The sequence below is a fragment of the Peromyscus eremicus genome, chromosome 2, assembly GCF_949786415.1.
Source record: "Peromyscus eremicus chromosome 2, PerEre_H2_v1, whole genome shotgun sequence".
Taxonomy (NCBI): domain Eukaryota; kingdom Metazoa; phylum Chordata; class Mammalia; order Rodentia; family Cricetidae; genus Peromyscus; species Peromyscus eremicus.
Window position 1 is genome coordinate 86851714 of NC_081417.1, and position 245863 is coordinate 87097576.

Below are 245863 nucleotides of genomic sequence, written 5' to 3' on the forward strand. Positions count from 1 at the left end.
AGAGCTAGTTAGTAATAAGTCTGAGCCATCAGTCAAACACTTATAATTAATATAAGCCTTTGAGTAATTACTTGGAAGTGGCTATGGAATAGGGTAGGACAGAGAAACTCCATTTATAGAACCATATATACAGTATAACAAAAATAACCTTAAATTTGTATCACTATACAAAAATCCATACCAATGTAAAATATTTAAGACTAGCTTTTTTAGTTTAAAAATAGACTCAATAAACTATCCATTTATTCTATCAATTCTGTATGTCCTCTTTTTCTTTTCAGAATGAGATCCCTAAATCTAATCTCCTTCAGCTTTTTTTCTGACCATTATCAATAACAACTCAGCCACCTTAAAGGATGACAAATATCCATATCTGATTGAATAACCAAAATCCACCCACCCACTGCACCTCTTGGGAATGTGGGTGTCATGTTCTCTAGCTTGCTTCCTGATGTCTATAGGGCAACCGTATCTCTAGGGGACCCTGAGAAAATCGAGATAATGGTCAAATCCTGGGAGGGCTAGTTGCATCACTTGTTGCCTATCTCTGCATACTGGGAAAGAGTAGGTCTTATCTGAAGTCCTGGCTGGAGTAGTGCATGAGGCTGAACCATCTCAGCTAGCTGCCTTGAAATTATCCTGAGCAGTTTGTAGTCCAAAGCTGATCTTTGGGTGGTGTTTATCAGCTTAGTGGCTAGCTCTGCCCTCTGATTCAAAGCAAATTTTTATTGACAATCCTGGGAGTGTCAGGAAGTGATCAAAATATCACACAACACATAAGAGAGAGGGAGGAGGTACAGCTGTGGCAGTCATTTCAGCCCACATGTTCCCTACTTGTATGCCCCTACATCCTGGTCTGGCCTCCTCATCAAGACATGCTCTTGTTCAGCCACTTGTTAGCTATGCACCTGGTCCTTGGTGGCAAACACCGTGAGCCTAGAACAGGCTGGAGTGACTGCCATCCTTACTCCAGGGAGATCTGAAAGGAGGCATCATACTGGATCACAGGAGGGCCTGGAATACACAGAGAAAGACTTCCAGCTGGAAAATGGCTCAAAAGATACGGTTTCTCGTTATTCTTGAAAGATGAGGAGGCATGGATTAGGTGAAGGGAAGAAAGCCAGAAGAGGACAGAGCATAGTAGGAGAGCAAGAAAGGAGGTCACAGAAGCATCTCTGAAGGGAAGGCAGCTACACAGAGAAAGTGAGGGTATGAGGGAGAACCCCAGAAACCCTGGGGCCCCAGAGCTCTGCAAATGAGAATGTGCTTTTAGAAAAGGGACAAGGTATCCTCCAGAGTGCATTTTAAAAACACGCAATGAATGCAGACAGAGGCTGGAAGGGAGGAGTCAAAGCGAGTGTGAAGTTTCCTGTGTGGCAGATCCTATCCTTGGCATGTGACCTGGCTATTAGTCATTTCCTCCTCTCCAGGAGCCAACAAAGGAAATGTTTCCATGGAGGCCATTTTGCACACAAGGAGTCTGAGGCCAGGAGAGTATAAGTAACACATTCAAGGCTACTGGAGTAAGGATGCATGGAGGAAAGAAAAGCCACCTTCAAGCACAGAGGCCAGTCTATCAAGCCCTGGAGAACCCAGCTACTTAGGAGCCTGAGGGCCCTACCTTATCAGGCTCAACTGGGTGTAAGGTCCCCAAAAGCCTGGATTTGGGAAAGCAAAGCCTGGTAACTTTCCTCTCTGTGATTCTGCAGCTAGATGTGTTTTGACAACTGATGTCTCCTCTCTTTGTGTCTCACCTGCAAAGCTAAGCATGCCATTCATCATAACTGGGAGGGGCTGTGCCCCAAATCAAAAGAGAATTTGTCTCGGCCTCTCTCAGAAATCAATATGCCTCCTCAGCAAAGTGTAGCCTCTCCTTTTATATCTTACTTAAGCCGTTCGGGCTCAGAGGCTAGAATAAACTGGATTATCTAGTCCTGTGAGTTTCCTATTGCCCAGTTACAGAGGACAGGAAAACTTTATATATAATGCAGATGACTTTCTGGTGGCCTTCTATGGGAACAACATTCTCATGTACGTCTTAAGCTGCTATACTTGGCTACTTCTCACCCCAATTTCTTTACCTTCCCTCCCCCAAATTAAAATGCTTACATACTACTTGAAATTCCACCCTTCCATGGGAACATTTTGGTGAACATAGCTCCAGATGGGCATGAGACAAAAAGAATCCTTTTCTAAAAGTGAGAGCCTATAATTGAGTCAACTACATATCATGAATAGCTCTTCCTGCCAATGACTCCAAGTCCTGTGACTCACTGCTCTATAATGTGGGTGACCAACACTTATTTAGATATAGCCCTACTTCATGCATTCAGGGTCCTTTTCAGTTTGGGTAATTATAAAGCCAGCAGCTGGAGAATTCCTAGTGTGATCATTTCCCCAATTTGTGTGATACTCTGCTCACAAAGATTCTTCGACATGGTTTCTTACTTTTTCCTCAATCTGGCAATATCCTTTTAATATTCTGTAAGTGATTAGCAAATCTTTGGAGAGACAAAAACATGTTTATAAAACAAAACAGATGCTTTAAGTGTATGTTTATCAAAATAATGAGATCCCCCTCACCACAGAAAGGAATAAAGTTCCTACACATGATGCAATGTGGGTCAACGTTCAAAACATGCTGTGACCACAGTGTCGTCAGTGTGACAGGCTCTAGAATCACCTTGGAGACAAATCTCTGTGTATATCTGTGAGGAAGTTTGTAGACAGGGTTAATTGAAGTGGGAAGACCCACACTAAATGTGGGTGGCACCATCCCATGAGTTGGGGTCCCAGACAGTATAAAAAGCTGAGTACCAGAGTTTGTTCCTCTCCGCTTCCTGACTACAGCTGCAATGTAAGCAGCTGTCTCACATCCCTGCCTCCATGCCTTCTCCAGCATGTCAGACAATGGGCCCAAACAAAGCCTTCTTTCTTTAGGTCGCCTTTGTCAGGTATTTTGTTATAGTCCCAAGAAAAGCAACTAGTGCACATAAAATATGTGCCTCTGTTTACCTGAAATTTCCATAACAGGCGATTCTGCAGGAGATGATCTGAAGCTGAGATGGATGGAGTAGGGACTTGAAGAGTGGTGAGTAAAAGTTATCAGGCTTTCTTCTGAGACATAAACATTAGGTAATTTGGTGTGATGGCTGCACAACTGCAAATATCATTCAACTGTACTACTGACATGTACATTCTAGCAGGGTGGATCATATGGTATGTAAAATATATCCTAATAAAACTGTTGTGAAGAAATAAAATAACTACAAACCAATGCCCAGGAACCTGAAAGGAGTCAAAAGGTCAGTTTGGAGATAGTGGGGGAATGGGGGACACTATAGGGCTCTAACAGAGGTTTGAGGGCACAAGAAATAGCCCCAGGCCTGTCCAGCTCCACTTTTCACTGCATGTAGTACCCAACAGCTCTAAAGTGAGACCACAAGGCAGATGACACCTTTTCCAGTGCTCGCCTCCTCAGCCTTACATGGCCCCAAACTCTGGTCACAGCCACCGTGTATCATTGTGAACCAGAGGGATGGAGGACACCAGGAGAACAAGGCCCTCTAGATTAACATGAGCAAAGCTCATATGAACTCATAGAGAGTGAAGCAGCATGCAAAGGGCCTGCACAGCTCTGTACCAGGGCCTCTGCTTACATGGTGACTCCAGCTTATTGTGCTCCTGAGTGTGAGAATGAGTGAGTAAGCGTGACTCTAGTGCCTTCTCTTGGGCTCCTTTCCTTTCTTTTACTGGTTTGTCTTGTCCATCTTCAATGTGTTAGTTTTTGTTTTATCTTATTATATTTTATTTTGTTATATTTTAGAAGTAAATGAATGAATGAATGAAAATCTAGCCACTAGGGTAAAGGTTAACAACTGAACTGTCATTTATACCTGCTGGGAGAGGGAAAATCAGTTCTCTCCAATGGAGTGACACTGGTATCTCAACCACTCCAGGGCAGGCCTCCTGTTAAGGAGTAGTTGACCAACAAACATGTATTGGACTCCACAGTTGTTTTTTGTGTGTTTTTATTTGATTGCATTTTGGAGTTTTGTTTTGCTTGGGGAGGTATTTTATTTTGTTTTCTTGGTTTGGGGGGTTTGTTGTATTGGGTTTTTGTTTGTTTTTTGGAGAAAGAATTTAAAGTTGAGTGGTGAGGGAAGGGGAGAGGATCTAGGAGAACTTAGGGGAAGGGAAGAGTAAGATAAAAAATGTAAGTTTAAAAACTGTTTTAAAAAAACAGTTTTTTGAAAAAAAAAGCAAAAGAAAGAAAGAAAGACAAAAAGAAAAGAAACCAGAGAAGAGGAGGATGAGGACTCTTAGAGGTCAGTGCTGGGCAGTGGAAGGAGGAGGTGGACCATCTCTTGTTCCTGTTTTACTATCTGGATCTTTGCTATCTTGTTAGTGTTCTCTACTGGGAAGTGGATATGGCCCAATGCCACCCACTCACACCAGCATGGGCTGCCATGTACCTGACATAGAAATGACCATTGGATCCTACCATCAGATCCCAACAACAGGAGGACAGGAAAGGGGCAGGTGACAGCCACAAGCTGTCAGGTCACCCCCAGAACTCAAGGAAGCTGTCACCCTCCCCAAACCCTTCTTCTCTACAAGCCGTCCATGACCTGAGAGTTTAGAATCTGATCCCATTTCCTACTTCCAGGACCCTGAGAAAGTGAACTCTGTCTTTGAGCCTCTCATCAATAGAGGGAGATAATGGACATCATAAGTGTTGCAAAAGTCACACAAACTACAAAATGAGATAAAGGTATTTAGAAAAGCAGTTACTAACTGCCCCAGAATTCCCATGAATGCATATTTAAAACAGATTCCTGGGTCACCACCCCAGAAAGGACTGGGCTTCCTGGATGTGGGCTGGGCCCAGAAATCTGTACTTAGAACAGAAGCCCTCTAGTGATTCTGGAGGAAGCTAAGATTAGGTAACTCTCCTTTATCACTCAGTAAGAATGAGATGATGATACTGCTTCTTAGTGTGAAGGTCAGGGTTCATCAGGTACAGGTAGTGCTGCTGCTCCACCCTGAGAGCTATTCTCATCAGGTCCAAGTGCCTTTCTCACTCTGAGTCTCAGTTCCTCACAGGAAAGTGAAGTGCCCACCTGTTATCCATGTTCGACATCCTATGTGAAGTACCCCACATGCACTGTCTTCCACAAATGACAGCTGACATCGTTTCTCTATTCAGCAACATTTTTATTTTTAGAGACTCTTAGCAATTGTTTGGTTAATTTAAAAGCTAAAAGCCATTGTTTTGTTCTTCTTTGTCTAAAATTTTGCTTCTATTTGTTTCTTTTCTTTCCCAATCCCTAAACTACTACATGTTCATTGTAAAAATTTCAAACTATCTAGAATTATTGGATCCTACTACTCATGGTTTGGGGCATGTTGATACAGCTATTATCTATAAATGGAAATAAACATCCCTACATACAATGTCAGCCACATACATAATAGCAGTGTGCTTTGCAAATTGAACTCAAACTTGCTTGTTTTTCTACTGAATAATTTGTCACAGACTTCCTTCCATGCCAGTATATTAATCTAAAAATGATTCCGTTAGAGAGATAACAATGAATTATCTAACCAGGCTCCTTCTGATCATTAGTTGGTTTCTGATTCTTCACGCTTTTGTGTGAGGGATACATGTTTGGTAGGCTACATATATGCACATGTAGAGGCCAGAGGTCAAACCCAAGTATCATTCCTTAGATGCTGTCTACCTTGTTTTTTGAGGCAGGCTCTCTTACTGGGACTTGGTGCTTACCCTGGCCAGAAGGCCCCAGGGACTCACCTGTCTCCACCTCCCCAGCTCTGGGATTATAAGCACAGATGGTTATACCCAGCTTTTTACATAAGTCGGGGCGGGGGGGTGAATGCAGGTTTTTGTGCTTGCTCAGTAAGTATTTTACCAACTGAGTCATCTCTCTAGCTCCTGATATTTTACTGTTATAAGTGAACCTGCAGTGTACTTCCTTGGACATTCATCCCACATACTTAACATTCCTGAGAAACCATAATGTACTGGAGTCAGAAACTGAAAAACGGTTACATCAGTGAAGCTTCAGAGTTTGCGCACCAGATTGGATGGATGATGAGACTGAACACAGAGTTTAAAGCCTCTGTCCAGGTAGTTCAGAAGAGGAAGGCTTCAAGGACACCTGTGTAAAACTCATTACATACGAGGACTCCATCATCCCTGCTTTCAGTAGGTCCTGCCTACACTGATTCTAGATTATTACTTTAGCCAATGTGATAGTTACAAACCAGATTCAAGCAGAAGTTTGAAAAAGCATGTTTCTGTTCCTCCGAACAAGCCCTTATTTAGTCATAAAAGCCCCACGCCTCTGTGTTAGAGAATAAGAAAACACCTGAAACACATCCTATTGGGGCCATTCTAGGCCAGCCACTCCCCACACCCCCATGCATCTGCCAACTGATGTAAGGCACACGAACAAATTTAGTCAAGATTAGTTATCAGACAACCCATAGACTCTTGAAAAAGAAAAGTACTTTTGATATTAATTAAGCCACTGGGTATGATTTGTTATGCAGCAAAAGTCAACAGATACAAAAAAAAAAAACCCTCTTGACTTACAGTTTCTATGCTTTCAAAGACATTGCCTTTGTTAGGGGTCAAAACTCCACACATAGTTCATCTCAAACACATTCATGAGTAGATCAAATATGGCCCTGTCACTGAGGAATGATACCTAAGGAAATAGTTACATTTACAAGTAGGAAACCAGTGTAGACAGGCTGTCATCACAGAAGAAGCTGATAGACTATGATCACAAACCTCAACAATAAAGAGAACCCCCCAGATCCTAACCCATAGCTCCTGAAGCTTCTTAAACCTTCAAGCATTTTTGAACACCCCTAAAGTCAAGGCCCCACAGAGAGAGCTTTCCCCATTGTTAGTGAGTCAGAGAGGAGAGCCCAAGCTCCCGTCTAAGGACATTAACTGCAAATTTATATGTGAAGCCCTGTGTGCAGTTTTTTATGCATCCTTAAATACCAAAACATAATTGCCAATGTCAATACATAATGTTTATTTCTTTTAGAACCGACATTTTAATTTTCCTGAGCAGGCGGGGGAAAATGATATGCATAAAAATAATGACAAATATTAAAAGTCTCCCAAATAAGGAACCAGGATCACCCTCGTAATCCTAAATTTAAATGCACTCACCATCGCTGCCACATTAAAGGTCTGATAAGCCAAATTAGGTTCCATGTAAGCATAATTAATCTTCTTTTTCAATGAAGATATTACAAGGGCGTTAATTTGAATCCCAAAGGCCTTTGGGAAATTGAATTAGATAGATAAAGCAAATATTTGACCTTTTGCAGATAATTACTATTTTAAAATATTCACAATGCAAATGAACACCAAGTAAACCTTGGGTGTTTCTGGGCCCTGCCAAAATAAAATGCTTTGTAAATATTCAGCTTAAAATGAAGCAGGTATTCTACTCTATTCAGACCTGAGCTTTTCACTTCCAATTTGCAAGCATAAAACTCCAACTGAGGGTCCTGGTGTTTATTAACAAATAATTGAATGGAAATTGGCCAGCACAGATTATGTCAAATTTGCAAATTATCTGTTATCATTCATAGGTCATTAAGTTTCCAGAGACAGTCAGCTATGGAGACTCGGTTGCTACAGCAATGATCTGTAGGCCAGCCTTAAATGGAGGCCATGTTCCACCAGGGAAATGATTCACCAGCAGGTATGGTATGTTCATCACCTCTGAAGCTGTCTCCTAGGTCACTAGATAGGATGGCAAAGAAAGGTCTTACATCAACACTGCATCCTCCCGCTTTGGCCACTTGGCCCAGGAGAGAGAGCTAGGACCAAGGTGTGAGACCTGTATCTGCAGTTCACAGGCTAGGGGACCCCAGACATCTCTGGGTTCAGTTTCCTCAACAGTCAGGGGACAGCCATAATCCTTGAAATGTAGGTGGCAGAGATGGGTGGATTTGTATTTGCATTCTGATCAGACAGTCAGGCATACAGGTTGTCCAGTCTATGAAACAGGTCTGTACCATTCCAACAACCTCCAAAGACTCATCAGAAGCTTTGAAGAGTGTGTTGCCTGAGGGCTACCCTATGTCAGAGCTACCCTGACTCAGAACACAAGGCTATTTCCCACTTTCTACTCCAACGTAGAAAGTAAAAAGCTGTCTCCACCTCTTTCTAGTTCCACAGCATCCAGTGATGCTGAGTCTAGAATCTCACTGAGTCCTGCTGAAGACTGCTCCAGCAGATTCTGTCTCTCTCAGAAACATGTCCAGGCCATCATGGCTATGGGCTATGATGCTCTGTTGTCCTACTTCCTGTCCTCGGGGCTTCAGAGTGGGATTTCATTCATTCCTTAAGTAGATAAGGACTGCTTTTATCCCCATTTCACAGAGAAGAAAACTGATACTCAGTGAGTTTAAGGAAATCCCTAAAACAGAGCCCATCATTCCTACCTTTGACCCCTGTGCAATGTTGCATTTGTACCACACAAGAGACCATGCTAGAGCCAGGGCACATGCCTTTACCACCACAGTTCAGGACTAGCATCCTCTCTTCGTGGACACCTTCTTCTCCAAAGGCAGACTTTTATCTCCTATTAGTACAGCATAACACATTGTCAGGATCCCTGTGGGCCACACCTGGAGCCAAAGGAGACTTTGTATATTTGACACAAAGGGACTGGCCAGAAGCCCTGCATGATCCCCAGGATAATCTATATTACAGGATGATGTGCATGTCTCAGGAACAGGATGGTGGTTGGAGTTCAGCTTTTATTTAAACTTTTACGAGAAGAGGAGAAGGAAGAAGAGGAGGAGGAGAAGGAGAAGGAAGAGGAGGAGGAGAAAGAGGAGGAGGAGAAGGAAGAGAAGGAAAAGGAGGAGGAGGAAGAGGAGGAGGAAGAGGAGGAGGAGGAGGAGGAGGAGGAGGAGGAGGAGGAGGAGGAGGAGGAAAGGTGTGTTGCTGCATGGAAAGAGGGACAAGTGACAACAACTGCCTCATTTCTTTGAGCTTCATGGCCTTTCAAGGGCTTGAAGATCTGGCTTCAAAAGGTGCCTAAGGTTTCCTGGTGGAGCATGGAAGGAGATTCTCTGCCCCAGTAGAAACAGAAGCAACAGAGAGAAAGGAGGACATGGCTGATGTGTGTACTATGACCATCCAGGAGTTGCCACCAAACCAGCCTGGAGGCATCACTCTTAGGCAACAGTTGAAGACCCCAAGGTCCTCATCTTATACCTTAGAGCCCTTTGGTGGGTACTGGATTTTTTTTCCTGTGGACACAGGGAGTCTTGGCAATATCCAAAGCTCGTACAGGTCAAGGTCAGACTGAGGGCTACATCTTTCAGGCATGTCACTCACCTACACTCCAAGTTGATTTTCAACACCATGCAAAGGCCCAGCAAGGGTTCTGGGGAGAAAGAGCTTGACACATTGAGGCCACATTATAGAGCTCATTCAAACTCACCCTTCCCTGGCAAGGCAAATCCAGAGACTTTAGTTCCCAGCAAGTGTCTGCAATACAGACATTTAAAAGGCCAGCCTCAAAGTCCTTTGCCCCAGCACAATTAGGCTGGAGTTTTCTATCTCCTTGATTAGAGAATAGAGATAGGTCAGATGAAATGGAACTATACACTTCCTTAACCATACAACTTCCCAGCCCTCAATGTTCTGGTCCCAATTAGTCTGCTCTGACTAGCAAAAAAGATGATGGCCTTATTCACAGGAGGGAGTAAAAATTCAAGCATGGAGTTACTGGAGTTTGATGAGTTGGGACCTGATAAATATCCAGGATCTTTCTGGATACCAGGAGTCCAGTATCCTGAGTAGAGGCCACACCAAATTCTCTTGCTGTGGACAGTTTGTTGTCCCCATGATTTGGGGCAGGGTCTTGGAGCTGGATCATGAATGGCACTGAAGGCATTGTCACAAGAAGAGATTTATCACGGGTCAAACAGTTACTTGATTGTAGATTGCCGGGTTGTAACCATAGCCATAGAAGAACCTCAATTCAATGGTGCTTGAAGTCCTACATTGCCCCTATGCCCAATAGTGGGTCCCAACTCTTCTATTCGCAAATACTCATTTGACTGCCTCTTCAATCCATTCAACCTGGATGACTATCTTCATTTAGCCAAGAACTGTTTGAATACATGTGTGTCCAAGATGTATCTACCTCAGAACGGCCCAGGTAGATATGCATCTTCATTGTGAGAGAGAGAGAGAGAGGGAGAGAGAGAGAGAGAGAGAGAGAGAGAGAGAGAGAGAGAGAGAGAGAGAAACATCCACATTGAGGCAGAGGACAACCTTGGCAGTCATTCCTCAGGTGACATCAACCTTGTTTTATGAGATAGAGTCTTTCATCTGCATGGAACTCACCGAGTTCAGTAAGCCCATGAATCCAGTTACCTCTGCCTCTCCAGCACTAGAATTATAAGTATGTACCACCATACCTGACTTTAGTTTTAGGTGAGGTGAGTTAAGGGAGGAATGAACTCAGGTCCTAATGCTTGAAAGGAAAACACTTTACAGATCAAGCCTATCTCTCCAGCCCTAACATTTTCATTCTTCTGAGAGCTGGTATAGCTTACCATGTTGTAAGGCATTTCACCGAATTATCTGGCAATCCTACAGGGAAGGTTGGTTACTCTCCCATCTGGCAGATGAAGAAACTATTTGTTTCTCAATATTTGATGATTTGGAAAGACAGAACATCACCAGTCCATGCAGATATCAGTATAGTCCAAAGCCAGGCCAACCTGTTTCTGCCTGGATCCTATTTCAGATGCTTTTTTTTTTTTTTTTTTTTTTTTTCTGGCTTGAATCTTTGCAAGTCGTTTTTACTCTTTCTCTTGAGTTTCAACGTGCTGTCCAGGATTTAGCCAACTATGGGTATATTAATCTGGAAGGAGAGGGCTTTTAGACCCACAGCCCATCTTCCATGCTTGCTTTGGTTCTAACTGTATGGCTCTTTTCCACATGAACCACCCATCACTGACTCTTCTTTATCTCTGTTCCCTGCCTTCTTGGAGCCTTTAAGGTGTTCCTCCCCAAATCAGACCTGACTTCCCACAAAGCCTATCTTACCATAGCTTACAGGGTGCCGTGATGATTCCATTCCCTGTCACAACCCTCAGCCATTTTGCTTACCTCACCGAGCTCTTTATAATTCATCAAACTATCTGCCAGTCTCCACCTTTCTCTCCCAACAGTTTCATTCTCTAATTCACAAAAAGTCACTGCATCCTAGCATTCAGGTGAAGCCACACACAGAGTTTTAGTATTTTCTTTTGGATTCGGAGAAAACACTTCTTAGAGGCCCAACCACCCTCTGGGCTTTAAATAATATTTTCATTTACATTTTCACAAGGCCCAAGTCATTTCTTGAAGACTATAAAACCATACTGATATAGTCATAACTATTTGCTAAGGACTATATCCTAAGTCCTGTGTAGAATGCTAGGGCCAGACTGCATGTGCCACTTGAAGATGTGAATCTTCTCTGCCTGTTCTCAGGAGAGCTCCTGAAGGGCAGACTCCCAGTAGCCCACAGGCTTCATCTGATACAGTTAACTATCTTCGTGGCTCATGATACTCTTAAAATATTGCAGTTGTGCACATCACAATCCTCTCTCTCACCTGCTGCTAATGCAGAGACCAAATCAAGAGTGTGTATCCCAAGTCTTGCAGTAAGGAACATCCCATGAGTCAAAGCAATACAGGCTGAAAGCAGCGTCTTACAGCCAGAGCCTAGCTTAGCTGCTTCCTCAGACAGTACTCCCTGCACTACACCTGCTCCCTGCTTTGTTACTGTAGTTGAGACCATATGGGAACAGAACAAACAATAGCTTGGGTCAGGCAGTGTTAGGAGGGCAGACCTCGTAACAATGAAGACTAGGGAAGATGCACCACACAAGACAATTAAGGTATAAAGGTGCCAAAGGAATCCAAGAATTTAGTAGGAAAAAAATGGGTAGAATGACAAAGGAGCCAAGAAACTGATGCACAAATATTCGATTATTATCAAGGTTTACCAATTCTAGAAGCATATACTGAGGTACTTTGGAAAAATATTTTGCAATGCCTGGGATTTACCAAGCAAGTGTGACTTGGGATCCAGCAGACAAATCTCTCCCTAACTCCCTCTTAAGAACACTTACCATATATTTAGGGCTCTCCTGGGCCATGCAGAATATTCTCCTCATCTCAAAGTCCCCTTTTTGCCATAGAAGAAACACTCAAAGGCTCCAGGTGTTATAACCTGGATGTTTCAGGGGGACTATGATTCATCTTACCACATCTCCTAAGTTCTGCAGGAAAGTGGTTTTAACTCAGCCTGACACAAAGTCAGACTATCAAATGAAAGGAAGAACAGAAGGAGAAGGTTTTTATTCTCAAGAATGCATAATAGGGTCTGGAGAGATGGCTCTATGGATAAGAACTTGCTGCACAGTCATGAGGACCTGAATCTGAATCCACATACTCCACATGAAAGGTCTGACAAGGTCATGCACTCACCTGTAACCCCAGTGCGATGAGGACAGGCAGATCACTGGGGCTTGTTTCCTGCCAGCTTAACTCCAGGTTCAGGGAGAGACCCTGCCTTAAGGGAATAAGGTGGACAGTCATAGAGTAGGCTATCCAAAGTCCTGCTCTGGTCTTTGTGTAGTCATGTACATGCACATACATGCCTTGTGCACACACACGCACATGCATGTGTATGTGTGTGTGTGTGTGTGTGTGTTGTGCACACACAACACATGCATATACTCACACATTTGCACACAAATTAAGGTGGCTATGATCACAGAATGGAAGAGGTATTGGAAATACTAGAGGAAGTAGAGGAATTGACACCTTCAAACAATATAACTATAAACTGGTGCAGCTACTATGGAGAAGAGATAAATTAAGCATAGACTTATTGGGAGATCCAATAATGTCATTCAGAGGGGCTTCAGATATGCATGTAAAATGCTCACAGTAGCCAAAAGATGGTGTGCTGGTTAGTTTTATGTCAACTTGACACCAGGTAGAGCCTCAATTGAGAACATGCCTTCATAAGATCAGGCCATAAGCAAGCCTGTAGGGCATTTTCTTTTTCTTTTTTTTTTTTTGTTTTTGTTTTTTGTTTTTTGTTTTTTTTTTTTGAGACAGGGTTTCTCTGTGTAGCTTTGCACCTTTCCTGGAACTCACTTGGTAGCCCAGGCTGGCCTCGAACTCACAGAGATCTGCCTGGCTCTGCCTCCCAAGTGCTGGGATTAAAAGCGTGCGCCACCACCGCCCGGCTGGCATTTTCTTAAATAGTGACTGATTAGGGAGAGTTCAGACCATTGTGAGTGGTGCCATCACTGGGCTGGTGGTCCTGGGTTCTATAAGAAAGCAGGCTGAGCAAGCCATGGAGAGAAAATCAGTAAGCAGCACTCCTCTGTTCACTCTGCATCAGCTCCTCCCTCCTGGTTCCTGCCCTGCTTAAGTTCCTGTCATGACTTCCTTTGATGATGAACTGTGATGTGGAAGCATAAACTAAATAAACCCTTTCCTCCCCAATTTGTTTTGGTCATATTTTTATCACAGCAAGAGAAACTAAGATACATGGAAACAAAAAAATCAGCCAATAAGTGAAGTGATGAAGTGGTGGTTAATCCAAATCACTCCAACTTGACTGGTTTAGAATCTCCTAAGAAATTGAGGTACACCACTTGGGAATGTCTACGATAATGTTTCCAGAGAGAATTAGTCAAAGGGAGAAGACCTACCCTGAATGTGGGTGACTCTGTCCTAAGGCTGGGGGCTTGGATAGAATAAGATGACAAAGAGAAAGACAGTTCAATGCCATCATTTCTCTCTCTCTCTCTCTCTCTCTCTCTCTCTCTCTCTCTCTCTCTGCCTCTCCCCTTTGCTTCCTGGCCCTTTGGTCAATTTCCCCTGTCAAAGTGGGGAGAGCCCTCTGAAACCATGAGCAGAATAAATAATTCCTCCCTTTAAGTTCTCCCTGTAACATATTTTTCAAGAGTGACAAAATAATTCAAATGAATGGGTAAATAAAATGTGATACACCCATACAATGGAATAAGATGCTGCAATAAACAAGAAAAAAGAACATGCACTGACAGTGGACCTTGAAAACACTATCTTATGTGGGAAAAAAATAGGCACATATATTGAATGATTTTGTTTATATGAAATGTCCAGAAGAGTCAAATTCACAGAGACAAAGCAGATGAGTAGTTACCAGGGGCTATGTGGAGGAATGACTGAGGCATGATAGTACTTTCTTTTATGAAAATGAAAGGGTTCTAGAGCTAAAGTGTGGTAATGGATGCTCAGTATCATGAATGTACTAACCACCCTGAACTGGCTACTCCATTCTAAACATTCCAAGAAACAAAACATTCAAAGAATAGACTTAGGAATCAATGACTTCTGGGAATGAGTCAGCCTCATGGAAAGACAAGTGCCCATGTCTAGAATACTCCTTTTGAGCAGGGGAGATTTCAAAACACAATACACTCAGTTCCATGCACACTTCACCATCCTGCTCACTTCTACAGTGAATACTCACATAATATAAAATATATAAATGATATTTTTACTGGGTTTAAAATTTTAGAGCCAAACCATAGAGAAATCACAAAAGACCATTATGGTAACAGAGTGAATATAAATGTTATGGACCTTGACAATGCAAGAATAATTATTTAACAAGAGTTGGGCATGGACAAGAGACACAGAAGAAAATGTAAGTGCACTTATTTCTTTATTTTTCAAAGGAGAGATCAATATTTCCAAGCCAAAAGGAATAAGTTGTGTTACAGGAATTCTGTCACTGGTCCACTTGCCAATTGAAAGGAACATTTTGGTCCAAGAGGCGGGATTTTCATTGAGAATGTACATAACAGATAGATAAGGTGGGGCCAGGGATGTGCAGGCCCTTGGGAACGAGGAACGAGGAGCAAGCAGTGGCAATGGAGAGGCTGGTTAGTCAGTTTAGATTCTCCACTATCTTGTGATAATTGTGCATGGATTTTACTGAAAATAAATGGTAATCATTTGACTTCCATTATTAAAGTTGAAAAACAGAGATGTAGCATGTCATCAGAACATAAAAGAGCAATTGATAGGATCCCTTGATTGTAAAGCTCAGTGAGGGACAGTAGGGCAAAACTATAAAGTGCTCCATTCTTCAGCCTCATTAGTGGGGAAGCAACAGATTCCACACTGTAAAGGTAGTAACTCAAGCAATGGAGTTAGAATATTTAGAAGTTTGATTGTGGGACATCTATTCTGACGAGGTGACAGAGTCCCTCTGTATTAGCTACTTTTCTCACTGTTGTGAACATATAACCAACAAAAGTAACTTAAAGTAAGAGTGGTTTATGATGGCTCTTGGCTCAGGAGATACAGTTCTTCACGACAGGGAAGGCATGGAGGCATGGGAATGGGTCTCATGGCCATGGAAGCAGAAGCATAACACATTGGCTTCTCATATGCCATTGACCAGGAAGCAGAGAACTGGACCAGAGAGGGGCCAATCTATAGCCCCCAAGGCTCATACTTATCTATAGCTTTAGAATGGCCAGCTGGTCCTCTGTACAATCAGTTCCACAACCTTCTAAAATGGCATCGTGACCTGCCCAGTGTAAGAAATACTGCATTTTTATTTCCTATGATGATTAGTTCACTCTTTGGTCAGTTAATGTGGCGCTGTGTTCTCACCACACACTGCTCTCTTAATTCTTCCCAACACCCACCGGTGCATGCTTCCCAGGCAGGTGATGTTATGAAATGAATAGATTCCTATGGGTCCTCCCAAAATTCTACAGAGAACAGCCATGCCTGGTTTGGGGGTAACTTATATTGCCATGAGGGAATTGTGAGTGTTATCTCCTCTCATCACTCCCTCATCTTCCTACTAGGCTCCTCACCTCCAAGCCAGCATATCCTAAACTCTCCTGCACATGTAGAAATGCCACCAGGGTAGAGTGGGTTTGGAAGGAAGCAGGCTCTGAATCGAGCAGTCTGGCCTTTGGCTACTGTAAGAAAAGCCACTGTTGAAAAAAGGGACCATGTCACCTAAAATTACACGGTGCCTTATTCCTTTTGTAAACCTTTATGGGCTTCTTTTTCTTATTATAAAAGTAATACTGTTTCTTATAATATTTTATTGTACACAATATAAGTAATATTGTTTACTGAAGAGAACACAGAAGGATAAGGAAGGGGATAAAAGTCTCTGACAATCCTACGATCCAGATTTAAACCCTACTAACACGTCGGTGGACTCGGCCACTGATTCAGGAACACCCCTTGACCTGGATCTTATATTGCATCCTGCTTGTTCTGGTAAATGTTATATTGTGAGAATATCTCTAGCACACTAAAAACTCTTTAAGATTTTTTTTTTTTGTGTGTGTGTGTGTGTGTGGACATCACACCCCAGGGTACCAGACTCTACTTTAGCCAGCAACCTTCTTTTTCACAGCTGACCATTCAACCTATTATCTTTTGCCCATTCAGTAGCAATCTTTGACCACTGTACAAAGTTAGCCTTGTGGGTCTCTTGGTTGACAGCAACACACAGAGTGCCACGTGGCCAAGCCTAATTGATGTCCACACCTACATGGGACATCTTCCACAAAGGCAATGCTATTTCTAGAGCTGCAGTTCTTTCTTGTCTCTGGCCCTTACTGAAGGTCACATCTTCCTCCCTGGCCCATCTCCCCATGGCTGTATCTGGCAGCAGAACCTGTGGTCTTAGCCATGTCACTCCTGAAAGCTCTGGACTCCCTCCAAATCCCCAGCCCTAGAAAGTAAATGTGCAGTTATTATACTTTCTATTTTATTGTTTATATGTTTCTTCTTTTCTCTTCTTTTTTAGACACAGTCTAAGTCTCATTCTGTAGCCCAAGCTGTCAACTTCCTGCCTCACCCTCTTGAAAGGTGGGGTTATAAGAATGCGTCATCATGCCCATCTTAACGTACATCCTCTAAACCCTGAAAGTCTGTCCTTCTACCCATGCCCCAGGACACCAGGTAACACCTACCTAATAAGACCCTTCCCTACCTCCTCCTTGCAAAGAGAGCAGGTACCAGGGGAAGCAGAGGGCCCGAGAGACCAGGAGGATGCTCCTGAGATGAAGGTATCACACAAGAAGAGTCTGGATCTCTTGTGGGAAGAACAGAGTTTCTCTGCATTCACCCCTCCTCCCATGACTTCTAATCCAGCCACCCCAACATGCCTACCATATTCCCAGTATTCCAGCGTCTGGCCTAGGGAAGAAGTTAAGGCCTCAGCTCTGTTACTAAAATGCTGTGTGCTGTTGGGCAAGTGCCTTTCCCTCTCTGTGCTGTCAGCAGCAGATAGCCTCAGAGGTCCTCTTGGGTCTGCTGGCCGGACCTGAGCCTCACCGGGTACGCTGTTCGTAACAATATGCCTGCGCCTTATAGGGAAGCTCCACTCTTTCTTTCTTCCCAGGCCGTAGAGACTGAAGGCTGAGCTAAGAGACACACTGCAGCTCTTCTTCTTCTATCCTCCCAACCAGGGCACGAGGTGCCAGGTGCAGGGAACATCTGGCAAAGGGACAACTTGAGGCCACAGAAGAGAGTGAAGGATTTCTCCACTTCTTGAAACATATGGTGGGAGCCACAGTCATGGGGTACTTGAGCTCTGTGAAAATGTGGAAGCAAAGGTGTTTACAAAGGTAGAAAGCCCTGGGCAAGAAGCCCAGGAGCCAGCTTTCAGAGGCTGCTGCTGGCTTTCCCTGAGCAGGGCAAGCATCAGTAGGAATGATGATGCCATCACATCACAATCCCTGTGTGAATCAGGAAATTCAAGGCTATAGTGCTGTCAATAAACAACTGAAGTACCCGAGGATCTGAAGAGGAATGAGATACTTACATTTCAAAGCACCACCACTACCACCAAATAATTACTTATTAATAATAATGACTAGGGCTAAAATGTGGCTCCACAGAGATAGGGCCACACAGATGCCACATGATGCTGCAGAGATAAACTCACACAGCCTGAAAGGTTGCTTCGATGCACAGGTAGCACAGCCCAGATCTAATCACAAAGCATCAGACACCCGAGGCAGAGGGACAGCTGGAAAGCACCTGTAAATGGGGCAAAGTCATGAATGCTGAGGCAAGACTGATAAACAAGTCCAGCCCGGCAGACACTCAAGAGACAGGCAAGTGATGGCTGGAAGACGGCTCTGTACGTAAAGCACTTGCCACACAAGTATGAGGACCTGAGTTTGTATCCTCAGAACTGGTAAAGCCAAAAGCAATTACATGCAACTGTGATTTCAGCATTCTTATCATGGTAAGATGGAAGGTGAAGACAGGAGAATCTCCGGAAACTCCAGGCCGGCTAGTTAGACACACACGTCAGTGAAGGAGATCCTGCCTCAAACAAGATGGAAGGTGAAGGCTGACAACAGAGTTGTCTGACAGAAGGGTCATGGCTACACACACATGTGAACACATATATACACATAAAAATGTAGTCAAAGATCACACTGGTGATCCTGATCTTGCATCTTTTTTTTTTTTTTTAGGAAGGACATTATTGAGAAATTTGGGGAAACTTGGGTGATGTCTGAGGGTCAGATGATGGGGTCAGTGTGAATCTCCTGATTGTGATGGCCCCCTCTAGTGTTTGCCTTCTTGTGAAAATACGGTGGCAGACACAGAGCATCTCTTCTGAAATTAGGTCAGGAACCCTCTCTCCCTCCCACTCACTGCATCACTCCAGTTCCCCCACTTGACCTCAAGCACAAGCAGCCAGCTACAATGAGCCCCAGAGACAGTCAACGTTGCATCAAGCCATTGGCATTGGGAGGAAAGCCCTGTGGTGGAGGGTAACTGCTGCTGGTGTGAAATAACATGGAGGGGGAAGTTGTGTTTGGACCAGTGCTATGAGGGGATTCCAATGGATGCTGTTGTCAGGTGGATCAAATCAAAGCCTTTCATACCCTATCTGAAACTTTCTATATATTTAGGATTGGTTCCAAATGAAGACATTTATTCAAAAAGAAGAAATGTATCCAGGCTGGAGACTTGGAGGGACCAGGAATGGTTGATTGTTGGGACTCAGTTACAGATTGATAGGAGTAAGCTACTCTGTAGCTGCTACAGAGTAGGGAGCTGTAGAAGACAGTTATATACTGCATATTTCATAAAGTAAGAAGATAGGGCTCAGAAGAATTCACTATGATGACAAGATGGATGTCTGAGGAGATGGACGTATTTAATCTTATTTAAACAAGATACAGTATACATATCAAAACATTATATGGTATTAGATCACTATGGATAATTGTTATGTTAAGCCATGTTTAGTAAAACGAGCAAACAAACAAACAATGTCTCCTGTGGACAGGATGGAGGGGATTCAGTATAAAATGAACATGATGGCAGGGTTCCAAAACATTGTGGTCCGTTTCTTAAGATACTAGCCACACTTCTGCCTTAGATACTTCGTTGAGTCCTGTGGCCTCAGGATAAAGACCAGGCTCCAGCATCTGGCCTCTACTTGCACTTGGCTGTTCAGCTTTGTCCTCAAAGAGTGCCTCATGGTTCTGAGACTCCCCTGAGGACTCAGGTCCTCCGTGCACCCTCAGCACTGCCCTTTCCCAGCCACAGTACAGTGTGCAGCGCACCGAAAGCAGGGCTGCCGTGGCCATCTGACTGAGCCGGTGAAGACAACTATGTCTTAGTAACCAGCCAGGGGCCAGCAGCATAATGGGTGCCCAGAGCCCAGGGCCCAAGGCCTGACCAAGGAAATGAGTAGCCATACTGCACAGGGACCAAAACTCAAAGTAGCATAGCCAACAACAGTAAGTCCTGTTCCCTGCTCCCCAGAAACATCTTCCTGGACATGGGCCCTCAGACCCAATCAATGCCTTGGAAGGGTCCCCATGGGGATTGCAGGACCAGCAAAGGAGCAATTTGTACTCCAGGAGTGTTAATGAATCCCTGAGCAGAAGAATTAATTACTGTCCGTTGAAATTAGACTTCTCCCTTCCTTTGAGATGCATCTTCTTTTTATTCTTAATTAATTTCTAAAATTATGATGTCAGTGCGAAGTCTAATTTATTTTACTTTTAGTATTATTTCTCTGATAAGCATTTACATTTTATGATGGGTGCCCACCTTACCACCAATTTGTCACATTAGTTCTCATTTCAATGGGCTGCCTCCGAGCAGCTGAGAAGGTACCAGAGGCCTCATGAGAATGGAAGATGTCATTCTACCTGCCCATTCCCACGGCTTTCCTAGCTCACGCTTGCTATTTTTCCATGATTGCGGCTGCTACAGGGCTCCACTTAAACCCAGCCCAGTGGAGATTGCCCCCACCACACAAATACAGTGGGGATTTCTCACTGATGCTACAGAGTCCTTCTTGTTCCCTGTTATATGACTGAGGATATGAGGCTTGAAGTAGATACAGTACATAGCATCTCTGTCCCCTCTACCTCTGACCATGCCCCACCCCACCTCTCCATCACTGGCAGCACTCTTGGGAGGGAGGGGAATTAGCTGATGGCAACAAGAAGAAAAGAAGAGCGGTGAGACCCTGGTCACATCTTCCTCCCAGGCTTCTCTACCCTTACCCATTCAGTCAGTTACAAGACACTGAATCTCCCTTAGGGACTAAACTGGCTTGAGCTGGTTCTGACATTTTCCTACCAAGGGTTCCAAGTGGTGCAGGTGGGCTGATAGGGTTTGAAGGAAATAGCACTCTGCCTGTTACGCCCAAGAATGACCTTCCACCAAGTGACACTGTGTGGTTTCAGGGTCTCAAAATGGACACATCCAATAGGAAGCAACTTAAGATTTCAAGAGTGGTTTGTTTGGACTGAGTTTGGGGAATACAGTCCATCATAGCAGGAAAGACAGGGTATTAGGAGCATATTGCATTTGCAAAGAGGTGAATGCCAATGTTCTATGCATCATCTTTTAAATTAGTTCCAGAAGGCCTGCCCCTGTGTGCTCAGCACCTGGCCCTAGGAATTTCCAGGAAGAAGACTGCTATGCAAGGTGTACGGCTCAAGAGCTCAGGTCTGGATGCTATTTCCACTTCTCTCCCACCCCAGTCTTTGCACGTAGCCTTCTCACTTCACTTACAACAGCAGCATGAGGAAATCGCCTGTGCTTTTGGACATTTGCTTCTGTGCTTCTGCACACTGGGCCCTTTGGCCAGGCCTCCAACCATAACTTGGCCACTTGTTCAGGTCACGCTTCCTCTGAAGGGTCTCTGACCACTCATTCCAGAAAAAGCAACTCCGTCCCTCCTCTCTCTGCTGTGCTGTCAACCATTGCTGCTCCCAGCACCCGAGCTAAGGTGCCTGCTTGTGGTGGTTCCTAAGCTACATAAAGGCATGTATCAGTCCCCTCCATACCTGGACCTGGACACAGCACAGGGAAAGCATCATTTATTAAGAAATATTTACTAGGTACCAGACAGTACTTTAGGTGAGTAAGACAGATGGCATCTTTGGCCTTGTGGTGTTTACGGGCTGGCCGGAGGTGGGGGTGGGGTGAGGTGGGGTGGGGTGGGGGTGGGGGCAGACGATAAACAATGAGGATAGCACATACAAAAATGATAGGGCACCACACCAGCAAAATGCAATCAAGCATGTGGGGCACAGGTGATGATTATAAATATGGGATCGACACAGGTCAGCAAGTCAGAAAGCAACATCAAGGAGGAAGCGTCCCAAACAGAATGTGCAGCAGAGCTCTGAGGAGGAGCATGCAGGGAAAAACAAGAGAACCAAGGTGCTGGCAAAGAAAAGAGGGGGAGGCATGGGAGGAAGACGCTGAATGAAGGCATATGTGGTTAGGAAGCTCAAGCAGCGCTTGCTTGAACTGAATTTTGAGATGATCCTTACAGTCCAGTGTATTAGCTACTTCTCTTGTTGCTGTAACCACACATTTGAGGAGAGGCCATGTGAGAGAAGGGCTTATTTTACTTTACAGTTGGAAAGGTTACAGTGAATGGTGATGCAAAGGCGTGATGGCAGAATGAGGTGGCTGGTCAGGCTGCATCCACAGTCAGAAAGCAGAGACAGATGAATACTGGTTGTGGTAGTTTGACTGAGAATGGTCCCCACAGACTCATTTGTTTGAATGTTTGGTCCCCAGTTGGGGGAACTGTTTGGAAAGGATTAAGGAGTGTGGCCTTCATGGGGAGCTATGTGATTGGATGCAGGCTTTGAGGTCTCAAAAGATTCATGCCCAGTGTGCTCTCTGCCTCCTGCTTGCTCTTGGAGATGTGAGCTCTCAGCTGTTCCTGCCACCATGTTTTTGTTCCAGCATGGTGGACTCTACCCTCTGGAACTGTAAACTCAACTAAAAACTTTCTTTTACAAGTTGTCTTAGTAGTGGTGTTTTGTCATAGCAATAGAAAAGTAACTAAGACACTAGTGTTCCAGTACTTTCTCCCTATTCAGTCTAGGGCCTTAGTGCATGGAATGGTGCCGCCCACTTCTAGGGTGGGCCTTCTTTCCTCCGGTAAACCTATCTGAGAACATCTGCACAGACAGGTCCAGTAGTGTGTGTCCCAGGTGATTCTAAATCCAATCAAACTGACAGTGAAGATTAAACACCAGATCTAGGGAGCAAGAACTACATACATAACAAAACATTGGCAAACACAAATAACATTCACAGCTATGTGTTGATCAGAGAGTAATTAGCTGGAATAAGTCAGGGATATTCTCAAGAAGCAGCATCTTGGGCCAGGATGTGGGACTCACATCAACAGTGGGCTGGACAACTATGGAACATGAATACTGAGGTTGGATCTGGTTCACAGAGCTGCTGCAATAGAGAACCACCAACTGGGTGGTTCAGAACAGCCACCTATTATAGGCTAGAAGTCTGAGTCCAAAGAGATCTTGCACCTCTTCTTAGCTCTGTTGACCAGTGAGTGATTCCCAGCATTCCTTGACCTGCAGCCACATCACTCCCAACCCATCACCATCATTTTCTCTAAATGGAGCTTATCATTAGGCATGGCCACATGCTTTGAAAAGTTTCTCCATTTTGGTTGAATGGTAGCAGTTTCCTGAAACCAACCACAGTAAACAGTATTCTGGGCTGGTGTTCCTAGTTCCCTGTAACCCCTGCTCCCTCGGACCCCTCATAATGGTTGACCATCTGAGATGTTTATCAATCACTTGACATTGTTTAACTGACCACTCCTAGCAGCAGCCAGTCTGAGGCCACAGAAGGCATTTTTTCATCCTCCTTCTCTGACCTCTCTTCTGTAATTACCCCAACTTGTAACTAGACAGGCTCTGATTCTTAGAGACCCCCTCTACAGATTTTCCCTCATATAAAAGCCTATTAGGCCACTAATCATATTGGACTGGGGGCCCACCCTACTCCAGTATGACCTTAACTAATTCTGTCCGCAATGTCCTAATTCAAAATGAAGCCACAAAGACACTAGGGGTTGAAACTGTAACATATTTTTAGAGGCTACACAATTCAACCCATATCAGAGGCTTAGCCTCCTGGGAACCTGACCCACTGTTCCTCTGGAGTCCAGTAGGTCTCTGTGAGAAACATTAGCTGGTCTTCCCTCAGGCACTTCCTGCAGCTCTCCAGTCCTTTTTGGAGAACCCCTGCCCACTCCTCACTATACCACCTCTGATGCTTATCACAGGGACATGAGAACAGAAGCTCAGAAGATTGCAAACTGTATCTTCACCACAAATCAAGTATTTTGAAAAGCCTTTTGGTGTCATTTTCATGGAATGTGGAAACACTGTTCAACCCCCCAGTATTAATTTCATTCTTGTGCTGTTTTCCTCATTTAAAGCTTGTGTTTGCCACTAGGTGGAGCCAGGGGAACCCCACAGAAGTGTGTGTGTGGGGGGAAGGATTATAGGAGCCAGATGGATTGAGGACAGCATGAGAACACAGCCCACAGAATCAAGTAAGCAGGGCTCACAGGGGCTCATAGATACTGATGTGACAAACATGGACCCTGTATGTCTCTGGGCCCGGTCTTCTGCACACATGCTGCAGTTGTTTAGGTTGTTCTTGCAGGATTCCCAACAATGGGAGTGGGAGATGTCTCTGACTTACTTGGGACCCTTTTCTTCCTACTGGGTTGCCATGTTCAGCCTTGATATGAGGGTTAGTGCCCAGTCTTATTGTATCTTGTTAAAGAATGGTCAGTGGATATTCTTGGGAAGGCTTTTTTTAAAGGGGAATGGAGGAGTTGAGTTGCTTTTGGGAAGAGAGGTGGGGGAAGGACTTGGAGGAACGGACGGAGGGGAAACTTCAGTCAAGATGTAATGTATGATAAAAGACTAAAAGTTTAAAAAAAAGGCTTGTATTTGCTTTCATGTTACACATTGTTTATTTAGTTGTGTGTCAATTAGTGTCTATTCTCTGAGCAATAAGCACATTAGCAGCTGCAGAGACTGGAATTAAAATATGCAGCCCTGCTGCCTTAGTGAGGAACCAGCACTACTGTGCCATTTCAAAAGATGACTACTTAGCTCTTGTTGCTGGATGCTGGATTAACATCTCCTGACTCTTCACATAGGTGTGATGGCTTTGAGATAGGATATTCTCGTTGCAAAGGAAGATGTAGATCATATTTCTGGGCAGCACTTGAGACACTTAGTACAAATCAGGGGCTGGCTGGACTTGGAACACATACTGTGTATGGGTAAGCCCATAACTAAGCTTAGCAGTTCACCCAGTTAGGTTGGGGATAAGCTGCCTTCTAGAGAATCAGGTAAAGTCAGCCACACATAATGGCCAGCTCATGATCACTGGACATTTGACTGAGCAAGAGCACTATTCACCCTGGGCTCTACACTGCAAAAGAGAGAAACCCAACCATGACACAGCACATTACTGGAGCCTAACCATAACGAACCAGGGTCAGGGCCTGTGTGGGTTCATCATGTGACTGGGAAGGCTTGAGGGGAAAGGGATCAGTGAAAGAGAGCCTTTGGGTGGAGCCAGAGCCTGCCCACTACCCAGCCAGGCCTAGGTCCGTAGGTCTAATAACTATGAAGCTCACAGCTATGGATAGGTGGAGCAACCATGAAACCCCAGTTTAAGAAGAACTTGTTCAGAGCCCAGTGACAAGAGAGAGAGAGCAGAGAGGGCAGTGTTTTCTGTTTCTCTGTTCCTAACATGCTATTCCACTGATTTCAACATAAGACCACTTTTGTTCCTTCAGTGTAAGCTTAGTACATGCTTGCTACCAGCATGCATCCCTTCATTCTCTGTCTACAGTATCCTGGGAGCTGGAGAGACCTCCCTGGTCCCTTCATGGGAGGAGAGCTCTCAGTTGTGGTGATACTGTGTTCCCCAAAATATTATGCACCCTAATAAACTTATCTGGGGTCAGAGAACAGAACAGCCACTAGATACAGAGGCCAGAAAAAAGTGGCACGCACACCTTTAATCCTAGCATTCCAGAGGCAGAGATCTGTTTGGATCTCTGTGAGTTCAAAGCCACATTGGAAACAGCCAGGCATGGTGACTCCTGCCTTTAATCCCAGAAAGTGATGGCAGGAAGCATTAAGATATATAAGGCGTGAAAACCAGGAACTAGAAGCTGTTAAGCTTTTAGGCTTTTGAGCAGCAGTTCAGCTGAGATTCATTTGGATGAGGACTCAGAGGCTTCCAGGCTGAAGAAACAGGATCAGCTGAGGATTGGCTAGGTGAGGTTAGCTGTGGCTTGTTCTGCTTCTCTGATCTTCCAGTGTTCACCCCAATACCTGGCTCCTGGGTTTGTTTTTTATTAATAGGACATTTTAAGACTTGTGCTACACTCAGTAGTCACCAGATCAGGTTGGCCTGTGGGCATGTCTGTAGGAGATTGTCTTACTGTGTTAATTGATGTGTGAAGACCCAGCCTGAAAGTGGGCAGTACAGTTCCCTGCTTTGGGTTACTGGACTATAAGGGTGGAGAAAGCTAGCTGAGTACTAAGCATGTAAATATTCATGTCTCTCTGTTTTTGTCTGTGGCTGTGACTAGCTGCTTCAAGTTTCTGCCCTGACTTCTCAATAATAACGGACTGTAATCTGGAATTCTTTCTCCCCAAAGTTGCTTTATGTGAGGATATTTTGTCACAGTAACAGAAATGAAACTAGAACACCTGGTAAGTTCTCATTCCATTCAAAATGCCCACCTTCCCATCTGGACAAAATGGGCATGGTTGAGCCACTGGTTTTCAACGGGTGACCCTTGGAGTTCTAGTGTTGAGATCCCAAGGGGTCTCACAGCAAGAAATGAGGCCCAGAGATTGGAATTAAAATATGCAGCCCTGCTGCCTTAGTGAGGAACCAGCACTTCTGTGCCATTTCAAAAGATGACCACCTTCTACTTAGCTCTTGTTGCTGGATGCTGGATTAACACCTCCTGATGTAATGTTACTGAAATGGATTCTTCAGTAAGCAGGACATTGGATGCCCATCTCATTCTGCCTTTGCACTCTTTTAAAATAGGGTTCCAAATCTCAGAAATGCCCAGAAAACACTGGACTGAACACTGGCTAGGACCTAGAAGATGGGAGCCTTACCAGCTCTGGGCCTTGGTCAGACAGTCTAATTCCTCTGGGCTTCACTTACCCATCTATTTAATGGGGGACTAGATAAAGTGCCTCACAAATACTTTCTCCATCTTGTGGAAGCAGAAATGTCCTGAGGAAGTATGAAAACCAACTGGGTAAGGTGGGAAGCCGAGGTCTGTGGAGGGACAATTACCATCACACACAATATAACACTCTAACGGCAGGATAACTTATATTAGAATAGACATTATGGCACATGGTTCCATCAAATGAATATAATAGACTTGTTTTATATTACAATGCACACTGTAATTACACATTTCAATAATTCCTTCAACACATTACATAGACACATTCTGAAGTAATGGAGTCTCATAACCATATATAACAACTTGCCTGGAGGGAAGGATGCTGAGGGTGGTGGCAGAGGCCTGAGTGGGTAGGGAGAACCATAGTCTCCCAGACCTGTGCACATGGCTTCTGGCTATCATCTCCAGAGGCTCTTCACAGAAGGCCCACTGCCAGTACTTGCCTGCCCAGCCAATATTCCCCTCTCTGATATCTACAGCCTTTGTAGCACTCCTTCAGGGAGGGCAGCTCATGACTTCCCAAACCAGGTATTCAACATTCCCTGTCACTGCTACAGGAACATGACACAGTACCTGTGAAATCATTTGATCATTCATGTTCACTATTTAAGGCATGTTAGATTTCCACTGCTGTACGGTCATCTGAGATTATGACATAGATATGTCAGATAGCATGACCTTACTGTCCTAACGTCTTAGGGCAGCAACTGGCATGGGTTTCACCAAGCACCAGGTAAGGGCTGTTTTCTTGGAGTGCAGTGATGTCATGGTTTTAATGTGCAACGTGACTCATAGGCTCCAGCGTTTGAATGTCTGGTCCTCAGCTAGTGCAGATATTTCAAGAAGCTATGGAGCCATTGGGGTATGGCTGTAGTTTGAGGTGGATCACTAGAGGCCAGCTTTGAAGGTTCTACTTGCTTCTGCTTCTGGCCTGCACCATGTGAACAAGTTGCTACCACAAGCTCCTGTCATTATAGAAGACGTCTTCAGCTACCATACCTTCCTCTCCTGATGAACTGCACCACTTGAAACCACAAACCCAATACACTTCTCCCATAAGCTTCTCTGGTGTTTTGTGACCGGACAAGAAAGCACCTAATCCAGGGGAGGATTGGCTTGCCATCCTTCCCAGCTTCTCAAGGTCACCTGCATTCCTTGACTACTGGCATAGCCCTCCACCATGACCATGCCCCTTGTCCCTCTTTGAAATGTCACAGCTCTCTCTGACCCAGGAAAGGTTTTCCTCTCTACAGACTCTGTTTAGACTGGGCCCACCTGGGTAAAACAAAAACTCTCCAAGTCAAAGTCTGGAGTCTGGATCACCTCTACACATGCTGGTTTGCAAACAAAGAATATTTCCAGTTCCAAAGAAACATGGCAGGTGTGGGCATCCTAAGGGGCCACTGTTCTGCTTGCCAAAAGGACTGTTTTACTATTATACAATACCAAAGAGGCTGCTCTTCATCTATTGAAAGGTCATAACACCAGGGCTGGAGAGATGGCCTAGGTGTTATGAGCACCTACCTGTAACTCCAGTGCTAGGGATTCTGATGCCTTCTTCTGGTCTCTACAGTACTGCATACACATGCATACACATGAGATATATATATATATATATATATATATATATATATATATATATCCATATATATATATATGGATATATATATATGGATATAGATATAGATATAGATTTCATGAAGGCAAAATGCTCATATACATAAAAATTAAAATCCAAACCACTACTCAATAGGATTAAATGTGATGACATAAGATGTAGTTCCTGGCATATATGTTTAATGGATGAAAAAAAAAAATCCAGTAAACTGATACCTAATCAACCTTGCCCAGAACCCTCTTGAAGCAAAGCTTGGGAAATGATCACCAGAATCCCAGAATACTGATAGGTCATGGGCAGAACAAGACAATTTGCTTATCTCAATGCTATGCCTTTGCTAATACAGTCAAATTATCAATGGAGCTTGAGATCCCTTCTTTGGTCTCAGTTAACTTAGCTGCTGGTAGGTGAAATCTAATAATGAGGGGGGTGGAGGGATAGGACTGTTTTTTTTTATAAAAGGGAAAACTGTGATTTAAACAATAGATGCCTAGAGGTGATGCCTGAATGAGCCTTTTGGTGTCTGTAGTAGTTGGGCTAAAGATTCAGGAGATGAGCATTTTATAACAGAAGTGTGTATACACAGTCTAGAGTTTCAGGCTATTTCAGGGCCTGTGAAGAGGGTGGTGAGACTGGTACCATATGGATGGGGCTAGGGACACCACCAAAGATGGTTCTGATGGATGGCAGATGTAGGAAGCCATGTCACACTGGAGGGCCAACTATCAAAGAACGATGTCTGGATTGGGAGACTCATTGGCTTGCAGTTTAGTTCACCCCAAATCTGCAGAAACCAGGTAAGGGGCTGAAGGTAGGAAGACCCAGAGGAAGAATGTTGCCTTCTCCTATGCTCCACCCATCTGCATGGCAGGGGCTAAAAGGATGGGCAGAAGTAGAAGGAAGAGGAAAGAGGAGAGAGAGGTCAAGGGTGAAAGAGACTCAAGGCTTGTAAGAAGAATATGCCAAGGATGGCTTTCCCAGAGTGCATCATGAAGACAGGAAACACCCAAGGAGTGAAGCCACATGGGCAGGAAAGAAGAACATGCTTTTAAAGGTTGAGGCCAGGGGCACTAGGATCATTCCCTGAGGGCAGTTGATTAAGGACCTGAGGGCAAAAACAATGCTTCCTGGGCAGCTGCTTGGCTACCGTTCTGTTTCTAGAAAGGAAGTACCTGAAGTCATCACTAGACCACCCTACAACACAGCCCAGAGGTGTTGACATTTGCAGAAGGTGCCAAACAAGTCTTAGGACTCACCTTTAGGTTTGAGTTCCCTACTGCATAGGCTCCCTCTCCTGCTAGCACATGCCCTGTAGTTAAAAACAGGATTAGAGATTCTGGGTCCTCATGGCTACAGGGCTGGCCTTCTTGGAGATGTTCCAAGGCCTTTACCTGCCCTCTGACAGGCCTCATCTCCATGTTTATGTTTGTGTGGGTACACAGGTGTATATGTACATGGAGGCCATAGACAATGCTGTAGTATCATTCCTTAGTTATTATCCACATTGTTTGTTGAGAGGGTCTTATTGGTCTGAGGTCATTGACTAGGTTAGGCAAGACACAGGGATCTGCCTGTCTTTTCCTCCCCAGCGATGCTGGAATTAGAGGTGCAAGCCACATGCCCAGCTTTCTGTGTGGATTCTGAGCACCCATAGCCTTTTAAAGCTCTTGTCTTCTCCCTAGACCAGCCGTTCTCAACCAGTAGGTCACATAACAGATATCCTGCATATCAGATATTTACATTATGATTCATAATAGTAGCAAAATTACAGTTATGAAGTATCAACAAAAAATAATTTTATGGTTGGGGTCACTACAACATGAATAACTTTATTAAAGGGCCGCAGCGTTAGCAAGCTTGAGAACCACTACCCTAGACTTTCTCCTTCATTCTATGAATACAGTCACCACAAGGTGTCCAGTGATTTCCCCAAGAATGCAAAAATCTCAAACTTGTTTGCATCCAGCCTGTGTGAAGCACTCAGCCACAATCCCTCCCCTGGGAGCCTACAGGCCTCTCTACACAGGGTGTTTCCTCTGCCTGGAGAACTCTTTCCCATCCTTATTCCAACAGGCTGGCAGCTGGCATTAGTCACCTCCCTATAAAGTTCTCTCCCCATGGTCTGAGCCAGACACAGCAGCCTGATGCCCTCCCATTACCCCCTCACCCCCAAGGCATAGAGTGCCCTGCCTCACCTCTACCTTGGCTCCCATGTGAGTACACTCTAGCATGGACCCCTCAGCAGCTTCCAGCCATCCCATGCCCACACCCACCTTATCCAGACTTCTTCCCTGCTATTTGCCAATGAAGTCACCTGCCTCCTGTTTGACAACCCTACCAGTGTTGCTATCAAGACTCTAAACAGCAGGCAGATACAAAAGAGGGGTAATCACCAGGGAAGCCCATAGACACAGAAGGTAGACAGAATGAAGACTGAGCCCCAATCCCAAGTCAGAGTCAACTAGCAAGGGAAGCAGGGTGAGAGCATGCTAGATAGGCATGGGCAGCATGTGCCAAGGTCTGGTGGCTGGAAAGAAAAAAAAAAAAACTGTATGAAGATAGAACACAGGAGCCCCGGGGCTTCCAGCCATGCCATAGGTGTGATGGAAGGTCCTACTGGGGTTAAGCAGAGGCTGACACAACCAGCTTTGTGTGGAGACTTGCAGTGTGGTGACAGTTGCGCAGCATCAGTGTGGATATGGGGAGCTCAAGGGTGAAGCCACTGCACAAAGTGGTCCAGTTGAGAGCAGATGGGTCACTTAAAGGAAGTGATGGCTTTGGGGATCAAGTGGACCCAATGACATATGGGGTCTAGAGTAAGGAAGCCAAGGATATGAGGGCCACTAGCTTATGCTACATGGAAGGGGCTGCGGTGGAGGAGCTACTCCAGGGTCTGGCCAGTCTGGTCTCACAGTGCCCACTACACCTGCTGAGGAACCTGAAGTTTGCTAAAGAGCCCTGAAGCCTAGAGCAAGACACTGGCTCTGTGGGTCTGTCCACAGCCACCCACCTGACATCTGACATCACAGGTTGGGGGGACCTGTCTGTGGTGAGGTAAGCTGCCTTGCTCCTGGGGCAGAGCCTGGGCTTCTCAAGGGACAGGATGACTCATTGCACTCATTGAATTTTTGAGTTAGACTTAGAATACGGCCAAGATTGAAGAGGTAATCTGGCAGGGCCAGGTTCCCGAAGGCAGGCTTCTTGGCCTCTACAATACCGAGACCTTATTAACAAGATCACTCTTTCTCCGTTCATGGCTCATTTACAAGCAGTTCTCAGAGCTGCTGTGTCAAGGAATTCAATTGTGGGTCTCTGAGCCCCTGCCCTGACCACTCAGGACATTGTGCCAGAAAGTGTTGGGGAGAAATGCTCATAATGCCGAGGAATGGTTACAGTTTCTTCCGACAGATGATGTTCTTGGGAGAAAGATCCAGAAGGCAGGATCATTCAGAGAGCAGATTCTAAAAGGCTCGGTTTCCTCTGTGGTGCAATGTGCAGGGGTGCAGATAAGGGAGGTGACTGATAGAAAGCTATTGCACCTAGGCTTCATGGTGGGGCAGAGACAGAACATGTAGGTGGGAGAAAGACATTGAAGGCCACTCCCAAGGCAGAGCGGGTAGGAGGCCCAGTCTGTCCCTCTTTTCTCTCTATATATTTAGCCTTTGCAGCTGAGTCTCTCAGGTGCAGCTGCTCAGGCACACGTGGTGATTAATTTCACCAACGGGAAATTGACGCATTTTCTTTGATTACTGCTTCAGAGCCTCCTGAATTCAGCTGCTGGTAAAATTAACTCACCAGGGACAATGAAGCATTTTCCAAGGTCCAAACTGTCCTTATTTGCAGTTTGTTCTTGGCCCTCATCCAGCCAAAACAAACCAGCATGCTCCCCCGCCTCCCAGACGAGGGAGGGCCTCCCCTAGCCCAAGTCTGGGAGTATTTTAGGCTACAGAATAACATCACAGTTACTTTGGACGAGTGTGTTGCTGAAAGACTGTGGGAGACCTGAAGTGAGGTACCCCTGGGTTCCCAGATATTCTGCCCTGCAGGGTCTGCACCACAGGTTTAGTGACCAGAGGTTCCAAACCCCAAGCTCATGCCCTAGCCAATGACCAAGCTCATCTCTCATGGGCAATGTGCTAAATGTATGCCAGGCAGGGTAATACTGTTCACCATAGATATACACCTGAACCCAGGTCTGGCATCCGGCCTGGTCTGGTACTTCCCATGCTCTTGTACCCAAACCACTGTTCACACACGCACTTGTGCACATCTGACAGAGGCATTCTAGACAGCACTTCAAAAACTAGCCTGAGTCCAGCCGCTGTGACACTGAAGAAGAGACGTTGATTTAGGACAAGAGTCTTATTGTTCAGCTAACTTCAGTTTATACAGCTGAAGACACCAGGACTGGGTGGAAAGCTGACTCCTACTGAACAGGTGTGCAAACTAAAGGCAGAAGCATAGAGCTGGGGACTAGAAGCCAGGTCTGCTGTTCTCCTCAGCAGACAAGCTTCTCAGGAAAAGGGGCAACTTGTTTAGAAAAGAACCCCACACAAGGCAGTACCTACATCTGCTTTTCACACACTGCCACATCAGAAGATGATGCAGCTGTACAGAAGAGAGCAGATGACAGGAGCCATGCAGTTAGAGGCGGGCCCAGCTGAACAGATGGAGGCAGAGAGCAGGCACCTGGGCTTCAGCTCTCTAGCTGAGCAGTTGAGGCCCCTGACAGTTGCCTTGTTGGTAGCTAAGGGGCAGCAGGGGAAGGCAGTCTGGAGTCTGGAAGGAAGTGAAGAATGGCAATTCTAACTGCCAGCACAGCCAGCGACACTGTGTGTGTGTGTGTGTGTGTGTGTGTGACACAGAGAGACGGGGGAGGAGGGAGGGAGAGAGGGAGAGAGGGAGAGAGGAAGACAATGCCTAGAATCAGGAGTCTGAGGATTCCAGCAAGGGAAAAGATTTCCAAAGGACCACTCAAAGCTGGCTTGGAAAAGAAGAGACAGAGAGAGGCTTTCAGAGAGGCTGTGCCTAGGCTGAAGCTTGGAAGAACAGTAGGGGCATCTTAGGCTGAGACAGTCAGCTGCCTGGAACCTGCCAGAGAGCAAGGAGGCAAGAGGAGAGAAGAGGGAAGAGTGGCAGCAGCCAGACCTGGGGGCTGTGTGATCTCTGCCAGGGGCCTGGCCTGGCACCAGAGAGCAGTAGGAAGCTGCCAACATGGCAGGGGGGTAGTGTCTGGTCAGATGCATGATTTGTCTCTGTACCTTGGCTGCTTTAGAGAAAGGAGGGAGAAGATTCAAGAAAAAGGAACCGAAGACTAGAGGGAGTCTAGAGATGGGAAAGGCAGAGGGACCAGAGCAGAAAAAGGACCTCCCAGCGGTCAGAGCAAAGAGATGAGGGAGCAGGCAAGGTGGAAGGATGGAAGACGGTAAGAAGCAGCATGTCAGCATGATGGATTCTTCTTGAAAGAAAAGCCAGCTGCATCCAGAGCTAAGCCAGGCTTTGTTAAATGCTCAGGGGCCCATGTAGCTCAGAACAAGGCTAAGAACAGTTAGTTCAACATGAAAGTCAGTGACAGGGCTGCGGCGAGTGTACCAGGCAGCAACATGAATAGCTGAGCAGACAGGAGACGAGTTAGCAACAGAGGGCAGTGCCAAAGCTACGTCCCAGCTCCAGGCCTCATTCTGGTTCCTAAATCTGAAATAATGCAGCCTAGAAGATGGCTCTAGGGCAGGCTGGTAGGAGCTGAGGAACCGCCTGCAGAGACGCAGTGCCAAAGCAATCCTACACAGACTCACTTTCCTCTTAGAAGTATGTGAGATTTGGGGGCTCCCAAGACATTGGTGTAAGAGTTCAGGACCTGTACTCTGAGGCTCCATCCAGAATATATGAATCATGCATTTGAAACCGGGTGATTCATTAAGGAGCATCCTCTGACTGCGAGGTTGGCTGAGAACTGAGTTCTGAGATCTGAGAGCTGAGTGGATGTGAAGCCCATCAGTGTGCACAGTGCTCTATATCACAGCATCCAGAGCTCAAGGCCTTTCTGGTGTCTGGCTGCAGAGCAATGGAAGCTTTGAGACAGGAGCCTCAAGCCAACTTTCAGATAGAAATCACCGCACAACACCACACTTCCTATGGCCAGAAGCCTTTGCTTCCTTCACCATCTGGAGTCACAGTGAGGACAGAGGCAGGTGATCTCAGAACCACAAGCTTTATTAGTTGAAAGCTCTCCTCACGAGCCCGGTCTGCTGGGACTGGATGTTCCTGGATGGGCAGCCCTAGGCCTTCGCTAGGAAAAGGGAAAGGGGGGGAAAAAGGAGAAAGAGAATATTAGGTCACGGAGTGTCTGAAGTAACCCCCGACAGAGCTCAAGGCGAGGCACTATTTTAACACTTCTCTCAAAGACAGTTTGGTCAGTAAACATCAGAACAAAATGACCACGAGCACACACTGCAATCACTTATTCATTCATTCCAGAAAGGCTGCACACATGCCTCTGTGCGGGCCGCTGTTTGCTGAACTTCTCATAGTGAAACAGCATAGAAAACGGAATCAGAGTGTCCACTGAGGACCGGTGTGAGGGAAAGGAACTTTTCATGCTCTTTGAGCAGAAACTACAGCTGCTTGTGGAAGCTGTAACCCTTGGTCACACCTTTGACTTTATTCTTCAAAGACGACAGTCTGGACGTCCCCAACCCCCAGTTACCCAAAGCTTTCAGTGCAAACAACTCAGGGGACATTACCTCCAGGTTTCGCCTGGCCTTCCGAAGGACTTGGTGGGTGATGACCACTGAGGAGAAAGCAAAGAAGAGAACAATTAGAGCCAGAGACCTCAGAAGAGTAGAACGGAAACAAAGCCAGTGAGGGGGAAGTCCGGACCCGGACAACTGGACAACTTTTGAAGGCTCTTCTACAGGCTCATGTTTGAACATATGACTCTCTGGTGGTTTTGGAGAGTGTCCTAGTGTCATTTATGTGGCTGTGATAAGATATTCTGGCAAAATGCAACATTGAGAAGGGTATATGTTAGCTCACAATTCTAGGTTACAGTCCATCACTGTAGACGTCAAGGTAGCAGGAGCTTGAGACAGCTGGTCACATCCATAGTCAAAAGCAGAGAGGCATGCATGCTTCTGGCTTGCTTGCTTGGTTGTGTTCAGTTCAATTTCTCTACTGCTACCAGTTCAGAATCCCCTGCCCAGGGAGTGGCCGAGTCTTCCTACGTCAATTAACTTTAGTAAGAAAGCCCCCCACGACCCCCCACCCCCACCCGGGCAGTGGTGGCGCATGCCTTTAATCCCAGCACTCGGGAGGCAGAGCCAGGTGGATCTCTGTGAGTTTGAGGCCAGCCTGGACTACCAAGTGAGTTCCAGGAAAGGCGCAAAACTACACAGAGAAACCCTGTCTCAAAAAACCAAAAAAAAAAAAAAAAAAAAAAAGAAAAAAAAAGAAAGCCCCCCCTACAGACATGCTCACAGGCCAACCCAATGTAGACAATCCCCCACTGAGACTCTCTTCCCAGGCAATTTGAGGTTATGCCACACTCACAATTAAAGGTTATCATCATAGAGGCTTAAGAAACCTTTGGGACTGTGGCCTAGCTAGCAGAAGTGGGCTGCTGGTGCCAATGCTTGAAAAGGGATATGTACTTCTGGCTCTGACCAACACTAGCCCACACTGCGCTGCTCCTGTGAGCCTTCCTCACCATGATGGGCCATATTCCTCCAAACCATGAGCTAACAGAAATCCTTCCTCCTACATTGCTTCTCTCAGGTATTTTGTTATAAAATTGAGTAACTAACACAATAGCCCTGAACCATTGAGACCAGAGAGAAGTATGAGGCCCTCACTTGTCCCTTTTCAACTCCCTGTGCCAAATAACACCTCAGGAAGGATGGGCCGTGAACACTTCTTCAAGTCCTCATAGGGACCCAAAGGGAAGAGCATGCATGCTATTTTTGAGAGGCAATGCCAGGCTCTGCATGGCTACCTGGATCACCTTCTATAGATAGAGAAGGATGACGGTGCTGGGCAGTATAGAGGGCAGGATCTGACAGGGCCTGGCTTCCTCTGGTGTCCTAGGCCCTCTGGAAAGCAGTGTGGGAAAACGGGCCCACACTTGGGAGCCCATGCCAAGTGTCCAGGGAAGTCCTGTGAAATCACGAGTTTTACACAGCCTTTTTTTAAGCATGCTTCTGGTACCCTGGGAGAAAGAATTCAGGGCATGTTTGTTTCCTCCTGCCCTTCAGCTGGTGGAACAGTTTAGCATGGTTCCCCAGGGCAAGCTGTGTTCTGTCTAAACAGGAGTGAGCTAATGGGTGAGTTCAGAGGCCCCTGCTCACTGACACGTGAGCAGTGTCAGAATTTGAGAATAGGAGTGCCCACCACTTGGAGCAACTATGAACAAAGGTGCTTTCTTTCATAGTCCCTTCTTGTCTAACAAAGACTAAAACAGTGAGAAATGGCAGGTTTCTGAGCCTGATTAGGAATCTAGAGGCAGAACTTGTGATGCAGAGAGACAAGAGGATGGCCATGAGTTTGAGGCCAGCTGGAGCTAAAAGAAAAGAGTACCTGGTGAGGGTCAGGGAGTACCCTGCTCCTCAGAATCCTGGCCCCTTGGCTTGTGCTCGCAGACTCCCTGTGACTTACCCCAGCACATGGAGCAGAATAACTGTTCTGTGGTCGCCTAGAGGAAATATTTTTCTTGTTTCACAAAAAAATTTCTATCTGGAGGCAGAGGGGTCAACTGACAGAGCTTCATTTTTATCTGAGTAAAAAGAATTTCACAGGAGTACCCCGCCCCTCTGTCTCCACCCTACCCTTGGATGCAGGGGCCACAATGTACCCTAGGAAGCCCAATATACTGGACCCAGCATACAGCTCTGCTGTGGGTAGGAGTTTGTGAATCTTTCTAGGAACAGACCACCACTTTTCCAAGATCCATCAAGGGGCCTGTGACCCAGAGAAGGTTGACATGTCATGGAGGTTAAAAATAATCTTGAAAGACCACTGGATATACTTAGAGAATCAAGCTTGTCATAAGCACTGAGGATCCCCTGGCCCAAGTTTTGAAGTCTCTCTCACATCTAAACATGTAACCACCCATGTTCCAACACTCAGAAATTCCTGCTGTGATGAGAAGACAAGGCTCGAAGTGGTAAAGAATACATCCCAAATCAGACTGACTTTCAGTACAGAGACAAGGCACACACATGGGCCACTGGACCCAGTCCGGGGCTCCCACCCCACCAGAGACTGGAAAGGAAAATGCCCACTGGCGGGCCCACCTGGCCACAAGACATGTACTGACTCACTGAAGACCCCATCCTGTGAGACAGGATTACTACCCGTACTTGGCAAAGGAGGACCTGAGGCACAGATGTGAAGTGGGTAGGGTCCCAGGTTCCCATGTGTCACCCTTTCCCAGGTCTCTTCTGCAGATTCTGAGCAGAGGCAGTATCAGTCCAACCACTGAGAGCAATCCCTGGATCATTCTTATCCCCATCACCACATGGAGAAGGAGGGGTAGGGGATACAATGTCAATGCCACTCTGTCACTTCAAAACCAGGAACAGAGTTGGCAGGTTGGAGGGCTTAGGGATATCCAGGGACTTAGCTCACTGAGACAAGAGGCAAGACCTGGTACAGAAGAGTCACAGGCCAGACCCATGCCATCTGCCCTAGGGCAAGATCCTCACCCTGTCCTTGATCAGGCCAGCTCCAAACCAGGCCTAACAGATACTGATGGTGACACTAAACCATTTCCATGAGCAGCACTACGTTCAAATGACTGAAAAAGGGAGAACAACTAGCATCTGTGGGCCACCTGTTCTGTCCTTGATATTGGTGGTACCACTCTCCAAATTCTACAGATGACACTGTGGCCAGCTGTGCTTAAAATTGCTGTCTCTGTCTAGAGAGGAAGAATCTAAAACTCAGAGTCAGAGACACTTAATGCATGTCACACAGGAGGGTAAAGGTGAGACCTGGGCACATTCCCAGTCCTCACATACTGACCCAAGATTTGGCATGGCATGGTTCTGATTCACTACAGTAGGGTTACCACCTGAGCTGAATTCTGCTGGCTCCTGAAATTCCTCATCCTAAACCAAAATCAGCAGCAGGAACCTTAAGGCTCTTCAGGAAGGAACCTTGTGCCAGAGACCTACTGCCTGGACTCAGGCTGTGTGAAGCTCCACTTCTTACCCCTGCTTCCCCAGGAGTCTGGCCCAAATGCTCCGTAGCACCCAAGCATGCCCACAACTGTCACTGTCACTCCATCTCTGAGGGCTCTTAAGTGACATAAGTCTCTCAGGCAATCCAACAATATCCTGTCTGTTGGGCAATCACCTGTCTTTCAAAGTCATCCTTCTTCCAATTCATCCTTCCTCCACAGCCCTGTGTGCTGGAGGGACTGTCATAGATCTCCCAAGCCTCATGACCCCTCCATGCTGTCATGTGATATCTGATACAAAAGGAACTACAACAAATCCTGCTGCTCCCCCTTGAACCCAGCCCACAGGCTCTTTGTCCCATTTCCCTCTGTTATGGCTTGGACATGAGATGTCCCCTATGGACTCCTGTGTTTGAACACTCAATTCCCAACTGGAGGGACTATTTGGAGAGTTGTACAGTGAGGCCTGGCTTGGTCCCTCTAATTTTGTCTGCCTTTTGTCTGCCACATGATATGACCAGCTACCTATTGCTACTATTCCCACATACAGGAACTGATCCCACCATGTCCCCACCACGGTCAGCTTCATACCCTCTAAACTGTGAGCCAAAACTAACTTATCTTCCTTAAGTTGCTTCTGTCAGGGACTGTATCACATGACAAGAAAACTACTATGTACTCTTGCTCAAGTGAAAGCCTTCACATGTTTTCAGCATGCCTGTACACTCACTGCTCTCTTGCTTACAGTATGCCTGAGAATCCTGTTCCTGCTCCTCTGCTGTCTGACTGACATCCCTCAGGGCCAATCAGATTTAATCTTGGAGCAAAGCTTCACACCACCTTCAGGCTGCCTCAGGCAGGCACTCAGTTGATAACCCTGAAGTTTTATGCCCCCTCATCCCTCAGTAAGTCTAAGGTCCTTGATGACTAAGCCTGTGAAAAGGACACAGGACATAAGCCCAGGGCCTGGCCACGACTGAATTTCATTCATTTGCAGTTCAAACCCTTACTATTCCCATAGTCTTTTTCAGAGGGCAGCTAATGAAACCACCTACTTAGCAAAATCTATGCCCTGTGCCTCTAAGAAACGCTCTGAGAGAGCAGTCCTAGGCTGTGGTAGTGGACAGAAGAAGGTACCATTGGTGACACTCCGAAGACAGGCAATCTGACAAGCTGAGGGCATGGGGAAGGCCAGAGCGGAGCTGATGGGAGAGCCTGGTGGAGGGTGATTGTCTCCACACACTGGTGAGGAGTGCCGCAGGTTTGAACACAGGCACACAGCTGTTGAGAGTCTTTGATGCGGCTGGGTTAGAGCCAGCACTGACCTTAAACTTTCTTCCTTCTCCTCTGAAGCCCATGGTAGGAACATATACAGAGCTTTCACATGAAGCATGCCAGGTTGATCCTCTGCAGGAGGGAGTCACCTTAATCTCCCCTGGAGGTCTTTCCCAAGAGGCCCTGGTCTCTGGCCCCTCTTGCCTCAGCCTTGCACAGTCAGCTTTTATTTCACTAGCAAGATCATTCTGAGTTCTCACACAAAGCCTAATCCTCACTCTGTCCTTGCAGGTCCTGTCCTAGACTGCCATTCCATGTTCCAGACGACAATGTCTACTCCTTTCAAAATCAGCTCAGGGGGCCCTTCCTATAGGTCCTTCCCATGCTTCTACAATGCACAATCTATCACCCCATGAGAGGACAGCCCTGGCAGAACTGACTGTGTAGTTCTAAAAGGGTGAAGCAGGAAAAGAAACACTTGAGAAGGAGGCATGATCTCAGAAGCCTGGGCTCCAAAGAGTGTAAGCCAGGGCTATACTGTCAGCTCTGACCACAGAGGCAGGAGAGTGGTCAGCTGTGGCGCCCACCCCCTGCCTCTCACTCACACTGATCACAGATGACTTTCTCCTGGTGCTTTTTCTGCTGCAGAAGTTTTGCTGTGTTCTGCAGCTTCTTTTCTTGTTCAAATAACTTTTTGTGTAGTTTGGTAATCTCTGCCTTCATTTCTCCAATCTAAAGAAAAAAGAATTAGAAAAATATAATAACATAAAACACCATATTACACAGGAAGAAGCAAAAATAATATAAGAGGCTCAACTTCACTAGCAAAATATCTGAATAAGCTAGAAGCCCTTTTTTTGCACATTAGCAAAACTGAACGGAATCCAGTGTGAGGAAGAAAACTACAGGACCTTGGTAGCACTTGGGATGGTTGTGGCCCAGTGAGGACACAAGAGCTACTTAACTGTAACTGCATGTATCTCTCTGACCTGGCCGTTCTGTGCCATAGCATCTACCCCCAGGAATAATCACATCAGCACAGGAGGATGTCTTTCTCCATGGGCACACACCTTGGCACTGTCAGTGGCAAAAACAAAAAACAAACTGAGTTGCTCATATTAATCTGAATAAATACATTGTGGTACTTACAGTGAAAAAAAATTGTACAGCTATTAAAAAGGATGCTGTAGAGTCTATTTATTGATTTCAAAAGATGATTATAATTAGTGAAAGAAAAAGCCCAAATCAACTGACTGAATGCTGTATCTGAGGCACTTATGTTTCATAAAAGGAAACACAGATCCCTACAACTATAAACATATATTGATATGGTAACCAAACATCAATGGTGAGTTTAAATTTTTGTAGTTTCTTTTTTGTTAGAAGTTATAATGCTGATTTAATTTTTTAAAATGTTTTAATCTTAACACAACAATACTCAGCTAGTACAGACCAATTTTGATTTTGCCAAATCCACCATCCTGTGAAGTGGCACAACAGAGACTCCCTTACGTGGCTCCAGGACCAAGGACACCCCCTTTCTCTTGGCTGCACTGAACCACCTTTGCTACCAGAAGGACACAGTAAGTTGGCAGTTCATGTAGAATCTTTTCTAGTTTGTTTCCAAACTTGTTTATGGTATCTGTGCTTTCAATAAAATAACAGAATCTAATTACATATTAAGTTGAACTGTGAGCCACATGTATGGACAGAAAGCTGGCCGTATGGAAACTAACATATGCTTTATGGGAGACAGATAAAGGCAAGTCACTGAAAAACACTTTGCTGGCAAATTAGGTGTGGGCGAGACAACTGTAAAAGATGTAGGAGGAACAGTCTATAAAAATTCTATATTCAGATTGCTCTGCAAGTGCCTTAAGTTTCCTCTTCATCTTAAAGAAACAGAAATTGGTAGTGACAGAAATACATTATGGATGTGGTTTGTGAAAGAAAGAAGATGTGGAACTCCAATCAGCAGGCCCATATTCAAAGAAAGGGTCTGGCCCTACATCAAAAGAATGGCAAATGAATGCACATTTATCTGTTTTAAGCTAAACCGTTTCAGGTATGTATCTTTTTTTTTTTTTTTTTTTTTTTTGATTTCCCGCCTCAACTTCCTTTTAAGATTAACCAATCATGTCAGGTACAAAGGCTTCCGTGCTTCTCCAAAACGGACTCTAATTTCATCATTAGGTTTGCTTTGATTCTCTAGTACAGGCCAGGAGCCCATGAATCTCGTCATGATTTCACAGGCCCTACATCCTGGGACAAAGTCACCCTGCAGTTCTGTATCTGTTACACTGAAATAGCAATGCCTGGCTCATCTTCCACACCACAGTGAAGTGAGATTAAAAAGGTATGGTGGAAGGCCAGAAGGCGGTCTTGGGGGAGGAAGGTCCTTTCCCAGCTTGCCTGGTTCATCCCTTTGCTCTTTCTAGCGTCAACTCAGCATAGGGCTTAAATAGGAAGGAATAATTTTGCAGCTAAAATGATGTTCCAGGACTTTATTGATAGATGATTATAATTAGTGATAAAGGAACCAAAAACAACAACTGTTCATAAAACTGAACAGCTTATCTACATAGATGTATATACTGATATGGCATAAAACATTAACATTAGTATTTCCAAGGGATATGACCTCAGGCTGTCTGAAAAGGTATATTCTCTCTCTCTCTCTCTCTCTCTCTCTCTCTCTCTCTCTCTCTCTCTCTCTCTCTCTTTCTCTCTCCCTCCCCCTGTGTACACATATGTGTGTATTATACATATTCTTATGTGTATGTGGGCATGTGCTTGTAGCTGTGTAGAGAACAGCACTGAGTGTTTTTCTTCATTGCTCTCCATCTTATTTTTTGAGGCAGGGTATCTCACTGATCCTCAAGCTTACTGCACTGCTTCAGCTAGGGAGTCACTCAATTCTGCCACTACCTTCCCTTAATGCTGGGGTCATAGACGTACACTTTCAGGCCCAGATTTGACATGGGTGCTCAGGCCCTCACGCTTCTATAGTACTTTTCCATCTGAGCCATCTCCCTCGCCCTATTCATATATTCTTTAAAGCTACAATGCTGATTTAACACTTCAACTAGCACCCCTTCCCTACTGGGAGCTCAGGAAGCCATGTCATGACAGACGGCAGCAGTGATCCCAACCAGCAAAGAGCTCTTCTCTTTTCTCCGAGTACCAGTGCCTATCGAAGAGCAGGTGCCAGTCTCCAGTTTGCAGGCCACTGCTTTCTAGCACTCACCTAACACTGTACATCTTCAAGCTAGCACTTAAAACAAGGACATTTAAATATTTATGTCTGCTGTTCCACTGGATTTAAATCTTCCCATTCATCTCATGACAAAAGTATACAGCAAGATTCTGGAGCCTAGTTCTGCCACTTCCTGGCTGCACAATTCTGAGGCAAGTCATGTGACATCCTAAGTGTTGGCTCCTGCTTCTAGAAAATGGGACTAAGAATGTGCAACTCCAGGTAACAGGGAGGATTCTGAATGATGGCAACCCAAGGAAATGATAAACCGTGGGTATGGCGATCATCCTGATCTTACTGTTACACATTGTACAATGCATTGGAACCTCACAGCATGTTCCATAAAAATGTATAATTGCGTCAATTAAATATAAAATATGCTAATTTTTGAAAAAATGAATGATGACACCTTGACCTATTTGTCCAAATATACTCTATTTGTGAATTAAAAAAGAAAAAGAAAACTACCTTAGTACCTGAGGCCACAATAAGGGATAAGATTTTAGTGTAACTAGTATATTTGGCACCACGCAGGCATTTAGACCAACAAATAGGACTGGAAGACACCCCTCCCAGAGGCCACACACGCAATCAGTGCTTCGTCTGGCTTCTGGGGTAGGTTTTTCTTTTCCTGCTTATTCTTGGTTACCCTTTTCCTTTTTATGATGAACATTTCAAATACCTATAAAAGTCAACAGAATTGGACAGGAATCTCCAGGAACCCACCCAGGACCAGCAACTATCAATTCAAGGCCACACTGGTTAGCCTCCCTCCAAAATTATTTTGAAACTGACCATGTTATTTAATTTATGAAATATTTTAGAATACATCTGTTAAAGTTTTTTTGAACCTGTGACAGCATTAGCACACCTAGAAAGTGAAGATAACTCCTGAGTCCTATTGGAGTAGGACTCATCTGAGGACACAAAACCCCAAATACCAGACTTTTAAAGCAATTGTATTAGGAATGTTCAATCTATTTAAAGTCTATTATCAAATCCTGAAAAATAACCAAAGACAGACTTCTTTAAAAACAAAACAAACAAACAAAAACAACAACAACAACAACAACAAAAAAACAAAAACCAATCCATTCAACTCAGCAGCCAAACAAGAACTCTGTTGTTACAAGCTACTTTCTTTTAATCTGTGGTTTTCAAAGCTCCTGGGAGTGAGTGTTAACAGACACTCCAGGTTGACAGAAATGAGGCTCTGGCAGCCGCCTTCTCAAAAACTTCCAGGGGATGCTATGGTGCAAGTCCAGGATCCACCTCCCTCTTCCTCACTAGGATGTTATATGTTCTAAGCTCATCTTGTGTATCTGCCCAGACCTGAAAGAAGCCATTTCCTGCAGGACCCCTGGCCCAAGCCCTGGAAAGAGGCCCTTAGAACCAGCATTAGGATATCTAGTGGGCTTGCTGCTCTGAATCCAATTATTTCTACAGTCTTTTATGTGGAGGGATTCAGTCATTTTTAAAACAGAAAATGCATCAAGAGTTCACTTTTATGTTTATAATTCAAATTTAGGATTATATGGTTTTCATTTCTATGATTTCATATTTATTGTTCTTTTAGAAAAACTCTCAGGTCCTAATAAAATCTCACATTGTTTATCTTACATCACAGATGAAGGAACCTGCTACCAAAGCTGCTAACCTAAGGCTAAGCCCCAGACCCCACATGGTGGAAAGAATAAACTGACTTCTGCAGGTTGTCCTTTGACTTCCTTCTGCATGCTAGTGCACAAGCATGCGCCCACAAATAAAAAAATAAAGAAATGTAAAGAATTTACAGTTATCTTACAACAGGAATGTACCAGATTATTAATATCAGTGTCTGCGAACAACATAACCATTGAAAACTGTGTGCTTTGGGGAAGTCTCAAACCAGTGTGGTGTATCACTGGCATGTCTGCTCCCATGGCCATGTCCCCAGCGATACACAGTATGGCTGGCTGATTTTCTACTGCTATGAACTTTCAGACATTGCTCCCTCACTCCCATTTTGATTAACTCTATTTATAGTTATATAAAGTTTTATATGGCTCCAAAGTCAATTCTACAAAACAGTGTTGATTAGAAAAACCATCTTCTGCCCCGACCCTCCAAGCTAAGCCATCACAGTCCTATGAGTCTCTTGTTTTAAGGATATGTCTACATTTGGCAACCCTTCATATACATTTCTCAGATAAATTGATGCACTTTCCAGAGCATTGCTAGGGGCTGAAGGGGAAAATGAATTAAATATAAAGGCAAATAAACAACACAGAGAAAAGAGGAGGCTGTCAAGTACTTAGGCTTGCTGCTATAAACTCAGAAGTCTGCTTCACACACACTAAGCAAAAGGTGCCACATGAAGAACAGGCAGAAAAAAGAAATGTGCCCAGAAGCAACTTCCCACCACACAGGGGTTGGTCCATGTACACCAGCAACCACATTGGTGCATCTCTGAGGTCCTCCTCAGCTCTGAAATCCTATGACACTGACACGAACATAATCAATTACCTGAGAAACCTTCAGGAAGAAGGGTGAATCGTCACAAAGACTGTCACCAGACTGATTTGCAAGGAAGACAATCAACAGGGCTACAAATTTAGCATGTCTCTGTGTGTGTGTGTGTGTGTGTGTGTGTGTGTGTGTGTGTGTGTGCGTCTGTGCATGTATTAGACACAAACTGGATTCTGTCCACTTAACAAACAGCTGCTTCTGTCTGCTAAGGGCAAAAACATTGCACTGACGGTAAACTGTTTAGCTCAGACATGTTACCTTAAAAATAATTTAAAGCAGGCACTGATTTTGGAGAGTGGAAAGAAATTATTCATTCATCCATCTAGTCACTCATTCATTAAAAAACATGAACAAAACAGACACAGACCCTGAAGGAAAACAGGGAGACAGGCATTAAAGCAAACAAATATATAATTACAATGTGTGATAAGGGCTTCGATGAAATAGAAGATGATGCTATGGCTGAGTGATCAAGAAGCCCTCTCTACTTATGTAACATGTAAAACTCGAGGGTGAGAGGCAGCCAGCAGAGAGGCATAGGACATACACAGCAGGCAGACTCCGTGTCATGTACGCCTCCAATGGGAAAGAGTCTGTGACTTCAGAGAAAGCAAAGCCAGTAAGGCTAGAGCTCAAGTGGTCTCCTGTGATATCACTCATCTTTCAGCCAATGCTCCACCAACTAAAAGTGGGCTTGGAATGACTGCCCCATGCCACACGAATGATTATGAACATCCTTGAGCTTAGTGTATCCAAATTCCTCCCCCGAACACTCGCGTCATGGGAACTTTCCATGCAAACAACCTCATTGTCTGGTTCTGGAGGTCTGAGAGCTGCCAAAACTAAATGAGGGGTGACCTGAAATGCAAACTTCCCTTCTGCCTTCCTGCTCACCTTTGGAAAATGTCTGTCCATCCAGACAAATAAAGTAGGAAATATCCACTGGGCTGCTAAGCAGAGCTCTACTATCCTTTTCCTGCTTGCTTCTCTCTCACGAAGGCTTGTGATTAGCCAGAGTATTGAACACTGTGCCAGAACAAACATGAGCCCCACTAATAAAAGGCAAGAGAAGGCTCCACCTGCCTAGCTCCTGACCTTTCACTTTCAAATAGTTAAAATAGTTGTTCACTAAAATCCAGTGGAAGCCATCAATAGATCAGAAGGTCCAGACAGAGATAGCTAAAGTGCAAGGTACTGCTAGGAATATGAGCAAGCTGGTCCATAAGGACAAGCTGACATGAAAAACCTATCAAAGCCAAGGACAAACCCAGAGTTCACATATATATGCTTTCATATCAGCCCTTCAACACAGGCCCTGAACTTGTTTTTTTCATGTACAAAGTATGAATGGGATCCCACTCAATAATGGCATGCTTGGAATTAGGTAAGAATTTAGTGTGGCCCTTGGTACCTTGCCCTCTGACATGTCCTCAAGGTGGGGCACATTAGCTATGGGTCAGTCCTGAACTGGTAATAAAATAAACAGAGATGCAGGCCTCTCTGGTGTACTCGAGCCTCCGAGCATGTGGGATCACCTACCTGCTCACAGTGAAGAGAACACTGGCCATCTGTGGGGACTGAGACCCTCCAGAAAAGCTTCAGCAATCTTGAGGCTTCTTCCAGGATCAGCTTGGCAATGTTCATAACGGAGAGAAACTTGCTCAGAGGCACAGGGTGTGGACCCTACAAAGGATAACAAGGCCATTACATGCCACCTTGACAGGGATCACTCCCAGACAAGCACGATTTAACAGGCAGAAGGCTTCAGACTAGGGCTCCTATTTTACATGATGATCAGGAGCTGGGATTACGTGACAATGGTGAGCTGTATGTTAGAAGAGAATTTTGGCCTTAAGTTTAGCCCAGTCAGTAACCATGATTAGTAACCCATGGTAGCACCATCCAGATCACCATAGAGCAAATGGCAGCAACACAGCCCAGGGCACAACACTGCTATATTTGCCGCAGACAGCTTACTGAGAATGTACGGTGTCAGGGGCCTTTGAAAGCTCGATCCCTCTCTGTGCTGCAGGTATACTCACATGGGGAGAGGTGTCAAAGGCAAGAAGGAAGAAGGAATGTGGTGCAGAGAGGAGAGATAAAAAAGAAGAGGAAGCAGAAAGTGAAAAGCATTTCTTATTGCAACTGATAAATATAAATCTACACACCTGTTTAGATAGCAAAATGACAAAAATATGAATATTATTCAATAAAGACAAAGGTGTACTGAGACAGGTACTAGCTCAAAACCATAGACACAAGCTCTCTCTAGAGAGTAACGCAACATGCTAACAGTTACCAAGATTCCTAAAACCTTCACAGCCTTTAAACTGGGAAACCCACTTTACATCTAATCAAAATATAGTCAGAGATTTGTACAAAAAGATGACTCGGTGCAGCTGACATGCCCACAGACAGTGAAAGAGAACAGTCCATGCTATGTCTACAGTAGCTTATTGGCAGCCATTGAAAAGGCAAGGGCTCAAAAGGAAAAGTATTAATACCATGTAGCTGAAATCTATGAACCGAGTATTTCTGATTATTTGATAAACTTTATGAGCGTCCCAAAAGCATGTGTTTATTTTTGTATGTTTATTACACATACACACACACACACACACACACACACACACACACACACACACACAATTTAAGTGCTGAGCTTTAAGCAGTACTTGAAGAGACATTTTGTTTTTATGCTTTTCTATAATTTTTAGCTTTCAAAACAAGTATTTTTATCAGAAAAGAACAGGAATCTTATTAGTGTTAATTTATTCAATATTATTTATCAATATTATACAAGGCTTAAGGGGACAAGGTACTGGTTATTTAATGTTCCATAAAAACACTATTCTTTCTCTCATGGAGCTTACCATCTAGTAGAAGATAAAATGCAAATCTGATTCTTAAATATAGTAAAACAAAAAAAGCAAAGCCCAACACAAAGCCAAAGCAAATACCACAGGAAACTCAGGTGTCTTCAGTAAAAATCCAGAGCAGCTGAGGAAATGATTCAGTGGATAAAGTGCTTGCTGAGCAAGCGTGCCGGTCAGAATTTGATCAAGAACCATGCAAAAGCTTGGCATGTGTGGTGGCCATCTATAATCCAAGGACTACAGAGGGAGAGTTAGGGGACCCTGACTCTCAAACAAGCTGGTTAGCTACACTAGTGACCAGTAAGCTCTGGGTTCAATAGAGAAACTCCTCCTCAAAAAATAATGCAGACAGCAATGAGAGTGGATGTCGACATCAGACCTCCACACAGAATATGCATCTGCACATATATATGTGACCACACACAGGTGATCACATATGTAATACATATATACATGCACACCATACCTACATATGCATGCAAAGGAAAAGAAACCTCAAAAGTGGGCTCCAGAAGTGCTAACCAGTGGAAGCTCAAAAGTCTACTACCATTTCTCACCTGGTGCCTTGGAGGAAGTGCATGACTCGTGTCTGTTAGGCACATGATGACTCATGTTTGTCAGACACAAAAGTCTGTGACAAGAGGCAGCTTGAGATGAGGAGGATTCCAGAATGAGGTAGGGAGAAGAGGGAGGTAGAGATAGGGAATCCCAAGCCAGGGGAGTCAGGAGAAGCAGGCTGGGGACAGATATGGTGGGGAACAGGAACTGCAAGCTGTGGCCCTGCCTGTTCAGAGTGGGACATGTCGGAGAAAGAGTGGTGACCAATGGTGGGTATACTGAAGTCAGCCCAGCAACCAGAAGTCCACAGAGTTGCTGCCCAGGGAGAAGTGGAGTCAGTCGGCCAGCACTGTCCAGAAAGGCAGAACTGTCACAACAGAGAGCATGTTGGTTGCAGGACTGAGAACAGTCAGTTTCCAGCATCTCTACAATGAACAGATATTGCCTCCTTCACAGGGTTGTTCCGAGGAAACACACACATACACACTCACACACACACACACACACACACACACACACACACACACTCACTTTCTCACACACTCTCTCTCACATATACACATACTCACTCACTCACTCACTCACTCACTCACTCACTCACTCACTCACACTCTTCTGCAGGAAGATGACCTTAAAGTGGACATAGAACATCTCTCAGGAACACATGCATCACAGAGTGGCTGTAGGAAATTACAGTATGGCACAGTCAGATGTGAGCTCAGTGTGGAAGGGTACACCCTGGTCAGGTCTGGTGCAGTGTACATGAAGGTTGGGACCTGTAACTGCTCACAGCAGCCCTAGAGCCCAGCAGACGAGTCTGCCCTGATGGTGTGTAGGTGGAGGGGTCGAGTGACTGGATACAAGAGGACAGATGGACAAAGTGTGGCTGAGAGACTGGAGAGAAATGAGAAGTCACATAGCAGCGCAGCACTTCACTGAGCAGTGGCCATAGTAACCCAGGGTATGATCTCACCATTCTGTCCACTGATCACCAACAAACTGCCCCCATCACCTCTGGGCTTTCATGTGCAACAGTTTCTGACTCCTCCTTTTTAGGGCTTTACTGAAGTCAAAGGTATTAGCAATCTTCCAGAGAAGATTACTCTACTTATTGAGAGCAGGAAGTGTCTCCCTCCACCAGCCCTGCACTCAGGTTACCTTTGGCTCCAGCTTTTGACTTGTGGGGCTCAGAGCCTCTTGAGTTTGAATGTCCATCTTGGCAAGCAGTCTCTGGCCCCGGCTGATCTGCTTCTGGAGGGCATCATAGTCCTCAATCAGACCCAGCATATGGTGGCCACTCTTGTTGGCCCACACATGGTGGTCAGCAACCAGGCAGGGCATGCAAGGGGGGCTGGTGGCAGAAGTGCTGCTGTCACAGGAGAGGGAGTCAGCATCAGTTCCGGAGAGCAGAGGAGCCTCAGAAGCTACAAAAGGAGAGGCAAATGTTAGATCTACTTGGGGTGGCATCTGTGTTCGTGGAGCTATGTTACTCTACGTTGGTCAAAGAGTGAAATCAACTTAACCAGTGTTTATTGAACACCCACTCTGTAGCAGATCCTAGACTGCCAAGATGAGCCATGCTCTCACTTGCACGACAATAGCTCAGGGTCTAATGGGAATACTGAGGCTGCAAGAAGTATGAACGCACAGTGAGCGTGAGCCAGAGCTCAAGGGAAAACAACTGTCTGAGCAAGGAGAGAAGTCAAGGAAGGCTCCCTGGAAGAGGTAACATGAACCAGGCTGGGCAGGAAGCCAGCATTATGCAGGTAGAAAATCAGCTGCTTTTTCACCTGGTTGTCTCCGACTGGGGCAGCTGAGAGGCATTTTAAAGAGACATCTGCATTCTTGAGTCTTGAGGGGGCCTAAACTGGTGAAAATTAGACAATGGGAGCATTTTAAAGCCCAATTCAGAGGCGATGACTCATCTGTGTGGTCACCCAATTGCAGAGGGATGAGGCCATCCACTACTGCGGAAGGCCATCCACTACTGCGGAACCCCAGAGGCCCTGAAATCCAGCAGCCAGGGATTCCAGGGACCTCCTCCTCTTCTATTTCAAAAGCCCTAAGGTCATACCCAACACTACTGCAGATCCTCAGTTTGTACCTGATTTAGGTGCCATTGCCTGAGTGGATTCAAACAGATCAAATGAATTATCACTGGCCTCGGGACATTTGTTGCCATCTACAACAAAACAGAACAAGAAAGGAAAATTTCAGCTTTACCATCATTAGCACTAGAGAAAGGATGAAATTAGAACATGGTAGAGTATCTCACACGCATCCATTCATTTCAGAAGCAAAACATTCACTCACACCTTCTCTGCACACAGCCCTGTAGCCAGGACCATGTATGTTCCATTGACTCCCTGGTACCTGCTGTACACACCAGGTAACACAGTGGCCAGGCCCAGAGCCCTTTCTCAAAGAGCCCTCCTGTCAAAACAGTGAAGAGTCAACTTCATCTCAGGGTGGTCAGGGATAAGGGAGGGAAGCACAGAGATGGGGAACTCAGGTGAGGGGGCTATCTTGATTGTGGCATCCCAGAAGCTGGCATCTGAATTATCTTTTAGGACTTTTTCAGTGCCCCGTGGGAAGGAGGGGAAGAAAAGCCAAGCAGAGTATTGAGCAGGTACAAGGATGTAGGCATGAGTCATCATTCAGGGAGAAGACACACAGTTCCTGTAGCTAAGGTCTGGGTACAGAGGAAGTTATAATAGGACACAGGGCTTGCACCCTGAGGGCTAAGTGATGACTCAAGGTGGGGCAATGTTAGGTTGAGGTCTATGTTTTAGACTGGAGGAGTTAGTGCGGAAGCTGCTATAGTGACCCGAACGTGAGAGGAAAGTGACCTGCAACAGGACTTGGAGGTAATGCATCTCAATCACTTTACTGGAGGTCCATGTGATGTTAGATAATACAAGAAGCACTCTCACACCTGAGAAGCTACTTAACTCTTAAGAGCCTGGTGGGCAGAGCAAGTGCTGTCATTTGTTTTTTTTTTTAAAGAAAAACAACACCAAGATACTGAGATAACTCAGCATGCCAGTGGCAGAGCAATGCATATGTTCAGGTGTTGTGATCTCCCATGCGAATTTCTTCCACTCATGCCCCACTAGGGATGTGAAGTAATGGTACTCCAGGCAAAGATGCTTTGATAAGACCTCCCAATCCTCTGAGGTAAAACCCTAGTGGGTTTTATCCTAACAATACTGCTTAACAGAAAAAGCCATGCTACCTTTTTTTTTTTAAACTAGAACTCCAAACCGACAGAGGAATGGTAAGGTGACAGACAATAATCCAGTCACTAGGAAGCCCATGTGTGAGCTGCTTGCTGGTTGGTTCCAGCCCCCAGGGTGTGTGTGGCAAGGTTGCCTTTCCTCTGCCCCTTCCCAGGCATCTCTAACCCTATACAAGTACACAAGCAAAGCAAAATAGACCCACCTGTTACCAGGCAGCTTCCCAGGCCTTACAAGATGATGAAAGTTAGAGTAAGGGGTCTGGGATCTCATTTAAAGACAAGAGAGTGGGGTGTGGAGGTGCATACCTTGAATCCCAGCACTGGGAGGCAGAGGTAGGCGGGTCTCTGAGTTCGAGGCCAGCCTGGTTTACAGAATGAGTTCCAGGACAGCCAAGGGCTACACAGAGAAACCCTGTCTTGAAAAACAAAAAACAAAACAAGAGTTGGACAGCCATGGCTCACGCCTTTAATCCCAGCACTGAGAGGCAGAGGCAGGAGGGTCTCTGAGTTCAAGGCCAGCCTGGTCTACAGAGAGAGAGTTCCCGGATAGCCAGTGGAACCCTCTCTCAAAAAACAAAACAAAAAAAATGAGGCAAGATAATGAAAAGGCCTTGGTGAGTTGTGAGTGGGACGAAGCAGCAAGACTGGAGACAGCATGGGCCACTGAAAGCCCTAACTCCACTCGGGAGAACCCAGTGTCTAGTCAGTCAGAGAACATGCAACAACGTGGAGATGAGAGCTGAGAGCAGCCAGAAGGGCAGCACTCAGAAGCCCACATACCATACAGACCCATAGAGCAGAACATCCACAGAGGGAGAAGTCCCTACCGTGTTTGTCCAGCTGAAGGGACCACTCGGTGACAGACAGGGCCTTGACAGCCACAGTGAGGGCCCCTTCCTGGGCCTTCTTCGATCCCTGTGACAGCTGCTCTTCCAGCTTGCTCCTCAGGGTGCTGTTATTCTGGATGCTCCTTTCTAGCTGGTCACGGAGAGCCTGTATCTCTGTCAGGAGGCCATGCAGGTTGCTGAAAGAATCAGGCCCCTTCCAGCCTTCTCCAGATGCCTCACCTTGGGCCTCTGCAGACATATGCAAAGGGAAGCCTTGACATTTCCCTAGATCAAAGGTCAGCCATCAAAGAGACTCAAGGGCATTTCAACCCACTACCATCATCCATTCCCCCCCCCCCCCCAGGAACTAGGTACAATTTAAAATAACAACTCAACTTTAAAAACAAAAATATTGGCTGACTTAATTGCTGCTATTCCACAGGCTAAGTAAGAGCTGGAAATTAATTTCACTTCTGGCCATAAAAGCCTAGCAAATTGCACACCAAACCCCAAAATTATGTCTAGTAGTAATAAAATCTATTTGGACCAGAATTATAGAATGAAAGGGGATGATTTTAAGGGCTACAGTATATTAAAAAGGCAGGCACAATAGCAAGAACAAGAGAAGCAACTTGAGAAGAAGCAAAAGCTGAGAGATGACCCTTTCTACATAAACTTTCAATAGGGAGAAACCATCTGGAAAATTAGTTTTAGAAAACCCCCCACTGTGCCTCCAAATTGACTCTCAAACATTAGACCTTATAGTCAGGCATTCTGATCTGTGTTCTCTAGAAGCAGAGTCAAGCACCTAAGAGCAATGTCCAACTTTGGAATATCTGCTGGATGGAGGACAGGGAATCTATGCAAAGTTACTTCTCGGATGCTTACTATGTGCCAGGAATGTGGCTTGAATGTTTTAATAAATGCCCTCATTTGACTTTCACGGCCCCATGCTGTGGATACTGAGAGCCCTGCTTACAGAGGCTGTAACTGACCCAGTTCTGGTGAAGTCAGAACAAGCTGAGATGAAGGAAATGAGACTCCAGACGTCAGCTTGGCCAAAAGCCAGTAATAGTGATGTAAGGCTAAGGTAGGAGGATTTTTAACTGAAGGCGAGTCTGTGCTATACAGAAAGACGTTACCTCAAAAACAAAGAGTGGGCCAAAGAGTTTGTTTCTAAATATACCTGGTCTACCTATGGGGCAGTGTGGGTTTAATGGTAGGATAGGAAAACACAAGAGCTATCTTCCCACACCCATCGAACAGCTTTTGGGCTGAGCTCATAGCCCTGAGATGTCTCAGTCCTGGCCCCTGAGCACACAGTACCTCGCTGTAGCTTCCTATGCTCCTCATCCAGCTTCTCATACACCTTCAGCTCCACTCGGAGGGACTGCAGCAGCTTATCATTCTGGGAGAGCAGCTGCTGCTTCAACTTCACTTCTTCCTGTACCCTGAAACAGTCCCAGAACGGGAGGAAGGGTTAATTCTTCCTCCAGGAGGCTTATCCAGTTCCCACAGGGCAGGACCAGGCCATCTCAGTAAGAGTGTGGACAAAATGTGCTGAGACATGCATTTTTAAGAGTTCCATCACAGCTCCCAGTTCCCACATGTCCTATGTCTCATGCTTAATAGACCTTCTCTTAAGTAACCTTTCCAGCCATTCTAAAGGAAGGTGTCTGATGGCACCTGGGCAGGGATGAGGGTGGTCACTCAGAAAGGACAGACAGGCCTGTGTGTTGACACATGGAATAAGGCAGAGTCTAAGAGGGATAATGAGTAGATTTGCATCTCCCTGGCTCACTCAGAGTCTCCCAGTGGCCTATGCCATCTGGAGCAAAACTGGAGTCTTTATAGGGCTAGCAGTAAAGCACAATCAAGGCTCCACCCTCCTCTCTTCTCTCAGCTCCTACTACAGCCAAGCGCAGCACCTTCTCTGGTTTGCCACAGCAACTCTGTCTTAGGGTCTATGTTCCTTCTGCCAAACACGGTCATCTCCAACAGTCTCAGCTCTCACATGCTCACTGTGTGGCTCTACATTCAAAAGGGGTCTTTTTAGAAAGCCCTTCCTTGACCACCCTAGGTGAAAACGCCAGCCACCCCTAACATTCTCCTCCTCCTTTAGAGGACCATTCTTCATACATTTTATGCCCAGCTGACAGTACTTGTTTCTGCACACTAGGGCTGGAGACACTGTGCCTAGTGCCATGATCACATCCCCAGGCATAGCAGGACACCAGGGACACCTGAGTAAAGCCCACCTGCTCAGTTCCTGGCGGCTGCTGCAGACCTCCTGGGTCAGCTGCTGGTTGTGTCTCTCCTTCTCACAGATGTCTCTCTGCAACCTTTCATTTTCTTCCTTTACACTGGTGTACTCTAGCTGAAGGTGCTCAAGACTTGCCGCCTTCCTGGACAGGGACTCAAGTAATTTTTCATTCTCTTTCTGTTTATCTGCAAATACCAAAATGAGAAGGGATTCCATTTGTTTTCTCCAACCTTATTACACTGGTACAGCACTTCAGCTCACACACTCCAAGAATACAGAAAAGAATGAGATTTAATCTGGCATTTATGGCTCCGGCATTCCAATTATCTTATGCATTTTAGGCAGATAAATCTGTCAATATCAAGGCTGCAGATTAAACATCACTAGAATGAAAGGGGGCCGTTTAACTTTCTATTACATAATGTGCCTTGAAAACCTGTTACTTTGCCTTAGAGAGTATACATGGTGGGTAGAGCAACAGGCAGGAGCCCAGAGTCAGTGACTGTGGAGAGCAGCAAGCCTCCTGCAGAGCCCCATGGAGGAATAAAATACTCTTGGAGGCTCAGGAGACAAGAAGGCCTAGTTGGAGGCAGAGTGACTGAGTTCTCAGGCAGCTTCTCCACTTGCTAGCTGTGACCCTCCTCAGTGCCTCAGCTTCCTCCCCAGGGCCAGGGTGAGGATGCCGAGTTGCTCTCTGTACAGGCTTATTGTTAGCCCAGGCCTAGGAAGAACCATACAAGAGCTGAAGGAATGGTAATGGTGACACATCCCAGCACTAACTGTACAGGCACTATACAAGCCCTCACATGTTTCAATGTCCTGTGTCTTTACAGCATACTGTGAATTTCCCCATCTTCCAGATGAGAAACAGATGAGAGATAGGGTTAAGGCTTCCCTGTAGCCATATAGACAGGAAGGGGCACAGCCAGGGTGTGGATCTGCTCTTAACCATGATTCAAATATTGCCATGTATGCTGGGGCTCCTGCTGGTCCATATGACATCAGCACAGCCGCATCATTCCTGACTGGTTCACACTCTCCTCCTCCCTCACCTAGGCCTTGTCTATTCTCCTCTCATCCTTAGGCACCTTGGGTAATCATTCCTTTCCTTTTTAGACTTGACCCTTGAGGACTAGGGTCTCTGAGCTGAGTGAGGGTCCTGCGACTCTCTGGCCTGCCTTCATCACAGCAGGCTTCACTCCTCCTTGCTATAGGTTTGCCCATTTTACCCATCAGACTATAGTCTTCTGGTGCAAAACACAGGACTTGTTTATTCTGTATCAGTCTATCAAGCTCCCCTGTAGGACAGGGTAGAGAAAGGCAGCTGAATGAGTAAATGAACTGCATGAGCCAAATTTTGACTCTTAAGGCAAAATCAGTATCTATATCCCCCAGGATTGTGGGATAAGCTGGCCTACATTACAGCTGGAGCACCTCTGGCTCAGTGACCATATCAGGGCAATTGCTTGGGCTGTGAATTCTTACCTGAGAAACAGCGCTAATACTCCCTTACTCTAGAATCATTCTAAGTATGAATGATACCATAAGTAAAAGCTCTTCGGAAGTTAAGCTCCAAGAAAGGAATTAAGGATCTTTATAAGAAATGCTGGATAAACTTCACTGGTAGGAGAAAATCTCCAGTTGAGATTTGGCAATAATAAATTTCCAGCGCTTCTCTCTTCCTCAGTCACGATGGGACGAGAGAATATAGTACCATGTACTGAGGCCCTGGTAGAGACACTGCTCTGGGGGCTTTATACTCTAGTTGTTACAACAGCTAGGTGAGGCATTTCTTGACCAATCTGTGCCCTAGTTTTCTTAGCTATAAAACAGGAGTGCCCCATAGGTGATGTGCAGTTAAAGATAGACAACTGTCAGAACCACGCCATTGGACTCTAGGGTGTCAGCTCTGGATATCCTTTGACACAAGGGCTTCGGGACTCAGGCTGCAGGTGGCCCCTGATTTCTTACCTCTGGACCCTTTCTCGAGCATCATACTGAGGGCCTGGTTCTGCTTCCTCAGGAAATGTATCTCTGACGTCAGAGAGCTGTGCAGCTCTGAGCCGTAAGCAGCAACATTTATGGAACCTATAAGAACACACATGAATGGTGATTTATAGACAGTCTCCAGGCAGGATGGATGAATCTTCCTAGGAAACATGTTTAAACAATGAAGAAATACAGCATGCAATGAAAACCAGCCCCATGAACCATGTAACAACATACAGCCAGAGCCTGAAGGGCAAGGAAAGTGAGCTTAAAGGGGAGGCAGAGGAGGCCTCCAGATCCCAGCTGCCCTCAAGATGAACAAGGATGAACCACAGCTGAGTGAGAGATGACGGTAGCAACCATCATGACTAACTGCCTCTTAGGCCTTGGCCTTGACTCTGAAGCAGCTCAGTGTGACTCTGTCCCCTCTGGTCTTTCTCACCCTCTCTCTGTCTTAGGAGATGTGACCCAGGCTTGCCCCTGGGAGCTATCCTAAACTCCCCTTGTCCTCCTGTCCAAGTAAGCAACCACAGCTGCTGACTCTTGTCCAGAATGCTCAGACTAAGGCAGACTCTCTCCTGTACTCTAGGCCTCAGCACCGTGACTAGCTTCGTTCCCCGATGTGTGTGTACCAATGCACATGTACCATCAAAGCACAGTCCTTTCACTGCTATTTCACGCTGAAATGTATCTGGTGGCCTACCACTACGAAAAAATGTCCAAATGAAACACAAGATCAAACTTCTCAGTCTCAAATTCAAGACCCTCCATTCTTCTGCTCCAGTACCACACTATACTCCATTCTCTCTCCACTCAGACCCCAGTGTCCAGAAAATGCAGGTAACCAGGTGACTTGTGTGCTCGCCACACCCACTTCCCCTGTCAAAACTATCCTCTATCAATTCCTGACTTAATTTCCCTCCTATGAGTGGACAAGGTGGAGTTGGGGTCTAAAATTAGACAGATGAGAGGACATATCCTCTTTTGTATATACCTTACCAAGCTGCTGTCTATCTGATGACATTTTAGTGCTTTATGTCAGTCAATCTAGGGGATGCCTCTTGGTGGGCACCTCCTTGGCCTCCCAACCTCAGTACTCCCCTCTGCACATCTGTCTGCACCATTATGGTGTTCCATTCAGAGCTGGCCTCCGAGCACTTACGGTGTGCCCAGTGTCGTCTCTATGTGGCAGCCAGATGCTTCCCTCCTGGTTTCTGTACTGACTCAGGTCACTTACTACACCACAACCAAAATGCCATATCCCTGTGCTCCCAACACCAGGTGAGGACACAGTCAGGGGTCTCTGGCAACCAGTGAGACCTCGGTGAAGCTTGCTGAGGACTTCAAGGAGATTCTGCACTAGAGAAGAGGGAAGCCCCAGGCTCTTCCTTCCCATGCCTTGGACACTGTCCTAGGAGGATGGTATGCTGATACTAAATAATCACCACGGAAGTCAGCCCAAGAGCTATCTGCCTCTGGGGTTCTTGTGATAAATGGAAGTGTAAACAAACACCTCTTGTTTACATAGCTTTCCTGTCACATTTCTTTCCAGCTACCTGCAGCAGAAAGCACCCTGGTATATAGAAATAAGTGCCTGTGGTGTAGGTCCACATCCCTTAAAAACAAGGTGTGGCTAGCTGTCCTGGAAATATTCTTCCCACTCCACAGAAGTTTTTCTGCAGCAAGTGAGTCATACAAAATGAAATCAGATTAGCTTTTATTCACAAATATCTCTTCCCACCATCTTCCCCTACTTATCCCCGTGAACTTTGGGATCATTCCAGAGTTCCTGCCTATCTCCTGCTTCTTAATAGCTGCAAGGCATTAGGCAAGTTGCCTAACTCCCCTCAAGTCTTGGTTAGCACAATAAAAACACCCATGCTGTTGTTCCGTGGTTATCATCAGTGTTAGTATCTAGATGAATGGAGAGTGAGGCCCCAAGAGAACAACAGACTGATCAGAACAAGCAGCAGAAATCCCAACATCGACACTGATCAATGCCAAAGTATTACTTGAAAATAAATAAACAATAGGCCATAAAACATCCCTGATTCACTAAGCCTAACTAGGCCCAACTGACCTAGTGAGGACTATTTGGATACTATGAGGCAAGACTTTGCTTTGAGTACCACCTCCACAGTTAGCCCAGACATCTGGCAGTGAGCTGGAGGCTCTAAGGCATTCGATAACAGTTTTTGACAACATTATCCCTTGACATCATAAGGAGTCTTGCCCTTTTCAGACCTGTCCCCAAGAAGCATCTCAGATGGGGGGGGGGGGGGGCGGAGCCCTGCTTTTAGTTTTGTCTTTCCAGAAACTGTGACAGCATGGTGAGAACAGTCCGTCTTTCCACGATGGTGAATACTTTATGAGTGCCTTTCTGTAAACTTCCCTGTCAGAGGGAATTACTCTCCAGAGCCATTTTGGGCTCCATTGTAGCGGGTGGCCATTTGAACCCCCAAATAATTCTATAATTGGATTTGCTGGGGAAAATGTAAAACAGAATGAATCTAACTCAGGCATTACTAAGAGTGGACATCAAGGGTCTAGGCATGTATTTTTTTCCCGTGTTTGACACAACTAATAACTCAAATTAATCAAATTTCCTCCTTGTGAGGGAGGAGGATAAAGGATGCATGGGATGAGTGGAAGCCCAGGTGGAGGATTGGAAGCTTCTTGCAAACCGTAGCAGGAACTGTAGTACTCCCAGAACTCCCAGAAGCTGCCTTATGGTGTGAACTATAGAGCAACAAGAAATGGACTGCTGTCCAAGTCTTGAGTTTTACCAACCAGTACTACCTTTCTAGAACTCAGTGATCTCATCTCTAAAATGGCATCAGGGTCCTCACCCATTGCAGAGCATCGAAAGATTGAAAGTTAAACTGGCCATGTTACATGAAATAGTAAAATAAAACCAACAGTGATAAAAGCAACTATTTATTAAGTGAGCACTGAGCAAGGCCTTGTTCATGATACTGCCTCATTTAACATCAGAAAAACCCTGTTTCCTGAAACAATTAAGACTAGAGTGAATTGCCCAAAGTCACAAAACCGATCAACAGAAGAGCTACATCCACACCCAGGTCAACCCAACCAACTTAAACAATACAATGAAGCTATGAAGGAAACCAAGAAAAGTGAGGAGGAAAGGAGGGCGGGAAGGGTTAACAGGTACAGCGTGGAGCAGTTGGTTTCTGAACTATGTGAAGGAGTGTCTTATGGGTGTTCAGTTTTCAAGGAAGACCACTCCCTTCAAAGCAAACTGTGGTAGGGTAGGAATACTGCTGGCCTTCTTTGGCCTGAAAGATTTGCCAGACTGATAAATGCTGATATTTTATGGTCTATTATTGATGAAAAGGCAAAATATTGTTCTATTCTATTTTAGAATCCCTATCTATACCTCTACAGTGAGGACCCAGCTGCAGTTTAGGACCCCAGAGGCTGGCCAACTTCTCCATCCCACCTGGTTCACAGAGAGCCTCTTCAGGCAAACACATCACAGAGCAGCAACCCACCCAATCCCATTCCTCAGCCTGGGAAAGTCCTTTCTTACCTTGGTCGGTCTCAGACCCCTGCCGTTCCAGCTGTTTCCGGAGCTTCTCATTTGTTTTAATAGATTCTTCCAAACGCTTTCTCAGAGTTCGAATTTCCTGTATGTGTTCCATTAGTAAGTCTGTAGGAAGGAAGAATATTTTAAACTTAAAGTTTGAAGCCCCCAACAAATTGAATAATTTATAGATTATGCAGAGATCTTGAAATTTCAACAGTATTGGATGTATTGAAATAGTCAGCAGCTGGCAATTCTTTCCCAAGCTTGGGGGAGGCCAAGCTATTTCCCACAGCCCATAGCCATGGCTCCGTAATGGCTCTCTGCAGCCCTCCATGAGGAAGCAACTTCACATCACACACAAAAATTATACTCCATACAATTTTAATGCTCACTCTAATGTAGCCTTTTATTCTTCTCAATATCAAATATTAATTTAAAATCTTCCTTATGGTGAAACTAACAGATCACTTTCAAGTCAGCCTGGACTGCCTGAGAGTTGATTAAGCTCCTTTTGTAATGAATCCAGATAGTTTTCAAGGCTAGTTTTTTTTGCTTTTTTCTTTTTCTTTTTTTTTTTTTTTTGGAGGGAGTATGTTATCCATTTATCATTCATTAATTTCAAGTCTTAAAACAATGCTGGTGAGAGAGGTAATAAAAAGTATGATCTTGAGATCACCTGCTGTGTGAGTATAAATGCTTTTGACCTTCTGGGGCTATTTATAGCCTAAGTTTTAGCAAAGTTCTCCAATGTCGTTTCCCATATAGTTCTACTTCCAGGAGTCTATTTAAGGAGATCATGTGAGATGCTCACAGGCACTTGCCAGAATGCATGAAAATACTCATCTGAGTATTACATGTGACAGGAAACTGAAACAGCTCAAATTGTTCATTGAACCGAGGTCCATTCACTATGATGAGGAATTACACAGTTATTCAATTATGTTGTGAAGACTATAAATACCATGGAAAATGTATTATGTTATTACGTTAAATTTCAAAAGATATGAAATTGGTTACAACATAATCACAGCTTTATTTAAGAACATACAGATAGTAGAAACAAACACACCAAAGAAGCAATTACAATGAAATATTAATTGTAGTTACCTCAGGGTGATAGATTTCATTTTTTTTAAACCTCCATTTGACATTTTAGCATATCACTTAACAGATAAAAACTTAATTTTTCCAAATTTCTCAGGATGAGCATGTATTATTTTTTTACCCTCTGCCACATCTCACTTCAACAGAGAAAGAAGGAAGCATAGTTTCACTCTGGAGGTGGATTTTCAGAGTCAGTGTTTAAAACATAATCACATTAAGTATCCAAAGGCAAAACTAATGTCTTTAATTCATCAATTAGGGTACACTCAGTATGTCTTAGTAATGTTTGTTTTAAAACATTATACTAATGTTATGACCCAGTTTTAATTCCTCCAAAATGGCTTTCATTTAAAAGTAGCACAATGTTACAGATCTTTTCCTAATTAAATAGTAATTTTGCCATGAATTTGAATGTTTATGAGATGACTTAATTCCCAGACCTTCAGCTATCTCCTATTAATGCCAGAAGTGTGGCAAGTCATTTGGTGGAATGTCTGCCTCCCGCTGCAGCAGCACGGCGGTAAAGGCTGTCTGTGCACACTCATGGTGTGCCCAGCACTGGTCCTCCCGGCCCAGCCTCGAGGTCCTGCCAACCTTCTTCCCGAAGTCCATCAGCCCAGAGTCAGCCAGGAGCTCACTGGTTTGGACTGCCACCTTCCTTGCTGGTTTACTTGAGTCACATACTGCTGGCTGTGGGGTGATACTGCTCCACACAAGCCATGTTTCAGAGAGTCTTTGGCTGGAAGTGAAAATTATCACACGGGCTGGAGGAAAGACTCCCAGTGGAATTAGACACCGTGTATTAATTATGCAGCCACCCTTACTAGAAGGAAATACTATACCAGCCTTTCCAAAATGGGAGAAAAGGATCCACCTTACAGTAAACTCTTCCGATAAGTGCTAACTCATAAAAACCATAAATCCTATAAAAAGCTACCATACACAGAAAAGAAAGAATAGAAAAAAAATGTGTGTCTTCTGCTGGGTAGTTCTAATTTCGAGAATCTATATTAAGAAAATGCCCTCAAAGAGGAAGGCTTTGTGTTCAAGACCCCCTGCAGCACTGTTTACAATTGTGAGATTGTAGAAATGACTTAAATGCTGAGCTCTAGGAACAGAAGGAAAACTGCAGTTTTGCCATTCAAAGGCCTGCTCTAAAGCCACTAAAAGTGACATTATCTAACAACATGCCAGAAAGTCTATGGAAGAATGTTAAGTGAGCAAAGAAAAAAAAACGCCAAATTATCTCTCTATACAGATTACAAACGTGACAAAAGGAAAAACAGATGCAGAAAAGAAAAGGCTGAAGAGAAATAAACCCAAAAAGAAACAGTGGATATGCTTCAATGGCTCCAGAGAACTGGGTTCCTACTCAGGACAAGAGCTAGAGATGCACAGGCAGCCCAGGCACATCCCTGCCAAATAGAGACAGGGAACAGGCCTGAACCTCGAGGAAATTCGGAAAAATCAAATTTTTATCTATTTTAGCTGTTATCTCTTATCATATTAAAAAAAAAATAGTGATAGGCAGAAGAGAGCTCTGTTCAAGACCACATAGAAAAAAGGGATCACATCTCCTCTGAACGATCCATTCAGCTGCACCTCCACTCATGCGACCAGACCTCATGCAGTGGTCCCAGGATCTTGGAGAGGGACTGTGCCACACTGGACTAAGTACAGAAGGAGGCTGCTCTGAGGACAGAGAAATGATTTATAGTCTAACCTGAAGTAGGTGAAGGCAGAACCCACAACCAGAAGAGATGGAGAAATCAAGTACTCACAAAAATCTCTAAGGGATACCACCCGAAACCCCAGGAAATCAGGTCCAGGTGACTGGCCACTGGAAGATTTGATTGCTTCCTGAGTTATACCAAGAATGTGCAGGTCATATTTTAGGTATGTCTAAGATGTGGGACCTGAGTGTCCAGAGAAGCCTCAGAGGACACCATGGGGCAAAGGCATGGCTCTAGTATCACTGACATATTGGTGGGACCTCCCCATCTAAAAGAAATCTAGTTGTTTAAACCAAAAGCTTCAAATATTTTTGAAAGCAACGGCTTATATAATTTAGTGTTAAGAGTTTTTAGCAAGGAGTGCTAGTGTCCAGTTTGTGCTACAGAATCCACTGTGGTGCCTTAGAAAAAACCCACTGGAATAACAAGAGATCAGAGACCATCAAGAGAGGTACAGAGAGAGTCTACAAATATCAAAGGCCTGAAACGATAGGCCATGTTTCAAATCTTGCCTTCTTGTGAATCAGCTCATTTGGACCATGCATGTTATCTATAGCCATGTTGTGCTTTAGAGCAGAGCTGTGCACCTGTAAGAGGACACACCTCTGAACAGCCACAGACAGTCACTGTCTGCCCCTTCAGTGGAAAAGTTTGCTAAGCACAAATCCATCTGGCCTGCCTCTATGATCCTTTAAATCTTTGAAATACACTGAATGACAAACACTAAGTCCAACTTCCTATGCCAACAGAAGAAATGGAGACTGTAAGCTAAAAGGAGATTGGGGGAAGGTCCCTGGGAAGATGATTTGGTCAGTTTAGTCCACATCTGGAAGCAGAACAAGGCAGAACATCTGTGTCTCTGAAATTCCTATGTTGAAGCCCTTACCACAAGTGTGATGGTGTCAGGGGGTGGAGCCTCTGGAGGAAATTAGGTCATGAGGATGCAATGCACAGGAATAGGATTAATGTCCTTGCACAGACCACAGGGATTTCCCCTGACCTTTCTTTCTCTATGTCAGAATTCAAGTGGGAAAAGGATGCTCACCAGAATTCAACTACTCTGCCTGTGAGACACCCTGATCTCTGCTTTCTACACACCGGAATTGTGAGAGATGGATTTGTGCTGTCTTCAGTCCACAGGATTCAGCTGCAGCAGCCTGAGTGGACCAAAATAAAGGGCCTGACCCCATGGCCAAGAGTCACACCTTAAGGGAACTGTTTCAGGATGAGCAGAAACAATTGAGACAACTAACAACACTGGCACGTCTCGAGTGCTTTCAACCCACCCTTTGAAAAGAGCAGACCACCCAAGTTATCATTTAAAAGGAAACCAAGACTTCCTCCCTGCTACCCACACTTTTAACACCATGGCTCCTTCCAGTGATAAAGCACCCTCCATGAGCAGCTCTGGTCCTCACAGGCTCTCCTTTCACTGGCAAAATGGTCAGACATCAGCCCAATCTGCTCCTCAAGGCAAGACGTCCTGGTTATGCCTAAGATGCTTAGTGAAGCTTCGTTTACCTTGAGGAAAAGAGCTCGCCATCACTGGACACTTCTCAGTCTCGCTGTCTGGCTTCTGGTCTCGGGACAGGGAGGACTTATCGGACATTTCCTCATCTGACAGTGCGTGAGAGGCAGAAGGCTCAGGAGATTCAGGCAGGAGATGCTGGTAGGTTAAGTTGTCTTCCTCAGTCCTTAACCTTCAAGATCAAAAGAAAAGTCATTTCCAAACACAACCTACTGAGATCATCTAGTGAAGACTGTATTTATAAATTTATATACATATATATGTAACAATTATAATTAAAGAGGAAGAGCCTATGAATTTGACAAGAGGTGAGTATGGGAGGAACTGAGGGAAGAAGCAATAATATAAACACAGTACTCATATGAAATTCTCAAAAAATGAACAAAAGAAATTAATTTTTAAAATAAAAAAAAAATGTCATTTCCTTCACTATGATCCCAGCTGGACCGTGAGTTTGAACACTTAGGGATAACTTTGTCTTGGTGACTGGCCATCCATGCAACTTTAGTCAACCCTTTTGTTTCCTTATAACATTAGCAGTCAAATTGTGGAAACAGAAGGGGCTCCATGGGCTTAAGTCTGGAAACAAGGAAGAAAAGGAAGGGAAGAGACTGTGCTTGTCCCGTAGTGTGATTTACAGGGCAGCAGTCTGAGACAGGGGATGCCTCATTGGTACCTGTTCACAAAGTGCTGCTCTATCCCAGGATCTTTATTTGTCCTCACAGACACTCTCTGAGAAGGAAGCACTACTGTCCTTTACAATCGAGAAAGCCAAGGCTCATCATGAGCCAGGGGCTGTCTTGGTTCACAAGTGGCACCACTCGGATCAGACCTAAGCCTATCTGGCCCCACAGCCCCAGGAGAATGTGGGAGTCCATCCCAAAGCCATGAGATGTCCTTAGACCTAAAAATCTCAAAGATTTCATGATCCCCCAGCAGGCTCCCATATAGTCATTCTGGCAATCATCTGGTTAGTAACCTGGATTTGCAAGGACCACCTAAGCCACAAGAAAAAAAACCAGCAGAATGCTGTGAAAAGCCCATGTGAATCTCCATTATAGATAAGCTCCTTAATTTAAGCTCTTTGCACTCCTCCCTTTTCCTATTACTTCTCGTCAGTGGCCAGTCTCATTATTCATGTACTTAGACAGGAGCAAAGGACTCCGAAGCTGCAGTGCATCCATTAACAGGTAAACACTGGGTACAGCTGAGCCCAGACAGTGTGATGGATGCCGGGCTTGCTGCTGCCTTCCAGACGCATAGTGAGGGCCAAGAGTACCCATTTCATTAGCTCAGGAGTGACCTGTGAGTGCTGGGTCTACAACTGAGAATGGCAGAGCAGTAGGAAAAGCCGCAGACTCACCGGAGGTGGAAAGGAGAAGCAGCTGGTTGAAGAGAACAGAAAAAGGTTCCTTGCCTCCCTCCCACTCAGTCTCTGAACACACTCGGTCTTCCAGGACGGCAAGTCTGAAAAAGCTCATCCTTACTTTCCCCACTTCAAAGACCCAATTAGTCCTGTAGAAGAGTGTTGGGCAGAGAAGTCCTAAAAACAGCTTCTGTGGACTCCCCAGTGGGCCAAGCTTGCCCCTCCAACCATGTCTCCTTTAATTGGCCATGGACATAGTCCAGGGAGATCCCAGTACCGTCACTTTGATTCTTCAGATCCTCTGACTAACTGGGACCAGCCCCACTCAAAGGCCTTCCTGTCCATCTCCAGAGCTGCCAGCAGGATGTGGAATAAGGCTGGATGCATAGGTTGAACTAGGAGGGATCTTTGGTGAGACTGCAGAGGGAAGTGTTTCTTTTTATGACCACAGATGCCTTGATAAAAACATTCTCCAGTGAGGTAGGGCCCCTCCCTGCCTACTCTCTGTATGATACTGATGGCCTCTGTGATGCCAATGACATCTGTGCTTCTGCATCCCAGACTATCCATTTCTTCATTTCACTCCAAGGACCTCCCCAAAGGCTACACACATTAAAGAAGGTGCTCCACAGCATTTGGAACATCAAAACCTTTAGACATAAGTGGGAAAGTCCTCAACACTGTCAGCTGGCTGAAGAAGTAAGCAAAGAAAGTATATAATCCATGTTATCCTCCTTATCCTCAAATGGCAGTGCAGAAAAACTGGTGCTGGAGCATGGCAGACTCGAGTTCCAGTCCTAGCTCTGCCACTCAATAGAGGTACCCAGCTCTGATCCATAAGTTCCTCCTCCTGACGTGTGAATGAAAATGCTTGAATTGTGGTATCAGAAGCAACAAGGGGGAAACCCCGTTGGTGCTAGACAATGCTGTTCTCTTTGGAGAGGAGCGAGTCAGATGGGAATGCAGTACACACCACATGGTTAAGTGCTTCAGGTAACTATGACACGTGGTGTGGCAAGAATAACTGATCCTGGAACAGAGAGAAATGGTGTTGGCATGGTCCACGGTCAGTTCTGTTTCTGCTGCCTCTGAGGAATGGCTTTCCCACTGCTCAGTGAAGGTGGCAGAGTATACAGCTACGCACACCCATAGTCAGGAGAACATGGAGTCTGGTAAGGAGGCATGGGGCAGGAAGAGGGTGGGAGGTGGAGGAGAGGGAAGGAAGACAGATCAGCTGACATGTGCCCAAGTACCAGGCTTAGGACAGCGGGACCCTCAGGTATCTACAGGAGGACCTGCTTCCAGTTACTGACAGAAATACCACAGGTCACCTGAGCCAAATGAGTGATGCTGCGGGACCCACAGCGGTGGACTCGGGTTGCTGGTGGCCACTGCTGGTTCTATGGGCGTTGGTGCCTTATTTACAAGCAGCATAAAAGTTACAGAAAGAAGGGGAGCCTTAAATTTTAAAAACTGGCAGGAAAATCAAAGCTGGACAGTCCTGGAGTTTTCTTAGCAAATGCTACACACTCACCTCTCTAGCAGTTCACTCTGGGGACATGGTTCCACTCCGGCTAGTTTTCCTGGAAACACAAAGAACATCAGAGGATGAAAACAGCATTTAAAAAACTGTTCACTGATACTTGCTTGTTCATATGTTTGCAGAGGCAACAATCTGCCTTAAAGCTCTCGACCAGAGACTTTGGGAGTGGGATCACCCAGTGCACAGTTCATACACACTAGCTCAGGCACTGTTTCCAGATGACAGGAACGAATCTAGAAAGCAGCCATAGTGGTGATCTCTGGATGCAGCTTCTTCCTATCTCTAAAACATAGACAAGAGCAGGCCTAGTGGCAAAGGCCTGTCAGCCTAGATATTCAGGAGGCTGAGGCAGGAGGATCATAAGTTAAAGCCAGCTTAGACAATTTAGCCAGACTCTTTCAAAACAACAAGTTTTTAAGAAGGATTTCTGGGGGTAGGGATACAGCTTAGTTGGTAAATTGCTTACCACATAACCACAATTTCCTTTTTTTTTTTTTTTTTTTTTTTCTTTTTGGTTTTTCGAGACAGGGTTTCTCTGTGTAGCTTTGCGCCTTTCCTGGAACTCACTTGGTAGCCCAGGCTGGCCTCGAACTCACAGAGATCCGCCTGCCTCTGCCTCCCGAGTGCTGGGATTAAAGGCGTGCGCCACCACCGCCCGGCTCCTTTTTTTTTAATGTGGCAGCTTAGGCCTAGAATCCCTCTGGAGAGGCAGAGACAGAAGATGGCCAGGGCTTCCTGGCCAGGAAGGAGAGATAAAAAGCAGTGATTTCCAAGATGAATGAGAGACCCTGCCTCAAAACGTAGGGTGAAGAACAATTAAGGAAGGCATGTGACATCAGCCTCTGCCCTCCACTGCAGCAGCCCCCATCTTCCACACACACACACACACACACACACACACACACACACACACACACATACACAGACCTGCACAAACACATGCACATGTACACACACAGATACAAAATAAAATGGTGGGCTAGAGACACAGCTTAGTGGTACAGTGTAGCATATGTGAAGTCCTGGGTTCCATCCCTAGTACTATAGAACACAACACAAAAATCCTCTGGCACTAGCAGGATATATGCTCACCGTGAGGAGTGGGCAACAGAATCATAAAGCCTCCCTCTTCCCACCTTCCTCTCTGCAGACACGATCCTGAACTGCCTTCTGTTCTCCCTTCCATGCACGTGGGCAGAGACGATGCAGATTTCATTTTTTCACATCACATTTTATTACAAGCATTTCTCTTACTAAGTTTGTTTTAGAAGCCTCCATTGTGGAGACCATGCTAACATTCCATGGCAGGCACACATGGATTAGATCTTGCAGTTAGTTCCCTCCTGGGTATTTAGGTCATCTCCAAATTTTCCATTTTAGTAAATAAGTGAGACAAATATATCTGTGCACATGGCTGTATCTGCATTTAAATTATTTCCCTAGGAAAGACTCTCAGAACTAGGATTAGTGGGGAAAGCAGTATTCGAGTGTAGTTGAAAAGGCCACTGTCGACAGCAGGGGAAATGACTAACAGAAACGACAAAAGAAAACAAAATCAAGCGCAGGATGCTGTTGGGAAAAAGACGCTGCGCGCTGTTCCCGAGTGTCATCATTTGAAAGGATACAAGGGCCCAGATTTCAAAGCAGCTAACAACTTTATTTTAAAAATACTTCAAAACTCTGGAAATTGCAGACCAGGATGAGCTCTTTGAAGAAACTGATGCATGGCTAAAGAAAGAGAGGGGAAAAAAGCCCTTCTATTGCTGCCTTGAAAAATGAGACTATAATTAGACTGCACCTATAGCGCTCAAACTCCCCAAAGGAAAAGTCCCCAAACATCACCAGCAAGGAAAAGGGCACCAGAGCAAGCATGTTTGCTTTATGCCTTGTGATTCAGCTTACGGTTCTCACAGGGAGGCCTGTATGGCAACCAGGCTCCATCTCTACCCCAGCACGTCACCACATACTTGACACTGTACCGCACTGTCACCCACAGGCAGAAGACAAATGGCCCAGTGAGGAGGCACCAGGCCCTGAGTACAATTCCTTTACAGTCACTCTCTGCCTCAGGCCTTACTGTAATTCCAGAGTGTCAGCACTTACCTCCACTTTGCAGCAGGAAGTGCAAGTCCAAGGCTCCATGCTCCACTCTCACTTCATTGTACTTCAGTAAGGGGCAGGGTCACGGCAGGTGTAGTCAAAGACCTATGCCTGGACCTTCATGGTCATCTTTCCCATACTAATGTGACGCCATGGCTTCCACAACGTGAGCAGAGGCTGACAGTCCATCAGCCTGGAAGACGCTCTCAAGGCTGCAGTCCCTAAGTCTGCCCTCTGCACTCCTCCTCAAAAGGAGAAAGTCACATCTGACTGGGTCAGATCTCAAAGTCATGAAGCATAGACAATCTGTAATGGGAAGGCCACCTGTCTTCTGAAAGGTTGGCACTGGGGCTGTTCACCACTCTTCAGGTGATGAGAAGCCTCTGACCTCACAGACCTCAATACAGGCAACCGCTCAGCCCAGCTTTGCCAACAGCTAGAAGCTGTACAAGTACTGCCAGGCAAACAGAAGGTGGTGGCCTGCTGGATGGGCGTCACTGTGACCTGAGAGTCATCTCCTTCATGCACAGGATAGGTGCCTTTGGTCTGGGATAACTTCAAGCATCTTGAGCCATGAGCCCATCTTAGAACCATCCAAGAACTGGCCTCCATGCCCACAGCAGGAAGTGTTCCAATGCCACCACCATAGTGAGTCTGCTCACTGTTAAATAAAAGATCTTTTGGGGAGCTTGTATTACACCTGTTCCCCCATCACAATGGGGGTCCTTTTAAAGCAAGTGACAAATAGCCATCGTTGTGTGATTCATGAGAGGATCGTAACAACTGATAAACTGAGTTTCTTGGTGGAAACTGCCTCCACACAGGTGGCAGGATACCATCTGTCAGATACTGCAGGAGCTTGGGATGCATGTCATGAAAACACTGCTCCCATTTCTCTGGCAAACCTCAGAGCTGTGAGCTCATGAAGTGAGGGAGTGTCATCTTTTTAAAACAGAAATTAAGAAAAAGCAAAAAACAAAAGCTAGCTTTCCCTTCCTTGTGTGACAAGCAAGGGGACTACAATGCAGAGTAACTTGTGAATGGCTGACCCAGCCTGTCCCCTGCCGATATTCAGAAGCCTCTTTGGGCACAGCGCTGCTCACTCAGACTCCACCTGTCCCACACACTCAAACCCCAACACCTGGCATCTCCAATTCAACCCCATGTGTCTTACTTCCTATCTACCATGGCTCCTCCTAAAAGCCTGGCACATACTGGGGATGCAAGGATGGATGCAGAGTTGTCCTGCCTGCCTGTGGTGAGCTCACCTGCAAGGGGACAATATAGGGTATGGTGATGAGGGGCAGCATGGTGGTGGTGGAGGACTCCAAAGAAGATAAGCACAGTCTAGCCTCAGCCAGAAGGGAAATTAGAGGAGGAGGGAGGGAGGGAGGGAGAGAGCTTTGCCTCTCATTTTCTTTCTGTTTTACTTTGTTGTTGTTTTTCATTTGTTTAAGGCAGTATCTTCTATGTATCGCAGGCTGATCACAAACCCACAATCCTCTTTCCTCCACCCCACTTGGGAGATAAGCCTGTAGATAAGACCACCTTGCCAGACTTCTGGGCTGTATCTGTGGAGCAGGAACTAATTTAAATGGAGGAAGTGACAGGAGTCAGAAAACTTTGTTTGACAGCCTGGGCCACTGTTGCAACCAGTAATCGCTACTTTCTTGTAACGCTACTGTCACCTCCCAAACTTGCACTGTTTCCAAGGGCAACAAGAGACACGTTAAATAATCTCACTTAATCCTTACAAACAACTCTGTTAAGGTGAGTGTTACTACCTCCACAGAGGATATATGACTCTTAAAAGGTGAATGACCCATAAACCAGGGTATTAACTCCAATCTCTGATTCCCTGTGATATTCCTGTGATAGCCTCCATCACAAAGTCAGACTGTTATGTATGAGTTGCAGATAACCCAGAGTAAAGAACAGGAACCAGCTCTCCTCTACTTGGGGTGAACAAAAAGAAAGCTTTCAGAAGATCAGCACAATCTCTATAAAAGAGTGGGTGTAGCCTGTGTAGAAAGGCACTGGTATGAACAGTTACAGAAGGGGAAATGCAATGCCCAGGCAACAGGAACACTTGGTCAGAGCACCTAGCCTAACAGGAATGTAAGTAGGACACACACATCCCAGGGTTAGAAAAGGCTGTGAAATCAAACCTGCAATTCAGACTCTGCCACCTCCTGTGTGACCTAACCTCTAGGAAATGAGGATAATGCATATTTCCTCCTGGGCTGAGAATACAGCAAACACACAATGAAAACCACTGTCTGCATTTCCTCACTGTTTTCTCCATCAGACAGACTATGGAAAGTCTTGAGAAGAATGAGGAAGAGTGTCAAGGCACAGGCTCCATACTGACTGCCTTCTATTCAAGTGGCTAATGCCTAACACCCATACCAAGTTCATTCTCCCAATCATCTTTGCACCCAATCCAGTACTTTGCTCAATTACATCTGAAGAAAACACACTTGTCTTTGGAGACACCATTGATGAGGCTACACTGGGAAACCTGACTCCAACTCCAGCTCCTGATCTACTCTGGGTCCCAGCCTTGTGGAGAATGTGAAAGCTACAGACCCTCACCCCAGAAAAATGCGTACTCCATAGCATCTTGTCGAGTTCATGACCCCTCGTGGGATCGTTGGTTCCCACCTCTGCCCTTAGCAAGCATCAAGAAAGCACACTATTTCCCACCCCTGGTTCTTAGACTCTGCCCACCAAATACTGTGGCAGAAATAGCAAGGATGCACCAAGATTCCAAGTCAGCGTTCTTTATAACAGTCCCCAAATGGACACAATGGCTGAGCTTGGATTTTACATCTTATCTCTTAGTATAAATCTGTTCCCACTACATCTATTTGTATCCTTCTTGGTATCTTAGTTGTTATTTGATTGAAACATCATAGTGACCTTGGAAGTGGGTAGTGATAACTGAGTGTCTTAGTCACTGTTTTATTGCTGTGAAGAGGCACCATGACCAAAGCAGCTCTTACAAAAAGAAAGCATTTATTCAGGATTTGCTTGCAGTTTCAGAGGTTTAGTCCATTATCATCATGGACACAGTGTCCATCCCCTGGGAATCATCAAATAAGGCAAGGGACATTTATACAGAAGGATGTTCTCCATCCACTAAAGCTTAATGTGTGTTATCTGTCACTGAGCAATGGGAGAGGTTGCCAAGGGTCCTGTTGCCATAAAAAAATACACATGTTCTAAAAGGTCCAGGCACAGAAACTCAAGGCTGCCCATGCATGGCTGTGTGAATGATACAATCAGAGAAGTGAGAGGGCCAGGCAAATATCATGACAGCCTGTCCTAATAACTCAGTTAAGAACTAGGCCTTGGTCTGGTCCCTGCTCTTAAAAGTGAGCAGGCAGTTTCTGAGGAAGCCACAAACAAAGGGCAATTAATCACTGTTGCCCCTGGCAATAAGGACTAGAAGAACTGCACTACTAGGCTTGACCCCCACCCTCACCCCCCCTGAAGGTGATACCAAATAACGGCAAAGCCTGGGACTTGTCCAGGCCTACCCCCAAATGGAAAAGCTGTAGCATTAACTAGCCCCTGACTAGCTCTAGCCAATTAGAATGTACTAACATGATTGCCACTTGCTTAAGCCAACCATATCTGAGATGACTTAACTGCCCTAGGAATGTCCCTTAGTTGTGCTTCCTCTCAGGGTAGTCGACTATTCCAGTGCCTGCCTGAATGCTGTCATGCTTTCCACCATGATGATAATGGACTAAACCTCTGAAACTGCAAGCAAATCCTGAATAAATGCTTTCTTTTTGTAAGAGCTGCTTTGGTCATGGTGCCTCTTCACAGCAATAAAACAGTGACTAAGACAGTTATCACTACCCACTTCCAAGGTCACTATGATGTTTCAATCAAATAACAACTAAGATACCAAGAAGGATACAAATAGATGTAGTGGGAACAGATTTATACTAAGAGATAAGATGTAAAATCCAAGCTCAGCCATTCATTCTGCCATGATCACAGCTGAGGTACTTCCTGTCATGGGCCACAGTCACTACACCATAAAACTGGACTCACTCACTCTTCAACTGTGAAAACCAAGAAAAACGAAACAGGAGAGGTGGACAGGGAAGGTCAGTGAGTGACAGGAGCATTGCTGTCTTATAGAGATTGTCAAGGAGAACTTACCCAATAGGATGGCTGAGAAAAAAAGAAGGAAAGAGAGAAGCAATGAGGAAGAAGGCTGTTTGGGCCTAATGGCAGAAATGGGCAGTGTGTGTTGGCTGGGAAGGAGATGAACAAGGCCAAGGAGTGAATTCTGCCAGTGCCCATGCAAGAAGTCACAGAGAGTCTAGGACCAGTGCCTCAACCCACTTACCATGGAGAAACAGCTTTTCCAGTTGCTCAAGCAGCTCAGCACACTGTGTTAGCTGTTCCCGGAAGCCCTCAGCCACACAACTGTCCACATCACTGGCCTGCAGAAGCTCCTCAAATGCCTTGATCATGGTGCTCATGTGTTGACGGTAAATGACACAGATGTCATGGCTATCCTTAATCTGCTGCCTCTGAAGGGAGAGCTCCCTGGCTTGGGACTGAACCAATGAATCGTATCTGATAAAAGAGGGAAGGAAAATGTGTGTGTCATTTTAGAATTGAATTTTTGTGACCTTAACACTAATTGGAAAAATGACAGAGCATAATTTCTAAAAGCCTGGAGCTGTACAAGCATATATACTTTAGAAAAATTGAAACTGTACAAGGTCACTCCTTCTTTGAGTTCAAACAGCCAACAAATGCTTGAACAGAGATTCTCCTGCAATATTTTTAACCTTAGAAAGCCCCCAATTAAAGCATAGATTGGCAAGGACTCAGGAGAACAATTAGTTTCCATACACTCTTCAAAGACACCATTCTGAATTGTAGAAACAAGTGCCCCAAGCGTCAGGGACCCACCAAAAATTCTCACCAAGTACAAACATATGTATAGCAAGGGTAAAAAGACAGGACTCTCAACTTCCAACTGAAAGAGCCAGACTCCTAGCTACCACTTACTGAGTAATGGCAGCCCATCAGCCATGGAAACAAGTTGTCTTATGGTACCTAGGTCTCACAGGCTTCCCACAAATGGATTCATGCAGAAAAGGAAATCATTCTCAAAGGTACTTAGGTGGTAAAGCTTTGCTTTTCAAACATACAGATTGCAAACGTTTACCATCCAATACCACCTCCTTACCACCAGGTACTACCCTTCTCTCTGCAGGCCTAGGAGTGTTAGAGCAAGCAGAGACAAAAACTCAGAGAGGAAAAGTAGCCACAGCAAGCTGATCCAGAGTGGCCTGACAGGCACTTCAGTTCACCATGACCATTGTTAATACCAATAACCTACAAGCAAATCACATGACACCCATCTTAAAGGTGGGGGCCAATTCTGTGGAGGAGGAAGAGTGGGAAAGTATGGGCTTGAACCCTGGCCAGTGGCTCTGACTAGAATACTCACAGGCAAGTCATAGCAATCTCTTTGAGTCTCAGTTTCTCTTTCTACAAAAACAAGTTGAGAGTGCCTCCTGCTTAGTGTGTCTGGGGTTAAATAATCGAGTTCCTCACCTATTGGGGTGATACACACCTGCAATCTCAGAACTCAGGAGGCTGAGGCAGGGAAGATTGTGAGTCTGAGGCCCCCCTGAATTACAGGGTGAAACTTTCAAAACTAAAAACAAACAAACAAAAATCAAACACTTCCTGCCTGGGGGCTGATACAACAGCCCATCAATAAATAAGCTTCTCTCAGTCTTGCTGCTTGGGAAGTCTTGAAAAAAAAAATCACTCTGGCTCTTTAACAATTCAGAAGAGTGTTTGTCTCAAATTAGTAACGAATGAAGGTCAACTTTACAGATGATCCCATTTTGCCATATCTCATGAAGCAAATGTATATATTTATAACCATAAAGCATTATCTTCATGACCTAAGAATTTCTTGCTTTCAACACAGGCTTATTTCTCTAAGATGACCTTAAAGGGTAAAGATATGGAAAACATTTATATTCCTCCCAACCTACCTAGGACATCCATTTTATTTCCACAACATGGCAAAAGCCAATGACACAGTTCAAAAATAAACACTGCAGCTCAGCAAACACACTGCCATTCAGAGTGATTGCTGTGGAGCTTTTACCCTGAGTCCTCAGCCTGAGGAGGGCAGCACCTGCCCTGCCAATCTCAGAGGCTGCACACCTCCTACCTAATGTGCATAGAACAATGCTGTGTGGCCTAGCTTTTCACTCTCACTCTGGCTGCCTGAACCCCAGGTAAATCTTTCCCCAGGGGACACTCTACCTGTCCAAGAAGCAGCATCCCCTCACAGCTCCAGGACTCCTGCCTAGCAACAACCTGGGAGAACTGCAGGCTTAATAGGAAGGAGGCTGGAGCAGGAAGAAATAGGATGTACCTTGATGGGGAGAGGTCTCGGAACTTGTTCTGCAGGTTATGGATTTCACTGAAAAGTTTCAAGTTCAAATCTTGCTCCTTCTGTAGCTCCTGCTCCTGTTCTACCAGCTGCTGCTTGAGGCCCTCTAGCATCCTTCTGTCAGTCATCTCTGGGGTGAGTGGACGGAGGATTTTCATGTGCTTCACATACCGTACTTGGTGCAAACTTGAAAATGTCATCTCGTCTTCATCAATACTGTCCTTAGGCTTGTTCAAGCCATCTGTAGCCCCCTCTGTCCCACACAAAACTGTGATAATGGCCTCATTGCACTGAGAGTGCTTCTGTAACTGGACAATGAAGTTCCGGTAGCCATTCAGCTCAGTTTGCAAGTTGTGGATTTTCTGTTTTAAGTCTTCTGTGTCATTGGGGCTATTGATGTTCTCAGACTGGTCACTCCCAATCACACTGACTTTAACAGAGAGCTGACTCTTGGAATTCAAGTAAGTGACTACAGAGGTTGGGCCTAGTAAGTCTTCAGTGATCTCTTTGCATGCTGGTAATAAGGCAAGGTCATCAGGTGGACACATTTCAGAATCTGAAAATCAAATACTAATTTTTTTCAGTATCTCCTCTGCTGTAATCAACCCCTTATGTTGCCAGAGCCATGGCTGAGTCAACATTAACACAATAGCCACCTGCCTGTAGTGTCTCCCACAGTTCAATTCTGAATCTTAAATATTCAAAAGCCCATGCATTAAAGTTTGGTTTTTACAGCATTGATAGAAGGTTGTGCTGTGTTTAGGAGGTGGGGCCTAGTAGAAGAAAATCGTCACTGAAAAGGATATTAAGACTACTGCCCACACTCTGCTTCCTAGACACTATGAGGTGAACAACTATACTCTACCCCATTCAGCATGATATTCTCCCTCACCACAGGCTCATGAGCCAAAATACTTTCTATTCTTTTAAGCTATTGTCTTAGGAATTTTTGTCATGCTCTAGAAAGCTGACTATCATACCATTTTACTACTTAATCCATCCTCTTTCTCAGATAAATGTTCTGATCTAACCATGATAAACCAGCAACACACTGAAAACCCATCAGTACTCATACTCTGAGACTCCCGTGATCCGGTTAGAGGCATCTTAGGCCCACAGACAGTTCCCACAAAACCATCAGAATCTTCGGCTCACATCGCACTGTTTCACGCTTCCGTGCTTTTGCATGTGCTGGGCCCTGAAGGGCCACTTGTCCTTCCATACTCAGGTCTAATTTTCCTTCTTCTGTGAACTCACCTTTGGGCTATGCACCCCCCTGTGTGCATTTATCTGCCTGCTTGTCTGTCTATGCAGCACATGCATACAGGTGCCTGGGGGTCAGGAGGGCATGTCAGAACTCGTATCAGAGGCAATTGAGAGCTGCCTGGACATAGGTGATGAGACAGGTCCTTTGCAAGAGCAGTAAGTGCTCTTAAACTACCAAGACCATCTTTCTAGGCCTGAAAAATATCATTTATTTCTTTTTTTAAATCAACAGACGTGGTTTTCAACACTGGCTCTGCCACTTTGTTTTGAATAATCTTACTTGAGAAAATTAATGAACCACTCTGAGCCTCCAGAATTTCACTTGTAAAGTACAAAGAATACTCCACAGTGAGAAGAAAGAGCTGAACAACATCAGGAAAAGGCTAGTGTAGTTTTTTGAACACAACAGTAAAGGAACCCAGGAATGCCCCTTGCTTTCCTAGAACCAACCTATCAAAGATGGAAGATATCATCACGGGAGACATCCAAGCAAGAGCTGGCTTAAGGAAAGGCTTTAAGGGGAACGATGTGAGCTGGACCAGATGACCTATGACAGTTCTCTAAAAGACAATCACATCAACATTCTGTGGAGCCACAGGTTCTACAATTTGTTCCTCAGAGTCTCAAGTCCACTCTTGCCTCTGTTTACCATGCCAACATCATCATTTGGTTTTTAGAAAACAGTGGGTATATGTGTTAATGGAAGTATTCTCAATACAGCATTTCTACAGTGCACAATGTGTTATCAAGTAGGGACCATGCCATTCATCTGTTTCTCTGTATCTGGCAAAAGATGAGTGATGGAAAGGGTATGTGGTAAGTTCTTGGAGCTCGGAATGTAAGGGACAGAAAGAACAAGCAAGAGATCACTCAATAAAAATTTTGTTCCAGGGAGTTATCTTCCAAGATGAGAAAATAGATACACATATTCAACCTTAGCTCCGTAAGTCACATGTGTTCCAGGAAGCTATGGATGCAGCCCAACACATCTGAGACCACAATGTCATGCTGCAATGACAAGAGGTTGGGCACCCCTATAAACACAGCATTCTCATTATACTATGGCCTGCATTAGATAGCAAGAAGAAATGTTGTCTCAAAGAACTAAAGATTAGTCACATTGCTTTTTGTTAAGGAATCATGACGCAAAGACAAACGTAACTCCTATACAAATATCACTTTGAGAGAGACTGAATGGCCCTGATATTTGTGTATACAATACTAAGAGTGCCAGGGAGAGTGCGCATGCTCACATTCACACTTAGACTTCCACTTTAAACTCTGCTCCTAACGATGAAACAAGCATAACATTCCCATACTCTCAAGGTAGTATAGAAACTTAATACAGCAAAAACTTGCTAAAATATATACATATATGAAAGTGATTTAAATGAAATTGCCAAATAATGGAGGAGACAGTCCCAACTGTCCAACTCTCTTCACCAAATGAAGCTTTTAGTACTGAGATTGGGTTATATCTAATTGAGCTGTTGGCCAAAGGGGCCCTATAAGAATCTCTAAACAATCCAGGCTGTCGCCAAGACTATATTTTATTATTATCCTTTAGAAACCTGCTTGTTTTCAAATCAGAGACAGAAAGGGAGTGGGAGTGGGGAGGAACTGAGAGGAGTAGAAGGAGGGGAAACCATAATCAGTCCACATTATGTGAAAGAAAAATCTATTTTTAACAAAATGGGAAAAACGGTAAGACACATGCCCTCCCCCCCCCCCCGTTTCCAAAAAAAAAAAAAAAAAAAAAAAAGTCCTCTTGAAAGTCCACAGTCTACAACAATTTGTGATTTAGCAGAGGCAGGGACTTGACTTCCCAGCTCCAAGGCTAATACATAGCAAGTCTCACTGTCACCAGTAAAACAATGTAACTTTGCTATTCTGTCCTCAGCAGCCCTTGATGAAGGTCTAAGCAAACTACTTCCACTGTTTGGTCAGAACCGTATGAATGTTGTTGTGGGAAACGTGTGTGTGTGTGTCTGTGTGTGTCTGTGTGCGTGTGTATGCCTGAACTTGCAAGCTGGTAGGCCTTGGGACTTAGACCATGTATGTGCCAAGACCTGCCGATGGACCTATCACCTCACCTGAGTTGTGTTACTGGAGTGGAAGGCAAGGCTTTAAGAGCTGGAGCTACTCAAAGTAAAAAAGTAGAAACACTGCAAATGTTGTCTTCTGCCACACCACTCCTATGACTGGGGTTTACATAAGTAGTGATAGCTCTAAACCTTCAAGAGTAAGACCAATAGTACCTGTACAACTGAAGCCCTCCATTCCTTCCCCAAGCACCTACCATGGTGTCCTTGAAAAAGGAGCCAAAGCTAAGTTGTACCCATGGCATACAGCCCTGAGATGGCCAGTCACTGAATAAAGAATTGTGCTCAAGTGCTAGGATACTCAAAAACCCTGTTCACAAAAGGTACATCTTGGGTGGGGACTTCAGAATGAAGCTTCAATGAGGCAAGAAGAGAACGGGGAATTCAAGCAGAGGCAGCCACGTGTGCACAGCTCTGGAGACACACTCAGAAACATAAATGCAGCTTAGTGACAAATGGGTACTGAGTGGGAAAGAACGGTCCAGAAACCTCCACTAATCATTAGCTATGAACAAGAACCACATTCCACAACCTCTAAAGACAGCACCACCAACTAGGGACCAAGTGTTTAAACACATGAGCCTGTGAGGGGCATTTCACATTTACACCATGACCCACAGTTGAGCTAACCAGCACTTTGCTGCCTGGCACAGCAGCTTTTTCTTGAAAGCCAAACCACCCCAAAGCACAAGACCATGCAATCAGCACAGCAACCTCTAGCCTGGGGAGAATGCACAGCTGGGGGCCCAGGGGCCACAGCTCAGTCTTTTTCAATAGGCTGGTTATTCCCTGCCATCTTGTCACTGATTTAGACTTCCCAATGACCATAACTTCTTGCAAAGTGAATTCAATCCAGAACAAGAGTGATTTTGTTTTTAGTGAAAGGATAAAAGATCTAAGGTAAAAAGAATAAGCATAAGCACTACCTCATCCTGACTGGACAGGAACGTACATCATTGTTGTACTGTCCTTTGTGTATATTTGTGTGCTGATAACACTTCATAATAAAAGGGAGGGGATACAACTTGCTGGAGTCCTCACTCATCACTGCATCATCCCCACTGACCTACTAGGAAAGCTCACAGTCCTGGTCTCAGCAGCAGGCTCTCCTTGGACCCACTCCTCCTGGATGGACAGAGCACAACTCAACAACAGCCAACACCAAGCTGTACGGTAACAGTCTGCTACACTCCCATGTCCCTGATGTGTGAGGTCTCCTGAGAGATGACACTGTGTCTTCTCATGGTAAACAACCTGAACACGCCCTCTGCCTTGCACAGGAGTCTGAAAATAGACCAGTAAGCCCCACAGACATTCTGCTGTGCCCTGTCTCTACTGCCCCCCTACCAGCTATGAGATCCTCAGTCAGTCATTTTCACAAAACCTCACCTGTCCTTTGTGTTATATGGGAACAATCATGAAGCCCCCAAAGAGGGATCTTCAGGGCCTAGTAAGGACTTTGATGTAAAACGGCCCTGAACAATGCCTAGTACTCAGTAGCTGTTGCATAGTGGCTGAATTCTCACCGATCTCAAAGCTTGTGTATTGGTCACTGTCCACTTCCTTGTCTCTCCAAGCAGAGTGTGTGGTTTCAGGTCCTTCTTGCTTGCCTGGCTTGTCCTGGTAGGCTGCTCTCACAACGGGCTGAGCTACAGACCCTGGCAATGAGAAAGAAAAATAAAACAGCAAACTTGAAATTTAGCCAAGCAACTGAGAAGAACACAAAGATACAACTGGGAGAATAAAAACACTGGGGAGGCAAAATGCAATTTATAAGATAAAATTAATCTATCGAGCTGCCATAACAGGACATAAAAGCATAAATATAGTACAGCTTGTCTGAAATGGTTTAAGTCCAAATTCTCAAAAAAGTATGAGTGAGAAAATGAATTCTATCAACCCATGCTCACTTTTCCAAAGTGAGAGAAGCCCCAGAGGCTTCTGGGTGATAGCCAGAGCAGCACCTGGCTGCTGTAGTCTAGGGCCTCAGCAAGTGTGTAGAGCAGATGGCAAGTCCTAGACAAATGCCAGTCCCTCTGCTGGCTGGGTCACCTCCGCCACAGCACTTTACCTCTAAAGGCCCAACCCACCCTCAACACTGGTCAATGATCTCAGAAGGTAGAGAACTCTATGTGGACTGTCTTTCTCCTACTCCCCAAGCCGGCTGGAGACAAAGCAGGCAGGCAGATAATGTGAACGAACAGGGTGACTAGATGCCTAGATGGATGAAAGGAAGGATTAATGGGAAGTGGGAAAGGAGGGAAGAAGTCTGGTTCTATAGAATGTGACTGACCCTGAAACCTCAAGTAAGTGAACCTAAGAGACAATCTAAAATTAAAAGGAAGCTGCCTCTGGCTGCAGAGCATCACAAAATTCCTATGAAAGAGAGAGAGAGAGAGAGAGTATTATTATGTGTTAGGCCCCATGGAAGAAGAATGAATGCAAGCTTTGGAATCAGTCAGGCTACTTCATATGGAACCCTGGCAATGAGTACCGGAGTAACTGTGTCCAAGTCACTTCCTCTCTTCAACTGCTGCCTGGGCTTAAGATGGAGACAATAATTACTGGAACTGCCTCCAAAGACAGTAGGAAGATTCAATTAGATCATGTATTTAATGTGTATGATGGGTTCAACAATTATCAAGGACTCATTTTATTAGTGCCACAGGAAACCCAGGGCTCCCAGGATTACCTCCAACCCTTACCCACTCTAGAAATGCCCTGATCTTACACAATTTCCTATCCAGTACTTGAATCTTTCATTGGCAAGCTAGAAATAGCCAAGCTTTCTGTGGTAGTTTGAATGTAACTGCCCCCCATAATCTCTTTGGGAGTGGCACTATTAGGAGGTGTGGCTTTGTTTGAGTGGGTATGGCCTTGTTGGAGGAAGTATGTCACTGTGGGGGTGGACTTTGAGGTTTCCTATGCTCAGGATACCACGAAGTGTTCTCAAACCACTTCCAGTTACCTGCAAGATATAGGACTTTCAGCTACTTCACTCGCACCATGTCTGCCTACATGTCACCATGCTCCCCACACCATGATAAGGACTAAACTTCCGAAACTATAAGCGAGCCACCTAATTAAATGTTTTCATTATAAGAGTTGCTGTGGATATGGTGTGTTTTCACAGCAATAGAAACCCCGACTAAGACATTTTCTGAACATTTGTCTTAGACCTTGATCTAAGAAAACCTAGGCTGTCCTGAGGAAAACTGCTTCTCCTGCAGCCTTTGTGGTAGAGGTTCTTATTCCCACATCCCCGTATCATAAGCCTGGAGGTCTATAAGAGCCTGTGCTCTCTGCTGCCACATGCAGACACTCATTCCTCCAGAAATCCCAACTGTGCAGCTCCTACAGTCTGCCTGCTGATTACCCCAATTTCCTCAGTCATCTCGGTCTCCTGGTTCACTGGGTCTCTATAGATTCACTGACAACTTGGAACCTGGTGGCCCTACCCCTTCACACCTCCCAGTTCCACAGAGGTGTCTAACCTTGATCTCTCCAACTTCTGGCCTCCATATTGTCCCTCTGGAAGCCATGCCCATCAGGCCCCTCCCACAGAGGTTTTCTTCTTAAAGGCCTCATTAAACACCAAGGCAGAGACTCAAAGCCTCTTACCATCAATCTTACCATCACTGTTTGACCATGACTCTAATACATCATCTGAGATGCTGAGATGTCACCCTTACTTGGTGTCCCACCTCACCTGCTGCCCCTCCTCAGTCCAACCTCTAACCTCTAGAACTTCTCAGCCTCACCTCTATGGATCTGAGCTATACAACATCAAATATCAGTATATGTGGCTATTCCCTGGTTTCTTTTCAAGCTTATTCTCCTCTTCTAGACTCCAAACTCACCTGTCTCCTACCTGAAGTCTCTACTGGGATGTTTAACAAACCCTTAGCAAGAAATTTAACATCTCCCAAGCTGGTCTCTACTGTGGTCTTTCCTATCCTGTTGCAAGGCAACCCCATTCTTCCAATGGACTGCAAAGGAAACTATCCCTTTAAAACATAAGTTGGCCTATTTCCTTCAAAAAGTGAAATGATACATTTTTACTTTAGGGTCTCTAGCATACCTTTAACTCTACTTCATAATAAATCAGTTACAGATGATATGTGAATGAATGGGGCTGGGTATCAATAAGCTTAAATCACAAAAGCAAGCACCAAGCTTGATTTGCCCACAGACAGTACTTTGTCAACTCCTGTTCTAAAGCTTAAGTCAGATCATGTCACGGTGTGGCTCAAAAGCCTCCAACAGTTTCTATTCTTCTAAAGGGAAATCCTAGAATGGTCTCTGATAGCACATCCACCTAGTCTGCTGACCTCACCTTCCACATCTGCCCCTCTCCCATGCATGCACACCAGCCATGTAACTGGTCTCTCTACTCTATACCTAAGTTCTCAAGTGTAGCAATACCAGGGCCGTTGCCCTTGTTCCTTTCCCCAGGATGATAACTGCTCCTCATCCTTGTCATAGAGCATCCTAACATTCATGAGGATTACTGAACCCTGTTCACTCCTCATTCCACAAGCCCCTCATCCTGCTCTACTTTCTCCGGTGCATTTTCACAGGCATTGTATTATACACTTAGCAGTTTGTCTTCACACACACTCGAGAACAGAAGCTGGAAACAGACCTCATCTGTTTTGTGCTCCTATCACCACAGAGTCTTGAACAGATTGGCACACAGGGTTTAATAAAGGTTCCTATTGTGGATAAAGGTTCACCATGTGACTGTCATTTGCTTACAGCAGGAGATCAAAATCAAGTATCAACATAGACACATTTGTAGGTTCATAAAAATTTTGCAAAGATGTAAATGCTACTTTCATACTGACCTAAAGTGTTCTATGAGGGTTCTCTGTACTCTCCAGATTCTCAGAGGGTTGGCTGTCTTAGTGAAGGCTGGCTGTGAAGAGACACCATGACTATGGCAACTCTTATAAAGGAAATATTTAATTGTGGTGTCTTGATTACAGTTCAGAGGTTTAATCCATTATCAACATGGTAGGAAGCAGGCAGACATGGTGTTGGAGCAGGAGCAGAGAGCCCTTACATCTTGATCCAAAAGCAACAGGGAATGGTTTGAGATACTGGGCAGTATCTTGAGCATAGCAGACTTCAAAGCCTGCCCCCACAGTGACACACTTCCTCCAACAAGGCCATAGCTACTCCATCAAAGCCACGCCTCCTAATAGAGCCACTCCCTTTGGGGGCCATTTCCTTTCTAACTACCAAATTCTACTTCCTGGCCCCCAAAGGCTTGTGGCCATATCATAATACAAAAATGCATTCAGTCCAACTTCAAAAGTCCCCAAAGTCTACCACTGTCTCAACCATATTTAAAAGTCCAAACTTCAAAGTCTCTTCTGGGATTCATGTAATCTCTTAACTGTAATCCCCTGTAAAATCAAAATTAAAAAAGTATATCACATACTTCCAACATATAATGGCATATGATATATGTTACCATTCCAAAAGGTAGGGAAGGGAGCACAGCAAGGAAATTAAGGACCAAAGCAAGACCAAAACCTAGCTGGGCAAACTCCAAACTTTATATCCAACACACTTCTTTCTCCTGGGCTGGTTCCACTCCCTGTTAGCAGCTTTCCCTGGCAGGTATCCCATGGCTCTGGCATCTCCAAAATCTTGGAGTCTCCAAGATAATCCAGGATTCAACATCACAATTTCATGGAAATGGTCTCTCTTGGCCTCCATTCAGGGATACCCATGATATATGCCTCGCCTCAGTGACTCTCCTTAGTCCTTTCTTCTATCTTTAAAGCCAGGGTCATGTGGCTGAAGTTGCCAAGGTCTGCTGCTTACTGGAGCAGGAACATGGCCCCCTTGATCAATTACATCTTCACCAGCTTTCTGTTTTTGATGGTCACTTTCACTGCCAAAGATTGGCTGTTCTGGAACTGAATCTTTGGACCAGGCTGGCCTCAAACTCGGAGATCCACCAGCCTCTGCCTTCCCAGTGCTGGGATTAAAGGTATGCACCACCACAGCTGGCTCCAAGCTTTTCTTTAATTCCTTTTCACAAATTGGAAACTTAGTTGGGTGGGATGCTGCCTTGAGGTCACCACTTCTTTTATCCCATTTCTTTTTTTTTTTTTTTTTTTTTTTTTTTTTTTTGGTTTTTCGAGACAGGGTTTCTCTGTGTAGCTTTGCGCCTTTCCTGGAACTCACTTGGTAGTCCAGGCTGGCCTCGAATTATCCCATTTCTTAATCTGTTTATCTCATTGAACACAGGACATACCTCCATTCCATTTTCTGGTGCTCCTTTTCTCCTCAAATTTTACATTTTGTATTTTTCCTTGCTCAGTTTGTTCATTCTCATTATATATCTTCATTAGAGATAACACTAGTAACCATACAACAGAGTCTATACTGGCCTGTTTTGAAATTTCCTCTGCCAACGGATTTACCCAAAACTCTTCATTTCAGCCTCAGGCAAACTCTTCAGACAAGGACAGAAAGCAGCCATATTTTTCACCAAAATATCACAAGAATGATTTCTAGGCAATATACTAAAACTCTTCTCATCTGAAACCTCTTGAGCCAACCCCTGACAGTTCAAATCACTCTTAGCACCACTATCTTCCATGCTCCTACTAGTAGGGTCATTAAGCAGCACTTAAAGCATTTTACTTCTTTCCTAACCCAAAGTACCAAAGCCCAAATTCCTCCAAACACAAACATGGTCCAGTCTTTCACAGCAATACCCCAGTCCCTGGTACCAACTTCTGTCTTAGTTAGGGTTCCTATTGCTGTGAAGAGACACTATGACCACAGTAACTCTTATAAAGGAAAATATTTAATTGTGGTGGCCTGGTTACAGTTTCAGAGGTCCAGTCCGCGTTGCATGGTGCAACACGGTGGCATGCAGGCAAATATGGTGCTGTAGCTGAGAGTCCTCCATCTTGATAGGAAGGCAACAAGAAGTAGTCTGTCTCACTGGGCATGGCTTGAGCATATAGGAGACCTCAAAGCCCACCTCCAGTGACATGACACACTTCCTCCAACAAAGCCACAGCTCCTAATTTTGGTGGTCCAAAATCTTGAAGTACTACTGTCCTGAACTAGGAGCCACCTAGTTCAGGTGTCTGAGATGTTTCGTCCAAGTCTTTGGATTTTACCTCCTTAGGGATATTTTAACCCATAGGTTCCAGAAGGACCATAAGTAGGGAATTATGGTAAGTGTACAGAAGAGAGAAAGTCAGTAGCATTTGAGGTGAGCCTCAAGTTAGTCAGATAACTCTGCAAAGAAGACCATCACTTAACAAACCATACTGCCACCTGCTAAGTCTCTCACAGGCCTGGGAGCTAGTCCAAAAAATCCAGATTCAAACCAAGGCACCCATACAGGATTTCAAGGGAATGCAACAGAGACCCCTGCCTCCATGACCTAAGAATACTACAAATCTCACGAGTCCAGACTCCAAAACAAAAAGCCAATTGTTTCCCTTCTCATATTTATCCACTGTGCATCTTTCAGGAGTTAAGATTAATCACTGCAGTTCATTAAGCTTATATACAAACTTACCACAATTCTGAACGACAGGAATAGTATTTTAGGCAGTTCTGTGGGCTACTCACCCAGCTCATAGAGAACACATTTTCTTGATGCTTACCATTCAGCAGCACAGGTTTGGGCGTTGCCATCTCCTCCATCATTGCCTCTGCAAGAATTAGCTTGTTATGGAGTTGCTTATTACGTGTTTTACACTCCTTCAGCTCCCCCTGCAGCTCTAGAACCTGGCCCTGGAGCTGAGCCACCACCTCTGGGGAGGCAGGAAGATCATACTTATTTTCCAATAACTCAGGTGTTTTTAATTGGATCAGAAAGCCCATCTTCTCAGCATCCTGGAAACACACATGAACAGTACTGAGTGTGATTAAAACATTCTTTTGTTTCGTGGGCAACATTTTTGCGTTTTTAAAATAAGTTTCAAACTACTTACCTCTAGTCCTATAATAGCATCATCTTTATCCATCCCTAAGAAAGAGCATAGATCTTGGCAGATCCCCACCCCCCTTTGCAGACATATACACACACTGACTGTCAAGGGCCTTTCTTTACACCATTCAGGCCCTGGCCCATGGTCTCTTTGGATAACCCAAACATTATAAATATGGCCATCCCATCTTTAACACAGTTTTCTAGGAAATGTTTTTATTTTTGTTTTTATCTGTTTCCTCATTTCCCACTATTCCTATTGTGAACTCATCTGTCTTATATTTTTGCTAGTCCTCTACTTAAGTGGCTACTGACTGGGTTGCTACCTAGTATATTTTCCAAACTCAGAGCTTCCAATCTGCCTAACTTAAATGAAAGCTTTATAGGCGATCAACTCCTAGATTCCATCATGCCACATCCCCACCAGCAGGTTACTATCACAGCTATTATGCTCATCCACTCACTACGCCATCCAGAAAGCTAAGAGTCTTCATGAAACTTCCTTTATTCTCATCACTCCTGTTCATGGCTCAGCCGACTCCAGTTAAGTACAATTCCTAAGGTGCTTCTTGGTTCTTCTAAGTCTCCTCATTTTTCTCTGGCACCCCTAGTATAGGTTCCTAGCTCTCACCTAGGCAACCTCCTGGGTACTGTAGCATTCACTTTGAGTCTCTCTAATCCACTCCATCCTGCAGCAAAAAGGCAAATTGTCTTTTCCTTGTTGCTTAAAACGTTAACAGTTTCCTGGCAATTATAAGTCAGTCAATGTCCATACCACAGCTTACAAAGTAAAGCATGACCTATAGTCTAAGTCACTGCCCATCCCCACTTTAGCCCACTCTCTGGTCACACTAACCTTCTATAGGTTCCTCAAAATACCGCACTTCTTGCATCTCAGGGCTTTAGCATATCTGTCTAGAACACTCATAATTGCTCACCTCCACTTCCCTACTAAGCAATCATTCATCAGGACAGTTCAAATGTGCCATCCTCAAGAGAACAAGCCCCTGACTTCCAAGTCCAAGCCAAAGCTTCCTGTTATACACTCAGTGTCCCCTGCCATTTTCTCCAGAGGACATCAGCATCATTGTAATGGCTGAGAAAATCCATATTCACTGCCTGTCTTCCACACCTGAATGTAAGGCCCAGGGTTTCAGCCTCTACATATCTTTATCACACTTATCATAGGTTCCAATCCAGTATATACTAGACACTCTAGAGGCCAAATGAGGATGTCTTTCCAGTGGTGAATTTCAAACACACTCAAAAACTGAGAAGACAGACTCAAATCTAGAATATACAAAGTATTACAACTCAATAATAATGAAATACAGTGGTCCAATTAAAAAACAGGAAAGCGATCAGGGAGACATGTCTCTGGAGACAACACAGGGCTAACAAGCACATGGGAGGATGCTCAGCTTCACCGGCCGTCAGAGAAATGCAACTGAAATCTCAACAGAATACACGCATGCCTTTTCACTCCCACTAGGGAACCTACAGTCAGAGATGGTACTAATGTGGGTGAGGAAGTGGTGGAACTGGAAGACTCATACACTGCTAGGAAGAAGGTAAAATGGCACAGCCAGTAAATCAGAAGTTCCTCAAAATGGCTAAACACAGAGTAACCATGTGGCCCACCATCTTTACCCTTTGTATCTAATCAAGGGAAGTAAAAACACCTGATCACACAAACATCTGCATGAGTAGCAAAGAAATGCATAATATCCAAAATAAAATGTGAAATAGCCATACCCCAGAATGCTACGTGGTAAAAAAACAAAGGAAGAACTATCTCTTACTGTAATATGAAAGAACGCTGAAAGCATTACGTTGAGTGGAAAAGCTAGTCACATATTGCAGGAAATGTCCAAGACCAGAGGTAGATTTTAGTGGCTGCTTAGCACTTGGGATGGGAAGGTGGGAAACTGGTTTGACTACTAAGGAGTACAGGACTTGCTTAGGGAATTATGGAAATGTTCTATCATGCTTGTTCTCAAAGAACCAAGATGTCAAAGAGCTACTCAAACATCATTCAGCAAAAAGGCTCAGGGGTCAAAGTAGCTCTTCAGATTCCAAGACTGTTAGGAAAAGTGAGATGCTTTCTGTCCTGGAGTTCCAAGGAAGAGAAGAGAAAATGTTCAAGGACAAGGGCAGTCTGAGGAAGTGAGAGGAACCACTTGGGAGGAGGTAAATGCCTCAGCAGAGGACTGGGAAATAACAGTCAAATTCTTGGTCCTGGGTTTCCACCAATCTTTATTCTTGGACCCAAATCTGTGTGTCATATGGCAGCAAAGAAGAGATCTGAAGTGTACAAATGCCAAAGCCTATTTGAAGATGGAAGACTGCCAACAGTCAGCCTAACACAAGTTCTGAAATAACACCACATAAAACGCTGCCGTATGGACTGAAGCAGTCCCACCTACCATCGCTATTAATGATGGCAGACTGTAAGGCCTTACTTAGGAATGGAATTCACATGTTCTAAGCTCCTGCCACATAGTCACACTGCTCTAGGCACATGCATTCTTACCTCATTATGCTTCCATATAGCCTGGGAATTGGGGTTGCACTGCTCCCATTCAAGGTACTGAGAGAGGTAAGGTAGGCAGCCAGGCCTGATACAAGCACAAGTATATCTATAAAGTCCTCTATAACCATGTAACAAGCAGGCTATCTGGTCTCTGCCTCACTCTTAGGCTGCAATGATATTCTTTTTAACTAGATACCAGAGTTCTGGCTTAAGTCACTGGATTACCAATTCTGCCACTACCAAAGCCACAAAGGAAGCCAATGTCTGCCTTCCTCTGAAGCCAAGCAAGCAACTACCCCCTCTCCACTTGCCAACTGAGGCATTCTGGTCAGGTCTCTAAGTCTTGCGGCACTGTGTTTCTTCCTATGTACAATGATTGTAATACCTACTCATATTTGTTGAAACAATTAAGTCAGATAATATAGGGAACTCAGCACAGTCCTCGGTACATACAGATGATGATAAATATAAGTAAATGATAAAATTTTCTTTGTTTTGAAAACATGGCAAAAATAATTTTATTTGAAAATAAAATTAACATATTTGGAAAATTAAGTCCATTCAATTATCCAATTTCCTAAATATAGGATGGTATCTACCACACACCAGAAAAAAGCAAACAAGCAATCAAACAAAAAAGAAAAAAAATAAATAATCCTACCTAGTTTTCCTAATACAAACTGAAGGAGCTGGGGCAAACAAGAGCAATTCTATTCTAGCCAAACTGAACAAATTTGCATTTTGAGTACCATTAATATAATGGCAGTACATATTTTTTTTGTTTTAGTCTCTACTGATATCTTTAGAAAACCCTTTTCTAGAAATTACAGTTTTGGTGCATAATTTAAAACAATCAAAAGCAATTTTGCTAATGATATATCTAACTCTGTTTGGTAGCACAAAAGCAGTAATTTAGTGGTCAGAAAATAAACTTAATTCTCCATTCTGATGCTATGAAGCAGTGTGTACAGTTGATTTCTATGAGACAAAACAGCCATCAGTAGCAAGCATCCCACAGCCTTCACTAAAGGTATCAGAATCATGACCCCTTCCTTCTCCATCAGAACACATCTCTGTTACAGAGATTCTCAACACCAACCCTCACTCCCAAAGTACTGTAATGTAGGTCCAATCATGCACTGACAAGAAAGTCTGGTACTTAATCATCTGGCCTGTGGGACTGTGCTTACAGCTTACAGAGCAGCTCAGAGAGAATACCAGCACACACATATTCACTCAGCAAAACCAGATCTCTCTATTTTGGACCACTGTGGCTGGAGGGCATCTTAACAGGGAACAGGGGTGGTCTTTCAGGCAGACACAGTGCGTGCCCCAGCCTCAGCCCTTTACTTTAGGCTGGCTAACCCTGAGGGCTCAGAATCTGGTATCCAATAGAAATAAAGCTCTCAGAATGATGTCTCCCAACCAAAGCCCTCCTAAAACAGAAGCCAGGCTCTCATCCTCTAAAGTTGAGTTGCTAGAATTTTACTGCAACATGCTAATGTAAATGCCCTTCAGTAGATATAAACTCTGGTCCAATGGAATCTTAAGCAGCCATCATGGGGAAACATCCTAGTTCATAAAACCAAAGAGAAAGTTGCAGGCAGATAGATAAACAGAATTCCATGTGTGTTTTTCCTAGTGAAAACACAAAAGTATCCTGGTAAATAAGATAGGGCTGGGGTCAGAGTAAAAAGTGGGAGGAGAGGAAGAAGGGGGCAGAGAAGAGGAGAGGCCTGGAGATAGAGGCTGGGGACAACACAGGAAAAGGAAGCTGCCAGACTTGGCCTTCACAGAAACAGAAAATGTGGTGGCATTGAAGGTGATTTTCTAAAACTTTTTTGTTATTGTTGTTTAAGGTAAATACATAATTACTATATACAAAACCTTACCTTGTTGATTGTACTGAGGAATGAGAAGGGAGTGGCCTGTAGTCCTGGCATCTCACACAAGGCCTCTGACTCAGGGTCAGTGTTGAAAATGGCCTCTTCTGGTTTCTCTTCCCAAGCTTCTCTCTTCCTTTCAGATTTGAATCCATGTGGGGTGTCCTCTACGGTGATAGTTTGCACTGAGGCATTCTTCAGCTCCATCTTGGCTTCGTCACCTGTCTTTACTAGCCAGGTTCCCCATGTTGACTTGAGTTCATTGCGTGACTTGGAGAATGAGTTGTCTGGGAAGGAATGGCCAAGTTCATCTCTCAACTGAACAGCTACTTGCTGAAGTGCCTTCTGAGCTTTACTATCAAGGTGATCTCCAGGAAGCCCCTGCTGCGCCAAGCAAATTCGTTCGAAAAGTAAGGCACCGAGTGCTTTCAGAAGATCTGGCCTGTTTCTCCAAAGAAGACAGCAGAGGAATCAGCCTCCTGATTCAGCTTCATCAACAACTCAGCCTCCCAAGTTTTCCCCCACCAATCCTGTCCAGATTCGACCTACATTAAACATAGTGAGTTCCCAAATATGCTAGGAACCATGACAAACATCTGATCTCATGCAACCTCACAACACCCAAACAAGACAGATATTACTTTGTTGAGTTCATGGATAATGTCACACAGGTACAAAGCCAATTAAGGGGACCACATGAATATATAAAAGGGGGCTGGCCTAGGAAGTTGCAAATGGGATCACAGGATGCCCATGGCAATAATAGGGTGCCCTACTCCATGACATTGGCCCCCTTCCCACGTTCAGTACATAATATTGGCTTTGGATGAATTATGCCAACCTGGATATTCCATGGGTGACCTGATCCATCTTGCTGTATAACGGGTGCTCAATAAACAGATATTAATGAAAGGATGCTTCATAACAAGCATGCAGATAGAGCACAAAGTGCATTGCTTTGAAGGCTGTGCTAGTTGTTTTTGTCAAATTGACACAATCTAGGGTCATCTGAGAAGAGAGAATCTCAATTGAGAATATGCCCCTTCAGATTGGCCTATAGTCAAGCCTGTGGGGGCATTTTCTTGACTGATAGGGAGGGACCCAGCCCACTGTGGGCAGTGCCATCCCTGGGCAGTGATTGTGGAATGTATAAGAAAGCAGCCTGAGCAAGCCAGTAAGCATCATTACTCCATGGTCTCTGCTTAGATTCCTGCCTTGCTTTCTCTGATGATGGACTATAACCTGTAAGCCAAATAAACACCATGCTCCCCAAGTTGCTTTTGGACAAGGTCTTTTTCACAGCAGTAGAAAGCAAACTTGGAAAAGGACAAATAAAAATGGCTTCAGGGGTTGACAGTATTGCTCAGAGACTGAGCAATTGCTTAGCATATGCAAGGCTCTCAATATGACCCCAGCCAGAAAATAAATTCAAATAAATAAATGAATAAACAAACAAATGAAATGGCTCCAAACTCTACGTGATTCTTTGACAGGGAGGTAAATTTCCTTCCACAGAAGAGGAAGATTAAAGGAGCAATGAGGATTAAAAGAAGTAGCATCCAGGCAGCAGATGTTCTTCACTGTCCCTTGCCATGTGCCCTTGCCCCACCTCTGATAGTAGCTGCAGCTGTGTGGACAGTGGAGACACAACAGGTCCCACTTCAAGCACCCTATGCTTCTCTGCTACCCTGGAGCTCTTTCCAAAGCTGAGCCAGCCAGCAAGACAGGCTGGAGTGGAGAGAGCTGAGATCTCTGAGCTGAGAGCTGTGGCATGAATGTCCTAGCTTCCATCCTGAGGACAGAAGCCCAGGCTAAACTGCCCACCTGCCCAGCTGCCCACACCAACCATCTTCACTGGTTTCCTGCTCCCCTACACAAGTCTGAGTCTCTGGCTCTGCTTTTCAGGGACTTGGAGTAAAGCCAGCATGGGAAGCAGCCAGGATGGTTCTGGTCTGGCACATGCTCCTTTGTGTGCTGAACACTGTACTGGCAGAAGGGCTCCAGCAAAGATGTAAACTGATGCTAGAAAGGGGGTGGTAAATAAGAGACTAATCTACAAGGCAATGGGGAGTCACAGGGGAACTGAATGGTGGTGGAAGCATGACACTGCGATGAATAGTCATGGTCACTCTGCAGTAAAGAAAAAAGTAAGGCTAGGAAGTAGGCAGAGGACACAGGAAGATCTCACATGCCACATCGTGCTGAGCAAAGGACAGGCCTCCTCACAAATGGACTTCAAAAGGTGAAGAGCTACTGTGCAAAGGAGAGATTTCCCGTCACGATGGTGGTGTAACACACATGTGCTCCTTCCACTCTCATCCACTCACAGAAATGACAGCAGGCAGGTATACACAACAAGAGGTGCACCACAGGGCTCAATACATAACAAGAGGGCACAAAACCAAAGATCCCAAAAGGAAACACAGCCTGGAATTGAGGTGGGTGGTAACAACAGATCCACAAATTCACCCTCAGGGCAGAAATGAAATCTGACAGAAGTTATAGGCCCCAAAGGGCCAAGCTGAGACAACTTCAGTATTCTCACCCTAGGAGACTAAGGGTGTGGGTGGTTAAAAACACAAACTAAATTTGCATGAAAAATCCTCTCTTTAAAAAGACAACAATCAGTCAGGCAAAATGGCTTAGTAAGTAAGAAAGCTTGTTCTTTGCACCCATGTAAAAATTGATGCATGGGCCTGTAATTCAAGCACTGGAGAGCAGAGACAGGTGTACACCAAGAGCTCATTGCCAGCCACAATAACTGAAAAGGTGAGCTTCCAGCTCAATGACAGGCCTTTGTCTCAGAGCAATGAGGCAGACAGTAACAGAGGAAAGCACCTGGCATTTTACTCTGTGTTCCACATGTGTGCTTACAGGCACACACACCTGCCTCATACATGTACCACATATCACACCCACATATACATATGAATATGCCAAAAATGACAACTAAGAAATCAGAAAATTCATATCCAAGAGAACAGAAAGCAATCTATTGAAGAGTACAGAAAAGGGTTTAAGATTTCTTTTTACTTTGTGTGTGTGTGTCTATTTTTGTTTTATGCCTACACAGCAAGGCATGCAGTCCCTGCAGAAGCCAGAAGAGGGTGTCAGATCCTCTGGAACGTAGTTACAGACAGATCTGAACTCCATAAGGGTGCTGGACGAGCAGCAAGTACTCTTAATTTCTGAGCCATCTCTCCAGCCCCTCCCCTATACACCAAGAATAAAGTTTAAATCGCTGACAAAATAAAGAAAGCAAATGAAAAAATGGAGCACAGGTGAAACAGTTAGAGAACTGAGAGAAAGTGCTCCAGGCAAGGGTTGTCTAGGAGCTATGACTGCCTTCTAGAAGAAGGGCCCCTCAGGTAGAGGTGAGCTAGAGAAGCCTTTGTGTCACTTTCCTTGCCTTTTCCACTCAGTTTCTCCTTACTGCTTTATTTCATGAAACCTGTGAGACAGATACATCCAGCCTTCCTCTGATGTCAGTCCATGTTCTCAACATGGCCTCTGCAAACAGCAGTAAGGGCCACCTCATTTCCAGAGTCCCACAGTCTAGATCAAGGGAGTGAATTCAACTCAAAATTTAAAAATTAAAAGCAAAATGTATGCTGCACCACTCACTTCTGGTGTGAGATCATTTAGACTACACAGACCACCTTAAAGCTATAATAAACCTCGACTTTAAAAATATTTCTGATATTCTTAGTATCAGAACTAAATTTTCCTTTCTTTCCTTTTCTTTCTTAATACAGGTAAAAAATAATGACAACTGCTAGTCAGCTAGTCAAAGGAGGACAATCACTCATCACCAAACAACACACACTAAAACCTAAGAAAAAGATTTGACAAATGGGGAGTAAACAGTGGCAAAGGAGGCCACTGCAATATACTGAAGTGGTGGCTATTCAATCACACATTTCAAGTGTTGCTTGGCTGGAAATGGGAACAGTGAATTCATTAAGCTGTCTCTGTAGTCAGGACCTTTGGATTGGTGTGGTCCAAAGGTCTCTTCAGAAAGCCTGAGTGGGACACTTCTACACCCTCCTGAGCATCTGTGCCAAGCAGAAGGTATAAGAGAAGGCACTGACATTTACTAAGCACTTGCCATGTGTCAGGTCCTTTAAATACACAACATCCTCACAGGCTGTGAGACCAGAAGAAGAAACAGGCTCAAAGAGAAACAAGCTCCCAGCCAAGTGGTAGAGCAAAGATTAAAACCCAGCCCTTTCTGACTCCAAGAGAGCTCTAACTCTTTCTGGCTTCCCAAACATAACCTTTGCTGCACTGTGGAATGCTCAACTATCTGCCATTCATTCAAATACTGTGTGGATACTTTCCATTCTTCCAAAGAGGAATGGACATGCCATTAAGGCAAAGACAGACACAGCTGTGCATACAGTGATAGCTAAATCAATGCACAGTACTTATACAATATAATGTAAGAATTATGAATGAGAAGGAAGGAGAGAAGAAATCTGACAGAAAATGTACAAATGGGATCTCTTTAAACCAAGTAGTCAGGAGGGACCTCTCCACAAAGCTGACTGCTCACTGAGGATCTGCTGATTGTACCTTTTGGTGAGTCTATCACAGTAGAGACAACACTAGCTAGCGGAGGCCCCTTTAAGAACAAGCTTGGTCAGTGTGGCTGAGGCCCAGCAAACACAAGTGTGGCTGATAAAGATGGAGAAATAGCAGAGGTTGGGTCAAGAAGCTCTGATCCGACTGTGACAGTGGGAACCCATTAAAAGGTGTTAACATACAAGAGATGTAACCTGACGTAAGTCTTAAAAAGACCCTGGCTACTCTATGGAGAATGGACCACAGACGGCAGAAATGGGAACAGGAAGGTAAATAAGAAGGCTGCACAGCTGCAGGAGTCCAAACAAGAGATGTCGGCAGTGAGAAGAGTGGAGAGGAGAAGGGACTGATGTAGGGCTATAATCTGAGGGGTGACTGTGAGGACTCGCTACGTACGGGCTTTAGGGACCGAGGAGCTTGCACTTTGGGCTACAGCTATTAAGCAATGTGGACATAAACATGACTAATACTAGAAAGTAGCAGAGTGGCACCACGTGGGTCATAGGTCAGCACTGAAATGTCTGATCCACAGTCAGGAGGAGGTGTCCAGCACACAGCTGGCTGTTACTAAGACCTGTTAGGATCACGATGCAGAAATCAGAGCCACATAGCCCATTCCAATGGCAGGAAGGAGTGGAGGCATGGAGAAAGAAAGGGGCCGAGACCCCGGCTCTGGGACACACCAGTGTCCTTTAACAGAGGAGGCAGAGAGGGAGAGAGGGCAGGGAGGTGAAAAGAAACAGGCAGCCAGGCAGAAGGGCAGCTGCTGCTCAAGGCTGGCAATGGATTTCACAGTTTAGAAACTGTTACTGACTGGACAGAGGCAAAAGCTGTGAGGGCTCTTATGATGGTGTAGAGAATGGGAGAGGGTGGAAGCTGTGAATGTCAGCAATTCTTTTGAGAAATTTTACCTCAAGTGAGAATAAAGAAATTGGACAGTAGCTGAAACGGATGTGAAATCAGAAGGGAAGGAGGCACTCTTCCCAAACGTCTAATATCAGGTGTGTCTCACGCTTATGAAAATGACTCAGAAAAAAAGGCAAAAAAAAAAAAAAAAAAAAAAGGAGGGGGATTCAGAAAAGACAGGGAGCTAGGAGGTCAGAAGTGAAGTCACAAGGGGAGGACTGTTCTTGGATAGCAGCAGGGATCCTTCTATTCTACCCTAGAAAAGGCAGTTTGCAGTTGACAGTCCAACAGGGGCTCAGATGTGATTGTTTCTATCTGTTTAGTGACTAATGAAATGGGGTCCTCAGTTAGTGGGATAGGGAAAAAGAGAACCTGAAAAATAGTTCAGTGATTGCCACAGTAAGTGTCAGGCACACAGGCCCTAGAGACACAGGCAATATGAGCTGCTAGCCAAGGCTGGGGTGTAACAGGCTTAGGCTAGGTCTCAGGGAATAGGAAGAAAAAAGCACCAGTGTAAAATAAGTGGGACTAGTATGTACCAGAGCCCTGAAACAAAGGCTACTCTGAGATTTGCTCTCAGTACCAAGATGCTGTATGGCCTCTGCAGAGAAGGAAAGGTAAGAACAGCACAAACAGCTAAGAAGTGGGCTATCAGATACATGGCTAGCGGAAATGCACAGCTAGGTAGAATAACACACTGCATGTTTAAATGCCTATCAGCAGCACTGTGATGCCTGAATGGGAGGAGGCTGTCACAATGATCCCGGAGAAAATGATGGAAAGCTAGGGCTAGAGAAGCAGCCTAGGTTTTGGAGGTGGAGACCAGAACACCAGCGAGATCCCTGGACTTATAGGGTCGGATCCTTTCTAGAACCCCCAAGTTTCTATTCCCTCTGAACTATAAAATGTACCCCCAAACACTAGCCAATCTTCTCCCTGACAATCTAATCCTAGCCCAGTCCCTTTGGCCACTTCTCCAGTGCCATCTTTAGACCTCCTGCCAGCCTCACATTCTGGTGGTTCTACACCTATCTATCTCTCAACTATGCCCACAGGTACAAATCAGATCTTCTGCGGTCAGTTGGAACTCAAAATTGTATGAGCCTTTCAAAAACAATTCTTAAACATACTAGTGCTCCTCTTTCATATTTTTACAATTTTTCAGCTATCAACTATCACTTGACATTGAACTACAGAGACCAAAAACTTTTGATGAAGAAATTCTGAATCATGCCTCTAGAGGGTGAAACTGGAAACATGTAAGGCAAGGACTAGGAATCCACAGAAGGTGAATGCCAAGGAAAAGGAAAGGGAGCATTGATCATTCCACAAGGCAGGCTGCCCTGGCCTTCTCACACCACCACCAACAGTGAGTTGCTTAGTTGGGAAAGTGCACAACAACTAATGAGCCATTTCCTGATCATTTCTGGCAGACAAGTGGAGTCAGTCACTCTGGAGTCTCTCCATTTTCACAATTCCTCCAGGTGGAAGGCTAGAAAGTAGAAAGTCTCAAAGGCTGAGGAGAAGTCTTAGGCCTAAGTCTATCAAAGTTTGCACTGGGGTCATCAGACACTGGCTTGGTAATAAATAGAGACACACATCATTAGCTGGCTGGTGTACCTGCTGCATATGGTATTCACAAAATCTTCCCTGGGCTGAGTGGCAAAGGGTGGAATTAATAGGAAAGGTATTTAAAACAACAACAACAACAACAACAAAAACAAAATAAACGAAGTCTTCTATGTAGCCCAGGCAGTCATCAAACTCACCCTTGCAACACAAGACTTGAGCAGCAATAGTCACAAAACTTTACTTAGTGCTATAGATATACTCCAGATCTATTATTTTATTTCATCTTTTTAAGATTCCTAGGGGATAAGTACCATCATCTCTAGGAATGAAGAAATCAAGATGGAGACAGATGGCACAGATCTGAATAGCAGAGCCAGACAGGAGCTCTGTTCAAAGACACCCCCGCCCCACCAAGAGCAACACAAACATCTCACTTCTAGAAGGAATTTCTAGGCATAGGACTAGTGTTGCCCTGACCAAGGAAAATACTGAATATCTCCCACTCGCCCATTCCTAGAAAATTCTCCAATGGCTAAGGGAATGCTGGGTCCAAAGTGTTACCTTCCTCCCATCTTTGTGGCATGTAAAGCTGAGCCTGTAAAGTAGCTAACCAGGGCCTTGTCTAGAGCATGTATACAAGTCAGGCCTTCAATAGGACCTTGGAACCATGACCAAACCATCATGGGTTCAGTAGTGCACAGGGAAGAATAAGTGTTCAAAAACGAAGGTTAGGCAGAGTTAGGCTTCTTTTTCTAACGAGCTGTAGCTGCTAGTGACTGGAAAGTGTATGGGACAGGCAAGTGCAAGAGAAAGCAGGTACCCAAGTATAAACATCACAACATGTTTGCTTTCAGTGTTGGCTCATAAGGGGCTTTCTCTAAACCATAATTAGGTTGGAATTTTTACAACTCATGAGATTAACAATACCAATTTTGAAGACGTGTGATGAGTGCTTACATGCTTTTCTGACAACTAGCTGGAATAGAAAAGCTTGTCCACTAGAAGCAAGCACATACATCTCCCATCCTACCTTGTTTTCACCACAGTCCCCAGTTCACAATATCCATTTGGTCCTACAAGGTCTGGGAGCAGTGGTACCTTTTACCTCAAACTTTACAAGGTTGGGTATTCAGAGGCTCCAGAAACTCTCTAGTCTTGAGAACCAACTAAGATTGTTCAAGTCCCTTTGAAGATGAAGTAGGTATGTCTCTTCAGAGGACTCATACTCAGAAAATGTTAGGTATCAGGGATTAAGAAGTTGGGCCACATCAAGCTTGCCAAAAACAATGTTCCAGTTTTCTTTTCAGCAGAAGGGTCCCACAAGGCTTAGTAATGCAATGATGTAAGGAAGATTAGGGTGTCTGGCTCTTGCCAAGAGTTAAAGCGGTAGCAACTTGTGTTTTTCTGCCTGTATCAGAACTGAGAACTTTTGTTGAGATACACCTCAGACTAGTCAATTTTCCTACTTTTTTCTTAGTCCGCCCAGCAACCCTGAGAAGCAGTCAGAGAAACTGAGATAATGAGAAAAACCAGCACAGCTCTTACTGGCTTCAAAGCCCAAGCAGCTGCCGTGGATGGCCTAGAAGGAATATGAAAGGGGAAACAGCTCGTAAAGGACTGATTTATAAAATACAAACATATCTAATGTTTCTCCTTCTTTATGTCAGGAAAAAGACCTGTAGTATTTCCCCACATAGGAACAACTCCCAGCAGATACAATGAGAAAAGAATTTAGTTCCAGCTCAACATAAAACAGCAGAGTCACGACTGCAATGTTGTTTTTAAGCTGATGCCAAAACCAGAGATGCCAGGAGGGCTGATTCCTCCAGCTCCTGACAGCCAGGCAGCTTTCTGAGACTCTCAGGAATAATTTTAAGGGAAAGCTTTATCTCATCTCTTTGTAATGGGCCTGAATGTGGCTCTGCTCAAGTCCCCTCACAGCCACCAGCATGCAGTCTAATTACTTAATTGCACGACTGGCAAGATTCTTTCCCAGCCATTTCAGGAGCTCTCAGGTACACTGCACACCACCACCTGAGTCCATTCAGCAAAGTGAGTGTATTCTTCCTCAAACCTCCTCAAATGAAGAGGTACCTGGGCCCATGTCTACCTGGATTCCAGCGAAACTGTGGCCTTCTTTTGGAAGAAAGTGTCAAGCATGCGTAGGAGCTCGTCTTCCAGGCTCTGGTCTCTAGGGATACCAGGTGTGGGAACCCCATCATGGCCTAAAATGCTGGAATCCATGTGTCTTAAATATCCATTTTTGCAGCCACCCTTGGCATAGTCCTCCATGATCTGCAAATGAAAGTGTTTGGTCAGACAGAGGTATATAGAGAATGGGAAGGATAGGCGGATAAGAAAGGGATACAGGCGAGTGAGAACTGGTCCACAGGCAGGGACAAGGAAGGAAAGGGAGGATACAGGCCTGCAAGTCCATACATTCACATTCATGTTAAGAAAGGGAGGCATTTGTATCACTTTCCTTAGCCTCAATTTTCTTACTCCAAAGTGGTACCATATCCCTTGCTATGGTTCAGAGAATAAAATAAGATGGCCAAGTTAGGGTAAGTGTCTGACTCACTACAGGAGCCCTCTGGATGCATATTCTCCCATCCTATAAGTCCACTCCTTGGAAATTCTTCCTAAGAAGAATGCGGAATGAATGTCCTCAATCATGCTTTGGATAGTTATATGTTTCATATAACATCATTGCTTAGATTATAGACACATACATTATTATTACTCTACTGACACATAGTAAAATAGGGATTTGATATATCTCATTAGGAGGGTGGAGAGTTCTTAATTCCCATGGAGATGTTATTTACAAATCCACCTTCCTGGGTCATTGGGGTTCCCAGAGGAGCACTACCACAGAGACTTCTAGTTAAAGCCTGTTCTGGGCATGTCCGGAGATGGTACAATTAGCATCCTTTCTCTCCTATCCAAAGCTGTAAATTTTCTCAAAAAGTCTATAAATAACTCCTCTTGACTTCATTACTGTTAGTGATATATACATATTAGCCATCACTCTATCTCTCCACACTGGAAAAATGATTAATATTTTTTTAAATGGAAGACAAGATTCACACAAATGAGCTGTTATTTATAGGATCTTTTTTTTGTCACCAATCTAGTTATTAAATCCATCAAATAAGCAATCTCCAAAAAAGGAAAAAAATTAGACTACAGTAATAAAAGCAGAAATTATTATTATTTGCTGAGTACTTACTACATGCCCTTTGGTTTCAGTATCAGAGAGACCCTTCCCAGAAGGGTAGTTAATGAAGGAAAACAGACTGGAGTGACATGGCCAAGGCTCAAAAGCAGGTTCATGGGTTTCCAAGGCCCCCATTTCCATTGCTTTGTGTTCCAAAACTATCCATATCAGCTATTGGCCACTCATGACTCTTGTGAATGTGGATACCTTGGAGACCAAACATTCCACACCTACAGTACCCACCTCTTACTATATCCAATCAATCCATATCCAACCACATCTCAATATTTAAGGTTCTTTTAAGCTTGGAGATTGTTTAGTCCAATTATTCAGTAGCAATGTGACTAGAAGATTCTATATGGATGGACTTAATGACCAGAGTAATACTGAGCTAGGTTATAAGGGTCAAGAGATTGCAGAGAGACACTCTGTTCCATCAGGGAACACTGGCACTTTAATCTGATGACCTGATAGTTCATAAGAGTCCAGACACAAGGATTCATATCCTACCTCCATCACTGGAGCCCTAATCTGTGCTCTAGATAAATCATCTCCTCTCAAAGGCCTCAGTTTTCAATACATAAAACGAACGGTGGATTAGCTCTTTAAATATCTATTCAGGTCCAACAGGCAATTCTTACTGTTCTATAATTACCCAGTTCTTATGTCCAGGTATGTTTCATGGCTGACTCCATCACCCACTTTATAACTTCTGATAAAAAAAGAAACCAGTTTTTCTGCTGCCCACTGGCATAAAGGAGAAACATAATGCAGGAAGAATGAAGAGAAAATGGACTACAAATACTCCAGACCGCAGATTGACTTGGACATGGTGAGCCAGAGTAAGGAGTAAACTATGTTTCTACCACATTACTCTGTTCCAAATGCTGGTCACTCTGGAAATGATTCTCATCATCTGCTTCAATTTTGATTGTGTCTTTATCCTCCTTGCTAGCCAGCAGCTATATGGAGCATGGATTAGGGTGAAAAATGCAATAACAACAACAACAAAAGTGTCCAGCATGAATATGAACAAGTCAGTGATGTCTTTTCTCAAAAAAAAAAAAAAAAGCCAAACAGTCAAGAACAACAACAAAATACAAACAAACAAATGTCAAGCCATGAGATAAAAATTAGTTGAAGTCAGAGCTGCTGGCTATGGATAAATCCCCCCACAAAACAACTGGGGGCCTTTCCCTGGTCCTGCATGGTCTTCCTGTGAGGCTGGAAATTGAGCATGCTCTCTGTGGCCGCTGCCATTCTGCCTTTGCTAAATCCACTTTCAGATTATAGAAGGGTAACAAGATTTTTAAAAAATAGCTATTGATGGAATTGAAAATAGCAAAGAGCAAAAAAGCAGTAAATGAAATTTATGGTGTACCCAAATTATTCATCACTTCTCCTATTTAGCCCAGGGAATAAACCTCTTGTTAGAATGTCACACATGTGAGATGGACAGTCCCAGTAACACTGTCATTTTGCTGACAAAAAGTCCTCATCTCCAGTGAGAAGAGTGTCAGGTTACTGATGATAACTTTACACTTTTGGAAATGAAAGACTTAAAAGAGACCGCATGAATCTGAAATGCCTTAAAAGCTTTAAAGTCCCAGTGTTTCTGCATTCTGTGTTCCCCAGAACGGACAGTACAAAGTTCCCAGGAAAGCAAGAGTCCAAGTCTCCAAACATCCAAAATTTTGGTCATAAGACATATGAATTCCCTTGCAGGCAGTATGGAAGTGTGGGTATGGGAGAGATGGCCCCAACCCTCACAGCTTGTGGTTGATGGGAGCGCTGGCCCCGCCCCCTGCCTGGGCAGCATGCGAGAACTGGCCCTGGTGGTATATGTGTGGGAGAGCTAGCCCTGCTCCTTGCCTGTATTGGCACTAGGGTGAGCTGGGTCCTGCCCCTCATCAGGGTAGTGATGAAGAACTGGCTCTCATGGTGTGGGTAAGGGACAGCTGGCCCCAATGGTGTGAATGTGGGAGAGCCGGTCCTGCCCCTTGCCAGCTATCAAAGCCAGGAGAGCTGGCCCAGAGGGAGAGCTGGCCCTGTTGGCATTGGCATAGGAGGGCAGGTGGGCTGACCAACTCAACTACCACGTGGTGCCAAGATTCAGGCCCAACATCTACTTCATCTAAGAACTATGGGAGCATATAAAAGGGCTGGCCCTGCAAAACCAAAGCTGCAGGATCTCTATGACACAGGGCAACAACAGGATATCTGAAAGGAGTCTCAGTGGGGATCCAGTATTGATAGTGCAGTAGTAGCCTTGAACCAGATCAATGACTCATCGCAATGAACACTTACTTGCATGCAAAGCTGTTTGGGCAAAAGGGTACACTGGGTGACAACCATGACACACTGCAGCTTCAAGGTGAGACATTTTTGGTTTTGGGTTTTTTTTTAATTTTTATTTTTCATTTCTTAGCGGGGGGGGGGGGGAGTTGCAAGGGCAGAGCATGGATATGAAGGGACGGGGAGACGAGTGGGTTTGGGGTGCATGATATAAAATTCAAAGAATAAATGAAAAGTTTTTTTTAAAAAAAAAGACATACGAATTAACCAAGTAGAAACTAAGAGGCACTTTCCACATACACCAAGGCGGCCATGCCCAGTAAGGGTATCAATCAAACCTATTCCAAAACTCACATGGAATCTCACGTTGCTGATGTATCGCTTAGCTCAGGGCCACTTGTCAGGCAACTGTGTGTATGGGATATCTGTAGCTACATCCCAAGAGTTTTACCTTATTAGTTCCTACAATCAGTCAATTGCAATCTTAACTCTCCTGGCCTAGCTAAAATCCTCATCTTCCTCTTAGAGGAAGAACCTTGTTCTTCAGAAGAAACGTAAAACAAAACAAATTGATCTGGAATGTCACTTTATAGAAAGTTCTCAAGGCCAGGACACTCTCGCCTACTACCTTTGAACTATGAAATCAAATAGATCTGCTGAATACAAACCACACCTACAATGCTACAAAGCATGAAACAGGCTGATGTGAACAAACTTGCTAAGACATAAAGTTTACAAAACTATTGAAGCAGCTTTCTTTATTGGCTTCTTCATTTTTCTTGAATCCTTGGCAGTAGAGACAAGGCAATAAGTTTTGCTATATATCCCTGTCTGGCCTCACTTAGTACATAGACCAGGCTGGCCTGGAATTTGTGTGGTCTGCCTGCCTCTGCCACCTGAATATTGGGATTAAGGGTGTGTACTCCTATGCCCTGTAGATATTCTTAGGAAATAAGGACCAAACAAGGCTACTAAACTAGTTTGTAGAAGCATAAAAATATTACACTTACTCCTAGGTGCTCACTAAGAAAAAAAAAAATGTCCCAAAGACTGGTACATGAGTGTTCCTATTACCTTTTGTCCATGAGTCTACTAACAGCATAATAAACAAACACTAATACATTCTAACAATGCTACATAGGAAACTATTAGCTCATATAACCACATGAGTGAATATCAAAAAGATTATCCTGAGTGAAGAGTTGACTATGATTCTAATTATGTGAAAGTCTAACAGAAAATTAAAACATAGTAGACAAAGCAGGGGGACAAGTGAGGTAGGGGACTGACACAAGGGACATGGGGGATCTTGAAAAAAGGTTTGATTTATAGACACATACACTTGTGGAACTTAGCAAATGTAGACTTTCAGGTTCTTCCTGAAGAGACAGAAGGATGATAGACAGGTAAGAAGTGTTAAGAGAGTCTAGGTAACTAGTAAGTACCACATGATCTCACTCAAGTGGAATCTAAACAAGTCAGTCTTTTGAAATGTAGAGATCTGTGTTCCTGGAGGCTGGTGAAGGTGAGGAGGAGACTAGGGAGGGCTTGGGAGAGGTAGTCAGATGGAAGCAACATGTGAGCTGCTACACAGTAGATGCCTACAGATAAAATAACATGCACATCATGAAACTTAAAGAAATGACAAAATGCTTGATGAGCTAAATATATTTGCCTTAGCTTAAACATTACATAGTATACATATGTATCCAAACAATACACTGTACTCCGTTAATGCCTATAATTATTTTTTTTTTTATTTTTATTTTTTTTTTTGCTTTTTCGAGACAAGGTTTCTCTGTGTAGCTTTGCGCCTTTCCTGGAACTCACTTGGTAGTCCAGGCTGGCCTCGAACTCACAGAGATCCGCCTGGCTCTGCCTCCCAAGTGCTGGGATTAAAGGCGTGCGCCACCACCGCCCGGCTGCCTATAATTATTTTTAAGATGGCTCAATTATGTTGTTACTTACATTTTTTTTTCTAAACACAATAGTAAAAAATAAATTTAGAAAGGAACAATGTGTGTGTGTTTTTTTTAAAGAATTACAGATAATAAATGGCTTGAAGTCTGATGTAATGACCTAAATGTTGTATTAATGTTATTTACATTTAATGGATATATTTATACAGGAAAACTGGGTACACTTTAATTTTGTTACTGTTGTTTGTTTTTTGTTCTGAGCCAGGGTGTCATGTGGCCCAAGCCATGTAACTGAAGCTGACTGTGAACTTCTGATCCTCCCGGCTCCACTTCCCCAGTGCTGGCACTGTAGGTGCTCATCACACCACCTGGTTTGTGTGGTGCCCTATAGGGTCACATAACGGAATGTGAGGGTCATAACAACACTGGCAACATTCAAAGGTTGCTGAACACATGACAACCAAAGTTACTTCAAACTCAAATGGATTTCTGGTAGCAGCTGCCTATATTGCATCACACAACTTCAACACAGCTTTCATTCTGAACACCCAACATGTGCTCCTTGCAGTGTGCATGCCATCACACTATGCAATACCAACTAACACTGCCTGAAATACCATCGTTTGATTTGAGACTATTGGATGCAAGCAATTCCTATACATATACTTTACTGCTCTTATGGACACATGAATTAATTGCATAAAATACTTAACATTTTCTTATTATCATTCCTCAAAGTGTAAGCATCAGATTGGCTCACCTGTGTGTTACACTGTGTAATGTCTGATGTGAAAAAGTGTTATTTGAGTTGGAGGCAAAGTCTCCTTAAAAAAAGATAAAAATTGTTAAATAAAGTTTGGCTTGAAATTAAATCAGAATTGCCAATATTTTTTTAAATTTCATTTTATTGTGCTCATTTATCAGTGTGTCTGTCTGTATATATAAATGTATTTGTACATGTGTATATGCACCTGTGTGCATGCGGAGGCCAGTAGTGTTATAAGTAGTTTAAGGACGCTCATCTTGTTACATAGGTACTAGGATCCCAATTCTAGTCCTCATGATAGTGCAGCAAGCACCCTTAGCTGCTAAGCCATCTTTCCAGCCCTGTCTAACAGTTTCTAAAATGGTCTCCAAACATACTTCTGCATTTTCCTACTCCATATTTATATAAAGCAACATTCATAGAATTAATATTATAAAATCAAAATGTCAATCAACTCTGAGAAATGTTGAAGATGCTATACATCCTGCATTATAAATATTCAGCCAAGATTTAAGTCTTTAAATAAAAATAAACAAGCACATCCATCTCATTAGCATATAAATTTGCTTCTGTCTTTAATAAATGGTAAAACTATATGTACACCAAAGACTTGCTTTAAAACCCATTTCTTTATGATTTATTACTAGAAAACTATGAGCTATGTATAGCTAGGTGGCTGAGACTGTATAGAAAGTCCTCAGGGGAAAAGGGGCTGCCAAGTGGAAAAATTTATAAGACATTGCTTGAGAGTCACACAAGGCCCATTTCTTGATCAATGTGACAGCCCTACTAATAACTGAACTCAATTAAATTAAGCTCCTTTATATATCTCCATGTCCCCCAATCATCAAGTTTCTAACCACATATATGACAAAAAGCAATACAAGTAAATGACAGTAACCACTAACCCCATGAGTACTGCATCTTGCCAGCATCCTCCCTCTAGATGTCTACATCTAAAGATGTCAGTTCCACACGCTGCATATCATGAGTTTCAACATTCCTACTCTAACTGTGTCCTGCTGAAACAACCCCATATGATGGAGACTCCTCTAATATCAAGTAATAACTGGCAAACACATACAAGAAAGCAGGGGCACCTTGGTAGAGACTTTTATAATTAAGCTCATTAAGACAACAGGAGAGCTGTTGGTCACATGAGTGGCTTCTACATAAACTACCCAAATATGGGAAGTGTGCATCCTCAGGTCCTCCTGCAATGGTTCTGATTAAGGACAGTCATTTTGGAAAGAACCATGAAAAACTCTATCAGGCTTCTAAACTACTCCTATCTTTATCAAATTAAAAGTTGTTGGGGGAAGGTACCTAAAAACAAATTGTATGCTTATTGCATATCTGCATCCATCACTAATTACACATCTGGGAATACAGTCTAAGGAAACAAATCCTAGAGACAAGAAAAAAAAATGTGTATAGACATTTGCAAAAATGACTTGAAGCCATTCATGTGTCCAATAAGAGTTAGGCCATTAAACTTCAGTTCCTCAGTTAGATGGAAAATGATGCTATGACTTAATGACAATAAGAAAACTGCATCTGGTGCCTGTGGTGTGATGCCTTGCGCAGCCTTGGTACAGTGGGAAGGGGCCTGGACCTGCCTAGGCTCAGTGTGCCAGGCTCTGCTGACTCCCCATGGGAGACCTTGATTTGGGGGATGTGGGGATGCGGGGTGGCTTGGGAGAGAGGGCTGGGGGGTGGGAGGAGGGAGGAATTGGGATCTGTGGGTGGTATGTAGAGTGAGTAGAAATTTTCTTAATAAAGAAAAATGAAAAAAAAAAGAAAACTGCATTTCAACATAAGTGGCACAATCAGAAGGTACAGTTATGAAATGTCAATTATGCTGTTTTAAAGCAACAGGATTAAGGGGTATTTCTCCATATTCTAAAATCTCTCCTCTCCTCTCCCCTCCCCTCTCCCATCTCTCTATTTTCTGATTTATAGCCTCCAAGAGAAGAGAAATGATGCTCTGCCCCCAGTCTGTAAGTCCTACTGCTCAGAGATAGCTGTGGAAAATATGGACATTTCCAGCTGTTTCTGCCTTGTTTATTGTGGAAGGGTAGTTTGAATGTAACTGGCCCCCATAATCTCATAGAGAGTGGCACTATTAGGAGGTGTGGCTTTTTTGGAGTTGGACGAAGCGTGTCACTGTGGGGGTGGGCTTTGAGGTTTCCTATGCTCAGGATACCTCCCAGTGAGTTGACTTCCTGTTGCCTGCAAGATGTAGGACTCTCAGCTATTATTCTGGCACCACGTATGCCTGCACGCCACCATGCTTCTCATCATGAAGCTAATGGACTGAACCTCTGAAACTGTAAGAGAGCCACCCCAATTAAATGTTTTCTTATAAGAGTTGTCGTGGTCATGGTGTCTCTTCATAGCAATAAAAACCCTAACTAAGACAGAGATTCCCACATCCTCCCAGAGAACAACAGACTCCTCTCTTTGCCATCTCCCCTTACCCCATCTCCCTTTCCTCCCTCCGTTTTAAATTGTAGTCATCTTTCCATGCAGATCTTTCCACCCCATTCTGGGGAAAGCCAAGGGAACTGTGTGATAAAGGAAAAGGCTTTTTGAGGGAACATCAAATTGACGTGCAATCTGACGAATGACTCAAATCGGAATCGGCTGGTATTAAGATCTTAGAGTGGGCAGAAGAAAAGGCCTCTGTTCTCCAAAGGACATAATGGGACATTTAACAGATTTTTTTCAAAGGGCAAATGAACAAACAAAACTCGGCATTTACAGCTCAAATGGAGCTAGTGAAGAAGGAGCTGCTTATTAAAAACAAGGCCTCAGAGGAAGTAAGCCGGGAGACTTGTTTCTCCTGTAAGTGGCTTGCCGTTGCTCTTGGTTTTCAAAATTATCTGGAGCCCTGGAGGCCAAGATCAATAATAATCCCTGTCTCAAAGAAAGCAGACAGCCAAAGCACAGCGTAAATATAGTGCCTCTGAGCAATGCCCACTGGGAAGAAGGGGAGAGACAGCCCATAAACCTCTCCCAAGAAATAGTGTGGCCACAGATGTGAGGCCTGTATGTACCTGGTGCTCCAGGCTGAGATAAGACAAGTCCACCCAGGAAAAGCCCAGTTTTGATCTTGAGGGATTCCAGTACAGAAAGACCCTCTGCACCCATGGTCAAAACAACCCTGTCTATAGAATGATGCTAATACACATATGGAGCCAGGTTCTTTCACAGGAGAAATGGGCTAGCCAAGGCTACAGGAAGGCAATGGCTCCCTCCCCAGCACAGTTTCAGGGTCCTGGTTACAAACATAGTAAAAGAGTCAAATGTCAGCAATGACACCTAGAAGTGACCAGGATGAGAGGCCACGTGGGGCGTGCAGACGTCTTCCTTTAAGCTATGGATATTCTAAGGCTGCATCCACACTATCCATGCTCTCTGGAGCCATGGCCCTCTCCAAACAACTATGAGACCACACCACTCATCCCAGATATGGCATCTGCAGCAAACAGCCAGAGCGAGGCCACAGTAAGAGTACCACAGGATATCAGACATATTTGATAAGACATGATCTGAGTTGAAGGAAGCCCGGGACAGACCCAATGACCAACAGGGTCCTCAAGACTCCACTCTAGCAAAGAGAATTTCAAAGAACTTCCTCAGACAGACAGTCTTAAAAATTGGGGGAAGGGGTGGGGAATGGGTTATGGGGGTTGTTTCTGCAATTAGCACAGGACAACAAGAACATTTCTTCTTACCTCTGTTTGCTTTGTTGACTCAACTCTGTCGTTTCCCTGGAAACACATGGAAGAGAGATCAAATATGGTTTTCTTCAGTTGCTGGTTGTCTGTGTGGAGGTCCTTCACAAGCTGTATGAGGTCACTGACCTGGACATAAACACAGAGATAGAGGTCTCATTTCAAGGTAGAGGAGTATGACTTGTGGGCAGACTATCTGAGCTAGCCTCAGCTTCTATGTCTGCTGTGGGATAATGCTTTTGTACACTGGTTTAATAAAACGCTGATTGGCCAGTAGCCAGGCAGGAAGTATAGGTGGGATAAACAGACAAGGAGAATTCTGGGAAGAGTAAGGCTAAGTCAGGAGACGCCAGCCTGCCGTCCAGGCAGCAGCGTGTAATGGCACACAGTTAAAGTCACAGAACATGTGGCAATATATAGATTAACAGAAATGGGCTGAGTTTAAATGTAAGAGCTAGTCAGTAGTTAGCATGAGCTAATGGCCGAGCAGTTTTAATTAATATAAGCCTCTGTGTGTTTACTTGGCTCTGAGAGCCTGCGGACCAGGCAGGACACAGGAAAACTTCAGCTACATGTGTCTACAATTGATATTAGAATAGCACAGTTCTATAGAATGAGAACTCATCATGAGCAAAGCCACAACACACTAAAGGCACTTGGTCAATGGCAGCTAACATTATTCTTTCTTGTGTCTGAACATTCTGGAGGAAAGATGCCCCAGAGCTGAAGTTTCTCCAACTGTGTCAGAGCTTCCTTGCTGGCAGAGACCTCCTTTTCTCTATACCCAGTTAGCAGTGCCAGTCATATAAGTGGTCCTTAATAAAGCAATAACCCCTGTGAGCTTTTGTCAACTATTGCCAGCAAACCCCTAAGGAATTAGAGACTGTTTTATAATGAGGAACCATGGATACAAAGAATCACTGTTCTGGGCTGCCACATCTAAAGCATCTGGAAAACTGCGTAAGACATAGCAAGAATCAAAACACTAACAGGGGACAGAGCAGCAGACTCCACAGAACACAGCACAGGGTACCCAGGATCAGTCCAGCACTCCAACTCCAGGCCCAGCTCTTGCTAGGCCAAGCACACAGGCAACTGAGCAGACTCACTTTGTTTCCCATGAGCTCCAAATACCAGTGTCTGATTATTTTTCAAAAGGTTCTTACCCTTCAAAGAAAATTAAAAAAAAAAAATCTACCTTGTCTATGCATATAGATGTACAAGACACACACACACACACACACACACACACACACACACACACACACACACATACACACACAAAAATAAAATAGATATAAAAACTGGACCCCATGGGCTGGAAAGATAGCCAGTCAGTTAAGCTAAGTGCCTGCCACAAAAGCATGAGGACCTGAATTCTGATACCCAGCACTCATGTAAAGCCAGGCACACCGAAGCACATTGCTAAACATAGGACTATGGGGAAGAGAGGAGACAGGTAAATTCTTAGATCTAGCTGTCCAGCCTGTCCACTTAAATGTATGAGCTCCAGGCTCAGCAAAAGATCCTGTTTAAAAAAATAAGGTGGAGAGTGATAGAGGAAGACACCCAATACCAATCTTTGGCCTCCTTGTGCATGCATATGCACACACACCCTCAAACCCCTCCATACACACATAAATTCAAAACACCTATTTTTAACAATGGTCCTTTGAAACTTTGTGTTAATCTAACCACATCACAGATCTACAGACTGAAAACCTTGCATTTAAAAAAGATGCAATGATTCTACATCAAACTATTTTCATTCAAATCTATCAGTTCCTACTAGATGGGTCAGGTCCTGGGACATCAGAAATAAACATAACACAAAGACTACACTTAAGGGGATCATGCTCCAGACATGTAGACACAAAGTAACCAAATAGTCACCAATCAGTATGGGAGGAGATATCAATCAGGATTAGGTACAATGAAGTGAATGAACCAAGGAAAAGTAGTTTGCTCATTTGAGAGGGGGAGGGGGGGGGCACTGACCAAGCACCTTCTCTGGAGAGTGGGCCTGAGCTAAGGTCTCCAGCCTGGACACAAGAATCCACCCTGAGGAACACCTGCCAGCACCATGCACGCGAGGAGCCATGAGGCAATGCAGAAAAGAGGGTGCAGGCAGGAGAGGAAAGGACCTTGAGAAGAGCACAGATCTGGAGTCAGGAACTAAAGAGACAAGAACAAGCCCGAAAAGGAAACAGGTCAGGTCAATACCTTTTTCTTGAGTTCTTCTTGAGAAAAATGTTCCACTTGAAACTGATTGGGTTCTTCAAGGCAAATACTTAGATACGATGTTTGATCACTATAAAATGAAAACGATTCTTCTGCACAAAAAAACAAACAAACAAATAAATAAATAAATAAATAAATAAATGCGATGGAGAAGAGAAGAAACACTATTAGAAACAGATCCTCCCAAGCCCAATCCTCATGCCTTCCACCTACAGCAATTGCAGTGGAGTCGGGTGGGAGAGCTGAAGCTTACAGGGTTAAAGCATGACCTTCAGAGAAAAAGTAATTCTGCCTGCTCTATAGGCTCATGTCTCAGTGTGTGGTTTCTTTGGGTCTGTAGGCTGTCACTGCGGCCAATCCTGAATTATAATTTGCCTATCAAGTACTGTACCTGGAAACCACTCTTGATGGCACAAGTAAATGATAATTTCAGTTCAAATAAGAGTGGTTCTGCTTAGGGATGAATACACAAAAATAGATGAGACCCCAAGCATAGACCTCAAGTGACATGAAAATGACTGATGTATTTTACTGGCCCCTGAGTTCTTGTAGGAAGAAAGCATACACAAAATACAAAAACTGTTTGCCAGAGTGGGTACAAAGGGGTCTCAGTTACCTGTGTGTCAGGGTCTGCTTCCCATGGCACACATCACATTCTAATAGTATAGGAAGAAGCAGAGCCAGGGGACATTTACTAAGTGGGGAACCCCCACAAACAGAATCTGATTTAATATACATAGCCAGTGCTGGTGTTTCTAGATAGAGCCCTGGACCTTCAAGCAGCACATCCTGGGTCAAATGATGCAAATCAATGACCCCATGCCCAGCTTAACATATTCATCTATACCAACTCTGCCTAACTGGATGACTGTGAGGAACAGAGGTGAAAAGGCAAGAGCCTAGAGCCCTGTACTTTATACACAGAACAGGCTCAAGAAATGTCACCCACCACAGCAACAACCAGTTTTTAACACACATGCCAAGCACAAGACACCAACCAGACTATAAGGAGCCCAGTTTGTAGCAGGGCAAAGGGCCCAGATGTACTGTGCTATCCCATGGGCCCTAGTCCTGCTGCCCTCCCAATTTGACTCTAAAACAGCGATCTTGCTCCATATCTATGTGGTCCTGCTCAGTGGAGCTAGGGCAGGAAAAGTCCACTCTATGAGGATTGATTACCAGACAATGGGGCTTCCAGTCCCTCAGGTTATCTGGAGTAGCAAATGTTGCACACAGGAGAGCAGAATGCACCCTACCGTAGACCCTCTACAGAATAACTAGACTTAACAGGCCCTCTCACTAGGAAGTGTTGCCAGACAGATGCAGATGCAGCCACCAGAGAGCACCATGTGGCCATTCCATCTCATGGCCTGGAGTTCCTTCCAGTTCAACCAAGACCCTCCACATGAAACAACCAAGAGGAAAGCCAGAGAAAGGAGTGTGTACCTTCTCGCCTCTGAATTTCTCTGAGCTGTTCCTGCAAGGCCTTCTGCAGATTCCGATAGGCAAGCACATCTTGCTCTAGCTGCTTCCTCAAGGCAAGAACATCTTTCAGCTCAGTCTGCAGGTCGCTGACACTAGGTAAAACAAAACACCAGAAATTATACAACAGGCCAATTTGTGCTTTAAGATGCAGAGCCAAGCAAAGCTGTGGGGTTTTTTGTCACTTGTATGTTTGTTTTTGTTTTTTGTTTAAAAAAGTAAATGTATTTATTACAGAAAAAGGTAAATATAAAAGTATAGAGAAAATAAAAATTACTGTGATGCTCCAACTGATCAACATGTTATTTCTCCTGAATCTTTTTCTCCATGAGTATTTCCACACAGTCTAAATGTCACTGGATGTGCAAGGCAGAACTATGTGTCCCTTGCTTAAATATTCTCCTACATTTGTGAGTTTCTGGCAACATTTTTAATGAGCATATACTATTAGATCAGGTGACTGCTCTCCATTTACTGTAATTCATTCCTTACTAGTGTCTACTACAGACATAGCAGGTGGAAAGGATCTAATTCTCCAGAACAGTCCATTGTTTGGAATAATGCCTTGAGAAGGCTTAGTGTACAAGAAGCTCTCTCACTCAGTACCTAGGCTTCAGGAGAGAGGAATCAGATTTCTGTTATGCACCCTCAAAGAGGTCATACTGGGGTAGGGTGAGGGTTAAGAGTCAAGAGAGAAGAAAAACTAAGGAAAAGTGAATTCACAGTAAGATAGAAACAGACCAATTCAGGGCCCATAGAACTCTATTGCAGTAACTCAACCAAACTTGAAATGCACAGTATGAATGGATTTTTCTGGAAGAGGGGATGTCGAGTTTTACATGTGGGTCCACACAGTATAAGAAGCCCAGAACACAGTGAGGCCATGAAAAGGACATGCCACCTAGAGCTGCAGTAATCATGAGGAACTCTTCCCAACAGAAGTTCCTCCAGTGATGGGCGAGTTCTATATACTGTCTAATACAGCAGCCACTAGCTAATGTGCCTACTCAACATCTGAAATGGGGTTTAATGTACCAAGGAACTGAATGTTTAATGTTGCTAAATTGAAAGTATGTGTAAGTTTAAGTAACCACTTAGCTAATGGCTGTTCTACTAGACAGTGCAGATCCACAGAAAAGCTTTGGACGTACATCCATGTGCAAGTACCACATGATCTGAAAGACTCACACCCAGCTCTCAGAGGCACACGGAGATCCGGCTGACACCTGCACTGCAGATACAGTCCACACTGTAGAGGGCTGAGCCTATTGTGAAGTTTGACATTCGGTTACTTTCTTAAGGATGCCCAGCATTGCAGGTGATGAAAGCACACAAGCACTCTTAAGGCACATCACAAAGTTTCCTTCTTAAACACTAAGAAGTGTATCACTCTCATCCAACGTCTGACGTACCGTTCCCCGAAAGGGTTCATCACTGCTCTGTAACTACCTGTAAAAATGTATAAATACATGGATCTTTCTAGAGAGAGGGCTCATAAGCTTTTATCAGATTTCCCCAGAGTGGTTAGGAGCTATTGCTGGGCTTAGGTGTGAAAGACTCAAGCTTCACTTCTCCAGTTCCATCCATGAAATTGTACATAGAGTAGCATACACAGGAGGAAATAAACTTTTCGGTCCACTCTTCTCTACTTGTGTGTGAAGGACAGTTCGTTGTAAAGCAGTCTTCATGCAAAGGAAGGGCTTACAGGAAACTTGTACCTACTTCCACTTCCAAATAATCACAATGATCAATTTGTTTAGCAGATGGAAATCCTTCCCGAGTGTCAAAGTACAGCACAGGCTTGCATGTGGCATGCTGCCAAAACATCTCACCAAGGAAGCAAAGGAGAGAGTTTTAGCGAAGCACCTGCCATTAGGCTGAGGCTTCAGGTCTATCACTTAGGTTGTGCCAACTCCAGAGTCTTTGTGAGGTGTGAGCAGTCACAGAACAAAGGTGTGTTGCTCTGAGAAAAACAAACACTGTGCATTCTTCTTGGATAAGGATGGCAGAAGGGGATGGCCAGCAGCAGAAATACAAAGTTCAAAAGAAGACAATACCACTAACCAGCCCCAGGCCAGTCAACTATGGAATTAAAGTCACCAACTTCTGAGTACAGCCAGTTTGAAGTGACCCAGCTCATGGTGGCTATCCCTTCCTTTCTCACTTTCATCACAAGTAGGTCTTATAGGTCACCACATTTACTACATTCCCAGAGTGAATAGTGCTAAAACTACAAACAGGAACTCAACTAGCTCTCATCCACAACTGTGTCCTCTGTATGCACCAAGGTCTGAGGATCCCAAACCCCATAGCTATGTGTATGTACAGTGGGGCACGGAGACTGGGCTTTTCATGTTGCTATTCCTAGTAAGTGTTGCCATGTGCTGAGAGCTTCCTGCCTGCCAGGCAGCACTGACATTTACATAGTATCAGACCTTGTGTCTTAGTTACTTTTCTATTGTTGTACTAAGATGCCATGACTAAGACAGCATAAAGAAGAGTTTATTATGGCTTACAGTTTCAGAGAATGAGAGCCCATAACCAGACACAAGCCAAAGTCAGAGAGCAAACTGAGAATGGTGTGGGCTTTCCTAACCTCAAAGCCCACCCCCAGTGACATGCCTTCTAATCCTTCTCAAATACTTCTAGCAACAGGGACCAAGGGGTCATTCTCTTTCAAACTACTATGTCTTACGGAGCAACATTGTCAAGGCTGGTAGACAAGAAGGTGAAGAGAGAAGCAGATAATGAAGTAGGTTTGGAGATAGGTAAGTTGGGAGGTAGACAGGAAAAAAGATGCGTGGGATGGAAAGGAGGAGAGTAAGGAAGGATGGAGGGAGAAAGGGAGGTAAATAGGAAAACACGGAAATGAGTTGGGAGATAGGCAAAGATTAGGTTAAGGAAATAGGCAGGCCAGCCCATCTCAGCATTACAAGCACACATACTGAGGCTCAGTGCGAGAGATGGAACCCACAAGCTCAGCCCTGCTAAGTGCTGGAGCTGGGATGTGGATCTAAGCCTGCAGATGAATATTAAACCTTTTAAGCATCCTTGTTCATTAGTTGCAGCCCTGGCCCTCTTCAGACTCATCCATGTTTTTATTCATTAGGAAAGATCTATGAAACCAGGAGTCATTGGGATGCTGAGAGTTCTCAAGAGCAACCGCATCCACCCATAAAGTCTCTCTGAGCCCAGAAACTATGTAGCTTCTGTCAGAGATGCTGTACAAGGAAAGCAACATTTGTTCTCTCTCCCTTGAGCTTCTCCATCTGATGCTATGACCTCTCCACAGTGAAATGGCCAGGCTTCTGGAGATATATCCACACCTAGTTTCATCAGCATGTTTTCTGCCTTCTCTAAACTCATTGCAGATCTGAAATCTCATAACCCGGAAGATCAGTGCTAGAGGAGGGGTATTCCTAAACAGAGCACTCCCCTAGCATCTGCTCTGCTCTGCCAGGCCCGAGGAACTGGTCCTTGCAGACAATCCTGCCCTGAGATAAGGGGAAGGGGCACAGAGGGAGAACTGACTTGAGGACCAATGGGCCTCCTGACAGAGTAACACTTGGGCTAATTCTGAAGGAATGCTGTGAGACAGTGCAGGGAAACACTGGGACAGTGGGGCAGGAAATGGCAGGTGATGGCAGAGGCGGATTTGCATAGTCCAGGGAACACTGAAGAGCCCAGTGGGGCAACAGCAAAGGGTATAGGTGACGGAAAAGGGAGGGTCATGCTTTTAACTATGGAAATTGTGGGGTAAGTTTTAAAAAAGGCAAACTAAAGTAATGAGTCCCATCCCCACATCTCCACATCCTATACCAATAACCAGGAAGCTGGGTCAATCTTGTTCCATCACAATCACCACCCACTTCTGTTTCTCTACTGTTTTGAAACGAATACCAGATCCCATAGCCTTTCAATTATAACTACCCTAGTATAGACAGATCGTTCATGGATGTGCAAAAAGAAGTCAGAATAGGCCACTTGCCTGGGGACAAGGCAAGAGCTAGAGCTCGTGGCAGCAGGCCGACAGCAATACCACTGGCCACAGCTGGCTCTCCTCACCACCCTTCAGTGACACCAGATGATTTCAGCAATTCTACAGACATGAGTCACTCTAAGACATGGAGATGTGGTCAAATCCTAGGACTCTGCCAACATCTGTGTGATCCTGGACAAGTCACTTAACCTTTCTTCGTTTTGGGGGAATCATGTGCAATAGGGATGACATTACTGTTTTCCTCATGGAACAGCTGTGAGGAACATCTGCGAGAAGGCACATGGAACAACTTCCTAGATACACAATCAAGAACTGAAAACTGTTTTAATGCTAATTTTGTTGCTCTAATCAGACAATTCTTGATTGATAATAGGTAGATCTGACCACTAAAGGAGACTCTCTCCAGCTAACTACTCTGAAGGCTTACTATATCTGGTGTGGCTTTTTTTGCTCAGAAGCCAGCAGTACTAACCAGGAAGTGTGTGTGGCTGTGGTGTCTGAAGAGAAACTTACCTGTCTGAGTCCTGCAGAGTCTTAGCCAGATGCGCATAGATGCTCTGTTCTCTCTTTGAGTCCCCAGTCAGCCCTTCATAGTCTGATAGTTGCTTTTCCTGGAAATGACAATGGGCATCTGACATTAGGGGCAGAAGCCAAGGAATACAGCTTGCTATTATGCAAACACATGTGTCTAGCTCTGGATTTTTAAAACCACAGACTGAAGGCTTTGAGCCAGATTGGGGCACGGGCCACAGTCACACAGCACCACCTGCAGGAGCAGTTGGGAATAACAGTCTGCACAGTGACCAAAGGCCCATCAAGGATGGTGTTACCTGGAGGTAGTAGAAGCTTTGAGACATGGGGCCTGGTGGGAAGTCCTCAGGTCATTGAGGATGCACCCTTAAGAACTGTAGGACCCTATTCCTTCTTCTCTCTCTTTTGCTTCCTAGACCTGAAGTGGACAGTTCTTCTACCGGATGTTCCTTTCATTGCCTGTCCAACACAATCAATAAGCCCAATCCTGGGCTGGAACCTCCAAAACCATAAGCTAAAACAAGCTTTTCCCTTTATGAGTTAATTATCTTGTGTGTTTCACTATAGTAACATGAAGCTGAAGCTAACTAATACTCAACACAAAGTAGAGAGCCATGCTACCAACATCTGAAAACTATTTGTGAAACACATTCCTCTGATTTCATGACACTCTAAGGAATGCCTTTTCACACTGGTTGCTGCTTCACAGAAAAACTCACAAACCAAAAACCTAGCAAAACCTTAAATAAGAGATGTACAGGAGAGTGGAAGAGGTCAAGTGAGTGGCACCTGAGAGGCGTTTAGAGCAGAGTGATGACAGAGGCTGGGCTGGACCACTGCTAATTAGTAGTATAGCCTTGGGAAAGTAGATTGCTCCTCTGTCATGAAATGGGGGTACAGTTTTGTGGATCGGCATTCATTCACAAATGTGAATTAGCCTTCAAGTTCAAATTCTGGTATAGACACTTAGCAATTTGGGGATTTGGTAAGTTGCTTATTAATAGCTTGGACATTCCCACCTAAAAAACAATTGACAATGACTACCATATCGTGGAATTAAAGAGCATATTAAGATAAATTATGCTAAAGAACCAGAGAAACATCTGGAGAAACAGCTAACTCCAGTACTGGACAGACAAAATCAAAGACCAGAAGATGTGCCTCCAGTATTCTGTTGTTGCCAGAAAATTTATGCTTAAGATCTGAGCAGTGATTGTCAGGACCTCTGAAGAGAGGGAGAAACAAAGGTGCAGGCCATCACAGTTTCAGTTACATAAGGAAGTCCCGGAGATGGAGTACACAGCATGATGACCAAGATGAACAACAGACTCTCACCTACTTGACATCTGCTAAAAAGGTAGATCTTAAACATACTCTCCACAAATACCATAAGGAAAAGATACCACTCCAAGGTGATGAATATGTTAACTATCTTGACTGTGGTGATTTCACAATGGCTATCAAAATATTGAACTCTATACCTTAAGTGTGTGTGTTGGTGGTACCGGTACTAGGGACTGAACCCAGACTGTGCATGCTAGGCAAGCACTCCACATGGCACTGAACTACATTCCCCAGCCACCAAAACTTGATGTTTTCAGTTATAATCCAACAAAGCTAATAAATAAATAAATGCCTAAATAATGATGAAACGTTGTCCAGAAGATACTGAGGTCATTTTTTAAAAGCTCTTGCCAGCCAAACATGAGACACTTTGAACATCAAAATAATTATGTAAGCTAGAACTTCACAAAGTCCAAAATTAATACAAATGAGTACATGAGAAAAGGCTTTTCCTTACAGTAAAATGGGTAATTAGTAAATGAGAGGAGGATGATGGGATTAGAAAACATAACCATTTGGCAATTGCCACTGTAATAAACAAATCAGCCAATAGACATAAAAGGATGCTGAAACTAGAGGGTGAGTGTTTGAAGATCAGGATATTTAAACACTCAAAACACTACCCCAAATTCTTCCTTAGTACATAGAAAAAAGGGCAACGGGATAGTCCTGATTTCTGAAGACACAGTCTTTGTAACAGCTAGTAACTAAACACATGAATTGTGCAGCATGAAGAGAAGAGGTTGTGAACACAGCATCACCACTCTGGCATGTTTTATCTCTGGCACAGCAGCTAAACCTGAATCTACTGGTATTTTAACCACATTCTGCTGCCGACTCCCACCCTAGCCCCACACCCCACTTCCTACTCCCACCCCCAACCCCATCAAGGCTATGCTGCTCAGGCCACCGCCTGGTGGGACTTCTTGTCCTGCCAGCAACCGCCCTGCCTTTGCTGCCAAATGCAGTTTTTAAACCAAGTCTCTATTGTTCTATTTACCAATAAAGTCTCAGGAGTCGTATATTGGAGTGAAAACCTGCTAGCTCAGAGAAGCCAAGAAGCAACCAGCTAACCTTCCTTTTTGCCAGGAGACCCATCAAGAGAGTCTTTCCACTCACTCCCAAACCAAAAAGGCCTGTGACTCTCCAAGTACCTCCCTACTCCTTCCTGTGCATCTCTCTATCCATATTCCTGACTTCTCCATACTCTCTACGGCTAATTCCTATCAACTAGTCACTGGCTCCACACCCTGATCCAAGGTTGATTCTATGAACACAGTCTCAGATTTTCACAGTATGATAAAATATCCCACAACACTGACACTCCCACCAAAAAATCAAATCACCAACACACACACACACACACACACACACACACACACACACACACACACACACACACAGAGCAAACAGGCCCACAGGAAGAGCACGTGCCTGGTCTGCACACTTCAAAAGATCAAGGCCAAGAGACTAAAGAATCAAGACTGGAAATCTCAAGATGGGATTGTGAGACCCTTTGTGCAAAGTGTTTCTGAGACAGCTGCCTGAGAATGAGAAGGCAGTAGGGAGGCTACGCTCATTTCCTGCTGTGGCAGCTAGATGAACGGCTGCTTACAGGATTCAGAGGTGACAGGGCTTCGTGGGGCAACTTTCAGATCACTCAGAAAGGGTTTTATTCTTATGACTTTTTTTTATGAATTTCAAATTCTCTCAAAAATAATAAACTTAAAATGACTGAGGTAATGTGTACAGCATACCTGCAGTGTGCAACCCGACTATGCTTTCCAAATGCTGAAGCCTGCTGTTCACAGACATTCTTCTCAACCTCACTAACATACAGAGGATACACAAACGTGACCAGAAAACGCAGCTGCCCCTTCTATTCACTAACCTCAACTGAAACCACCATTCTCTTCTACCGGAGCTGCCACAAGCCACATATGCACCAGGGCTAGCTCTGTAACTCTGCCAGCTAAAAAGGGTTATTCTGTAAGTGCCACCGATATCTCAGAACATTTATTCTTCCTACTATTTCAAAACTACTGTGGTCATTAGACTCACCACTAAATTTATTTAAATACTTAATTAAAATATCATTTCTATAGCAAAATTTTTATACTTTGATAACTGAATTTCAAAATATTGGTTCACTTCACAAACCGGTACATATATAAATTCTGTGCATTTCAACATTTTTTTTCTAGGGCATGCATCTTTGGCTTCAGCTGGACTGCCAAAGGAATGCAATGGGGGAAAAAAGGCTAAGCACCCCGACCCAGGAAAACAGTACTGTCTTTCCAGGCCCAATGATCTTCAGCCCAAGGCTGTGCATTCAGGATTGGAACAGTAAACCACCAGGAGAAGCATGAAATGCTAGTCACCCAGCTAGATATCCAGCACTTCTGTAAATCATGCCACAGACCATTGGCCCAGGTACTCCTAAATACTTCTGCATACAACAGTGCCCCATGGAGTTCTCTCAGCTGCACATAAGCACGTGAGAGGACATCAAGATAAAGAAAGCCACCAGGTCTTTGGTGTTCTGGTTGTGGCCTGTCTCACAGCGCACCATTTCTGCCTGCCCCTTTACTAGCTGTGCTGACTTTATAGGCTTGTGATGCTAAATGCTCTCCAGGTAGTCTCTCACTGAATGTGAATACAACCCAGGTGTAGAGGTGATACTTTCCCCCTAATTCTAGACATGAGGACACAAGGAAGGTCATCAAGCCCAACTCAGGATAATGAGGTATGGGCATGGGCTCCCAGTCTCTGCTCCTCAGCACATCCATACCCATCTTAAGAGGTTAAAAAGATTAAATGAATTAATCAATGCATGGTGCCTGGACATGGTGCATGGAGTGGACACTTGGTGTCAGCCATAAGCACCATCCCAATGGTCTGGTGCTATGCTATGTACTTCACAGAAACCCTATAGAGTAATAACATCGTGGGGCACCATATCAGTCTTCCCATCGTTCAGTTGTCACTTGAGTCCACTTAACTGATAATCAGTAAAGTCAGGATATGTGCTTGTATGTGATGTCGAAATTAATCAAGAAGGGCTAGGAAATAAAGTAGTGAATATGGAATTCTAGTGGACTGAGAGAATCTCAGTAGGTCAGGCTCTGAATCACAGTGAAGGATACTGCCATGTCAAGGTCCCAATGCTCAGCCCAGCTCCCCTCTCCTCCTCCTGGCAGCTACACCAGCTCTTTGCCAGGGTTTTGAGGCCACTGCACTCCTCAGCTTCTGTCTTCATTCCTTCCTCCTTCCCTCCATCTCAGGGATCTCAGAAATTTCTCCCCATTTCGAAGAACCTCAGAGACCTCGTAGATGGAAAGATATTATTTACCACTCTCCAGTGACACTCCAGTGCACTTCATAGGATCCTCTCCAGCCCAATCTCATAGGAAGCGCACTCTAGCCAAGAAAGATACCCTCCGCTGGCCTAGAAGCTCCCACCTACCTTCACCAGAGCTTTTGTGCCAACCACCTGTTCGGTCTGAGCAATACACACAGCAGTTATCCTAAACCAGACCTGGTGTCTGGCACAAATCAAATCCTGCCATAAACACTCGCTGAACTGATGATTAAATAGGTAAGAGGGGAACATAGGGACTGATATGAATCTTAAGAGCAGAGATTCCTGTGGATATTTTGCATAATGGAAGTCAGAGTGAGTCAACGTCTTCCTAGAAGCAAATTGCTCACCCATGTTAAATAAATGAACTCTTCGGAGCCATTTGCGTCCCATTTCATCAATCACCTATTCCCCTGCGCTGACTCACGCCCCATTAGAATGAAGTCATTTGGCTCCCTCAGCAGAGCTGACAGCCAGTAGATCTCCTTGGCACAGAGGAGAGCTAGCTGCCTGGGGTTGGTGGGCAGTAAGACCCACCTGCTGAGCAGGTGCCATCAACCCTCTTCACCAGCATCTCCAAACATGGAACAGCTCAATAGGAGGTCTCTCAACACAGAGACCTGGCATTGCACTTCGTACACACATCTCCATGTATGGCTCTGCACTGCATCCTCCACAGCCCTCGAAGTGATCATCCTGCTCACTACTATTCTCCTGCCTAATCAGAATGTCCCTGAAACATAGTAGCAGTCCACAGGCAGACACTGCTCCACTGTGAGCAAAGCCCTGGGCTAAACCAGCACAATTCTTTCTTGGGTATTAAGATTTAGAGGGAGACATCACACACCCATTTAGGAGTGACCAGGTCTACATTAAGTCAAAGACAGAGGCCAGAGACCAGAACTTTTGCCTTTAAAGTCATGGCACTCTCTCAGTTTTTCTAGAGCATCTCACCTAGTATTTGTGAGAACCTCCAGTTTGTTCTCAAAGTTGTTCCTCATGACTGCTGAACTCAGACCACTCTATGCTGGCGTCTGGAGCATGCAATCTAGAGGAAACTTACGAGTGTGCCTCCATTAGTCCTAATCCTCTCAGAAAGACAGATTAGAATCTGCCCCAAAGACTAGGAAGGACATCTCAGGGAGATCTGGTGACTTGTCAAAGGCCAGAGATCATAAGCAGCATGACTGACATTCTGTACTCAACAAGGGCAAGGGGCACTTTCTGCTCTGCCACTGGTTCCTTAAGGACTTGAAGGAAATGTGTACAGTGCAGATCACAAACTGAGGAGACAGCAGACCAGTAGAGAAGGCTTAATGGATCACTTCCTGCTAAGCAGGGCAATTTGGTGACCTGGTAGATGGATGGGGCTTATTTCAGCAGCTGTGTCACAACGCTGCAACAAAGACATTTATTTTAACTCACAAAATGCAGCCGCATATCCAAACCACGTCAACAACCAAGTTAGAAATCACAGCTGCAGCAAGTCTGTATAGCCAGAGAGCATCACACACCTTCTTCAGTTCCCTGATTACCTAAGCATTAATTCTCAGGACTACACAATGCTTAGCAGAACAGAAACACTACCATAGCCTTGAGCTCTTTGTAAAAATGGGTAGAGGATAAATCCTAAATCAACACAAAATGGCCAAGGGCATAGCAGAAGAAATCCACATTTTCTACACAGGAAGAACAACCATTTGAAAAGCAAACCATTCTTGAGGGACGAGAACAGTGATTCTCAACCAAACAACCCTTTCACAGGGGTCGGCTAGACCATCAGAAAACACAGATATTTACATCACAATTCATGACAGTACCAAAACTGCAGTTATGAAGTAGCAATGAAAATAATTTTATGAGGGCAGGGGGTTACCACAACATGAGGGACTGTATTAAAGCGTCACAGCATTAGGAAGGTTTGGAACCACTGAAACAGAACAAAGACAGTAAGGTTGCAACAGCCAGGAGTTCTTACATTGACACCCAGAAATTAACAATTCTGAAATGGAATTTACAATTCCTTGTCCGCAATTAGCCCTGCACAACAGAATTAAAACCTTTGTCAAATACTTCAGCATTTTGTACAGTAGTTTAAAAATTGCCAAGATGTAGATAGTACCAAATGTCCATGCAATGTCTTGGTACCCATGGTTATATGAGGAACAGATATCACACAGTGTAACATAAATAAATAAATATAATAAATATTAAAATATTCAACCAGTTTCATAAGATTATAAACATTTTGTCCAATTAACTATACACAACTAAAATGTTATTCCAACAGCAAGTTTAACAACTATATCATGTAAATCTGTGAAGAAGTATCCCTCTATACTACCTGTTTTAGTTAGGGTTTCTATTGTTAATACAAAACACCATGACCAAAAGCAAGTTGGGGAGCAAAGTGTTTATTTGGCTTATACTTCCACATTAAAGTTCATCATTGAAGTAAGCCAGGACAGCAATTTAAACAGGGCAGGAACTTGGAGGCAGAGGCCATGGAGGGATGCTGCTTACTGGCTTGCTCCCCAAGACTTGCTCACCCTGCTTTCTTATAGAACCTAGGACTAGCAACACAGAGATAGCACCACCCACAATGGCTGAGCCCTACCCCCATCAATCACTAATTAAGAAAACATCCTACAGCTGGATTAGTTTTGTTTTATTTTGTTTTTCAAGACAGGGTTTCTCTGTGTAGTTTTGGTGCCTGTCCTGGATCTCGCTCTGTAGAACGGGCTACCCTCGAACTCACAGAGATCCACCTGGCTCTGCCTCCCGAGTGCTGGGATTAAAGGCATGTGCCACTACCTAACCACTAACCCTAACCCTAACCCAGCCTATAGCTCGATCTTACAGAAGCATTTTCTCAATTGAGGCTCCCCCTTTCAGATGACTCCAACTTGTGTCAAGTTGACATAAAACTAACTAGGACACTACCTGACATAAACTGTCTAGTTTCAAAACAGCTAGCTTATTACAGGCTGTGTATACCTCAAAACTTCCACTAACTTTGGTCCAAATCAAAACACCAAACATTGGCTGAGACTTAGTTCTTGGACTTGCCCTAAGTGGAATGATAGAAACAGGAGAAAAATCCAGGGCCCAGATTCACAGGCAGCCCAAGGGCCCCTCTCACACATGCTGACATTCTCATGAGGATCCTCCAGGTGCCAACACACAAACTGGTCAGAGCCAACAGGAGCTTCGCTGTTCATCCAGCCATGCCCAGGACTGGGTCTGCCACTGAAGCAGCAGGAAGGCACTGGCTGCTAAAGTATTTCTGTGCCTACTGGAAAATGAATCCTGGCCTACCCATCCACTCTAACCACTACAGCCACTCTGGTTCCTCCTGTGGGCCCTTGACTGTCCACCCCACAATAGAATAACTGAGGGTGGTATGGCACAAGGGGAGCCTCCAGCTCTACACCAGTCTAAGTGCCTACATCTGTCCAGATGGCTGATGCCCACGCTGTTCAATTAGTTAAATATTTTGAGAAACACCGTTCACAAAACCACAAGTCACAATCAGCCATTCATCAGAGAATTAATTTGCCTAATTTTAAAAAGGTTTAAAGGACTTGACCTACAGTTAACACCTTTTCTTTTGCAGGTTAGGCTGCCACACTGCATCACTCGTATAATCACTAAACTCACGTTTCCAGAGCCAAATATAGGGCTAAGTAAGCACTGGACTCAAAGACAAGCACCTGTTCTCACCCCTGAAGTGCCTGCCAATAGTGTTGCATCTGGTGCAGGGGAGGAGAAGCGGAGAGGCAGAGCCAATGATAGCAACTAGATGATGTGTGTGTGTGCTACAAGAGGGGCCAGGACAGTGTTGTGGGGTCAAGGAAGGTTACCCTAGACGGGTGTTTGCAGGGATACTCATGGGTCAAAAGATAAACATAACACCACCTAGGCAGATGGGCAGACATAAGCAAAAGCACCAACTTTGTTTTCAGGCTTTAGCAAGCTCTACAGTTGTTAAGAGCAAAGGACTAGACCAACAATGGGGGCCAGATGAGGAAGAGCCAGCATTTCATCACGGCAACTTCCTTACTGCTTAGAATCCCACATTTTTTCAAGAGATGATCCTTGATGGAGCAGATACCAGGCTCCTCTCCTAGAAAGCTAGAAATTCTCGGTATCAGGTGCACAGCCAACAGGAATAACCAGATGAAGAAAACTAATTTGCAGCGTGGCTAGACAAAGCCTCCCCGTCCCACTGGTTGTAAGCTCAATTATCAGCAAGAAGGCACTGGATAGTCCCTATCAAAGGAGTTATCAAATACATTTCAGAAAAGAACATGAATACATTCGCATGTGGACACCCAAATTCAGTCAAGCTTGCCTTAGAGAAGATGAGTTTGCTGCCTGGTGACTGCTGAGAACACTGTTCTGTTATTAAGCCATTGCTCCCAAACTTGAGCTCCTCTGCAATCATTAAATAACAGTTCTGCTGTATTGCTTCCAAATCTTTTTCACTGGATTTCTAAGGAAATGAAACAAATCATAACAAAGTTTTCATCAAATATAAAGAGATTTAAAAAAAAAAAAAACCTCTTTAAGGGAAGATATCTTATTTTGTCACAAAGTCCTTATGTCCCCTAAATAATTCCATCATCCCAAAACATTAGGCAACTACACAGCTATGATATAACTTCATCTGCATATCATGATGGGTGAGAGCAAGCAGCATACCAGCAAGATGGCCAAGGATGGTAGGTGTCCATGAACTGCCCTTATTTGCCACAGTGGCTGTCTTTCCATGAATATGGTACCCTGATCCAATTAGTTGGTACCATCCCTAGGTCTACCCTGCTCCCTGCACGACCCCTGGGTCCATTTCCTACCCAGTCAACATGCCAGGATTGCATATTTAAGTTCAACAAAGTCTTAGTCTGCCTTGAAACTATAAATTCAGATCATTCACATGTACAAGGGAGAAAAGGCTGGGACTGCAAATAAGCATTAAGATGTGCTCATATATGAAGATCTTTCTCCATGACACACAATGCAGTTCCCCTCCCTGGTCCCTCAAAAGCCTGGATCCAATATTACAAAAAAACTGGAAAACTGCATCTCTGGTCTCTGGTCAAGTTCAAGTGCAGAATCTATTCCCAACCTGGTGATTTGTAAGCCAGGGTTTTGTTCACTCTTTGAAGGAAAGAAAGGGATAAGATCCACATCTACCTCCTGAACATGGAGCAGAATTAACATGCCAATCATTTAGAAGGAATTCAGTACCCACAAAGAAAGGAATGGGCAATTCTCTGTAAGATCCCACTGAACTGAAATAGGAAAAACTGAAAATCAGCCAACACTGTCTCTCTAAATCGTGCTGGCACAACTGCACCTTCATCATTGTTATGTTTTGACCAACAAACGACACTGTAATGCTTAACAAGGAAACAGTAGCCCCTCTCGCCCCCATTTTCACATCAAAGCCTCAGTCCCAGGCAAAACCAACTTGCAATCCTTGGATGCTACTTCTGCTCTGTCTTCAGGTGTCAACATGACATTCTTACTCTTGTGTTTCCTGATTTCTCACATTTCAATTTTACTAACTGGCTCCAGTCAGGAGTGTAGGGGCTTAGTCTTGCATCAGTCATCTGCATCTCAAGACCTCTCCTAACAACTGTATCACAACCAGTTGAAACAATATTTGCACTACGTTATAGCACATAAATACTGCCAAGCAATGTAGCGTTCACAATCACACTGCCATTCACATTCAGTTCTTTGAACTCTTAGAATTAGTAACTTCTTTGTTCTATTTGCCTACTTAGTTCATAAACTTATTACAAGCTGCAAATTTTCTCCAAATTCTCAGAAAAAAAAAAGTTTTAAATCCCTCCCAGTAGAGTCAAACACATCAGTAATTGACCAGGTCCGCTATAGTTTCCCAGAGGAGTCCCAGATGGCACCCTCCCTCAAAGACCCAAACTTGGACTCCTCACTTAGTAGCTCAGCTGTCACTCTGGACTTGCCTTCAGTACATCCAGGAGAAAGCCCCTTTATTCTGGATCTTTTATATCTCCTGGATTATTCCTTTGTTCATACGGCTCTTCTGCCAAGAACTTCCTGCAGAGTGCATGCAAGACAATCTAAGATACCACATATCTGAAAAATACCCTGCTCTGCTCTCACACTGGCTGACAGACTAGCTGAGGACAGAATGCTAGACTGGAAATCACTTTTCCTCCCAAGTTTGAAAGCATCACTCCCGTATTTCAGTGTCTAAAGCAGCTGCTGGGAGTTCTGATATCATTCTAAGTCCCAGTTCTTCCGACAAGGTCTACGTTGCTCCCCTCTCTGGAGCCTTTCAGATCCTTTCTTAATCACCAAGCTCTGACATATCACAATGCCTCACCTCAGCCTATGGATCTTCTTTTATCCCTTGTGCAGGAACAGCTGTCCTTCCATTCTGGGACACAGCTCCTGATACCTGGACCTGCTTTGCCTGCTTTGCTTCCTGGTGCTCGTGTTAGTCATATTTTGGACCTCCTGAACCATGCTTCTAATTTTCTTATCTTTACCTTTCCCTATCTTCTTGTTTGTTTAATTCCGTTTTCTGGAAGGCTTACACGTTTATCTTCAACTTTCTAACTCTTGCCCTATAAGTGTTTAAGTCAGCAATTATACACTGAATTTCCAATAGGCCATTCTTCTTTTCTAGTTATCTTTATTTGTTTTAGATTCTGATCTTTCTTTGTGTGTGTGTGTGTGTGTGTGTGTGTGTGTGTGTATCATTGCATATGTGCCACAGCACTAGTGGAGGTCAGAGAACAACTGTGTGGAGTAAGTTCTCTCTTTCCACCTCTCTGTGGGCTCTGGGCATCAAACTCAGGTCTTCAGGCTTAAATGACAAGCACTTATGCCCACTGAGCCATCTCATGGGTACTGATCTTACTTCCTATTTTACCTTGTTTTGGTATCAAATTTCTGTAGGTTTAAAAAGCTCTACAGTTTTCACTGTTGCCGTTTCTACTACATACTCCCTCCTACCCTTTAGATAAGGTCTCATTCTCTAGCCCAGGCTAGCCTCACACTAAAGATCCTCCCTCCTGTCTCAGCCTTCCAAGTGCTAGCATTATAGGCATGAGCCACCCATCCTAATTTCTATGTACCTTCATTCTCTTTTCTCCCATTTGATGAATATAGGCCACTTACCTTTTAAATACTAAAGTGCTCAGAAACTCTAAGTGTGGAAATGGACAGAACAAAAGTAGTCTTACTGGGGAATGTAGAGGAGAACCCAGCTGTTTGAATAAGGATCTTCAACTTCCAGCATCTTTCATTTTTTCTCCTCTAGGAGGAATCTCTTGGTTGGGGTCTGCATACTTCATTCATGTGAGTCTCCCCACTGCCACTTCTGCTATGTAAGTTTCTGCTGCCTCCAATGACCCTAGACCAGCACTTTTCTGCTTTACATGCCCTAGAGATCTCTTGCTGGAGAGGAGAGAAGGTTACCTAAATCTCCTGTTTTCAAAGGCACTGGCCACGTCGTCTGTCTGCCGAGTCTTCCTTGAGCTGTAGCCTTTGTCAGCTTGACTCTTGTTGGCTAGTCTTTATTGAGTGCCACAGTGGCCAAACTGAACCCTATGTAGTACCCACTTGTCAAACACACATAACATCCAAAAGTTTGTTAGCTTGCAGCTCCTGTTGTACAGTCCTCCACAGCCCTGTGGGCTTACACTTTCCAGCTCCTATACTCCTGTTCCAATGAAGTATTAGTATTCGGTAGCAGCATTAAATACCTGGATTTAATCCACCACAGTTACCTGGGTTCTATCTCAGAAATTCACTAAATTGACCAAATAAGAAGTGAATTCCAACACTAAACAGGAGACGAAATGGGCAAAGGAGTGAAGGCCCACTGCCCAAGTACTTGCCCTCATTGAACAGGCTGGGCACAGGAGCAAATCCAGCTAGGGCACTATCAATTATCATGTGAGCAGGGTAAGTACTTCCCTTCTCTGACCTTGTTTCCCTTCCTATCAGCTGAGGCTCATATAACTTAAAGGAAGTTCTAAGTGCCACAAACATGTGGTGAACTCTGTTAAAGTAGCAGTGGTGGAATATACCTCGAATCCCAGTGCTCCAAAGGTAGAGGCAGAAAAGTCAGAAGCTCAAAGTCATCACAGCTACATAGTGAGTTAGAGACCAGCCAGGGCGACGTGAGACTCTGTCGCAAAGAAAAAGTTCCTGCAAGAATTTAGAAGAAACTACTACATTGAAAGATGATTTCCATATGAAAGGAAAAGATGTTGTGGTACCTGAAGCTGCAGATCTTTCTGATTGCCGCTTTCTGTTAGAAATCGGATGACTTGTTCTTGAGTATGGAACTTGCTATTTTTTTCGCTCAGAAGACTCTTGTAATGCTTCTCCACTGCCTTCTCTCTTTCATTCACTTCATTTCGTAGTTTTTCAACTTCATTTCTAAGGTCCTACCATAAGAAAAAGAAGAAAAATGGAGTTTACTTGTTAAAGAGTTCAAGGTGACAATCTCTTACCGGCTTCACTTCCCAAGTTCTGCTGAAAACAAGCTGATCAGTGCATTTAACAAATACAGACTTCTTTCTCATTTAGAGTTTTACAAAAACCAATTTTCAGAAGTCACAAATTTAAATAAGTCTTTATGCACATTGTATTATTTATAATGCTGAAAAAACAGAAAATCAAACAGCCTCAAACAAGGAAACAATAAAGAGAAAATTATAGAGAATAAAATATTTTTTTAAAAACACAATTACAAGTAAAGACAAACCAAGATAATCAAGCTGTGTGTCTAACACAATATGGGTTATTTCTTTCCTGCTTATACAACTGAGGGGGCCCTCTGAGAAGACATCTAAACAGAGGGACAATAACGGCAAAAAACTTTTCCCTCAGTTTCTAAAATTATTTTTTACTTTCTTCAATGAGATTCTGTAATACAAGTAATCATCAGAAAAGAGGCCTTAACAGTGGTCATAAAGAACTCATAATAACGCACAAATAATCTTGGTAGGAAGTTTTTTTAAAAGACAGGAATAAAAACAATATATAGTAAGATTGCTACTATGTTACAACAGGTGCTTGTGAGGTTGACATTATGAAGCTGACTATTTAGAAACCAAACAACTGTAAACAACCCAGATGTGCACCAATAGGAATAAAATATGGCACGGTTTCACCACAGAATACTTGCACTGCACAGGAAAAGGAATAGGGTCTCTCTGAAGATGCCCCAGATCAATCTCCAGAATGTATTAACGTAGATGTTGAAGAAGAGAGAGCCAGGAGAAAGGAGATGGGAGAGCATACTGCCATGTATTTCACCATAACACAAACCAAATGGCTGCTCATAAAACAGAAGAGAGCTGGATAGAAGAAACAGAAGAAAAAAACAGAACTAGCTTTACAAGATGTGACCATTTAAAATTTTACACAATTATCTCCTTTAAAGTTCCCCTAAAACTAAAATAGAGCAAGCAAGCAAAGCAACAATGAGTCTGATTTTGCATGACTTTGATGGGTTGAGCAAACAGTTTCAGTAACCTGGGGTGGAATAATGAGCATACCCTTACTGAGGGGAAGACAAAACATATGAAACTGGTTTAAGTCACTGTGTCAAAAATAATAATGTTAGCAATGGTATTCTGAAATGCATGCACATACATAATATGTAGTTATTAAATGAGTAGCTATTAATCTCATTAGATCCAGGACTTTAACACAATCGAAAATAAATACAAATAGAAACAAAGTTAGACTCATTGTAAATCTGATTCTGAGCTATCCACATGTTTACACTTTGCTCTTTCCTTCCTTCCACACTGTGGATGCCATTTCTCAACCATTTCCCACTAAAACAATGTGCTTTTTCTGCGTTCCCAAAGTTCAGTACCTAAAGCCGAATCACCGGCATCCTGACAACTAATCCTGCAGACCTCTAGAAAGGTGGACCCATCACTCTAAATTTTAACAGGTCCTCCAGGTAGCTTTGGAGCACATGAAAGTTCATCTCACAAGAACAGATGACTAACTGCATCAAGATGAGCACAGACATCTTTTCATGCCCAAGAGGAAGGAAGGAACAAGGACAACAATAAGCACATCCAAGGGAACCAACCAGAAAAAGCTTTTTCCACTACCGAGGAAAGAAGATAGAATTTTCATACAGATGAGCAAGTAATTCAAATACATCAAAAATTCACATTCAGTGGTAAGGATATGGCTTAGTGGAAGAACCTTAGTACACACAAAGCCCTGGGTTGAGTCCCCTACAGGCATGCACACCCAGTGGGGGTAAGGAAATCCATGAATTCATACCACTTTAAAAAAACAAAACAAACAAAAAAAAACACTTTTAGTTGCTCTGATAAGAGAATAACTGCTCCTCAGAGATGTTCCTGCTCCAATCCCTAAACGGCAAAAAGGAATAAAGGGTAACAGAAGAAATTCAAGCTGCTTTAAAGGGCACATGCCATCCTGGGTTATCAAAGTGGGTCCAAGGGCCCTTGAAGATGGAAGGGATGCAGAAGATGCCTCTTACAACCATGGCTAGCACTGAGGATGGAAAGGGGTCACTGGTCCAGAAATCAGTCAGTCCCCAGTATCTCCAGCCATCAAGAGGAATACAACCCTAAGAGCAGTCTCCACCTGGACTTGGGGAGCCCTGTCTCAGACTTCTGCCTTCCAGAAGAGTTAAGACTACATCTATACTCTGAGAACCTGCTGTAGCTAGAACATGAAAGAAATGCCTTCCAAGGTGTTTAGAGAACTTCTTTTGTTATTTTTACGTTTAATTTTTCCTGTATGAACTGCCCCTCATGACAAACAGCTAGATAAGAAGAAATAAGTATATTTTTACAGGGATATTCAGCTATAAAATAAGAAATAATAAAATCAGATAATCACCATTTTGTAAACAATCACAAAATCAGAGACTCAAATACTGGGGAGAAACATAAATATTTTTAGATAAATGCTGCCCCCCCCAAGGGAAAAAGATGAAGCTATCTTAGATCCTTAATCCAAAATAAGATCCCAAAGCTATCATGAACTCTAAACAGTAAACCAAAATTCAATTTTGGACAGGGTTAAGGATTTTTTTGGTCAGATATTTGTTTTTAATTCTACAAACAAAACTGTCCCCTAGTGTCTCTGGGCGATTGGATCCAGAACCCCAAAGGATACTAAAAGTAACACCCAAATCCTTCCTATAACAATATAATATTTGCATAGAATCCGCCCACATCCTCCAATTACTATAATATTTAGAACAATGCAAATGTTGTACACAGCTGTTACACAATATTGTTAGAGAATAATGGCCACAAGTCTCTACATGTTTAATACAGACACAATTTTCGACTCAAGCTTGGTAAAATGTGTCAATGCAGAATCCAGACACAGAGACAGCTGTAATGCTAAAGCAACAGTAACAGAATAACAACCAATGAATGAGCTAGTCCTGCCAACAACTTCAGCCATATTCAAGTTGTGAATGCTTCTTTTGGACCTTCTCCAACTGCAATGAGTTTTTACATTATTTTAACTTCGGTTTCAACTTTTTCCCATTTTTATTTATTCTATTATACCATGACTTACAAAGAACATACAGCAACTAAGTAAATTATTAAAAAAAACAATTAAAAAAAGGAAGGCTGTTGTGAAACCTGGCCTAGTCTGCAGAGAAAATTCCAGGCCAGCTAGGTCTACAGAGCAAGACCCTGTCTCCAAAAACAAAAACTAAACCAATTCTACACAATCTTCTCATTTAGCAATTTTAACAAATATAGCAAAATTCATTGTACTGTATCCTTACCATCTCTAACTACGTGAGCTTCCACATCATATGTTATTACAGTTTACTGCTTTTTTCTTGCTGATAGTATCTTTTAGCTTTAGATTTAATTTTTCAGGAAAATCTCTGAGAAGAATTTCTAGGTCTAAGGGTATGCATATTTTGAGGACTCTTCCAAAGAGGCAATGAGAAAAAACAACAAACAAACAAACAGACACAAAAAAAAAAACACAACAAAGCTCATCACATGCCTGTTAGTTTCCAAAATATTTGCTAATAGAACTGATAGGAAAGGCTTCTTCATACATGTTAAAATTTGCATTTCCTTGATGTCTGTATAGAAGTAACTACTGTTCTTTCCCCTCTTGCAAACTGCTCTGGCTAGCTATAAGTGACAATACTTTCAAGAACAGTCCAAACAAACGCCGTTCCTTTAAGAATCATCTACAAGGGGCCTAGAGAGATGACTCAACAGTTAAAGGCACTGTCTGCTGTTCTAGAGGACTGAGTTTGATTTCTAGCACCCACATAGCAGCTCACAGTCATCTGTAACTTCAATTCCCAGAGAGCTGATGCCTTCTTCTGGCCTCTGTGGACACAAGCCATGTAAGCAGTGCATAGATATACATGCATGCAAAGCACCCATATACATAAAAAAATAAATAAAAATTAAGAAAAAAAGAATCACCCAAGGTGTGCACTTACAAAACACAGATTCAATTCATGCACATCAAAATACCTACCATGGCAAAGTCCATCTACCTTTCTAAAGATATTACAAAACAGGCAGGATTCACCTGTCCAGCAGACAGGACTTCATTTTATTTTCCCCACCAGGAGGTGGTGGCACACACCTTTAATCCCAGCACTTGAGAGGCAGAGGCAGGCACATCTCTGTAAGTTCAAGGCCAGCCTGGTCTATAGCTAGAGTTATGCAAAGAAACCCTGTCTCCAAACACCAAAAACACAATAAAAAAAGATTATTAAAAAATATTTTCCCCTTGGGATCTTGTTGCTGTTTCTAATCAAGGTGAATACACACCAGTGCCAGAGAAGCAGCTGTGACTGAGAAGTAGGCAATACAACAAGGAGGACCTGGAATGCTCCCACATTCAGGGTCACTGGAACACAAGCTATTGGGGCAAGCACTTACCATGATCCAGAACATGTGCCAGGCACTGTCATAATTAATCTACTTCGTCTCAAAATTAATGATGGAGGTAAAATGGTGCACGTGTTTAATCCCAGTACCCAGGAGGTACAGGCAGGAGGAATTCTTAGTTCAAAGCCAGCCTGGTCTACATAGTTGAGCCCCAGGCCAGCCAGGGCTCCCTAGTAAGACCTTGCCTCAAAAACAAAAGTATGATGACCTTTGAGCCCACCTGACTCCAGCTGAACTCTGGCTACCTCAAAGTTCTCTGCTTACTGCTCTCCCTGATCATTCTGCACCGGCAACTGATTGTCTTTCTCTGGCTCTTAGGTTGTAGGCATGTACTCAAATCAGGACCTTCATGCTTGCTGTACCCAATGCCTGTGTTTCAGGGATGTCCCTCACCTCCTGCAGGCCTGTTACCTCACTCCAGTTTTCATAACCTCCCTCTCTCCATACTCCTTTCCCTTGTTATCTCTTCCCACAGTACCTGCTAATATAGGACACCTATCTTGTGCGAACTTTTTCAGTCTCACAAGAGCAGATCATATCTTGTTTACTGCTGCAACTCTATCCCCTATAATGACACCATACATACAGAAGGTACTACTGCAGATTAATGAGAGCCATAAACTCTTTGATAGGGAGTCCATGTCTCCACTTTTTAAAGCTTAGTAATGTAGTGGCCATTGCAACCTAAAGAACATGGGTCATTTCTGGACCAGGCCTGGAAGGATCTAACTCCTGTCTCTTCAGTCACTCTTTTGAAGGCTTGCAAGTCCTACATCTAAAAGGCCTGGCCATCCTAATTCTCCCATGCTGGAGAGGCCAAATGCAAGTATTCCAGTTGATAACCTCAGCTTAATTTTCTACCCATCTCCAACAAGGTACCAAACATAAGAGTCATTTGCCCTCCAAAGCAGCCCACCTATCAACTGAGTACAAGTGAGGGGCATGTAGAGCAGAAAACCATTCAAATGAGCCTGTCTAAATCCTTGGTTAGTAAAATGAAATATAAATTCATCACTTTATACACTAACTTTGGGGGTGATCTGTTATACAGCAATAGATAACCAAATCAGCACTCAATAAAATATCCAAGCATCTATTGGATAAATGAAGTAAAGAATGAGTGAGTAAATTAATAAGTAAGTAAAGACAGAGGATGAAATTTGGGGTCTCATGCTCTATCAATGAGGTACACTCTAGTCCTACTCCCATTTTATGAGCAAGGAGAGAGGCTGTGGGAACCTAATTTACTTGTGATCACAATGATTAAGGAATGACACTTGGCTGGTATATGGTTCTAAACCCTCTCAGTGCACATGTACACCAAAGCACACATCTAGTCTTTTTTGTAATAATGCAGTAACCTCAATCCATCCACCACACCACTTTGAGAGACCTCAACACACATACACACACACACACACACACACACACACACACACACACACACACACACAATTTCAATGAAGTTTAAGACCTTACATAAGACCACCTAAACATAGCTCTCTAACATCACATGGGGCAAGAGAGAAGGCATGAAGACTTGAGTCTAATAACCAGCACCTGTGCAAAAACTAGACCTGGGCAGTCTATAACCCCAGAGCTGGGGAGAAGGCACAGAGTTCACTGGCCAGCCTAGCAGAATCAGTGAGTTCCAGGTTCAGTGAGAAACCATATCAAAAAATAAGGTGGTGAGTGCTATGGGATGTTTTAATATATGCTGTGAATATGTGTTAGTCTCATTGGTTAATAAATAAAGCTGCATTGGCCTATGGCCAGGCAGTATGAAGCCAGGCAGGAAAATCCAAGAGACATAGTGTGGTGATATTTTATCTGTGTCCCCCAATAAAGTTTATCTGAGGATCAGAGGAAAAAGTCATCTACTATATTAAACACAGAAGTCAGGCAATGGTAGCACATACCTTTAATCTTATCGCTCGGGAGACAGGGATCCATCTGGATCTCTGTGAGTTCAAGGCCACACTGGGAACAGAGCCAGGTGTGGTGGCACACGCCTTAAATTCCAATACTAGCTAACCATAAAGGTCTGGAGGTTTGTACAGACAGATAGGAAGTGACAGAGAAGGGCAGGAAGAGGAAGTGATGTAGCTAGACAGAAAGGAAATGAGTTGGCAGGACAGAAAGGCATATAGGCGTGGGTACACAGGAAGTGGGTCTTTCTGGATTCTGTGGAGTTGATGAGGTGAGGTTAGCTGTGGCTTTTCCTGTTCCTCTGATCTCTCAGGTTTTAACCCCGATATCTGGCTCTGGGTTTTTTATTTAATAAGACCTTTTAAGATTCATTTTACATTTGGCATTCAACTTGTGGGGTACAAATTCACAGAAAAAGCCGCTTGTGGCTTTAAAGGCCCCCTGGCTCAGGCTGGAGCTGCCGGTTGTTGGATCTCCAACCACATGGGCCAGAGTCTCTGGCTTTTTCTCTCCTGGCAGCGGCCAGCATCTTTTCTCTTTTCTTCTTCCTATCTGCTTGAATTTCCTGCCTGCCTCTAAGCTGCCTTGCCATAGGCCAAATGGCTTTATTTATTGAGATAAGCCCTGTACTTTCGCATTATGCAGAGACTGGACAACAAATGATACAGCTACCTCTCCCATGACTTGACAATTAACCCCAAATTTTTCTTTTCAGGATCCCCTAAAGATGCCTTTGCCCCCAAACAGCAGGAAGTAATTTTAAGAACACAACACCCACATTCCTGAGAGATGGGGCTGGTGGTTTTTGGTCTTTCAATGGGTTTTGGATAATGGTCATTGTTTAGGATGGTTGGTTAAAAGTTGTTATTGTTAATGGTCAGGAAAAAGGCTAAACAAAGGAGATTAGATTTAAGGTTCTTGTTTGAAAAAAAAAAGAAAAAGGAGAATATAGATAAGAGATAGATTATTGAATCTACTCTGAAAAGAAAAAAGAAAGGCAGGGGAGATGCCATCCCACCATCCAGGGAACATCATGTAATGGCACACAGGTAAAGCCACAGAACATGTGGCGACATACAGATTAATAGAAATGGGTTAATTTAAGATATAAGAGCTAGCTAGCAAGAAAACTGAGCCAGAAGCCATGGCCATGCAATTTGTAATTGATATAAGCCCTGTATGTTTACTTGGGTCTGAGCGGCTGCAGGACCAGGCAGGACACAGGAAAACTTCCAGCTACAAAATAGTGAAAGGAGAAAGGAGAGTAAGGGGAGACGCCAAACTGTTGTCCAAGGAGCAACATGTAATGGGACACATGTAAAGCCATGGAACACATGGCGATACATAGATTCATAGTTATGGGTTGAGTTAAGTTACAAGAGCTAGCTAGTAAGAAGCTTGAGCCATAGGCCATATAATTTGCAATTAGTATTAAGCCTCTGTGTAATTATTTTATAAGTGTGTGGGACTGTGGGGCTGGGCGGGGCCAGGTGGGACCAGAGAAACTTAAGGCTACAGGTGAGCAACAAAGAAGATGCCTGACATCAACTTCTGGACTTCAGCACACACACCAGCACACATGTGCACATGCCCACATGAACACACACACACACGCACACACACTAAATCTGCACACTAACTTAGGAAGAGTGTGCTTTCTTTAGAATTTTGTTTTAATTGTGAATATTTTAATATTTTACTTTTAATTGGTAAATAACCATATTTATGGGTAAAATGTCATGTTTTGATGTATGTATACACTGTGGAACAACTATATCAAGCTAATTAACACGTTTGTCAGTTAAATGTCTCTTTTAGTGACATTTAAAATTTGTCCTTTTAGCAATATTAAATTTTTAAATATATTATATTCACTATGCCATACAATAGATCTGGAAAATATATCCCTGTTTGAAATTCTGTCCCTTTGACCAACATCTCTCCATATTCCTCCACAAATCCCCCATACTCCAGGAAGCACTATTCTACTCTTTACTTCTGGGGGATCAGCTTCTTTAGATTCCAGGTCCACTCATGTTGGTATAAATGACAGTTTCATTTTATGGCTGAATAAGAAACAGCCTATGTGTATGTGTATGGTGGGTGTGCATTTTCCTTATCCCTACAGGAAGTGTTGAACACTTAGGTTGCTTCCATTCTTGACTGCTGTCAATAGTGCTGCAGTGAATGAGAAAAGTAGAGATATATCTTCAACATACTGACTTCAATCATTTTGGATATATACACAAAAGTGCAATTACTGAATCGTAAGATAATTCTAATTTCATTTTCTCAGGAACTTTTAAACTGTTCTCCAAAACGATCCCACTAATTTACATCCCCACCAACAGTGCACACGAGTCCCCTTTCTCTGCATCCTCCCCAGCATTTGTTACCTTTCTTCTCTTTGGTAATAACCATTCTAACAGCTTCAAGGTGATATGATGTTGTGGTTGTAATTTGCATTTCCACAATGACTGTTGTCCCACCTCCATTCATTGAGGAGGTTATTCATTCCTAGCCCAGGACCATATTTTGATTATAATTGCTTTGCTGTCTATTTGATAAAAAGTAGTATTCCAATTCTTAAAACGTTCATACTTCATGTGCATAGTACTACAACTCTATTTACACCAACCGCTATGTTCAGCTCTTTCCTTTAAACAAACACTTGTCAGACCCATATTTTGAGGGATGACTCAAGTTCTAATACAGTGGTTCTCAACCTTCCTAATGCTTCGACCCTTTAATACAGTTCCTCAATGTTGTGGTGAACCCCCAAACATAAAATTATTTCACTACTACTTCAGAACTATAACTTTGCTACTGTTATGAATCATAATGTAAATATCTGATAAGCAGGATATATCTGTTATATGACCCCTGTGAAAAGGTCATTTGATCCCCATAGAGGCTGCAACCCATAAGTTGACAAATGCTGTTCTAGTATGTGTGTATCTGGTAATCATTTATTCTACTCTCCTTTATCATTTGCTTTAAGAGTTTTAATTCCGCTGTCTAGAGGAACATGTGATAAAGGCTACTAGAGTATATCATGTTCTCCCACATGTCCCCCAGAGTTAAGACATGAAAATAGCCTGTCCCATAATTCTATAAAGTATCACTCTTCAAGATTAGGGGGACAAACCTAAGTTCTAACATAGCCCTTGGTGCACTACGAGAGAAATAAAGAGACTGAGAGAAAAGGAAGGAGAGAGGGAGGGAGAGAAAGAGGGAGAGAGAGAGAGAGAGAATACATGCATCAGGGGGTATATGACCCACAGTAAGAAGATAAGCCTTTTCCCTTAGTATGATTATATGAATTATGGAACTCATCATTTTCTGAGTACCAGCTACAAGCCAACCATGGGCCAAGGCATTGTGATGTGAGATACTACTAACTTTATTAACTGCCTACATGGTAAGGTTCATTAGTCTTACTTCCCAGAAAGGAAAAAAAAATGCTCATAGAGACTGAGAGAGCCTGACAAAGATTTATGTACTTTCTAATGTTGAAATTGAAAACCAAGCCAGTGTGGCCCAAATTCTGTGGTCTCAACATCAACTGTTAAGACCAAAATTACTAAATCACTCTGTATCATGGGCTTTCATTAGGCAATACTTCCAATATCACAAGTCAATTGTACAATGTCTCTACACTTAAACATCTGAGGCCCTCCTCCAGATGGATGGGGCAGGAACAGGATCTACCTACTCATATGGTCAGCAATGAGAAAAGGCTTAAAGCAAAGAGACTGGAGGCTATGGGAGGATGTGTGTTAAGGTGGCCTTGAGGAGAACAGCTGCCATGGCAACACAAAGACAGCCAACTGACTCACGCTCTCACAACCCATGGAGTTACAATAAATGTTTCGGGGAGGCATGGGGATGGCATGCCTTGCTGAAGCAAAACAATCAGAACTGAAAATCGATGACCTTGGGTGGTTCCCTCAAATCTCCTTCAATATTCCAGGGCTGTCTAAATAGACAGACTTTGCCTTGAATCATGGCTCAACTGCTAACCAGCTATGTTACCCTGGACATAAGTGGTTCCCTTCCCAGAAAGGAGATGATAAGGTAGCTTCTTTGGGCTTTGAGGTTAAATAAGAGAATGCAGAATGAGTGCCCAGCATGAAGGCTAAGGATGATATACAACAAGTCTCTTTCCTCTTAGTAGATGGAGTACATGAGAGATAAAGAGCCTGGACTTGACGCTCTTTGTAGCCAAGAACCCCAAAATCCTGCCCTGATGACCACCACTGCACTCTAGAGCTAATCTTGGGCCTATACAGATGAATGCAAAACAGACTGAGAGTCAAAATACAAACTTGTGACATTACATATCCAAAGTAGGACTTGATAAGAAGAATTTTTTGAGTTCTTTGCTGTTGCTGTCATTATTGGGGAGAGGAAAGGGCATGCCCAACTTAATCAACCCACTTGAATCCTCTTCCTTAAGAATCCAGGAGTGACAGAGAAGATTCATAAGGAAATAATGGAGTCAGTCCCCAAAACAGAGTTGGGCCTCATAGGTCTGAATTGGAAAGCAGAAGAATCTAGAACTCAGGCTCTTACCATACCTCCCTCTCAGTTAATAAGGATGGCCCCATAAATATTCTGGACACTAATCTACTGAGCAACTCTCCCATGAAGAAGAATCAGAAGAAGCAAGAATTCACACTGCAGAATTGGGGGAGGGAGGCTCAGCCCCTCCTCTCATGGCATCTCCTTCACGTGCCTCCTTCAGAACCCAGCTGTCACAAGGGCAACTGTGGCAATTTCCCAACCATCTCTTTGTTTTCAACCGGCCACATGGAGACAGTAACTGCAGATGGAAATTCAAGAGAGAGCAGCCCATCCCTGGCTCTCCCAGGGGGTATCAGCTTAGTCTCAGCTTATCTTAAACCAGCCCCATCCCCCCCCATTTCATTCAAACCAGTCCTGTCACCCCACAATTTCATTAGACACTTTTCAGGTGCTCTGCCTGTCTCCACCAAGCCCCTTCCACATGAAAATATCACACACACACACACACACACACACACACACACACACACACACACACAAACTGCACAGAGGTGGCATGCCACTTCCAAGGTCCAACCATGGTGCCACCTCTTTCACAAAGCACTCCTTGATGAAATCACCCTCCCTATTTGGAGTCCAAGGAGCTCAAGAAACTTAAAAGTATCAAGATTTAAATCATGTTACTAAATTTAAGTACACTAAATTCTATTTATCTGTTTTTAAAAAGTCACCCAATCTAATCTCCTAACAATTATAACTCTCTTACAATAAACTCTGAAGTTATCGAAATGGATAAAATTGCTAATAATTTAAAAAGAAGGTTTTTTAAAGCCAGTAAAAGGGCTGGAGAGATAATGGCTATACAGTTAAGGGGGCATACTCCTCTTCCAGAGGATCCAAGTTCGGTTCTCAGCACCCATGTCAGGTGACTCACAAAAACCTGTAACTCCAGTTTCAGGGAGATCCACCACTTCTGGCATCTTTGGGCATAACACACACACACACACACACACACACACACACACTCAATTTTTCTTTAAAAAAAAGTCAGTGAGCTCCAAAAACATACAGGTAAACAATTAGACAAAAATCAGGAAAACAATACACAATATGAACAAGAAATTTTGAAAAAGAATGAATCAAAATTAAAAAAAAAACCAAAACTCAATAAATCAGATTTTTAAAATTTTAATTGAAAGCCTTAACAGACAGATCAAGCAAAAGAAAGAACCTTGGAACTTGAAGGTAGGTCTTAAAATATATTCAGACAGAAAAGAATAAGTGTGAAGCATCATGGGAGATTTCTGGGGCACCATCAAGAGATCAAATGTCTGTGTCACTGGCATTCTTAACGTGGAAGAAATAAAGGAAAAGGGCATAGGAAAACTACTCAATGAGAGACAAGAAAACAAAAACGAAAACGAACTTCCTAATAGTGGAGAAAACATGGATATCCAGACTCAATAACCCTATAGAACCCAAGTAGAAAGGATGATACCGCCCGCCACCACACACCCCGCCCCTGCCGTCCCCCACCAAAAAAAAAAAAAAAAAAAAAAAAAAATTCCTTACCATACACAGGAGGACAAAGAAAAGAAAAACAAACTTTAAAGTTTGCAAGAGAAAAACATCAAGTCACATTTAAGGGCAAACCCATTAAACTAAGAGAACCAGAAATCTGCAAAGGGTGTGGACTGATGTATTTCAAGTCCTTAAGAAAGTAATTGTCAACCAAGATTATCATGCTAAACAAGGCTGTCTGTCAGAAATGAAAGCAAAGATTGTCCCAAACAAGCAAAATCTAATGGAGCTTATAACCATCAGACAAGAGCTGCTTGAGGGAGTCCACCACATACACAACAGGTGTACAACACACATGCACACACATGCATGTGTGCAGACACACACATGTACACACACAAGCAGCAACACATATACACAAATAATAATAATATTAAAATGTTTTAAAAAGTAAATTTAACAAATTAGAACTGTATAGGCACTAACATTAGAGCACCTGATGTTATAAAACATTACACCTACTGAAAGAGATAGCTCTAAAACAATAGTGGGGGGCTTAATACCAGATTCTTCCCAATAGACAGACTGACAACAATACATAAATAAACACCAGAATTAAACTATGTAGTAGATAACTGGACTTAACAGATATTTACACAACAGTCTATACAACATTTACAAAACACATTTTTTTTTCAATCAATGCATGGTACTTTCTCTAGAAGAGACACTATATTAAGCCAGAAAATTAGTCTTAACAAATTAAAAACAATTATTTTCTGTATCTTTTCTGGTCATAATGGGGTGGTAGAATACACAGAGGTTGGATACCTAGAAAACAACAGCAGGGGACACTTCAGAAATCATTTAAGTTAAAAAGAACTCAAGAGCCTATAACTCTAGCTCTGGGGAGGGTCTGATGCCCTCTTCTGGCCTCCAGCAGTCAACACACTAGTGTGGCATACACCAGCGTGCACACACACATAAGTGAAAACTGAACAACACACTGTTGAACAAACAGCAGGTAACTGAGGAAGTCAATTAAAGAAGAAAATTAAAGGGAAAGTGAATTTAAAATTTCCTTTAAACAAATGAAAATGGAAACAAAACATACCAAAACCTGTGGGACACAGCCAAAGCGGTACTAAAAGGCAAGCATATGGCAACAAAAGCCTGCATCAAAAACACATTTTAAACAATCTAAAAAGATGCACCTCAAGGTCTCACAGAGGTAAGAACAAACCCATGTTCAGTTCCTAGTGCCCACATCAAGCAACTCACAACTGCCTGTAAGTCCAGCTCTAAGGAATTTGTACTGGCTGGTTTTGTGTGTCAATTTGACACAAACCAGAGTCATCAGAGGAAGGAGCCTCAGCTGAATGCCTCCATGAGATCCAGCGGTAAGGCATTTTCTCAATCAGTGATCAATGGGGGAGGGCCCAGATCATGGTGGGTGGGGTTACCCTTGGGCTGCTGTCCTGGGTTCTATAAGAAGGTAGGCTGAGCAAGCCATGGGAAGCAAGCCAGTAGGCGGCTCTGCATCAGCTTTGGCCTCCAGAATCCTGACCTGTTTGAGTTCCTGTCCTGATTTCCTTCAGTGATGAACAACAAAGGTGAAGTGTAAGCCAAATAAATCCTATCCTCTCCACCTTGCTTTTTGGTCATGATGTTTTATCACAGCAACAGAAGCCCTAACTAGGACAGGATTCAAAGTCTTCTGGCTTCCATGGGCACTGCACTCATATGTACATACCTACACAGAAACCAAACATATACTCATAATTATAAAAAAAATAAAATCTTAAAGAAAAAAATTGATGAGATACCATCTCACTGAAGTAAGCATGACTACTGTCAGAAAACAAACAAAAAAAGATAATTTTTCTGAAAACTACCCTGTGATCCCATTCCTAGAGAAAGGAAGTCGGCTCGCAAAAAGCGACAAAGAGCTGTCTGCTTGTGACCATGTCAGTGTCTGTGCTTGTAATCATGTCACTCACTGTCTGTCAGTCCGTCTGTGCCCCCAGCCTCCAAGTCTCACTGTGAGCAGGGAAACGATCCAAGAGAACAAAGGCTCAGGGCTGGCTACACTGAAATTCCCTTGCAAAGTAGCAAAGCACTGTGAACTTTACAGTAAGAATGAGTTCTACTGGCTGATAAACAGAGCTCAGGGCTAGGGCCTAGAGCAGCAAACAGTTCTCAACCTGTGAGTCACAACCCGTTTGGGGAACTGGCATATCAAATACCCTGCATATTGGACATTTACATTGTGATTCATAACAGTAGCAAAATTATGGTTATAAAGTAGCAAAAAAATAATTTTATGTTTGGGGGTCACCAAAACATAAGGAATTGTATTAAAGGATCGCAGCATTAGGAAGGTTGAGAACCACTGGCTTAGAGGAAGGAAAGAGGAAGGGCCTCTTTCATATGAATGTGTTCTATTCACTGAGAGACAAAACTCACGATATTGGGGGATACAGATGGAGGCTGGCTAATATTAGAATAGCAAAGGATCACCAAGTTGATTGACCACTTTTCACTCTGGCTTTCCAAGAGACTAAGCATCATTATTTCCTTCCATTGAAGAAAATAGATCTGTATGATTGACTATTCTGGTTTCTCCAATGCTTATTATAAGCTGTGCTTCCTTCATCTGCTAGCCTATGTAGCTAAAGTTTTCCTGCCTGGCCCACAGTCAGGACAAATCTGTCACCTGCCAGTCCCACAGCCGCTCAGACCCAACCAAGGAAACACAGAGACTTATATTGCTTACAAACTGTATGGCCCTGGCAGGCTTCTTGATAACTGTTCTTATATCTTAAATTAATCCATTACTATAAATCTATATCTTGACACGTGGCTCGTGGCTTACCAGCATCTTCACATGCTGCTTGTCATGGCGGCGGCTGGCAGTGTCTCCCTGACTCAGCCTTCCACTTCCCAGAATTCTCCTCTCTCCTTGTCCCGCCTATACTTCCTCCTGCCTGACTACTGGCCAATCAGTGTTTTATTTACTAACCAATCAGAGCAAAACATTTGCCATACAGAACATCCCACAGCAAGCCTAGGTTTATTAGGTCACTTCTCACAACAGCTAAGATATTGAATCAGCCTAAATGCCTATCACAAGATGAGTACATAAAAAAAATTACACACACACACACACACACACACACACACACACACACACACACACAAACACAGTGGAGGACTATTCTACCATAAAGAATACAAGCCTGTCATGGAACTGTAGGACACCACATCATGCAAAACAAGCCACACAGAGAAAGAAAGTCATTGTATGTTCGCTCCATGCATAGAAACAAACAAACTGAAAATAGGGATTCCTCAGTAACAGGAAGGGAAGTAGGAAGCTAGAGAGAACATGATGATAGAAGGATACATAGACATGATACATACATAATGTATACATATATGGGAATGTCTTGGTGAATCCCACGAATGTCTACAATTAGTATGTGCTAATAAGTGAAGCAAGCAATATTAATGAAAGCCAGTCTATTGTTATTATTTTTTTTTCACAACACTGATGAGTTGTTTGTGTTTGCTGAAACAGGGTCTCATGGATCCCAGGCTAGCCTCAAACTCACTATGAAGCTAAGGATGACCCTGAACTCCTGATTTTCCTGCCTCTCCAAGCCCAGGGGTTGTTGATGTGCACTACCACACTTGGCTCACAGCAATGGTTTTTCAGACTAAGCCCAAGAAGCCCAACCATGGCTGACTACAGGAATCATGTAACTATATGTTCCTGAGCATCCCCACAAACTGACAAAAACAAAAACAAAAACAAAAACCACCATTGTAAGGAATCTTCAGTGCCCCCAGGGTGCAGCTGCTTTATTTGCTATGAGCACAGGATTTAGTGAAAGTTTGGAAACCTGAATCTTACACAGGTTTCACCTAGCTCCCCAGTGAATACTGCATCCAAGATTTGCAGGATGCTGTCTTCTGGCACTCTGAATTTCTGCACTAATGGGTAATTTTCCCTTTAGATTTGTAGGTGCACTCTGGGCCAACACTGAGCTGAGAGCTGCTTTTGCATATCAGGACTCTCTCAGAGCAGGTGGGTTGGGTTTTAAAAGTGGATTATTTGAAAACTAAAATATCCCTCAAATCTTAACATCGCATTAGAAATGAAAAGCCAGGCCCTCATACTTCTCCATCCAGCAAGTCTGTTTTATCTCTTGCCAGATGGAGAATGAGAAGGTTCTCATCCATCAAATTTCAACCTTATCAGGTTTTGCTGTGAGCAAGCTTGTCAAAGTGCTTGGTGGTTACTTTTAAATATACAAAAGCAATTTCTTCAAAATCTTAATGAGGTATAGGCATTCAGTGGCACAAGGACAATTTCCAGAATCAGCATGAGATGTAGCTGTAAGCTGGGCACCACAGAGCCTCACTGAGCCTTCTGGAAACAGTCTAGGGAGGAGTGAGGTGTGGTACTGGGTCTCCTATCCCACAGCACTTCAAGGGGCTGCCACTTCCATGTCTTCTTTCTACACCAGTTCATTTAAACAACAAACTTATAATAACAATAAAAGAAAAAGGGAAGGAAGGCCGCAGAGATGGCTCAGTGGCTAAGAACTCGCATTGGTCTTCCAGAGGACCTGAGTTCAGTTCCTAACACCAACATGAGGAGGCTGCCAGCCACCTGTAAATACAATTCCAGGAGATCCAACACCCTCTTCTGACCTCCATAGATACTCACAAGCATGGCATACACACATATGCATAATTTTAAAATAATAATAGGGGCTGAAAGGATGGCTTAGCAATTAAGAGTGTCTGCTCTTCCAGAGGACCCAGGTTCAAATCCCAGCACCCAAAGAGCACTTTGTAACTATCTGTAACTCCAGTTCAAGGGAATTCAATACCTTCTTCTGGCCTCTGTGGGCACCAAGCACGCCCATGATACACATGTATGCAAAACATCCATACACATGAAATAAAAAAGAATCTTAAAATGAAAAAAAAATCAATAGAAGTTGTTGGAATGAGACAGTCCTGCACAGATGGTACACAAAATTCTAGCATATGGGAAGTGAAAGCAGGTAGGTCAGATATTCTGGGTCATTTTTGTCTACATGGTGAGTTCAAGGTCCACTGGGGCTATGTAAGACACTTGTCTTTTATAAATAAATGAACGAATGGATGGATGGATGAATAAATGAATAAGACCTCCCTGGAGAATGGACAAAGAAGCTGGGACTTAAGCTGAGTAGACATTAGAGCATGACTGGGCCAGCAGACAAGACACCCACACCTCCCTAAACCACACCTAGGGGATACAAGGGAACAAACTTGCCCCTCCTCCAGCCCCGCTTGGGCTTCCCAGGTGCCAGGTTCATTGCCACCCCCACAATGTAGCCGTCATCTTATCTTCCCTCTACCAGGAAGGCATTTCTACCTTTCCCACCCCTAGATGATTTCTTCAAGTCGAGGCCACAATCTACCCTGCTTCCCCTCAGCACAGCTGCTCTGCTCCTTTGGGAGCATCTGGTCTACCTGCTATCAACACTATGCGTACTTTACTTTGCTCAGCAACGTCTGCATTTCCATCACAGTTCTCCAGGAGATGCCTTCTGAGAGGGTGCCTGACTTGACTCTCCTACTGCACCCAGAACAGAGCCTAGCAGAGTGACAAAATTAGTAGTGGTAACAAAGTCTCCCTGTTGCTCACTCATGGAGACCACAGCTATGCCATCAGGAAACAAAGAGGTCAGCCTTTTAAAGCAGCTTTTACAGTAGCCTTGGGCAAGAGCTACTAGGATGTCCAAGCCTCTCTAACCCAAGAACATTATGACCCCTTTCTCCAAGGCGTCAGTCAGCTGGAAAAGGAAAAGACAAGCATGCTCCTCAGAGTAGAAGTTACTGTTGATCAAGGAAGATTCGAATGTGCAGCTTGGTTGACTGGGAAGGCATAAACCACACTTAGCACTGTCCAAAGGACTCCAGTAGACAGTGGTCTGTCATTCTCACAAATTACATTTCATTACTCATTTCTTTAATGCTAAAATATACGTAGGATCCATATCATTTTAGAAGGAGGAGAATTTGTTTAGAAAAGGTAAGTACTTGGCTCCAAGCCAAACCCAGTGCTGGTGAATACTTCTGCAGACATGTGCTAAAACTGCTCCATTTCTCTACTTAGTAACCACCATGATATACTAGACATCATGGAAGGTGCTGTATCCAATCCACATGAACCCTGCAGATAAGAAATGGACACCATGGTTCACATCCAACAGGTGATAAGTGTTGGAACAGGACTCAGTCCAGTAACTCAATCATTGTCTTAGAAAAATAAGGGACTTTAAACTTATTTTATTTATAATTATTGTGAGTGTGTGCGCCCGCGTGCGTGAATGTGTCCGCATATGTATGTGTGTGTGGTGCTGCAGCAGGTATGTGGAAGCTAGAGGAGAATTGTAAGAGTCATTTCTCTCCTTCCACTTTTATGTGGGTTCTGGGGGTAGAACTCAGGATGACAGGCTTGTACAGAAAGCTTTTTTGCCCTTTGAGCCATCCCACCAGTCCAGAAACTGGGATTTGCAAGGACTCAATGTCCTGTGTAGTTCATTTAAACTGCACATTATGCTACAAGGACATCAATTCAAAACATTTCACATTTGATTCAAAAAAAGAGAAAAAAAGCGAAGGGAGATTTTTGAGCTTGGTAAAAACATCCCTTCTGGGATCTATGGTCCTAAGCCTAACCTATCAGCCTGAGACACTATTGTCTAATGTCATGTATTGACATCCCAGTTTTATTTGGGGCTATCCATCAATGAGTACGATGAGATTTAGAGGGGTTCAGGCTGAACTACCCTAAAATTAAATCTATTCCTCGCAGAGCACACAGGATTGGGCCAGCTTGGTGATAGTAAGAACTTTAATTAGAGTTTTGGCCTGTAGCCAGCAAATGCATCCAACAGAGCTAAGTGCCCAGGTACTGAAGCACACACTCGTCAGGGCAGCGGATGACAGGTCCCGTGACAGATGCAAGCACTGTTAGACAGTCTGGGGACTACAGCTCAACCACTGCCCAACACAGGCCACTACACAAAAGAAGCCGACTTGCTCTTGTCCTCACCAGCTCGGAGTAAAATTGAGAGCATGAGCCAGACATGAAATCTGAAGTAAAGCTCTCTCACATGCTTCACCACACACACACACACACACACACACACACACACACACACACACACGTTCTCTCCCTCTCTCTCTCTCCCCCTCCTTCCCTCCCTCCCCCCCCTCTCTCTCACACACACACACACACAGAGAGAGAGAGAGAGAGAGAGAGAGAGAGAGAGAGAGAGAGAGAGAGAGAGAGAGAGAGAGAAAATATTAAGTCTCTGGGCCAAACAGGACATCTAAGTCAGAGGGAGAAGGACATGATGGTCCACGTCACCTCCTTGTCAAGGCCTACAGAGGTCACAGTCAGGATGCTGAACTGAGAATACTCGTTTCTGCTCCCTTATAAATGTATTCTGAATTTGATTCAAGGGATTCGGGTCCCTCTGGTGTCAAAGTGGCATATAACAAGATACAGAAGAACTGTCTGCTGTCCTCAATTTTTGGCCTCTCTCATTGTAAGATCCCTACAGTAAAATTAAAGCTGGTATTCACCAAAGCCTAACAACAGTGCCTGCACATTGCAAGCACTCAATAAATGTGTGAGGAATAAACAAAACTACAAATTATAGCATGTGCTAAGTCAACTGGCACATGGTCTGCAATCAAGGCAATTAAAGCCAACATGACAGCTGACCCTCATGGGCCAAGTTCTCATGTGCTTGCACAGTCAGGCACAGCAAGTCCACTGGTCTCCAATCCAAACTGCTCCCAGCAAAGGCATTGTCTCCCCATACACAATGAGCCAGGAAATGAATGCTCCTGGCATGGGCAAAGCATGGCATGGTTTGATCAAATCTGAGAGAGAGTTAGTTGGCTTACTATCAGGATTCAGAGAATGTCACACAAACTAAGTCTGTTTGTTATAGGTCCTCTATGTGGACTTTAAGTTGGGGCTCTTCTAAAAACAAGGCTGGAGTATTTCCAACTGGTTTTCAAGTTCTTGTCTAAGAGAACAGAACAATGAGAAACAGCTAGACCCAGTCCCAGGAACTGAAAACCTCAATACTTACAAGCTCACTGGCTTGAACAGCATCGATCTTGCTCGAACAGGTCTGCTTTGACTGAATGGACTATTGTTCAAGACTCTGTAACTGTTCAGTTCTCTTTATAAAAAACCCACCAGACACAATTCTTCCCTTGGGCACCAGTGTCAGCTGAAGCTAGTCTTTTATCTTAAAATGTTCATCGCCCAAACACTGGAGACCTTGTACACGAATTCCCTTTTTGCTCTTGCTACTAGGAACTGCCAGCCAAACCTTAAGTCCTCCTCTTCAGCCCCACAAAGGACACCACAACATGCTTACCATATTTGCTATGGTTCTAAAGCCCTTGCCATCTTTTCCTTTGACAGCCTGATGCCTTTACCTTTATTCCTAAGCTCATTTAATTGTATAACTTTATAAAATCTACCAGATGTGTTTGAGAAATACAGAGGGAAAAAATTACTTTTTAAAGCTTCAAATAACCAGAACACAGCAGGCTGGCTTTCTTGAGAACACATTATTCTGGTCTATAGAAAGCAGAGAATATAAAATCTTCCTTTCTGCCAAATGCACCATATTCCTACCTACTGCTGATTTGCCAGTACTACAATATAGTATCTTAGGCAAAGTTCTGAAATTAGAGACAAGATCCATGCCATCTAAATTCTGAGGCTTGGTTAATCTGTAAAGAGAGTATCAGTCTCTGGGCCCAAACATGTGGTTGTGTCACATATGACGAGGCCGGGCAGCTGCTTTAAAACCTGCAGGTACACTCTACAGGTAGGGATCATGCCTGCTTGTTGCCATCACTCCTGACAACAGTTTCCATTATCAAAAAGGATTTGAAAACTGAACTGAATGTTGACAGAGAAAAAGGCCTGGACTTCAATATTGTCCTTTCCAATACCTTTTCCTGCCTAATGAACACAGCAAAACTTGAGCATGTGCAGGAGAGATCTAACACTGGATTTCAGTGTCCTCACGGTTGAGGCTTGACTGTACAAGACCAGCCCTAGAATAACATCTAGGGCAACAAGAACTGAAAAAACTCAGTACCAAAACTCAATCATCAATAAAAAGGTTCTCAAAAGAAATATAATGGTCAGTAAATACATGAAAACGTGGTCAATGTTCTTAGCCATCAGGGAAATGTAAATTAAAACTGCTCTGAGAACTCATCACACCCTAGTCTAATGGCTATCATCACATATATAAAACAAATGCAGGCAAGGCTATAGGGAAAGAAATACCCTTATTCTCCGCTGTGGGGATGAAAACTTGTGTAGCCACTATGAATATCAGTATGGAGCTTCCTCAAAAAACTGAAAACAGAACAACCATATGACCCAGCTACACCCCTCTTAAGTACACACCCAAAGGATTCAAAGCCAACATACCACAAAGATGCTTGCACATCCATGTTTATTGCTGTACCATTCACAAAACCCAGGAAATAGAATCAGCCTGGATGCCCATCAAATAAATTGATAAAGAAAACCTGGCATATATTTTGTTGGGGTTTGACTGAGCAATGCCTCGTGTATTTTATCACTTGGTCCCCAGCTGGAGGCACTATTTGGTGGTACTTTGGGGGGGAGTTATGAAACCTTTAAGAGGTGGAGCCTTGCTAAAGGACCACCATGAGGCATGGGTTTTGAGGTTTTTAGAGCCTTGTTTCACTTCCTGTTCTCTCTCTTTGCTTCCTGTGTATGGATGGAAAACATGATCGGTCAGCCTCCTGCTCCTGCTACCATGGTTTCCTTAACTGCTGTCATGCCTTTCCTGCAACAATCGGCTCTATCCCTTTGAAGCCATAAGTCAAAATAAAGCCACTTCTCCTCTAAGTTGATTTTTATCCTGGTATTTTATCACAGCAACAGAAAGGTAACTAACACATAAACAAAGTAGAATTCTATACAGCTTTAAAGAAAAATGAAACTGTGATATTTTCAAGGAAACAGATGGAATAAAAAAGCATTATGTTAATCAAAGTAAGCCAAACTCAAAATGTAAATATCATGAGGTTAGGGACAAGGCTCAGTTGGTAGAGTACTTGCCTATTCTCACACCACATAAACCAGATGACTTATTTTCCTCAGGAGCCTTCTACAAGATGCAAGCCATTTCTTTCCTCTGTATTCCTGTGGCATGTTTCTATCTCTGCTCTGGAAGCATGTTCATGCCGAGTAGAGAGGGCTCATACAAGGTATTCAATGATGCCGAATTATGAGTAGATTTCTCTTTTTGAGAGCAGAAATAGAAGCCACTGGGAGGTCTAGGGTTTTGTCTCTGTCAATACAAAGCAATGCCAGTAGCAGCTGTCGAGTGGGAGGCATTTTGAATAATTAAAGAACCTACTTAACAGCAACAAGCTGATAAGATATGCATGGCTATGTTTCCACCTGTGTTTTTATCCTAGTACCATGAAGCAAAATAACTACCTCAGCATGTTTCCCCAGACTGTACCGCCATGATCCAGTGTAAAACACTCTCTTGAGAGGGGCACAGCTAGACTCCTAGACTATAACCAAGAGATGGCAATGGGGTGAAATATGTTAGCAAAAATAACGAAACTGCCCAGACCTCTCTGTCAGAAACATGTACAGAACGATGCATAAAAGCAGTCACAAAGAGATGCCAGGAAGCTGTGTGTCCCAAGCCAGCTCACTCCAGGTAAGTATTAGGAGCATAGCTGTTGTCGTGGTCTTCCTAGAGCCTTACAACAGCACTATGTTCTCTGGGTGCCTGCTCGCCCCCTATAATTCTTACAGAGGCTGCCAATGATGCCATACATGTACATACACACACATACACATTCCTGCCAACAGAAACAGCACATGACCCAAGCTGGGAGCCTCAGAACCTGACCGTTTGGCTGGACTGACGAGAAGACAACAGGGGCAGTTCATTATGTGTCCTCCCTTTTCTGCAATCAACAGAAAAGCAAAAGTTTCAGAAACCACACTAGGCATTCCCATCAGCATCCAAAATATAGGAAACAGGTCTTCTATCAGAATACAACAAACTGGCCTATTGCAGGATCTCTAGTGGCAGCACACAATGGGATACCCCTCTGGACTCATAACAACCTGGAAGCACAATTATCCAACATGAAATGTTTGCACTGTGTGATCTAATACCCTCACTCCTCAAAGTTTATCCTAGGGGTTTTGTGAGAAAATGTCTGCATGCTCAGAAATGTTCACTGTGGCATTATTTAAATAGCCAAAATGTCCAACCCTCGGAGGAAATTATTAAGTTCTCATGTGAAAGCAATCAGTGAGAGTATATGCCATTCACCATGGACATTCTGTGTCCTACACAACATGGAAGATGCCTAGGCAATGTGAATGATCCAACAGCACATGGACAGTGATCAGCCTGTGACTGGATGGAGAGGCCAGGTGTACTGAGGCTGAAAGTAATGCTGACAAGAAAAAAGAGTTGCTTCACTCAGGTGGTGGAAGTGTAGCTGATGGTTTCTTCTCTAAATCTCCATTATTGCTCTCTAAACAGTTGTTGAAATACTACAACATGCAAACGTTTGTACTTCACTCCTCAGTGTTGACACGGGTATGGCAACTATGAATCCCAGCATCCCAGCTAATAGCCAGTGGTACCCTGTGGGCTCTCCTCCAAGCCTGATCTATGATAACCGCGCACTCCAGACTCTGGAGAGGTGAGTCATAACACAGAATCCATGACCACTCAGGCTCAGACTCAGTACTGCCTGATGCACCAAGGCTGTGCATGTAGACGTGACACTCAGGAGGGATTCAATTAAAGCATGCTTAGTACTTACGTTTAGATAGAATTGAAACTTAATAGTGTAACAAATTTAGGAAGAATTTTTAAATGCTAATACCCAGTGTTGAATAGAGCAGTCTTAAAACAGATCGGAGCCAGAACAATTTGTCTGGAGAACAGTTTGATATCTATAAAGTAGTCTTTAAATGTCGGTGGTTTTTGACTCAGTAATTAAACCTCTGTCAGAAACAGCCAGTGGATAAATGCTTACACACAGGGGCATTTGCTGAAGCATAGGTTACAAGGGGAAAATAGCCAGTGCTTTGAAATAAGAAAGTTAAGTCAACTGAAGTGCAACCAGATGACTAAATGCACAGAGACCAAAAACAATTCACAACCCAGCATAGCAGAAGTGAGTAATGCATGAAAAAGCAGGACACAAACTGTGGTCAATCTGATGGCAACAGTAAGAGGGGTGAGCGGCAGTGTCAAGCTGTGTCATTTCCACTAAGGAGATAAGAAAAACCCTTAGATTTTTCAGAGATTCTTCAGTTTTCTGCACAACATCCACTTTCCTGTGAACAGAAACCATCACAGGACCCAGCCTTGATGTAGCACCCATCATGTCAGGAAAGCAGGAGGCACTCACATGGATGGTGCGGGTGTGTTTGCTCCTCTCTTGGTGGGCTTCCTCCAGGTCCCTCTCTAGTCTCAGCTTCTCCTCCTTCAGGTCACTCAACTCCTGGGTGAGCTTTTTAACATTCCTGAGCAGTCTATGGTTCTCAGTGCTCTTTGTGAGGTTTTCTGAGTGCAGCTCAGCCAGCAGGTCTTCCTTTTCTGCCAGGGCAGACTCATAGTCCTCAGACCCCTAGGAGAGAGGGAGGGCAAAGAGAGCTGGTTTTCACAAACAAACCTAGAAGACCTGTTTTTGCCTTCCAGGAAAGGAGGATGAAACCAAAGACAAGAACAAAACCCTAACAGGCAGCATTCAGTATCCAAAGCCCAAGGAGTCGCATCTTGGGAGGATACAGGACAAAGCTTAGGCTGCGGTTTTGTTGGGAAGGGAGGAAAAGCCATAGTGTTGTTTAAAAAAAAAAAAAGAGGAAACACAAACTGTTAACAAAACTGACTTCAATACAGTGGGAATATAGTTGACTTTTCTGTTTCTCTGTATTTTCTAATGTTTTAAGGTAACTGAGCATGTTACTTTCATAATGGTTTAAAAGATGATTTAATTAACTTTAAAGGGGCAGAAAATGCAATTTGGAATGTAGTTCAGTGTTAAAGCACTTGCCTAGTATGTGTGAAGCCCTGGGTTTAAGCTCCAGTATCACAATCAGCCAATCAATAACAAATAGAAAACAAAGAAAAAATGACAAGCGGCCGGGCAGTGGTGGCGCACGCCTTTAATCCCAGCACTCGGGAGGCAGAGCCAGGCAGATCTCTGTGAGTTCGAGGCCAGCCTGGGCTACCAAGTGAGTTCCAGGAAAGGCGCAAAGCTACACAGAGAAACCCTGTCTCAAAAAAAAAAAACAAAAAAAAAATGACAAGCGGTGGTGGGTCCTAGCACCAGCCATGTTCTCCTTTGTTAGTATGGCTCACACCCAGAGTTATCTACAAAAGGAGGAGTCAATGGTCAGCATGATAGTCAAAGTCTACTTTGAAAGATTCTAGTATCAGAGTTCAACTGCTGATTGTATCAAGAATCTTTATTTCATTAATAGACAATTCGCCTAAGAAAATATTTACATAATATATAAAAATGAACAAAATATTCTAAACCACCAACAATAAAAAGAATCAATTGAAAAGTAAGTTCTAAGTTATGAAGTAAGATTGTCTAAGTGGAATTATCTGGTGCTATTCAGCTTGTTTTGAAATGACACTCTTCCTTAGCAACACTTTAAGAACCAGCTAAGCAACTAGAAGCCTGGAAATATGTGAAGGAATGTAAATTAACATTGCCCTCTATGAACTGATGTTATAAACTGACCATGTGTCTTTGCACAATATAAACAAGTCTATGTGCATCGCAGTGATTCCTTCCTGAGATCTACTCTGAGAAGAATCAAAAGAATCATCATCATAGAATTACAACAGTAATTGATAACAAGCAACCTAATGTATAGGAATCCAAAACTGCATGTATCATGTATCAAAACACAGGGATACATCTAAGCTAGTGTTCAGTGAAAACACAGCCCAATGTATAAATAACTTAAAAATACAAGTCTATGCATAGAAGAAAATCTATGTAGTTGGTGACATGGTTTGAGTCATGCTCAGATTACACATTTTTAATACTTTCTAGTCTCCTAAAAATTTGGTTTTGTGAAGTCTATGTAATATTTCCAATAGGAAGAAAATAAACTTCCTTTTCTTTCTTTTTTCTTTTTTTATTTTTCTTTTGGAGACTGGGTCTCATGATGTAACTCTAACTGGCCCGGAACAAGCTATGTAGACCACACTGACCTCAAACGTAAAAAGATCCACCTGCCTCTGCCTCCTAAGTGCTGTACCACAAGTGGATTAAAGGCATGTACCATCACACAGGCCAAAAGTAAACTTTTTAATAAGTTTGTCTTTCTAATTAGATGAAGCTCAAGATTAAATATCCAAAAAACAATGATACTTGTGTTGTCAAAGTCACAACTCAGACTGAAGTTAAGGCTCCAGATTCAGGAAATCTATCTCTGCCTGTCACTGATCACCTCTTAGCTGTTCAGTTGGTCAACCAACTTGTTCAGGAAGTGGACTACAGCCACAGTTAACCTAGAGTCTTAGGAGCTGTGCCTGTTCCAGGGTCTCCAGAGCCCAGGCATCTGGCCCTATGTTCTAACTGAAGTTCAGGACACAGGAATGTGAAATGAAAATGAACACCATCTGTTCCAACGTAACTTTCTAGAATCTTCTGGTTTTGTTTCCTTTGAAGCTAAACATAAAGAAGCAGAAGCCTGGGATATGAGACCCAACTGTTATTAATGTTGATGGTGGTGCTCAAACAAACTCAAGAAGCAAAGGCCAGCAATGACTGCAAATGCTCCTCGTCAACAAGGAGTTAAACTGTGCCCGTAAGTAAATTGAAGCTCAATGCTGCTAAATGACTAGTCTATCATCAGACTGCCCATAATTAAATCTGGAATTCAAATTATTCCCAGCCTGTGTTCTTCTCTGGCACAGCACCACATGCCCTCACCAGTAAAGACTCTAATTAACACCAATAAACTGGCAAGAATAAAAACAAGAAGACTAAATTTGAAGGGGAAGCTAGAGATGGGCATCAGTTAGTGGATTGTTAAACATAGCTATTGTTCACAGTTACCAAGTGGTGGAAGTTCTGCAGGATTATTGCATGAATAATGATGGCAAAGCCTCCTTAAATATCCAACCTCAAAGAACTCAAATGCACACGACTCATTTCATAAAAACACTTTCCATGTTAAATTTTCCTTAAACGGCACCTTGAAAAACTTCCCTAGGGGCCTCTTTACCTTTTCCTGAATGATGCCCAAGTGGCAAATATTTGGCCCAATTACACATGGCCAGAAACTAAAGGCCAAATGTAAAATTAGGCAAATTATTCTTGCTCACTATAAAAGAATTCAACGCCCTGGACCAATTTTAGCTATGTGGCTCGGGGGATGTTACCTTGGAAGACTGAATAAAGAGATGCTGAAATATACATGTGAGTTGACAATTATTTCAATATGAAAATTACAAAGTCTGAGTAGATCTATACCATGCTGCCATGGCAAGAATGTTAAAGAAAGGATTCTAGAACAAGAAATATATAATGGCCCAGTACACATCTGTAGTCCCATATACTCAAGGGGTCAGGGCAGGAGGATCACCTGAGCCTAGCAGTTTGGGACCAGCCTTGGTGTGGCAGTTTGAACGAAGATGACTCCCATAGGCTCATAGGTAGTGGCACTATTAGGAGGTATGGCCTTGTTGGAGTAGATGTGGCCTTGCTGGAGGATGTGTGTCACTGGGGGCTGGCTTTAAGGTCTCAGATGCTCAAGCTAGGCCCAGTATGGCTTTTTCCTCCTGCTGCCTGCCAATCCAGATGTACAACTCTCAACTCCTTCTCCAGCACCATGTCTGCCTACATGCCACCATGCTTTCTGTCATGACAAAAATAGATTAAACCTCTGAACCTATAAGCCAGCCCCAATTAAATGTTTTCCTTTATAATAGGTGCCATGGTCATGGTGTCTCTTCACAGCATACTTACCCTAACTAAAACACTGAGTAACATATGGGAACCACAATCTCCTTTTAAAAAAATAATAAAGAGGCTTGGGAGATGTTTCAGTTAGTAAAGTGCTTACTCTACAGGCACGAGGACCAGAGTTCAATCCCTGTACCCACACAAAAGCCAGAAACAGCTTTGCACATCTGTAAGCCCAGCACCAGGAAGGTAGAGACAGAGGATTGCTGGGGTTTACTGGCCAGTCTAGCCAAATAGATAAGCTCCAAGTTCAACAAGAGACCCTGCTTTAGAAAATAAGATGGAGAGAGACAGAGGATGTTGACCTCTGGCTTCCATGTATAACAACATACATATGTGTGCACACACATGGCTTTGTTTAACTTTTTAAAGTTTTGTGTGTGTGTGTGTGTGTGTGTGTGTGTGTGTGGGTGTGGGTGTGGGTGTGGGTGTGGGTATGTGTGTTTGTGTATGTATGCATGTGTGTGAAGATATTAACAGTGAACATATTTAGAGGTAAGTTTGCTAATAATTGTTGTGGAATAATCTTTTTGTACATTGTGAAGATGTGCCACTCTGATTGGTTTAAAAAAAAAAAAAAGCTGAATGGCCAATAGCTAGGCAGGATTTCTAGGCAAAGAAGATGCTGGGAAGAAGGAGGTGGTGATGTCAGGAATGCAGAGCAAGCAGGATGAGCACTATGGAGATGAGGTAATAAAGCCACAAGGTGGAAAGTAAATTAATGAAAAAGGGTTAAGTTATAAGGTCTAGTGAGAAACAAGCCTAAGCTATTGGCTGAGCTTTCATAATTTATAATAAGTCTCTGTGTCAATATTGGGGAGCCAATGGTCCAATGAGAAAAAGTCTGACCACAGGTCATTTCTATTCCTTTATTTCTTCTACTTTAAGTATACTTTCAGTAAGTGTTTTCACTTTCACACCTGGAGGAGAATGCCACTTCCTATCCAGAAATAACTTTAAATGGGCAAGAAGAAGAGCACCAGCCAGCCCACACAGTAACACAGTTACTGTGATGCACACAGTTACACCTGTGATCTGAAGTTGAATCTGTGCATCTGTACCTTGGCAGCCACTCTAAAAATTTAAATATCACAAGAATTTAAATATCACCTGCTGCTGCTTCATTGTCAAGTTCGATGTCAAATCAACCCATGACCTTTGTCTTTTTTCAGATATATTTTATTTTTAATTATGTATATTGTATATGTCTGGGAGAGGTCACATAGGTGAAATTATCCACAGAGGCCAGAAAAGGGTTTCAAATCTCCTTGGAGCTGTCCTACCTAGGTGCTAAGAACAGAACTCATGTCCTCCGGAAGAGCTGCAGGTATTCTTAACCACTGAGCTATCTCTCCAACCTCCACAATGTCTTTTAAACTCAGACTGCAATTAGTCGAAATCACACCACAGCCCAATATGTCCTTTTACATGGAAGAAACACACTTAAAAGTTTGTGCAACGTTGAAACTACATATACCTCAAATGAAGCACTCATATAAACAGTGCATACTCACAATCAGAGCAGGACAAAAGACACGCTTTGGAAACAGACTGCCACTCTAGTCCTGCCTCCACAAACTCTCAAAAGGTCAAAAGCATATCTCCTATTTGGATGAAGCGGCAAGAGATGTTTTGAGACCTGCCAACCTGATGCACAAAAACAATACCTGATCTCTGTGGACTGCATACAAGGACCCAGCCCATGCTGCTACTTTAAGACCTCACTCCACATATATTACATTTTGACCAGGATAAAGGGTCATTAAATTACTAAATGCATGTAGTATGTTTGAATAACAGTCAAGTTTACAAGGCTGCTTTCTTTCCTTCAAGCCCCAACATAACAAGGAAAAGTAAACTATACTAGGGCTCATAAGGATGCCTGGACTCTGGCTATCAACTGCTAGTGTTTTTTTTTTTTTGTTTTTTTTTTTTGTTTTTTTTAAGCAACAGAAAATATTGATGGTTTTCCAAAGAATTTGGCCTTTAAAGCTTGTTATTTTCTAAGCAAGGGGGAAATAGTGTAAAATTGTAAGCTCAGCTCAATTTCATCATCTACTGTCAAAACAGTAGAAGAAGCAAGTCTGAGATCCCAAAAGCAGAGATCTGTCTGTGCTGCTAGCATCTATGATTTAAACGAAATTACTGCAATTATTCTTATTGTGAGCCAAAGCTCTGCAACAGATAAGGCAGAAGGTATGAATCTTGGAAGTCAGATAGTCCTAAATCAGACTGAACTTCTAACCTACCACCAGAAGCAGTCCCCGGTGCAGGGGTGAGAGGAGAGCTTAAGCAAGTATGGACTTAACCACATGATGAAACGTCACTGATTCCATATCAGTAATAGAAATTACAGAAATTGTATCGGCAAGCTAGAAGCATGGGAGGAAAATGCTGAAATAATTAAAAGGACAAAACTAAAATTTGGGAAAGAGAGGGACCGTCATGAAGATGGGTGGGAGGCATTTTTGAAGTATAACATTGTAGGTACAAAAGAGATCAAAGGCATCAAAGTCTGGACCACAAATTCAAAAAGCAGCAGGAAGGAAGAGGCAGCTAGGGAGGAGAAGCAAAGGACTCCAACGGTGGAATGCCAGGAGCCCTGAGGTCAAATCCTGGCGCTGTCACTGGCCATGTGGTGACCCTGAGTGGGTCACATTTCTAAGCCTAAAGTTCCTTATCAATCAAACAAGGATATAAACAGTGTCTACTTCAAATGTTACACAGATAAAGGGGATAATCTACAGACAACATGTAGCAGGACTGGGTATAAAGCATGTGTTCAACAAATGGCTGCTATTAGTTCTAACTGCTGAATTTAAATCCTGACTCTACCACTTGTTAGCTGTGTGACACCCTCAATGAGCCTTAAAAACCTCATGAATACAAGGGTCTGATCATTATTTTCCTCAAGAACTTTGAAAGTTAAATGAGATATGTTGTCTAAAAGTAAACTGAGCACTCCCAATTACGAGAGTGCTATCATCAACATCATCACCACCACCACCACCACCTCCCCACAAGAGCAGCCAGAGAAGCTCTCAAAACTGGTGGAGGACCAACTTTTAATTAGACTCAACTAATTCTATCACTAAAGGCCACCAATGGTTCCCCTTATTAAAATCTCCCAGCTTTCTTTTAGTTGCAAAGTTCAGGCCTCTCTTGGAAGGAGGACCTAAGATAGCCACTTACACTAATGAAAACTCTTACCTGCAATTTTGTAGCCTGTGTTTTCAAGGGAGCCTCTCTGGCTTTGGTGAAGGCAGCAGTGAGCTCTTTGATTTCAGAGTTGAGTTCTTCAACCTAGGAAAACAACAAATAGCAGCCACATACACAGCTGGGCTTTCCTTCCTACACAGCCCACATGCTTTCGCCTGACCTGTAGTGCTTAATAGGCAGACAAGCTCTGAGTGGTTAACTGGGCAGCTTACCCTCACTGAGACTCAATCCCCTCACCTGTTGCCATGGTCTACATAAAGTCAGAGTATGTCCCCCAAGAGTTAAAGTATCAGAAGCCTGATCCTCCATGGCAATGTTAGGAGGTGGACCTTCAAGAAGTGAATCCTAGTGAGAGGTCCTTGGGTATTTGGAACATGCTCCTGGAAGGTTCTAGAGGAGCCCAGTCTCTCAGGCTTCAGCTGACAACATGGTCTGCTCCTCTTGCCTGCCTTCCTGTTATCAGCCACTAGCCCTTCATCAGAGGCTAAACACATCAGACAGTATGATCTTGAACTATAAGCATCAGAAAAAATGAGTGCAATGAACCTCTTTATAAAGTTATCCTGCCTCTGATATTTCATTATAGTAACGAAAAACAGACTAATACATGATGAACACCACTCATCCAACTATGGTGTTGTTAGTGCTAAATGAGATAATATAATGTACACTGGTGCTAAAATAATGAGCATTACTACTATTACTATTGCCCACTCATGACTCATCCAATTACTGTGTTGTTTCTCCCAAAATGTCTCAACTTCTCTAACCTAGAACTTCTCTATACCTTGGAACTGTTCTAGAGTCACAACACATTGAAGGTCTCCTACTCCATCTGGGCCCCTGTACATCAGATGGATGAATCAGAGCTCCCATGGTCAAAGGCCAAATTGCAACTGCAGCTGACACTGCACTCCCTCAGCTTCTCAGCGCCAGTTTTCTACTTCTGCAACCATTCCTGCTGTCCCCTCTGGGTATGCCTGCCCCATCCCTGAATTCATAATATCCCCAGAGTCTCATCTTTGGCTTCCTTCCTTCCCAGTCTAGGCTTTCCTGGGATATATTGGTCAACTCTCAGAATTTTAACTCATGACTAGATACAAGTGATTCCTAAGTCAGTTGGACCAAGCTATCCCTCTCGCCCATGCTTCTGATTTGTACTGCTTTCTGTCTCCTAACCAGGAAGGCCTGTACATTTCTCAAGGCCAATGCTTCTGTCTCAATGTCATACTCCATTTTCTAAGTTTTGAACCATGTCAGTGACACCACACATCCCCAGTCACATAAGCCAGACACCTAGAGTCATCTTTACTGTTCCTTCTCTGAATTCTTATATAAAACAATCAGATTTTCCAAATTTATTTCAATTTTTTAATTATTTCTCATCTTATTTCTTGAATATAGTCCTCTTCCTCCATTTTGCTTGCTGTGACCTGTATTCTAATAAAGCCTGTCTTGGCTCTTGCCTGAGCTACTCACATTTGACTCCATTCTCTATCCCCTGAAACCACTCTCCAAACACAACCAGATGCTTCTCTATGGTAAAAATGTGATCACTGCTTCTGCTACTAAGCCAGGTAACCCCCCAAACAGTTGATATGATCAGCCCCCACCCCCAAGCAGTTGACATGATCGGCCCCCACCACCCCTGGGCTCTTGCAACATGTCCAACATCTACAGTCTCATTTAAAGTGTGTACTTTGTTCCCTCGGAATCAAAGATCATTTTTTGTATCACACAGCAGTCTTTGGCCATTGTTTTCTCTCTCTCTAAAATGGCCTCCCATCTGCATCTCTTCCCCAGCCTACACCTTCTTACCATTTAGGACTCAGCTCAGCATCTTCACTTCTAAGAACCATCCACTCCCGATATCCACCCTAATCAGGACCAGGCATTCTTCCCTCTGCCTCCCCAACACCTGCACTTCCCTCAGTTCCAACACCCATCACTCTGACTTGCCAATCACATAGGAGTAGAGCTGGGTCTTTTCGGTGAATGAGGGCCTTGCTTAGTTAATCACTGAGATACAACAGACTTCAGGACCAAGTGACAAGAAAAGCACTATCAGCTACCATCTTGGATCCCGGAGGCAACAAGCCAAGTGAGCTTTTTGCTTCCCAGCCACAGCCTTGCCTCCCAAATCCCTACATCTCAAATTTCAGCTGTCTTTCAAGAGTCAGTCTGTACTCTCCTTTAGGCAGTCATTAGCCACATGCCTAGGTAGGTCTTAACTGGGATGCTAGAAGTACAGCTGAATTTTAAACCCTTGGTTGTTTTTCATTAATTTCAGTGGCTGCCCCTTAAGCATCTTCTGTCCTAATCAGCAACTGCAACTCCACAGCTACTAGCAGCAGTTTGGCCGCACTGGCCATAGCCAGGCAGGAGTTCTGTTCCCTCAGGCACTGGCCATAGCCAGGCAGGAGTTCTGTTCCCTCAGGCACTGGCTCTATCACAGCTGCTAAAGAAAACTTTACCTAGATCTCTATCCCTTCATAGAACTCACGATTCAAAGGTTGAGGTGAAATTCTACTCACTCAGAGAGGCTGAATAGCAAGTAGCTAACCTTCTCTCCTAGCTCGAGTCTCCTGAAAAACATGGCGTCCTTCTGCTTAGCCCCCACTTAAGAACCCTAACTACACATGGTTCCTCCCTATCACTTTCTGTCAGCTAGTTACTGACTCAGCCTCCTGTCTTCAGGTTAACTTTATTTAATCACACAAATGTATCGTGTCCTTGCATCACTAAACAAATATTCCACAGCATAAACAAATGTAACATATCTTAAATTAATATTCCACAACACTTGGTGCTGAGGGAAGAAATGCTAAATAGCTCACCATTGCTTGTCTCACTGATTACATGTTGAAATTATTATGTTCATATACTACTAAAATTTACTTACGTCTCTGCACCTATTTCAATGTGGCTTACTAGAAACTTTTTAAAAATGTATGTTTTCTTCATAGTTAGTTACCGACAGCACTGACTGCAGTTTGCCACAACTCCAACTAACTAGAGGAGCCGCTTTCCATCCTATCCAATACTTACAAACTTTCTGTCTAAAGCTAAAACTTCAGGAGAGGACAGGCAAGCCACAGAAACTAATAAAGAAAAATCCCACTTAACTCTTCAGACATACCTCTTTTTCCTTTGATTTTAATGCCATGGTTAGGCCCTGAATGGCTTTATCCCTCTTTAAGCTATTTTTCTTCTCTGTAGCAATTTCTCTTTCCTTCTCTCTCAGGTCCTCCTGAAGTGCCTAAATTAGATTAGAAAAAGATTCACGAAGTTGATGTGTTCCAACCAAAATGCACTGTAAATATATCTTTAAGAGCACACTCAAACGCAGTTATTCTATCTTATTCCTGTCAACCTGTGATTAATGTTTCCTAGTGAGCCGAACGCCGTGGCATCAGCTCCCAGTTACTGTGTTACTGCTCACGGCAACAGGGCCGGGTGAAGGGAAGGGGATCTGATCGCTTGAGAAGCTGACAGCTATTCCTATGGGAAGGACTCCGGTGCCTGCTAAAATCTGAATACAGTCACATCAGAGTCTTCGAAACTGCACCAGGTTATTTGGAGGAAATAACAGATCATTAATTTCATTCCTTAATGCTAGAAAAGCTAGCAGAGAGTTTGGTTTGATGGGGACTGAGCCTTACATTTATAGTCTGAGTTCACATCTTAAGATAATCACTGCTGCCTCCCTCCTGGGCTGTTGTGAGGATCAGAGGAGATAATAGATGTGAAAGTACTTTCTAAGCTGGCAGGCACTGTACAAATTCCAGCTGTTGTGACTAAGGGCCCTTGGAGCCCAGGTGTTAGAATCACACAGACAGATTCCTCCCTCCCAGCTATGTAATCATGAGCAAGTGACTTCACCCTCTGAGCCTCAGCTACCATATCTACAAAATGGGATGTCCTCAGCAGAGTGATGGCAAGGACCGAGGAACTCCCTCTACTGTGCTTTATGCATAACTGACACTCAGCAGCATTTGATAAACAGCAGCTACTATCACAAAGAATTATCTGTTGCGCTCAGGATAAAAGAAGCGAGTAAGTCTTCAATACAGTCTTAAAATGAATCAACATACCTGGATCTTCTCTTCCAAGTGATTTCTCTCCTTCTGCCATTCCCTTTGTGCAGCCTAGGGAAAGGCATTCACGAGTGAGAAAGAGGAGGACCATTGAAGGCTTCCCAACAGCCATTCCCATGAGCACCTCATTTACTCACTCCCCTCCACTGCAGCAGACCTCCTAACACAAGTGTGCCCTCCTGCAGGGGCTGATGTGGTCTGAGCAAGGAAAAGTGTGAAGACAGCTGCCCACAGTTTGATTATCAGTCCCACAGAGCAAACAGGTGCTTTGGAAGAAAAGGTAAAGGGCCCACTAGAGAACAGAGCCTGAGAAGTGAAGTGGCAACCCCATTCCAAATGAAAACTAACTGATGAGGCGGAGGAATCTGCTACTGTCACAAGGACAAAAACCCCTCTTCATAAAGAAATCACCAGCTTTCTTGAGCTTCCGGAACATACCCTGTGTGAATGAACAGACCATGCAGCAGACATCCTCCACCCAAGGAGAACGAAGGTCAGCATAGCTTGCCATGGTCACAAGAGTGAAGAGGAGTCCAGAAGATTTGGACCTAATTACTGCCAAACCACTTCTTGGCATCTAGAGAAATATGACTATTCTGAGGCTAGTCCTAAACTCAGCCAGGGGATCACAATCTCTACTTGGCCAAAGGGCTGGAAGGCCTGAACAGGGTAGTATGTTGAGCATCTTGTGTGCTGCCAGGCCCAGAACCAGTTAGTCCCTTTCCCCCACAGCCGCTGATGTTTCACACCAAATATGGCCTGCAAGCCTGCCTCTAACAACAAAGGAAAAATGGACATGAACAGTGCACCACAATTTTACACTAAGAAAGCCCTAAGGACGAAAAAGAAGCCCCAAGGTGACAGCAAATTAACACATGGTAAGATCCAGATGCAGAAGCATGAGATACATGAACAAAGGCAGGCCCTAACAAAGGCGGTTCCTGCAGATTCCTCAGCTGACAGGGAACTCAACTCTCGGATGTGGAAGTTACTGTGCAAACCATGCAGACTGAAGACTGCAGACTGAAGAGCGCCTCACTTCCCAGGGAACAGTCTGATATGCTCCCCCTCCTGCTGTGCTCTGTCGCCTCACCTCACCGTCTCTCTCCTTTTCTTCCCTCCGAGTGGCAGAAAGTCCTCGGAGTTCTCCAGATGACACATTCTCGTCAGGAGATGCCATCTGAGATTTCTCCTCTTTAAGGCACTGAATTAAAGCTTCTTTGCTCTTCAAAGACAGCTTCAACTCCTCAATCAGTCTAAAAGAGAACAAAATTTAAATATTAATTCTGAGCTGCTCTCTTAGCTCAGTGGAGCAGGAGGAGGTAGGAAGCGGGGCCAGACATCTTCAAAGTAGATGTGTCCAATGAATACACACAAACAGAATCACATTCTGCGGGTCAGAGAGCAAAGGCCAGAATTTATTGTCTCTAGCCTGACCCAGGAATTTAGCTCTAAGCTGCACCTGGTCTGGTCAAGCCATGCACCTGCTCAGAGACCTTCAGTAGCCCCCACCAACAACAGCAGATTGCTAAGTTTTGAGTAAGAAATCCCCTCTCCAAAAGAAATCTGTCCCTGAAGCCTAAGCAAACAATCAGTCGAGAGCTGTTTGGGTGAGTGAGGATTTAAAAAGCAAGGATATTGCTCCACAGCTTGCAGACAATGCTTAAAAACACACCATGTCTCAAGCTAACAGCCAAACTTCAGGGTAGGGCATCCAGGTATCCGGCTCTTAAGGTGTAACAACCCAGTTTCATCTTGATCCCAATCAGTCCTCAGCAGCTCACAGAGAGCTCACTCCAAAGCTATTCTATGCCCCTCTATGCCTTTGCATATGCTATCAATACCTTCTGCCCAAGCCCCTCCTATCCTGTCTGATAAACATCAGAGTTCCTGAAATTACACCTTTCATCTCCAAGTCTGAGAGAAGCTTTGCCACCTACAACCATAATGCCTTCCGAAGATGTGAACATTTCCCTCTTTGGAACCAAATTCAATGTCCTTCATCAACTGCTCTGTGACATCTGTGACCAAGCTAAGTCATTCTACTTCTCTGAGCCTGTGTTGGACAACTTAAAACAGAAGTGCACTTCTGACATACAGCTGAAATCAACAAATGACAGTTGGCATGCTGATTAAATTATGCATGTATGTGTGTGACGTGTGTGTGCATGTGTTTTGTATATGGGTGCTTGTCTACGAAGGTTTGGAGAGGTCAGAGCTCAATTTCCAAATGTTTTCCTCAATTGTGTTTCCACCTTATTTTGGCTTTGCTGGACTGGCTGGCCAGCAAGCTCCAGGGATCCATTTGTCTTTCTGCCTTGCAATGCTGGGATGCATATCATCACACCCAGCTTTTACATGAGTGCTGGAAATCAGAACTCAGGTCCTCATCCTCAAATGGATTTTATCAAAAGCATTTTATCCACTAAGCCATGTCTCCAAACAAGCCCTATACATAATACTACCTTTTAAATATTCAACAATTATTTTGTCGGAGGACTCTCCAAAGAGCCCTTTGGTAGCTAAGCCTAGAAAGCAACCCAATTTTGTAGAAGTAGAGGCCTGGAGGTCTGGCAGAGCTGCCCTTGTGAAGCACCTGGCTTCCCTGTCAAAGCCGACGAGGGAGACACGGGCAGCAGAAACACCTAGCAGTGCACTGGCATCAGAGCGCCAGTGAGATCTGCTTGATGTCCCAGAAACCTGGAGGAAGGCACAATACTGCCCTCTAGGGGTTCAGTCTGATATAATCAGTAAGTAAACGGAGAGCTAAAACTCATCAAATGTAGGTTTAAAATGAAAGGTGGGGGCTGGAACCAGGACAACTAAAGGCCACTGAAGGCTCAGCCCATCACATGGAGCAGCAGTGTTGAGCCAATAAGACACCCGCACATATTACATCTTTGGGCTCAAGAAAAATGAGAACTCACTCTTGTGTGAAATTCAATGTTTTAAATGCCAGCAACTAACTCAAACTTTTAAAATTACTATTTAGTTCGAAGAAAACCTATCTATTGGCTATAGTCAACCTATAGGGCTCCCCAACATGACTACCTTCAGATGCAGAACAGCTCAAAACCCAGACTGAATAAGCTAAAGTAGGGAAAATGACCCTTTGAAAAAGATGGTAGGAGCCCAGGAAGACACTGGGAGTAACCATGCTAACAGGGGACCACCCCAAGATTCAACAGATTGCCATGCCCAACAGCAGGTTCCTCTGTGTGGCTGATCCATATCCATGTCGCCTGGATATAGCTGATGATCCCTGCTGCTATGCTGGGCTAACCTTCTGACTTTGACTTAAATAATGGGCTCAGTGAGATTTAGTCCCTAGAGATTTATCAAATGGTCATATCCTGAGGGAAAAATCAAGGCGACAGCTGGTTGCTGGTCTCTGGGAGTTTAACTGGGACACCTTCATCTCTGAGGCTGACACATTTGTAGACCTGACAAACCAGGTTTCTATACCTGTCTAGCCAACCCTGTGCAAATGCCAGGAAGATGCAGCCTTCAGCAAGACCCCAACATGACCATTCATATTCATGTCCTCTCCCCAAACAAATAAGGACCCAAGCTTAAGCAGCACACCCTCATGGCCTACATGTGCAGGCTTTGTACACAGTGTGCAGACTCTGTGACTTTGCACATGCCAACACTCTTCATGGACAACTTCTAGGACTCCCTGTAGGTGATTCCCATGCCCAAGCACAGAGCCCTAAATTCATCTCTATCAAGATGTTTATTGGGACCTATCTGTTGTTGGTGTTTTTTTCTCTTTTGGGGGGCCTACCACGCAGCTCCCAAATAAATCACACATGCAGGCTTATTCTTACTTATAAATGCACAGACTTAGCTTTGCTTGTTTCTGACCAGCTTTTCTTAACTTTAAATTATCCCATCTACCTTGTGCCTCTGGGCTTTTCCCATTCTCTTACTTCTATAAATCTTACTCTTACTCCATGGCTTGCTGTGTAGCTGGGTAGCTGGTCCCTGAAGTCTTCCTCCTTATCTGGCTACTGCTTCTTCTCCTCTTCCCCTGGATTTTTCCTTCCATTTACTCTCTCTGCCTGCCAGCCCCGCCTATCCTTTCTCTTGCCTTGCTAGCAGCCATTCGCCTCTTTATTAGACCATCAGGCGTTTTAGACAGGCCAAGTATCACAGCTTCATAGAGTTAAACAAATGCAACATAAACAAAAGTAACACAACTTAAAATAATATTCTACAACACCTCTCTGTCCATTCTACATAAGCAGAACAACCTCTATCACTGTAGTTCCAAAGGCATGCTCAGCATTGCTTTGGGCATGAATCGTCATCTCCTCCAATTCCAGGCTGAATCTAGAAATCCATACTTCCCCTCACCCACACCTCCCCTCACCCACACCTCCCCTCACCCACACCTCCACTCACCCACACCTCCACTCACCCACACCTCCACTCACCCATACTTCCACTCATCCATACCTCCACTCATAAATGCTCACAGATCACACAACTCCTGTCCTAACTAGAAGCATCCTTCCATTCCTACCTCGAAAAACCTCCTCACTGCTCATCTTCCTCCAAACTGAATAAACTTACCACCATCCATCAGCCACTTATTCTCGAAACTGAAAGAGGGGTATCAGTACAATGTTTTCCCTTCACTACCAAAGCCCCTCAAGCCCACTGTGTCCACTTCACCTCCTATTACCACCTGTTTACCTCCATCCCATTCCAGACTTTCAGTCTTGGCTGCCATCATCTATCTGGATATCTGCATCAGCAAGGCAAACAAAAAAACTGCAATAAATTTAAATCTAATCATGTAGTTTCCCCACACTCCCCCACCCCTTAACTCTTCAATGGATTCTCCCATGCCCTTCAGATGAAGTACAGATTCTTCCACAAGGCCCAGTGACCTGGGAAGCATATCCACAATGTAGATGCTACCTCCCTGTTAATCAATTAGTAGTCACGACTGTCAGAACTGTTTCATGTTGCTTACAATGAAGTAACCCTTACACAGTCACCTAACAGTGAATCATGCCTGTGTCATTTATTCTATTTCATGTCACCACATATCTTACATCTTACATCATCACAAGGTGAGCCCAGTACATATTTTTATAAAAGAGACCACATTCTCATATTTTTACTATAGACTATTACCACAACTGTCTGCTTTTTTTAGTCTCTCACTCTGTCTAATTTATCAATTAAACTTTAACATAGATACGTAAGGACTGGGGAGTGGAGATGCATAGCGAGTGAAGGGCTGGATATAGTCAGGTTTCACACATCCATGAGAGTCTCGGTTAAGGAGACATCTACTTAACATGAGAAAGCTTCTCTTGGACCTTTTACATTGAATTTGTAAACATTAATGGTAAACCAATGTTTGTCCCATCCAGTTCTAATCCTTCTATTCCTTCCTTCTATCCCTTCCACCTAGCCAACTTGATGATGGAAGTCTCGCTTGCTACTTTAATCACTGGTGTGTGGAACAGAAGATACACAAGAAATACCTGTTGAATAAAGGGCATAATCATCCAACAAAGCCAATTAAGTAAGTGCTAAATATGTCAGGACCCTCACAAGACTCTGTCCCATAATTTCTTACAAACCCTTTCTGAGCCTTCTCCTTTCATCCTAGTCACTGGTACCAAGAATTCTCCTTTTTCCCCCCCTATGGCCACTCAGCCATTCTACCTTAGTCTAATCCATTCCTTGGGCTCCTTACACCCAATTTAGCTTCTAGAATCTATAATTCTCCAAGAAAGACAAGCCTATATGCTTTCTAAGAACTTTACTATCAATCAACAGGGAAAGAGAACATGGAATGATCTCATGTAGAATGGCTTATGTAGAATTTCTCAATGTGTAGCTCTTGACTATTCATGGATGGTACCTTAGGGGAAGAAGTCAGCAAAAGGAACCCCTCCTCTTCCTGGCAACATGGTCAAGAAAAACATTGAATCGCAAATGGATAGATGGGGCTGATAACTCATTCCCTCTACCAAGGTCCAGACACAACACTTCTATTTCACAGATCAAAACTAGGAAAGGGGGACCAGCTTCTGACCTCGATGCATGTACACACAGACACACACAGTTACACATATCAAAATTAAAATTTAAAAATCCACCTCTAATCAATGAGCCAAAAGAAAAAAACAGAACCTAAAAAAAGATTACAGTATACACAATAAATACAGTCCTCTGAATTCCTGAAGTGAGAAAGCACTGAAATATGGAGACCGTGACCACAGGCTCCCTCAGCACTGATTCAGACCTCTCTTAGAGAGAATCACAGAAGGTATGCTCAGCTGATTTCCCAACCCAAAACTGAAAACAAAGTGGCAAACCTAAATATCAAAAGGTGGCACTGAGTCAGAAGTAAAGGCAAATAGCACTTGGCCACAAGAACCTAAACAGCCAGGCACGGTAACATGCTCCTGTAAACTCTGCACTTGGTGAGAGGGTGGTAGGGAACATCAAGAGTTCAAGGCCAGCCTCTGCCACACAGTGAGTCTTTGCCAGCCTAGGCTATTAACTAACTAACTAATGTGGTGAGGCACACCATTCCACAGGGCAGAGTGGCTAAGAAAAGAAACCACAGGCAGAATCCTCTGAAGGAGACCATTCACTCTGGAACCATCTCACCCAATTCCAAATAGGTGGGGTTCTTCAGGCACCTATGCTAGCAGTGTGTCTCTACTACATTAGCTCCACCTCCCACTTAGAGACCAACAAATAAGATATGAGAATCAAAATGTCAGAAAAAAACTTCAACTTTGTCTTACCATGTTTTTGTCAAAAGCTTCGCTACAAGACACAGTGGTCATTAAAGCTGGCCTAACAGCCCTAATGTCCATCTATTTCTCAGAGCCAACAGTATACATTTTATTCACTGTGCATTAAAGAACTCTGCATTTGATCTACAATGTTCTTCTTTGCCCTATAGCACTGCTTGATTTGGGCCTCCAGCCAGCATTAAAAAACATGACGGAAAATAGATAACATAAAATTTACTAGTAGTTATTGTGGGGATATCACCACTTACTGTTCCCTGTGGAAAGAACCACAAGAGAAATTTCCCTCTGACAGTGCCAAGCAAAACTGGGCTTCTCCTGAATCCAAGGCCTGTTTTACCTCATGGGAAATGTGAATCTCAGGGCCACAGGATTGCTTTTTCCTTTGGCTACCAGGAAGCTACAGCCAGAGCTGAACACCAGACTTAGGATCTAAGTGTCTTCACAACATGAACTGTGGAGTGCCCGTCTCCCACCCACTCCTCTCCTTCCTTTTCCCTGCCCTGCTCTGATCCCGTTTGCTATCTTGCTCTGCTGGATCCACCACAGTAAGTCATTCCACTCCAGGGAAGAACACTGGGAGGGAAGGGCAGGATAGGGAAGATCCGCTCCCCGCCAGATGATGAGATGGTCATTTCCCAGGGAACAGAGCCAGACCTGTCTTTCTCTTCCAGAGCCAGAGCCATCTCCAGGTCCCCCTCCTGCATCTTCTTCATCGCTGAGAGCTTGCTTTCCAAGCTGAGGCGAAGAGCCTTCTCTGTTTCCGTCCCTGCAAAGGCCTTCTCCAGTTCTGCTTGGGCGGCTTTCACATCCTACAGTTAAATTAAATGCATTTGATGCAATTTTTCAATACAATTGGGAACATTTTGAAAGGAAATTGGATTAAAATATAAATATTTATGACTTTTTCTCCGGCACATTTCCCTTCCCTGAATGTACTATACATGGACAGAATCAGTAATAAATACATTTGCCAGCCATTTTTTCCCTCTTGTATCGGAAGAGTAATGGGCACTTCCAATGGAAAAAAGTCAACTCTACAAGAACTGTACTTTTGGTTTTGAAAAATCAGATCAATATTTACAGCTTCAATGAGAACAAGGAGAAATGTGCTTTTCAATACTAAACATGTGTAAATCCCAGAGTCCCCTAATCTCCATGCAAATTCATCCCACAGCCCATCACCCCCTACTATTTCTTTTTAAGATAATGACTACACAATTCTAAAATGCATTTCTATATCTCCAAGGTGATTTAGGTGGTAAAAAACTATGCTTTTCCTGAGTGCTCAAAGAAGCCACCATGGAAATCATCTTCTAAATCTTTCAAGCAATGTCTGTGTTGAGAGAAAGGCTCTGGTGCTCACACAAGTGACCTGGAGTAGGCCTGACTCTCCATCCACACAGACCACTGCCTCAGATTGCATCGCAGACAGAAAAGTCAAATAGAACTAGGTTCAAAATGCAGCTCTCCTACTTACTTGCTGTGTGACTTTGGGGAGTTGTTTAATCTCTGAGCCCCAGGTTCTTATTTTAGAAAACAGGATACCCACCATTCCAAAGAGCTGCTGTGAGGCTGCCAATACCTGTTATCCCAGAAGCTAAAAACTGGCTTCTCTTCCCCTGCCCTTTCCCTTCAATGTCTCCACTAACAGTGTCTGTCTTGGAGGTTTGTGTGTCACTTCGTATTTCTTCAACAGCAAACAATAATGCTTGTTATTTACTGAGTGCCTACTAAATGCCAGGCTCTGAGCAAGCAATTTTATATCATATTTGATCTTGACCTCACCCAAAAGTGCTGTGGACTGAAACAGTAGATTGTTGCAGCCTAAAATACAGCCAGATCTGTTACGATTCTGCCACTCCAGCTGTATGACTGCACATGTGCAGTTCAGTAGCTAAGAAAGGGGTCTTACATCTTTACATCATTAGTGATTGTGCAAATGCACACAGCCCGGTCATGCTATCTGTGCATGCATGGTGTAGCTCTGTAAGCCCACCTGCGCATGTGCAGGGGAACCCTTAAAAGATGGATACAGACTCCTCCCCTCTCTCTTCTGCTCTCTCCTCCTCCTCCTCCTCCTCCTCCTCCTCCTCCTCCTCCTCCTCCTCCTCCTCCTCACGTGTCCCTTCCACAGGCCTGGCCATGCTCTCTTCTGTCCCCCTCCCTCTTAATAAAGCTCTGACACTGGGTGTTGTCGTGCCTCGTGACCTTTCTGCACGGTAACCAGCGCCGCTTATTTAAAACCAACAAGATCACCTGACATTTACCACCTGTGTGACCTTGAGCAAATGACCTGGCCACTCTGTGCCTGCTGTTTCAGTATGTTTAAAAAGAGAGAAAGAGAAAGAAAGAGAGAAATGGAAGTAGTTAGCTCATGGGTTTCTTAGTATACATACGAGGCTTAGCAGAGAGCCTCTCCCTGTGGTGAGTTCTCATAGCTTCATGTATGCTCAGTTAGTGCTACACGCTGGTGCTTCTGTGCTCAATTCACACAGGCAAATGCTTCTTTACCCAATGGGATAAATGCAGCAAACAACAGAGCAGAAGCACCAGCAAGTACTCATGGGACAAACAAGGTGTTGCATCAAGGTGACAATTTTCTCAAGTGTCTTCAGTAAGGGTGTGGTTGTGGTGGTTTGAATAAGAATGTCGCCGGGCGGTGGTGGCGCACGCCTTTAATCCCAGCACTCGGGAGGCAGAGCCAGGCGGATCTCTGTGAGTTCGAGGCCAGCCTGGACTACCAAGTGAGTTCTAGGAAAGGCGCAAAGCTACACAGAGAAACCCTGTCTCGAAAAACCAAAAAAAAAAAAAAAAAAAAGAATGTCCTTCCCCAAACACCCCCAACACCATAGGCTCACAGATTTGAAGGCTTGGTAACCAGGGAGTGGCACTATTAGATGTGGCTTTGTTGGACTTGGTATGATGTCTTTGGAGGAAGTGTGTTACTGGGAGTGAGCTTTGAGGTTTCAGATGTTCAAGCCAGGAAGGCCCAGTGTGTCTCTCTCTCTCTCCTCCTGCTGTCTTCCATTCCAGATGTAGAAGTCTCAGCTACCTATCCAGCATCATGTCTGCCTTCATTCCGTCATGCTTCCTGACATGACAGTAATAGACTAAACCTCTGAACTGTAAGCCAGCCCTAATTAAATGCTTTCCTTTATAAGAGATGTGGTCATGGTGTCTTTTACAGTAATAGAAATGCTTAGACAGTGGTGTATGCTTGTAATTATAGTATTTGGGAAGCTGAAACAGGAGTATTGCAAGTTTGAGGCCAGCCTCACTATCTAGCAGATCCTGTCTCAAAAAAACAAAAAGCAAAAAAAACCACTATAATAATAATTTATTAATATATATGGATTATTCCAATCCAAACTCTGAAAGGCTCAAAATATAAAACTTTCTGATTATCAATGTGTCAAAAGTAGAAAATTTCACACCTGACCTCAAGTGATGGGTTGTAGTCAAAACACAGGCACATTAAAATATTGCATAAAATTCCCTTCTAACTACATATATAATGAAGATGTGAAATATAAGAGAGTTCCATGTCTAGTCTTGGAGCCCATCCCCAAGACATTTCATTAGTTATGTACAAATGTTTAATAATAATAATAAGCTCAAATCTAAACCACTTCTGGTCCCAGGCATTGCAGAAAAGGGTTACTCTAACTGTGGTACTTAATATGAGCTTAAAATTGAGGAACACTTTGTACCGTCCTTCCAGAGGTGGTTGATCAGCAAGGAAGCATCTGAGTTCCAACTATAGTCACTGCCTGACAGAATAAACAGCACAAGAAGCTGTGTGGGGTTCTACTAGAGAAATGCACCCACTCATTTTGGGCAAGATACTGAACAGAGGCTAGAGACAGAACAAGAGCTGGGTGGAGAGGCAATAAATAGCCAAGCATCAGGCAATCTGAGTCTGGGCTTGCTTAGGGCTAGATGGTCATTCCTTCAGTGGGCCTCAGCAACCACCTAGTCTGGTCAGTAGCTCTCTGTACCTCAGTGAAGGAAGACAACAGGGTAGGGGCTATAAATTACCTGTGTAAGGTGCCTACAATAAGGCTGGGACCCAGAAGGCACTCAATAATGATGAGGGTGGCTGCATTTCTGCTGAAACGTGACGTACAGGGAGAAAGGAACACCTCCCCAGGACTGACCTGTAAGTAAAGAGCCCTTGGCATCTCCAGACTTACTTCTTCTAGAAGATGTATCCTTCTCATCAGGAGGTCTTCCATCTGCTGCACCTTCTTTCTCGCATCTTCTTTCACACGCCGGACTTCAGAACCACTCCCTTCAGCTAGGCTCTCCACCGCTTTGCTGCAGAGAGGGAAAGGGCAGGCTGCACTCAGGTGCCTGTCTGATGGCACCTTCTCCAGCCCCAAAAGACAAGGGGTACCTGCCAGTCATTTCTCCCATTTTCCTGAGCTAAGTTTCCTTTAAAAAAAATTAATATTTTAATTCAGAAACGGTGGATGGGGGAGTATCCCACAGGATACTTATTAATATTTTAACACACAGCCTTTTGGGATCTGTCTACCTAAACAGAACCATTTAGTGTATACTAGTGAACTAACTTGATCATTTACTATACTGAGAACACCCTTTAGAAAAGTCAGTAAATATAAATCTGTATCATCATCTTAAACAGTACATCACTATATAGAATACACTTTATTAAGTCAACTCTCTACATTTTAAAGACCTAAACTGTTTCTGATATAACACATTTGAGTGATGACACCAAGATCTGGGAAGAGGTGCCTAGTACAAAGCAACCACTCACTAAAAATCGTGGTTTAATAGTTTCTGGGGACACAGCCCTGGGAAAGGAATCTCTGAGCCCAAGGGTAATCATACTTTAACATTCGTGATAGCAACTGCCAATCTTCCCACCAGTACTCTTACACCAGAGGTATAGGAAAGGTGGCCTAGAAGCCAGTGGATAAAGAAGCATCATGCAACTAACAGATCTATGAGGTTAAGGCTTGCATGCTCCACCTTGCACCAGCCTGAGGGCAAGCATTTTTAGTACAGCAAGATGGATCCAGCACAGGCTAGGACTTAGGGCATGAAGAATGAAGAGGGAGGGACATGGGTGCAAGTATCCTGTACCTGGAACTGTGATATTAAATGCTCAGGGCACTCGGCTGTGACACCTTAGAATATTCTCTCTGGGGGACAATCAGGCAGGCATGACACTAAAGCCAGACACAGGGCATGACCAGTGAGTGATGCAGAAAGAAAGGAGTGGTGGTGGCTGTGAGACCTGAGTCCTCACTGCGCTGTAAATGACTGCACTCTCCAGAAGGAAACCTGAGGAAACGGCTCCACCTAAAGCTGGCTTCTCAGAAAAACCGCAGCAGAAAACCAAACAAGACTCCTGGCCACTCAGTCCCTCGCTTGACTTCAGAAGGACATAAAACTCCCTAACCCAAAGCCCTGTAACCAGATGCACACACACTGGGCCATATGAACCATTCATCCACAGCAGTGCCACCCAGAGGGCTGTGCTGGCTGTCCAAGTCTCCCTCAGCAATCACCTGCTATTAAATAAAGGCCTTATTTATATCTACTTTTCCTTTCAGCAAGGCTTCAGAAAGCCATCATAATATCACCTTAATGGAATTCAGTGTGAATAACTGAAAGGAGGAAGACGGCTCGGGCTGGACAGATCCGCTTCTAAATTCTCGCGCTATCCCATCCCCAGTGTGGCTCTGGGTAAATTACCTAGCCTCAGTAAATTAGTTGTTACACCTCAGTCTTCTCATGTGAAAAATGAGATGATTACCTCTTGGAACTAATGGGCTACCACACGGGGTCCTCCATGGGCCTGCCTCAGCACTCTGTATGTTGGCTGTCCCCAACCCCCACACATCCTGCTGTGAAGCCTCTCCTGTGAGGCCAGGGCAGCACAAGCCCTGCTGTGCTGCTGAGAGGCCTCCTGCCACGCCTCTGCTGGATTCTGAGCTCAGAATAGATCATCCCCTGGCCAGAACAGAGGCCAACATGCTCACTTCCTGATAGCTGTCCTAAGTGTTCTCAGCCCCCATTCACTCAGCTCATTTCTGGGATCAGTGCTGCCTCCAATTCACAGTGACTCACAGTCATTTCTATCACTCTTCAAGGGGCATTACAGATGACAAAATGAATTCTAGACTGGCCTCCTCTCTTTCCCAAGCTGTAGATGGAGATTTTTATCTCTCTCTGTGTGTGAATGTGTCGTATATGCACACGTGTGTATGGAGGACAAAGGGGTGACACTGTCTTCTATTGCTCTCCACCTTAGTATTATTTTTTATACAGGATCTATCACTGAACCTGAAGCTCCTTAAACATCAAGTTCCATCTCCCCTGCCACCCCATCCCCAGCATTAGGGGTACAAACGCCTTACCCAGACTTGATACTGGGTGCTGGGAATCTAAACTCAGGTCCTGTGCTTGCACAACAAACACTCAACCCACTCAGGATCTCTCCAGCTCCTATCTGGATGTTCCTGGTCCTGAATTTCTTCCACCTGGGTGCTCATAGATGTTTTAGCCCTGGGGCTTTATGCAGTTCCCTGTATGGCCCCTTCCCTCTGCTGCACTCTGGTCTCCCCCTCATCAGCCCAGATCTAATCTTGCCATTTCACAGCCTGAATCGCATACACTGTCAAGAGGCTGTACAATTTTTAACAACTACTAGCATTATTCAGTTTGTTTGTGTTTTAGTTATACCAATAAAATATATTCACAATAATAAATGTTCCAACTTTTCATTTATCATCTTTGTATTTTACAGTTACTGAGGCAATAAAATTTATACTCGGCAGTATGGTGCAATTTTCCTCTGCTAATGGAATTATTATTTTTTGTTTGTGTTTTAAAGCTACAGAGATAAAATTTACTCCCAACAATATGACTGCTTTTGTTTTTAATGTCCCCTTATTGTAAATGATACACAGAACAATGGAAAACCAGCATACAAATCTGTTCACTTCACATCAAGGCAGGGTAGGCTCAGGAGCTGCACCAGAAACAACTTGCTAACAATCTCCTCTGGGTCTCAGCTTTCTCTCCACTCAAATGGGAACACTGGCAGTCTCATACAATTAATTATCAAGCACTGCACATACAGGTTTGGGACAAAGGAGGATCAGGACCAGTATTCGTTCTCTCCCTCTACCATTTTTTTTTTCTTTTGTAGAATCTGGGCTACAAGTGTAGATCAAGAAGACTATCAGACCTAAGAGGTATACACCAGCTTTCCACTCAATGTGAAAGAACCTTCCATAAACACTCTCATTACTATTTTTAACCTTCAACATTTCCTCTAGATTATTTCCATTCAAATTAGAGTTGTCCTTTTCCTGTGGCAGAGCCCATGTCCTAGCCCTTCCCCAACCAAAACTCAACTCAGAAAAAAGAGGGCTGACAGCATTACATTAACATCTCCATCAACATCTACCACAGACAAACCGCTAGGTTCTGGGTAGTTAGGAGCAAAAGGGAAAGGCCCATCAGCAGATGTGAGGTAGACACTGAAAGGCCACTTAGATATACTGTGCACACACTATGTCAGCACATGAAAGTTTTTAAAAAAGAGAGAGAGAGAACGGACCCCTAACCCAAGTTCTGACCTTCTGTCTAAGACCACAGCCCTTCTCTTTACTAAGCCTGATTCACTCCTATATAAGATGAGGGTACTCCTTGAGATTTGCCTGAATAATATGTGTGGGTCTGAAAGTATTTTAGACAGGGAAAAGAGCTACCCATGTGGGATAGACACCATATGATGGAGAAGTCTATGGAAGAGTCCAGTGCAGGCTAAAAGAAGCTACAAGAACCCATGTCTGAGTCTTTTAGAACAAAGAGTATGGGAAGGCACTGGGCTGGGAAGGCAAAGAAGAGAAGGTGTCTGTTCAGGAGAAGCTAGAGAAGCAGGAGTAAGAACAGCTATGGAACCTCTGGGATGTGCTGGGGAAAGAGGTGGCAGAGAGGGAGCTGAAATGGTTAAGTCAATGTCAGCATCCATCAATAGAGCTCATGACCTTAACTCCAGAGAGCTCTCCTTGTGTGGTGGTTTGAGTAAGAAATGTCCCTCACAGGCTCTTGTATTTAAACTCTTGGTCCCTCATTGATAGCATTGTTTGGGAAAGTTATAGAACTTGGCTGGAGGAAGAATGCCACAGGAGATTGGCTTTGAGGTTCTGCAGACTGGCAATAATTCCCGTTTCCTCTTTCTGTTCCCTGTTTGTGGATCAATAAATGTTATCAGCCAGCTTCCTGCTCCTGCCACACCTTCTCTGTCATGGTGGATGCTCTCCCTCAGGAACTATAAGCTAAAATAGACCTTTTCTCTCCCCAAATCATTTTTGCCAAGTTATTTTGGGACATCAACAGAGCTGTGACTAATACACCAACATCTCCCTTCTTACCCATCACCAAGGCCTGCGTGTGAACTGTGCTTCCCAAGGGTATTCCCATTAGCCTACCATCCATGTCAGCACTCAGTTCTCACATCACCCACCCATCCCGTTTCCTAACTGATCTCTCAGCATCCTCACAATACCTCTTCCACCCAAATTTAAGAGTGGCCTTTCAAAGAAGCAAACAACTTATCTACCCTTAGAACAAAGACAAAAATCTAGTGTGCTACTCTCCTCCTCCTTCCTCAGACTTGCCACAGCCTCTTTGACACATCTCCATCCACTCATCTGCCTAATTCTCCTGGAAACTCATACTTCAAGTAATTGTCACCTCCATAGGCAGACCTTCCCTCTCTTTCATTATGTCGATGTATCTACTGCCACAGCTATAGACTCTCACAGTTCCTTTTTTCTCTTTACGGTTCTTCTCCTAACCTGGAGTCATACATTTGCTAATATAAATATCTCATCATCATCATTTCCAGAAGAATGCAAGGCTCATGTAGCTACTTGGATCACCATAAGCCTCATACAGTGCCACACAAAACTGCCATTTGAGAAATATTTTCTGAGTAAGTTAACAAAACCAGTCAGATCACAAAGGGCCTTGAATACAAAGCCTGGCACCTGGCAGTTAGGGAAATACACAAACATGCATGGAAGCACCCAAAACACTGCTGTGGATATCGTTCTGTATAAATAAAACACTGATTGGCCAGTGGCCAGGCAGGAAGTATAGGCAGGACAAGGAGAGAGGAGAATTCTGGGAAGTGGAAGGCTGAGTCAGGGAGACACTGCCAGCCGCGGCCATGACAAGCAGCATGTGAAGATGCCGGTAAGCCACGAGCCACATGGCAAGGTATAGATTTATAGAAATCGATTAATTTAAGATATAAGAACAGTTAGCAAGAAGCCTGCCATGGCCATACAGTTTGTAAGCAATATAAGTCTCTGTGTTTACTTGGTTGGGTCTGAGAGGCTGTGGGACTGGCGGTTGACAGAGATTTGTCCTGACTGTGAGCCAGGCAGAAAAACTCTAGCTACAAAACACCCCATCCTGAGTAATAATATTGAGGAATGTACATGAGCCCTTATGAGTTGGGATTCCAATGTCTATGTGCTTTGCAGAAAAAAAAAGTACTACCCAAGATTTGCAGCAGTGAGGCAATGAGTATGAAGACCAAAGTCACACGCTTACCTCGGGCCTGGTACAGCAGACTTGCTTCAGTACCCAATGAGCCACTTCCAAAAGAAAAAGCTAGTAACCATGAAGATCTCTTAGTCTGGGTACATTTATTAATTTATTCACTCATTCAGCAGCAGTCAGAAGAGAAGCCTGGGCCTAGAAGTCTCTGGTCTGCCCCCAAGCCACAATAGCCAACTTGCAGCCACCAGACCGGAGTGATCCAAGCATGTTCCTGGCCCTCCATACCCAACAGGAGTTCCACTGCCATGATAAGAGAAGGACTTCTACACAGACTTCCAAGCAGCCCTTGTGGACCACCTGGGAAGAAATCCCACTCTTCTGGGGCAAAACTGAACACACTTTGGTATCCCACGTGCCACACATGCCATCACCACAGCTCCACAACACTCCACTTGCTCACAATGCACCTCAGAGTAGCCTATGGCTATGGGAGGTAGGGGCATGAGTCAGTGTCTCTGAAGATCTTCAGTGTATGGTGCCATTAATTTTGTGATGAACATTGATGGATAGAGGAGGAACCAACCAACAGGTCTACAAGTTATTGATCAATAAATATTTAAATAAATGAACTAATTAATGGATATAGTAGTTTTCTAATTCTTAAGCATTATAATCCCCTTTAAATAAAATGCTACAAGAGTCCCTAGTACACATAAGCTTAAAACAAGTTACTGGCTGAAACCTTCCCTCTGCCTCCCAGCCTCACCCACCAGAACCCCTTCTAGTCCCAGGCATTTTCATCAATGAGAACAAATGAACTCCCTAAACACTTACAACACAGCTAACTTGACTCTCACAAACTGCTAGGGAAAGAAGCTAGACACAAAAGAGGACCTACTGTATAATCCCATTTATATAAAGTTCCAAAACAGGCAGAACTAAGCAATTGTGTTGAGAATAGTTGGTATTCTGGGAAAAAGGAGATGCTCTGAGAATATGAAGGGAAGGGGGCTTTCTGGAAGCTTGGTGATGTTTCCTTTCTGGCTCAGATGGGAATTCCACATATGTGCTTGCTTCATAAAATGCATCACGCTGTACATCTTCCTATAACCACAGTATACTTTAAAAACAGTTGACAAACAATTAAATGAAAACGACAAGCTCCTTGGCTTAGAAAAGCAGCTGGCTGTGCTCCACTGCCCAGCCCAATACCCACCCACGGGACCCAATGGCCAAGCTTTTGGGGTGACAGGTACTCACGAGGCTTTGACGAGCAACCGATCTCTCTCCTGGAGCTCCTGCTTCAGACTTTCCACTTCCACCTTAAGTTCAATGTTCTTCCAGAGACGACAAGGTAAGAAAAGATACAGTGTAAGGTGCAGGAGTAGCAAGCGTTGATAGTGGGCAAACTACTTCTGGCTTGGACTGACTATGTCACACTTGTAATAGCAGATGTTAGACTCAAAACCCTCATTAGCCCTGAGGCACAGAAAAAGGGAATTATTAAGTACTGGTGGTCTCAAAAGAAAGCCATGGATTCCTTAAGACTTGGAACAATTATGTAAATGTTCCAAGTGTCTAACAGCCAGAGCATTCAAATATCTAGGCATAAATGTCATACAAGTGAGGCTGATTTAAAAATTGTTTGCCCTCCGCCAAGCAAATTTACAGTTTGCTTTTCCCATTCGAAAGCAATTACTTCTAGTTGTTTACAATCACGCATGTGGTTGTTGCAGTAGGAACGTGCTACAGATTTAAAAACAAAAATAAAATAAAACTTGTGAGTGGATAAATGGGAGGCCGCAGCATGGCCTGTCTTGTTTCCATGTGAGATTTCAGGATACTCATGAGAAGCCCAGCTTACGTGGGGAGCTGTTTGCTAAGGGATATCAGAGTCATCAACCTTCTTTCCCTTAAAGCACTGGAACAAAGAAAGTAGCACATGGCCTTGGGCTCACACTCACTCACATGAGAATACAAAGACAGAATTTTTGGCAGGTGGCAGCCAGTGGGAGGCAGCAGGGTAATGGTGGGCTTCTGACTTAGCCACAAATGCAGTCCAGACAGAATGCACAAAGGACTCATGTTCTGGAGACTCAGATACAGCATGCAGAGGTCTGATATCAAACCAAGATTTCTCTAAATTCTTGCTCTTATTTTTTTTAATAACTCATACTGACTTTACATTTTCTTCTATCCATTTGTATTTTTTAAATAATAACATTATCATAAAATGTGTAATCCAAAGGACATGCCTCCCTCCTTCCTGCCAAGTATCCCTGGGGAGAGGAGCATGCTCAGTCAAGAGTGCAGCCCACACTGAAGGACATGGGCCCCTTCACAGAAGGAGATGTCAGCAAGACAGTGGACACATGTGTATTTACTTCACAGACACCTGAGTGCTAGTGACAGTCGTAGCACTAAGGACACTGAAGTCAACATGACAGACTTAAGCTTTTCCTTCACGCAAATAAAGCAGGCAGCAGTGCGACCCTGTGCCTGTCCTTAGAGACACATCTCGGGGATAAAAAGCAGAGCTGTGGCTGTCGGATCCCACACTATCAAGAGAGGACCATGAGGTGAGGACTGGGGAACCAAATAACATGGAGAGAAGTCTGTGCTGCTCTCTTCCCTGTCAGACAGGAACTCAAGAAGTCTGTCTACGAGGCAGAATTTTTCTCTCGATTAAACGTTCCTTTGCATAAAAGACAAAATCTTTAGCGGCAGTGCACAGAGTCTTCATGTGTGCCTCTGTGAGAAACACACTCCAAGCCTTGGGTTCCTCCACCAGCTCCCACAGGGCAGAATAGGAGTGGGAGCTGACAGAGTGTGCTCTGTGAGCATGGCTTGTGTGTGAACTGATGGCCAGCTAGCATGCCTATGTTCCTTCCCCATGCACAGTATCTCAAGTTCTAAATGTGTGTGTAAGATGAGAGCCGTTTCCAAAGCAAGAGTCAGAGAGCCTTCAAAGCACAAAATGGACTATTATAAAGCTATAAAAGAACAGCTAAAACAGATCCTAAACTACTATTGGGAAAGGCATCCAAGAAATCATTAAATGAAAACTGCAAAACGCAGAACAGAACTTGCTGGTACTTATGCAAAAGGGGGTTACACATAGACATTTATGTAAATTTCTACACAAAACTCCTTGCACAGGGCATCAATAATACTGGTTAGATCCAGGGGCCCACGGATCAGAGAAAACCATCTTTTTAGGACACATATTTTATGTTTTTAAAATTCGGAACCTGAACCACACACATGCACCTACACAAAAGCTTGGTGAGGGAGATAATTCAACCAGGCCATCAGTCAGTGAAAAGAAGGAGAAGTAGTACATTAAAGCAGGCGGGTCAGACTCAAAACCCATTGTGTATCATCATGACAGTAGGCAAGTTACTGACATTCCCCAAGCCTCTGTTTCCTCACTATAAGAGCAGATAATCTCCATTGTCTGGGACTGTCTTGAGAATCACAGTAAAATGACCAACGTGTAAGAGCCCCAAAGAGCTGTGGACCCAGGGGGCAGCAGATAGTTTGACATCCTGCCACCTCAAGTCCTGAGATGTTTGGCCACAGTGCACAGTGTGCTCTAACTACTGGTTCCCCTTGAAATTCTGGTTGCATTACCACTGCATCCTCTTTGTCTTTCCACGCTGACACTGCAGAAGACACTGTGCCTTCAGGGAAAGGGAGCTTTTCAGAAAGGTAGCGAAATTCCTCTTCAAGAAAGCCTATGTAGGTCCCCCAACTCTCACCCCACCTGCCGCCGAGAGCACCTTTCCCCTTTCAAACGTTTCCACTAGCACAAACTTCAGAGGTGAGAAGATGGAATAATTCCTAGGGCAGGGGCTAATCTACCAGCGAAAGCTACGAAATAGGTACCTATGTACTGTTTGGACTCATGGCATCTCTAGAAAGCCAAATTCTTCTTGCAGCTTTCAGAAACAAAGTTTGTTTACAGACACAGACCTGCAGGTTAAGGCTTCAAATGCGAAGAGACTTTTCCTGACACTTCTAAGCAAGCACATAGGGATGGAGGAGTCAAACTGCAGAAAATCTGACCAGCCTAACTCTGGGTAGACAGAGTCTACAAGCCAATGATGTTGGCTGCTCAGCACGGACTGCTTGCTGGAGCCGTTCACCCATCACCCCATTTGCACCTGTCACCCCCTTTGCACCTGTCACCCTGCTTTAATCCAAACAGCCCCAGGGCTATCACTTCACTGTGGAAGCAAGCCCAAAGAGAGGGGTGACTGGCTGAAAGTCACCCACCCCACTGGTTGCTAACACTGCCGTTCAATTACAAAGCTATCCTACTGCTCCACTGCCAGGTTCAAAAGAATAAATAATTATAAAAAGACAACTGAGACCAGGACTGTGAATCAGAAATCAGATGTCAAAAAGATTAAAAGACTTCCTTAAGATCACACACCTCGCTTTACTGAGGGTTGTTCTAGCATCATATTCTTCCCCAAAATCAATCCAAATTAAATGACAACAGCTGTTCATGCTAACTCTAAAAACAAATGCCAGTCAAATGTCTTCTGGGAAAAACTATGAGCAAAGACACAAGGGACAGCAGCCGGAGTGGCTACTCACTGTCTTGTAGATGTGCTCGACGGGGCCAGTAAACTCCTGCTGCATCCTTTCCTCAAGGAAGTAGATGCGGAGCTTTAGGTTGAAGTTCTCCTTCTTCAGCTCGGTGATTTGCTGCAAAGCAAGCACAGGACAGTTACTACAGGAGCTGGGCCAAATGCCAGAAGAGCTGACCCTGCTTACAATGATACCAATTCACCAGGGCAGATGGTTCCCACTAGCCACAAGTAGGACAATCTGAGTATCCAAATGAATACTGACAGGAATGAACAAGTGAAAAAGAATGTATGACTCCGTATCAGTGGGAGAAGGGGGAAGGGGGAGACTGGATAATGGAGATGGGATGGTGGGATAGGAAGGGAAGAGGAAAAGAGAGAGAAATGAAGGACAACAGGAGCCACTGCTACATAACTTTTACAGTAATACCGACTTAGATGAGAACCACCAACACTTGAAATGGCATCAGAGGACAGATCACCAAAGAGCAAAATATTCAAGCTCAACAGATCCCCCACAGACGTCTTACTAGTTACATAAGAAAAGGGGCTTTCACAATCTGGAAATCTTACAAATATCAACTCAATCAAGAAAATATAACTATTATCACCACTGATGGGTCAAAGCCATGTCATGTGCCTCCTGAAATAAATCACTGAGAGCAAACAATTCATCTAAAACACTCCAGCCTGCAGTCATTAAACCAAATCCCATCAAGGAGTCAAACAGAATAATCTAAGCTGAAGGACTGTGCAAAACAATAGAGATGAATTCTTCAAAAACCCTAATGACAGTCTGGTAAAAATGATAGTGGAGGTCTTCTAAACAATGTGAGGTTACAGGAAACAAGACTGGTAAGCATAATGGAAGACTCTCAAATGTTTAAACATATATTACATATGGTAATGATAACTAGCGGAAATCAGAAAACAACTTTATGTTAGATTACAACATTAGGATTTTCTAGAAGAGTGTCCTAACAAGACAACCCATACCTAAGTACATAATGTGCTATGTGGTATTCTCTGCAGCTAAGTAAGAGTGCTGGATGAGAAAAGGGAAGATACATCAAATGTAGAACATTAACTGGCAAATCTATAATGATCTATAATTTCACAACTTTTCTGTAAGTTTAAAATTTGTCAAAATAAGGGGACAGGGCTATTACACAAAATGCTATTTACTGAGACACAATTGTGTAAACAAATATTGACCTAGATAACTTAATATGTGAAGCCTCAACTCTTAAGCTACACTGTGAAAGCACCACCCCCATTATACACAAGATCAAGGATCATACCAATAGTACATTAGCTGGGCACATATCCTGCTTGGGCTCCAGCAACCTGATCCACCAGGTAGACCTCACTGACTATGGGAAACAGCTGACACTTTGATTAGTTGATCCAGCATTCTGAGCAGGCTAACAAAATGACTAGCCTAACTCCAAGGAGACATTAACCTACACACTGAATTAACTTCCTATGACAAAAAAAAAAAAAAAAAAAGAACCACTACCACCATGCTTAAGCAGCTAAATGTGTTCAAAGTCCTCCCACCATCCCCACACTCTGCTTCTTTGCTACATGTTTTAAATCTCTGCCTGGGGCGGGGGTGTGGTGTGGTGGAGAGTCCTCTCCTCAGAACTGTAGTCAGGAATGACAGAAGCATGGGTAGAAAAGGACTTGAAATGAGTCTAGAATGATAGTTACCTGTTAGGGAGGAAAAGTAGGTGCATTTGAGAATATCAATGAAGGACTCTTCTGGGGTGCTAAAACTACTGTTTCTTGTCATTCACTGATGATGGCTGTGGCATTTATTTTTCGATAATTCACTGAACTATTCACACATGTGTAACATGTATCTTATGCATTTTAAAGAATTTTAAATGTATGTATCTTAAAGAACTTTAAAGAGTTCTTAAAGTCAAATAGTACATGGTTAATTTAAATTACTAAAGCCAACAGTCTATGGTTAAGTAAATCATGGTATGTCCACTGAATGGAGTATTACAAAGACATAACAAAGAACAGTTTGTGTACGCATATGAAATTATCTCCAAGATGTACTGTTAAATAGAAACGTTATGGCATACAACATTATATACGGTAGACTAGGTAGACTATTACTTACATAAAAGAGGAGAGAGTAAAATGGGAAAAGGAGAGATGATGAAAAGGTACAACATTTCAGTTAGACTCTGAGCCTCTGTTTCTTTCTTCCTTCCTTCTTTCCGTTTTTTTTTTTTTTTTTTTTTTTTTTTTGGTTTTTCGAGACAGGGTTTCTCAGTGCAGTTTTGGTGCCTATCCTGCATCTTGCTCTGTAGACCAGACTGGCCTTGAACTCACAGAGATCCTCCTGGCTCTGCCTCCAGAGTGCTGGGATTAAAGGCATGTGCCACCACCGCCCAGCGCGGAGCCTCTGTTTCTTTATCTCTAACGTACGAATGATAAAATCAATCTCATGGGTTTCTGTGAGAAGAAAATAAACACATCCAACTATATAAATATGTAAAAGCTGGGCCAGACATGGTGGTATACACTTACAAGCCAGGAGGCGAATGAAGGAGGGTGGTAAGGTTGAACAACCTGGGCAACATCGTGACACTGTCTCAAACCACTTCCATAAAAAAATGTAAAGCTTCTGCCTTGAAAGGAATCAGTCAGAAAAAGTACCACCACCTGGCATATAAATTTATATAAATAAAATGTTATAAAAGAGAACCAAACAGAAATTATAAAACTGGAAACTAGAATAGCCAAAACTACAACAACTAAATAGACTCAAAACAGAGACAACCCCAAATTCAAATTGATAAAAATCCAACAGGAAAGAAGAATCAAAAGGAAACTTGAAAAACATTAATATGGCCTCTGAGACAATATCCAAAATTCTAATGTTTATCAAAGTCTCTGATATATTAAAAGATAAATTTAAAAAAAAAAAGGAGTATGTTTCAGGAAAAAAAATACCCAAAGAAATAATTTAAGACATTCTATTTGGAAAATGGCTTAGGGCCTCACACCTAGACCATGGTGCACACTAGAGACAAAAACAATGCTTGAAAGCCTGAGAAATTTGACATATTACATGGGGAGGTTGGGGGGAGTCAAAAGGCAGCAGATTTCTCCATCACAGCTAGAGGCAACATTACAGGCTGAAGGAAACTGCCATGCAAGATGCTATTTCAGGAACAATACTAATGAATGAAAGTAAAACAAGGCACTCTCAAATGCAGGAAAATACAGAGATTCATCAGCAACAGACCTGCTCTAAAGGAAATGACAGAGGGAGTTCTTCAGATTGAAAGGAAATGATACCAAAGGCAGTGTGGAACCCTGGAAGTAGAAGGAAAAGAAATGTCAATTGTTAATATCTGCATATTCAGTTACAGAAACTATTCAAATGAAAAGTCCATAAACTCTTTAAAATGGATGTGACTGTTGAAGTAAAATCATAACATAGACTGGGGAGAGGTGTCAAGTATGTTACTATAATACATTTGGGATAAAGACCACAGTAACACTGTCACATCTTACTATGGTGAAATAGAAAGAGGAAGGAGGAGACATAAAGGGCAATGGAGGGAGAGAGGGAGAAAAAAAAGGAAGAGTGGAAGAAGGGAGGGAGGAGGGGATGGAGGGAGAAGTTACCTCAAAAGCAGCCACTAAAATGTCTCAAAGATTTGAAGAGAAACTATACAAAGATCTATTTAAAATCGAATCAAGGGCTGGAGAGATGGCTCAGAGGTTAAGAGCACCGACTGCTCTTCCAGAGGTCCTGAATTCAATTCCCAGCACCCACATGGTGGCTCATAACCATCTATAATGAGATCTGGTACCTTCTTCTGTATACATAATAAATAAATAAATCTTTTTTAAAAAAAAAATAGCCGGGCGTTGGTGGCGCACGCCTTTAATCCCAGCACTTGGGAGGCAGAGCCAGGCGGATCTCTGTGAGTTCGAGGCCAGCCTGGGCTACCAAGTGAGTTCCAGGAAAAGGTGCAAAGCTACACAGAGAAACCTTGTCTTGAAAAACCAAATAAATAAATAAATTAATTAATTAATTAAATTAAATTAAATTAAATCGAATCAAATATATTTAAATGAGTATGAAAAGTATTCAAATACTGTAAAAAAGAGATTTGAAAAGACAATAAATTAGAAAATGTTTAAAAATTGTATGTCAAAAAAATTAAGTCAAAACACATTGATGTACATTAAATGCAAATGTAATAAATACCCCCGTTAAAATACAGAGACTGTTAGAAAATATTTTAAAGCCAATTATGGGGCTGATGAGATAGCTAAGAAGCCAGACAACCTGAGTTCCAACCCTAGGACTCACATGGTAAAAGAAGAAAAACAACTCCTACAAGTTGTCCTCAGAACTCCACACTCATTCCTGTAGCACACACATGTACACACACACACACAAAAATAAATAAATAAATAAATAAGTAAATGTGATATTTAAAATGTAAATTAGGTGCTATATACAAGAAATTTATATGCCAGGCGGTGGTGGCACATTCCTTTAATTGAGGTAGAGCCAGGTGGATCTCTGTGAGTTTGAGGCCAGCCTGATCTACAGAGCGAGATCCAGGACAGGCACCAAAACTACACAGAGAAACCTTGTCTTGAAAAACCAAATAAATAAATTAATTAATTAATTAATTTAATTAAATTAAATTAAATCGAATCAAATATATTTAAATGAGTATGAAAAGTATTCAAATACTGTAAAAAAGAGATTTGAAAAGACAATAAATTAGAAAATGTTTAAAAATTGTATGTCAAAAAAATTAAGTCAAAACACATTGATGTACATTAAATGCAAATGTAATAAATACCCCCGTTAAAATACAGAGACTGTTAGAAAATATTTTAAAGCCAATTATGGGGCTGATGAGATAGCTAAGAAGCCAGACAACCTGAGTTCCAACCCTAGGACTCACATGGTAAAAGAAGAAAAACAACTCCTACAAGTTGTCCTCAGAACTCCACACTCATTCCTGTAGCACACACATGTACACACACACACACAAAAAAAAATAAATAAATAAATAAGTAAATGTGATATTTAAAATGTAAATTAGGTGCTATATACAAGAAATTTATATGCCAGGCGGTGGTGGCACATTCCTTTAATTGAGGTAGAGCCAGGTGGATCTCTGTGAGTTTGAGGCCAGCCTGATCTACAGAGCGAGATCCAGGACAGGCACCAAAACTACACAGAGAAACCTTGTCTCGAAAAACTAAAAGAAAAAAAGAAATTTGTACTATTTTCCTAAGGCTAGAAGTAAGTTAGTTAAAAGTAAACAAGGAAGTCTGAAGAGACAATTCAGAGATTAAGAGCACTGGTTGCTTGTCTAGAGAACCCAGATTTGATGCTCAGCACCCACATGGTGGCTCAAAAACATCTGTAATTCCAGTCCCAGGGAATCCAATGCCCTCTTCTGGCCTCCACACACACTGAATGCAAGCAGGCAGAACACCCACACACATAAAATAAAAATAAAGGTTAAAAATATTTTAAATGAACAGAAAAAAATACAGTGTGTGAACCCTAAATATAAGAAAGCTATAATAACGTCAAAGCAAAGACTCAGTCAAGAACAAGAGGGATACTGCACGATGATAAAAACAATGACCCCAATGTGTACAAGCCTGGCACTGCAGTGTCAGATTCATGACACGGAACAGGAAGGAGAATTGCACCAATTAGTTACTGTTGGAGTTATCAATACTCCTTTCTCATTAATCAAGAAGGAAAAAAACAAAGCAAAAGTCAGAAAGAATGTATAACAACTTTAAGCAATACTATAAACCAGCAAGGTCTATCTTACACTCAAGAGATGCTAACTAGGCACTCAAGTGAGCAGGGACTTTGCCAAGATATTCTAGGTCACAAAACAAACCTTAACACACTTAGAAACACAAAGCCAAACTATACTCTCTGATCATAATGCAATTATCCCAAAAGTCAGGAACTAAAAAGAACAGTGAAAAATCCCCATAGGGCAACACGCTTCTAACCAGTCCACACGTGGATCAAGAAGCAGCTGCGGAGAAAACTAAGAGACACTCTGAATTAAACAAAAACAAAATATCATATATTAAAAATGGTTGGACACAGTGATATCAATGCTGAGGAGGAAATCTCTACTGTCAGATACTTTAGCCAAGAAAGGTCTCATGTCAACAATTGAGGCCTCTAGCTCAGAAGCAGGAAAATGAGCAAAATAAACCTAAAGAAAGCAAAATTAAGGGTAAAATAAATACAAGACTAGAAACTGGTGAAATAGAAAGCGGAAAAAACCCGTGGCCCTACTGCAGCCTGGGTCTGTTTGATGTGGATGGCATCTGTTGCCATGAGGGACATTCAGATTACCAGGGTCTGGGCTGTCACCTAAGGCCAAGTTGGTGTCTGATGGCTCGATACTGCTGGGGCTATGCCCATCAGGGTGTCCTGTGCTGCCACTTGGGGCCATGGTGACATCCAGACCCAGGCAGCTCCAGAGGACCATGTCCATGGTTCTACCATAACTGGTGTCTGTGTTGAAGTCCATGGCCCATGTGGCCACCAGGGGCCACGCAGAGGCCTGAGATCTGGGATACAGCCTGTAGCCTATTGGAGTCTGGGGGCCATGCAGCAACTGGCCATGATGTCTGTCCTGTGCTACCATCCAGGGCCATGGTATCTTCTGGGCACAGGCTGCTGCCAATGGCCATGTCTGGGCCTATGGCCCTATAGCAGCCAGGGTTTGTGTTAATGTCCATAGCTCCGGTTGCTACGAAGCCATGTGGATTCCCAGGGTAAAGGCTGCCACCTGGGGCCATGTTGATGTCTGAGGGCCACACCACCACCAGGGCCATGCCGGTCTGGGTATCCTGCACTGCCACCTAGAGCCTTGGTGACATTCGGACCTGGGCTGCTACCAAGGACCACATCTGGGTCTATGGTCCTACTGAGCTGGAGTCTGTGTTGAAGTCCATGGTCTATGCTGCCATTGAGATCAGGTCAGCCACCTGAGTCCACACTGGTGACTGAGGGCCATGCTGCAGCTGGGGCCATGCAGATCTGAGTGGCCTGAGCTGCTACCCAATGCCATGGTAACATCCAGGCCAGAGCTGCAAATGAGGGCCATGGCTCTACTGCAGCCAGGGTCTGTGTTGTTGTCCTAGTTTCCTGTTATAATCAAAGGCCATGTGGCTACCTGAGATCTGGAGTTCTGTTAGTGTCTGAGGGCCATGCTATCACTGGGGCTGTGCTGATCTGAGTGGCCTGAACTGCCACCTTGAGGCAATGGTGACATCCAGACCCAGCTGCTGCCAAAGACCATGTCTAGGTCCATGGTCCCACCAAGCCAGGGTCTGTGCTGCCACCAAAGGTTACACAAAAGCCCCAGGGCCAGGGCCCCAACCTGTAGCCTTGTTAGTGTCTGGAGATCATGCCCCCACTAGAGCCATCCTGATCCGAGTGGCCTGTGCTTCCACCTGGAGCCAGGATGTTGTCCAGGTCCAAGCTGCTGCCAAAGGACATGTTTGGGTCTGTGGTCCTGCTGCAGCTGGGGTGTGTGTTTATGTCAGTGGCCCACGTCACTTCAGGGGGCCATAGGAACCATTAATGGAATCACAGGGCCATGCTGAGCCAGTTATGTCCTTCGCTGGCCCTGGATTAACTGGCCCTGCCCCTCACTGGACACTGCAGCAAGAGAGCTGCCCCCTACTTCCCAACTCTCACCACTGGAAGTGGAGAGATGACCCTGATGGCATGGACATAGGGGAGCTGGTTCCACCCCTCGCCTGAGGAGGGTGGCCCCAATGGCTTGAACTTACAGCTCAACTACCACTCAGGCCCACAGTTGGGCCTGGAGTTGCCCAACCTAACATCTACCTCATCTAGGACCTGCTAGAGTTCATGAAAGAACTGGCCCTGTGTAACCGATCACTGCAGGATCTCCATGACTGAGGAAACAGCAGGATATTCGAGAGGAGTTTTGGTGAGGATCCAGTGATGATGGTGTACCAGAAACCAGAGGCCTTGAACAAAACCAATGACTCATTACAATAAACATTTGCAAGGAAAGCTGATTGGACAAAAGGGTGTACTGTGTCACACATTGCAGCTCCCAATACCACCAGGACGAATAAGGAGGTGTTGGAGAGGTGGGAAAGAGGGAGAAACAAAGAGGGTTTTGTTTTGTTGTTTGGTTTGGTTTGTTTTCCTGTTTTTATTTGTTTGCTTGTTTTGGTTTGATTTTTTTTTAATTTTCATTGGGGGGCTGCTGTAGGGGAGAGGGGATGATATGGAGGGACTGAGAAATGAGCAGAATTGGGGTGCATGATGTGAAATTCCCAAAAATTCAATAAAGAAATTATGTTAAAATTTTTTTAAAGGGCAGAGGGAATCAACAGAGAAAACTTGAGTTTAAAATTTACTTTTTTCAAATTACAAATGAAACTAACAAATCTCTAGTAATAGCATCAGAGAAGAAATAAAACAGAAGCATGTATGAGCCCCCAGGTTTAATTCCTAGTTTTCAAAGAAAATAAAAAAACTAGAAAAATGAATGAACTAGGGCAAATCAACACAGATTCCACAATGATTAAAAGGATAGCATGCACGATTCTCTGTCCAGACATCAGAGAGCAAATACAACCAACTCACTAAGGAAAACACAATCTAAACAGTGATGTACCTATCTTCAAAACTAAATTTGTACTTAAAGTCTTATAGGGGCTGAGGATATAAGTCAGGTGGTAGAATGCTTGCCTGGCATGTTTGAAGCCCTGGATTCCATCCCCAACACCACATAAACCATTCACGGTGGTATAAGATGTAATGCCAGCCCTTAGGAGGCAGAGGCAGGAAGACTAGGAGTTTAGGATCAGTCTTGAGTACACAGTGAGTTCCAGGACAGCCTTGGGCTATATGATACCTTGCCTCAAAGAAAAAAAAGGAAAGAAGGAAGGGAGGGAGGGAGGGAGAGAGAGAGAAGAGGAAAGAAGGAAAATACAAATGCTGATGATTATAGTAACAATTTCTATCAAATACTTAAATGAAAAGCAGTGTCAGCAATGCCCGTTCTTTTCAACTTCTTCCAGAAATGGCAGGTTGGGGGTCTTTACTACCTGACTTTACGAGAACAACCTTCTCTACCAAAAGCAGACAGAAATATTACAGGAAAACTACAGACTAAATCCTTCATGATAATAAACACAAAACCTTTGGCTGAAGCTAGGAAATTGAATAAACAGATTGCTACATCACTAGATTGACCCCAGCCACACAAGGGTAATTGCTCCTCAGTCAAGCCACATAAGCTGCCACACTAACAAACCAAAGAGTCAAAAAGAGTATCATCATATCAGCACATGCAGAAGATACATGTTACCAAACCCAACTTGCATTTGGGACATGGAGAGGGACTCGCCCAAGCAGGAATTAGAAACTTCATTAATTTGCTAAAAGTAACTATAGTGTATGTGTGTGTATAGCACACATAATATATGTATATGTTACATATGTGTGTATATATGTGTGTGTATATATACATATATATAATTTGTTTATTTATTTATTTATTTCCCAAAGGAAGAAAAACTGAATGCTGTTACTCTAACTTCAGGAATAAAGGAAGAATATCTACTCTCAGAATTGCTATTCAACACTGTATTTAAAGTCCTGGGCAGTATAATAAAACATGCGTACATGCGCGCACGCGCGCGCACGCGCGCGCGCGCGCACACACACACACACACACACACACACACACAGAGGCAAAATTTAAGGCACTCACATTAGAAAGAAAGAAACAGAGCTGAAAGAATCCACAAAGTTTCTAGTACCTAAAAGTAATTCTGGCAAGGTCATGCAAACACCCATCGTACTTCAATAGAGTAGCAACAAATAACCATAAACTGAACTTTTTAAGCAACAGCTGTGATAGCTCCAAAAATGAAACCCTTCAGTATAAGCCCAGTACGACACACAACTGTGTATTTAAAAATACAAAACACAGATGACACCCCTACAACCAATGTAAGTAAAGAGTCTTAACAAATGCCTGGATTAGAAGACTCTGCTTACCAAAGTATCAATTCTCTTGAAATTTACTTAAAGATTTAACACAAATCCAATTAAAACACTAGCAGGGTTTTTTGTAAACACAACCAAGCTGATTATAAAGTTTACTTGAAACAGTGAAGAGCCAGATAAATTGAAACCATCTAGAAAAAGGAGAATGTAACGTGGAGGCAGGAAATACTGAAAAATGCCCTTCCATACACAGCCAGGAGAGTTCTGTCATCTGAGTGAAAGCAAGCAAAGGAAAAAGCAAGCAGAGAGTTGGTTCAGGAGCGAAGGGGTCTGCACCAAGGCTGAGAACCCCCACAGTAGAAGAAAAAAATGTCAAGCTGTGCTCTGACCTCCACACATGCAGTGTGGTGCACACTGCCCATGCACACACGATACATAAATGAATGAATGAAAAGAAGAAAAAACAGTCTTCCTTTCAACAAATGGTATTAGAACTGGATATCCTTTTATGAAAAAACTCACCTTGACCTAAATTACATCTTAAACAGAAGTTGATTTAAATTAGCTCACAAATCTAAATGCGACACATAAAACAGTATGATTGTTTTAAAAATATATATAAAAGAAAATTGTTGTGCTCTAGAACAAGGCAAACAGTTCTTTAGACATAACACTGAAAGCATGATCCATAACAAAAAAAATCAATAAATTGGGCTTATGAAAATTTAATGCTTGCTCTGAAAAACAGTGTTAAGAGAATGAAAAGACAAGCTGCACTCTGGAAGAAAATATTTGCATATCACATATCTACATAGGAATTATATCCAGAATACATAATACCTCTCCAAATATAACTGTAAGAAAACAACCAAAAACCCAATTTTTCTTGGAGAAAAAAAGGCAGAAGACTTGAGCAGAAAGTTCACAGCAGAAGATATGCAGATGGTAAATAGGCACCAAAAAAAAAAAAAAACCCAAAAAACAAAAAACATTCCAACATCCTTAGCTTTTAGGGAAATATAAAATAAAACTATAATGAAAAATACATCTATTATAAGAGCTAAAACTACTTTTTAATTGACAACAGCAAATGCAGAAGGAAATGAGAAGCAAGCAAAATTCTCACTCTGTGGGATGCAAAATGGAACAGCGACACCAATTAGCAGTTTGGCAGTTTCTGACCAAAACCTACACTTACCAATGATGCTACAATTTCACTCCTACTGACTCTAAAGAAATGAAAACCTATGCTCACACAGAAACTTGGACACAAAGGGCTGCTGCAGCTTTATTTTTAAGCATCGAAAGCTGGGAAGAAGTCAAAAGCCCTTCAAAACCCTAATGGACAAACAGTTACACTGATACTTTGAAAGAGCATCAGCAGCTATGGGATGCAGACCATGAATGGGTTTCAAGGACATGCCACCAGAAGGAAGCTTGTCTCAAACATTACATTAATACATGCTTCCATGTATGTGACATTCCAGGAAAAAGAAAATTATAGGGATGGAGAAAATAGACCACTAGTTGTCAGAAGTTTGTGGCAGAAAGAGGGTTTGACCACAAAGAGACAACACAAGAGAATTTTTGTTACTATGGAACTGTTGTACATGCTGATTCTGGTAATGGTTGCAAAAGCTTAGAACGGTACATACATACACACACACACACACACACACACACAGAAAAAAACCTATAATCATATATATTTTAGTTACTATTAGTTACAGGAACACACAAGTCAAAATTCATCCAATACATAAAACTGGTAAAATTTATTTTATATAAATTATACTTCAATGAAGTTAAATAAGATAGCCCTAGTCCACAAAGTGAGTTCCGGGCCTGCCAGAGAAATGTTGAAAGAAAGAAAGAAAGAAAAAGAGAGAGAGAGAGAGAGAGAGAGAGAGAGAGAGAGAGAGAGAGACAGAAAGAAAGAAAGAAAGAAAAAGAGAGAGAGAAAGAGACAGAAAGAAAGAGAGAGAGAGAGAGAGAGAGAGAAAGAAAGAAAGAAAGAAAGAAAGAAAGAAAGGAAGAAAGAAAAGAAGAGAAGAGAAGAGAAAAGAAAAAAGAAAAGGAAAGGAAAGGAAAGAAAAAAGACAATTGACATAAGGCAGCTGAATATGATAAAAATAGGAATAGCCACACTTGGACTCTAGCACATCATCACATGTACATGGTCATTAGGCTTCCTTTTAGCAATTTTAAAATAATTAAGGTCATATACTATTCTCTTTTTAAAGATTTATTTATGTGTGTAGTTTCTGTGTATGTACATGTGTATGCATGTACATGGAGACCAGAAGAGGGCATCAGATATCCATTGCTACCACTCTGTCTATTGCTTTGAGACTGGGTCTTTCCCTGAACCTGAACTCATAGAACAGAAGCCAGAAAGCCCCAATAATGCTCCTGTCTCTGTTGACCTTGAAGCCTGAGTTACAGGCATGTGCAAGACTCCTAGTTCCATAGGTGCTAGGACTCAGACTCTGGTCCTCATGACTGCCCGCAAATGTTCTTAACCACTGAACCATCTCCATATCCCACATACACCATTCTTTTTAACAAGTACAGTTTTAGAACTGGATAAATGAAAAGCATATTCTGTGTTCAATACACTTTTTAAGCTTTCTACCCTTGCCCTCTTGTTAATAATACTTTCAAGGCTTCAATTTTGTGGCTAACAAGAATAGCACAAGAAACAACTGGAAGGTTCATTAAAGCTCCTTTTAAATGTTTAAGAAAACAGCATGTAAAACATTCATTCAAACAAAACTCTACGGTGCCAGATGCTTCCTATAAAGAGAAACCTTATTCTATTACTCAGCTACCAATAAAATATTTATGGCAGTTGCTTAGAATGCTCACATTGTACATAAAACTAAAATTCTTAACAACACTTGAAAGAATATTTGTCCTATTTATAAAGAACTGTTTTAAGCATAAAGGAAAAGCAAATGTGCCTTCATAAGGTCAAGCAAATGTCAAAAAGACCCAAATGAAAAGAATTCGACACAAACACTGTCTTTCCAGCCGTCTGGCCAGATGGCCAGTCAGTTCTCTGTCTAGCATCACTTGCCTCAAGTTTTCTCTGGCTGGACTGGTAACTCTTCTGATGCTTCCTCTGTTCTCCCCATCTTAGCAACACTGCACTGTCCCACTGGTCACTCACCTTTCAACCCACCTTACCTCTGAGAGAAAACATCTCCATCTCGTGTGCACTTGTCTGAAACACAAGAGAGAACTAGAACACTGGCCAGATGCTTGGGTCAAGGAAAGAGAGCCTTGCTGTCTTCAGTCAGACAGAACTGCTCATGCCACTCCCCTGCATAAACCCTTCAATGCTTTTTTTTTCATTTGTTTATTTCTGTTTGTTTTTCCCGTCACTCTTATACTCAGATATGTCCCAAAGTGCTGTATGATCTGGCTCCTGCCCACCATGCCAGACCCATCGGCAGTCATCATCTCCCCTGCTCACAATGGTCCAGCCTCACTAACTTCCTTTCTGGTCCTTGAGCCTCAGCGCTCTTTCTGTTGTACCTTCTGGTACCTCTGTCTTATACTTTCCACCTGAGCTTCAGCATCATTGACAAACTGCAAGACCTCAAGTGGTACCCATCTCCACCAGCCACCAAGCCACCCTCCGCAACAGCTATGCCTTTTCATCTTACCGATTTACATGTTTCTTCTTTGTTATCATGTTCATTACATAAATTGAATCCATTTTTGTGGACGAGGTAGGACCTAACCCTTCATCAGTTTCTCAGATTTAAGCACTGCATTAGAACAAGTAGACACTCAACCAACATTTAAGTGAATAAATAAATTAATGAACAAACACAGTCTAACTACTTTACTAGCTGCATAACCACAGTCAGGTTTATTCTGTCTGTCTGCCTCAGTTCTTTCACCTGTAGAAATGGGCCAGAATTAAATAAGTATTACAAGAAATGAGTCACAATATTTAGTATAGTGCCTACCACAGGCATAAGAATTTAAACGACCTTAGGACCTGGGAGATGGCTCAGTGAGTAAAATGCTTGCCACATAAGCTCAAAGATCTGACTTCAGCTCCCCAGAATCCATTAAACCCAGATGCAGTAGCACCCATCTACATTGCTAGCACCCCTCTGGTGAGAAGGAGAATGGAGACAGGGGAATGGAGACAGGCGAATCCCAGGAAGCTCTTAGGTCAGCTAGTCTGACATAAACAGGGTGAAGAGGCAAGAATCAACACGTAGCTTGCCTCTGACTTTCACACACACACACCATGTGCACAACTAAATGCCCAATCATAAACACAAACATACACACAAGCACACACTCGAACAAGCACACTTGCACATACATATTCACACACTCACTATCATACACACGCATAACACACACACACAAACACACACACACACACACACACACACACACATACACACATACACACACACACTTTGCAGAAAAGAATTCAAACTACAATAATGCTTTCCTTGTGCACATGTTCCCCTCTACGAGAAACAAATTCAAGGGGGAAAAAAAACATGATGTGGAAGAACTGAGAACTGCTTACTATGCGAGAGGAATAAACAGTCCCAAATATAAACCCACCAAATATGCCTTAGAAACATAGTGCTCAAAAGTAATCTAACACTGGGGCTGCATCTGCCTGCCACGCTCCAGCCCTCAAAAGCCTCCAGCCCACACTGCTGGGAACTGCAGTCATCTGAAATGAGAGGGTCCTATTTGCAAGATCTGCCTCTGGGTGACTCTGGTTCTCCTGCTCTCACTCTCCACCAAAAGCCTTGGCTGGCTGCAAGTTCCACCCAAAGGAGAAGAAAAACAAAAGTCAACTGCACAAAAAAGAACTAGGCCCACCTCAGCAGAGCATAAGCAAAGTACCTCCCTCTGTTTCCTGGCTTGTCAGAGCTCCAAAGCCAAAGGCCTAGCAAGTCATTCTTTCAGAGCAAGGGCTCTGGGGTGGCAGAAACCAACTCTGCTGCTGCTTCTGAGTCGTGTGACCTTGGGAAGATTATTTAACATCTTTGAGTCACTGTTGGCTCATCTCTAAAATGAGAATAAAATCAATTACCTTGAAGGGATGTTGTGACAACTAAATGAGCTAAGCACCTGGCAGAGCCTCGCACTTAGCAAACCGTAAATAGGGCAGAGCTTTTAAAAGAAGCCGTTTCTCACTGTAGCCCTCCACAAGCACAGCTTTGAGTTAACATTTTTTTACCCTCTTTGCATGTACAAAAATTCTTATCTCACCCAGACATAATGAAGCCCATGCACTCTTGCCTCCCAAATTTCATCTCTGGTGAGCAATACCGTGTATAAGAATACTCTGCCAACAGCAGCCAAATGAGTTAGTGAAGTGAGGAGGACGCTTTGGAATTTATTTCTGATGCCAATCCACTCCCCAGAGTCGTCAAACCATCAAGAACACTTTCCTAGGCAAATATCTATTGATTCACAAACAAAACTGCAGCAGTAATATCATGGATCCCAGCCAAGCATGATAGCTCACGCCAACAATCCTAGTACTCAGACATCTGAAGCTAGAGAATCACAGCGAGTTAAAGGCTAGCCTGGGCAACATAGTGAGTGCAACAGCTATGTGACTAGAGAAAAAAACCTGTCTCAAAACAAACAAAAAACTAAGGGCTGGAAAGATGGCTCAGTGGTTAAGGGCATGTACTGCTCTTCCAGAAGACCTATGTTGGAGTCCCAGCACCCACATTAGACAGCATATAACTGCCAGTAACTCCAACTCCAGAGGAATCGCATACCTCTGGCCTCTCTGGGCATTTGCACACATGTGCATATCCTCACATACACACACACACACACACACACACACACACACACACACACACACGCACACACACGCGCACACACATGCACACATAATTTAAATAAAATTAAATCTAAAAAAGAAGCTGGTTTAAAAACAACTATATAACATGGCGCATAACCACCTCATCAGTCAGTTCTCTGCATATGCTTTTCAGTCTTTGTTCATAAATAAACATTTACAGCATCACAACGTAGGTGAGTTTGTAGATTCCATTACTTTCATGCAATATTACATCTTAGGTATGTTTTATGCTGTTACAGAGGTAAACATAATTACCACTCTATTTAAGATTATATATAGTTATTTTGCCTCCATGTGAGTCTATGCACTATGTGTGTGCTAATTATCACTTTAAAAGACTCCACTAGGATGGGGAAATAACTTAGTAAAATGCTTGCCTGTTATGCAAACATAAAGATCCAAGCCTGACCCCCAGCACCCATTTAAAGCAGCCAGGGGTGGCAATGTAAGCCAGTAATCCTACACTACTGAGATAAAGACAGGAAAAATTCTCGGCACTTGCTGGCTGAATCAGTAATTTCCAAGCTCAGTGAGAAACTTTTGTCTCAAAATACAAGGTGGAAAGAGATTGCAAAAGGCATTCAATGATGACCTCTGACCTTTACATACACATATACACATGAACACACACTCTCATACACATAAACATATGTGCACACACACACATAGATAGCATAAAGTTTTCCTGACTTGAGTAAAAGTCAACTACTCAGCATTACTCTACTGAGCATTCATGGGTTCAGTGTGTTGTGGTAAAAAGTGCACAGGCTTCACAACCTGAAAGATAAAGTCAAAACTCATACCAGGCTCACAGGCAGGTCATTTCATCTTTGCAACCGCCGCTTCCTCATTTGTGAAATAGCCTCAAAACAAGCTTGCTCCAAAGAGTAAAAGAGACGGCAAATGTAAAATATAATTTCCCTTGCTCCCAATTTTTCACAATTATACACAATGTGGCAAGAAATACCTTCATGAACAGAAATTTTTTTTCTTTCCCTTCCAGTGGGTTGGTTGTTTAGGATAAATTTCCCCAAAATGGATTACTGGGCTCAAGAGCAATTTTATCTTTATGACTATCAAAATCTCTTTCCAAATGGCCTTCAAAAAGATTGTAAAAATTTAGACTGCCCAGCCAACCATCTGGCCAGGTTTTTGGAGGGCATGGCCAGGACACACAGAAGTATGGGAACTCAGAAGGCTCAATCTATGCCATGCCACTCCACAAATCCCTGTGCCCGACAATTAGCAGTCAAAAGCCAAACTTGACTCCTGGACATTGCAAAGAGCCCTTGTCATATACATAAGTCCACAAAGAGTGGCTGTGACCTCCTTCTGTGCACTCTAGGCTCGGCTACTCCCACCTGTCTGTATCCCACCAGGTTCTTGTTCCTCTGCCCTGCTCCCCACTCTCCCCACTCTAGCCTCACCTCCTTTTCATTTCTGCTTTTCTTTCCTGTCACTCTGGTTCCACATGCCCCATCCTCATTATAATCTGTCTCTGTCTAGCTGTGCTATCTCCATTCATTTTATTAACAACTGCCATAGAATAACCTATTTGCTGAAGGCCCGATATGCCAGGCACTGTGTTCACCACAAGCTTATGAGATAAATACTATGTTTCCCATTCTACAGAGGAAGCAATCAAAGCCTAGTGGTTCAGTATGTCGTGAAGTTCCTCATTCAGTCAACATATGCTTGTTAAAAGTCTACTATTTTATTAGGTTCAGTGTTGAGTACAAGACAGAAAAGTGATACATGTTAGCATGTATACAAATACATACATAATGACAAACAGCTGTAAGAGCCTGACTGAAAAAGACAGGGTGCTGACTGATTGCTAGAAGACAAAATAATGAACTGGGACACAGCACTAGGGATAGCCTTTCTAAGCAGGTCAAATTAAAATTAAGACATGAAGGTCCAGACAACCAAGGAAAGGGAGACACAGTGTCCCAGGCCAGGGTGGAGCATCCATGAAGGCCCTGACACAGGAAGAAGCTGGGTGTGGTGGGGAAGAGCAGTTTGTGTGATGGAGTACTTTGTGCCACAGAGACAGGAACATGTCGAGCACCAAGCAACAAGGAACTGCCGATCACATTGGGCAGGACCTTGTGGACCATGGCAAGGACTTAGGAATTTTATTTCAAGGACAATGAAACACAAAAGGACCAGCAGAAAACAGAAACTGATATGCAGAACTTGGGGCAGTGGCTAGAAACCATCAGCTTAGGGCAGACTTCAGCAGGCTGGACATGATGCTAGGTTATTCCTATACCAAGACTCAAAAAATGCTATGTAACTCTGAAATACCCCACTAGCTTCACTTTCACAGGAAGTTCTAGAAGCCACCTATAAAGGACCACCGGTCAGTAAGTTATCAAATGAGATCTAAAACCCAATTTCATCACCTTAAAATCCATGCTGGTCACACATCACAGTGATTCTGAAAGCTGACAGACTGTAGACATGGGGTAGAGAATAAGGGGGCTGCTCTCCAGTGACAAACGACCTGAAGCACGGGTATTACAGAGTAAATTTCAAGATACGAACCTTGCCAATCAGATTAGACACTCAAATCTGAGCAACTGCCTCAGCTGAGGCCAAGCTTTTCAACAAGTAGGAATAAAGGCTTTGACCTAAGAACTCCAGAATCTCTAATAGATCAGGTTGGGACATGATGCAGACCAGCTTTTCAGTCTCACCTACCCAGGTTTCTCCCTGTTCCTTGGAGAAGACACCAGTGGGAAGTCAATCCTACTCTAGGGTCTACTGTTGGCCTACATGTGATTTTGATTTAAAGCTTGGGGCATCCAGAACTCCCATTTCCAGTCATTTATCCCCCCAAAAAAGAAGTATGCAAATATAAAGACAATATACACAAGGACAGTTACCACAGTCTCATATGTAACTTTGAGAAATGAGAAACCTGAAGGTCTAATAGGAAGCAATTAAGATCCAACCAACCCATTTGAACACTGGTCCCTCACTGATGCTTCCATGAGAACAATTGAAAGGGAAACTATTCATGCCACTCTCTGTCAAAAACCAGAGTTGAACTCTTCTCTTCACACCAGATATGGGGTCTTCCCCATTCATCCACAATCATTTTTTAAGGGACAATGTGCCTAGTCCAGGTACCAGTAGATAAACACAGGCCTTCACAAAATGCTGACTTCACCAGGTCCCGTTTGCTCCAAACACCCTACTACACAACATCAAGAAAGCTCAAAATCAGGCTTCCAGTGAACTAAATAAGGCCTTCCATATGTACAGCTGACTTTATCATCAGTCAATACAGTCAGTGACCAGGTATCAGTTTCAACACACAAAGGAAGGAGCTTAGTATTCACATTAGTGTTTGTACAACACTGTGAAACCCCAAGGAAGATCTTGTGCCATAAGGCTTGAGTTCAAAGGCTGAGTGAGTCCCTAGCCCTTTGGGCTTCCAGGCCCTGGCTTGTCAAATGACCAGAGCTCCTCTAGCTCTGCAGCTATGACCACACTCTCTTCACATCTCTCTTATGCTCTGACTCAGGTCTCTGCATCTCTGGCCTCCATGTTAAAACCTCACTCTCCACAGCTTCCCTCTTCACCCCATGTCTTGATTCCACTCTCCATATCTCTAAGCTCGTGATCTAACCTACTCTCCATATCTCTTGCCTCCATGCTTGGAATCCACTCTGCATTCATCTCTTTCATGCCCTAGGGTCTGGCTCTGCTCTTTCCATACTAGACCCCTCAGGTCTCCTCTAACCATATCACCTTGCCACCAGCCTTGTCCCCCTCAAAACTCTACTCCTTACATTCACAGAGTTGGGTAATCTTTTGAAAGCACAATTTCTGGTCATTTACTTCCCTTATCTATTACTGGTCCCCTTTCTCCTTCAAGACAAAAGTCAGCAGTGTAAGAGTCCAGAACTGGACCTACTTCTAAGCTTTATTTCCTTGAGATAGCATCATTTTGAGCAAAACATTCTTAGTTTCCTGGCTTTATTAACATGTTCTCTCAACACTACATGTGAATCTTTGTCTACATAGTATCTCCAAGCCCTCTTCCCTTGCCCAACCCCTACCTGTCCATGATATCCACAGGCGACCACACAGTACCCTCTGCTTGTGCACTCACTGCATCACCAAACTGTCTTCCTATCCATCTTTCCAATCAGACCATAACAGGGAAACTTACCTGAGCAGAACCCACTGCAGATTCCCCAACCCCTGACAGACAACCTGGCTTTTCCTTGTGAAACTGTTTATTGAACAGATAAACTCTAAGCAAAACCACAAGCAGATCAATGACTTCCTAAACTCTAGTTAAACGCAACTGCTGCTGATCACACAGTAGTCACCTGAAACTAGAAGGAGAAAAGCAGGAGTTTTCTTTTTAACTCAAAATTATTCTGTCTCCCTCTAATATGCATGACGCTTTAAATCCCGCTTTAGATGCCAAGTTCTTTTCCTATAAGCATCTCCCAGAAAGCTCAGAGTACCACCACAGAGATTGAAGCTACAAAATGTAGCTCAGGCCAAATGAAAAATTTCAGTGACTTATAAAGACCTGAAAGGGAGACAGTGAGAACAGTGTGGTCATTTCAATTTCAGCTGCAGAATTTGCTCTCGAAAATGCTACAATAAAAAATATTAATGCCATAAAAACCTAACAGCAGCCAAAGGACCACAGTCATAAAGAAAAAACATAAATTCTAAAACATATTGGCATAGAAAGCTCTCCCTCACCTTCAAGAAAAATGAGATTTTGGCCATCAAGAACAGTCTGAGCAAGAGAAATTTCAATCACAAGACAGAGCTGAGAAAAATGACAGTAATAAGACAGTAAGAAGAAGGAGGGCCACCAGACACATGGGTGTACTCAATGATAGGACAGAGGCTTCATCCTCCTAACAGCCCACTGTAAAGGAGAGGAAATACAGGGAGGTCAAGCGGCTGGCCGAAAGTCACCAGCAAAAAGGCATCAACAGACATTGTATGTGGAGAAGTTGTGGTCCTTAGGTCCTCTGAGAACACCTTTGCTACATTACATCCCCAAGCCTCAGTATCTCTTATGTATCTTAAATAGGGCAGGATTCAGTATTCAGTATTCCTTTGGGTTCAAAAGGCCGATGCAAAGCCAAAATTATACAATGCTGCTAAATTTCCTCATCTGATAATGAAATTTAAAACTGTGTTCTTCAACAATAAATAATAACTCTTGACCTTGCAAAGATGCTTTAATATTAAAAGGATGTCTATGAAGAGATTCATACTGAAAGTGCCCAGCTCGGAGCCAGGGCCTAAACACCAGCTATTATTACTCTTATGATCAAATAAGAACAAGCATTTAACAGGAGAACATATTTTAATTATACATGATGTGGAACAATCAAATCTCATTCAGTTCAGGCCCCAGACCCCACAGCGTAACAGCGCATGTACAGCTGAAATTATAACAACTCAAAGCTCAAAAATTACTTGTTTCCATTAGAGATCTGACAAGTCATTTCTTCAATTGGTCACTGGTGGTTTGCAGATAACTATTAGCAGTAATGAGTATTCTAAATTAAATCCAGAGACAGCACCACTCTGTTCCGCAAAGACAACTGGGGAGAGAGAGGCATAATTGTAGGCGTCCTTCTCTCTGTGTCCTCCATCTTCTCTCTGATAAATATCTCCTGTGTCTTGCATAGTATGGATTTCATTTGGTTACAAATGAAGAAGAGTTTAATTCTTCCCATGATAAATGAGAGTGTTGAGCAGGTAACTTGTTAAAGAGAATTGGAATTGGGAAAGTAACCTTATTTTCCTGTTACTTGACAACAAGCCCCCTCTGCTAACAAATGAAAGGCACAATGTTGGAAGACACTGAGCATCAAAGCCAAATCTGTCACCAGTAATCCATTCTCTGACAATTACAGCACAGCATTGGGTACAGGCTACCCACACTCCATTCACCAGCCCCGAAGTCTACAAAATGACAGGGAGGGACAATGCAGCAGAACAGTAATGCTAAGTGAGCTCAGGGGGTGGAGTTCTTGTTATATGGGCATCAGGACCTGAATTCAAATCCCCAGCACCCACTTAAAAAAAAAAAAAAAAAAAAAAAAACCTGGGCAGCTCAGGGGGTGGAATTCTTGTTATATAGGCATCAGGATCTGAATTCAAATCCCTAGCACCCACTTAAAAAAATACAAACCTGGGCAGGGCCATGCATGCCTGCAAGCCCAGCACTGGAAGGGGCAGAGATGCTCTAAATTACTGCATTACCAATACTGACAAATCCTGGGATTTTGGGGGCCAGCCAGTCAGCCTGCCAGCCTAGCTGCAAAAGCTTCTGGTTCAGTGAGAGATCTTGTCTCAAGGAAATAAGGCAGACAGTAAAAGGAAAACAGCTGCCATCTTCCTCTGGCCTTTACACACACCCACACAGACACACACATTAGCATATTCACATGCATGCACTACATACACACACAACATGCACATATAACACACTCAAAAAATAGATTAAAATAAATCTTAAAAGAATATTCATTTTCTAAAAAGTGAATTTGAATACCAGTTCTGCCTCTTATGATTTATTATATGACCATAAATCAGTCTCTCCTACTCTGAGAACTCCTTTGTAAAATGCAGCTAAAATACCTCATGAGTTGTAGCAAGGACCAATGAGGGTTTATAAATCATGTACCTATGACATTGTCAGCTCCACTTCGCTGACCAGTGTGGCAACACTCTCATCTTCAAAACACCAGAAACAAACCAATTACCTGTCAGAACCTACCAGAACCTTTATGACAGACTGGTTGTGTGTACATGTTAACACCTCACAGAGAAGGCCCCAGGAACGAAAGCCCCACCACAAGGCATATATCACCCTCCCATGCCCACCTCTGGCATTACTCAAACAGTTTTTGAGCAACAGTTCTCTCCTGCTCTGGCTACATGGTGGCAGCAGATATGAATTCTTAGAGCAGGGGAGGATTTGGTATCTTCACTTACATTTTCAAAGTCCTTCATGTTCCGGGCCCTGGTGGGAGAGACCTTTTCTTCTGACACGTTTGGGAGCACTATAGGAAGGCAAACCAGACAAAGAAAATCATTAGGGTATTCAGGCTGCCCAACATTCCTACTGGGGCTGAGAGCCCAGAAGAGAAAATCAGAGTAGCACTCAGTGTACCTGCAGGCACTTCTTGCTTGTTGGCATTTACTGATTTGAGTCCAGAGAACACTCTAATGGCTACATTCTCAATACTGCCAAGTTACCTACATTGATCCCAATGTAGCCACATATGTCAAGGGATGAACCCAAAACTACATGGGGCATGTGATGAAGTACGTCCTGACATGTACGTCCTCCTCCTCACATGTCAGTAACAGAGACAGAACCAGACTGACTTGACAGCAGAGTTGGCAAACTTTCTTAAAACACCAATGACAATTTGGGGCTAAAATCTGCCATGGCTACTCAACCTCTACTGTCACACAAGAAAAGCCTCCTAAAGCGACTCATAAACACAGAACCTATGTTCCAAGGAAGGTTTCCTTCCCAAAGAAGGCAACGGCAGAAAACTCCAACTCTGCTGAGGAGTGAATACAGGCCTGGCTGGGACCCAGTCTCTCCAGAGCTTCCTTAATTGATTAAAACATTTACCACTCACCTGCCCTGCACCGAGCACCAGCCTGAGCTCTGGACAACAATAGTAAAGGAGACAGTGATTCTACACCCAAGAGGTTCCCAGGCAAGTGGGCAAAACAGAGCAAAACAAACTATCATGACACTGATTAGTGTGTCAGAAAGACTGAACAATCAATCCACTCTCTGACAAAGCTGCACTGAAAGGTTGCTTCCTGCCAGGGCTTTCTGGGTCTGCCTACAACAAGAAACAAATACAGCCATCCTGGAGGGAGGAAAGAGACAAAACTGGGTGATCACTTACTATGCTAAAGGGTGATTTGGGATAGAGAAATGTAAAGTGAGGCTGGCCTGGCGGGTTCAGCTAACCACTGCACTGCTGTTTGGAGGACTGAGTGAGAGCAACATGAAGAGATTCAGGCTCCCTCTGGCTGCCTCTCTGAGAACAGACTGTAAGGGGTCCAGCAGAGAAAGAATGGCAACAGCTAGAGGACAACTGGGATAACCCAGGCCAGAGTCCCGGGACTCCGGCCAGGATGGGATGAGTGAGAACGAGTGAGGATGTGTTTGATTCTGGATACTTGGAAAGAGGCCAACAGGAATAAGGAAAACAAATATAAATAATGCTCAGACGAGAGAGGATGGTAAGTAATCCGGGAAAGCCAAAGAAGGTAGAGAGCTTTGAGCTGAGTTCTCAACACAGCAGGCAGAGGCAGGCAGAGAGAACAGAAGACCCCAGGCCAGGCAAGTGTGGACAGAGATAATGTGCAGGGTACTGTGTCCCTAAGGGCACAGGGGTTTGTCTTCTGTCCTCAGTCGGTGCTCGGCCACGTGTGTTGGAGAAACTGATCCCATCATTCCCCTACCTCAGTCCCATGCCAAGTCTCAGCTCCAGTGTCTTGGGCAACGCTCACCTGACTCCCTTCCTACCCCATCCTTATCACAGCACCGAACACATCTCTGTTCCTAACCTCGATCAAATGATTTATCAGAGTAACTTCGTGTCTATCTGTTCTCAGTCTGAAGGCAATGATATTCCAAGTTGAATCCCAATGCTTGGCCAGAGTCTGCCAAGAAGGCAAGTACATCCTGGGCTGATTTGAGGGCAGGCCTCACAACTTTCTGCTCATCAAATTTTTGTTTCAGGTAAAAGTTAACAGGTCCCAAAGGAAAACCTAGGGATAGCCTATTATGTTATACCACTTCCTAGAAATAAACCTTCTCATTCTCATTCTGACTGCTCCAAAAGCTTCTTTTTGCACATATCTCCTGACTTTAGAGAAGAGAAAACAAGCACAAGTCAAAATACCTCTAAGATAGTTTAGCAATGCAAATTATAAGCACTATCCACACAGACACTTGGGATGGCACACACTTCTTCTAGAATGAAAGGATGGCACAACTTCTTCTAGAATGAAAATGATGAAGAATGCAAGACCCAGACTGAAGTCTCCCATAATCTAGTTTAAACATAACATGCTACCAATTTATTGAGCAACACCACCTACATTCTGAGCAGCTACTTCCTGAGACTAGACCCCAGCCCGCAGCCTGCTAGAAAGTCCTGGTACAATGAAATCCAGACAGCAACTCTCTTGGGCCGGAAGCATTCAGCAGTAGAAACCAACAGAACCGAGTGTCAGAGCTGGTACCAATTCAATGTCCAGCCTCCACATAGCTGTTTATTAACAGGAAGTAAACTCAAGTCTAAGGACATGGACTCTTCTAGTCCATGTTTATGTAGAGTTAAAAAGCAAATCAGCACATGTGTACAAGATGCTGAGTGCCACTGTGGACCAGGCCAGGTGAGCTCTTGGCCCCAGAGCAATAGATGCTAAGTCCAGGCCTCAGATGCTCATGGTCTTAGCCTACTCCTGATTTTTTTTTGGTTTGCACGCTTACCTCCATTTCCCAAGCCAGCAGTGTCACTGATGCCATCCAGATCACTTGGCAGAATAGGGTGAAGGCCACTAGGAGAGAGCACAGTGGGATGAGAGATGATCTAGCACTTGATCAAAAGAGACCTGTAAGACAGCATGGACCTCATGTAACAGTCATTGGGTCATGGCCAAGAAGGAAACAGTGCTGAGCTGCCCAGGGAGTAGTAAGCAGTGAACTTGAAGAATTCAGGCTTTAGGGCTGAGAGCCCTTCTCTGAGTTCCAGTTCTCATAACTGAGTGACATTCATGGTGGACAGTCATTTAGCTATTTAACCTATAAGTATGTACTAAGTGGAGGCACTATGCCAGTTAAAAGCCGCTTGGGTTTTTTATTTTATCTGTTAGACATCATCAACTGGTCATCACAATCAAAAGTTAAACTTCTAGAAATTAGGCACTATGGTGGTTTGAATGAGAATAACCCCAGTAGGCTCATATATCTGAATACTTGGTCCCCAGTCAATGGAACTGCTTGGGAAGGATTAGGAGGTATGGCCTTATTGAAGGTATGTCACTTGGGGAAGGCTATGGGGCTTCAAATGCCCATTCCACTCCCAGTTTCCCTCTCTCAGCCCAGTGATTGCTGTCTCATGACATATGCCCTCAGATACTGCTCCAGTGCCATGCCTGCCTGCCGCCATGCTTCCCACTATGATGGTCACAGATCTAACCTTGTAAAACTGTAAGTGCCAAATAAACTTATTTTTTTCTGTAAGCTGCCTTGGTCATGGAGTCTTATCACAGAAATAGAAAAGTTTATTAATACAGACACAAATTCAGACTTGAGGAACATCAAATAAAAATGCAGAAGTCATTGATCTACGACACTGTCATTGTCATATTGCCTAATGAAGTTCAGTGAGGATTTGGGGACAGTGACAGAAATCTAAACTACAACAGACACACCCCTGCAGTCTGTTCTAAGTCCTGTTTGCACCTCTCCCAGTCTCACAGTTTTTCCACTCCAATAGGAGAACACCAGCTATTTCACAGAGCAACAGGCTTGGTAAAAAGTAATCAAGACACGTGGTACCCAACAAGATGCCTGGCAGATTATGCTGCTTCCCCAACAAGAGCAGAATATCACTGTCACCCTCACACACTCGGTGCTTTGCAATTTATAAAATATTTACACTTGTTCCAACTGCCCATTCCCTGAAGGTGCATGCATTTTCTAAAGGAAGGCCCTGAAGCAAAGTGAAGAACCAAGTCTAGAATCCAGGCCTTTTATGTCTGTGCCGTCAACTTGACACAGGCTAGAGTTACCCGAAACGAGGGAACCTCAATTGAGAAGATCCAACTGTAAGGCACTTTCTTAATTAGTGATTAATGGGGGAAGGCCCAGTCCAATATGGGTGGTGCCAACCCTGGGCTGGTGGTCCCTGGTACTATAAGAAAGCAGGCTGAGGAAGCCATGAGGAACAAGCCAGTAATCAGCACTCCTCCAAGGCTTCTACATCAGCTCCCACCTCCAGTTTCCTGTCCTATGCAAGTTCAGTGATGGACTGTTACTTGAAAGTGTAAGTGAAATAAGCCCTCCCCCACCCCCAAGTTGCTATGGTCATGGTGTTTCATCACAGCAAAAGTTACTCTGACCAAGACAATGTCTAACACCTCCCTGATATAACATAAAAAGAAGATTTAAAGAAAGCTCTACATGACTCCAGGGCAAACCTGTTTTCCTGCATCTAACTCCATGAACATGTCCCATCTCAGACAATTCCTGATCAACAAACTTTGAACCGAAACAAGAGCTTCAAGATCACACCAAGAAAAAACCTGGAAAAACAAAAATCCAACACCAAGAAAATGAGCACTTAAAGAAGGTCAGCTATAAAAATAACTGGGGAAACCTAAGTAGAACATGTCTTCAATCATGACAAATCATATGTAAAGTCATTCTACATCTTTTTTAGAAAGGTGGTGAGCTACAAATACCTAACACCAAGAAAATATTCCGAAGAACCAAAAGTATCACTCGCAGGGAAATAAGATGTTTCCCTTCATCTTAATTTTCTACTTCTTCCAATAAGCATCACTAAAAGGACAAAGTCCATTTTCTAAACTGAATTTTAAAAACTAAAATCGAGTTTGGCCACCATCTTTTGAATGGGTGCTACTTTTTAAATGTTTTTTCTTTCTTCCTTTCTTTCTTTCTTCCTTCCTTTCTCTTTCTTTCTTTCTTTCCTTCTTTCTTTCTTTCTTTCTTTCTTTCTTTCTTTCTTTCTTTCTTTCTTTCTTTCTAGATGAAAACATAGGTTTCCAAAAGTAAAGGCAGAAAGCCTACACTGGCATGATTTCACTTCCCACACTTTGCACATCCTCACTACTCTGGCCTCCTAATGCCAGGGGTAGGGATGATGCAGAATGAATGAGAAGAGGAAGGGTCTTCTGGTCCTCAGCACAGGCCATGGCCACTATTCTTTACTGAATGAATGGACAAACATTCATAAAATGCTGAGCACCTACCATGTGCCAAGAGGGTGGGCCTTGGGCACCAGGGGGAAGGGCACTTCTCTACCTCATCCTCCTGTCTTATTTTATTGCCTCTCTAGAGAAGCCATCTTTTTCTGTGCTTCTATTTGCCAGAAATAATTATCCTTGTGCACTAGAAGACCCAAAGGAGACTAAGCTTTTCACTGGCAGTGCCATCAGAGCTGGGGCAGAACTGGACACCATCCTGAAAAACCAATTGCATGAACAAATTCACTATTGTTTGTCTCTGAACTTTCTTTTTCACTGTATGACATGAATTTTAATTAGAGAAGTAATGCATAAAGATAAAAATCAGATATACCTAAAGCTCTTTCTCACTAGCGATTCCCAACCCAGTTACTTAAGAGGAAACCACTGACTTCAGAAAAAAGGTGCCTGCTGGCCTTCTCCTGGGCATTTATATGCAGAGAATCATAGTTTTATTTTCTGGTTTAAAAGAAGACAAATGCAGGCTGGGGAGATGGCTCAGTGGGCAAAGTGTTCACTGTACAAGCATAAACAGCTCAGTTTGGATACCAAGAACCCATGTAAAAGCCGGGTATAATGGCACATACCTGTAACGCCATCACTGGTAGGGATGGTGCTAAAATGTGCAAGTGGGGGCTTGCTGATCAGCCAGTCTAGCCAAAATATGCAAGCTCCAGGTTCAATGAGCAACTCTGTCTCAAAAACCAAGGTGGGGAGCAATAGGTAGAGAAAGATGCATGAAGGGACAGGGACAGAAAAGGACGGACACACACACATACACACATACACACACACACATACACACACATACACACACACACACACACACACACACACACACATACACACTGCAATCACAGTGTGTGATACTCTACACCACCCTTCTTTTAGCTACAGATTCATCCTAAAGTTTTCGTGACTATACACATGGGTCTGTGTCCACATTTGTAACCCTACCAAGCATTCTGCAGCAGTAATTTTCAAACTTTACTGGCAATGATCCATAAAAGAATTCCTTAATGCCTGAAACTGTCTCTGTTCTGTCCTACTTTTAAAAGGTCTGGCTGTAACCTAGGAAGCTGACTTTTAAGAGCCAGCAGTGGGTTGTAAACAGTCTGAAAGACGCTTTTGAAAGGATGTGTATTTACCCAATCCCCTGCTAACAGGAATTCAACTTGTTTCCAAGCAGTTCTTTTAAAAACCATGCTGTATGAATATCTGTACACTGGTCCCACTGTGTACATGTATGAGGATGCCTCTAGAGCAGATATGAAGAAGTGAAATTGCCAAGCTGAAATAATTTACATTTTTTAAACTGACATGTCAGCAAAGAAAACATACAAATGGTTAAGAAGCACATGAAAAGATATATATACTATCATCAGGCACTAAACGATCAATTCTACAGTGACGTATCATATCACACCTGCAATGATTGCTCAAGTCAAAAAGCCAATGAAAAGTGCTAGTGAAGTACAAAAACCCAGAACCTGCAAGACGTTGCTGGTGAGAGAGACAAACGATGCCCCATCTTTGGAACTGTGTTCTGTAGTCCCTCAAATAACAAGCACAGAGTTCCCATACAGCCTGGCAGTTCTACTTCTGGGTGGAACCCAACATCAGTGAAAACTCACATCCACATAAAACTCATATCCAAATAAAGGTTCTTAACAGTATTCATAATGGACAAAAAAAAACAAAACATCCACTGACATGAACAAAACATGGTACATAGGTACAACAAGACTATTATTTGACACAAAAGGGAAAAAAGCAGTGATGCATGCTGCAATGTGGATCTCACAAAAGAATGTGTACTGTAAGGTATATTATATGTAAACAGACAATACTATGAGTAAAAATATTGATTGTGGGCAAGGGGGCCTGATGTGGGGACAAGGTGACAACAGAAAAATGAGGAAGGATTGCCAGGGGACACGGGTTTCTTTTCAAATAATGAAAATGTGCTATACTTGGATTAAGGTGATGTTGGCCCATCATTTACATTCTGTAGTTTACTTTAAATGGGGAAGCTTTACTTCTCCATGTGTGTGCACCCGTTCATGTTTGGGGCACATGGCAGTGTGGGTGGTGCATGCACAAGAGTGTGCAGACATATCTGGAGGTGAGAGGCTAACCTGGAGCCCATTCCTCAGGAGCCTCCTGCCGTGGCTGTTTTGTTTTGTTTGAAACAGGGTCTTCTTTCTTGGGCCTAGGGTTTGCAGATTGGGCTAACCTGGCTAATTTACCATGCCTTGGTAAATTGATCTCTGATCTCAGCCTCTCTAGTACACATCACCATGCCAAGCATTTTATATATGGGTTCTGAGGATCAAACTCAGACTCTTTTCTAACTGAGGAACCACCATTCTCCTCAAGCCTCACGGCCCACGAATACCCTGGATCCACGCTAGCCCTCCCACTACCATCAAGCCCTCATCTGATTTCACCCTCACGTCCTCTTTTCAGAGCCTTTCTCCCGGTACAAATCAAATTGTGCATATGGCTAAGCATTTCCTTCCAGTCTGCTCCTACCACGGCGGCCAGCACTTAATGGACATGTGCTAGAGCAACCCGTGATTCAATAAGCTTGCGCTCAGGCCCCAGGACACTCCCAGCTGAGCACAGACAGACTCTTGGCATGTAAACAAAGAGATGAACTGAGGGCTGCAGTGTTGAGGATCCTGTATAGCCAACAGTGTGCGTGGTGGTATGAGTAAGGAACACAAGCTGAGTTCACATCTTCTCCAGCATGTGCCAGGTGCTTCATATGTGCACTCTTTCTTACTTCATCCGCACAGCCACCAATAAGTTTATCAACAAAGGGAAACTACTTGGAAGGGAAGGGACTTATTCAAAGCAGCATAACTAGTAAGTGGCTGAAAGAAGGTTTTAAACTGTCCTCTGCGCTGTCATACTGACTGCCAAGCACAGGGTTTTTCTACATAAAAAAAAATGTAAAAGTCTTAACTGGACCAAGGTCCCTGGGTCCAAATTACACAGGGATATTAAAGCTGTTTGAAACACGAACAAGGATTAGGTTCGGAGCAAATAGTGTACCCTGACCTAATGAAACAAAAGTTCACAGACAAACTGGGCTCAGTTTAGGCTATGAATGTAGAGCTTGCAAATTACCAAGAGAAGAGTGCTCAGAAAGCAACATATTAAAATGGAAAGGTATGATTTTATCACAGGAACTCTTTTCTCCCGTTGTGGTCACCTAATGGAGACCCATTCCTCCCACAATATTTCTGATACTCTTAAAGGGCCAGTGAGTGCAGTGCCAGAAGATCTGCAAGGGCTTCTGATTACTCAATTTGGTTAATTCAGACTAGCCACAAGGCAGACAGGCTTTGGAGTCAGGAAGCTTGGATTTAAGTCCTGATTCATCGTGGACTTTTCATGTGACCCCATTTCAACTCTCTGAGCTTCAGAGGTCCCACAGGTAACAGGGGAACAAAAGCAGCCCCTCAGAGAATCATTTTTCACTCAGTGATTTAATAAATGTCACTCTGCTCCTATTGTGTATCAGACACTAGGCCAAGAAGTGGGGTTACAAAGATGAACAAAACTAGTTCCTGTTCTAAAATAGGTCTCCATCTCATCTGGTGACCATATGTTAACAGCCAACACCCGTACTGTCCAATACACAAACCATTAACTATAACTTGAAATGCAGTTTGTCTAAACTGAGAAGGAATTTAAGTATAAAAAGTCATACCATATGTCAAAGACTGCAAAGTGTAAAATACCTCATCAACAAGTTTTCCTATAGATTTTGCTAAAATTACATACAGAAATATTAAGCTAAATAAAGTGTGTTATTAATTCACCTGCTTCCTCCAATGGTGGTGCTGCTGCTCTGTGATTAAGCACTTGCTGAGCACGTGTGAGGCCCTGAGTTCAACCTCCAGCACCACAAAGAAAGGAATTTCACTTCTTTTTTTTTTTTTCTTTTTTTTAATTGTGACTACCAGAAAGTTTTTGTTATTGTTGCTGTTGTTTTGGCTTTTTGGAATAGGGTTTCTCTGTGTAGCCCTCGCTGCCCTGGAACATGCTCTGTAAACCAGGCTGGCCTTGAACTCCGAGATCCACCGCCTTTGCCTCCCGAGTGCTAGAATTAAAGGTGAACACCACCACACCTAGCTTATAAGGCAGTTTTTAATTAAATACACACCACAGGTTGTATTTCTATTAAACAGAGCTGATGACTGTTGACACGGTTCGGACAGTGACAGGCAAGGGTATCTGGAAGAGTACAGATAGCCCAGGCAAAGGTGGGAATATCAGTGAGTGTTTCCTAGCAGTGGTACAGGGATGTTAATAAGGCAAAAGGTGAAGGATGGGCAAATGAGCAAGAAATAACAAAGCAAGATCATGCCTGACACTGACACAGAGTTTGGCAGTCAGGCATAGGGCAAAAAGCTTGAGGAAGAGACAGGGTTGGGAACCAGAGAGAGAGGGGAGGCTAGAAAGGTAGATGCAGCAGGCTATGAAGAAAGCTGGAAGCCACATTACAGAACTTCATCCTGAAGCTGGCAATCGCCTAGAGTGGGTTAAGAGGTGAATTACCAGAAATGAATGTAGCATCTGTCCTGTTAGGGCTGGGAGAGGAAGGAAAGAAGTGTATTAGCAGATCCATTGAGTTAGACCCTGGGCTAGTTTAGTTCTCATGCCAACAAACCATTCCAAACGTCCAAAGTAATCTAATTCCTGGTCCCAAAGGCTCTGGAAAGAAGACACAACTTGTAGCAGTGGTAGTGATGGTAACACAGATCATCCTTTTCAACACTGTCGTGGGTCAGCTCTACACTTGCCAAGAGAACTGCTGGCCAGCCATTGTTTCTTTTCATTCTTATCTAATAATGTGAGTGCATAGGTGCATATTACCATTAGCCCATTTTACAGAGCAGCAGTCAATTTATAGGCTGGACTTAAATCCAATTCTGTCCATCTCCAGCCAAGGCTCTTAATTCCTGCACTGATGCCTCTCTCTGTCCTGGGTGGCTACTGTGTGACCCCATAAGCAAAGTCTAAAATAACAACTACACTCCCCATAATGAATGCAAACCCCCAAACAATAATGAATCACCAAGTGCCCTAGGGTCCCGGTCCCAACCAGCCCCTACTAATAGAAATCCCAATTAGTCCCACCTCCTCCCACTCTTTCAAAAAGTCCCTTACCTATCCTACACATTCTCTCAAAGTATGTTCCAGAATCCCATAAACGAATGTGAAGCTGGCTGGACACCCCCAGGTCCCAACACACCCGGGTAGCAGCCGGGACCATTCTCAATTAAACCGAAGGCCTCGGGAGAGAGAACCACCATCAACAGAAACCCCAGCCCAGTTACCACGAACCCAAGGCCAGGGACACACCTGCAGCTGCTGAGGCTCCCAGGCAGGGTGACGTCCAATTCCATCCCCGAGTCCATCAGGAACACAGAGATGGTGGCAGCGGTGTCTGCGGCGGCGGCGGCGCCACTGGTTCCCCAAGCTGTCGCGACGCGCTGGGTTCCCCAGGTCCCGCCCCTTCGAACCTAGTTCTTGTTCTCAGTCTAGCGGCGCCGCTGGAATTCAAACCGCAGCCGCCGCCATCTTTCCCTCGCCTCTTCCTACGGAAACAAGGCGGGGTCAGCAGGCACGCGCGGTGAAGCCGCCCTGCACAGGCCTGGAACAGGGCAGGGAAAGCGTGAGTAGGCGCCATCTTAACTCAGGGCAGAAACTCCTCCTTTGAACCCGTTATACTAAGAAGAGAGAGGCTAGCCGCCATTTTTTGTGTGTGAGGGCACTGGGTCCGAAGCCAAGACAGGGGCCATATTTGTTGAGGGTGAAAGTCCGCCCTAGTCAGTTAATTTAAGCGGGAGGTGGGACAGCTCATAGTTTCTAATTCTGTTTGCTGTTTTATAATCATGACTCCACACTCGCGCCTTGGTTCTTTTACCCTAAAGTCTTCTGCCTTATGTTGAAACTCAGATAATTGAGTTCTGCCTCGATTTAGAAAAATGCCATCTGTGGAGCGCTGGTATAAACAATAATTTACAGTTTGAGTTTGAAGCCTCATACCTATAAAGGGGTCAGCCATACTTCAGTGAATTGTGTTACCATTAGGACTCATGCACCAACAATCAGTAAACTGAGACTCAGAGAGAAGAAATGACTTGTCCAAAGTAATATACAAGTTTACTATCCACTAAAACCAGATCCTTAGCCCTGGCATCAAGATCTGGGTTCTCTGGAACCATGTTTTAACCTTGTACAGAATGAAGATATTCTGAGAGGAGCCACTCTGTACCCTTCCAGATAATGGTCCTGACAAAATTGGAATTTCAGCTACTCCTCCCTTGGAGCCCTCCCACTCTCAGGAGTTTTTCCTCACTTTTCCTTAATAAATCTACGCAGCAGTGAAAGGAATGGGAAGAAAACGGAAGGGAGGGAGGGAGGAGAGAAAAAGGGAGGGGGAGAGAGAGGGAGGGAAGGGGAGGATGCATCGGTGTGGAACAGTGGTCCCTAGTAGCAATGCAGATTGTCCTGCCGTTTTTTGACTGGGCACTGTACAGTTACAAGGCTCTTTGTGCTGGGCACCACAAGCTCCGGACTTGTAGGGTGAGACCTTTATCTGCTATATTCTGTGGTCCTGAGGGAACGAGTGGGTGCCTTTGACGGACAAGCTCAAGTGCTCGATCTGAGAGAATGGGCTAGTACCTATCCAATAAGGTTTTTGTGAGGATGACCTGAGATATCTTTAGGAATTCTGTCAATAGTAATTCTATATGTGCACATGTTCATACTCATTCTCATTCCCCAGTAACCCCAAACATTCTTTCTTTACAAACTGGCAAGAGTCAGAGCTGTGATTTGAGCCCAGATGCCTCTGAACTCCAATGCCCTAAATGGTTCAGAAAGGCCATATTCCCCAAGTGTTCAGTTCTTTTTCCATCTTAGAACTTACAATTCAGACATGAGATCTGTGATTGCTGGAGGAGAAGGTGTCATTATCTTCCGTGGTAAGTTGCACATACTCCAGTGAATAACACCTCATCCATGCTCATATAAGCAAACCTAATTAAACTCAGCAGGGAGAAGAAGGACCTGAAAGTAGGAAAGAGACTAGTTGGAAAGAACAGAGTCATCGGGAGTGCATAGGGACAAGAGAATGTAATGGAAGGTAATGAATATGATCATTACAAACTGTATACATGTATGAAATGTAAAAACAGAAACAGAAATCAAAGAAAGACATGAAGTCTAGTGTAGATAGCACAGTACTTAGATGCTATAATCACCAGACTCTATTCTTTAAGCGAACGTCTCCAGGTGGCTGTGATAGGATTGCAGGACTGGAATTGTGGATGCCTAGATTCTAACTACTACTTATTCTGTGACCTCTTCCCCTTTCAGTGCTTCGGTTTTCCCACATTCAAAATTGAGTAGAGAACTATAAAGAACCTATAGGAAGTTCCCACTAGGATTATTCCCTTGTCCTATTTAGTAAGACCGTGTTTGTGGATTATGAGCTTAACCTTTGGTGAACCTGAAAACTGAAAATAGAATCCGTTATACAAAGGAAAAACTATATCGGAAGTTGTTTTTCCTGCTACTGTAGCATATTCATGGTTAGAGACAGAGAGGCCATTGCCCTGTTTTTCTCATTGTGGTTTTTCTTTCTGCCAAGCCCAGAAGTGACATCACTCCCATCAGCTGTCTGGGCTATCTGGAGCCATCTCCTTGACAACAGCCATCCAGCCACAAAGACAGCATTATTACTTCTTTGGACGAGGGCATTCTGCGTGGCTGGAAGTGGTTTGTGTCCAGATGCTTTTGATTTGGCAGGAACCCTCTGAAGTTGTAGCAGCTCGAGACAGTGGAGTTGCTATTACTAACAACAAGAATAACTTTTTACGGATTACAACATTCACATTGCTCTTTGTACTAGTCTATTTTTCCTTCCTGACACTAGTAAGCGGACTAGGATGATTGTCCCCACAACCCATACAGATGAGCAACACTACAGTTTGGATCCAAAGTTCCACATATCAAAATTTGGTCACAAGCTGTGATGCTATTAGGAGATGGTGGACCATGAGAACTTGTTTGTAAGTTCTAGCAGGGGAGCCCAACTTCTCATATGCCCTTGATGGAAGAATAGTTCTCCTCCATCAGGGAAGGTTGTCATCTTCAGTAGAGCCTGCAGCTTCTGGAAGGACACACATACAGCAGTGAGAGAGGAAGGGGGCACTAGCCTAGCCAGCCAAATCAACCCTGGTGATGAACTGAGTGACAGAAGCCACAGCCATATCCTTTTAAGTCCCTATTGGAAGATGGTGCAATCTTTAAGAGGTAGGTCTACTTTAAGGAAGGCAGGTCATTGGAGGCATGCACTTGAAGGGGATAAGAGGATTCTGATTTCTCCCTTCTTCCTCAATGTTTGCTTCTTGGCTGCCAGGAGGTGAACAGCATCTCTGTCATGTGCTCCCATCATGCTGTACTGTACTACCACCACAGTGGGGCGAAATAACTATGAACTAGTGCCTCAGAAACCATGAATCAAAATACACCTTTCTTCTTTACAAGTTGATTATCTCAAGCAGCTTTCTCTCACTGTGAACAAAGTTTTAACAGAAGAAAACTCTATTCAGAGAGGAAAAAGAAATTTGTCAAAGGCCATATGTCGTTTCTCAGCTTTTCATTTTAGGAACAAGTTCAGACTTTGAAAAATATTGCAAAAGAAGTATATGAAAGCTAAGTATGGTGATACACAACTATAATCCTAGCACTTAGGAGGCTAAAGAAGGAGGATCATAAGTTTGAGGCCAACATGGGCTATATATTTTGAGGTGAGAGAGACCCCACCTCAAAAGTGTGCATTTGTGTGTGTGTGTGTGTGTGTGTGTGTGTGTGTGAATTCATCATGTTTACCTTTACCCAGCTCCTGAAAATATTCATGTCTTATACAACCATAATACAGCTGTTGTCAAAGACAAGGAAAAAAAAAAGTTTCACTGATACAATACAATTTGCTACAGGCTTATGTTGTGTGATATTTTACTTGTGTTCTGACAAATAAAGCCTGCTTGGAGTCAGGATCTCTCAATTAGAAGAGGTGATAGTTCATCTAACAGTGTGATCATTCAATCTAAACTAATTTATAAGACTAACAGATGCTTTTCGTTTGATCAGATTAGGGTTAGGGCAGGGTTTTGTTTTTGTCTTTCCAGGAAAATGAAGGCATCCAAAGAAGGAATCTGAAGATCACTGGACAATTGAGACATCTGGAGAAAAAGGACAAATCCAGAAAAAATGTCCCCCAAAAAAGCATAAATTGGCCTGTTGTTATATTACATTTCCAACAGGATAAAATTCCATAAATCTTCTCAAATGTTTGTTTCTGCTGTTCCCTACAGACATGTAATACAAATGGTCTTTTTATAGTCCCAGTTCAATTAAAAATTAAAGCTGGCTTTGGAGTTGGATAATGGCTCTCTTCTTCTCTAAACTCAAGCATGATTGTTAAAAAGAAAATCCAAAATCTCTCATGCAAAAAGAGCCACCTGATATGGGACAGGAAAAAAAAAACTTAAAGTGTAGGCAGAAGTTTCTCTCCTGCCTGCCAGTTCCCAAATACCTGGCAACTGCTTCTTAAATAATTGACTCCAAGGCTTAATATTGCTTATAAATGCTCAACCAGTAGCTCAGGCTTATTACTAACTAGCTCTTATGCTTAAATTAACCCATAACTCTTCTCTATGTTTAGCCACATGGCTTGGTACCATGTCTCAAAATAACATCTTGCTTCCTCTGTGTCTGGCTGGAAACTCCTGACTCTGAGTTTCTTCTTCCCAGAATTCTTCTAGTTTGGTTGCCCTGCCTATAGTTCCTGCCTGGCTACTGGCCAATCACCATTTTATTAAACCAATTTGAGTGACAAATCTTTACAGTGTACAAGAGCATTATCCCACAGCATTAAGGGATTATTCTATCGCCATTAATTTCATAATCCTTTGGTTTTATTTTGACTTTTTAAAATTTTTCTTAAGGTATAAATATTATCTCAAATTTTGTAAGATTAATATTTATCTTTTAAACTTTTTGTCATTATATTAATGATCATATAGAGTACTAACTAATTCTAGAAAAAAGCTTCATCTAGCTTCCTATACATGATTCAGGTTTGACTGTATCACGTAACTAGGGATTAAGTTTTTGTATTCTGGATGTGCTTAACAAATTATGGTCCTTTAACCACTTCGAGATCTGCTGCATATGACATTGAAAATGTTTAAATTTTTTACAGTGAACCATGACCATGCCTAACAGTAACCTTGGAAGTCTCCAAAAGAAGGAAAGGGCCTCACAATGACGATTCCACCTGGACTGTGGTAATGCCACTAAGCTGACAAACACCACTCAAAGATCAGCTTTGGACTACAAATTACTCAGGACAATTTCAGGGTGGCTAGCTGAAATGGTCCAGCCTCATAGACTACTCTAGCTAGGACTTGAAATAAGCCCTGGACTTTCCCATTACACAAAGCCTGGACAACAAATGATACAGCTAGTGCTCCCAAGACTTGACAATTATCCCAATTTTTTTCAGAGTCCCCTAAAGATGCCATCACCCCCAGATGGCAGGAAGTAATTTTAAGAACACAATGCCCACATTCTTAAGGGTAGGATGGGCAGTTTTTGTTCATTCAGTGGGTTATAGATATTTGTCATTGTTTAAGGGGGGTTGGTTACAAGTTGTTATTGATAATGGTCAGAAAGAAAGCTGAACAAAGGAGATTAGATTCAGAGATCTTGTTCTGAAAAGAAAAAGGGGGATATAGAAATGATAGAATAAAAGGATAGATTATTGAATCCACTTTTAAACCAAAAAAGCAACTACTAGTCTTAAATATTTTACATTGATATGGGTTTTTGTATGTGGATAAAAATTTGAGGTTATTTTTGTTATACTGTATATATGTTTCTACTCTTGCTTAAGAAATTTGTGTATATTGATGCAAATTTAAGGTCTATTTTTATTAAAACATATTGTACAGGCGTTTCTATTCTTGTTCAAGGTATTGTACCTATACATCTTATTTAACAATGTAACATAAATTTCTAGTGCCTGAAAGCTATTATTTCAAACTATTTAGGATAATAAGGAAACACAGGTTACTAGTTAGTCACCTATTACAAACAAACTTGTAGCCATGTTAGGTATGTTTTCAAGGTCAAACAGATATTTTAGATAGACAGGTGGTCTTCAAATACTTCAGAGATCTACAGAATATGGCATTAAAGACGTTTTAATAACATGAGCTTCTTTTTTTTTTTAATGACAATGAGATATGTCTGCTTCTGGCAGCACCAATCTACTTCAGAGAAGATGATAAGCATCAAAGAACCTCCACATGGAGTTTACTTTCTTTGTGGCAAAAGCTAGCCACTGGGCAAGAAAGTGCCCTTGCCTTGACTGCTGACAGTATGCTGTCCAAATTGGACAAGCAGGACACACAAAAAAAGTGACTGCCGAACTTTGCCAAGACAAGGTGGGACATTCCTTCAAAAACTCTCCTTCACAGAAAAGTCTGTCAGATATTCTAGGCCTGCAGGCCAAAGATGGATACCCCAACATCACAGAGGAAACTTGGATGACTGTCCAGGCAGCCAGCTGTTTCTATTATTTCTTAGTTTTGGAAGTTCTTTGCTTTGCACTTCCTGCTTACTCCAGTAATATTATATCCTTTCCAGGTCTCTGATGGAGTTGAAGACTAGATAGTTACAGTTTTCCTTGTTACCAAAATCAGAAAAGAAACTCACAAAAGAGGTATAAGTGTATAAGGTTGAGAGACATAAAAAGATAATTTTGAGTTGGTAATACAAGTTAGGATAGAAAGTGAATTAGGTACAACAATTTGGACTAACAAGATAGGAGAGATAATGGAGTATTTTCTCTGAATTTGTCAATTGCAAATGGACTGGACATTGTTAATGTAATTATTGCTTGTATAAATTTATATATAGTTACTGAACTTATTGTGTATAGTTTTACTATTTTAGTTAAAACCTTCACTTTTTATTTAGACAAAAAGGGGGAAATGTTGTGTGATATTTTAATTGTGTTCTGACAAATAAATCTTGCTTGGAGTCAGAGGGCAGAGCTAGCCACTAGCTGACCATAGAGTATTGGAGGACTGTGAAGAGATGAGACAGGAAGTGTAAGGCAAAGTGGAGAGAGGATCTTGGCCTTTTGGAATGGAGGAACCAGGGAGGTAGGAAACAACTGTGGCTGCTCCTCTGCTTCTCTGATCTTTCAGGTTTTTACCCCTATATCTGACTGCTCATTTTTATTGATAAGATTAATTAGAATAATGCTTCAGGCTGGATTGAAAAGTACTCAGATTTCTTATTAATTTCTTTTTACAGGTCCTTGATTAAATATAGGGTGATACATTACATGTACTGTCACATCTCATTCTTCTCTTCCAGTCAGTGAGATGTCTTTATTTTTCATGTTTCAAATTTATTCCAGGTATTTTCTAAAATGTTTTTCAATCATGTTTCTGTAATTTTTTTCATGATTAAATATAGATGATCCATGTTTAGCTAGAATATTACAAAAATGAGATGCTATGCCTTTCTCGGGTTGCAGAGAAGGAGGCATATGATGTTGATATGTCTTACTGAGTGGGATATCAATTGGTATTCTAGATGAGGTTTTCATATGCCAAGTTCTCTACGATAAAATTATTATTTTATCTTTGTAATTAATAAGAATCTTGTGGGGGAGCTATTTGAGATTATATAATCTGTTTTTATACTTCTACAGTGATTTTACCATGTGTGGCTGAACCTTACCCAATGCAGCTCCAGGACTGGGGAGATAAGTAAAATATTTGCCACACAACCATGAGAACCTGATCTTTGAATCCATGTAAAAGCCTGAAGCTGTAGCAAGCATCTGTAATCAGAGTGTTCCTATGCAGAGGTGGAAGGCAAAGAAGCAGAATCCCTGCAAGGTCACACAGGCCAGCTAACTTGACAAACTAAGCATCAAACAATAAGAAAGAGACCCTGTCTCAAGATGGAAAGCAAAGACAGACACCAGACACCAGAAAGAAGGAAATGAAAAAAGAACTAAAATGGGAAAGAACTATATGGATGAGAACCTAGATGGTCAAAACTAATATGAGAGAATTAAGATAGAACTTAGAGAGGACAGCAGGTAAATGTAGAGAGAAATCAGGCAAGAAAGAAGCTAGGTATGAGAGCAGAACAGAAGCAGTGTAGAGTGAGAACTGACTCAGAGTAATAAAAGTGTATGTACTAAAGAGTTTCGTGTACATAGATTCATTTCTTATCATCAAAGATTAAATTATCAGCTGGTTGTAGATTCTTCCCAGACCCTGGGAGAGGACTATTGAGAGACTGGACCCCTATAGTCCCCAATACACACACACACACACACACACACACACACACACACACACACTCAGATGCTCATACATGTATATATATAAACAGTTCTAAAAAAAAAATCAACCAAGACATTGCTATTTGCCAATTGTTGATTTTGTATTTCCATCCTTTTCTTTCAATTTATTAACTGAAATTCAATGCTAAGGAAGAGCTTTCTCTGTGTCCCTTCTTAACCATTTACTCAATTACACCATAACTATGGTAACTATTGTAAAGGAAAATGTTTAATTGCAGTAGCTTACAGTTCAGAGGTTTATCGTCCATTATTGTAAGACGAATCTTAAATGGTTTTATTAATAAAAAACCCAGAGCCAGATATTGGGGTGAAAACTGAGAGATCAGAGAAGCAGAAAGAAGTCAGCCACGTTCTTACCTCTAGGAAATCCTCAGCCAAAGAGAGTGAGTTCCTGATTACTCAGACTGAAAGCCTCTGATTCCTCACCCAAAAGTAACTCTGCTGAACTGCTGTTAAAAAGCTTCTAGTTCCTGGTCTTCATTCCTTATATACCTTTTTGCTTCCTGCCATCACTTCCTGGGATTAAAGGCGTGTATCCTTCACAAGCAAAGACATGAGATCTCAAGTGCTGGCATTAAAGGTGTGTGCCACCATGCCTGGCTCTGTTCCCAATGTGGCCTTGAATTCACAGAGAACCACATGGATCTCTGCCTCTCGAGTGATAGGATTAAAGGTGTGTATCACTCCTGTCTGGCCTCTATGTCTAATTTAGTGCCTGGCTCTGTTCTCTGATCTCCAGATAAGTTTTATTTGTTAGAGTACAAATAAAATATCACCACACATTATCATCATAGTGAGTGAGACATGGCTATGTGCAGGCAGACATGGTGCTGGAGAAGTTGCTGAGAGTTCTACATCTTGATCTGAAGGCAACAGGAAGTGAACTGAGACACTGGGTGTGGCTTGAGCATATATGAGACCTCAAAGCCTGCTTCTACAGTGACATACTTTTTCTAAGGCCATACTTCCTCAAAAAAAAAAAAAAACCTCCTAATAGTGCCACTCTCTATGAGTTTATGAGGGCCAATCACATTCAATCACAATTACCTATTTTCATTAGTAAGGCCTTATATAAATTTGTTTCATTTTATGTGTTAAAATCAATTGCTATTACTATCTGTCTTATTGCACAAATTGCCCTAGATCTGGGCAAGCTTCTTTTCTAACCCCTGGATATGCCAAGATCCAAAACCAGTATGTTTGGTCTCAAGGTCAGAAGTAGTTCTGGAGCACTTCCTTATTTTTAAGAACACTTCCTAGCTAGACCTCAACATCCATAGTTCTTATTGAGAGATAGTTTCCAATTATCACTATCACTCACTTTCTCTTCATGGTATACTGGTTTATCAACACTATAAAAAAACTCAACATCTAGCCCAAAGCTATGCACATGGTAACTGTTAGTGCAGGTTTGTTAAATTTATTCCAATCTTGGCTTCTGAAGATAAGAACAGGGTGATTATAGTTCACATTGACTTACAATATATTTGGAAAGAACTAAAGGAGAGAAACTCAAAGTTTTGAAACCTAAAGAAACAAGGAACTGAAAATGCTGTCAGTCCTGATTTGATCAGTATGTATATCTTGTATACATGTACTGAAATACCACATTTAGGTATACAATTATTATGTTAATTTAAAATAAAATTGAACAGTAGGAAGGGGGATGAGAAACACCCCATTATGAGGAACAGGATAGAGATTGTTGGGAAAGCATCAATATGATATGACTTTAGACTTGCTTGTTTCCTGGTTTGCTTTCCATTGCTGAGATAAACACTATGACCTAACTTGGGGGCAGAAAAGATGTATGTAGCTTAACACTTCCATATCACAGGCCATGACTGAAGCAAGTCAGAACAGGAACTCAAGCAAAGACCACAGAAGAAGGATACTTACTGACTTGTTCATCCTGCTTTTTATACAACCCAGGGCCAGCAGCTGCCTAGGGGTGCTACCACCACAGTGGGCTGGGCTTTCTCACATCTATCATTTATCAAAAAAATACTCAACAGACTTGCCTACAATCCAATCTGATGGAGGCAGTTTCTCGGTTGACATTCTCACTCCTTTAATGACTCTAGCTTGTGTCAAATTGACAAAACAAAACCAAAACAAGTAAACAAAAAACTCAACTAGTTAGCATGATTTGCCAGTTCAACTTTCTGGGCTCTTATATTTTATTTTGTTTTATTTTTACTGGTGTACTGAATGCATTGCATGCCAGCACCAAGGCCCCTTCAACTGAGAAATTCCATGAATAGCTGAAAAGAGCCAGAGGGCTTGAGCTTTTTGAACGCTCCAAATGCTGAACTTTCCAAGTGTATTGAACCCTCATAATAGCCCCATGAAGGAATGATTGTGTCTCAACTTTACAGTTGACAAGTTCAGAAAAGGAGCAGATTTGACTGGCCACTGAATATGCCAGCATTAAATATGTCCTTTTGGGTTAAGGATGGTGTGCAGCTGAAGGCAAATCAGATCAGCAAGATACTGGAAGAATTACTTACCTTCTCCCTTTCCACCTGAAATCAAAGCATAAACATCCCTTTATGAAGGTATTACTCTTTCCAGTTTCAGCATTCTATTGCCTAATTAGTTCCTAACGACTTACCATCCCCTGAAGGGCAAATCTCCTTTCATTTTTTTAAAAACATCACACTGGCCCACACTTCCTTGAGTTTTACTTCTTTTGTATAAACTCTTGTGCATGTGACTATTGATAAAACATGGCATTCCTTTGTTCCTGGTAATGTGTCTTCTGCTAGTTCAAGTCATTGATCTCTTAACTATTAAACCTGAGAGGATAGAGAAAAACATTTTCCTCTCAGACCCCATGAGAGCAGCTAAACAGGAAAGCTGGAATTTGAGCCCAGATTTCACTGTGAAGTGTATGCTCACCATGCCTTTCCTTTCAGTGGACTGCTCAAATCTTTGCCCTCAAGCAGCTCTTTTAAATATACACAATTACAAACAAAAGAAAAAAATTATTTTGTGGACATAAGCAAAAAATAAAAAAATAAAATTCAGGATAGGGATCGAATCCTTCTGCTCCAGTGTTGGGAAAAGTTTTATAAATAAGATCTATGCCCTACAAAGAGAAACCTGAATATACTGAAACCACACTACTATTACATTTTGAGGCTCACAGAAAGAAAATAAAACCCCCAATTGGATGCACAACTACTTAACATTACTTACAAAGCCTGTGTCTCATTCTTCAATGTGTGTGTTTTGACATGGGGCAGAGCAGGGGGAGGCAATTTTTGGTTTTGCATGAGAGGGAGAATTTACCCAGGCTGTCCTTGAACTCACTGAGTAGCTTTGACAGGTCTTGAACTTGTAGTCCTCCAGTCTCAACCTCCCAAATATAGTCCCACACCACCAGGCCCAGCTTTGTTCTGCATCTCTTAATGCTTCCTCAAGACAAATTTGTTACCATTCTTATTGGAACAAAAAAACCTGAGGCTCACACCTGTGAACCAATTTTGTCAAAATCATGGAGCAAGTTCATAAACTTGAGTTTCAATCCCTGTTCTTCAAAAGCTGACCCTTGTAATCTTCTTAAAACATAGAGAGACACAGATATATGGCAAGCCTCAATGGATGGGCTTCAGTGTCAAGGGCAGATCTTAGGGTATCTAAAACCAGAAGATGGTAAGAAAGCCAAAGGCTACCTGGGAAATTACCCCAAAATTCCAGAGAGTACTTACAATCATCATCCCCAGCCCTTTATTTAAATAGGTAAAATAAAAATGGCTCTAGGCAAAGAAGGATAATCAAGTCAATAAATTGCCTGGACATTTTGGAGATTAATAGAGTCTTATGAGTTGCAGAAGTGAGTGGTAAATGTTGCCTGCCTCTTACATAGTGAGTCACAGTAGAGAATAGTACTGGCCTGGGAAGGTTACAGTGCTTCCTGTCACAGAGGGATGAGCATCAGGCTTCTCTGCTTCCCTCAGACACTGGCCTCTCTGTCTGGCAGATCCTTTGAGCCCACAAACAAAAGAAGACTGAACATTGGTGAGAGCTCCATTTAACAAGCCAGGGTTCTATTCTTGGGAAGCATGTCTTTAGTGAGTCAATGGAAGAGACTGTTTCTATTATTTATACTGTGAATTTCCTAACGTCCTCTCAATCAGATTTGAAATGTGTTTGGTACTAACGATTGAACCTAGGGCCTCACACATGCTAAGAATATCTTCACTCTCAACTAAACCCCAGCCCTGGGGCTGCAGTTGAAGAGAACGTTTGGGGGCCCCATTCGGGACCCAACTTTCACAGTGCTCTGAGCTTGTGTGTGAATGTGTGTAATATGCATATAAGTGTACCTGTGTGTAATATGTGTTTTGTGAACAAGTATATATATATATATATATATATATATATATATATATATATATATATATATGATATGTATGTGTTTGCTTAGGTGTATATGTATGTATGCTCACTTGCACATGTGTAGAAGTTATGAGTCAACATCAGATATCCTTTATTGTTCTCCCCATTATACTTTGAGACAGGCTCTCTTACTGAATCTGGAGCTCATGGTTTAGCTAAACTGCTTAGTTAGTAAGACCCAAGATCTGCCTGTCCCCATGGACTCTCTCCTGAATACAGTGGTTATAAATTCACCTCTATGCCTGACTTACATGTCGGTGCTATGGATCTGAACTCAAGTCCAATTGCTTTTGCTATAAGCACTTTACCTGCTGAGCCATCTCGCCAGACAGTTCTCTTTTGGGGGAGTCTCACTTTCTGTGTAGCCAGACTGGTCTTCAACCCATGATCCTCCTGCCTCAGCTTTCACGTGTTGTGATCCTAGGCATGCAATGTCACATCTGGCTTAAGCTTACTTTCATGTTGGCCCGTAGCCTTCTGTTATATTGTGAGCTTCTGGAGATTGACTTTATTTTGAACCAATTTTATTTCCAGAAAGCTTACATCTATGTAGTTATTGCCAAAATAGGATATCTCATGGTATTCCCTGACCAAACTTTGAGAGAACAGAATCTAAATCTCTGGTGTCCAATAAAGTAACCACCAGCTACACATGTCAAGTGAAATATGCAAGTGTCACTTTGTGAATGAGGGACTACATTTTTTTTTCAGACAGGGAAGGTCTCACATTGTAGCCCAGACTGTCCTGGAACTCACTATATAATGATGACTAGACTAGAACACATGGAAATTCTCTTGTCTCCACCACTGCATTGCTAAGATTTCTTGATGTGAGATGTCACACATTATTGACTTTTTTTTTTTGAGACAAGATCTTAATGTATCCCAGGCTAGCCTCAAATGCCTAAGGCCAAAGATGACCTTAATCTTCTGATCATCCTGCCTCTACTTCCTGTGTGTTACGATTATAGGTTTATGACATCAGTTCAGTTTATATGAGGCTGGGGTTTCTAAGCCAATGCTTCATGCCTGTTAGGAAAGCACTTTACCAACTGAACCACACCCCCAGCCCTGAAGTTTTATATTCTGCTTAATTAGTCTAAGTCTAACTAGCTGTAATAGGCAACTAACTATTATTTCAGCATAAATAGAAAACATTTCCTTCACTTCTAAAAGTTCTCCAGTGACCTAGTGGAAATCTTTCTCTCTCCATGTTAAGGATTTGAGTATCTATATAACTGTAACGGCACCATATGTGCTTGTAGGCAGAGTTTTTCTGTGTCATGGCAGCTGCTCCCAAATAACCACAAAGAGGCTTAATATTAATTATAAATGCTCAGCTGATAGCTCAGGCTTATCACTAACTGTCTCTTACAGCTTAAATTAACCCATTTATATTAATCTACATTCTGCAATGCGGTGTTACCTCTCTTTCCTCTTGCACCTCCTGTTTCCTCTCTGTGTTTCACTGGTGACTACTCTAACTCCACCCTTTTTCTTCCCAAGTGTCTGTAGTCTGGTTTTCCTACCTAACCTTATCCTGTCCAGCTATTGGCCAGTCAGCTTCTTTATTAAACCAATCATAGTGTAATTTATACAATGAACAGAAGAATTATTCCACAGCATGTTCCCTTTTAGTTAGTCTCCTGTGAAGAGGAGGATCTTTTATTTCTGCATTCTGGGGTCTACTGTAGTGCCTAGTAGATGGTGAGTGTTCAGTGAATGTTGCTGAAAGAAATAATGACTCAATCTTAACCAGAAACAATGACCTTACCCCACAGTCTTTTACTCTCACATAACAGAAGCCAGGAATATGAAGGCCCCCAAGAAGAACACCAACTAAGTCTCCTGATATACCCATGGAAAACTGAATTATTTTCAGATGGGGTCAGTGGTTTGCCCATGCTCAGTGCAAACTTAGGGCATGGATTAGACTCAAAGTATGCAGGCTCTTAAGCATGCATCTTTCTCACTTCACAAAACACAGATGTGTACACACACCCATTTCCAACAGGTGAGCACAGTGATTCCCATTATGCCACAGGATGCCCCCAAGATATCACATTGCCTTTGTCAGCCCTTTGGCTCACCTATGGAAAACACAGAAACAGCAGCAACTCATCCTGGGGAAATATCTTATACTATTCCAAATGTTCCCCAAACCTAGCAATGGGCTGACTGCAACCTCAGGCTGTGTGTTGGCTTTCTCATCAGAAGCCAAACTTCAGTGTACCTGATCCATCTCTTCACTGACTAGATAAAGAATAACACTTTCCTGTTCTGTAATGTTCTCCTTGAAAACTTCTTAAGTAGAAGGGAGAGAGGAAGGGAACTACCATGCATGATGGGCTTCGAGTGTTCCCAGGTGCTTCACCAAGCCTCACTGCAATGTTAGGATACAAGTCTGTTTTTCTTTTTACAGGTGACACCACAGGTTAAACCAGATTAGGATGACTGGCTTAAAATCCTGCAGCTGGAAAGCTTGCATTGGAAACTGTATTTGTCTGCTTCAAAGAAAATACTCTTTATAGAGTGGCCTATTATTTAGTACCTAGACAAATAGATTTTCTGTTGGCATGTTAAGACTCAGCTTTCACGTGCTGTTGATTGCCAGGTAGTTCAGGGTAGAGTTATGTGTAAATTCATAATATAACATTTTTAGCATGAGTTTTCTTCATCAAAAAAAGAGGGGAGAGATTAATTTTATGTATATATGAGTATGCAGGGTTTCATCAACTCTCCTGGAGGTGGAATTATATATAGTTGTGAGCCATCTGACTTGGGTACTGGGAATTGAACTTGTATCCTCTGGAAGAGCAATAAATTTTAACTACTTTAATCACTGAGCCTTTAACCTCTGAGCCATCTCTCCAGGCCCCTTGATATGGGTTTTCTGGCATACTTCATCTCTCTCTTTTGTATTCTGTGGTGAGTTGAATGAGATGTCCTTCCATAAGTCTCAGGCATTTGAATACCTGGTTCTCAGTTAGTAGCTATTGGGGAGGATTAGGAGGTGTGGCCTTACTGGAGGAAGTACACCACTGAGGGGCAGGCTTTGAGATTTCAACAGATTTGTGCCCTCTATACTTCCTGTTTGTAGTTTAAGATGGAGCTGCTACTCTAGCTGCCCTCCACCTCCTACCTCTTCTCCATCGTGGACTCTTAGCCTCTGGAACTGTAAGTTCCAAATGAACTCTTTCCTCTATAAGTTGTCTTGGCTATGCTGTTTGATCACATCTATAGAAAGTAGACAGTATAGAAGCTGGTACCAAGAAATGGGCTATTGCTTTGAAGAACTTGACCATGTTTATTTTTGAAAGAATGTGGAAGGCTTTGGAACATTGGACAAGAAAAATGGTTGAATGCTATAAGCAGAGTTCAGTGGCCATCCTAGTAAAAATTTAGAAGACAGTAGTGCTGACAGCAACATGGGCTGTGAAGTCCAGGCTCAAGAAGTTTCAAGGGGAACAATATTAACAATTAGGCTAGAGACCATTCTTGTGATATTTTGGGAAAAAAAATGTTGCTGCTTTCTTCCCTTGTCCTAAGAATTTGCCTAAGGCTAATTTAAAAGGTAATGGACATAACTCTTTGATGGAGGAGATTTCAAGACAGCCTAATATTGGCTCTGTTGTTTGTTTATTAATAATCACACCTATGCAGGTCTAGGATGAAAAAGCAAATGGGGCAGAAAAAAATACAAATTGTAGTTTGGAAAGGAAAAGAACACTGGGAAGCTTAATGTTACAGCCAAAGTATGTGCTAGAAGAGAGGCTAAAATTGTTAAGGAGATTAGCACTATTATGAAGGGGGTCTCAGGGCAAGAACCAACCTAAGTTTCCAACTTGTGAAAGAAAAAAAGCCTAAGGAATTTTCTGATTCTAGAAAAAGAACAACAAATAAAAGCTGTTGTAAATATAATTCAAAGGGGCCAGCGTTCACCTCAAGTTGGTAGTGTTGTTGACATGGTGCTAGCTTTAGAGTCAGGAAGGATACACAAGTAAAGGGGTCATGTAACCTTCCTCTATGGTTGCAGAGAGTCACTGAGGCCACGTATGTGACTGTGAAGTCCCTTCATGGAGGCCCTAAGAGGCCATTGTTTGAAGCTGTGAGAGTGAAGCCTGACTTGCTTTGGAGACTTCAAGATGTTAGAGGTTCCAGAACCAAGAGACATTTGCCAAGAACCATTGCACACAAGGATTAGAACCAACCCAAGAAAGAGAGGGGTCATATGCTTTGTTTGCAGGCAACAAAGCAGAGCCATCTAAATCATTTGATACCAGAGGTGGAGCTACAGGATTTGGAGTTAGTACTGCTAGGTTTTGGCTTTGCTTTGGTCCAGTATTTCCTCATTTTGTTCCAATTCCTCCTGTTTGGAGTGGTAATGTATATTATGTGCCATTGTATGTAGAAAGTATGTGATCTGCTTTTGATTTTACAGGGTTACAGTTAAGAGATCTCGTTGACTCTCAGAAGAGACATTAGACTTGCAAACATTATTGAGACTGTGAAAGACTATGGAACTTTTGAAAAGTTGGACTAAATTCGTTTTACATTGTAAAATGGCCACAAGACCATGGGGACCAGTGAATGGAATGTGGCAGTTTGAATGAGATAGTCCCCATAAGTCTTGTGCACTTGAATGTTTGGCCACTAGTTGGTGGCTGTTAGGGGAGGACTAGGTAGTGCGGCCTTATGGAGGAAGTATGTCACTGGGGGTAGGCTTTAAGGTTTCAAAAGACTTTTGCCATTTCTAGTTAGCTCTCTCTGCTTCCTGTTTGTGGTTCAGGACCCCATGCTAGGCAAGCTTTCTGCCATTGAGCTACTACACATCTTCAAGCATTATCTTTTATTTGAGATAGTGTTTCATTAAATTGCCCAAGCTGGCATTGAGCTTGGGATCCTCTTGAGTGACTAGAATGACAGACATTCCTGAATCTCCCTTTTCATTTTAATGCCAGTAAACTCAAAAAGTAACTGCTGCCTAATTCTGATCTGTTCTTTCAGCACCTTAAGTCCTCTGCATCTCAGGCAATTCCTCTGGGGATTTGTGGCCCATTGATGTTAATACAATTTAGTTAATTATCGCCAAAGTATTATCTCAACTAAAGAAGAATCTTCTTGGACAATCCTTAATGTCTTTATCTTTATCTGGAAGAACTTCATCTCTTGGCAAGAAAAAAAAAATCCCCTTTAAGCAAGACTGTATAATACCTTTTCCATGGTGATTAAAAACAATGGCTCATTTAGAAAATGGTGTGTGTATGTGTATGTGTGTGTGTGTGTGTGTGTGTGTGTGTGTGTGTGTGTGTAAAAAGGTGGAATGTAGCCTATCTGTTCTGCAAGTTTCTGAAAATAAAGGCAGGCAGAGGAGGGCACCCAAAGCATCCACACTTCAGAGGAGGTTTGCTTCCTACCTACTCAGCATGAGGAGTGGTGTGTGGAAGTGTGAGGATCCTTAGCTCAGGCCACAGAGGAGGCCTCCTTAAGAATGTACTGCATCAGCATCATTCCAATAAAGGGAAGGCTGTACTATTCCCAGGGTCCCTTACAAGCATCTCTCCTTACAGGGGAGTTACTGCTTACCCAAACACCAGCCTGTTTGGTTTTTTAATCAGGCACTAATTCAAAGTCCCAGGCTGCAGCGCATAGGCAGTGTCCACTACATTTGCCCAGGATTCCGTTTCTCATTTATTAGTATTTTTTGAGCTTCTTGAGGATGAAGGACACTAGCCTGTATTTTAGTGGGAATGCAAAACTAAGGACAGCCCTTGCCATCAACTTGCACACATCATCTCACAGCAGGAAAAGAAAAAGGGAGAAAAGCCAATTATGATGCTCTCACATATTCCACTTTTGACACTGTGGTGGTTGGAATAGGAATGGCCCCCATAGGCTCATAGGTTTGAATGCTTGATCACCAGGGAGTAGCAATATTAAGAGTGTGGTCTTGCTGGAGTAGGTGTGGCCTTGTTGGAGGAAGTGTATCACCAGGGGTATTCTTTGAGGTTTCAAACCATATCCAGTGTCTCTCTTTCTTCTTGCTGCCTGCCGAGATGTAGAACTCTCAGCTATATCTCCAGCACCATGTCTGCCTGCATGCTGCCAAGCTTCCTGCCATGACAGTAATGGACTAAACCTCTGAACCTGTGAGCCAGGCCCAGTCAAATGTTTTCCTTTATAAGAGTTGCCATAATCATTGTGTCTCTTCATAGCAATAGAAACCCCAACTAAGACAGACACTAAATGTGTATGCAGGCTATTCCCCAGTTCTGTGTGGACACCAACAGGCTTGCTCACAATTTATTGCTATTCTGACACTATTTACCTGGACATGGTATAAGATCCTGTAGCCTCAGGATACAGTCCCACTAAGATGTGCCCCAGGTCAGATGTCTGTCAAAGCCCTGGCCTCCTGTGCTGACTCTGACTGAATGCTTCTGTGATTTCTTCCTCTAGTTTGCTACTGTGATAGAATGGGCTGCAGAATTCAGGAGGACCCTTTGCTTGTGTTTACCTGTTTATTATAGAGGCTACAACTTAGAAATGCCAAGTGGATGGGATGAACAGGTTAAAGCCCTGGTAACTGAAATTCCAGGAACTGTCTTGGTATATTCCATCCCTGCATCCCCACGTGGTCAGCAATTTGAAAGTTGCCCAAACTCAAGTTAGAGGTTTAAGGAGGTTCATTTCCTGGGCCTAACTGATGAAGTCACTGGCTACAGCTAATTAAAATCACTCTCGGCCTTTCTCCCTTCCCCAGACCTTAGGAGGTAGACTAAAAGTCTGGACCCTCTGAAATAGTGTGTTTGATTTACTTGGCAACCTATGCCATCTTTAAGGACTTTCTAACAATTATTAACTCAGGTATGGTAGACAAGGACTTCTTAGGATTACAAAAAAAAAAATTTCCTTTTACCTTTACCACTCTGGAACTATTACACGAGCCAGAGACAAAACCCAGATTTTCAAATAAGAGGGTATATTTCCATGGCTCTTTAAAACTTAGTGTGATGGTTAATTTGGGTTTCTTTCTTTCTTTCTTTTTTTTTTTTTTTTTTTGGTTCATTTTGAGACAGGATCTCACCATGTAACCCTCCTGGCTGGCCTAGAACTCCCTATGTAGATCAGGCTGTCCTTGGACTCACAGAGATCCACTTGTCTCTGTCTTCCCAGTGCTAGGATTAAAGGCATGCCCTACCATGCAAGGCAATGGTAGTTAATTTTGAGTGATAACTTTATTGGATTAAAAAACATCTTGGAGCTGTCAGATGGCTCAGTGGTAAAGGTTTTTCATTTGTGCCTGGTAACCTGAGAACACTTGGGTGGTGCCACATGCCTTTAATCTCAGCACTCAAGAGACAGAAGCAGGCAGATCTCTGAGTTTGAGGCCAGTCTGGTCTATAGAGCAAGTTCTATGACAGCCAGCACTACACAGAGAAATCCTGTCTCAAAAAAAGAAGAAAACAAACAATAGTCTGGAGAGCTCAGTGGTTTAAATGCACTCACTGCTCTTCCAGAAGATCAGGGTTCAATTCTTAGCACTAACATGGCCACTTATAACAATCTGTAATGCCAGTTTCAGAGGATCCGATGTAGTCTTCTAGCCTTCTTAGGCCAGGCACACATATTATATATATCTATACATGTAGATACAACATCCATACACATAAAATACAAATCAATAAATCTCTTTTTTAAAACTTTACTCTAAAAATTTATTCAAATGATTTTAACAGCGTATTATGAATTAGATGTATGTATATGAGTTTCTAAAATAATTTTACACATCAATGATTTTTTGTTGTAATTCTTCACGTTTTGACTTTGATATTTTGTATCTTCTATTTTTTTTAATTTTTATTTTTATTTTGCAATACAATTCAGTTCTACATATCAGCCACTTATAGAAACCCCATCCAACTACTGAGGGATCTGGATGCAGAGATCCATGGCTAGGCCCCAGGTGGATCTCTGGGAGTCCAATTAGCGAGAATGAGGAGGGTTTATATGAGCAAGAATTGTTGAGACCAAGGTTGGATAAAGCACAGGGACAAATAACCAAACGAATGGAAACACATGAACTATGAACCAATGGCTGAGGGGTCACCAACTGGATCAGGCCCTCTGAATGGGTGAGACAGTTGATTGGCTTGATCTGTTTGGGAGGCATCCAGGCAGTAGGACTGGGTCCTGTGCTCATTGCATGAGTTAGCTGTTTGAAACCTGGGGCCTATGCAGGGTCGCTTGGCTTGGCCTGGGAGGAGGGGACTGGACCTGCCTGGACTGAGTCTATGAGGTTGATCTCAGTCCTCAGGGGAGGCTTTGCCCTGGAGGAGATGGGAATGAGGGGTGGGCTGGGGGGAAGGTGAGGGGGCCTGGAGGGGGGAGAACAAGGGAATCCGTGGCTGATATGCAAATCAATAAATCTTAAACAAACAACAAAACACCTTGGGCATTAGCGAGGCACATGTTTGGGTGTGTTTGTGAGGGTGCCTATGGAAGAATTAAGCTTGGTGAAGGTACCATCTTTTGGGCTGGGGTCTTGGAACTAAATAACAAAAGGAAGTCACCTGAGGGCCAGCACTTTTCTTTTCTGCTTCTTGATCTGCTGAGATGTGAACATGGGTGTCATCAAGCACATGGAGAGAGGCCTGTTCTTTCCTTCCACCTTTCATGGGTTCTGGGGATCAAATCTCAGGTCACTGGGTTTGGGCAGCAAATGTTTTTACCTGATGATTCATATTACTGGCCCTGATTTGATACTGTAAGTTTATTTCATCTTGTTTTATGGCCCAGTGTATGGCCTGTCTTGGTAAGTGTTCTATATATAGGCTGCTGTTGTTGGTTGTAGTACTCTAGGTTAAGAAGGCCAAGATGGTCAGAGTGTTTTTCCATTCTTTTATATCGTTACTGGTTTCTGTCTACTTGTTCTTTGCATTGAGAGAGGTATCATAAACTCCAATCATAATTGTGAGCTTGTCCATTTTTTTTTAAGAATTATTAGTTTTTGCTTCATCTGTTTTGAGCCTGTCTTATTAGGTACATACACACAGGATTTTTGTAGTCTCTTGATTTATTTATTCTTTTACCATTATGAAATAAAAACATTGTATTCACTTTGTTTGTTCTTTAGCACAAATAATCAAGTTATGGTATTTCCCCCAAATATCTCCTTTATAGATATATATTTTGACACAGATGATGTCTGAGCTACTGTTCTATTGCTGTGAGGAGACACAATGACCTAGGCAACTTTTAAAAGAAAGTATTTAATTTGGGGCTTGCTTATAGTTTCAGAGGGTTAGTCCATTATCATCATGGCAGGGAGCATGGTGGCAGGCAAGCAGGCATGCTGCTAGAGAAGTAGTTAAGAGGTCGCATCTGATCTCCTACATGGTGGCAGGGGTGGGAGGGAGAAAACAAGACTGGGACTGGTGTGGGATTTTGAAGCCTCCACTGAAACACCTCCTCCAACAAGGCCTCCTAATCCTTCTCAAACAGTTCCACTAACTGGGAACCAAACATTTAAATATATGAGTCTATGGAAGGCGGTGTTGTTCTTATCCAAACCACCACAGATGAAATCATGCTTATCTACTAACTCTCTTCTATTGTTTTCACTATATGTGGCCCACCAGTGAGATTGGCTCAGTGGTTAAGGGCACTTGTCGCCAAGCCTGATGACCTGAGATTAATCCCTGAGACTCACAGGTGGAAGGAAAGAACTGATTTCCAAACATTGTCCTCTGACCTAAACACACACACACACACACACACACACACACACACACACACACCACACCACACCACACCACACCACACCAGGGCATTTTCCCCCCAACCCAAACAAATAAGTGTAATTTTTAAAAGTTTTCATTATGCAATGTTACATATATAACAATGTCTGTAATGCACTGATGTATAAAGAATAGTCAGCCCTCTATATTCTTATCTTCTACATCCATTGATTCAAGCAACCATGGATCAGAATGCTTTAAAAAAGGTGATGTAAAAAACATGTAGAATGTCTTTGTTGCTACCTCCAAACAACTATTAACAACTATTTACCTGTAAATTACAGTACCTATTAGAAGTCAGAAATGGCTTGAAGTCTATACAACACGTGTAGACTATATGCAAACATGACACCAGTTTACATTTGGGGCATGGGCATCTACAGCTTTTGACATGTTTGGAATCCTGAAACCAGTTCCCTGAGGGTGTCAGGAGCAGCAGGAGAACCTATGTCTTCATATGTGGCTTCAGAAATAAGCATTTCCAATTCATTCACAGCCATCTGTGCAGTTCCTGCTTCCCTCTAAACTT

At 43.3% G+C, this 245863-nt stretch overlaps 1 protein-coding gene across 1 annotated transcript; it reads right to left on the reverse strand.

The window, feature by feature from the left end:
- Nucleotides 1–34925: 34925 nt before the first annotated feature.
- Nucleotides 34926–223267, reverse strand: Cdk5rap2 (CDK5 regulatory subunit associated protein 2). Its single transcript, XM_059255817.1, has 36 exons — nucleotides 223024–223267; nucleotides 215144–215211; nucleotides 212608–212675; nucleotides 189702–189812; nucleotides 186357–186433; nucleotides 179735–179858; nucleotides 176196–176350; nucleotides 169841–170003; nucleotides 168745–168798; nucleotides 167790–167909; nucleotides 164642–164734; nucleotides 157850–158068; nucleotides 132653–132823; nucleotides 128725–128865; nucleotides 119648–119745; nucleotides 115099–115229; nucleotides 113635–113744; nucleotides 111412–111540; nucleotides 101582–101766; nucleotides 92419–92851; nucleotides 87668–87899; nucleotides 81548–81679; nucleotides 76636–77209; nucleotides 74569–74801; nucleotides 68091–68139; nucleotides 65184–65362; nucleotides 60829–60948; nucleotides 57258–57374; nucleotides 55282–55471; nucleotides 54350–54474; nucleotides 53024–53272; nucleotides 51063–51140; nucleotides 50117–50382; nucleotides 47064–47207; nucleotides 40366–40492; nucleotides 34926–35101 (listed from the first exon to the last, which is right to left on the reverse strand). Exons 1-36 carry the CDS (start codon nucleotides 223077–223079, stop codon nucleotides 34926–34928), a joined length of 5697 nt encoding a protein of 1898 aa, XP_059111800.1. The 5' UTR covers nucleotides 223080–223267.
- Between the last annotated feature and the right edge of the window lie 22596 nt (nucleotides 223268–245863).

Excerpts from the sequence above, each read along its gene's own strand:
- Cdk5rap2 (XM_059255817.1), bottom strand. The coding sequence starts at position 223,079 with ATGGACTCGGGGATGGAATTGGACGTCACCCTGCCTGGGAGCCTCAGC. Across the intron at positions 132,824-157,849 it reads AACACACCCGCACCATCCAT|GACCTTAGAAATGAAGTTGA; the intron begins GTGAGTGCCTCC and ends TTCTTATGGTAG. Across the intron at positions 55,472-57,257 it reads GCTCGAGAAAGGGTCCAGAG|ATAAACAGAAAGAGAATGAA; the intron begins GTAAGAAATCAG and ends TGGTATTTGCAG.